The sequence below is a fragment of the Mobula hypostoma genome, chromosome 12 (genome assembly GCF_963921235.1).
Source record: "Mobula hypostoma chromosome 12, sMobHyp1.1, whole genome shotgun sequence".
Taxonomy (NCBI): Eukaryota; Metazoa; Chordata; class Chondrichthyes; order Myliobatiformes; family Myliobatidae; genus Mobula; species Mobula hypostoma.
The window spans coordinates 6,930,436-7,218,793 of NC_086108.1; the positions used below are offsets into that span (position 1 = coordinate 6,930,436).

At 44.8% G+C, this 288,358-nt stretch overlaps 1 protein-coding gene and 1 pseudogene across 12 annotated transcripts; both read left to right on the forward strand.

Annotated features, from left to right (window-relative positions):
- The first annotated feature begins 12,840 nt into the window (after window positions 1-12,840).
- On the forward strand, window positions 12,841-232,892 carry LOC134354592 (serine/threonine-protein kinase PAK 4-like). 12 transcript variants are annotated; one of them, XM_063063570.1, is made up of 11 exons: window positions 12,841-12,870; window positions 34,286-34,469; window positions 157,068-157,241; window positions 171,936-172,160; window positions 198,333-199,085; window positions 207,022-207,471; window positions 210,838-210,971; window positions 214,799-214,925; window positions 218,991-219,116; window positions 221,058-221,192; window positions 228,188-232,892. In XM_063063570.1, exons 4-11 carry the CDS (start codon window positions 171,957-171,959, stop codon window positions 228,341-228,343), a joined length of 2,085 nt encoding a protein of 694 aa, XP_062919640.1. In that variant the 5' UTR covers window positions 12,841-12,870; window positions 34,286-34,469; window positions 157,068-157,241; window positions 171,936-171,956; the 3' UTR covers window positions 228,344-232,892. The 12 variants fall into 12 exon arrangements, with proteins under 12 accessions (XP_062919640.1, XP_062919647.1, XP_062919641.1 ...); XM_063063571.1 differs by lacking the exon at window positions 12,841-12,870 and adding an exon at window positions 30,105-30,168 and having other exon boundaries at window positions 34,343-34,469; XM_063063576.1 differs by lacking the exons at window positions 12,841-12,870; window positions 34,286-34,469 and adding exons at window positions 122,976-123,438; window positions 124,414-124,531 and having other exon boundaries at window positions 157,068-157,144.
- A 24,538-nt stretch (window positions 232,893-257,430) lies between these two features.
- On the forward strand, window positions 257,431-257,544 carry LOC134355304 (U6atac minor spliceosomal RNA; annotated as a pseudogene).
- Window positions 257,545-288,358: the final 30,814 nt, after the last annotated feature.

The following is a 288,358-nucleotide window of genomic DNA, read 5'->3' on the forward strand; positions in this document are numbered from 1 at the left end:
CCGATGAACCTCATCTGCGCAGATAACATCAGGCTGTTAAATTCTACTCTTGGAGCAGAATGATTAAGAAGAAACTAGCTTTAAAAGTTTCACACACCAAATATAGGCAGAAATGTCACAGGAAGGTTCTGGGCTGCACTCGGTGACATTATCTGCCCTTGTAACATTAGCACCGGTCGCCCTGACGTTTGCTTCCTCTTCAGTTTTAGAAATTTCACCATACAAGGTGGTTGGTCGTGTATTTGTAGAAACCAGAACCACTGCAGAAAGACTGGGTGATTTCAGTGTGGGTTGCAACAGGCGAGAACATGTCAAATCTTCCTTCCTGTAACCAGTAAATGACATTTATCCAGTCTCATGACCTATCGCTGCTCCCCATCTGTAATTTCTTCAGCTCTTCAACTTTTCGACCACATTTTGACTCAGACTCGCCAGCTCTTGGCTCCATCCCTCCCCCTCCTGTCTTCTCCTATCATTTTGGATCTCCTCCTCCCCCTCCCACTTTCAAATCTCTTACTAACTCTTCCTTCAGTTAGTCCTGACGAAGGGTCTTGGCCCAAAACGTCGACTGTACCTCTTCCTAGAGATGCTGCCTGGCCTGCTGCGTTCACCAGCAACTTTTATGTGTGTTGCTTGAATTTCCAGCATCTGCAGAATTCCTCGTGTTCATGACCTAATGGCAACTTTTGGCAGTTCATCACAACTGCTTTCCAAACTTCCCAACATTTATTGCAATCTATGGACTAGGACAGCCTGGCTGAACAATGCTACCTTATCCAAAGTCACTTGTGATCCCTCTTTGCCTGGGTAGCTATACTTTGGGTGGGGGAGGGGCAGCACATCTAATCCTGTCTACACTTCCACCCAGGGTAAAATATGAATTAATTCATTATGAATTACGATGTGCTGTATGATGTTGTCAATCATGGTTGTCGGATCTCTGTTTATTTTCTGACCCTTAGGGTTCTCCCAGGAGTCAGGAATGATGAATAGTCTTAATTCCCAGATTTCAGTTTATTTTCAAGTACAAACAAACCTATAAAGAGCTGGGAAATGGTGCTGAGAGGTGAATGCGAAGACAAAAGATAGGAAAAATCCAAGATGGTGCTTCTGAAAGATCACTTGTAGATAAGAAATTCCTTAGATTGGAATAAACTAGCTAATAGGCTACAAAATTAAAACAATTACATCATATGGGTAATGTGTTAATACTTAGCCAATGAAAAATGAGAAAGGTGATAAACTTAGTTTAGCTGCTATACCGCTTTCTGCCAGTGAGTGGGGATGAACTACCACGTACTGTGAAAAATCTGAGTTTGTTAAAAAGTACAAATCTTATAAGGGGTATTATTTTTTTAAAAATCCGTGGTTTCCAACACGGTTTTCCACAGAAGTGATTTGCCATTGCCACCTTCTGGGCAGTGCCTTTACCAGGCGGGTGACCCCAGGCATTATCAATACTCTTCAGAGATTTTCTGCCTGGTGTGAGTGGTCGCATAGCCAGGACTTGTGATCTGCACCGGCTGCTCATACGACCATCCACCACCTGCTCCCTGATCGGTGGTGGTGAGGAGGTGTGGGCTAGGCAGGTGCTACGTCTTGTCTAAGGGTGACATGCAGGCTAGTGGAGGGAAGGAGTGCCTTTCACCTCCTTTGGTAGAGACATGTCTCCACCCAACACCTTCAATAACATCACCTGTACTAAAATACTTTGCCGGTGAATCGGGGGGGGGGGCAGTTGATCAGTTGATGGGGGCTAAGCAGGTGCTACACCTTGCCCAAGGGTGACCTGCAGGCTAGTGGAAGGAAGGAGCACCTTACACCTCCTTTGGCAGAGATGTATCTCTACCCCGCTACCTGTAAGCCTTTAGCTAGTTTAAAACTCTGTCCTCTTCCACACTCCAGCTTGGCACTGTGCAATAACACACTTGGTGGCAAGTTTGATACCTAGATACTTTGGCCTTGCATTACTCCATCCCCAGGAGGATCTACCCTGAACCCAAGCCCCATCTGGTACATACAACCCTCATTTGACACCATAAGACACAGGAGCAGAATTAGGCCACTCGGCCCATCAAGTCTTCTCTGTCATCCCATCATGGATGATACATTATCCCTCTCAACCCACAATCTCCTGCCTTCTCCCCTTAACCTTTGACACTCTGACCAATCAAGAACCTACTAACCACTGCTTTAAATACACCCAATGACTTGGCCTCCACAGATTTACCTCTGGCTCACGAGGAAACCTATAGATTCCATCTTTGATACTACAACACCTACCACTATCTACTAACCCCCTCTGATACCCACTACCCCCCTCTGATACCCACTAACCCCCTCTGATACCCACTACCCTCCTCTGATACCCACTAACCCCCTCCTGATACCCACTACCCTCGATACCCACTAACCCCTCTGATACCCACTAACCCCCTCTGATACCCACTAACCCCCTCCTGATACCCACTAACCATGTCTGATACCCACTAACCCCCTCTGATACCCACTAACCCCCTCCTGATACCTACTAACCACGTCTGATACCCACTAACGCCCCTCCTGATACCCACTAACTCTCTCCTGATACCCACTAACTCACTCCTGATACCTACTAACCCCCTCCTGATACCTACTACCCATGTCTGATACCCACTAACGCCTCTCCTGATACCCACTAACTCACTCCTGATACCCACTAACCACGTCTGATACCCACTAACACCCCTCTGATACCCACTAACCCCCTCCTGATACCCACTAACCCCCTCCTGATACCCACTACCCCTGATACCCACTAACACCCCTCTGATACCCACTAACTCCCTCCTGATACCCACTAACTCCCCTGATACCCACTAACCACGTCTGATACTCACTACCCCACCTCTGATACCCACTACCCCCCTCTGATACCCACTACCCTCTGATACCCACTAACCCCATCTAGTATCTCAACCTTTAACATACACACAAGATATTCTGCAGATCACTGTCACTTCCTGTCAGCTTGAACCAGTCTGCCCATTCTCCTCAGACTTCTCTCATTAACGAGGCGTTTTTGCTCACAGAACTGCTCACTGGATTTTTTTTTTTTTGTTTTCACACCAATCTCTAGAGACTGTTGTGTGTGAAAATCCCAGGTGATCAGCAGTTTCTAAGATACTCAAACCACCCCGTCTGGCACCAACAATCATTCCACGGTCAAAGTCACTTAGATCACATTTCTTCCCCATTCTGATATTTGGTCTGAACAGCAACTGAACCTCTTGACCACGTCTGCATGCTTTTATGCATTGAGCTGCTGCCACATGTTAGGCTGATTAACTGTTTGCATTAACGAGTAGGTGTACAGATATACCTAATAAAGTGGCCACTGCGTGTATCTCTGGCACCATCCAAGTGGGACTGGAGGCCACACTCTTCATTCAATAGTCTCTATGCTATTCCTCGGGCAGGGCTGGAGAGGTTGATTCTTGAACATCCCAGTGGCTGGGTCTGCTGCCCGTTACGTCGCTGGTGTTTAGGGCACCAGTGAATGTCCTCCATCTCTGGCAGTGTTCAGGGCTTCCTTCATCGTGTCAGTTGCTCAGTTTTCGGTCAGTTGCTCGGTTTTCGGTCAGTTGCTCGGACAGACTGGGTGAGTGGGCAGATGCATGGCAGATGCAGTTTAATGTGGATAAATGTGAGGTTATCCACTTTGGTGGTAAGAACAGGAAGGCAGATTATTATCTAACTGGAGTCAAGTTAGGAAAAGGGGAAGTACAATGAGATCTAGGTGTTCTTGTACATCAGTCACTGAAAGTAAGCATGCAGGTACAGCAGGCAGTGAAGAAAGTTAATGGCATGCTGGCCTTCATAACAAGGGGAATTGAGTATAAGAGCAAAGAGGTCCTTCTGCAGTTGTACAGGGCCCTGGTGAGACCACACCTGGAGTACTGTGTGCAGTTTTGGTCTCCAAATTTGAGGAAGGGCATTCTTGCTATTGAGGGAGTGCAGCGTAGGTTCACAAGGTTAATTCCCGGGATGGCAGGACTGTCATATGTCGAAAGATTGGAGCGACTGGGCTTGTATACTCTGGAATTTAGAAGGCTGAGAGGGATTCTTATTGAAACATATAAGATTATTAAGGGATTGGAAACGCTGCAGGCAGGAAGCATGTTCCCGCTGATGGGTGAGCCCAGAACCAGAGGCCACAGTTTAAGAATAAGGGGTAGGCCATTTAGAACGGAGTTGAGGAAAAACTTTTTCACCCAGAGAGTGGTGGATATATGGAATGCTCTGCCCCAGAAGGCTGTGGAGGCCAAGTCTCTGGATGCTTTCAAGAAAGAGATGGATAGAGCTCTTAAAGATAGTGGAATCAAAGGTTATGGGGATAAGGCAGGAACTGGATACTGATTGTGGATGATCAGCCATGATCACAGGAATGGCAGTGCTGGCTCGAAGGGCTGAATGGCCTACTCCTGCACCTATTGTCTATTGTCTGTCAGTCATGCAAGTCCCGGGTGGAGACTCAGGAATACTGTCACACTCAGATGTAGAAGGATTCTTCATTGCTGTTTCTGCCACAGTTTTGTTTGACCGGTCAGAACCTGGAAGACTGGTGGACCACGCTTAGTCTGGCCTCAACCCTTTGACCTGTTTGACGTGGGTGACCCTACCAAGAGCCAAAGCACAAAACCCTGACTCCAGCCAGCATAGCTCTCCGGGTCATTGAGGCACGCAAGTCTTCCATACCCAACGACAAGCTTGTGGTCCTCTTGGAGCAGTTGGTTGGGTAATTTTGCCTAAAACAGAATTCAACCCAAACACACTAATATGCATGACTTGATGCAGAAGAGAAATCCTCGTTTTCCAACCCCAATCTATCCTCCATTCCCAAACCCAATAAACTGCTGTAAAGTTGAACTAAATATTCTCCAACTATTATGCATCACCCCAGAGGTGATAATTTTCCCAGAGAGTTGCCTGGTTCAGCTTGGGACAACATTTTAGTGATGCTTTTGAGGTAGAGAGTTGTGGTCTGTAAACGGAATAATGACATCAATGAGCTCCTCCACAATTAGTTTCTGACCCGAGTTCCTAGAGTGTACTTTTGCAAAATTATTACATTCCATCTTAGACCATAAGATACAGGAACAACATTAGGCCATTCGGCCCATCGGGTCTGCTCCATTTCCCCCTCGGCCCCAATCTCCTGCCTTCCCCTGTATCCCTGACAAGTCAAGAATCTATCAGCCTCTGCCTTAAATATACCCAATGACTTGTCTCCGTCGCCACCTGTGGCAACAAATTCCAGACTCACCATTCTCTAGCTAAAGAAATTCCTCCTCATCTCCGTCGTAAATGGACACCCCTCTATTCTGAGGCAGTGCCCTCTGGTCCAACACTCCCCCACCACAGGAAACGTCCTCCCCCAGTCCATTTTATCAAGGGCTTTCAGTTGTAGGGGGTGGCACACTTTACAGCACAGATGACCTGGGTTCAATTTCTGCTGCCTGCAAGGAGTTTGTATGTTCTCCCCATGACCATGTGGGTTTCCTCTGGGTGCCCTGGTTTCCAACCCCCTCCACCATAGGCCAAAGATGTATCAATTGGTCTTTGTAAATTGTCCTGAGGTTAGGCTAGGGTTAAATCGAGGGATTACTGGGAGCTATGGCTCGAAGGACTGGAAAGACATACCACTCAATCAATCAATCCATCCGGATGAAGGGTCTCAGCTCAAAACTTCCATTCTTTATTCCATTCCATCGATGCTGCCTGACCTGCTGAGTTCCTCCAGCATTTTGTGTGTGTTCCCAGCTCTTTACTTCACCCCTCCCCTCTCCCAGTTTCACCCATCATCTACCACCTTGTACCTCATCCTCCCCTCCCCGCCAACTTCTTACTCTGGCTCCCCCCCCCACCCGGTTCCTTCCAGTCCTGAAGAATGGTCTCGGCTCTAAACACTTGACTGTTTATGCTATTTCACAGACGCTGCCTGGCCTGCTGAGTTCCTCCAGCATTGCGTGTGTGTGTGTGTGTGTGTGTGTGCGTTGGTCTGGATTTCCAGCATCTGCAGAATCTCTTGTGTTTTTCAGTTCATTAAACCCACACTCAAATATACAGAAAAGGTTTCTTCCTCTCCACCACTGGATTTCTGAACAGTCCGGAAACTGCCTCCTTACTCCTTTTATTTTGCATTTTTTTTTGTTATTTATGCTATTTTTTCTCTTTGCAAAACAAATTTCACATCATACAGGTTAAGTGAGGTTGGTCTTTTCTCTTTGGAGTGAAGGAGGGTGAGCAGTGATTTGATAGAGGTGTACAAGATGATAACAGGCACAGACTGTGGGTAGCCAGAGATTTTTTTTCCCCGGGGTGGAAATGGCAAATATGAGCAGGCATAATTTTAAGTGGGTGGGGTGGAGATACATCTCTACAAAAGGAGGTGTTAGGTGCTCCTTCCCTCTGCTAGCCTGCAGGTCACCCTTGGGCACCGTGTAGCACCTGCTTAGCCCCTCCCCACCCCGAGCAGGGTCATGTGAAGCCATGGGAGCAGGTGGTGGATGGTCGTATGAGCAGTTGGTGCAGATCTCAAGTCCTGGCTATGTGACCACTGACACCAGGTAGATAATCTCTGAAAGAGTATTGATAATGGCTGGGGTCACCCGTCTTGTAAAGACACTGCCCAGATGAAGACAATGGTAAACTAATGGCATGCTGGCCTTCATAACAAGGGGAATTGAGTATAAGAGCAAAGAGGTCCTTCTGCAGCTGTACAGGACCCTGGTGAGACTACACCTGGAGTACTGTGTGCAGTTTTGGTCTCCAAATTTGAGGAAGGACATTCTTGCTATTGAGGGAGTGCAGCGTAGGTTCACAAGGTTAATTCCCGGGATGGCGGGACTGTCATATGTCGAAAGATTGGAGCGACTGGGCTTGTATACTCTGGAATTTAGAAGGCTGAGAGGGGATCTGATTGAAACATATAAGATTATTAAGGGATTGGACACGCTGGAGGCAGGAAGCATGTTCCCGCTGATGGGTGAGTCCAGAACCAGAGGCCACAGTTTAAGAATTAGGGGTAGGCCATTTAGAAAGGAGTTGAGGAAAAACTTTTTCACCCAGAGACTGGTGGATATATGGAATGCTCTGCCCCAGAAGGCTGTGGAGGCCAAGTCTCTGGATGCTTTCAAGAAAGAGATGGATAGAGCTCTTAAAGATAGTGGAATCAAAGGTTATGGGGATAAGGCAGGAACTGGATACTGATAGTGGATGATCAGCCATGATCACAGTGAATGGCGGTGCTGGCTCGAAGGGCTAAATGGCCTACTCCTGCACCTATTGTCTATTATCTACACTTTTGTAGAAAAGTTTGCCAAGAACAATCACGGTCAATCGCCAGTGTCGTACTACATGGCACATAATGAACCCATGAATAATTTGAAGGTGATTGGAGTGAAGGTTTGGGGAGGGGGGGAGTAGGTTAAAGCACCGCACCATGGGTCAAAGGCCCTGTGCTGGGCTGGGCTGGGCTCTGCTTGTCAGTTCCATATGTCAGTGATTATAAAGCTGATCATGGGCTCTGTGCACCTGCTCCCCCTTGTGGCGCTGAGGTGAACAGCATGCATTTTCTGTTCCCCTGCCATTTAGAGTGAGAGGTTCCTAATACACTTCAACGCAGATCCCCTTCCCGCCTGCCTACACGATCATGATGAATAAAATGCAGACCACCCTTGACTTCCTCACAAGTGGCCTTGGTGATGGCGCAGCACTTACAACTGGAAGGTTTCAATAAAGATTCAAAGTGCATTTATGATCAAAGTTATGTATGCAGTATACAAACCTGGAATTAGTCTTCCCACACAGAACCCGGTCAAAGAAAAAACATCAAACACCCAACGTGCAAAAAAAAAGAACAAATTGCACAAACAGCAAGAAAATACAAGCAAAATAAACCACCAGACCACAAAATCAACGAAAGAGTCCAAACATACTCAGTTCAATCCAGCGCTGTCTTTCATTATCCGCAGGCCACTCCAAACTAATTCCCAGAGAACAGCAACAATAAAAGGAATGACCGGAGTCCAGAAACACATCATAACATTAACAACAGAGTCCAATCCACAAACCGCGTCGATTAAACCTTGCCCAAGACCCAGGACTCTGGCAGCGTCGGGCAAGAGAGACTGTTTGTACACAGCTCCTTCCTCCGGTGGCACGGGGTGAGAAACCTGTCAAAGACAGGCAGACGGTGCTGAACACCTGCTCGCCTTCCGCTCTCGCCTTCGTTGATTTCAATCTTCCTCTGCACTTCAATCGACGAGATTGGCGGGAAATGGAATTGATTGTGAGCTCCTGTCCCGTCTCCAGGCTGCATGCTCCATTCGAAACCTCACCGAACTCTCTCAGAGACGGGGGGTCACTTGTATGATCTGTAAATTTTGAATGAAGGACAACTCCCTTCTTGCAGAAGGGGAGAGGGTGGCTTTAGCAACACCTTCAGGGTGTATGAGGTGTCCAAGGATGGGGTAGCACCCCTGACGACAGGGTTTGGCGTGTTCATTCTGGGACAGCTTACTCATCTTTCACATTTCAAAGTTCAAAGTCAATTTATTATTAAAGAACTGTTGAAATTGCATGTTTTAATGCTTTCAGTGAGGTGTTAGTTGTTAGTTATATAGCAAGACTAAAATTGTAGTTACCTGTACTAACATTTTTTAAACAATCTTGTATTTTTCACAATATGTGGTGTTTGCCTCCACCTACTGGTTACAAAGTGCTATAGCAGTTACATAACATTTAATCAGCTTTTCATATTTCATTGGCTAAGTGTGAGCACATGCCACACATGCTGTGTTTGTCTGTCTTTTAATTGGCCATTTGCTTATCTCAGAAATGTGGCCTTACCTCAGTATAAAAGAGTCAGTCTCTCCAAAACTCAGCATCTTGTCTTTGTCTTAGTCCTCTCTAGTTCATATGTTCCATATCTGTTCCTTTGTTAAACTTAAGATAAACTACCATGAAGCCACACATTTTTACTCAATCTTGGAGTGTGATCAATATATTTACTCGGGGAGCGAATCCATGCTACATTAGCGCTAGTCATCCTGATGTTTGCTAAATGAGTTTCAATGCTATTTAAAATTTTACAGAGAAAGGTGGTCAGATACCAAACCACTGCAGAAAGATTGGGTGAGTTCATTGAAAGGCCGAGGTAAAAGAGAAGAGTTGTAGAGTCCTTGAAAGTGAGCCTGCAGGTGAGTGAAGTTACCCACACTGGTTCAGGAGCCTGATGGTTGTGGGGTAATAACTGTTCCTGAACCTGGTGGTGTGGGACCTGAGGCTCATTGTGGTGAGTGAAGTTATCCACACTGGTTCAGGAGCCTGATGGTTGTGGGGTAATAACTGTTCCTGAACCTGGTGGTGTGGGACCTGAGGCTCATTGTGGGGAGTGAAGTTATCCACACTGGTTCAGGAGCCTGATGGTTGTGGGGTAATAACTGTTCCTGAACCTGGTGGTGTGGGACCTGAGGCTCATTGTGGTGAGTGAAGTTATCCACACTGGTTCAGGAGCCTGATGGTTGTGGGGTAATAACTGTTCCTGAACCTGGTGGTGTGGGACCTGAGGCTCATTGTGGTGAGTGAAGTTATCCACACTGGTTCAGGAGCCTGATGGTTGTGGGGTAATAACTGTTCCTGAACCTGGTGGTGTGGGATCTGAGGCTCATTGTGGTGAGTGAAGTTATCCACACTGGTTCAGGAGCCTGATGGTTGTGGGGTAATAACTGTTCCTGAACCTGGTGGTGTGGGACCTGAGGCTCATTGTGGTGAGTGAAGTTATTCACACTGGTTCAGGAGCCTGATGGTTGTGGGAGCTAAGTCTCCTGTACCTCCTGCCTGATGGTAGTAGTGAGAAAACAGCATGGCCTGGGTGGTGGGGGGGGGGGTCCTTGATGATTGATGCTGTTTTCTTGTGTAGATGTGCTCGATGGTAAGAAGGGCTTTATCGTGAGGGACTGGGCTGTATCCACCACTGTCTGTAGGATTTTCGATTCCTGGGCCGGGGCATTGGTGTCTCTGTATGAGGAAACAAAGTAAACAGCCAGTCTGTTCTGTAAAGGCAACACATCAGCCTCTCATATCCTCACTGAGTTAATTCAATCATAACCCCAACAACTGCCATCTCTATGGCCCTATGCAGAACACAGAATAAAGAGGCACAGGAGCTTCATGACAGAATAGGAAATGTCACACGTACCAAGATACACTCATCATCAGCAAGACCAAAGAACTGAAGGTGGACTTCAGAAAGGGAAAAAAAGCGAACTGACACCAGTCCTCATAAAAGGATCAGAAGTGGACGGAGAGAGCAGACTCAAGTTTCAGGATGTCAGTATCTCTGAGGGTCTAACCGGGACCCAATTTATCGATGCAGCTACAAAGAAAACACAACAGCGGCTATAATTCATTAGGAGTTTGAACAAATTTGGTATATCGCCAAAAACAATGACAAGTTTCCACGGATGTACCGTGAACAGCATTCTAACTGGCTGCATCACTGTCTGGTATGGGGTGGGGAGGGGGGCTACCTGACAGAGAATTGTAAACTTGGTCATTTCCGTCATGGGCACTGGCCTCCATGGCATCCAGGGCATCTTCAAGGAGCGATGTCTCAATCATTAAGGACTCCCATCACCCAGAACCTGCCCTCTTCTCATTGCTATCGTCAGGGAGGAGGTACAGGAGCCTGAAGGCACACACTCAACGATTCAGGAACAGCTTCTTCCCCTCTGCCATCTGATTTCTGAATGGACATTGAATCCATGAACACTACCTCACTACTTTTTTTTCTCTTTTTGCACTATTTATTTAGCTATATACATATTTCTGTAATTTGCAATGTACATTATGTCTTGCACTGTACTGCTGCTGCATAACTACAAAGTTCATGATGTATGACAGTGATATTAAACTTGATTCCGATTCTGACGCTGGGATTCAGGCAATCCAGAGTAATGTGGGATTGCTGTTCCCCGCTAGGCTGGGTCTTGGACTGGACACCTGCAGTGCTGGCATCAGCCACCAGAGGGGAGTAGAGTCCAGACTTTTCTCGCAGTGGCAAAGTTCTGCGGATGGTAAACCAGGACTGGGCCAGCAGAAAGCCCACGGGCCCACTGCAGTTGTCAACAGCCACAGGGGAATGTAATCCGGCCGAAAATCGAAACCTTTCCCAATTCAACCTCTTATGCTCCCAGGACGCATCCTACATCATCATCATCAGGTGCCGTGCCCAGTTTGACCCACACACTCCTGTTTCGGGTCAAGTGGATCAATTCTTTGGTATTCATTTCCAGTTCTTTGGCTGCTGTCTCCATCATCATTTGTCTTTGTCTTCCTCTTGCTTTCTTCCCTTCAATCTTTCCCATAATTACTGTGCATTCTAACTCCTCTTTCCTAATCACATGTCCAATGAAGTTACGTTGCCTTTTCATGATCTCATACATTATTTCTCTTTTTGTGTTTGCTCTGTTCATGACATCCTCATTAGATATTCGTTTTGTCCATGATATTCTTTGCATCCTCCTCAAAAACCACATCTCTGCTGCTACAATTCATTTCTTCATGTTACTAGATATTGTCCAACGTTCTGAGCCATATAACATAACTGGATAAACATAACATTTCAGTATGCTGAGGTGGGTTGTCATGCCTAGTTTAGTATTGGTCAGTATACTCTTCATTCTTGTAAAGGTGTCTTTTGCCATCTCTATTCTTCTTTTGATGTCCAAGTCGCACCTGCCATCCGATGTCACCCAGCTTCCTAAGTGGCAAAAGTTCTGTACTTATTTTATGTCTTCCCCGTTTATTTTCAACCTGCAGATAGGATTCTTCTTCTTTTTGGATATCATCATACATTGTCTTTTTGCAATTGATAGATAGACCCATTTTTGCACTTTCTTCAACAATTATATCAATTAAGTTTTGTAGTTCTTCCTCCATACTTGCAATTAACACAGTGTCATCTGCATATCTGAAATTATTGATGTTTTCACCGCCAAATTTGATTCCCAAGTTGTCTCTTACTTTTTGTAATATTGTTTCACTGTACACATTAGATAAATCAGGGGAGAAAACACACCCTTGTCTAATGCCTCTCTTAATTTTCGTAAACTGACTCACTTCTCCATCTATTCTTACAGCGGCAGTTTGTTCCCAGTACAGATTTCTGATTCGGCGGAGGTCTTTCGAATCTAGATCTAGAATTTTCTACGCATCCTACACAGTCAGGAAAGCTCACCAACACCTCTACTTTCTGAGGAGGCTGAAGAAAGCCTGATTTTGCACATCCACACTCACATCATTCTACAGTAGAGAGCATCCTAGCATTCATTATCACTGCATGGTACCAGAAAGGTCCAGTAACATCACGAGGGATCCCAGTCACCCTGCTCATGGACTCACTCCATCTGGGAGGAGGCCACGTAACATCCACACCAGGACTGTCAGAATCCAATACTTGCCCCAAGCAGTAAGGCTGACCAACACCTCCACCTACTAACTCACCCCTCCTCACCCCCAACCACCACCAGTTAATGATCTTCTTGTTAAGTGTTTAGTGCCGGAGGGGGTGGGGTTGGCAGACCAACATCGGGAGTCTTACCGCCACCAACTGAGCCGGAGTGCGGAGCAACGGGACCGGAAGTTGGTCCGTCCCTTCCCCCCCCCCGGCGGAATTGGTCCGTCCCCCCGCCCCCCCCGAAACAGTTGGTCTGTCCCGTCACCCCTCTCCCACGGTGGAATTGGTCTATCCCGTTGCCTTGGTGAGCCGGTTGCCCGGATGTGGTTTGCGGTTCCCGGATGTGGTGGGGAGAGCGACAGGAGGAGGTAGGAGGCGTCAAGGGGGAGGAGGGAGAGGGGAGAGCGAGGGGGTAGGGAGGAGAGGAGGGGTTGAGGGGCTAGAGAGGAGTGAAGTGAGGAGAGGAGGGGTAGAGGGGGTGGAGAGGAGGGGTAGAGGGGGTGGAGCGGAGGGGTAGAGAGGAGGGGTGGAGAGGAGCAGAGGGGTAGAGGGGGTAGAGAGGAGAGGAGGGGTGGAGAGGAGAGGAGGGGTAGAGAGGGATGGAGAGGAGAGGAGGGGTGGAGAGGAGAGGAGGGGTAGAGAGGGATGGAGAGGAGAGGAGGGGTGGAGAGGAGAGGAGGGGTAGAGAGGGATGGAGAGGAGAGGAGGGGTGGAGAGGAGAGGAGGGGTGGAGAGGAGAGGAGGGGTAGAGGGGGATGGAGAGGAGAGGAGGGGTGGAGAGGAGCAGAGGGGTAGAGGGGGTAGAGAGGAGAGGAGGGGTGGAGAGGAGAGGAGGGGTGGAGGGGGATGGAGAGGAGAGGAGGGGTGGAGAGGAGAGGAGGGGTGGAGAGGAGAGGAAGGGTAGAGGAGAGGGGTGGAGGTATGGGAGTGAGGGGAGGGGTGGGGTTAGGGAGTTGAGAGGAAAGTGGTGGGGAAGAGGATGGAGTGGGGGTGAGAGAGGGGAGAGGAATATTGGTTCTGTGTCAGTTAGAAGAAAGAGTGTTAAATACTTTGAGGATATTTCTGCTCATAAAGCTGCTAGTATGTATTGCCAGCTGTGGGTGTCAGCGAGGTGCTGTGCTTGGTCCTGAGGAATGGCTCTGTCCAGTCATACCACAGTGGGTTGACCTGAGACCCAACTCAGTGTGGGTGGGGGTGTTGGGGGAAATGAGTGATTTGGCTTCCGTAATGCTGATACTAATAAAGAGGAAAGTTACATCAAATACCTGATAAGCTGTAGGAAAAAGCTTTGAGTTCTCTCACACCAGCTCATGGTCACTGAAGTGTTGGAGTGATTAAAACCGGAGGGCTAAGTCTTGGTAGAATTAGGATCTAATTTAGTCTATTGCTGTCACATGAAGCTGACAGGAAACAGTTTGCACAGTCATCATCATCATCGTTATGGTGGTCTGATGTGGGCGATCATGGTCCTTCCATGACCATGATTGTTCTTGGCAGATTTTTCTACAGATGTGGTTTGTCATTGGCTTCTGGGAGGTATCTTTACAAGACGGGTGACCCCAGCCATTATCAATACTCTTCAGAGATTGTCTGCCTGGTGTCAGTGGTCACATAACCAGGACTTGTGATATGTGTCAGCTGCTCATATGACCATCCACCACCTGATCCCATGTTTCCATGCGACCCTGAACCAGGGTGGGAGTGGTTAAACACCTTGCCCAAAGGTGACCTAAAGGCTAGTGGAGAGAAGGAGCACCTTATACCTGTCTTTGGTAAAGACGTATCCCTACCCTGCCTCTCAAAATACCCCAACAAATATAGTCGGCACACAAAAAAACAGAATGCTGGGAAGATCGCAGTGCAGTGAACATCAGTAAGACGAAAGAGCTTATTGTCGACTTCAGGAAGGGTAAAACGAAAGAACACACACTGGTCCTCATAGAGGGATCAGAAGTGGAGAGGGTGAGCAGTTTCCTGGATGTCAGCATCTCTGAGGATCTAACCTGATCCCAACATATCAGTGCCGAAGAAGGCAAGGCAGCGGGTATATTTCATCAGGAGTTTGAGGAGTTGGAATGTCACCTAAATCACTCACAAATTTCTACAGATGGACTGTGGAGATCATTCTAACTGGCTGCATCACCGTCTGGTATGGGAGGGGGAGGGTCTACTGCACAGGATTGAAATAAGCTGCAGAGAGTTGTGAACTCAGTCTGCTCCATCATGGGCACCAGCCTCCGTAATATCCAAGACATCTTCCAGGAACGGTGCCTCAAAAAGGTGACGTCTATCATTACGGATGCCACCACCCAGGACGTGCCCTCTTCTCATTGCTACCATCAGGGAGGAGGTACAGGAGCCTGAAGACACACACTCAATGATTCAGGAACAGCTTCTTCCCCTCTGCCATCAGATTTCTGAATGGACATTGAACCCATGAACACTACCTCACTACTTTCTGTTTTTACGTTTGCACTGTTTATTTAACTATTTATATACAAAATTGACATTTTTTTCTCGATCATGTATTGCATTGTACTGCTGCTGCAAAGTTAACAAATTTCATGATGTGCCAGTGATAACAAACCTGATTCTGATTCAGTCTGAGGTAGCATCAAATTAAAGTAACAGTGACAATAACAGAGAGTCAGAGAACGAGGCAGCCCCACTGGTGGATGTGAGAGAGGTGGCCGGTTCAGGAGTCTGACAGCAAGTGGGGAAGAAGCTGTTCCTGCGTCTGGGTGTGAACTGTGCAGGAGCTGCAGTACCACTGTCTTCTACAACACAATGTCATCATTTCCAAAAGATCCCACTCGAAGCAATTCTGAGAGTGTAGTGAGAGTTGCTCGATGGGAAATCCAGCAGGCAAGTTGGGTACAGACTGAATCCGTAAACAGTTTGACAGTGCTGGGCCTCTGCGGGCTGCAGTTTAGAATGACGAAGGGGAACTCATTGAAACTAAGTGGATGTGCAGCGTATAAGGGGGGAGGTTCTAGATACAGTATAATGGGGGGGGGGTTCTAGATATAGTGTGGATTAGACTGTCCCAGCCCTTCGAGCCACACTGTCAAGTAATCCCCTGTTTAACCCTAGTCTCATCACGGGACAATTTACAATGACCAATTATCCTACCAACCGGTACGTCTTTGGACTGTGGGAGGAAACCGGAGCATCCGGAGGAAACCCACGTGGTCACGGGGAGAATGTACACACTCCTTACAGACAAGGGTGGGAATTGAACCCGGGTTGCCTGTACTGTAAAGCATTATGCTATCCACTACACTAGAGTTAGTAAATCATGGACTGGCTATGTTGGCGCTAGAGCATGGTGACACTCGCAGGCTGCCCTGCACAATACTTGCTTATTTGATTTGAAGCAAATGTGCATGTGAGAAATAAAGGTAATCTCCGTTCTTGGCAATTTACTTGTAAACGTTTCTTCACCATACGAGGAGACAACGTCAGTGCGCTGTTGATTGTGGTGTGTCCTCCAAACGCTTGTCCTTTGTAGACTTATCAATCAGCTGATTTCAAACACTCAGTTGTGATGTGGGGAGGAAATCTCATTGCTGATAGGTTGCATGATGAGCTTTGTGCGTTTGTGGTCTGGAGTTTTGCCCACATCAGCTCATAAGTAGGATCAAGGTCTGTGTCTGTTTACAGAATTATTTGTGGAAAACCACGCTTCTCGGAATTCTCTTGCATGTTGCATGTGTGTGCTTGCACCAGGACTTTCCCTAATGCCCAGCTGGATTAGTCTCTGCCGGTGAAGGTCGAGAGGGTGGGCATCAGTGAAAGTTGCACAAGGAGACACGGCAGGCACAGAGTTTGCCACACAGCCAGTCAGCGACGAGGTTTCCCCCCACACCTCCGGTGAGTTTCTGAAACGGCGACCACTCAGCTGAGTTAAAAATATATAAGAGACAAGCATGCAGAGGACACACCACAAGTGAACAGTGCACCCATGATGTCTCCTCGTATGATGATGAAACGTTTGCAAGTAAGTTGCCAAGTTCGGAGAACAACCCACATCGACCCACATCAACCCAAACATCGACTGTCCGAGCTACACATTTTCTGAGTTATTTCCAAACCTAACTTCTTTAGCAGAAGTTTTTTGTTAAAAATTTATTAAAATATAGTTGACATTCTTACTAAAATAGCACCACATAACCCCGGTGATTTCAATAAACTTTTAATTTTGTTTACTGTCAGGCTGACTGATTTATTTAAAAAAAGAGAATTACTGGGAGGCGTGGGTAGTGTAGAACAAAGAAATGATGGGAGAGCAGCAGAGTTCAGTTGCGAAGTGAGTGGGCAGAAGGAATTGAGAGAAGAGTGCGGAGCCACAGCTAACCCTCATATCAAACTCTAGTTGGCCTCTTCACTGTCTCTATCACTTTCTGCTTTCACTTGAAAGCTCCCTTTTACCTCTGACCTTCCCTCTCTTTATCTTGTTATCTTGGCAGAGAGTTATGAGTGCACGTTTCTGTTCTGAGTTATCTGCTGTGTTGGAGAACTGGAGGCGGCCTGTGATTTCTCCTGTTGTGACTGGTTATTTCTCTTGTCAGTCAGGCAGCTTCCGTGCCCTTCACCAAGCCTGACCGATCGAAGCTGAAAAGCTGGTGCGTGATCTGTGTTCCTGGGGTTGTGCTCTCGCATTGTTGCAAGCCAGTTTTGGACATCCCTGGTGTGGCCAGTGAAAAAGATTTCAGATTGATGCACACAAAATGCTAGAGGGACTTGGCAGGTTGGTGATAGGTGAAGCCCGGTGAGGGAGAAGGTATGTGGGTGAAGGAGGGGTTGATGAGACTTCATCTGGCTTCACCTATCACCTGTGCTGCTTCTCCCTCCCCATCTTCTTACTCTGGTATCCTCCCCCTTCCTTTCCAGTCCTGATGAAGGGTCTTGGCCCGAAACGTCGACTGTACTCTTCCGTAGATGGAGCCTGATCTGCTGAGTTCCTTCAGCATCCTTTGTGATAACAAGCACGACCCATGGATGTGCTGGGGGCAGCCTGCACGTATCACCACACATTCCAGCACCAACATGGTGTCTAAAATGTTCAGCAGAATAACACAGGCAAGCTCCATTCCTCCCTCCTACACACAGACCCACGTGCGCGCACGCAATCCCCCAAGTCGTATCTGGCCTCGAGTCTCCAGCGGACTCACAGACACTGGTTCTTTGACTCCCCGAGGGCTTCAGATCTCAGGCCCCAGTATCCGAATCGTGTTTAGTGTCACTAGCATATGTCGTGAAATCTGTTGTTTTGTGGCAGCAGTACATTGCAATACTTAGTAATAAAAAACTGTAAATTCCAATCAGAAATATTGTTAAAAAAATTAAATTAAATAAGTCATGCAAAAAAAAATGGAGTTGGTGTTCATGGGTTCAACGTCCATTCGGGAATCTGGCGGAGGGGAAGCCACTGTTCCTAATGTGTTGAGTGTGTGTCTTCAGGCTCCTGATGGCAGCAGTGAGAAGAGGGCATTTCCTAGGTGATGGGGGTCCTTAATGACGGGTGCTGCCTTTTTGTGGCGTCACCTTTCGAAGGTGTCTGTGATAGTGGGAGGCCAGTTCCCATGATGGAGCTGACTGAGCTCTCAGCTCTCTGCAGCTTATTTCCGATCGTGTGCAGTGCCCCCTACGTACTAGACGGTGATTAGTGTGCTCTCCACTGTGGCGGTTGTCTGTCGTGTCCAACAATGATAGGGAACCTGTGTGGGAGAGTTTTTAAAGTGCAAAAGTCTTTGGACTGGGCAGTTCCTCTCACTGGACCTCAGAAATCTGGGTCCAGTGGTATGAAAAAGCATCTGAAACCGGCTTTTCTTGGCTGCAGTGGATGACCATGAGATCTTCTGTGCCTTGTCATGCCTTTGGCTCTCCATACTGTGTTGCCCAACTGCCTTCCTGGCCACTGGATCTGACTGTAGATCTCGTCCGCCCAGTCCGCCGGAGCTGGCTTCACATGCTGAGACAAGCGTGTCTGTACCTCGCCAGATTATGAGGCTGCTGGCTAGTCTCACCTGGTTTCGTTTCATTGTCGAAGCTGCGAGAGTCTTTGGTGACATACCAGATATCCTCAAACTCCGACTGAAATATAGCCACTGTTGTGCTGTGTTTGTAATTGCATTAACATGTTGGGCCCACTTGCCCTTCCCACTGCTGCTCCCTCGAGGAGGACTGAACTTCTGATTGTCCTTCAAAACAACATGTGCCGTAGTAATTACAGTGAGGAAAAGAAAACTCTATTCCAGGTCTAAAATGGTTGGAGAGATTTGGTTCCTTTAGAGAGAAACTTTGGGCATATGTTGACGATGTCATTGGAACAGAAGAGTGAGTTGAAGACATCTGGAAAGTCAGTTCGATTACAAGGACTGAGAGAAAAGGTCAAGGTTTATTTTTGCAATGTGAAGCGACTGGAGTTGGCAAAGCTGCAGCTGGAGTGGGACATTTCAGAACAGCTGAGTGGAACTAGTGCAAGTGATGAGTGGGTTATGGTCTCTAGCCAAGGTTCCTGTTGACGCGAATTGTTGTGGGACTCCTGGGGTGTTTAAACTAAATTTATTTTACTGTGGATTTCTCGTACCTTGCTTTATTTTTGTTCCAGTTCAAATTAAAAGTTCTGAATGAGAACAGGCAGAAGTGTCTGTTCATCTTCTTTTTAACCATTGTCTTAGGATGGCAAATTGTTTGGGTTGACTAATCTTGCATGTTGCTGTGATCCTTTGCTTTCCTGAGCACAGTTCTACTACAATATTTATGTACTTCCATTTTGAAGTATCATTTAGCATCATATGTCGTTAAATATGTCGATTTAAGTGCTGGGTCAATTTGGAAAGGTTGGGTACGGGCCAGAACCTAGTGGCGGGGTGCAGGCCCAGATTGTACTGATGTGGCAGGGCCCAGGTCCCTGATGGTTGGACGATTTAGATGCTGGGTCAGATGAATTGAAAAGGCAGGCTGTCGGGACCAGATGCGAGGGTTGGGATGGTTCCTCTGCTCTGCAGTGGGCTGAACTGAGACTGTAGGTCTGTTCTGGACTTGGTGTCTGCAGGCTCTGCGACATTTACTCTGCTCTGCTCTGCGCTGAACTGAGGCTGTAGGTTTGTTCTGGCTGCTCCAGGCTTTGTGTCTGAGGACGCACTTTTGTTTTAAATGCTGCTGTTTGCCTTTACTGTTTACATGATTTGTTTTTTTTTTCTCTCTGTTTTCTTGCAGGCATTCACAGTAGAACACAGAAGTACAATAGAATCAGTGAAAAACTGCACACAAAGACTAATAAATTGTGCAAATACAAAAGAAATGAGTAACAATAATAAACAAGTGAATAAATAATACTGAGCACATGAATTGTAGGGTCGTTGAAAGTGAGTCCGTAGGTTGATTGGCTCAGTGTTGTGGTGAGTGAAGTTATCCACACTGGTTCAGGAGCCTGATGGTTGAGGGGTGATAACTGTTCCTGAACCTGGTGGTGTGGGACCTGAGGCTCATTGTGGTGAGCGAAGTTATCCACACTGGTTCTGGAGCCTGATGGTTGTGGGGTAAGAACTGTTCCTGAACCTGGTGGTGTTAAGACTCCTTGATGAGAGCAGAGCTTAGACTGGATGGTGGTGGAGGTCCTGGATAATGGGTGCTGCTTTCTTGTGGCAGCGCTCTTTACAGATGTGCTTAGTGGTGGGGAACGCTTTGCCTGTGACTGAAGGAACTAGCCTGAGCTCGGGGCCATATTAACTCCTCCTTGGAGGAGTGCCAGGATGCGCAGTGCTCCCGTGGTTCGTTCGAAGCATTGTCGTTTCTGATGGAGGGCAGAGCGAAATGGTCTTTGTTAAGGGAGTGGACAAGCTTGCACTGACTCGTACTGTTGATGGGCGAGAGCTCTGCTGGACTTCATCGTGGGAAGTTGTATAATTCTCTGCTTGATTTCATTCTGATCCTCACAGCTGATCTCATTGAAACCTATTGAACGTTGAAAGGACTAGGAAGAGTGAATGTGAAGAGGATGTTTCCTATGGTGCGGGAGTCTAGGACCAGAGGTCATCACGACCTCAGAATAGAATGGAGATGAGGAGGTATTTCTTCAGCCAGAGAGTGGTGAATCTGTGAAATTTGTTGTGGAGGCCAAGCCATTGAATACATTTAAGGCAGAGGTTGATCTATTCTTGATTAGTCAGGGTGTGAAGGGATACAGGGAGAAGGCTGGAGATTGGGGCTGAGGAGGAAAATGGATCGGCCATGATGAGATGGTGAGGCAGACTTGATGGGCCGAATGGCCTAATTTGCTCTGATGTCTTATGATTTTACCTCATGATGAGTTGACTTGTCTGGATGGCATGCAAGATGAACTTTTCACTGTACTTACTATGTGAAAATAATAAACCAATTTGCTAATTTAATTCCCGGGAAATAGGTGGCTTCTTAGTTCTCCATGTCACTCTTTCCTATGTTTGAATTAATCTGCCAGAGTTGAAAAATAACTCTGACTTGGATAAGGAATCTTGACAGAGCCAGCCAACTCTAAAATAAATGAACCCCCATCTTCCCACAGCAGTACCGCAGTGCTGGGACTGTAATTTGAGATCGGCTTGACATCTGATGCCGCCTTTGTTTTAATCCTGCTCCCCGAGTGCCACACACACACCTGAAGTGCTGAGGGCTAAGTGTTGATTTTCCTTTGGGGAATGCTGTAAGGAAAGCCAGGCTTGGGAGTGGAGATGATGTTATTTTAATTAGAGGGAGGTCGGGTGATCTGGAGCAAGGGCCTGTTGAAGGGCCGCCCTTAATCATCATTTTGTTTACATTCACACAGTACTTTGGATAATCTGTCGGGCACTTGTGATGTCACATCAGGCAGAAATGGCAGGGATATGGAGAGACCCAGCTCAAACTTCAAAGGAATGTGTCTGTGGAACTCCATTTGCTGTGAAGCTGGATTTGAATGAATGCAGGTTATTGAATGAAGCCAGGGTCCTTTAAACTAACATGGTTTATTTGAAAGCACTTGTTTTAAACATTTCTCCCCCTTGGGTGTAGGATTTCAGTAGCTCTCCATGTTAGTCCTGACAGTGTCAATGCCTTATTCAACTCGATCAGAATCAGGTCTAATTTCACTGGCAACTGTCTTGAAATTTGTTGATTTTGCTGCAGCATTACAATGAAATACATGATAAAGTAGGAGAAACTGAACTGCAGTAATTCTATATGTATATTAAATAGTTCTGTTAAAATAAGTAGTGCAAAGACATTTTTTTTTAAGAAGTGAGATGGTGTTCATAGGTTTAACGTCTGCTCAGAAACAGGATGGTGGAGGGGAAGAGGCTGTTCCCGAATCGAAGAGTGTGTGCCTTCAGGCTTCTGTACCTCCTTCCTGATGGTATCAATGAGAAGGGGGTTTAGATCTTGCATTCCAATGTATGCTGAGGCTTTATAAGGCCACATTTGAAGAACTGTGAACGGTTTTGTGCCCCTTACCTGAGAAAGGATGTGCCAACACTGAAGAGTCCTGGTTATACAAGAATATGTGCAGGCTCGAAGGGCCGAATGGCCTACTCCTGCACCTATTGTCTATGTTTCTATGAATGATCCCAGGAATGGAAGGGAATGGGGAGTGTTTGGCTCTGGGCCTGTACTTGCTGGAGTTTAGAAGAATGAGGGGAGAGCTCATTAAAACCTACTGAATATTAAAGGACTAGATCAGGGATCCCCAGTTTTTTTTATGTTAGTGAGGTCACCTCTCATTCTTCTGAATTCCAGTGAGTAGATGCTCAGAGACATCGAATGGTCCTCGTACGACAAGCCTTTCAATCCCGGAATAATTTTTACGAATCTCCTTTGAACCCTCTCCAATGTCATTACATCCTTTCTTAGATAAGGTGCCCAAAACTGCTCACAATACTCCAAGTGAGGCCTCACCAGTGCCTTATAAACCCCCAGCATCACATCCTTGCTTTTATATTCTAGTCTTCTCAAAATGAATGCTACATCTCATTTGGCTTCCTCACCACTGATTCAACCTGCAAATTAACTTTGAAGGAATCCTACACAAGGACTTCAAGTCCTTTTGCACCTTTTTTGAATTTTCTCTCCATTTAGAAACTAGTCTATGCTTTTATGAAGAAAAGGGATTAGCTTGAATATACATTTGACATGGACACGAATGGGCGGAAGGGCCTTTCTCACTACTGTACAACAGCACAGGAACAGGCTTCCGCAGCCTGCACCGAACACAATGGTGAATTAATCTTAATTCTCTTCATCCATACCCCTCCACTTACTGCATATTCATGTGGCTATCTATTAGAACTGGACTACAAAGATTTTGCTTCCTGAATACTTTTGGGTATGTCTTATCATGAAAATCACCATGAAAATTTCCCGATCATGCACCATTTTTTAAAAAAATTGCCTATATTTGTTATTTCAATTCAGAACACAAATCAAACAGGTCATCAATGTCAGGCAATTCAAAGAACTTCTAGTGGGACCGGAGAAAATTGCATGGAAGGCATTCAAGGATGTTGTTGAAAGTTTTCTTGGCAACTACAGAGCTCCAAACTATGTGCAGCTGGTTGACAACATGCTTCAAGCACACAAAACCATGAGGTGCAACATGTCACTAAAGATTCATTTTCTGCATTCCCGTTTAGACTTCTTCCCTGCAAATCTTGGCGCTGTCAGTGATGAGCATGGTGAAAGGTTTCACCAGGACATTGCGGTCATGGAGAAACGTATCAGGGCAATTGGAATTCATCAATCCTGGCTGATTATTGTTGGACACTTAAGCATGAGGCCTCTGACACTGAGCACAAATGAAAATCGTTAATAAAACATTTTTAGCTTAGTTGAACTACTGCTAAGTGTCAGCACTGTTATGCAATAAAAGTTAATTTCTTGTGTCTCCGAATTCCTACGTGATTCAAGTAGTCTGAAATTTTATTTGTGTTCAGCTTCAAGTGGTCTATCATAAACAAAAAAAAATTCTGAGGAAGCAACACTTCTGAAGAAATTTATTTTGCCATTGTAGCCTTTCAAACACCACTCATATCTGTTGCCATCTAGCAGCCTGTTCCAGAAACCTCTGCTTTAACCCAGATCTCAGCGTTGTCTAATGCCAATCCTGGAGTTGACAGCATGGAAAGTGGCCTTGTGGCCCAGCTTGTCCACCCTGACCAAGCTATCAACTTGAGCTAGTCCCATTTCCCTATATTCCTTGTAATCCTCTAAAGTTTCCAACTGTTTTTTATGCTGTAGACCAATACCCTTAAGCAAGGGGTCTGGGGACCCCAGGTTGGGAACCTCTGCTCTAAACCATCTAAATGTCTTCTAACCAGTGTACATACCGCTGCCACTTCCTCCGGCACCTTGTTCTTTTTACCCACCACCCTCTGAAGCTGATGGCAGAGGGGAAGTTTCAAATCTCACCTTAAGCATGTGCCCTCTAGTTTAGACCCCTCTACCCTGGGTGGTGGGGTGGTATAAGGTGCTCCTTCCCTCCACTATCCTGCAGGTCACCCTTGGGCAAGGTGTAGCACCTGTTTAGCACCCCCCCCCGCCCCCAAAGATCTGGGTCATGTGAAGCCATGGGAGCAGCTGGTGCATATCACAAATCCTGGTTATGTGACCACTGGCGTCAGGCAGACAATCTCTGAAGAGTATTGATAATGGCTGGGGTCACCTGTCTTGTAAAGACACTGCCCAGAAGGCAATGACAAACCATTTCTGTTGGGAAAAAAAATTGCCGAGAGCATTCATGACCATGGGAAGACCACGACTGGCCACATTGTACGACACGGCACATGATGATGACCCTGGGAAAAGAAGTAAGAATATTCAGCTATCAATCTATGCTCCTCAAGGATTTATAAACCTCAAGTTATTGTGCAGAATGGACATGAAGGGGAGGAGAGGAATTCGAGTTCATGCAGTAAGGCATTAAATGTGGCTCAGTGTTAGAGGATTTCACCTGCATTTATAGTCTGTTCCCTGTAATGTGATCCTTTAATCTGAGCCACCTGGCATTGTTGCCATTTATAACACAGGGGAAAAGGTTTTGCACCCTCATTTTAATGCCCCCAAAGCCCTAACTTTGAAATGTAATGAAATGTGCAGTTGCACTGCATGAATCACAGTGGCCATGTGTGTACAGCGAACTCCCAGAGAGAAGTGTGAGAATGACTGGCTAATCTGACACATATTGATTGTGTGTGTGTGTGTGAGAGAGAGAGATTAACTTTACTGCTGTTTGCAACAGATTGTTTAAATCCACCGAAGAATGTAGATAGAGCTTTGGTTATTAAATTCTGTTGCATTGCACTGGAGATGTTTAGTCAGCACCATCATTTTATTTCTACTTTTGCCATGCTTATTTAATTTAAATATATATTTGCTGTAATTTTTTCTATTATTACATATTGCATTCAACTGCAAAGTTAACAAAGTTTGTGACCTATGCCCATGATATTAAACCTGATTCTGATTCATTTCTCAGTAACACAATACATCTTTGGCTTTACAATACATCTTACGCTCCCTCACTGCTCTATTTTAAAGTTATCCTTTGCCCTTGCTCCTAAAAACGATGAGCAGTCCTGTTTCCAACATAAAGACACGAATAGGTCTGTATCATGTTGGTGATGCCAAGAAATCCTCTGCCACCCCTACATCCCATGACTATAACGTTCTCCCCGCTTCCTCAATATGATAGAGGCATCCCATAAATACGTTCTGCAGTCTCACCGCTTTGGGTAGTGGAGTTTCCTCTGAATTCTCACCTGGCTTGTTAACAACTGTCTGATATTTCCGGATGCTCCCACCTGGTAATGTCTTTCTGTTGATAACCATTCTATAAGCATTTGGGGCTTCTTTTGACATACACAGCCCTACCTCTGGTTAGAACAGAGAAGACTACAGCATAGGAACAGGGCCTTTAGCCCACAATGTTGTACCAAGCCAACTAAAAAAGTAAATCAAAAAAAACTCCCAAAAACTAATCCCTCCAAGCTACACATGGTCCATATCCCTCCATCATCTTCATGTTCATGTGTCTATCTAAACGTCTCTTAAAAGTCTGTAATGTATTTGCCTCAGTGCATTCCAGACATCCACCACTCTCCCAGTAAAAAAACTTGCCCCTCACATCCCCTTTCATCTTCGGTGCATGCCCTCTGGTATTGGGCATTTTCTATAATGGGAAACAGATACTCCCTGTCTACTCTACCTATGCCTCTCATAATCTTATAAACCTTCCAGCAGTATGCACTGTTAGTTTGTGCAGGGGTGGTGAACCCCTGGCACATGTGCCCAAGGTGGCACATGCAAGAATTTGGTTGGCGTCCAGTATGCAGGGCTGCTGCCCCTAGAGTCTTTAAACACCACACATAATGAAAAGATGCATATTGATTATCTTTACTGCCAAATGATTTTTCACAACCCAAGAGCAGTGAGATATTTTCACAGAAAGCATCTCGGGCCGGTTTGGTGACAGGTAGGCAATTGCAAGAATATCTACCGTAAGGTAATATGGTTTGAAATCATCGCAGACCTGGTGCACACATCAGGATTTGGTTAGTAAATGGCTACAATAACAATACTATTTAGATATGGTATTTTTCAATTGTCTTTTTAAAAGATTCATCATCACTATGTGTTATGTCATATGACGTGGGTGATCACTCTCTTTGACCATGATTGTTCTTGGCAATTTTTTTCTACAGAAGTGATTTACCATTGCCATCTTCTGGGCAGTGTCAATAATTCAGGAACAGCTTCTTCCCCTCTGTAATTCAATTTCTGAATGGACATTGCACCGATGAAAACTACCTCACTACTTTTTCTTTTCCTCTCTTTTTGCAGTACTTTTAAAATATATATCTCTTACTGTAATTTAGTTTTTGTGTGTTGCGTTGTACTGCTACTGCTAAGTTAGCAAATCCGCCAGTGATAGTAAACCTGATTCTGATTCTTCGGTTCGGTGATGGGGCAGGGTATTCATAAGTCTCAATCCTGAGGGCAGAAGCTGTCACCCGGTCCGGCAGTCCTAGTTCTGATGCTCCGTACAGTTAATCTGAGACGTTGCTCAGCAGAGCTGCAGGGAGTTGGTGAGCTGAGAAAATTCACAAGGCAACTGGCTCCTACTATGGTCTTCACACATTTCCCGTTAAAGATAGATAATTACACAGCAAGTGTTACCTCTCTATTAGCTGTTAACTTCTCTCATCAGTGTTTAACAATCTTGCCAACACTAGAAGCATGATGTATCACTCCAACCTTGGTGCAGTCTCGACAGTTCCTGATTAGTTGTTACTTTTTAGCGCCGACCACTGGGGTTGCACTGATTTTGTTTTTGGCTGTGGGGCTGGGCCACCTGCCACTGAATGTTGTGTCATTTAAATGGTGATACGGAACAATTCCTTAAGGTTGTCTTAGCCAAGTGGAAGGAGGTGGGATAATGCAGATAAGGTCCGCCACCTCACCTGCTGGACATCTTCAAGGAGCGATACCTTAGAAAGGAGGCATCCGTCATCAAGGACCCTCCCCCCAACACCCTCTTCTCATTGCTACCATCAGGGAGGAGGTACAGGAGCCTGGAGACACACACTCAGTGATTCAGGAACAGCTTCTTCCCCTCTGCCATCCAATTTCTGAATGGACATTGAACCCATGAACACTACCTCACTACTTTTTTTTTCTTTTTTCCACCGATTTACTTTACCTTTTTAATATATACTTACTGTAATTTATTTTTTATAGTTATGTATTGCAATGTATAATTCCATCCGTTAGTCTTGGAAGACCATGGATCTGCGCCTGGAAAGTCTTCACTCTCCAGGGCACAGGCCTGGGCAAGGTTGTATGGAAGACCAGCAGTTGCCCATGCTGCAAGTCGTGTGTGTTGGCGAGTGGCCAAGTGGTTAAGGCATTCGTCTAGTGATCTGAAAGTCGCTAGTTCGAGCCTTGGCTGAGGCAGCGTGTGTGTCCTTGAGCAAGGCACTTAATCACACATTGCTCTGCGACGACACTGGTGCCAAGCTGTATGGGTCCTAATGCCCTTCCCTTGGACAACATCGGTGGCGTGGAGAGGGGAGACTTGCAGCATGGGCAACTGCTGGTCTTCCATGCAACCTTGCCCAGGCCTGCTCCCTGGAAACCTTCCAAGGCTCAAATCCGTGGTCTCACGAGACTAACGGATGCCCAAAAATTGCAATGTACTGCTACTGCAAAACAAATTTAATGGCATATGCCGGTGGTATTAACTCTGATTCTGTTAAATGCTACCAATGGTGTGCATCTCAGATAGCCTCTGACAACCAAGTCCAGCTCCTGGCCTTCATGTGTGGCTTAGCTACTAAGCCTGGTGGAACTATTTTTACTGACAGGAGAAGGGGCAAAGGTGGGTTACTGGGGCCTTCAAAAACAAGTTGCTTCAGGCAGTCTGGGCTAATCAGCCAAGATTGGCAGCTCATCTAGGAGAAGGAAAACTCTGATCTCAAACCTCCGCTGCCTTGCAGCTGTAACCACTCGTAGTGCAATCTACCTTGTTATGATCTTGCACTTTATCGTTTGCCAGCATTGTGTTTTTTTTTTAGTAGCTTTTACAGTTGATTCTGCATTATTATTGTACCTCTATGTACTGTGTAATGATTTGGTCTGTATGAACAGTATTCAAGACAAGCTTTTCACTGTATGTTGGTACATGTGACAATAATAAACCAATTCCAATACCAATACATGATTGGTAGCAGTGCTTTGAGCAGTCTGGGCCTTGAGTTGTAGAATTCCTTCCCAAAACACATTCCTTTAAGATGCTCAAAACTTAATCAGCCCATTTGCCCTGTTCTCAGTGAAGAGCACCTTGGTGTTCACATAACAGATAATTTAACCTGGACCCACAACATCGCTTCATTAATCAAACTTGTGTAGATGAGTATACTGACTGACTGCATCACAGCCTGGTATGGAAACACCAATGCCCTTGAATGGAAAATCCCAGAAAAAGTAGAGAATATGGCCAAGTCCATCACAGGAAAAGCCCTTCCCACCGTTGAGCACATAAAACACTGTTGCGGAAAAGCAGCATCCATCATCGGGGCACCCCACCACCCAAGGCATGCTTTCTTCTCACTGCTGCCATCAGGAAGAAAGTACAGTTACCTCGGGACTCAAACCACCAGGTTCAGGAAGAGTTACTACCCTTAACCATCAGGCTCTTGAACCAAAAGGGATAAATTCACTCAATTTCACTTGCCCCATTATTGAAATATTCCCACAACCAATGGGCTGTCTTTAAAGGACTCTTTATCTCATGTTTTCGATATTTATTGCTTATTTATTTATTATTATTTGCCCAGTTTGTTGTCTTTTGCAGACTGGTTGAACACCTAAGTTGGTGTGATCTTCATAGATTCTGTTACAGTGTTTATTCTTTGGTTTATTGAGCATGCTGGCAAGACAATGAACCTCAGGGTTGTATATGGTGACATATATGTATGCTGATAATAAATTTATTGTGAAGGCACAGCAGTATCTACACTTGCTGAGTGGACTGAGGCGTGCAAGGCTCCTCACCCCCATTCTACTAACTTTCTACAGAAGCACCACTGAGAGTGTCTTGTCTAGTTGCATAATTGTGTGGTACAGAAGCTACAAAGCATTACACCGCAAGACCCTACAGAGAATGGTAAAAACTAATGGAAGCCGAGAGGATCACCGGGGTCTCCCTACACCCTATTTGTGACATTTGCTGGGAGTGTTGTATACAAATGGCTCGAAGCCTTGTTGGGGAACCCTACCAGCCAGTCACTAGTCACTAGTTCAGCAAGCTGTTTACTGCACACTGTGTACAATTCAAATTATATTTTACTAACTTATTTGTGGTAAGATTTTATTTTGTGGATAGACCGTGGTCTGGAGGAACGTTGTTTCGTTTCGGTGTATATATGTACAGTCAGATGTCATTAAACCTGAAGTTCCAGTTTAATTGTCTTTCAAACATACATAGATACAGCCAAAAGAAACAACATTCCTCTGGGCCTAGGTGCAAAACACAGTACGAACAGTAATACACAGCGCAAAGCACATATAGCACATATAAGATACCAGTAAAACATACAGTCACACTAAAGAATATATTTCTAGAGACCAAGGCCCTGAGTGACATGTCCTATAAATTGATGGAGCATGGGTGCAATTGGCAAGACCAGGCAATTCTCAGTGGTCTGCAGATAAACGTACATACGTGCGCAATCCCACTTGGTATTCTACCAATTGACCACTGGAGGGCAGCACCAACAGGAGGGGTAGCCCCTCAACCCAGCATGGATGGCACGCTACACCACCTTCAGCGTCCCCTCTTCTGGACTGCTGCAACAGGCAAACCTGTGGTTTGAGGCCTAGTCCTCTTTACGACTGAGGCCACGCAGCTCCCCGGTGTCTGTCTTATTGATAAACGAGGGAAACTGACTTGCAGCATTTTATATTATCAAGAGATTGCAAGAGAAACATCCAAGACAATCACTCGTTGTTGGACTGCCTACCACTTTTGTGCACTGATTCCGATGTCTTCTTGTAGCAGGCATTAACACGGTCCAGCTTCTCTACCAGCGAGCGTCTCACTGACGGAGTAGACAATTGTCCTGCGATTGTTTATTAAAAAAAGACATAAACAGGTTTGGCTGAACTTGAACCTTTCATGTTTTCAAGGATTATCTAAAATGCCTCAGGATGTTTTGTGTGTGGAAAGTGCTACAGACATACACATTGTGTGTAGGATGTCAGAGAATTACGTAACAACGAAGGTTTCTGTAATGTGGGCCCCAATGAAGTCTGCTTGAACCGATTTGGAACTGGTTAATATAATTGCTTCTGAATGAAAGTGGTGTGTGGGAAGTTTTTCCTCTTCGTCTGATATGACAGCACGAAACTGTTGTAGGAATCAACAGTCAAATTGTCCAGTCAATCTTTGTACAGGTTTGGACATGAGTTTGGCATTAGTCAGACATTAATTTTTTGCCTAGTGTTTTGGGTCCCCGACGTTCATTAACACATCACACCTAACAATATGTTTTTAATTTTTGAATTTGGGAACACTTTTTAGCTCATTTTTGGTTCTTTGTTTCGTGGCTGCCTGTAAAGAGATGAATCTCAAGATTGTATAATGTATAGCAGCCTGCTATGCTGGTAGCGTTTAGGGCAACAATGAAGATCCTCCATCTCTGACTCTGTTCAGGGCTTCCTTCGTCATATCAGGAGCTTCCCCTCTGTTTTTACCACTGTCAGTCATGCGAATCCTGGGAGGAGACTCAGGAATACTGTCGTATTCAGCTGTAGAGGATTCTTCATTGCTATAGCAATTCTATTTGACCAGTCTGGTTCATTAGTCCTGAGCTAAACCTCCAAACCTGGAGGACAGGTGGGCCGCTCTTCATCTGTCCTTTCCCCTTTGACCTGTTTGGCATGGGTGATCCTACTAAGAGCCAAAACATAAAGCCCTGACTCCAGCCAACATAGCTCTCCGGGTCATTGACACACAAGCGTCCAAACCCCATGACAAGGTTGTGGACTTTTTGGAGGAATGTATACGTACTTCGAGAATAAATGTACTTTGACAGAGATTTACCCTTGAATTGGGTTAGCAAGTGTTTCTCTTGAGCAGTTTATATGCCGTTAGTGTAATTGTCCAGTTTAATTCTTGGAATTTCAGGGTCCTTTGATGCTGCTGATGTGTTGGTATCCAAAGCTACTGCAGAGGCCATGTCACAGGATAAATGTCCTCATACGAGCTCTTGCTTTGTGTAGTAATCTTAATAGGGCATCATTTCGATTAGTAGTCTGCCAGTTATTTCAGGTTGTTCATATATTTTTTGGATCTCTGAAGGAAGATCAGCAGATGTGCATTCTAATATCCTGCTGCTTGAGCTTGTGTGTGTGCTGTGCAATAGGATAGAATGCCCCTAGGTATACTTTACAGTGGTCTTGTAAGTGTAGGAATAATTACTATTGAACCATTGAAGTAGAAGCTATCTGTAGATTATCAATTCCCCCAATGCTCCAGTAACTTCTATCACACCTCACTCCATTGTATTTATATTCAATATTCAGGAGGGATAGACATGAAGGAAGGGGAGGTGGGGTGGCGTTGCTGGTTAAAGAGGAGATTAACGCAATAGAAAGGAAGGACATAAGCCGGGAAGATGTGGAATCGATATGGGTAGAGCTGCGTAACACTAAGGGGCAGAAGACTGGTGGGAGTTGTGTACAGGCCACCTAACAGTAGTAGTGAGGTCGGAGATGGTATTAAACAGGAAATTAGAAATGTGTGCAATAAAGGAACAGCAGTTATAATGGGTGACTTCAATCTACATGTAGATTGGGTGAACCAAATTGGTAAAGGTGCTGAGGAAGAGGATTTCTTGGAATGTATGCAGGATGGTTTTTTGAACCAACATGTCGAGGAACCAACTAGAGAGCAGGCTATTCTGGACTGGGTTTTGAGCAATGAGGAAGGGTTAATTAGCAATCTTGTCGTGAGAGGCCCCTTGGGTAAGAGTGACCATAATATGGTGGAATTCTTCATTAAGATGGAGAGTGACATAGTTAATTCAGAAACAAAGGTTCTGAACTTAAAGAGGGGTAACTTTGAAGGTATGAGACGTGAATTAGCTAAGATAGACTGGCAAATGACACTTAAAGGATTGACGGTGGATATGCAATGGCAAGTATTTAAAGGTTGCATGGATGAACTACAACAATTGTTCATCCCAGTTTGGCAAAAGAATAAATCAAGGAAGGTAGTGCACCCGTGGCTGACAAGAGAAATTAGGGATAGTATCAATTCCAAAGAAGAAGCATACAAATTAGCCAGAGAAAGTGGCTCATCTGAGGACTGGGAGAAATTCAGAGTTCAGCAGAGGAGGACAAAGGGCTTAATTAGGAAGGGGAAAAAAGATTATGAGAGAAAACTGGCAGGGAACATAAAAACTGACTGTAAAAGCTTTTATAGATATGTAAAAAGGAAAAGACTGGTAAAGACAAATGTAGGTCCCCTGCAGACAGAAACAGGTGAATTGATTATGGGGAGCAAGGACATGGCAGACCAATTGAATAATTACTTTGGTTCTGTCTTCACTAAGGAGGACATCAGTAATCTTCCAGAAATAGTAGGGGACAGAGGGTCCAGTGAGATGGAGGAACTGAGCGAAATACACGTTAGTAGGGAAGTGGTGTTAGGTAAATTGAAGGGATTGAAGGCAGATAAATCTCCAGGGCCAGATGGTCTGCATCCTAGAGTGCTTAAGGAAATAGCCCAAGAAATAGTGGATGCATTAGTGATAATTTTTCAAAACTCGTTAGATTCTGGACTAGTTCCTGAGGATTGGAGGGTGGCTAATGTAACTCCACTTTTTAAAAAAGGAGGGAGAGAGAAACCGGGGAATTATAGACCGGTTAGCCTAACGTCGGTGGTGGGGAAACTGCTGGAGTCAGTTATCAAGGATGTGATAACAGCACATTTGGAAAGCGGTGAAATCATCGGACAAAGTCAGCATGGATTTGTGAAAGGAAAATCATGTCTGACGAATCTCATAGAATTTTTTGAGGATGTAACTAGTAGAGTGGATAGGGGAGAACCAGTGGATGTGGTATATTTGGATTTTCAAAAGGCTTTTGACAAGGTCCCACACAGGAGATTAGTGTGCAAACTTAAAGCACACGGTATTGGGGGTAAGGTATTGGTGTGGGTGGAGAATTGGTTAGCAGACAGGAAGCAAAGAGTGGGAATAAACGGGACCTTTTCAGAATGGCAGGCGGTGACTAGTGGGGTACCGCAAGGCTCAGTGCTGGGACCCCAGTTGTTTACAATATATATTAATGACTTGGATGAGGGAATTAAATGCAGCATCTCCAAGTTTGCGGATGACACAAAGCTGGGTGGCAGTGTTAGCAGTGAGGAGGATGCTAAGAGGATGCAGGGTGACTTGGATAGGTTGGGTGAGTGGGCAAATTCATGGCAGATGCAATTTAATGTGGATAAATGTGAAGTTATCCACTTTGGTGGCAAAAATAGGAAAACAGATTATTATCTGAATGGTGGCCGATTAGGAAAAGGGGAGGTGCAACGAGACCTGGGTGTCATTATACACCAGTCATTGAAAGTGGGCATGCAGGTACAGCAGGTGGTGAAAAAGGCGAATGGTATGCTGGCATTTATAGCGAGAGGATTTGAGTACAGGAGCAGGGAGGTACTACTGCAGTTGTACAAGGCCTTGGTGAGACCACACCTGGAGTATTGTGTGCAGTTTTGGTCCCCTAATCTGAGGAAAGACATCCTTGCCTTAGAGGGAGTACAAAGAAGGTTCACCAGATTGATTCCTGGGATGGCAGGACTTCCATATGAAGAAAGACTGGATGAACTGGGCTTGTACTCATTGGAATTTAGAAGATTGAGGGGGGATCTGATTGAAACGTATAAAATCCTAAAGGGATTGGACAGGCTAGATGCAGGAAGATTGTTCCCGATGTTGGGGAAGTCCAGAACGAGGGGCCACAGTTTGAGGATAGAGGGGAAGCCTTTTAGGACCGAGATTAGGAAAAACTTCTTCACACAGAGAGTGGTGAATCTGTGGAATTCTCTGCCACAGGAAACAGTTGAGGCCAGTTCATTGGCTATATTTAAGAGGGAGTTAGATATGGCCCTTGTGGCTATGGGGATCAGAGGGTATGGAGGGAAGGCTGGGGCGGGGTTCTGAGTTGGATGATCAGCCATGATCATAATAAATGGCGGTGCAGGCTCGAAGGGCCAAATGGCCTACTCCTGCACCTATTTTCTATGTTTCTATGTAACAGGCTGCATCCCTGTCTGGTATGGAGCGGCCACTGCACAGGATCGAAATAAGCTGCAGGAAGTTGTCAACTCAGTCAGCTCCATCATAGACGCTAGCTCCCCGAGCATCCAGGACATCTTCAAGGAGCGGTAAGCAAAAGATGCAAAAAAAACAAGGATACTTTACTTTCATATTTATTTTAAATATTTCACCTTTTTTAATTGTATGAATATCAGTCCATAAAGTCAAGTGAAAGAATATAAATGTAAGGTGCATGTTGTTCCTCAAACTCCTCTTAGGATCATCAACAAATGGACCTTTTATAGGAACCTATGTCTAATTCTAGCCTTATAAGAGAATTATATATTTAACTTAACCAAACATCCAACACTTCTTACATTTAAGATTCAAATTCAAGCTTGTTTAATGTCATTTCCAGTACATAAGTGTAAAGGAAAACAAAATAATTATTACTTCGGATCTAATACAGCACAAAAAACAATAAGATAAAGAACACAATAATAAAAAAAAATCCCACCTTAAATATTAATACATAAAACAGCTTATTTACCTAGATTGACTATGTTCATAAAGTGACGCTCGGCACAGGAGTGTCTGTATGTAAGGTGACTGACAGGAAATGATAAAGTAGTGGTGGTTAGGGGTGTGGTGGGGTGGGTTTGCAGGTGGAGGTGTTGATCAGCCTTATTGCTTGGGGAAAGTAACTTTTTTTGAGTCTGGTGGTCCTGGCGTGGATGCTATGAAGCCTCCTCCCTAATGGGAGTGGGACAAAGCAGAGTGGGTGGAATCGTTCATGATGTTACTGGCCCTTTGCAGTTTCCACATCATGCAGTGCTGTGAGTATAGATGTGCATGAGAGTGCTTTCAAGTGAAAATTGATACAACGCCACTGGACATTAAGCAGCTGACAAAAAGTTTGGTGAAAAGAGCAAGGAAAGTTTTCTAAGTTTAGTATGGTAATTCCAGAGTATATGCACAGGTGCTATTAATGAAGATATTTGAGATCAGAATTGAGCACGGAGATCCAAAGGGTTGTGGTATTGAAGAATGTTGCAGACTTATGGGTGAGCATGGCCATAAAATATTTTAAAAGGATGAGAATTGTAAAATCAAAGTATTGCAGTGTTGAGAAGCTGTGGATGGGCATAATGTGCAAGCGTTCAGCTTTCTCTCTCATTGTGCATTCTAGATTTGGGCTAAAAGATTTCAAAAGACTATTTCAAGCGGTTGGGTTGAGGTGTTCTCCGATCTTGACAATTTACTTGCAAATGTTTCATGACCATGCAAGCAGACATCATCGGTGCACTGTTGATTGTGCTGTGTCCTCCAAATGCTTGGCCTTTACATACGTCAAACAGCTGATTGCTCATCTCTACTGAAACTCACTTGTGATGTGGGGAGGAAATATCATCACTGGCTACTTCAAATGGAAATAAGCAAAATAGTTCTTCATTGGTATGTCAAATGTAATACACAATACTCCCTAGAAGTTTTAAGTTTAAGAGGCTGCATAAATGGAGGTAATTGCTGTTTGTTTGGGCCTAGAGCGGAAGAGAATTAAAGGAGATTTGACAGAGGTATACAAATTATGAGGGACATAGAGTAACTACAAGCAGGCTTTTTCCACTGAAGTTGGGTGAGACTACAACATGGGTTAAGGGTGAAAGGTGAAATGTTTAAGGTGACCATGAGGGAGAACTTCACTCAGATGGTGGTGGGAGTGCGGAACCAGCTGCCAGCGGAAGTGTTGGATATGGGGTCAATTTCAACGTTTAAGTGAAATTTGGATGGGTACATGGATGGGGGTGGTATGGAGTGCTATGGTCTGTTTGCAGATTAGCATGAACTAAATGGGCCGAAGGGCCCACTTCAGTGACTATGACTCTAAGACTCTATAACCATGGGAACTTTTTATAACATAGCCAAGACTCTTAGACACTTAGTGAGGGTTTTTCCACTTTGTTTGTGTACCTTTTCCTTTTTAGAGACTCCAGTTGGTGGAATGGGTTAGGCACTGGAATTTTCTCCTCATAACCTTTACAGCAATGTTGAAGCTGATGGGGAAAATGTTTCAGTTGAAGACAAAATAGAATCTACTGTAGGTGCTCATTGGAGCTATGAGGCAGCTTCGACAGATGGTTTAACTTGAGATAGTTTTATGGATGGAAGCTGAAGGTGCTTGTTCCATTAGCTTTGTTGATGACAAAAGTTAAATCTCTCTCCCACCATCCACCCCGACTTACTGGCCGCATCTTGCTTTGCCTGCAGCGTGTACTGAAACTAGCAGTCCTTGTTGAAGGGTCTCGGCCCGAAACGTCGACTGTTTATTCCCCTCCACTGATGCTACCTGACCTTAGTTCCTCCAGCATTGCTCACAGCTAAGGGGGTGTGTTGGAAAAGCGAACCACCCTTTATTCTTTTTGTATTCTTGTGGATGTTTCTCAGTAAAGCAGCTTCCAATTTAATATCATTGGCATAAGTCATGAAACTTCTTGTTTTGCAGCAGCAACAGATTGCAATGCATGATTAAAAAACTGAATTTCAGTAAGAGGGTACATCCTTGGACTATATCTATATGTGAAGCAGTTGATATGTAATGAGAACCTGCATTGGACTAAGTATTCTGGCACTCCTCTTATTATTTATTGAGATACAGTGGGGAATAGACCGTTACGGCCCTTTGAGCCACGCCACCCAGCGATCCCCTAGTTAACCCTAGCCTAATCACAGGACAACTTATAACTTAACCTTTGGTACATCGTTGGACTGTGGGAAGAACATGCAGTGAAATGCATTATATTGCATCGATGACCAACACAGTCTGAGGATTGTGCTGGGGGCAGCTCACGAGTGTTGTCATGCATTTGGCGCCAGCGTAGCGTGCCCACATCTCACTAACCCGTACGTTTTCCAGTGGCCCAATCAGTGACAGGAGCGGGCCACAGCGACGAGGTCTCTCACTGGTCAGTGACACTTGTTTAAAAGTACAGAAAGGACAAGCAGAGTGGCTGTTGGTGAGACTAGGAGCATCAGGCTTTGGCTCAAAGGAGGCTTCAGCTCGAAAGAGTTGTTGGCTCAGGGTAAGCTTTTGTTAAGGTTCCCTTTTTTCTTTCTTACTGTACCTACTGTAGTAAATGGCTGTTGTATGTTCTGAGAGTCCTGGGAGACCCAGAACCTCCCAGAGAACTACATCTACTTGACATGCAGTTTCTCGAAGACTGTACTAGGGATCTGGAGCAGCAGCTGGATAGCCTTCGGCTTGTTGGGAGAGTGAGGAGATAATCGATCAGAGTTACCAGGAAGTACTCACCCCCTAACTTGCAGGAGGCGAGTAGCTGGGTGGCTGTCAGGAGAAATGGTAATGTGAATAGGCAGTTAGTGCAGAGCACCCCTGTGGCCATTCTCCTCAAATAAGTATACTGCTTGGGATACTGTTGTGGGGGATGACCTCCGAGGGAAATGTCACAGAAACCAGGTTACTGGCACTGACCATAGGTCCATGGTGCAGAAGGGAAAGAGGAAGAAGAGGGGACGGCAGTGATAAGGGACTCGGTAGTCAGGGGAACAGAAAAAGCCATTCTGTGGATGTGAACCCGAATGAGACAGCCAAATGGTATCTTGCCTCCCTGGTGTCAGGGTCAGGGATGTTTCTGAATGGGTCCACAGCATTTTGGAGGGAGAGGGAGAGCAGCCAAATCTCTTGGTACATATTGGAACCAATGACATAGGAAGGAAAAGCAAAGAGATCCTGAAAAGAGAATTTCAAGAGCTAGGTAGAAAGCTGTGAAGCACAACCTCCAGGGTAGTAATTTCTAGATTGCTGCCTGTGCCACACGCCAGTGAGGATAGAATCAGGATGATTTGGCATGGCTGGGAAGCTGGTGCAGTGGGCAGGTCTTCTGGTTTTTGGATCACTGGGATCTCTTCAGGGGGAAGTATGAACCATTCAAAAGTACCTGAACCCATGAGGAACCAATATTCTCGCAGGCAGGACTGTTAGAGCTGTCGGGGAGGTTTTAAATTAACTTGGCGGGGGGGGAGGGGTGGGGGTGGAAACCAGAGTGAAGGGACTCAGGATAGGACGGATGGTAAAAAAGCCAAGAAAGTGACACTCAGGAAGGCCAGGCAAATGATAGGGCAAAATTGCAGCCAGCAGGGTGAGTATCAGTGCATTAGGGATGCAGAATCAATAAGGGGAGCAAATACAGCACTCAGTGCACAAAATATAGGAAATAAGGTGGATGATCTTGCTGCACTGTTACAGATTGTCAAGTATGATGTGGCCATCACTGAATTGTAGTTGGGAGCTTGTATTGGAGGGATAGGAAGGTAGGAAGGGGGTAGCATGGTAAAGAATGGCATGAAATCAGTAGAAAGATGTGACATAGGATCAGAAGGTGTTGAATCCTTGTGGGTTGAATTAAGAAACTGCAAGGATAAAAGGACCCCGATGAGTAGCAGGGATGTGGACCACAGATTACAACGGGGAATAGAAAAGGCGTGTCAAAAGGACAATGTTATGATAGTCATGGGAGATTTCAACGTGCATGTCAATTGGGAAAATCAGATTGGTAATGGATCTCAAGAGAGTGAGTTTTTTGAATGCCTACAAGATGGCTTTTTAGAGCAGTTTGCTGTTGAGGCTACCAGGAGATCAGCTATACTGGATTGGGTGTTATGTAATGAACCAGAGGTGATTAGGGAGCTTGAGGTAAAAGAACCCTTAGGAGGCAGTGATCACAATATGATTGAGTTCAACTTGAGATTTGGTAGGGAAAAAGTAAAGTGACATAGCAGTATTTCAGTGGAGTAAAGGAAATTTACAGTGGTATGCAAGAGGAGTTGGCCAAAATAAATTGGAAGAAGATGCTGGCAGGGATGACAGCAGAGCAGCAATGGTGTGAATTTCTAGGAAAATTGAGGAATGTGCAGGATAGATGTATTCCAAAAACAAAGAAATAATCAAATGGCAAAATAGTACAACCATGGCTGACAAAGGAAGTCAAAGCTAATGTAAAAGTAAAAGAGAGGGTATACAACAAAGCAAAAATTAGTGGGAAGACAGAGGATTGGGAAGCTTTTAAAAACCTACAGAAAGCAACTAAAGAGTCACTAGGGAAAAGATGAAATATGAAAGCAGGCCAGCAAACATAATCAAAGTGGATAGTAAAAGCTTTTTCAAGTATGTAAAAAACAAAAGAGAGATGAGAGTGGACCTAGGACCACTAGAAAATGAGGCCAGAGAAATAATAACAGGGGCCAAGGAGATGACAGATGAACTAAATGTGTATTTTGCATCAATCTTCACTGTGGCAGATACTAGCAGTGTGCCTGTTGTTGAAGGGTGTGAGGGAAGAGAAGTGAGTGCAGCTACTATTACAAGGGAGAAGGTGCTCAAAAAGCTGAAAGACCTCAGGGTACATAAGTCACTCAGGCCAAATGAACTATACCCTAGGGTTCTGAAAGAGGTATTGGTAGAGATTGTGGAGACATAGTAATGATCTTTCAAGAATCATTGGACTCTGATATGCTGCCAAGAGACTGGAAAATTGCAAATGTCACTCCACTCTTTAAGAAAGGAGGCAGCAGAAAGGAAATTATAGACCAGTTAACCTGACCTCAGTGGTTGGGAAGATGTTAGAGTCAATTGTTAAGGATGAGGTTATGGAGTACTTGGTGACACAGAACAAAATAGGATAAAGTCAGCATGGATTCCTTCAGGGAAAATCTTACCTGTCGAACCTATTGAAATTCTTTGAGGATATTACAAGTAGGATATTTGTTATTCGTTATTTGTTGTATTCTTTTTTCATGGTAACACGTCGAAGCTGCACCCTCTCCAACATGCTGGTGGAGAGAGTTTAATTTGGGTTTTTAGTGCTGGAAATACAGTTTGTAGTTACATTTGGACACGACTCATTAGCGGGGCAGCATTATGGTCGTATTGTTTATTCCAGGGACCAGCTGATTGCGCTTATGCCGGCCGGTTTAGCGAACAGAGCGGCAGACACCCCTGCTGAAATCTGGAGGAAAACACACAGAGGATGCAGAGGGGGATCGCAAAGGCGAGGAAAGAGGACCGGGTCGAGACAACAGAGACTTATGGAGAAGAGGAGTTTGGTGGGTAATAAAATGGACGAGTTGACGGTGCTAGCCAGGAGTCAGAGAACATTTCGGGAGAGCAGTGTTATGTGTTTTACTGAAACGTGGCTTCACGAGGACATACCCGACCAAAACTTTTCCATGGAGGGCTTTCAGACTGTTTGGGCTGACCGGAAGTGCACTGAGAGCGGTAAGCGTAAAGGAGTTGGGGGCTTGCTGTTCTGGTTAACGATGGATGCTGCAATCCTGGGCATATTACGATCGAGGAACGTGTTTGTAGCCCGATATTGAACTTTTTGCTGTTGGACTCCAGCCATATTCCACCGAGATACAACACTGGGCGTCATGGGAGGTTGTTCCTGCCTGTGGCCATCGAACTTTGCAGCTCCTCCCGTGAAGGGTCAGACACCCTGAGCCAGTAGGCTGGTCCTGGACTTATTTCCATCTGGCATAGTTTGCATATTGTTTGTTTGTGGTTTTTGTATTGTTATATTTATGCTCTATACTTGGTTGGTGCAGCTGTAATGAAACTCAATTTCCCTCGGGATCAATAAAGTATGTTTGTCTGTCTGATAGATAAAGGGGGTGTAGTGGATGTTGTATATTTGGACTTTGACAAGGTGCCACACATGAGGCTGCTTACCAAGTTAAGAGGAAAGTTACTGGCGTGGTTACATCATGGGTAGGAAGTAGCAAGGGGGAATAAAAGGACACTTTTCTGATTGGCTGCCAGTGACTAGTGGTGTTCTGCAGGGGTCGGTGTTGGGACTGCTTTTTATGTTGTATATCAATGATTTAGATGATGGAATAGATACTTTATACTTTATTGTCACTAAACAATTGATACTAGAACGTACAATCATCACAGCAATATTTGATTCTGCGCTTCCTGCTCCCTGGATTACAAATATTAAATCTTAAAAATAGTAAAATTAGTAAATATTAATAATTTAAATTATAAATCATAAATAGAAAATAGAAAAATGGAAAGTAAGGTAGTGCAAAAAAAAACTGAGCGGCAAGTCCGGATATTTGGAGGGTACGGCCCAGATCCAGGTCAGGATCCATTCAGCAGTCTTATCACAGTTGGAAAGAAGCTGTTCCCAAATCTGGCCGTATGAGTCTTCAAGCTCCTGAGCCTTCTCCCGGAGGGAAGAGGGACGAAAAGTGTGTTGGCTGGGTGGGTCGTGTCCTTGATTATCCTGGCAGTACTGCTCCAACAGTGTGCAGTGTAAGGTGAGTCCAAGGACGGAAGATTGGTTTGTGTGATGTGCTGTGCCGTGTTCACGATCTTCTGCAGCTTCTTCCGATCTTGGACAGGACAACTTCCATACCAGGTTGTGATGCACCCTAGAAGAATGCTTTCTACAGTGCATCTATAAAAATTAGTGAGGGTTTTAGGGGACAGGCCAAATTTCTTTAGTTTTCTCAGGAAGTAAAGGCGCTGGTGGGCCTTCTTGGCAGTGGACTCTGCTTGGTTGGACCAAGTCAGGTCATTTGTGATATTGACCCCGAGAAACTTAAAGCTTTTGATCTGTTCCACTTGCACACCACCGATGTAAATTGGGTTGTGCCGTCCGCTTTGTTGCCAAGTTTACAGATAATACGAAGATTGGAGAGGCTGCAGAAGGATTTAGACAGATTAGGAGAATGGGCAAGAAAGTGACAATTGAAATACAATGTTGGAAAATGCATGGTCATGCACATTGGTAGTAGAAATAAATGTACAGACTATTTTCTAAATGGGGAGAAAATCCAAAAATCTGAGGTGTAAAGGGTCTTGGGAGTCCTTGTGCAGAACAACCTAAAGGTTAATTTGCAGGTAGAGCTGGTGGTGAGGAAAGCAAATGTCATGTTAGCATTCAATTTCAAGAGGTCTAGAATATAAGAGCAGGATGTGGTGCTGAGCCTATATAAGGCACTGGTGAGGCCTTGAGCATTGTTCACCTTGTGAACAGTTTTGGGCTACTCATCTAAGAAAAGTTGTGCTGGCATTGGAGAGAGTTCACAGGAGGTTCACCAGGATGATTCTGGGAATGAAAGTGAGGAACAATTGATAGCTCTGGCTCTGTACTTGCTGGAATTCAGAAGGATGAAGCGGGGCGGGGGGGAATCTCATTGAAACCTTCCAAATGTTGAAAGGCCTAGACATGGTAGATGTGGAAAGGATATTTCCTGTGGTGGGGGAGTCTAAGACAAGAGGGCACAGCCTCAGGATAGAGGGGTGTCTTTTTAAAACATGTGGAGAAATTTCTTTAGCCAGAGGATGGTGAATATATGGAATTTATTACCACAGGCAGCTGTGGAGGCTAGGTTGTTGAGTGTATTTAAGGCAGAGCTTGATAGGTTCTTGAATGGATATGGCAAAGGTTACTAGGGAAAAGGCCGGGAAGTGGGGCTGACCGAGGGGAAAAATTGGATCAGCCATGATTGAATGGCAGAACAGACTCAATGGGCCAAATAGCCTAATTCTGCTCCTATGTCTTATGGTCTTTGGACTGTGAGAGGAAACCAGAGCACCTCCTTACAGGCAGTGGTGGGAAATGAACCTGGGTGTAAAGTGTTGTGCTAACGACTATGCTACCATGCCACTCATCTAGTGTGTATGTAGATTGGACCCTTGAAGGACCCCCTTTCAAATGCACACAAGTTGATGCCTTCAGCAAGGGCAAAGATCTTGGTCGGAGCAAGAAGGCTGCGAGTGAACGGCTGATTTTTCAGAGCGAAGGGAGTTTTTTTTACTGCTCGGGGTAAAAGATAGGCGAGACTGCGCAGGTGCGTGACGTCAGCCAGAAGTGCGCGAAAGGTTTAAAAACAAGACCGCCGTATCTAGCGGGCAGCAGAGTGAGAGGCGGCAGAGTGGTAGGGCTTTGGCTCAACGGGCTTAGGCAGTAATGAGGCGAGGTAGGTTTAACTGTGTTAATTGCGGAAAGGAGGTAGCATGAGTGTGAGGCCAGTTTTCTGTGCTCAGTGTCAGATGTAGGGTATGGTGGAGTGTCCCAGCCTCGTGGACAACCATATCTGCACTAGGTATGTCGAGCTGAAGCTCCTGAGGGACCGAGTTAGGGAACTGGAGATGCAGTTCGATGACCTTTGCCTGGTCAGGGAGAGCGAGGAGGTGATAGAAAGGAGTTATAGGCAGGTAGTCACACTGGGGCCACGGGAGACAGATAGGTGGGTCACAGTCTGGACCGGGAAGGGGAAGAGTCAGGTACTAGAGAGTACCCCTGTGGCTGTACCCCTTGATAAAAAGTACTCCTACTTGAATACTGTTGGGGTGGGGGGACAGCCTACCCTGGGGGAAGCGGCAGTGGCCGTGCGTCTGGCACAGAGACTGGCCCCGTGGCTCAGAAAGGTAGGGAAAGGAAGAGGATGGCAGTAGTGTTAGGGAACTCTATAGTTAGGGGTCAGACAGGCGATTCTGTGGATGCAGGAAAGAAACTCTGATGGTAGTTTGCCTCCCAGGTGCCAGGGTCCGGGATGTTTCGAATCGCATCCACGATATCCTGCAGTGGGAGGGAGAACAGCCAGAGGTCATGGTACATATTGGTACCAATGACATAGGTAGGAAAAGGGAAGTGGTCCTGAAAAAAGACTACAGGGAGTTAGGAAGGAAGTTGAGAAGCGGGACCTCAAAGGTAGTAATCTCAGGATTACTGCCTGTGCCACGTGACAGTGAGTATAGGAATGGATGAGGTGAAGGATAAATGCGTGGCTGAGGGATTGGAGCAGGGGGCAGGGATTCAGATTTCTGGATCATTGGGACCTCTTTTGGGGCACACGCCTGTACAAAAAGGACAGGTTGCACTTGAATCCCAGGGGACCAATATCCTGGCGGGGAAGTTTGCTAAAGCTAGTGGGGAGAGTTTAAACTAGAATTGTTGCGGGGTGGGAACCGAACTGAAGAGACTGGGGAAGAGGAGGTTGGCTCACAAATAGAGAAAGCTTGGAGACAGTGTGAGACAGAGGATAAGCAGGTGATAGAGAAGGGACGCGCTCAGACCGAAGGTTTGAGATGTGTCTGTTTTAACGCAAGGAGTGTTGTGAACAAAGCGGATCAGCTTAGAGTGTGGATAAGTACTTGGAGCTATGATGTAGTGGCCATTACAGGGACTTGGATGGCTCAGGGACAGGAGTGGTTACTTCAAGTGCCGGGTTTTAGATGTTTCAGAAAGGACAGGGAGGGAGGCAAAAGAGGTGGGGGTGTGGCACTGTTGATCAGAGATAGTGTCACGGCTGCAGAAAAGGTGGACGCTATGGAGGGATTGTCTACGGAGTCTCTGTGGGTGGAGGTTAGGAACAGGAAGGGGTCAATAACTTTACTGGGTGTTTTTTATAGGCCGCCCAATAGTAACAGGGATATGGAGGGGCAGATAGGGAAACAGATCCTAGAAAGGTGTAATAATAACAGAGTTGTCGTGATGGGAGATTTTAATTTCCCAAATGTCGATTGGGATCTCCCTAGAATGAGGGGATTAGATGGGGTGGAGTTTGTTTGGTGTGTTCAGGAAGGTTTCTTGACACAAAATGTAGATAAGCCTACAAGAGGAGAGGCTGTACTTGATTTGGTATTGGGAAATGAACCTGGTCAGGTGTCAGATCTCTCAGTGGGAGAGCATTTTGGAGATAGTGATCATAATTCTGTCTCCTTTACAATAGCATTGGAGAGAGATAGGAACAGACATGTTAGAAAAGAGTTTAATTGGAGTAAGGGGAATTATGAGGCTATCAGGCAGGAAATTGGAAACAGATGTTCTCAGGGAAAAGTACAGAAGAAATGTGGCAAATGTTCAGGGGATATTTGTGTGGAGTTCTGTATATGTACAGAATGAGACAGGGAAGTTATGGTAGGGTACAAGAACTGTGGTGTACAAAGGCTGTAATAAATCTAGTCAAGAAGAAAAGAAAAGCTTACGAAAGATTCAGAGAGCTAGGTAATTATAGAGATCTAGAAGATTATAAGGCTAATAGGAAGAAGCTTAAGAAGGAAATTAGGAGAGCCAGAAGGGGCCATGAGAAGGCCTTGGTAGGCAGGATTAAGGAAAACCTCAGGCATTCTACAAGTATGTGAGGAGCAAGAGGATAAGACATGAAAGGATAGGACCTATCAAGTGTGACAGTGGAGAGTGTGTATGCAACCGGAGGAAATAGCAGAGGTACTTAATAAATACTTCAGTATTCACTATGGAAAAGGATCTTGGTGATCGTAGTGATGACTTTCAGCAGACTGAAAAGCTTGAGCATGTAGATAATAAGAAAGAGGATGTGCTGGAGCTTTTGGAAATATCAAGATGGATAAGTCGCCAGGATCGGATGAGATGTACCCCAGGCTACTGTGGGAGGCGAGGGAAGAGATTGCTGAGACTCTGGCGACGATCTTTGCATCATTAATAAGGACGGGAGAGGTTCTGGAAGATTGGAGGGTTGCGAATGTTGTTCCTTTATTCAAGAAAGGGAGTAGAGATAGCTCAGGAAATTATAGACCAGTGAGTCTTACCTTATTGGCTGGTAAGTTGGTGGAGAAGATCCTGAGAGGCAGAATTTATGAACATTTGGAGAGGTATAATATGATTAGGAGTAGTCAGCATGGCTTTGTCAAGGGCAGGTCGTGCCTTACGAGCCTGATTGAAATTTTTAAGGATGTGACTAAACACATTGATGAAGGAAGAGCAGTAGATGTAGTGTATATGGATTTCAGCAAGGCATTTGATAAGGTACCCCATGCAAGGCTTATTGAGAAAGTAAAGAGGCATGGGATCCAAGGGGACATTGCTTTGTGGATCCAGAACTGGTTTGCCCACAGAAGGCAAAGAGTGGTTGTAGACGGGTCATATTCTGCATGGAGGTTGGTGACCAGTGGTGTGCCTCAGGGATCTGTTCTGGGACCCTTACTCTTCGTGATTTTTGTAAGTGATCTGGATGAGGAAGTAGAGGGATGGGTTAGTAAGTTTGCTGATGACACAAAGGTTGGGGGTGTTGTGGATAGTGTGGAGGGCTGTCAGAGGTTACAGCGGGACATTGATAGGATGCAAAGCTGTGCTGAGAAGTGGCAGATGGAGTTCAACCCAGATAAGTGTGAAGTGGTTCATTTTGGTAGGTCAAATATGATGGCAGAATATAGTATTATAGAATATAGACTCTTGGCAGTGTGGAGGATCAGAGGGATCTTGGGGTCTGAGTCCATAGGACACTTAAAGCAGCTGCGCAGGTTGACTCTGGTTAAGAAGGCGTACGGTGTATTGGCCTTCATCAATCGTGGAATTGAACTTAGGAGCCGAGAGGTAATGTTGCAGCTATATAGGACCCTGGTCAGACCCCACTTGGAGTACTGTGCTTAGTTCTGGTTGCCTCACTATAGGAAGGATTTGGAAGCCATAGAAAGGGTGCAGAGGAGATTTACAAGGATGGTGCCTGGATTGGGAAGCATGCCTTATGAAAACAGGTTGAGTGAACTCGGCCTTTTCTTCTTGGAGTGATGAAGGATGTGAGGTGACCTGATAGAGGTGTATAAGGTGATGAGAGGCATTGATCATGTGGATAGTCAGAGGCTTTTTCCCAGGGCTGAAATGGTTGCCAGGAGGACACAGGTTTAAGGTGCTAGGAAGCAGGTACAGAGGAGATGTCAGGTGTAAGTTTTTTTACTCAGAGTGGTGAGTGCGTGGAATGGGCTGCAAGCAATGGTGGTGGACACGGATACAATAGGGTCTTTTAAGAGACATTTAGCTAGGTACATGGAGCTTGGAAAGATAGAGGGCTGTATGTAAGCCTAGTCATTTCTAAGGTAGGGACATGTTCAGTACAACTTTGTGTGCCAAAGGGCCTGTATTGTGCTGTAGGTTTTCTATGTTCTATGTTCCCTCAGCTTTAATAAGGATAAGCACTTTACTAGTACAGCCTGCTGATTAGCATTTCCCCTTAGATTACATTATTCATTTTACTAATGAGGAATCTGACATCAAAGCATGAAGACAAATGAATATAAATGTTTTAACTTTATGGATTCTCCTGCTTGCCTGGCGGGTAAGTATATCATGATTCTGTCTGACACGATCAGAAGCAAAATGTGAGATCGTGGCTATTTTAGTCTCCCTTTCCTGAGCAAGCTTGCAGCTCTTTCACATGTTTGGATCATTTGTTCTCCTCCCATTAATCTCTCCTAAAGTCATTGCTCATGTTGAAGGCCCAGAATCTCCTGAAATCTGGTGCTGCTTTGGGTGTGCTCTATAGTCAAAGTTCAAAGTAAATTTATTATCAAAGTATCAGCATATCAGAATCAAAATTGGGTTTAATATCACTGACCTATGTCGTGAAATTTGTTGTTAAGTGGTAGCAGTACATCGCAATACATAATAAAAATTGTGAATTACAGTAAGCTTCCCACCACAGTCTGTAAGGAGTTTGTATGTTCTCCCCATGACCCTGTGGGTTTCCTCTGGGTGCTCTGGTTTCTTCTCACATTCCAAAGACATAGTGGCTCAAAGGTTCAATTTAATGTCAGAGAAATATATACAATATACATCCTGAAATGCTTTTTCTTCGCAAAACAGCCACAAAAACAGAGAAGTGCCCCAAAGAATGAATCATAGTTAAATGTGAAAACTCCAAAGCCCCCCCCCCACCCCAGCACCCCACTCTCGCGCGATATGGTGGTGAGCAACAATTCCCCCCTCCCCCCACCGGCAAAACAAAAGGCACTCCTGCTACCGAGCGCAAACATGAGCTAAGCAATAGTAAAGACTCAGACCTTGCGGTTATCCCGAAGACTATCGCAATTCATCCGGCATTCGGCAACCCACAGATTCTCTCTCTCCCTCATAAGGGAGAGGGAGGTGTCCCCCATTTTCACAGCAAGCAGGAGACATAACAACAACCCGCTGGTTTACGATGTTAAAAAGTGTGTTTTGTCTCTTTTTTAAAAGCTCTGTGCCCGAAAATCGCAAAGATCTCGGGTCTTCGGGCCCACAGCGAAAGATTTTCCAGCCTCCCCGACAACACATGAGTCTCCTGCTGTGATACCAACCCTCGATCCGCCCGTCTCCAGAGCCCCAAGATCTTAGGCTTCCAAACACTAAGCCACCTCGCAGGCCGACCTCTTGACATGCTGAACATCGGCCTGTCCTGAATCCCTGAGAACGGTTCCCATTCCCGCGAAGAACCGAAGTCAGCGTGTAATTCCAGGTCAGGGTCTTCAAAAGAACCCTGAAGGGGAAAAATAAAGATATTAAAGATGGAAATAGAGCTGTTTCCGAAGATGCAAGCAAGGAGTCACCGTTTAGCGCCATCTTAACTCCGCCTCCATCTCTGGTTGATAAGTGAACTGGTCATTGTAATTTGTGCTGTGATTAGGGTAGGGTTAAATTGGGAATTGCTGGGCAGTGGGAATTGAAGGGCCTACTCCCCATTATGTCTTAATATATAGTGTGTGTGTGTGTTATATGTCTATATATAATTTTCTTACAGGCTCTCAGAGTAAAAAAAAACATAATAGAATTAATGAAAAAGTGCACATCACAAGATGGACAATTAACCAATGTGCAAAAGCCAACAAACTGCAAATACAAAAAGAGGATAAACAGATAATAAATAAGCAATAAATATTGAGACCATGAGATGAAGAGTGCTTGAAAGTGAGTCCACAGATTGTGGGAATAGTTCAGTGTTGGGGTGAATGATTCAGGAACCTGATGGTTGAGTGGTAATGACTGTTCCTGAACCTGGTGATGTGGGTTCTATGGCTCCTGTACCTCCTTCCTGATGGCAGCAGAGAGAGAGAGACAGAGAGAGAGCATGTCCTGGGTGGTGGGGGGTCCCTGATGATGGATGCTACTTTCCTATGACAGCGTTCCATTTAGATATGCTCACTGGAGGGGAGGGCTTTACCCATGATAGACTGGGCCATATCCACTACTATTTGTGGGCTTTTCTGTTCAAGGACATAGGTGTTTCCATACCAGGCTGTAATGTTACCAGTCAGTATCCACTCCACTGCACATCTATAGAAGTTTGTGAGAGTTTTAGATGATATACTAAATCTTTGCAAACTCCAAAGAAAGTTGCGCTCTATTCTCCATACTAAAAGGTAACTCTCGCTACTGCGCCTACACTCTGCACCATCTAAAATATGGGTTACTAGTTATTTGCCAAGGATACTCTAACTCTGAAACCTCTACTGCCTCAGCAAGCACGGGGGGGCCACCACTGTCTACACACTATTCTGACTTGGACAAACACTGCTAAGTAAAAATCCTAGCAGAATTGTGGTGGTCATAAACATGCCTTTCTGCAGATGCTGGAAATCCAGAGCAAGACGCACAAATTGCTGGAAGAATTCAGCATATTAGGCAACATCTATAAAGTTCAAAGTAGATCTTATTATTAAGTACATATATGTCACCATATACAACCCCGAGATTCATTTTTCTGCGGGCATACTTAGCAAATCGATAGAATAGTAACTATAGTGGGATCATTGAAAGGTCCACCAGAAGCCAACAAACTGTGTGAATGAAAATATAAATAAATAGTAATAAGTAACGAGAACATGAGATAATGAGATAGAGTCCTTTAAGTGAGATCATTGGTTGAGCGGAACATCTCAATGGATGAGCAAGTGAATGTAGTTATCCCCTCTTGTTCAATAGCTGGACGGTTGAGGGGTAGTAACTGTTCCTGAACCTGTGTTGCAAGTCCTGAAGCTCTTGTACCTTCTACCTGGTGGCAGCAGGTAGAAAAGAGCATGGCCTTGGGTGGTGAGGATCACTGATGGTGGATGCTGCTTTCCTACGACAGGAGTTCCCAACCTTTTTTGTGCCATAGACCCCAGGTTGGGAGCCCCTGATATACCGAAAGGAGTATAGAGTGAACATTTTGGACTGAGACCCTTCATCAGGACTGTGGTAGTAACTTTATGGGAGGGTCTGTGATGGGCCAAGAATGAGGCACGTGGACAATGAATCTTTGCCGCCTTGGTGATGCTCATATCCTGCACATGGATGGAGTGGTGTACAGTGTAGCAGCCCGTACAGCAGGGACAGACTGAGCGCTGTCCATGTGGAGTTTTAAATTCTTTGCATTTGTTTCCCGCGGGTGCTCCGGTTTCCTCCCACATCCCAAGGACAAGCCGGTAGGCTAATTGGCTACCGTAGGCTACCCAGTACAGATAAGGGTCAGACAACGTTCAAGGAGGAATTGATGGCATGAAATGACCATAGGAAGAGGCTGAGAGTCCATGAGCTAGTGGTCTTTAGGGGATTGGAGGTAGCGAGGGTTAATAACCTCAAGTTCCTTGGAGTAATGATATCCAGTGATCTGTCCTGGAACCAGCATGAAAGAGCCTTCTCAAAGGAGGCACAGCTGCCTTCTTAGAAACTTGCGTAGATCAGGCATGTCACCTAAAACTTCGCTAAACTTCTGTAGATGTGCAGTGGAGTGACTGATGGTTTGAATAGCTTGCTTCTGACTCTTGATGCACAAGTCAAAGAGGAATAATTTTACAGGTTTTTAATGCTGATTCATTCACTCATTATGTGCCATGTCATATGACGTGGGCGATCATGGTCTTTGACTGTGATTGTTCTTGGCAAATCTTTCTACAGAAGTGGTTTGCTATTACCTTATAGGCAGTGTCTTTCCAAGAAGGTTGACACCAACCATTGTCAATACTCTTTAGAGATTGCCTGGTGTCAGTGGTTGCATAAACAGGACTTGTGATATGCATCGGTTTCTCACGTGACCCTCCACCACCTGCTTCCATGGCTTCATGTGACCCTGATGGATGGAGGTGCTACACCTTGCCCAAGGGTGACATGCAGGCTAGCAGAGGGAAGGAGCGCCTCCCATCTCCTCTGATAGAGGCATATCTGCACTCTGCCAACCATTCAATGCCTATATCCCTGGCTAACACGTACCAGAATTGAGAATTGGCAGCTGTACTTTACAGCGACTGTTAACATCTTTCAACATGAATGAGTTCTTTTCACAATTGCTTTGAAACCATGCCTCCTCTCAAGTATGGAACCAGAGCAGGAGGTTTCCAGTCTGACCTGCAGCCTGTGCTGAATGAGCCGATTCATTGTGCAAAAGATCTTCTAGATAAGATAATCATTTATATTTTGGTGCCTCTATTAAGGCAGGAAAGGCTGGTTGAGTACAAGTAACAGCACGTTGCTGGAGTCTGCATCCCATCATCTTGAAATCGTGGCTGTGAGCGTTCTCATAATTGTTTAAGGGCCAGAAATAAACTACTACTTGTCTCTTTTTTTAAAGAGAAGAAATCCGCCCTTGGTGTTGGCAGGGGAAGGAGGGTGGAATTGCTTTTATTGCTTTCATATTTATTTACTCTCAATCTTGGGTGGTGGTTTGTTGGAATTGTGGCTGTCAAAGCTTAAAAGAAAACTTACCAGCTTGGCAAATCCAAAAGTACATAGTTTAGAGGGTTGCATTTTGAGTCAATAGAGCTTGTTTGCTTAAAACAAGCTGTTTCTTTTCAGTGAAGATGTTCTGATGCTGAAATATTAACAGTTTAGTAAGTATTATTACATTTCAAAAGCAACAACTGATGCCCAACTCTTGTTTTGAAAGCTGCATTGAATCTGCTACTCCAGCAAAGTGTTCTTGCTGCTTAAGATATACACTTCTCAAAGATTCAAAGTACATTTATCGTTAAAGCATGTATACAGAATACAACAGAGATTCATTCTCCCGCAGGCGGCCACACAACAAAGAAACACCATGGAACCCGTTCAAGAAAGCATCAAACACCCAAAGCGCAAAAAAAGAACAATTCTGCAAATGGCATAAAGCAAGTGGACAACACATCAAACAGAAGTACAGTAGTATTCAGTTTAATTCAGTTCAGCACCATACCACTAACTAATGCAAGGCACAGGGCAAAGATTCTTCGATAAAGCACCCTGGATCGCATCAATCGCCCTGTTCAAACTGCCCAGAAACAGCAAAAAAAAGTAACTAGAATCTGGGAACATATGCAGCAAGAACCTCAAAGGCCCTCATAATGCATTCCACAACCTCGCCGATCAATCCTTGCAATGTGGATCCCAAGACTCCTGCACTTTTCTCCAACAGCAGCTAGCAAGAGGGAGAGGAAGATCGATCAAACGCAGGCAAATGGCACCGAACACTAGAGTTTATTGAGGTCCATCATAATTCAGTAGATTTCATATGCTATATAGTCCAACATGCTGTATGCTTTGCAGGGTTCCCAACCTGGGTCCACAGACATGGCATAAAAAAGGTTGGGAACCCCTGCTTAGAAAATAAGAAATGTGTGATTGTTAAGCAGACTTGGATGGAGAGAAATAAGAATGATTCCTGAGGAAGGGTTTCAGCCCACAGCATTGACTGTTTATTGATTTCCACAGATGCTGCCTGACCTGCTGAGTTCCTCCAGCACTCTGTGTGTGTGTGTGTGTGTGTGTGTTGCTTTGGATTTCCAGCATCTGCAGAATTTTTCGTGTTTAATACATTTCTATAGCATCTTTCACATTCCTCGATATGTCCCAAAGAGCTTTGCCACCAAGCATGCCATTTTGTGGCATATTATGCCCACTACACCGTTAGCATTGAGGGCAGCTGTGGTATAGGTGACCCTCCCAAGAGCCAAAGCACGAGGCCTTGATTCCAGCCAACATAGCTCTCCAGGTCACCAAGGCACGCAAGCCTCCAAACCCTATGTCAAGTTTGCAGTCATCTTGGAAGATTAACAAGTTAGTTAACTTGAGGGAAGCACAATCATGCACGTGGCAGGAACACTATCTGTTATACAAACACAAGAAATCTGTAGATGCTGGAAATCCAAAGCAAATGGAGGAGCTCAGCAGATTAGGGAGCATCTATGAAAAAGAGTAAACAGTTGATGCTTTGGGCTGAGACCCTTCTTCAAGACTTCATCTGTTAATCTGACTTGGTGGTATAGGGTATGGTGGTGAAAGGACCAGAAAAAACCTTTCCTTCCAGTCCTGGAGAAAGGGTCATGGCCTGAAACGTCGACTGTTTATTCTTCTCCATAGATGCTGCCTGACTTGCTGAGTTCCTCCACCATTCTGTGCGTGTGTTGCTTTGGATTTCCAGCCAAATTTCTTGTGTTCCTGCAAAATATCTTCTCACTTCAAAAGCCAAAAAAAACATGATTTTCTGCATCTGCCTGGGATCTAAAGGTTTGTCAAATGCAAGTGGCTGAAGAGGTATTTTGGATAGAATAGAACTTAATTGTCATTGCTCAAGACAATGAGATTGTGATGACACTCCAATCCATGCAAAACATATACTTACAATGCGTGTGATATGGCTTAATAAAAAAGCCCCATGTTTACATGCAGCCAGTGACTTTGATAGTCCATAACACTCAAAGGCCACTGGCAAGTCATAGATTCTTTCAAGGAACCAATCATTATGCACATGGTTCAAAAGCTATGTTTTTTTCACCCTTTCTGAACTTTACCTTGGCTTGCTTATCCCCATTTTTAATCACAAAATATAAAGAAAAGACTTACCTATTTTATGCGAGTGCAGCAATTTTATACCAAATTCTAAAAATATTTCCACTTACTGAAATTGCTCCTTATAGTGAGACACTATTGATTTGTCCAAGTTTGTCTGTTAGAGGTGGTGGTTAGTGGTTTGTCATTACCCTGATTGGAGACTAACGTTTCTGTACCAAAGCAGTTTTTGTTCTATAAATGGATGTTTATAATCACACTTGTGCCCTCAGGCACTCCGTCCGATCTGCAAAATCTCTGGTTTGATCTCTCTGCTGAGTTGGCTGATTTGACCTAGATACTACGGAATTCCAATCGTACTTATCATGTGTGTCCTTCTCCAATGAAAACAGTCTCTCTCCATTTAAAGCAACACACACAAAATGCTGGAGGAACTCAGCAGGTCAGGCAGCATCTGTGGAGAAGAGTAAACAGTCAAGCCGAGACCCTCCATCTATTCTGTTTTAGTGTTCGTGATTTTAAATATCCCTATCATAGAGGTTCCCAATCTTTTTTATGCCATGGAGCCTCACCATGAATTGACAGGTCCATGGACTCCAGATTGGGAACCCCTGCCCTGTCAGATCCCATTGCAAATACCTCTCTTCCAGTAGAACAACTGCCTATGTGGGTCCTGTTGCATGCACCTCATACAGCTCCCGAAGCCAGCCGTGGCAGGCTACACACATAAAAATTGCTGGTGAACGCAGCAGGCCAGGCAGCATCTCTAGGAAGAAGTGCAGTCGACGTTTCAGGCCGAGACCCTTCGTCAGGCTGGTAGCTTTTCTGGCTGAGGTTATCAAATTTGATAGGGTGGCACTGTAGTGTAATGGTTAGCACATCGCTTTACAGTGCAGGTGACCTGGGTTCAATTCCAGCTGCTGTTTGTAAGGAGTTTATACGTCCACCTTGTGACTGCATACATTTCCTCCTGGTGCTTCAGTTTCCTACCACAGTCCAAAGATTCACCGGTTGGTACGTTAATTGGTCATTGTAAATTGTCCAGTGACGAGGTTATGCTTAAATTAGGGATTGCTGGGAGGCGTGGCTTGAAGAGCCAGAAAAGGGCCTTCTCCGCACTGAATCTCAATAAAATAAAAATATTGAGCTTGAGATCTAGTGGGACAATTGCTCAGATTCTGTATAGAGCAACAAATTTGCCAGTAGGTTCCTGCTGCTGTCTGTAAAATTTTGTACATTCTCCCGTGGCCACGTGAATTTCCTCAGGGTGTTCCGGTTTCTTCCCACAGTCCAAGGATGTACTGGTTACTAGGTTAATTAGTCACATGGGTATAACTTGGTGGCACGTTACTGTGCTGTAGCTCTAAATAGAATAAAATAAAACCCAGATGTGTCTCCGCTGCATCTGCTCTCAGGTTGAGGCTTTTCATTCCAGGACGAGGGAGGTGTCCTCCTTTTTTAAAGAAAGGGGCTTCCCTTCCTCCACCATCAACTCTGCTCTCAAACACATCTCCCCCATTTCACACACATCTGCCTCACCCCATCCTCCCACCACCCCACTAGGAATAGGGTTCCCCTTGTCCTCACCTACTACCCCACCAGCCTCTAGGTCCAACATATAATTCTCTGTAACTTCCGTCACTTCCAACGGGATCCCACCACCAAGCACATCTTTCCCTCCCCCCCCCTCTGCTTTCTGCAGGGATCGCTCCCTATGCGACTCCCTTGTCCATTCATCCCTCCATCCCTTCCCACTGATCTCCCTCCCGGCACTTATCCTTGTAAGCAGAACAAGTGCTACACATGCCCTCACACTTCCTCCCTTACCACCATTCAGGGCCCCAGTCAGTCCTTCCAGGTGAGGCAACGCTTCACCTGTGAGTCGGCTGGTGTGATATACTGCGGCCGGTGCTCCCGATGTGGGCTTCTATATATTGGTGAGACCTGACACAGACTGGGAGACTGTTTTGCTGAACACCTATGCTCTGTCTGCCAGAGAAAGCAGGATCTCCCAGTGGCCACACATTTTAATTCTACATCCCATTCCCATTCTGATATGTCCACCCACGGCCTCCTCTACTGTCAAGATGAAGCCACACTCAGGTTGGAGGAACAACACCTTATATTCCGTCTGGGTAGCCTCCAACCTGCTGGCATGAACATTGGCTTCTCTAATTTCCGTTAATGCCCCTCCCCCCTTCTTACCCCATCCCTTATTTATCATTTTTTTTATTTTTTCCACGTTCTTTCTCTTTTTTCTCCCTCTGTCCCTCTCACTATATCTTCCTCTGATGCTCCCCTCCCCCTTTCTTTCTCCCTAGGCCTCCCGTCCCATGATCCTCTCTCTTCCCCAGCCTGGTATCCCTTTTGCCAATCAACTTTCCAGCTCTTGGCTCCATCCCTCCCCCTCCTGTCTTCTCCTATCATTTTGGATCTCCCCCTCCTCCTCCCACTTTCAAGTCACTTACTATCTCTTCTTTCAGTTAGTCCTGACGAAGGGTCTCGGCCTGAAACGTTGACTGTACCTCTTCCTATGGATGCTGCCTGGCCTGCTGCATTCCACCAGCATTTTGTGTGTGTTGCTTGAATTTCCAGCACCTGCAAATTTCCTCGTGTTTGCATTCCTAGACTTTATCTATTTACACCACTTAAAACACTCAAACTTGGAATAATTCTGATAAATCTGTCTTAAAAAGAGATTTACCATTTTAGAACCATGGAACAGTACTGAAATATATATAGAACACAGAACAGTATAACACAGGAACAGGCCATTCGGCCCACAATGTTGTGCCAAACCAGCTGAAAAGCAAATCAAACACTCCCCTCCACACTAATCCCTCCTACCTACATAATGTCCATATCCCTCCATCTTCCTCACATCCATGTGCCTATCCAAATGTCTCTTAAAAGCCTCCATACCAGGCAGCACATTTCAGGCATCCACCACTCTCTGAGTTAAAATACTTACCCTCGCATTCCCTTTGAACCTACCCCCTCTCCCCTTCAATGCATGCCCTCTGGTATTAGCCATTTCAACCCTGGGAAACGGATACCCTCTGTCCACTCTATCTATTCCTCTCATAATGTTATAAACCTCTATCAGATCTCCCCTCAGTCTCCAGCACTCCAGAGAAAACAACCCAAGTTTATCTAGCCTGTTGTGATTGCACATGCCCTCGAAACTAGGCAAACCTGGTAAACCACTTCTGTACCCTCTTCAAAGCCTCAACATCCCTCCTATAGTGGGGCAACCAAAACTGTATACAATACTCCAGATGTAACCTAACCAGAGTTTTATAAAGTTGCATCATAACCTCTTGGACTTCTGAACTCCATGCTTCAACTAATAAAAGCAAGCATTCCGTAAGTCTGCTTAACCACTCTATCGATTTGTGTAGCTACTTTCAAGGAACTATAAACTTGGACCCGAAGATTGAAGAGGAAGAAGTATTTTTTAGGAGAGGGTTTCTAGTGAGCTTCCACAGACCACCTTATTCTATACACACACCAAGTCTGTGGGCAGAGATTGAAAGCAGAGTTTTCCCCTACCTTCAGCTCTCTGTTGTTACATTACAAGACATTCCAAGTATACAGCTTCAGGATATAAGGGTGTTCAGGATATAAGGGTGTCCCTTTGGAACTCCAAGTCAAGTCACTTTTTATTGTCATTTCGACCATAACTGCTGGTACAGTACACAGTAAAAACGTGATAACGTTTTTCAGGACCATGCTGCTACGTGAAACAATACGAAAACTACACTGAACTACGTAAAACAACGCAAGAACTACACTGGACTACTGACCTATCCAGGACTGCATAAAGTGCACAAAACAGTGCAGGAATTACAATAAATAATAAACAAGATGATAGGCACAGTAGAGGGCAGTAGGTTGTGTCAGTCCAGGCTCTGGGTATTGAGGAGTCTGATGGCTTGGGGGAAGAAACTGTTACATAGTCTGGTCGTGAGAGCCCGAATGCTTTGGCCTTTTGCCAGATGGCAGGAGGGAGAAGAGTTTGTATGAGGGGTGCGTGGGCTCCTTCATAATGCTGTTTGCCTCACGGATGCAGCGCATGGTGTAAATGTCTGTAATGGCGGGAAGAGAGACCCCGATGATCTTCTCAGCTGACCTCACCAACCGCTGCAGGGTCTTGCGATCTGAGATGGTGTAATTTCCAGACCAGGTCGTGATGCAGCTGCTCAGGATGCTCTCAGTACAACCTCTGTAGAATGTGGTGAGGATGGGGGGTGTGGGAGATGGACTTTTCTCAGCCTTCACAGAAAGTAGAGATGCTGCTGGGCTTTCTTTGCTATGGAGCTGGTGTTGAGGGACCAGGTGAGATTCTCCACCAGGTGAACACCAAGAAACTTGGTGCTCTTAATGATCTCTACGGAGGAGTCATCGATGTTCAGCAGAGAGTGGTCGCCCCGTGTCCTCCTGAAGTCAACAACCATCTCTTTTGTTTTGTTCACATTCAGAGGCAGGTTGTTGGCTCTGTACCAGTCTGTTAGCAGCTGCACCTCCCCTCTGTATGCTGACTCATCGTTCTTGCTGATGAGACCCACCACAGTTGTGTCATTGGCGAACCTGATGTGGTTCGAGCTGTGTGTTGAAGCACACAGATGCTGAGATGCAGACAAATTTCTTCAGCTGGATTGGTGGTCAGTCTGTGGAAGGTGTTGCCACTGAGGGCTGTGGAGGTGAGTGAAGTTATCCACACTAGTTCAGGAGCCTGATGGTTGTGGGGTAATAACTGTTCCTGAACCTGGTGGTGTGGGACCTGAGGCTCATTGTGGTGAGTGAAGTTATCCACACTGGTTCAGGAGCCTGATGGCTGTGGGGTAATAACTGTTCCTGAACCTGCTGGTGTGGGACCTGAGGCTCATTGTGGTGAGTGAAGTTATCCACACTGGTTCAGGAGCCTGATGGTTGTGGGGTAATAACTGTTCCTGAACCTGGTGGTTTGGGACCTGAGGCTCATTGTGGTGAGTGAAGTTATCCACACTGGTTCAGGAGCCTGATGGTTGTAGGGCAATAACTGTTCCTGAACCTGGTGGTGTGGGACCTGAGGCTCATTGTGGTGAGTGAACTTATCCACACTGGTTCAGGAGCCTGATGGTTGTGGGGTAATAACTGTTCCTGAACCTGGTGGTTTGGGACCTGAGGCTCATTGTGGTGAGTGAAGTTATCCACACTGGTTCAGGAGCCTGATGGTTGTAGGGCAATAACTGTTCCTGAACCTGGTGGTGTGGGACCTGAGGCTCATTGTGGTGAGTGAACTTATCCACACTGGTTCAGGAGCCTGATGGTTGTGGGGTAATAACTGTTCCTGAACCTGGTGGTGTGGGACCTGAGGCTCCTGAAAAACCTCCACGATGGTGGCATCAAGAAGAAGGTGGGGGGGGGGGGTCCTTGATGATAGTTGCTACTTTCCTGTGACAATGTTCCTTGTAAGTGAGCTCAATGGTAGAGAGGCCTTTGACTGTGTTTCCACTATTTAACATAGAATCATAAGATCTAATCCTAACGCACGATGGCTAAATTTGCATCTAAACAATTCAGAGTGGTGATATACAGCTGGTTAAGGATAAATCCCTCTGGGCATAACTTGGGAACTACTTACTTCAAAGTAGGTCGAGAGAAGGTCAAAGTTTGTGACTATAACTGTAAATGATCTTGTCAATAGAAAAATTGTATTAATAAATCACACCTACTACTTTGCATATTATTGACTGAACTGTCCAAGTCGCTTTAGTTGATGGGTTGCCTGGGCAAATACCTTAAGGTATTCACCCTGTGGTGGGTGACCTAAGAGCCATAGTAGCATAGTGGTTATTGCAATGCTACAATGCATTCTGGAGTATGGAGTTCAATTCTGGTGCTCCTCTGTGCGTTCTCCCCGGTGCCCCAGTTTCCTTCCACAGTCCAAAGATGTACCGGGTCAATGAATTGGTCATTGTGAATTGTCCCTTGATTACTTATTGCCCGTTATGCCACTGGTGTTTGGGTCCATCTCTGGCTTCATTCCTCATGTCAGTAGCTTCTTGGTTTTTACTACTTGGGTCATGCAGGTCCTGGGTGGAGACTCAGGAATAACATCACACTCAGATGTAGAAGAAATTTTCAGTGCAGTTTCTGGAACAATTTTTTGACCAGGCAGGGTTGTTAGCTCTGAGCTGAACTCCCTGAACCTGGAGGACTGGTGGACCACTGTTAGTCTGGCCTCTACCCTCTGGCCTGTTTAGTATGGTGACTCTACCAAGAGCCAAAACATAAAGCCCTGACTCCAGCTCTCAGGGTCATCGAGGCACGCAAGCCTCCAAACCATGACAAGGTGGTGGTCCTCTTGAAGGTGTCCCGTGATTAAGCTACGGTTGACTGGATTTGTTGGTGTTGCTGGGGTGTGTGGTTGGAAGGGCCTACTCTGTACTATATTGCTAAAATAAAAATAAAAGAAGGACAGAATTCAAAAGTATTTCATCCAATAATGTTCCAAGTGGTAAAAGTATTGACTTCATTTTGGAGATACTGGAGATGTAAACTTGGATGTGGATGATGGTAGGTGGTGAAATTTACTGTCTTTATAGAGTGTTCTGCAGAAGATGCACTTGGTTGGGGGCTGCACTAGCAATTTTTGTTCTTCTACCTTCACCATACCACAACTATGAATGTTTCCTGGCACAGTGGTAGAGTTATGCAGCAGGGAAATTGGCCCAACACATGCATGTCAACCGAGATCATCATCATCATCATCAGCCAGGTCTTATGATGTGGGTGATTATGGTCTTGTGACCATGATTGTTCTTGACGAATTTTTCTACAAAAGTGGTTTGCCATTGCCTTCTGGCCAGTGCTTATGCAAGGTGGGTGACCCCAGCCATTGTCAATACTCTTCAGAGATACTCAGTGGTCACATAACCAGGACTTGTGATATACACCAGCTACTTCTACAACTGTCCACCAGCTGCTCCATTGACTTCATGTGAGCCTGATCAGGGTGTGTGTGGGGGTGTGTGGTCTAAGCAGGTGCTGCACCTTGCCCAAGAGTGACCTGCAGGCTAGCTGAGCAAAGGAGCACCTTACTCCTCCTTTGGTAGAGATGTATCTCCACCCTGCCACTCAATTTGCCTGTATCGGAACCATGTTTCCTTTCTATGCAAGTAAGGACTTGTCTAAATCTTGTTTAAACATTGTCATTACTCCTACGTCGACAGTTCCTTTTATCCACTGCCCTGTGTGTGAAAACGTTCCCTCTTGGGACCATCTCAAACCTTTCCCCTCTCACTGCAAATTTTTCCCTCTAGTTTTGGACTCCCCTGTCGTGGGAAAGATTTTGATCATCCACCTTATCTCTACACACTCCATGATTTTATATGTCTTTATAAGGCCACCTCTCTGCCTCCTATGCTTCTGTGCTAGAGTGATGGGTGGAGAAGGTTGCAGCCTGTCTGTCTATAATGCACGTGACTACAGAGTGGGAAATAGTTATTTTTTTACTTGGTGATGTAGTTTGGAACAGGTCCTTCCAGCCCGATGAGCCACACCGCCCATGAACCCAACTACTTATCCCTAGCTTAATCACAGTACAATTTACAATGACCAATTATCCTACTTTCCTGTACGTCTTTGGACTGTGGGAGGAAACCAGAGCACCTGCAGGAGACCCTGGGAGGAATGTGCAAACTCCTCATGGATGACACCGTGAGCTGTGATAGTGCCACACTAACTGCTACACTACTGTGGCACCCTAAATGTTCCATTCTCTTAATATTGTTTTGTCTCCCTGAATGATTAGAGAACAAATCTGGGTCTCCTCAGCTCCCTGAAAGTGGCTGCACTGGTTGATAGGGTGAAGAAGGCCTATGGCATGCTTGCGATCTAGGTAAAGTTCCAACACAAATCTTCCGATATCCACCTGCCCCCTGAAAATTAGAAGTCTATTTTGGAAAGTGAACTCTTCCTCGTCTCCTGCAGTTGCAAGCACGGACAAGCCATGTGCAGTCAATTATGCAAACGTGCCCTGAGTTCATTTAGAATTCAGGTTGAGGGCACCCAGGCTGTTGTGCTCTTGGTTGGCTTTGTTCCAAGATTCCCGTTGTTTCACAGGAATATTGCTGACCTGCATTTCAGCAACTTTCCTCTGAATGTCTGCACTTCCATGTGATTGATGTGTAGTGCCACTTGCACTTTGAGTACTCAGTTCTTTAATAAATGATTTCCAAATCTCCTCATTTCCTTGGTGAGCAATCTTTAATTATAGACAGATAGAGTTAAGTTCAATAAGAGAACACTCAGTTGAGCCTTTCTGTTGGGAAAACACTTCCATTTTAAAATTGACCTATGCTTCTGCCAAAAAAAGAGGGATCACCCGGTGGGCACCCATTTCAATTCTACTTCCCATTCCCATTCCAACATATCAGCCCATGGCCTTCTCTACTGCCACGACAAGGCCACACTCAGGTCAGAAGAGCAACATCTTATATTCTGTCTGGAAAGCACAGATTTCTTGAACTTCTGGTAAATGTTCCTCCTCTTCACCCTTCACCCATTTCCATTTCTCTCTCTCTCTTTTCATATCTCCTCACCTGCCCATCACCTCCCACTGGTGCTCCTCCTCCCTCCCTTTCTTCCATGTTTTCCATGTTTCCTGTCAGATTACCCCTTCTCCAGCCCTTTATCTCTTTCAACAATTGACTTCCTAGCTCTTTGTCTCACCCCTCCCCCTCCTGATTTTCACCTATCACCTACCACCTTGTACTACTACTTCCTTCCCTCCCCCACCTTTTTGCACTGAATTCTCATTTTATTCCTCCAGTCCTGATGAAGGGTCTCAGTCTGAAACGTCAACTGTTTAATCATTTCCAATAGATGCTGCCTGTCATGCTGAGTTCCTCCTGCACTTTGTGTGTGTTGCTTTGGATTTCCAGCATCTGCAGATTTTTGTGTGTTTTATATATTTGTTTTTTTTGAAATGAGATTTTAAGGGTGTGAACTGAACTGGGTGGGTTTAAGTTTGAGATACTGCCCAGTGCGTGACATTATTGTGACTGCAAATACGTATTGTATCTGAATGGCGGTCTACCACATCCTTCCCTATGATGTGGGTAACAAACTGCCTCGATGTAGTTCCATTGAAGATATTAGTGAAGTGTTTTGATTGTGTTTGAGCACCTTAACACAAAAATGTTAAAAGAGATGCTGAGAAGGGAGGCTGTTTGGCTTCTTGATCCATTGCTGACTTTCTGAAAGAGCAATTCAGTGAGTTCCATGTGCATGTATTTCTTTGGTTCAATGGTTCAATCTAATATCAGAGAATGTATACAACCTGAAATTACTTTTCATTGACATCCACGTAACAGAAAAAAGCCCGAAGAATGAATGACAGAAAACATCAGAACCCCAAAGCCGCTCCTCCCCCCCACACATAAGCAGCAGCAAATGCATCGACCTCCCCCCGCCCCCCCACCATGCAAGCAATAGCAAAGCCCCCAAAGAAATCTTGACCTAGAGTCCAATGAAAACTATTGCCCAACCCAACACTTTGGTATCTCAAACAGCCTCTCTCTCACTAGTGAGGGAGAGAGAGATTGCTCCTGCAACAACGACGAGAGTGGGAGACCAGAAGCTCGCTGGTTCAGTATCATAATTGTCTGCTTTGCTTCTGTAAGTTCCCCCAACTCAAGGATCGACAGGCTTTTACTCACCATCATAGAGAGAGAGGATCGCTCGAGTGCAAGGGCCTTCTGCTAACAGTAGCGTACACCACCTGCTGTCTCGATGTTTCAGTCTCCTATGAAGCTTCAGTCGGTGATATCGGCGACGAACCAGGTCACCCATGGGGCCCCACGCCGGTGGTGCACGTCTTTCACACTGCACCTGGAGATAACAAAACACCCAGCCGGTCGTTTGAGATGCAGCTGTAGATTCATTTTCTGCATTCCCGTTTAGACTTCTTCCCTGCAAATGTTGGTGCTGTCAGTGACGAGCATGGTGAAAGGTTTCACCAGGACATTGCAGTCATGGAGAAACTGTATCAGGGCAACTGGAATCCATTGGACACTTAAGCAAAATGCTTCAGACGCTGAGTACAAATGAAGATCATTACAAAATATCTTAGTTGAATTATTGTAAAGCATCAGCACTGTTATGCAATGTGATGCATTATATTCAATAAAAGTTAATTTCTTCTCCAAATTCCTGTGTGATACAAGTAGACTGAAATTGTATTTGTATTCAGCTTCAAGCAGTCTATCATAAACAAAAAAAATTTCTGAGGAAGCAACACTTTTGTCAAAGTTTGTTGTCCAGTGTAATTGCTGCCACTGTGATTGAGGAAGGTAGCTCACTATCAAGTTGATGAAGAAAGGGCAAAAGATGTTGACCTTGTTGAAGCTGCATCCCAAACAATGAACCTTTGAAAGTTGATATTAATTCTGCTTCCTCTGTTTCTTTACACAGTGCATTCCAGTTGACAGAAACTTGCTGTGGAAAATGTTTCCACGTGCCACCACCTGCTTTTCTGCCATGCATCGTCAGTAGATGTTCTCTTCATAGCGAGCCACTGCTGGCTTTGGTTGACCCATTCCATGAGCCTTTTCACAGCCTGTCAGGCCTTCAACTGTTCCCTTTATAAAATTATCTCTTAAAGGCGGAATGTAGAAATCTACTTGTGTATTTGGACAGATCTTCTTAAAACAGCAATTTGCTCAAAAGAGTAAAGTTTTGTTCGGTTGTAAACTTGTAAAATGTTCCATTCCAGTTTATGACTTTGGTAAAGCAATGTTGTTACCTGGGAGTAAAGGTGTTCAAAGTAAATTTTATTAAAGTACATGTATGTCACCACATAGAACCCTGAAATTCTTTTTCCTGTGGGCATACTCAGCAAATCTATGGAATAGTAACTACAGGATCAATGGAAGATCAACCAGACTGCAGAAGTCGACAAACTGCAGGAGACAACAGATAACGAGAACATGAAGTAACAAGATAAAGAGTCCTTAAAGTGAGATCATTGGCTGGGGAACATATCAATGAATGGGCAAATGAGTGTAGTTATCCTCTTTTGATCAAGAGCCTGATGGTTGAGGGGTAGTAACTTCCTGAACCTGGTGGTGAGAGTCCTGAGGCTCTTATACCTCCTCCTTGATGGTAGCAGCGAGAAAAGAGCAGGTACAAGAGCCTCAGGCGAGTATTCAGCCCATCTAGCCTATTTTGCTCATTTAGATCACAGTTGATCTATTTCCTGTGTCCCGTTTCAATTAGTATTAGTTTTAAGTAGATTTAATCACTGCTTGTACCCTTCTGAATTATAGCAGTTTTAAAAAAATATTCAAGATCGTCAAAGTATATTGATTAATTAGAAAATTATTCCTTTAGGCTTTTAAGAGGTGAGTGGTTTAAGCACTAAACTTTCCTTGGAGAAAGGAATCTCATCAATCATCTTGTTTCCAACTGGGGCTGGCTTAAAAGAACAGATTTCGCTCGTCACTTGGAATGTCAGTAGATTAAGTTCTTAAACGTTTCCTCTGCTCCAAGTTCTAAATAGATTGTGTATTTCTTGCAGATAAATAATCATTTATTTAATTTATGTGGGGGAAAAAGGTATTTCAACCTTCAGGAATTTTGTGTCCGCTCTCCTTGCTTCCTTGCTGTAGGTGTATGTGTTCAACATTTTTAGACTTGTTTTTTTTAAAACCTAATTTCCTCAATGTGATACAAGAAATCCACCATTTGTGCATACTTATTCTGTGACTCTGCATAGGACTATACGTGCCATGGTATTTTTATCCATAGCTATACACTGAAATGGACAATCTTCCCTACTGCTCACTATGAATCAGAATCAGGTTCATTATCACTGACGTATGTTGTGAAATTTGGGGGCCACTTTTTGACGATTTTATTGCCATCTGCTAAAAGCAGGACTTCCCATTGGCCAAACATTTTAATTCCCATTCTCATTCCTGTTCTGACGTGAGAACCTTTGGCCTCCTCTTGTGCCAAGATGAGGCCACCCTCAGGGTGGAGGAGCAACACCTTGTATTCCATCTGGGTAGCCTCCAACCAGACGACACAAATATAGATTTCTTTGAGTAAACAAATTCCCTCCCCCCCCTCACCTTCCTCTGTTCCCCACTCTTAACCTTTTACCTCTTCTCACCTGCACATTACTTACCCCTGGGACCCCTCCTCCTAGAGTCCTCTCCTATCAGATTCCTTTTCCTCCAGCCCTTGACCGGTCCCACCCACCTTGCTTCACCTGTCACCTTCCAGCTAGCGTCCTTTCCCTCGCCAACCTTTTCATCCCCTTTCCAGCCCTGAAGAAGGGTCTCCGCCCGAAATGTTGACTATATGTCCATTTCCATAGAAGCTATGGAGTTTTTCCAGCATTTTGTGTGTGTTGCTCTGGATTTCCAGCTTCTGCAGACTTTCTTGTATTTATGTCGTGAATTTTGTGGTTTTGCAGAGTAATACAATGCAACATTTTTAAAAATGATTATAAGTTACAAAATATATTAAAAATTAGTGCAAAAAGAGAATAATAGTGAGGCAGTGTTCATGGACTCTTATTCCCTTTGCCCTCATCTAGTTATCCAAGTCATTCACCTCAGCAACCCATCTCTCATCTTGTGTTGCTGTTGCTGGTTGCATAGTTATTGTTGTTCTGCTGAACACTGTGTTCATGTCCGAACTTACGGGCTGCCCCCAGCACATCATTCAGTGTGTGTTGGTTGTTAACGCAAATGACTCACTTCACTATATTGGAAACCACTATATTTAATAATACTTTTTATAAGATTTGTACTTTTTAATAAACTCATATATTTTTCACAGTATGTGATGGTTCATCCCCACTCAATGGCAGAAAGTGGTATAGCAGCTAAACTGACGGTTTATCACCTTTCTCATTTTTCATTGGCTAAGTATTAGCCCATTACCCATGTGATGTAATTGTTTTAATTATGTAGCCTATTAGCTAGTTTATTCCTAACTAAGGAATTTCTTATCTTACGATGGATTTTTCCATCATAATGCAAATTAGTGATGGATTTTTCAGAGGCGCCATCTTTGGTCTTTGCATTCTAAGCATTGTTTCACAGCTTTTTATTTAGTTTGCTTTGTATTTGTATGTCTGTTTCTACTCTAAAATAAAATTATCATTAGAATTAAGACTGCTCGCCCTGTTGGCTCCCAGAAGACCCTAATGATCAGGAAGTAAACAGAGATACGACGACTATAAATTTTGATGTACATGTGATAAATACATCTAAATCTTAGCAACTTTCTTATCTACTCAGTCTGTACATTCATTCACAGTGGTGTCTAAGATTTTAGGATGGGGTTCAGTTGATCAAAAGTCTGCTTGTGTCTGCCCGTTCCTGGGTCAGAAACTGGCTCTGTGGCATGTGAAGGGTTTTCTAGATCTTGTGACATTTTCAGCTTATTTGCACTGGGAACTTGCTGACAAACAGTTTGATTGTAATTAATGAGTGGAAACTTTTTTTTACACACTGGGCAAATCTTGGAAGAGGCTGTAAACGGCAAGTATGTCCACATCCTTAGATGAAAGGTTGATTGGAAATGGCTATATGCAGCATTTTGTCAAGAGGCTTGGAGACAGCTCACCTGCCTGATTACATTGCAATAGCCTGTCTTCGTTGGGTGTCGGTTTGCAGAGAGGATTTTTTCCAACATTCACATTGACAAAAGCTAAATACAAGGCTGTAGTTTGGAGATTTGGGTTTAACTAAAATTAACTTGAGTTCTTAAATCACGAAGGATTTCTAATAGATTCTCAAATGTCACCATTTAGAGCTGAATTTTAGGGTCATGGGTAAGATACATTAAAAAAAACATGGTGCATCTTCTCTTCCTTGATTGTATTACAGAAAAGCAAGAACAAGAGACCCTTTGCCCCTTGAGTATTCATTGGCTAACCTACCACCTCTGTGTTGTGTATTTAATATTTCAGTAATATTTGAGTAATCCTGTATCAATATTTGATTAGACATTCTTGTTCTTTTAAATAATTCATTATGGGTTATATGTATAAATATTTGAACTGCACATATCATCATGCTACCGCACAATGGCATGTGCAATTCACATCATCGCTTCCTCACTAGCCTCCGTAGTATCCAGGACATCTTCAAGGACCAATACCTCAAAAGTGGCATCAATTATTAAGAATCCCAATCACCCAGGTTATGCTGTCTTCTTATTGCTACCAGGAAGGAGGTATATTTTCTTTTCTTGCTGGCGGTTTGATGTTTATTTTTAGAAGCTTTTTGTATGACACATGGCTCCGGGGTTGTACACCTAATGGGTTCTTTTTTTTCTCACTTTTTCTGCTTAGTAGGTTTTTTTTGTTATCACAAATTTTTTTTCAATCTTTAAGATAATGTCTTTTTCGAGACATTGTAAGTGTTGTTACTTCAATGTACGTGTGTTATTTCTTTTGTATAACATAACAATAAAAAGATTTGAAAAGGAAGGAAGGAGGTACAGAAACCTGAAGGCGCACACGATGATTCAGGAACAGTTTCTTCCTCTCTGCCATCAATTTCTGAATGGACATTGAATCCAGGAACACTATCTCACTACTTTTTTTTCCTCTCTTTTTGCACTAATTATTTAATTTAACTAACGAAGGGTCCCGGCTTAAAACGTCGACTGTACCTCTTCCTACAGATGCTGCCTGGCCTGCTGCGTTCACCAGCATTTTTTGTGTGTGTTGCATATATATGTAATTCACAGTTTTTTCTCTCTATTATGTATTGCATTGTAATAAATTTCACAAAATATGCCAGTAATATTAAACCTGTTTCTGATAAGTGTGTATCTTAAAGTAAACACGAAGTTAGACCCGCATTCCGGGAGTCCCGTGTCTGCCTTTGAATTAGTTTAATGTTTTGAAGTGATAAAACATAACCTCTATCATTTGGGAATGGCACCTCCAAGTCACACACCATCTCGAGTTTAAAATATTGTCATTCCCTCATTGCCATTGGGTGTAAATCCTGAAATTCCTCTGTTCCTCACACTACGAGTGTCTTCCATCGCGTGGCTGCAGCTGATTAGTAAGTGACATCCAACACCACTGCCAAGGCAAAAAGAGAGTGCAATTGCTGCCAACAATGCCCATATCACAAGGAGAAAATTTAAAAGAGGAATTGTCAGATTGAGTCATATCTTGATTTCATTTACCCCTGCCCCACTGTGGTGAACATTTTGCTATATTTAAGTAGCAAGAATTGTTTCCTTTCTGTGTTGACCATGTCTGTTCAGGGAGAGAGATTCCTAGTTTCCACTACTGCTTATGAAGAATACCATCATCAGGGACCCCCGCCATTCACGGCATGCTCTCTTCTCGCTGCTGCCATCAGGAACCACACCACCAGGTTCAGGAACAGTTACTACCCCTCAACTATCAGGCTCTTGAACCAAAGAGGATAATTTCACTCATCACAACACTGAACTGTTCCCACAGCTTATGGACTCACTTTCAAGGACTCTTCATCTCATGTTCTCAATATCTATTGCTTATTATTATTATTGTTTTTTCATTTTGTATTTGCACAGTTGGCTGTCTTTTGCACATTGGTGGTTTGTCCATCCTGTTGTGTGCATTCATTTATTGATTCTATTGTCTTTCTTGTATTTACTGTGAATGCCCGCAGGAAAATGAATCTCGGGGTTGTGTGTGTGTATATATATATAAAAATTTACATTGAATTTTGAATTGCCATTGCAGTAAGCAACTTTGAACTATGAAATTGGAAACATACACCTTAGGTCCCCTCCTATCCACCACTCTTCAATCAGATTTCTTCCTCTCCAGCCCTTTATCTTTCCTACCCACCTGGATTCACCTATCACCTTTGAGCTATCCTTCTTCCCCTGCCTGCACCTCTTTTTTAATTCTGGCATCTTCCTTCTTCCTTTACAGTCCTGCAGAAAGGTCTCAGCCTGAAATGTTGACTGTTCGTTTATTTCTATAGATGCTGCCCAACCTGCTGAGTTCCTCCAGCATTTTGTGTGTGTTGCTACAGGTTTTATAGTTTTTTTGGTCGAGTAGTACAAGGTATTCAGATTCTAAGCCTTGAACTTACTATTTCAAAGCTGATTTGAGATCCAAAGCCTCCATTTTTGGCAAGCGTAGTGTTTCTTTAACTTGGCAGAAAGCAGTGGGTGGTTCCAGTTTTATTGCTTTGCGTGGAGTTCTCTCACTGTCAGTTGAAAATCTCATTTAATACAGTGGTTATCCACTTGGCAGGCTTCCTTATCAGATGACCTCGATATCACCAGGATACTTTGTTGTGAAAGGAGAAAAAATGTAACATTTAGGAGTTTGTGCACTCCCAGCACTGAGCAGAGCTTTATTCAGAACTTTCCTGGTTACGGGAGAACTTTTAAGATTATTTGTAATTTAAGTTAATTAGTTAAGTTAGACAACCTCTCCTCCTCCACTCTTAGCCTGAACACTGGCGTGCCTCAAGGCTGTGTGCTGAGCCCTCTTCTGTACTCCCTTTTCACCTATGACTGTGTTCCTGTACCTGGTTCTAACTCCATAATCAAGTTCGCAGACGACACCACGGTGGTTGGTCTGATCAGAGGGGATGACGAGACGGCCTACAGGGACGAGATCCAGCACCTGGCTGCGTGGTGTGCCGACAACAATCTGGCCCTTAACACCCAGAAGACCAAGGAGATCATTGTGGACTTTAGGCATGCCAGGAGTCACACTCACGTCCCCATCTACATCAACGGAACTGTAGTGAGCGTGTATCAAGCTTCAAATTCCTTGGTGTCCACATTTCCGAGGATCTCACCTGGTCCCTGAACTCCTCCATCCTGATCAAAAAGGTGCAATAGCGTCTTTATTTCCTGCGGAGCATGAAGAAAGCTCACCTCTGTCCCGGGATACTGACGGACTTTTACCGCTGTACCATTGAGAGCATCCTCACCAACTGCAACTCAGTGTGGTATGGCAATTGTCCCATATCGGACTGCAAAGCACTCCAGCATGTGGTGAAAACTGCCCAGCGGATTATCGGCACCCAATTGCCCAGCATTGAGAACATCTACAATAAAGGCTGCCTGGGCAGGGCGAAAAGCATTATCAGGGATGCATCTCACCCTAACCATGGACTTTTTACTCTCCTCCCATCCGGTAGGCGCTACAGGAGCCTCCGCTCCCGCACCAGCAGGCACAGGAAGAGCTTCTTCCCTGAGGCTGTGACCCTGAACCTCACATCACAGCGCTAAGCAGTATTGCACCCATATTGTATGTCTCAGTACTTTTATATTTGTGCGCTGTAGCACTTTTTTTAAATTCGCAGTTATTTTGTAAATAACACTATTCTTTGCATTTCTGGTCAGATGCTAAATGCATTTCATTGGCTTCGTATCTGTACTCAGAACAATGACAATAAAGTTGAATCTAATCTAATTTATTTAAAGGATATTTATTGTCAAAGTACATATATGCCACCATGTTATTGAGATACAACGTGGAATAGGCCCTTCCGGCCCCTAGAGCTATGCCACCCGGCAATCACCCAATTTAACCCTAGCCTAATCACGGGACAATCTACAATGACCAACCGATACGTCTTTGGACTGTGGGAGGAAACTGGAGCACCCAGAGGAAACTCACACAGTCATGGGAAGAACGTACAAACTCCTTACAGGCAACGGCGGGATTTGAACCCTGGTTACCTGTACTGTAAAATGATGTGCTAACCACTATGCTACTGGGCCACCCCATATTTTACCCTGAGCTTCATTTTCTTGCAGGCATTCACAGTAGAACAAAGAAATACAATAGAATCAGCAAACAGATTGATAAAGGTAGAGCAGTGGTTGTAGTGTTAATGGATTTCAGTAAGGCATTTGATAAGGTTCACTATGTGAGGCTCATTCAGAAAATAATGAAGTTTGGGGGGATCCAAGGAGACCCTGCTTTGTGGATCCAGAATTGGCTTGCCCACAGAAGGCAAAGGATGACTGTAATTGGTTCGTATTCTGCATGGAGGATAATGACCAGTGATATTCCGTAGGGATCAATTCTGATTTTTATACATGACCTGGATGAGGAAGTAGAAGCGTGGGTTAGAAAGTTTGCTGATGACACAGAAGTTGGGAGTGTTGTGGATAGTCTGGAGGGTTGTCAGACATTACAGCGGGAAATGGATAGGATGCAGAACTGGGCTGGGAAGTGGCAGATGGAGTTCAACCCAGATAAGTGTGAAGTAGTTCATTTCAGTAGGTCAAATTTGAAGGCGGAATATAATATTAATGGTAAGACTGTTGGCAGTGTGGAGGATCAGCAAGATCTTGGAGTCTCTGTCCGTAGGACACTCAAAGCTGCTGCACAGGTTGACAGTGTTGTTGAATTGAATTGACCTTATTTTTTACATCCTTCATATACATGAGGAATAAAAATCTTTACATTACGTCTCCGTCTAAATGTGCAATCATAGTAATTTATAATAAATAGAACAGTCAATGTAACATAGAAATACACTCAAATCAGCGTGATGGTCTGGTGGAAGAAGCGGTCCCAAAGTCCCGGCTTTTATGCTATGGTACCGTTTCCTGGTGGTAACAGTTGGAATAGATTGTGGTTGGGGTGACCTTTGGGCCCTTTTTTCACGCCTGTCTTTGTAAATGCCCTGAATCATGGGAAGTTCGTAACTACTGATGCGCTGGGCTGTCCGCAGTTGTATGGTGTGTTGGCCTTCATCAACTGTGGGACTGAGTTCAAGAGCCATGAGGTAATGTTACAGCCATATAAGACCTTAGTTAGACCCCATTTGGAGTATTGTGTTCAGTTCTGGTCACCTCACTAGAGGAAGGATGTGGATACTAGAGAGAGAGTGCAGAGGAGATTCACAAGGATGTTGCCTGGATTGGAGAGCATGCCTTATGAGAATAGGTTGAGTGAAATTGGCCTTTTCTCTTCCAACGACAGAGGATGAGGTGACCTGATAGAGGTGTAAAAGATGATGAGAGGCATTGATCGTGTGGGTAGTCAGTGTCTTTCTCCCAGGGCTGAAATGGCTTACACGAGGGGGCGTAGTTTTAAGGTGCTTGGAAGTAGGTACAAGGAGTATGTCAGAGTTAAGTTTTTCATGCAGAGATTGGTGGGTGCGTGGAATGCACTGGCAGCAGCAGTGATAGAGGCAGATACAACAGGGTGTTTTAAGAGACTCTTAGATAGGTACATGGAGCTTAGAAAAATAGAGGGCTATGTGGTGGGGAAATTCCAGGCAGTTTCTAGAATAGGTTACATGGTTGGCACAACATTGTGGGCCGAAGGGCCTGTAATGTGCTGTAGGTTTCTATGATAACTACACACAAACAAAGACTGACAAACCAACAATGTGCAAAAGAAGACAAACTGTGGAAATACAAAAATAAATGTATGTAATACTGAGGACATGCGTTGTAGAGTCCTTGAAAGTGAGTCTTTGAAGGACTTGCGGAATCACATTCTGTTCCTGACACTGTAACTTCTTATTCTTGTGTTCTCTGTAACAATTCGTCTCAGCCTGTCACCACTCCTGCTTTTCTATTTGTCTCATTCCTTGATAGTTCCCCTTACTCGCCATTGGCACTGTGCCATCAGTTGCCATGAATTCCATTATCCAGGACCTCCTGAGCGAACTTTTCACCTTCTACTTCCTCTTGAAAGCCGTCATTATAACTGTCAAGTTCCAAAGCTTTAGTCCGTTCTCCTGTGCCCCTTGTGGTTCTTTGCAGTACCTCAGATTTTATCTGTGAAAACCAGAAGTTTTCCTCAGGAAAGCATTTTAATTCCCATTCATGACTGGGATTAGCATGATCCATTTAAATGAACAGCCAAGGATCAAATGTGGAAGAAGATGGCACCAGCAAACAACACGACCAAAGGTGGTATCCTTCAGACCATTCACAAGACTATTTTTACTGTTCCTTTCAAATATGAGTCTGTTACTATTGGAGCCTGGTGTGTTTTCGGGCCAATTAAGCGATCTGGTGCTTTGCTGCCTGCGAGGGAGTTCGGTGAAGTTTTGAGTGGAGTGTGCAGTCTGGAAGCCAAGAAGCCTGATGATGAGGTGAGAGTCCATGGTCAGCTCCGTTTCTTACCGATTAATGCGTTGAGCAAGATTGAAACCAATGAAGACAGGAGCGGAAGGCGAGCAGGTGTTCAGCACTGTCTGCCTGCATTTGACCGGTCGCGCGCTCGCTCACTCGCTGCCACCGGAGGAAGGTGCCTGCATCTGACTGGTCTCTCTCTCCGTCTCGTTCAATGCTGCCAGAGGATTATGTCAGAGTCTTGGGTCTCGGGCAAGGTTTAATCAAAGCAGTTTGTAGATTGGACTCTGTAGTTCATGTTATAGTGTGTTTCTGGTTTCTGGTTACTCTTTTTTTATTGCTATTTTCTGCAATTTTGTTCAGGGCAGACTGACTCTGTGGCCTACAGTCAACAAAGGACACAGTGCAAAATTGAACTGAACAGTCCCAGACTGTTTTGATAACTCTGTGGTTTGATGTTTTATATTTTGTGATTTTTGCCATATCCATGATTTGTTTTTTTTTGTGCGTTGGGTGTTTGATGTTTTCTTTGAATGGAATTCGCAGTTTCTTTGTTTCGTGGCTGTCTGTGGGAAGATGAATGCCAGGGCTGTATATTGCATACATAATTTAATATTAAATGTACTTTGAAATGAGAAATACAGTAACAAAATCACTAAAAATTTCAGCAGATCCCAACAGGTAAACCAGCTAAGAGGCGTAGATTGGATAAATGTAAGCAGGCTTTTTCCACTAAGGTTGGATGAAACCAGAAGAGGTCATGGATTAAGGGTGAAAGGTGAACTATTTAATGGGAACATGAGGAGAAACCGTGAGATTGTGGAACGAGTTGCCAGAGAAAGTGGTAGGTGCAGGTTCGACTTCAGCTTTTAAGAGAAATTTGGATAGGTTACATTGATGGGAGGGATAAGGAGGGCGATGGGACTGGGCAGATGAACAGTTTGGCACAAAGGGCCAGTTTCTGTGTTGTAGTGTTCTATGACTTTATCCATAACTCAGTGAAGCAATGTGCTTAGATTTTGAATGTTGTTCAGAAGAGAAGATGTACAGACTACCTGGATTAGAGATCATGTCCTATTACAGGGGTTCCCAAGCTTTGTTATGTCATGGACCAATATCATTAATAGACCCCAGGCTGGGAACCCTTGTCTTATGAGAGAAGGTTGAGCAAACTAAGACACTTCTCTGTAAAACAAAGGATAAGAGGTGATTTAATAGAGGTGCACAAGATACAAGGCATAGTTTGAGTGAACAGCTGGAGACTTTTTCCCAAGGCACAAATGGCTATTATAAGGGGACATAATTTTAAGGTAATTGGAGGAAAGTGGGGGGAGGGTGTTATCAGAAGTATTTTTTTTTACATAGAGTGGTGGGTGTGTGGAATGCACTGCCGGGGGTGGTGGTAGAGGCAGATACATTAGGGACATTTAAGAAACTCTTAGATAGGCACACGGATGGTAGAAAATGGAGATCTATGGGGGCGGGGAAGGGTTGGATTGATCTTAGAGTAGGTTAGGGTTAGCACCACATTGTGCACGGAAGGGCCTGTAATGTTCTAAGTTCATCAGAGTATCTTTATATCCCACGGAATTCCTGTAATTCCTTTCACCATCAATCCTTCTTCCTCGTGCCTCATCTCTTAATATTTCATCTTCTCGATATTCGAGCTCTGCCCTCCAGACTGTATTTTATAATTGTTTATGGGATGTATGCTGTTGATAAGTGCTGTATATATTGTGTACCCCTGAATTGCCCTTTCTAGTGCTGTGGGACTGCAGTCACATTCAGGTCAAGCCAGGTAAGGACAGCAGATTTCCTTCCCTCAAGGAAGTCAAAGTTCAAAGTAAATTTTATTATCAGAGTAAATATATGCCATCACATACAACCCTGAGAGTCATTTTCTTGTGGGCATACGCAGCAAATCTAGAGAATAGTAACTATAACAGGATCAATGAAGTTAAACCAGAGTGCAGACTATGCAAAAGCAAATGTAAATAAATAGCAATAAATAATGAGAAAATGAAATAGCACGGTAAAGAGTTCTCAAGTGAGATCATTGATTGTGGGAAACATCTCATGGGTGGGCAAGTGAGTGTAGTTATCCCCTTTTCTTCAACAGCCTGATGGATGAGGGGTAGGAACCATTCCTGAACCTGGTGATGCAAGTTCTGAGGCTCTTGTACCTTCTGCCTAATGACAGCAGCAAGAAGAGAGCATAACCTAAGTGGTGAGGATCTCTGATGATGGATGCTGCTTTCCTACAACAATATTTCATGTAGATGTGCTCAACAATTGGGAGGGCTTCACTCGTGATGTGCTGGGCCGGATCCACTACCTTTTGTCGAATTTTCCATTTAAAAGCATTGATGTTTTCATACCAGGCTGTGATGCAGGCAGACAATACACTAGACATCTATAGAAGTTTGTCAAAGTGTTGGAAGTCATGCTGAATTTCTGCAGACTCCTAAGGGAGTAGAGCCGTTGCCGGGCTTTCTTCGCAATTGATTTTTTTTCGACATTCGTGTAGTATTGTAGGTGGTGTTGCTCAGAGAAACTTTTGACACCAGATTTATTGAGCTAACTGAATATAAATTTTCCTGCATTCCTGGTGGAATTTTTCTTCTAATTATCACACAGCAGGTGTTTGGTAACATTCTTGAAATTCCTTGCTGTACTTGTTGTCTACACTTCTCTCTTTTAGAATTGGAATCAGGTTTAATATCACCGGCATATGTCATGAAATTTGTCGTCTTTGCGGCAGCAGTACAATGCAATACACAATAATAGGAAAAACATGAATTACTGTATGTGTGTGTGTATGTATGTATATGTGTAAATATATATTATAGTTTAAGTAAGTAGTACAAAAATAAAAAAGCAGTGAGGTAGTATTCATGGGTTCAATGTCCATTCAGAAATTGGCCGGCAGAGGGGAAGAAATGGTTTCTGAATCATTGCGTGTGTGTCTTCAGGCTTCTGTACCTCCTCCCTGATGGTAGCAGTGAGAACAAGGCATGATTTGAGTGATGGGGTTCCTCAATGATGGATGCCACCTTTTTGAGGAATTGCTCTTTGAAGATGTTCTGGATACTACAGAGGCTAGTGCCCACAATGGAGATGACTAAGTTTATAACTCTTTGCAGCTTATTTCAATCCTGTGCAGTAACCATAAGATATAGAAGCAGAAGTAGCCCATTCGGCCTGTGGAGTCTGCTCCGCCATTCAATCATGGGCTGATCTAATTCTTCCAGTCGTCCCCACTCCCCTGCCTTCTCCCCATACCCTTTGATGCCCTGGCTAATCAAGAACCTATCCATCTCTGCCTTAAATGCACCCAGTGACTTGGCCTCCACAGCCACTCGTGGCAACAAATTCCACAGATTTACCACCCTCTGACTAAAGTAATTTCTCTGCATCTCTGTTCTCAGTAGACATCCTTCAATCCTGAAGTCGTGCCCTCCTGTCCTTGGCTCCCCTACCATGGGAAATAATTTTGCCATATCTAATCTGTTCAGGCCTTTTAACATTCGGAATATTTCTATGAGATCCCGCCCCCCCCCCCCAATTCTCCTGAACTCCAGGGAATACAGCCCAAGAGCTCCCAGACGTTCCTCGTATAGTAACCCTTTCATTCCTGAAATCATTCTCGTGAATCTTCTCTGAATCCTGTCCAATGTCAGTATATCCTTTCTAAAATAGGGAGCCCAAAACTGCACACAGTACTCCAAGTGTGGTCTCACTAGTGCCTTACAGAGCCTCGACATCACATCCCTGCTGTTATATTCTATACCTCTAGAAATGAATGCCAACATTGCATTTGTCAGCAGGCTCTCTGTTTCCTCAACACTATCCGCTCCTTGATCTATCTTTGTATCATTGGCAAATTTAGCCACAAATCCATTAATCCCATAGTACAAATCATTCACATACATCGTAAAAAACAGCAGTCCCAACACTGACCCCTGTGGAACTCTACTGATAACCAGCAGCCAGCCAGAATAGGATCCCTTTATTCCCACTCTCTGTTTTCTGCCGACCAGCCAATGCTCCACCCATGCTATTAACTCCCCTGTAATTCCATGGGCTGTAGTCTTGCTAAGAAGCCTCATGTGCAGCACCTTGTCAAAGGCCTTCTGAAAATCCAAGTACACCACTCCACTGCATCTCCTTTGTTTACCCTGCTTGAAATTCCCTCAAAAAAATTGCAGTAGGTTAGTCAGGCAGGATTTTCCTTTCAGGAAACCATGCTGGCTTCAGCCTATCTTGTCATGTGCCTCCAGATATTCCGTAATCTCATCCCTAACAATCGATTCCAACAACTTCAACTGATGTCAGGCTAACAGGTCTATAGGTTCCTTTCTGCTGCCTCCCACCCTTCGTAAATAGCGGAGTAACATTGATGCCAATACAGCCAGTCAGAATGCTCTCCATGTAGAAATTTTGTGTGTGTTTTTGGTGACACACCAAATCTCCTCAAACTGCTAATGAAATGAAATATAGCTACTGTTGTGCTTTCTTTGTAGCTGCATCACTATGTTGGGTCCAGGATAGATCCAAAGAGATGTTGACACCCAGGAAGCTGAAGTTACTGACTCTTCCTCTTCTGATCACTCTATGAGGACTGATGTGTGTTCCCTCATCTTACCCTTTCTGAAGTCTACAATCAGTTCTGAACTCCATTAGAATCTACCATATTTTGACCACCTTCCTTAAGCTACTGTTACACAGCACAAAAACAGAATCTTCTGCCCTCCATATTCCGACTGACTATCAACCATCCTCGTGCACTAATCCCATTTTGCTTGCATTTTCATCAACCCCACCTGCCAATGGATTCTACTGCTAGCTACCTACACTTGGACATTACCCAGTAAACCTACTAACTAGCATGTCTTTGGTGTGTGGCAGGAGATTGGAGCACTAGGGGGAACCCACATGGGGAAGGTGCAGACTGTGCAGACAGAACTCAAGTTCGGATTGACCCTGGTTCTCTGAAGTTGTGACGTAACGGTGCTGCCCTCTCCTCTTACTGCTGACGAGGGCTGATACATGATGATTCTGTACGTAGGAACCTGCTATACAGTGCTGCCTCAAGGTGCAATCACTGGTGGTATGTGGTTATGTATACACACCACACCTATAATCTATGGGATTGTGCCAATGTTGCTGTGATTTCACTTGGCGTGGAGTTTACAAATGTGAAAACAGTATTAGCATGTTTCTGGAGGGAAAACTAGGGGGAGAGATACTACACACTATACAGATTTATTACCAAAATTATCAGTTGGTAACCACTTGCCATAGAGTTGGAAGGGAGTGTGCTGTGGGAAGATCCAAAATTCAAGATTGGAGGAACACGATAATAACAAAAGAACACATTAAACATAAATACATGAGAAAGCTTATATACAGAGATTGTATGTTCATAAATTGATGTTAGCCACAGGAATGTCTGTACATAAGGTGACTGACCGGTAATGATAAAATAGTGGTAGTCGGGGGTGTGGAGGGGTGGGTTAGTGGGTGGAGGTGTTCATCAGCCTTACGGTTTGGGGAAAGTAACTTTTTGAGTCTGGTCCTGGTGTGGATGCTACATGGCCTCCTCCCTGGTGGGAGTGGGACAAACAGTCTATGAACAGGGTGTGAGGGATCCTTCGTGACGTTACTGGCCATTTTCTGACACCTTCCTGTATATACATCTTTGATAGTGGGTAGGTTGGTGCTGGTGATGCGTTGGACGGTTTTGACTACTCATTGTAGAGTCTTCTGTCTGCCACAGTGCAATTTCTGTACCGAGTAGTGCTGCAGCTGGTTGGGATGCTCTCTACTGCACATCTGTAGCACGATGTCTGTATAAATGTACATAGTCCAGCTCTCTTCAGCCTCCCCAGAAAGTGAGCTTTCCTGATTGTGTGTAGTGGGACTATGAGAGGTTGTGCAAGATGTGCACTCCCAGGAGTTTGAAACGACTCACAGTTCCCACTGCTGTGCCTTTGATGTAAAGAGGATTATGAGTGGTGCAAGTTCTCCTGAAGTCGATAACCGTCTCCTTTCCTCGTTCAGGAAGAGGTTATTTGTTTTGCCACCAGCCCTCGCGCTCTCCCACCTCTTCTGTAGGCATCTCATCATTGTTGATGAACCCAACCACTGCCATGTCATCAGTGAGCTTGACGTGTGATTACTTGTGTGTGTGTCTATGCAGTTACGTGGGAGCAGAATGTACAGCAATGGGTTCAGCGCACAACCTTGGAGGGGCATCTGTGTTGAGAACGATGGGAAGCAAGTTCTGCATCTTGATTATCTGAGGTCTTCTTGTTAGGAAGTCCAATCCACAGTTGTACAAAGGTATATTTAGCCAAGGAGTAGAAGTTTGTTCACCAAAGTCTGAGGGACAATAGTGGGAATAGAATTTTCTGAAAAATGTGTTTTAAAAAAAAGAAAAGTTAAGAAGATGAGGTAGAAGAGAAAAGATGAATTCTTAACAAACAGTTTGACAGCTTCAAAGGGTTTACTTCTTTTGAATAACTTATCATCGTCACCATCATCATTATCATATGCTGTTTTATGACGTGGGCAACGGTTGCCCTTTCAGGACCGTGGTTGTTCTTGGCAAATTCTGCAACAGAAGTGGTTTTCCATTGCCTCCTTCTGAACAGTGTCTTTACACAATGGGTGACCCCAGTCATTATCAATACTCTTCAGCCATTGCCTGCCTTGTGTCAGTGGTCACATAACCAGGACTTGTGATATACATCAACTGCTCATACGACCATCCACCACCTGTTCCCGTGGCTTCATGTGACCCTGATGGGGGTGGTGGTGGGCTAAGCAGGTGCTACACCTTGTCTAAGGGTGACCTGCGGGCTAGCGGAGGGAAGGAGTGCCTTTCACCTCCTTTGGTAGAGATGTCTCTCCACCCAACACTTTGAATAACTTATCACCTATACTAAAATACTTTGCTGTTTAGATTTCTCTTTCAAGGTTAAGTGTACTTAAGGTCTGAAAGATGCTAACTTTTCAACTTTAAATAATTACATTTATATATTTTCACTCTCCTCTCTCAGCACTCCTTGTCAGTATTGCAGCACTGAAGTAATTCTTGCAGTATTTTGGCAGTCAATGTACCCTTGCCAACATTATTAAAAAATTGGTTAGACCCTTCATAAATTGGGGGGCCATTCCATCGAGCATACTCCGTGCAGTCCACCACAAGCAGGACTTCCCAGTGGCCAGGCATTTTAATTCCGGTTCCCATTCCTGTTCCAACATGTTAGTCCATGTGCCACAATGAGGCCACCCTCAGGATGGAGGAGCAACACCTTGTATTTTGTTTGGGTAGTCTCCACCTAATGGCATGAATATCAATTTCCCTTCTCTTTGGGGATAAAATTCTCTCCCCCTCCCCTTTTCTTTTCCCCACTCTGTCCTCTTCTCACCTGCCTATCACCTTCCCTGGGTCCCTGCTCCTTCCCTTTCTCCCATGGTCCACTCTCCCCTTCTGTCAAATTATTCCTTTTCCAGCCCTTGACCTTTCCCACCCCTTCTTTCTCAGTCCTGAAGAAGGGTCTTGTCCTGAAACGATGACTGTCTATTCATTTCCATAGATGCTGCCTGACCTGCTGATTTCTTCCAGCATTTTGTGTCCGTGTTGCTTTGGATTTTCAGCATCTGCAGAATCTCTTGTGTTTATCATAAGACGTGTTTCAGAGGTAATAAAGGGCCACTCTTTTCCCTCTCTTTTAGAAAGCTAATTCTGAGAATAAGCCACGTCAGTGATGCTTCATTGTCGAGCACTCTCACATGGGTAGGAAGATCGTAGCATTGTGATCTATGCCAGTATTGGTTTTACGTTGCTAAGGAAATGCTGCACTGCCATCCTGTAGGTGTCTTGTTCAAACTTACCTGTCTGGAAAGTTAGCAGTACGTTTGGTTGTGGTGGCTTCTATAGGATCAAGAAAAGGTGCTACTGTCGTGTTTAAATGAATGTAAGATCCTGCTATACATTAAGGACAGAGTACTGTAGGTCCACTCCATCGGTGAGTTGTTTGTTGCCAGAGAAAGTGAAGGAGCTGTGCATCGTGCTGCTGCCTGAGTCGAAAGAGGCCTACAGTCTAATAGTGAGGGGCTGTCTTGGTCACTTTTATTGTGATTGCAAGACCTTTTTGGACATCGTTAATGTGGTATGCCGCAAGTTCCATTCGCCGATTTACTGGCAGAGAGCAGGGGTGGATGGCTAGGGTGCTGCGTGGTCTCGGTCCGAACGAGGACTAGGCCTCGAACCATGGTGTTGCCAGTTTACAGCTGCCAGGAGAGGGGCATTGAAGCTGATGTGTTGCACTGTGGGTGCTGTGGAGCGGCATCCAGGCTGGAGTTGGTGCTGCCCACCCACACGAGTACCCACTCTCAGTTGTGGTCGACTGCAGATTTCTGTGGCATTCAGTTGACTCAGCCTCAAGCCATAGTTGCCTGATTGCAGCCACCAGGAGAGAGGCGTAGAAGTTGGTGTGCCCACCCAGTGTTCATTTGACAGAATATAAGCTCTTTTGTGGTCGTCTGCAGATTTAGGTGGCATTGGGTGGCTTGAGTTTGGTCTCTTTTATTGTGTAGCTGTATCTTTCTATCTTATATGTGCTAAGTGTGCTTTGTGCTGTGTGTGACTGTCGGTATTGTATTGTGTTGGTAACGCTGTCTCGTTTGGCTGTATTCATGAGTAGTCAAAATGGCTGAATGACAATTAAACTGAATTGTCTGAGTGTTGTAGATGAACTTTTAAACCAACAGAAGAGGAACTGAACTTCCTAATGCTTTAACTTGGTACACATTTCTTATTCAAGAAGTAGCAATTGTTCCGAATATTATCTGGTTATGTGACCTTGATGTTTGCAACTTAATGCTCTATTTCATGTATTTGAAGGCTAATTTACAGATCATGAATGCGATTGTTTATTTCTCCACCATGATTAGAGCTAACTTTAAGCAGGTTACCATAAAACCATACGACATAAGAGCAGAAATAGGCCATTTGGCCCATCAATTCTGCTCCACCATTCCATCATGGATGATTTATTATCCCTCTCAGCACCATAAGGCTTAGGAGCAGATTGAGGCCATTTAGACTATCAACTCAGCTCTGCTATTCAATCATTGCTGATTTATTATTCCTCCCAACCTTATTTTCCTGCCTTCTCCCTGTAACCTTTGATGCCCTGACTAAGCAGGAACCTATTAACTTCTGCTTTAAATATACCCAATGACTTGGTCTCCACAACCGTCTGTGACAATGAATTTCACAGATTCAATGACCTCGGGCTAAAGAAATTCCTCCTCATCTCTGTTCTAAAGCGACGTCCTTCTATTCTGAGGCTGTGCCAGGACAGTCATCTGCCTGGCAGGTGCACAGCCATCTGTTTCAAACTTTCCTAAGATTGAAATAGGAAGCTTCCATCACAAAACTCATTCAGCTAATTGCGTTTTCTTTTACAGAATGTAACAGGCTTATTTTTGTTTATTCCACTCCATAGATGCTCCCCCTGACCTGCTGAGTTCCTCCAGCATTTGTGAGTGTTCAATGAGTCATAGAGAAGTACACCACAGAAACAGGCCCTTTGGCCCATCTAGTCCATGCTGAACCATTTAAACTGCCTAGTCCCATCAACTTGCACCAGGACCATAGCCCCGCATATCCCTACCATCCATGTACCTATCCAAACTTCTCTTAAAAGTTGAAATTGAACTTGTATGCACCACTTGTGCTGGCAGCTCATTCCACACTCTCACCACCCTCTGAGTGAAGGAGTTTCCCCTCGTGTTCCCCTTAACTTCTCACCTTTCACTCTTAACCCATGACCTCAGGTTGAATTCCCACCTAACCTCAGTGGAAAACGCTTTCGTGCATTTACCCTATCTATACCCCTCATAATTTTGCATACCCCTATCAGATCTCGCCTCCGTCTTCTATGTTCCAAATAATAAAGTCCTAACCTATTTAATCCTTCCTTCTAACTCAGGTCTTCCAGACCTGGCAACATCCATGTAAATTTTAAATTTACAGAAAATAACAAGTTTATTATTATTGTGTAACAATAACATACTGCTTTTTTTTGTTCTCTCGCAATCCTGATGAAAACTTTGTCAATTATTTGCACTCTTTAAGTTCTTGCGTTCAGAAAATAGTGGAAATCTGATCTGGTGCATGGCAGAAAGAGAATGAAATAGCCAGTATTTTATTGTTATAATGAGTTAAAATAACAGGTGTGTTCCTCAAGATTTCTAGCATCTACAGACTTTCTTGTGTTTAAGGATCCAATGCGTCATCAGACAGTGCTGTTAACCTACTGTTGTTCAAGCTATCCTGTTTTATATTTAACCGTTTTCAATTCTCTTTCTTCCTCCTCCTCCTCCTCCTCCTTTGAGTTAATTCCTAAGTCATATAAAAATACAGCATCAAAAAGCCTTTTTTGGTTCATTGTCCATGCCAGTATCTATGCTGTACACAAACATATCCTCCTGACCTTATTTTGACCTTATAAATGAACTGCTTTCTTTCTTCACGTGAGTGGGTACAGGAGCCTCAGGTCCCACATCACCAGGCTCAGGAGCAGTTCAACCATCAGGCTGCTGATCACTCCACTCACCTCAGCTCTGAGCTGATTCCTCAGCCTACAGACTCACTTCCAAGGACTCATGTTCTCAATATTATAATTTTTTATATTTGCTCGGATTTTTTTACACATTGGTTGTCAGTCTTTGTGTATATTTTTCATTGATTCTGTTGCATTTCTTTGTTCTACTGTGAATGCCCACAAGAAAATGAATCTCAGTGTAGTATATGGTACTGTACTTTGATATTAAGTTTACTTTGAACTAGTTCACTTAAAGGCATCTACACTGTTTAACTCCACCATGTCGTCTGTTAGCAAAGTTTCTCTCCCCTTTATTGAAGGCAGTATAGTTGCTGAGGCTTCTGAGAATTTGTTTTGTCTTTGACAGACAATCTTTAAAAATGTTTTTCAGCAGAACTCGCCCATCTCCTGTTTCTCTTTCCAAAGCAGTCTGCCATGTACCAGATCATGTTTCCATTACTTTCTGAACTCCGGAGCATACACAGTGCAAATAACTGGCAGCATTTTCATCAGGATTGCGAGAGAACCGACAAGAGCCAGTATAGAGCAAAACAGCAGCAGTGTAATAGATGGAATAGAACTCTGTGTTTAGAGAGCACAGCATCAGACCTCAAAGCAGAAAATGTTGTAAACATTGGTCAGGTCAAACTGCATCTGCAAAGAAGGAAATAGATTTGACGTTCAGGTTGTTGACCTCTTGCTTGCACTGGATAAAGGTGAGCTAATGTAGTTCTGCTTTGATTGGAGAAGCAAATTTGAATGTTGAAAATGAATCACCTTGAAGCAATTTAGTTAACACTTGAGAACAGTGATCTTATTTGTAGTAAAATTTGCAAAATGTGGTGGAGGGGGGGAATGTGTGTTGCCAGTAATTGGTTTGTGTTTCTTGATCTTTGCAGACTTTGGAATCAGAATCAGGTTTAGTATCACTGACATATGGTGTGAAATTTGTTTTTTGGCAGCAGTACATTGCAATACATAAAAAAAGCTATAAATTACTGTGAGAAGTGTGTGTGTGTATGTATGTGTATATATGTATAATATTAACTGAAATAAGTAATGCAAAAAGAGAGGGAAAAGATAGTAGGATAGTGTTCATAGGTTCACTATCTATTTAGAAATTGAATGTTGGGTCACAAACAAGAAAATCTGTAGATGTTGGAAATCCAAGCAACACACACAAAATGCTGGAGGGACTCAGCAGGCCAGGCAGCGTCTCTAGAAAAGATGTGTGTTCCTCAAATGTTGAGTGTGTGTCTTCAAGCTCCCATGTCTCCTCCCTGATGGTAGCAGTGAGAAGAGGACATGTCTAGGGTGATGGGGGGGCGGTGAGGGTCTTAATAACAGATGCCACCTTTTTGAGGCATCCGCGTTTGAAGATTTCCTCATTGCCCATGATGAAGATGGCTGAGTTTGCTACTTTCTGCAGCTTTTTCCAATCCTGTGCAGTGGCCTTCCCCCACCCCCGCAACCAGTGAGAATGCTCAACACGGTTCATCTGTAGAAATGTGTATCTAATAAAGTAGCCACTGAATGTAGATCCAAGGGTGGGGGTGGAAAACATAGAAATGGATACCAGTATTTTGTAATCGATTCATCTGAGTAAGAACTCTGTAGCTCGTCATCTTGGGGAAATGAGTAAAGGCATTAAGTATTACTACAAAGTAAAGCAGACTTTGGATCCACACTGGTTCAGGAGCCTGATGGTTGTGGGGTAATAACTGTTCCTGAACCTGGTGGTGTGGGACCTGAGGCTCATTGTGGTGAGTGAAGTTACCCACACTGGTTCAGGAGCCTGATGGTTGTGGGGTAATAACTGTTCCTGAACCTGGTGGTGTGGGACCGGAGGCTCATTGTGGTGAGTGAAGTTACCCACACTGGTTCAGGAGCCTGATGGTTGTGGGGTGATAACTGTTCCTGAACCTGGTGGTGTGGGACCTGAGGCTCATTGTGGTGAGTGAAGTTATCCACACTGGTTCAGGAGCCTGATGGTTGTGGGGTAATAACTGTTCCTGAACCTGGTGGTGTGGGACCTGAGGCTCATTGTGGTGAGTGAAGTTATCCACACTGGTTCAGGAGCCTGATGGTTGTGGGGTAATAACTGTTCCTGAACCTGGTGGTGTGGGACCTGAGGCTCATTGTGGTGAGTGAAGTTATCCACACTGGTTCAGGAGCCTGATGGTTGTGGGTAATAACTGTTCCTGAACCTGGTGGTGTGGGACCTGAGGCTCATTGTGGTGAGTGAAGTTATCCACACTGGTTCAGGAGCCTGATGGTTGAGGGTTAATAACTGTTCCTGAACCTGGTGGTGTGGGACCTGAGGCTCATTGTGGTGAGTGAGGTTATCCACACTGGTTCAGGAGCCTGATGGTTGTAGGGTAATAACTCTTGTACCTCCAGTCCAATGGTAGTGAGAAGAGAGTACGAACTGAAAGGTGGGGGTCCTTGATGACAGATGCTGCTTTCTAGTGGCAGTGCTCCATGTAGGTGTGCTCAGTGATGGGTAGGGCTTTGCCTGTGATGGACTGGGAGCAGAGAGCGGAGAAAGAAATTTGCCTCTAGTCAAGAGCCAAACATATGTAAGAAGAAACCCCCACTAACTGTGATGGGGGGGGGGCGGTGGCTCTAACCAGTAGTTGTAGTTATATGTTTAATTATTTACTTAGTTATCTGGATAGGTGGATGTTTGATGGATAGACAGGCGTTCGGAAAGACAGATGTTTGATGGATATATATACTTTATACTTCATTGTCACCAAACAATTGGTACTAGAACATACAATCATCACAGTGATATTTGATTCTGCGCTTCCCACTCCCTGGATTACAAATATTAAATGTTAAAAATAGTTAAAATTAGTAAATATTAAAAATTTAAATTATGAATCATAAATAGAAAATAGAAAAATGAGAAGGAAGGTAGTGCAAAAAAAACCGAGAGGCAGGTCCGTATATTTGGAGGGTACGGCCCAAATCCAGGTCAGGATACGTTCAGCAATCTTATCACAGTTGGAAAGAAGCTGTTCCCAAATCTGGCCGTACGAGTCTTTAAGCTCCTGGACCTTCTCCCGGAGGGAAGAGGGGCGAAAAGTGTGTTTGGCTGAGTGGGTCGTGTCCTTGATTATCCAGGCAGCACTGCTTCGACAGCGTACGATGTAAAGTGAGTCCAAGGATGGAAAATTGGTTTGTGTGATGTGCTGGACCGTGTTCATGATCTTCTGCAGCTTCTTCCGGTCTTGTACGGGACAACTTCCATACCAGGTTGTATACTTTGATGCATACTTCTGAAGGTTTTAAAAGACAATAGTTTTAATCCTGTTGATATCTTGTGGTTGTTTTGTGTTCCTTTGGATGGTTGCACCCTGTCACAAATTCTGTTTAAGAACTGAATAAATTTCCAACCTGATGACACTGAATGGAAAAGGGCAGGGTTCGCCATTCATGTGGGTAATGAAGGAGGAACTAACTCTATGCTCAGTTACTGTGCCAAGCTCCCTCTGGGCAGTTGAAGGAATATCAGACATTGGGAATATGGCTGGATTCCCTGGTCTGGCAGCACTTCACAATTGAGCTGGTTTGTAGTGCAGCTTAAAATCAAAACCACAAAAGAAAGGGAAATCTATTTGACATGTTAACTTTCCTGTCCCACCTATTACTTATTGCCCATTACGCCACTGGATTTTAGGGCAGCAATGAAGGTCTGCTATCTCTGGCAGTGTCCAGGGCTTCCTTCATTGTGTCAATAGTTTCCTCTCAGTCATGCAAGTCCCGGGTGGAGACTCAGGAATACCGTCACACTCAGATGTAGAAGGATTCTTCATTGCTGTTTCAGTAACAACTCTGTTTGACCTGTCAGGGTTGTTAGCCTCGAGCTGACCCCCTGCCACCCGAACCTGGAGGACCGGTGGACCACTAGCCTTTGGCCTGTTTGGCATGGGTGACCTAATCAAGAGCCAATGCATAAAGCCCTGACTCCCACCAATGTATCTCTCCGGGTCATTGAGGTACGCAAGCCTCCAAACCCTACGACAAGGTTGTGGCCTTCTTGGAGGTTGCTGTCCCAAGGTTAAAATGGAATAGTTCAGATTCTTAGCCTCTCCTGGCAAATTTGTTGTTTTGAAACCAGTACCCATCTATTCTCACTTGTGATGAACTGCCTTCATTGTTCACAGTGTTCTCCTGAATTGGGGATCACCCCTGTTCACCCTGAAAGGTTGACAGTGAGCTTCTCGATGCATGGCACTTTAATTCTGTATCGCACTCCCTTTCGACTTCTTGCACAGCTCTAAAAAGGCCCAATGCAAACTCAGGGAACAGTTTCTCCACTCCGAACCAGGCGTGTTAGATCCCAGAGCACTAAATTTCACAATTTCGGATCCACCCTTTCCAGTTAAAATCAAAAATGACCGGCTTTAATAAAAAGCAACAAAATGTAATTCTGTTTTCTCTCTTCTCTGATGCTGCCTGACATGCTATATATTTCAACTGCTGTACCTGTCAGAAATAATTCAGACAATGCCTAGCTCGGGCGGTTGATGGTTGGATTGAGTTGTTCTCCGGTCTTGCAAAAGTTTCGTTGCCATATGAGGAGACATCAACAATGTGCTGCTGATTGGGGTGTGTCCTCCAAACACTTGGCCTTTATATACTTATCAATCAGCTGATTGGTTGTCATTTCGGAAACTCAGTTGTGATGTAGGGAGGAAATATCTTAGCTGTTTGCCTGTGTGGCAAACTTCTTGTGTTGTGGTCTGGAATTTTGCCTGGATTGTCTCATAAGTAGGATAGAGATGTAGACCTTGATCCAATAAGCCAGTGCACTAAGTTTGCCACTTAGTCAGCAGCGAGGTTTCCACATAAAGGGGATACCTAATAAAATGGCCACTGAGTGTAAATTGATTGGGTGTAATTATTAAGTAAAGCTGATTTAAATTATTTTGGGGAATTGGTGTATCTACAGGGGTAACCTGAATAAATTATTATGCAACAGAACTATGGAGTTTGAAGTTGAAGCATCAGCCTTGTGTGTGAACCTTGTATCCTGTGTTTAAATATTTTGTATCTTATGTAGCGAGAACAATGCTAGGTTAATAATTACAGCAACTTTTTATTTGTAACTATTGCATTGGTGTTTGGACTGTCTCCCAGGGGAAACAATGTTGCCATCCATTCTGTCAGAAGCTTCAATAATTTTCAGTTTGGCCCTTAGCATTGTTAGAATGCATCCCAGAAATTTGAGATTTCTAGCTAGCCTCTTTCCCCTCCCCCCGCCAATTTCTTACTCAGACATCTTTCCCTTTCCTTCTCAGTCCTGAAGAAGGGTCTCGGCCTGAAACATTGACTGTTTAGTCTTTTCCATAGATGCTGCCTGACCTGCTGAGTTCTTCCAGCATTTTATGTGTGTTGCTTTGGATTTCCAGCATCTGCAGACTTTCTCATGTTTGTGGTTGAGTATTAAACCTCTGATTGGGTGTTTTTAAAATAACATGCAGGGAATATTTATTTCATCATCATCATCATTATGTGCCATGTCGTATGACATTGGGGATCATGGTCTTTCCATGACCATGATTGTTCTTGGCAAATTTTTCTACCGAAGTAGTTTGCCATTGCCTTCTTCTGGGCAGTGTCCTTACTAGATGGGTGACTACAGTCATTATCAATACTCTTCAGAGGTTGTCTGCCTGGCGTCAATGGTTGCATAACCGGAAGTTGTGATGTGTACCAGCCGCTCATGTGACCATCCACCACTTGCTCCCATGGCTTCATGTGACTGTGATCCGGCGGGGTAGTGGGGAGGCTAAGCAACTGCTACACCCTGCCCAAAGGTGACTTGTAGGCTAGTGGAGGGAAGGAGCACCTTACACCTCCTTTCGCAGAGACTTATCTCCACCCTGTCACCCAAGTATTTATTTCAGTGTGTCGTAATTGCTGTCCTAGATTTCAGAAACTTAGCACTTAAGAAAGTTGAATAATAATATCAGATTGTTACAGTACTACATTTTATTTTTTATTTAGTGATACAGCACAAAGTAAGCTGTTCTAGCTCTTTGAGCCTTGCCACCCCAACCACTTTCGTCAACCCCAATTTTTAACCCTAACCTGATAACGGAACAACTTAATCTACCTGGCACATCATTGGGCTCTGGGAGGAGCCTGGAGCACCCAGGCAAAACTCACATGCTCCACGGGGAGAATGTACTGACTACTTACAGATGGCAGTGCAAGTGGTGTGTGCGAGCTCATCTTCAATGTTTGGCTAGGTACATGGATGGTAGAGGTATGGACGGCTCTGGTCGTGGTGCAGATTGATGGGAGTAGCTATTTTAAGTGTTTCAGAATGGACTAGGAGCCTGTTTCTGTGCTGTACTTTTCTATGACTCAATGACTTCGGAATTGAACTCTGAATTCCGACGACCCAAGCTGCAATAGCAACGTCCTCATTGCTGTGCTACCATAGTGCCTGATTCTCCTACAAAACTCGCATCAAAAAAGCTACTCCTCTGTTTGAACTTTGTAGTTATTAACATGGTCTACAGATTGTGAAGGCTGTACTCAAAGAATCTGGAGCATCACACATAAGATGCTGGAGGAACTCAGCAGGCCAGGCAGCAGCTATGGAAATGGTCGACATTTCAGGCCAAAACCCTTCTTCAGGACTGAGAAGGTGAGGGGAGGAGAGGAAGAAGTACAAGTGGCAGGTGATAGGTGAAAGCAGGAGAGGGGGAGGGGTGAAGTATAGAGCTGAAAAGTTGATTGGTGAAAGAGATAAAAGGGCTGGAGAAGGGGGAATCTGATAGGAGAGGATAGAAGATCATGGGAGAATCGACGTTCATGCCATCAGGTTGGAGGCTAGCCAGACGGAACATAAGATGTTGCTCCTCCAACCTGAGTGTGGCCTCATTATGGAAGTGGAGGAGGCCATGGACTGGTATGTCAGAATGGGAAGTAGAATTGAAGTGGGTGGCCACCGAAAATCCTGCTTTTTGTGGCAGGCACAGTGAAGCAGTCTCCCAATCTAAGTCTGATCTCACCAATATACAGGAGGCCATAGCGGGAGCACAGGATACAGTAGATGACCCCAACAGATTCACAGGTGAAGTGTCGCCTTACCTGGGAGGACTGTTTGAAGCCCCGAACGGTAGTGAGAGAAGAGGTGTAGGAGCAGGTATGATACTTGTCCACTTGCAAGAATAAGTACCAGGAGGGAGAAAAGTGGGGAGGGATAGTTTGGTAAAGAAATCGCATAGGGAGCAATCCTTGCAGAAAATGGGAGGGAGAGGGAAAGTGGTGCTTGGTGGTGGGATCCTGTTGGAGATGGCAGAAGTTACGGAAAATTGTGTGCTGGATATGGAGGTTTATGAGATGGTAGGTGAGGACAAGGGAACCCTATTCCTGGTGTGGCAGTGAGAGATGGGGTGAGGGCAGCGTTGATCGTGAAAGAGGGAAAGCCCCTTACTTTCAAGAAGGAGGACATCTCAGTGTGGAATGAAAAACCTCATCCTGTGAGTATATGCGGTAGAGACAGGGGAACTGAGAAAAAGGAATGGCATTTTTCTGGAATGAAAAGCTCAAGTTGTCAGGTATAATGAGGTTCACTGTGAATTTTAGTAGACCATTTGCCATTGGGTATGTGTTTCTGCTAAATACATTCCCGCCCTCAACAAAGTGCCAGCAGGCACTCTGCATGGATAATCACTGGCTGTCGACAGACTGTGGGGATCCCGCCCACACTTCGCATGCCTCCTGAAGCCAGCTGTGGCAGGCTGTTTGCTGTATGGGCTGAGGTTATCTGAAGCTGTGGTCTGCAACTAACGGGTCCCTGAATCAATGCAGACAATTCTATCTCCTTCTGATCACAATTCTATCTCCTTTACCATAGCATTGGAGAGGGGTAAGAACAGACAAGTTAGGGAAATGTTTAACTGGAGTAAGGGGAAATATGAGGCTATCAGGCAGGAACTTCGAAACGTAAATTAGAAACAAATGTTCTCAGAGAAATGTGTGGAAGAAATGTGGCAAATGTTCAGGGGATATTTCTGTGGGGTGCTGCAGAGGTACATTCCAGTGAGACAGGGAAAGGATGGTAGGGTACAGGAACCGTGGTGTACAAAGGCTGTTGTAAGTCTAGTCAAGGAGAAAAGTAGAGCTTACGAAACGTTCAAAACACTAGGTAATGATAAAGATCTAGAAGATTATAAGGCTAGCAGAAAGGACCTTAAGAATGAAATTAAGAGAGCCAGAAGGGGCCTTGAGAAGGCCTTGGTGGACAGGATTAAGGAAAACCTCAAGGCATTCTACAAGTATGTGAAGAGCAAGAGGATAAGACGTGAAAGAATAGGACCAATTAAGTGTGACAGTGGAAAAGTGTGTATGGACCCAGAGGAGATAGCAGAGGTACTTAATGAATACTTTGCTTCAGTATTCACTACGGAAAAGGATCTTGGCGATTGTAGGGATGACTTGCAGCGGACTGAAAAGCTTGAGCATGTAAATATTAAGGAAGAGGATGCGCTGGAGCTGTTGGAAAGCATCAAGTTGGATAAGTCACTAGGACCAGATGGGATGTACCCCAGGCTACTATGGGAAGCGAGGAAGGAGATTGCTGAGCCTCTGGCGATGATCTTGGCATCATCAATGAGGACAGGAGAGGTTCCAGAGGATTGGAGGGTTGCTGATGTTGTTCCCTTATTCAAGAAAGGGAGTAGAGAGAGCCCAGGAAATTATAGACCAGTGAGTCTTACTTCTGTGCTTGGTAAGTTGATGGAGAAGACCCTGAGAGGCAGGATTTATGAACATTTGGAGAGGCATAATATGATTAGGAATAGTCAGCATGGCTTTGTCAAAGGCAGGTCGTGCCTTAGGAGCCTGATTGAATTTTTTGAGGATGTGACTAAACACATTGATGAAGGTAGAGCCATAGATGTAGTGTATATGGATTTCAGCAAGGCATTTGACAAGGTACCCCATTCAAGGCTTATTGAGAAAGTACGAAGGCCTGGGATCCAAGGGGACCTTGCTTTGTGGATCCAGAGCTGGCTTGCCCACAGAAGGCAAAGAGTGGTTGTAGATGGGTCATATTCTGCATGGAGGTCAGTGACCAGTGGTGTGCCTCAGGGATCTGTTCTGTGGCCCCTACTCTTTGTGATTTTTATAAATGACCTGGATGAGGAAATGGAGGGTTGGGTTAGTAAATTTGCTGATGACACAAATGTTGGGGGTGTTGTGGATAATGCGGAGGGCTGTCAGAGGTTACAGCGGGACATTGATAGGATGCAAAACTGGGTTGAGAAGTGGCAGATGGAGTTCAACCCAGATAAGTGTGAGGTGGTTCATTTTGGTGGGTCAAATATGATGGCAGAATGTAGCATTAATGGTAAGACTCTTGGCAGTGTGGAGGATCAGAGGGCTGTTGGGGTCCAAGTCCATAGGACACTCAAAGCTGCTACGCATGTTGACTGTATGGTGAAGAAGGCATATTGTGCATTGGCCTTCATCAATCATGGGATTAAGTTCAAGAGTCGAGAGATAATGTTGCAGCTATATAGGACCCTGGTCAGACCCCACTTGGAGTACTGTGCTCAGTTCTGGTCGCCTCACTACAGGAAGGATGTAGAAACCATAGAAAGGGTGCAGAGGAGATTTACAAGGATGTTGCCTGATTGGGGAGCATGCCTTATGAGATTAGGTTAAGTGAACTCAGCCTTTTCTCCTTGGAGCGACGGAGGATGAGAGGTGACCTGATAAATGTGTACAAGATAATGAGAGGCATTGATCGTGTGGATAGTCAGGAGGCTTTTTCCCAGGGCTGAATTAGCTAGCATGAGAGGGCACAGTTTTAAGGTGCTTGGAAGTAGGTACAGAGGAGATGTCGGGGTAAGTTCTTTACACAGAGAGTGGTGAGTGCGTGGAATGGGTTGCCGGTGGCAGTGGTGGAGGCGGAAATGATAGGGTCTCTTAAGAGACTCCTGATAGCTAGATAGAGCTTAGAAAAATAGAGGGCTATGGGTAAGCCTAGGTAGTTCTAAGGTAAGGACATGTTCGGCACAGCTTTGTGGGCCAAAGGGCCTGTATTGTGCTGTAGGTTTTCTATGTTCTACACAAAATGTTGGAGGAACTCAAAAGGCCATGCAGCATCTAGGAAAGGAGTACAGTTGATGTTTCAGGCCAAAACCCTTCGTCGGGATACAGGGTCCCTGAAGCGGCTGCAGCGATGACTGGCTTCGTGGCTGTGGACTCACTTTTGTGATCTTCAGTTCTGAATGTTATTTGCTTACTTTTACCGTTGGCACGATTTTTTTTCCTACATATTGGGCGGTGTACTTTGAACGTGAGATCTACTGGGGCATTGTTCAGAATCTGAACAGGGCAGCTAATTTGCCAGAAGGTTCCTGCTGCTATATGTATGGAGTTTGTACATTCTCCCCGTGACTGACTGGGTTTTCTCCGGGTGCTCTGTTTTCCTCCCACAGTCTAAAGATGTACAGGTTAGTAGGTTAATTGGTCACATGGGTGTAATTTGGTGGCACAGACTCACTGGGCCAGAAGGCTGTATCTCTAAATAAAATATTTTTTAAAAGTTTCAACACTAGATCTAGGCAGATGCCCCCATTGCTAAGGGAATGTTGCACAGATGGTGGTTCTGCCACTGAATAGGATAACAAGTGGATATTATTCTCCTGTACCTAATAAAGTGGCAATTGAGTGTGTGTCTGTGGTCTTCTGCTGGTTGACTGACTTACTGTCACTTTCCTGTCAGTTTGAACCTGTCTGTTCTCCTCTGACCTCTCTCATTAACAAGACATTTTTGCCCACAGAACTGCCACTCAATGGATTTTTTTTTGTTTGTCACACCATTCTCTGTAAACTAGAGACTGTTGTGAGTGAAAACCCCAGGAGGTCAGCAGTTTCTGAGGTACTCAAAGCCCCCATCTGGCACCGACAAGTCAAAGTCACTTAGATCGCAGTTCTTCCCCATTCTGATGTTTGGTCTGAACAACAACTGACCCTGTTGACCGTGTCTCATGCTTTTATGCATTGAGTTGCTACCTCATGATTGGTCATGAAACTTCATGATATTTGCTTTAGCAAGCAGGTGTACAGGTGTCTCTAATAAAGTGACCACTGAGTGTACATTTACAAGTATTAATAGTTAGCTGTGGTGTGTTGGTCAGCAGGCGATATGCAACAAAAGGCAACAACAGAATCAGAATCAGGTTTATTATCACCGGCATGTGACGTAAAATTCGTTAACTTTGCAGCAGCAGTTCGATGCAATGCATAATCTAGCAGAGAGAAAAAAATAAATAAAATTTTAAAAAATAATAATAAATAAACAAGTAAATCAATTACGTATACTGAATAGATTAATAAAATGTGCACAAACAGAAATACTGTATATTAAAAAAAAGTGAGGTAGTGTCCAAGGGTTCAATGTCCATTTAGGAATCAGATGGCAGAGGGGAAGAAGCTGTTCCTGAATCGCTGAGTGTGTGTCTTCAGGCTTCTGTACCTCCTCCCTGATGGTAACAGTGAGAAAAGGGCATGCCCTGGGGGTTGGAGGTCTTTAATAATGGACGCTCCCTAAAGATGTCCTGGGTACTTTGTAGGCAAGTGCCCAAGATGGAGCCGACTAAATTTACAACCCTCTGCAGCTTCTTTCGGTCCTGTGCAGTAGCCCCTCCATACCAGACAGTGATGCAGCCTGTCAGAATGCTCTCCACGGTACACCTATAGAAGTTTTTGAGTGTATTTGTTGACATGCCAAATCTCTTCAAACTCCTAATAAAGTATAGCCATATTCAACAGTTAAAAAATTAAAGAATAAAGTTAGAGGTTAAAGTACAGATATGGAGTAGAAGTGCATAAATACATAAATACCAGCATGTATTTGCAATGTAAACATCAGTATGAAAAGCAGTTTAAAGTGATTGAGGTGATAGAAAGGGTGGGGAGGGGCTAACTAGAATGGTTGATCAGATTAACTGCATTATAAAAATTGGTCAATACTGATATATTTGAAAAACTGTATTTTTCTTTTATGATATAAGAATTTCTTCACAACTCCTCCCTCCCAGCTCAACTAAAATAAAATGAAAACAACAGGAATTCTGCAGATGCTGGAAATTCAAGCAACATACATCAAAGTTGCTGGTGAACGCAGCAGGCCAGGCAGCATCTATAGGAAGAAGCGCAGTCGACGTTTCAGGCCGAGACCCTTCGTCAGGACTAACTGAAGGAAGAGTGAGTAAGGGATTTGAAAGCTGGAGGGGGAGGGGGAGATGCAAAATGATAGGAGAAGACAGGAGGGGGAGGGATAGAGCCGAGAGCTGGACAGGTGATAGGCAGAAGGGGGTACGAGAGGATCATGGGACAGGAGGTCCGGGAAGAAAGACGGGGGGGGGGGTGACCCAGAGGATGGGCAAGAGGTATATTCAGAGGGACAGAGGGAGAAAAAGGAGAGTGAGAGAAAGAATGTGTGCATTAAAAAGAGTAACAGATGGGGTACGAGGGGGAGGTGGGGCCTAGCGGAAGTTAGAGAAGTCAATGTTCATGCCATCAGGTTGGAGGCTACCCATACGGAATATAAGGTGTTGTTCCTCCAACCTGAGTGTGGCTTCATCTTTACAGTAGAGGAGGCCGTGGATAGACATGTCAGAATGGGAATGGGATGTGGAATTAAAATGTGTGGCCACTGGGAGATCCTGCTTTCTCTGGCGGACAGAGCGTAGATGTTCAGCAAAGCGGTCTCCCAGTCTGCGTCGGGTCTCGCCAATATATAAAAGGCCACATCGGGAGCACCGGACGCAGTATATCACCCCAGTCGACTCACAGGTGAAGTGATGCCTCACCTGGAAGGACTGTTTGGGGCCCTGAATGGTGGTAAGGGAGGAAGTGTAAGGGCATGTGTAGCACTTGTTCCACTTACACGGATAAGTGCCAGGAGGGAGATCAGTGGGGAGGGATGGGGGGGATGAATGGACAAGGGAGTTGTGTAGGGAGCGATCCCTGCGGAATGCAGAGAGAGGGGGGGAGGGAAAGATATGCTTAGTGGTGGGATCCCGTTGGAGGTGGCGGAAGTTACAGAGAATAATATGTTGGACCCGGAGGCTGGTGGGGTGGTAGGTGAGGACCAGGGGAACCCTATTCCTAGTGGGGTGGTGGGAGGATGGAGTGAGAGCAGATGTACGTGAAATGGGGGAGATGCGTTTAAGAGCAGAGTTGATAGTGGAGGAAGGGAAGCCCCTTTCTTTAAAAACTCTTCCTTCAGTTAGTCCTGACGAAGGGTCTCGGCCTGAAACGTCGACTGCGCTTCTTCCTATAGATGCTGCCTGGCCTGCTGCGTTCACCAGCAACTTTGATGTATGTTGCTTAAAATAAAATGAAGCTGCATTAAAGGAAATTTCAAAATAAGATTTTAACTTTATATTAACACCTCTCGGTAACTTGATGGCAGAAACTCTGTAATACATTTTGCTTTCAGTGCAGCATCTGGCCCATCTTATTTTAAGTACACAGTGTGTTATAGGAGGCAGCCTGTAAGGAACTGCATGTAAGTGCTGTCTAGTTCAGCTCTTTGGTTGGTGCTTTTGTACGAAGTGTGACAGGATGAGAAGCACTGTGGGGTTCCAGGAAGTGCACCAGAAAAATATTTTTTAATATACTTTCGGCTTTCTTCCGTGAACCAGCTGAAGGCAGTTGGCAGCATCAGCTGCATTCTTGAGCATTTTGCATGTAGATGAGTTACACCAGTTCTCTTGGAATATAGTACTGAGATCAGTTTTGGGCCCCTTATCAGAAAGGAAGTGCTGACATTGAAGAGGGTTCAAAGGAGGTTCACGAAAATGATTCCAGTCTCGAAAAGCTTGTCATATGAGGAGCATTGGTGACTCTAGGCTTGTAATTGCTGGAATTTAGAAGAATGAAGGGGACTTCATTGAAACCTATCAAATGTTGAAAGGCCTCGATAGAGTGGATGTGGAAAGGATGTTTCCTATGGTAGGGGGAGTCTAAGACCAGAGGACACAGGTTCAGAATAGAGGGGTATCCTTTTAGAATAGAGATGAGGAGAAATCTCTTTAGCCGGAAAGTGGTGAATCTGTGGAATTATTTGCCACAGGCGCCTGTGGAGGCCAAGTCATTGGGTATATTTAAGGCAGAGGTTGATAGATTCTTCATAAGTCAGGGTATGAAGGGATACGGAGAGAAGGCAGGAGATTGGGGCTGAGAGGAAAAATAGATCAGCCATGATGAAATGCCGAGCAGACGCTGGCCAAATGGCCTAATTTTGCTCCTATATCTTATGATCTGTTCCAACAATGGCAATTTAGGAGGAAGCTGAAATACTTTTCAAGATAAACAAATGATATTTCCTCTTTTAATAAAATGTCATTTTGGTTTTCCTGTTATAGATACTGAACATTTGAAATCCAGAGCAACACACACAAAATGCTAGAGGAATCCAACAGATTAAGCAGCGTTAAGAGAGGAATAAACAGTTGACGTTTTTGGATGACCCCCTTCATTATGACAGGGAAAGGAAGGTGGGGGGAGCCAGAATAAGAGGGTGGGGAGAGGGGAAGGAATTCAAGCTGGCAAGCGATAGGTGAATCCCCAGGCAAGGGTGACGGTGCAGTCTCCTCTGTAAATGGGAGACCTAATGTATATTGGGGGACCACTTTGTTGAGCATCCTCACTCCAGCTGTAGGAGTTCCCAGTGACTACCTATTTTAAATCTTCCAGTTCCCATTCTCCTCTCCTATCAGATTCTTTCTTCTCCAGCCCCTTGACCTTTCCCCTCTCATCACCTTCCAGCTAGCCTCCTTCCCCTCCTCCTCCCCCCCACGACTACCTTTTCATTCTGGTGTCTTCCCCACTTCCTTCTCAGTCCTGAAGAAGAGTCTCAGCTCAGCTTCGACTGTTCATTCATTTCCACAGATGATGCCTGACCTGCTGAATTCCACCAGCATTTGTATAAGTTGATCTGCAGAATCTCTTGCACTTAATATTTGAAATCTATTCTATTGTATAGATTATGGATACAGGATTATGGATTTCAGGTCTCCTGTGGTTCTATTTGTAGCCAAGCAGCTTAACTCGAGGAAAATGCATTACTCAGAGCGCTTCTGTACTGATCAACTGATGTGCTCGGGGAGTGCCTAGCTGTTGATGTACCCCCAGATTGCTTCGGAACATACAGGATCCAGTTTCACCTGAACCACATTTTCAATAAAACACGCTCAAAATAACCTGATAAATAAGCTTTGCCAGAAAAACATTGCATTAAAATGAAAAGGGTCTTGTATTTCTGTAGTGTCTTTCACATCCATTTCTTCTGGAATGAATGTGAATGCAGCACCACAACACTCTAAGTTTCGTACCAATAGAAATTACGTTATTCTTGAGGATCTTGCTCAAACACTTGAAAGTGCATTTAACAATGCCAATCCTCCTCCTAATATCAACATCATCCCTACTGTCAGAGGTTACCGTGCTCCCTAAGTAATAGAAATTCAATGTTTGTTTAATTGGACCATGTACTTGTCCAAATGCCTTTTAAATGTTGCCAATGTATCTGCCAACATGGCACATGATTGTGATGAAAAATGTACCTGCCTCATCGCCGGAGAGGGAACATGGGGTGTCCACAGTTACCACCAAGATTTTCCAGGACCTTTGAGCATTGGAGGGCAAAACACCATCCTAGATCTGGATGTGAACACTTAAATTTAGTCTGTGTTAGTCACCGCCAGTATCTCAAATGTTTTTTCATAGTATCAAAGTTCAAAGTATATCAACCCTGAGATTCATCTTACCCACAGACAGCCACGAAACAGAGAACCATGGAACCAAAGAAAAAGATCAAACCCCTCCATTCCCCCACGCGCAACTAATATCACACAAATGGTAACAAAAAACAAGCAAAAACACAGAATATAAACGGCAAAATCAAAAGGCATATTTCAGTTCAGTTCATCTCAGTGTTCATTGCCTTCCACAATGCTTACAAAGCGCTCCTCTACCCACCATTTGGAAAGCCAGATCACTCCTCAATCTTGCTTCTGCTGATATAAAGGCAGGAGCTGAAACAAGAGGTGGCCGTTTTTAAAACCGTCCACAGTTGGTCCGACCAATTGATGGCAACTAAAATGTCTTTCATGGTGAGGATGTCTGGGTTCACAGATGGGGTCACGAGCTTCATCTGGAAGTGCATCGAGAATGTTGTCCCCCAGAAATCAGTCAGGGTCTACCCAAACCAGAAACCCTAGATCATCAGTTCCGTGCGAACAGCACTTGCCGTGTGACACAGAGCTTACATTGCCGGTGACCAACAGGAACTCAAGAAATGCAGCTACCGTCTGCGCAAAGTCATCAACGCAGTGAAACAACAATGCAGGGAAAAGATCCAGACACAACTCTCCACCAACAACACGTGAGGCTTATGGAAGGGTCTGCACACCATTGCAGACTTCAAAGCTAAGCGCAATGGTGCTGCCAACATTGCTGCCTCTCTTCCAGATGAGCTAAAGCATTTTAACGCTCGGTACGATATCGCTAACAACTGAGCCCCTGAGGAGAGCCGCTGAAGTGACCTGCACTTTGGTCATCTCTGAGGTTGAAGTACACAGGTGTTTCCAATGAGTGAACAGTCACAAGATTATGGGACAGGACGGCATCCCAGGGAGAGTACTCAGGATGTGCCTGGCACAACTGGCAGGTGTGTTTACGGACATTTTTAATTTCTCCCGCTCCCAGTGTAGAGTGCCCTCCTGCTTTAAAATATCCACCATTGTCCCTGTACCTAAAAAGACCAAGGTAACATGTCTAAGTGACTGGCATCCTGTCGCACTCACCTCGATAATAAGCAAAGGCTTTGAGAGGCTGGTCAAGGATTACATCTGCAGCTTGCTACCACCCACACTGGACCCCCTACAATTCGCCTACCGACATAACTGTTCGACAGAAGATGTAATAGCCACAGCTCTACACACTATCCTTACACATCTGGAGAAGAAGGATGGTTGCGTGCAATGCTGTTCTTGGACTACCGTTCTGCATTCAACACCATAATTCCCTCCAGGCTTGACAAGAAGCTGAGAGATTTCGGCCTTGACCCTGCCTTGTGCTGCTGGATCCTGGACTTCCTGTCAGATTGCCGGCAGGTGGTAAGGGTGGACTCCCACACCTCTGCCCCTCTGATCCTCAACACAGGTGCCCCTCAGGGCTGTGTCCTAAGCCCCCTCCTTTACTCTCTGTATGCCCATGATTGTGTTGCCACCCACAGCTCCAGTCTGCTAATTAAATTTGCTGATGATACTACATTGATTGGCCTAATCTGAAATAATATCGAGGCAACCTACAGAGAAGAAGTCATCACCCTGACACAGTGGTGCCAAGAAATCAACCTCTCCCTCAATGTCGCAAAAACAAAGGAGCTGTTTGTGAACTACAGGAGGAATGAGACAGGCTGACCCCTATAGACATCAATGGATCTGGGGTTGAGAGTGTGGACAGCTTTAAATTCCTCGGCATACACTTCACCGAGGATCTCATGTGATCTGTGTGGTGAAAAAAAGCACAACAACGTCTCTTTCACATCAGACGGTTGAAGATGTTTGGTATAGGCCCCCAAATCCTAAGGACTTTCTACAGGGGCACAATTGAGAGCATCCTGACTGGCTGCATCTGTATGGGAACTGTACGTCCCTCAGTCGCAGGACCCTGCAGAGAGTGGTGCAGACAGCCCAGCGCATCTGTAGTTATGAACTTCCCATACAGGACATTTACAGAGACAGATGTGTAAAAAGGGCCCAAAGGATCACTGGGGACCCAAGTCACCCCAACCAGCTGCTACCATCCAGGAAACGGTACCGCAGTATAAAAGCCAGGACCAACAGGCTCCGGGACAGCTTCTTCCACCAGGCCATCAGACTGATTAATTCATGCTGATACAATTGTATTTCTATGTTATATATTGACTGTCCTGTTATGCATACTATTTATTACAAATTACTATTGTACATTGCATATTTAGATGGAGACGTAATGTAAAGATTTTTACTCCATGTGAAGCATGCCACCTTGATTCAAAAATTGCCCAAAAGTAGCAAAAAAAAGACTAGCTAGAATTAGATTACATCGTAAACCTGAATTAGTCCAAAACTACAAACCACGGCGATTAAACCTTGATCCAACAGCATCAAGGGGGTGGGGGGGAGGGTGGAGAGAGAGAGACACACACACACAGAGACACAGACACAGACACCCTCCTCTGGCAGCAGCAAACGAGATGCTGGTAGATGGCACTGAACACTCTCTCGCCTTCCACACATGCCTCAATGACTTCAGTCTTCCTCAGCGCTTTAATCGGTATTAAATGGAGTTGATCATGAGCTCGCACCCACATCTGCTGGCTTCCTGGCTCGCAGCCTCGTGGAACCCCCTCGGAGACAGTAAAGCCCCAGGTATCCCAATCAGCCCACTTTGAAGTGTAATCACCCGACTGGCCCGAGCATACAATTCTGAAGTGGAGTCACTATTGGAGACAAAGGAGCACCAACTTGTGCACAGTATGCTCCCACAAAGTTGTTCTGATAATGATGGTTTAATTTGTTTTCCAAGTAGTTAGGCAATTGGAGAGAATTCCTCAGTTTTCTTTGGATTGTCCTGTGAGACATTATCTCCACACAAGGCCAGATTTTACCTTAAGATTTTACCTGCAAGATAGCACCTATTCGTTCATTATGTGCTGTGTTGTGTGATGTGGCCTATTATGGTCTTTCTGTGATCATGATTGCTCTTGGCAAATTTTTCTGCGAAGTGGTTTGCCATTGCCTCCTTCTCGGCAGTGGCCTTACAAGATGGGTGACTCCCAGCCATTATCAATGGGTCTGTCTGACGTCAGTGATCACATAACCAGGACTTGTGATGTGCACTATCTGCTCCTATGACTATCCACCAGCTGCTCCCATGGCTTCACATGACCGTGATTTGGGGGGGGGGGGCTAAGTAGGTGCTGCACTTTGCCCAAGGGTGACCTGCAGCCTAGTGGAGGGAAAGAACGCTTTACACCTCCTTTGATAGAGACATATCTCCACCCTGCTACCCAATAACATCTATGGAATTACATAGTTCCTGCATTACTACTCTATATTACTATGAGTGGTCAAGTCCCTAGAATGGAATCCGCATCCTTCTGCTTTGCAGGTAAACCTACTAGCCACTGATATGGTTAAAACCATAACAACACACACAAAATGCTGGAGGAACTCGCAGATCATCAGCATCTATGGACATGAATAAACAGTCAAAGTTTTGGGCAGAGATCCTTCTTCAGGACAGAGAAGGAAAAGGGAACATGACAGAATAAAACGGTGTGAGGAGGGGAAGGAGGATGGCTGCAAGGTGACAGCTGAAGCCAGTAGGCTGGAGAGAAGGAATCTGTTAGGAGAGGATGGCGGACCATAGGAGAAAGGGAAGGAGGAGAGGACCCAGGGGGATGTTCTAGGCAGGTGAGAAGAGGTAAAAGGTCAGAGTGGGGAATAGAGGCGGGGGGGGGGAGGGAAATTAGTTTACTGGAATGAAAAGTTGATATTCATGCCTTCAGGTTGGAAGCTACCCAGATAGAATACAAGGTGTTGCTCCTCCACCCTGAGGTGATACCATAAGTTGTGCTGGCAAAACAATTTTTGCAATCTTCAAATTACTTCTGAAATGTTTTCTCATCAAACACAGCAAGCAAAATAATGTGTGTGTGTGTGTGTGTGTGTGTGTTCACAGAAATTATGACAACTATTCAGGCATTTCCCAGAAATAGATACTATAATTTATCATCCTCATGAACAGTAATCCTAATTCCATGTGACCTCCCTTTTCCAATTCTCTTCACCCCGTTTCCATCAATCAGTCTGACATGTTCCCAAATGACCATGTAAACCCTGCTTTAATCATTAACTCTGGTGTTGTATTCCACGGTGTACAATGCTCTGACCGAACTTTAACTTGCACAAGGGATATTTCTCTCGTTCTATGCTTTCTTTTATATGTTATATGGCTTTGTATCCCTGTCATCTTGTTCACTCTAGGGGTGGCATGGTAGTGTAGCAGTTGATGCAACACTTTTAGAGCACCAGCTGTAACCTGAGGGTTCAATTCTGTAAGGAGTTTGTACGTTCTCCCCATGACTGAGTGGATTTCTTCCAGGTGCTCCAACTTCCTCCCACGTTCTAAAACATATAGGTTGTGGTTAGTAAGTTGTGGGTATCCCACGTTAGCGCAGGAAACATGGCAACACTTAGTTGATTTGATTTTGCACGAATGACTTATTTCACTGTATATTTCAATGTACATGTGACGATTAAAGCCCATTTAATCTTTTTATATTTTAGATATCTTTTTTGGTGAGTTGTCAGGGTCTGTATCTGTAAACACTCAACACTTACTTTGCATTTTGCTTTGGTATAAGGAATAATTTTGCTTATGAATAAGTTTAACAATCCTGAATTGAAGTCAGTTTTATTTTATTGACCCAAATAGTATTGGAGTGAGAATATTCAAACACTTTTCAACTAATAAAAGCACATGGTGTGTTTGTCTTCATTAGTAGGCGATTTGAGTTCACTGGATGATAAAAATTTTGCTTCCTGAATACTTTTGTATCTTACGGATTTTCGGCTGCTGATCATGAAAATCACTATGAAATTTCCCTATCGTGCACCATTTTTTTAAAAAATCACCTATATTTGTTATTTGAAATCATAATTCAAGGCAGAATAATTGATGCCAAGATTAAGGAAGGCAGTTTTGTTGGTCCATAAATCAAGAACTTCTAGTGGGACCAGAGAAAATCACATGGAAGACATTCAAGGATGTTGTTGAAAATTTTCTTGGCAACTACAGAACACCAAACTATGTACAGCTGGTTGACAAAATGCTTCAAGCATACAAAACCATGAAGTGCAACATGTCACTAAAGATTCATTTTCTGCATTCCCATTTAGACTCCCTCCCTGCAAATCTTGGCACTATCTGTGACAAGCATGGTGAAAGGTTTCACCAGGACATTGTGGTCATGGAGAAATGGTGTCAGGGCAACTGGAATCCATCAATGCTGGCTGATTATTGTTGGACACTTAAGTGAGAAGCTTCAGACACAGAGTACAAATGAAAATCATCAACAAAACATTTTAACTTAGTTGAACTATTGCAAAGCATCAGTACCGTTATGCAATTAAACACATTACATTCAATAAAAGTTAACCTCTCGTTTCTCCATGTTCCTATGTGATACTATATTTGCAATTATATTTGTGTTCGGCTTCAAGTGATCTATCATAAAAAATATTCCGAGGAGGCAGCACTTTTAGAAGAAAAGGATTGTTGTCCATTGGTTCAAGAGCCGCGAGATAATGTTGCGGCTCTATAAAACCTTGTTTGGACCACATTTGGAACATTTGTTCAGTTCAGGTCACTTCATTATAGGAAGGATGTCGAAGCTTTAGAGAAGGTGCAGGGGAGGTTTACCTGGATCCTGCCTGGATTAGAGAGCAGATCTTATGAGGGTAGGTAGAGCAAACTAGGGCTTTTTTCTTTCATGTGAAGGAGAGTGAGAGGTGTGCAAGATAATAAGAGGATACATCATGTGGACATCCAGAGACTTTTTTGCAGGCCAGAAATAGCTAATAACAGGGGCATAATTTTAAATTGATTGGAGGAACTGCCTGTCTTTTGCAGGATATTGATGATATTTCCTTACATTAAAGGATCCTTGCCTCATTCCGCAGTCAATTTCCTTAGCCTTCAGATCAGTGCGAAACATCATATCAAAAAAATTACAAAAACACAAGATTCTGCAGATGCTGGAAATCCAGAGCAACATACACATACACAATCCTGGAGGAACTCACCAGGTCAGGCAGCATCTAATGAGGGAGCTGATGTTTCCAGTCTTGGCCCAAAACATCGGCTCTTTACTCCTCTCCAAAGATGTTGCCTGACCTACTGAGTTTCCTCCAGCATTTTCTGCGTGTTACTCCAAAAAGAAATCTTGTCTGTATTAGCTGCTTTCATAGCAGGAAGGCTTCTGTGGGGTGTGGTGGAAGGAAGAGCTTGTGTTCACAGACAACCTTTCATCGTTCTCAGGGGGTTCTGAGAGCACTCCATGGCCAATAATTTTTGAAATTAAGCCATGGTTTATATAAGCAAATGATTTGGCCAAATTGCAACCAGCAGCTTCCTGACTGAGCGACTCATTAGTTGTGTTGAAAACTGGTGTTTTTGCTCCGAGGTTCTTCAGAAGTCAAAAATGAGGCATAGAGCTTGTTGCCTGTGATTGTTTATTGAGCACTAAAATAACAAAGTGAAGGCAGAATAGAGACCAAGGCAATGTGGTTTAGCCTTATACTAATTTGTTACATAGTGGTAGCACAATGCTGTACAGTACCAGTGACCCGGGTTCAGTTTCTGCTGCTGCCTGTAAGGAGTTTGTATGCTCCCCCCATGATCACGTGGATTTCCTCTGTGTGCTCAGGTTCCTCCCTCGTTCCAAAGACATAGGGTTTGGTAGGTTAATCGGTCATTGTAAATTGTCCTGTGATTAGGCTCGGGTTAAATTGTGGGTCTCAATAAAATAAAATAAATAAATACCCTTCAACATTTGTAGATGAGTTTCAAAGTTCAAAGTAAATTTTATTGTCAAAGTACATAAATGTCACCATATGCAACCCTGAGATTTATTTTCTTGCAAACGTACTCAATAAATCCATAATGGAATAATAACCATAACAGAATCAATGAACGACCACACCAACTTGGGCATTCAGCCAGTGTGCAAAAGACAACAAACTGTGCAAATACAAAAGGAAAGAAATAATGATAAATAATCAATAAATGTAGAGAACATAAGATGAAGTCCTTGAAAGTGAGTCAATTGGTTGTGGGAACATTTCAATGGAGGGGTAAGTGAGGTTGAGTGGTTATCTCCTTTGGTTCAAGAGCCTGATGGTTGAGGTAACTGTTCCTGAACCTGGTGGTGTGATTCCACAAGGATCCTGTGCCTTCTTCCTGACAGCAGCACCGAGAAGAGGGCATGGCCTGGGCCAGGAATTGATATGTTTCGTCACCAACCTCTCCAAATACTTCATCACAGTCGATGTACTGTAAATGCTACTGGGCTATCAATCAGATAGCCCCTATTCAAATGATGCAATACCCAAGAAGCTTCCAGAATAATACGGAAGGACTGAAACCACTCAGAAACACACTGAACAATTACCTTGTATGTAGATAATTATATAAAAATACAAACAAACATTAGGAAGTCAAGTTATAAAGAAAATAATTATAGTCTATTCCAACAGTTAGTTGAGAGATAGGAAAGAAATAGGAAAGAACTGCCAGTCCTTTGTATACTACCAAAGAATCTTTCACACCACTTAATTAGTTCTGTGTTTCATCTAAATGTACATGATTTGATCTGAAGTCTCTCCACGTTTTGTTTTGTTGGACCTTTAAACCATAACCACCCAACTTGAGCAAAATTGCTTCTGAGGTTCTGCCTTGTCATCTTTTGTTTCTAAATTAAACTTGGCAGAAATAGCCTTTAGTGATTTATTTAGCTCTCATCACACCTATCAAAGTGTATAATGGATGTCTGCAATTAATTGCGGAGTGCAGCAAATATTTCACCAGAAAATGTGAACCATTCGCTGTACCACAAATTATCATCAAGATGATGAAAGAGCAGTTAATGTGTTTGTGAAATGAGTGGGTTGAGAAATTACTATCTTCTGCTCAGTTCTTCTTGTCCCTCTACACACGCTGTAGAGTAAAGTAAATTTTATTATCAGAGTTCATATATGCCACCACATACAACTCAGATTCATTTTTTTGCAGGCACTCTGACCAAATATATAGAATAGTAACTGCAGCAGGATCAGTGAAAAATCAATCAGAGTGCAGAAGACAACAAACGGTGCGAACACAAGTATAAATAAATAGCAATAAATAATGTGAAAATGAGATCAAGTGGGATCATCTCAATGGACGAGCAAGTGAGTGTAGTTATCCTCTTTTGTTCAAGAGCCTGATGGTGATGGGGTAGTACAAACGTCATTGTTGTTGAAGCTGGTGGTGTGAGTCCTCGAGCTCGTGTACCTTCAACCTGATGGCAGCAGCAAGAAAAGAACTTGACCTGGGTGGTGAGGATCCCTGACGATGGGGGCTACCTTCCTACGATAACATTTCATGTAGATGTGTAGACGATCCCCCATATCGCTTCAACCATTATTTTAAGCTTATCCTTTTGAGCCCAAAGCCTTGGGTTCAGAAGGCACTAAGCTTAAAATGATGGTTGGAGAGAAACCGGAGACGTTCTGCACATCTACATGAAATGCTGTCCCAAGGCTTCACCACACAGCTCAGTGGGGGCGGCGGGGGGGGGGGGGCGAGATTTCATTGAAATCCACCAAATATTGAAAGGCCTAGATCAGGGGTTCACATTCTGAGGTCCACAGACCCCCTCAGTTAATAATGAGGCTCCATGGCATAAAAAAGGTTGGGAACTCCTGCCTAGATAGAGTGGATGCGGAGAAACTGTTTCCTATAGTGGGTGAGTCTAGGACCAGAGGGCACAGCCTCAGAATACAAGGAGTCCCTTTAGAAGAGAGATGAGGACCAATTTCTTTAGCCAGAGGGTGGTAAATCTGTGGAATTCATTGCTACAGACAGCTGTGAAGGCTAAGTCATTGGGTATATTTAAAGTAGAGATTAATAGATTCTTGATACAAATGGCATCAAATGTTATGAGGAGAAGGCAGGAGAATGGGGCTGGGATGGATAATAAATCAGCCCTGATGGATTGATGGAGCAGATTGGATTGGCCAAATTCGGCTCCCAATCTGTTTTATGGTCTCATTGTGATGCTGAGGTGTCAGAAGTGCTATTTTTTCCAGTGAGATGTGAAGTCTGTCACTATCTATCATATTAAGATAGATATGGTCAGATTATTTGAACAACATTTTGTCTGCCCTGGGCCAACATTTATTCCTCAGCCATCAAAATAATTTAACTAGTTATTTCATTGATCTCTTTGACCCCTTTCTGTGCACAATTGGCTGTTGTATATAAGCAGCTATTCAGTGACTTAAAAACAAAAATTCAATATAAACACAAGAAAGTCTGTAGTTGCTGGAAATCCAAAGCAACATCCACAAAATGCTGGAGGAACAGCAGGTCAGGCAGCATCTTTGGAAATTGGTAGATAGTTTCGGGCCAAGACTCTTCTTCAGGATCAAGAAGGAAGGGGGAAGATGCCGGAATAACGAGGTATGGGAGAGGAGGCTAGTTGGAAGGTGATTGGTAAGGCCAGGTGGGTGGAAGGGTCAAGGGCTAGAGAGGAAGAAATCTGATAGAGTGGACCATAGGAGGAGCAGACCTACGGGAAGAGATAGGCAGGCAAGAAGAGGTAAAAGGTCAGGAATGGGAATACAGGTGGCGGGGGGGGGGGTGAGTTTTTTTTTACCAGAAGGAGAACTCGATATTCACACTATCAGGTTGAAGGCTACCCAGACAGAATATAAGGTGCTGCTCCTTCATTTGGAGGGTGGTTTCATCTTGGCCATGGACAGACATGTTGGAATGGGAATTGGAATTAAAAAGTTTGGCCACTGGGAAGTCCCACTTGTGGAGTATAGTGTGGAGGTGCTCAGTGAAGCGGTCCCCCAATTTGACATTTAGCATCTTTGGAAGCAGTTTGGGGAACCAGAAAGATACCAAGCAATGGTGAATCTGTTCTTTTTGGTAGAGATTGCACAAGGTTTGTACCGATGGGTTGAATGGGCTCTCATGTAAGTGGTATGAATAATTTTAAACCAGTACATTTTCTGGTTAGCTGGCTGTTTCTAGCAGTGTTCCTCAGGGGTCAGTATTTGGATCACTACTTTTCACATTGTTTGTCAATGGAATTGATGGCTTTGTGGTAAAGTTTGTGGATGATATGAAGATAAGTGGAGGGGTAGGTAGTGCTGAGGAAGCAATGCGATTGCAGCTGGACCTGGACAAATTGGAAGAATGGGCAAAAAAGTGGCAGATGGAATACAGTGTTGGGAAAGGTATGATAATGCATTTTAGTAAAAGGAAGAATTGTGCGGACTATTATCTAAATGGGGAGAAGGTTCAAACATCAGAGGTGCAGAGGGACTTGGGAGCCCTCGTGCAACACTTACAGAAAGTTAATTTACAGGTTAAGTCTGGTAAAGAAGGCAAATGCAAAGTTGGTATTTATTTCAAGTAGAATAGAATATAAAAGCAAGGAGATAATGCTGAGGCTTTGTAAGACACTAGTCAGACTGCACTTGGAGTATTGTCAACAGTTATATCTCAGAAAGGATGTGTTGTCATTGGTGACAGTCCAGAGGAGCTTCATGAGGATGATTCCAGAAATGAAGGGTTAACATATGAAGAGCGTTTGGCAGCTTTGGGCTGTATTCACTCGAATTTAGAAGAATGCGGGGGTGGGGGGTGGAATCTCATTAAAATCTACTGAATATTGAAAGGACTAGATAGGGTGGATGTGGAGAGGATATTTCCTTTGGTGGGCATATCCAGAACTAGAGGATACAGCCTCAAAATTGAGGGGCAACCTTTTAGAACAGAGGTAAGGAGGAATTTATTTAGCCAGAGAGTGGTGAATCTGTGGAATGCTCTGCCACAGACTGTGGTGGAGGCCATGTCCATGGGTATATTTAAGGCAGAAGTGATAGTTTCCTGAACAGTCAGGGCATGAAAGGATATGGTGAGAAGGTAGCTGTATGGGGTTGAATGTGGGATGGTGGAGCAGACTCAATGGGCTGAATGGCCTAATTCTGCTCCTAAGTCTTATGGAGATGCATTCCCCTTGTAACCAATTATAAATTGGGCTAGTCTGAAAATACATCACTTGGGGTTTTGAAATATATCATTGATACTAAAAGAATTTTTCCCCAGGTTGTTGGCCAAACTGAAATGTAGTTTGTTCCATAAATCTAATAATATCATTGGCAGGTAGACAAGACCAGCCATAGTTCAAAAATAAATGGAGTTCCTGCAGTTGGTTGACATACATCAGGAATATGTAAGCACTGTGGGATGTCACATGTTTGAACTGCACAAGGGAATGAACGGGTGGACCAGTAGTATTGCAGAGCTTTATTGATTCAGCATTCTATAAGAAAACTTCAAATTTTAGCACTTTGTGTTCGGACATATTCTGGAGCTACACTATACAGCAAATTCTAATTTTAACAGCAACCTGCCATCAGACCTGAGTGTGGATTTTCGATTGAAATTAAAAGCAGCTCTTGAACAATGGTCTTTTATGTGAAGCCACATATGCAGGGAGTGTCTGGAGTGTGGGTGTGAAGATGGAGATGTTTGAAAATTATATGTAGTTCAAGGAAGCATTGTAAATACATTGTAAGTATAGAATTGTCCTGCTGTTACCATTGATCTTTAGCATATAGAAATGGCATGTAATATTGGGTCAGACAGGCCTCTTCTTCCAAGAGTGTCTCGAATATGATGCCTGCTGCTGGTTTTGCTGAATAAATACTAGTGTGTCCACCAGCTTCAGTGTCTCTCCAATGACTTTGTTCACAGTCACAACACTCTGCTTGCTTGCTTAATAGCAGGAGGAAGTCATTTAGTCCATCTTGTGCGTCCTTGCTATTTGAAGAATGAAACCCAGTCGGTCCCATAACCCTGTTCTTCCCTTTGTGAAAATGTAATAAACTTTCTTCTGAGCAGTTTGCGGATTGGACTGTAGTTGTATGGGGTTCAATTGGACTCTTCCAATTGAGGTTGATGTTGTTCTCTAAATGTGTTCCATGGTGTTTCCTTGTTTTCGTGACTGTGGAGAGGACAAATCTCAGGTTTGTATACTGCATACAAACTTTGATAATAAATGTACTTTGGACTTTATTTGAACTTTCAGTGCATCTTAACTATTCTCTTCTATTTTTCTCTCTCCATCTCTCCACTAGTTTATTTATTGTTTACTGAGTTTCTGATAGTTTCTCCTTAGTATTCTTCATACAGAGGATCATGACAATATGGAACAAGCTGCTAGCACAAATGGTGTATGTGAACTTGATTTCAATGTCTAAGAGAAGTTTGGATAAGTACATAGATGGTAGGGATATGGAGGGCTATGGTCCCCGTGCAGATTGATGGGAATAGGCAGTTTAAGTGGTTCAGCAAGGATTGGATGGGCCAAAGGGCCTATTTCTTTTCTATAATTTCTTTTCTGTAATTTTCTATAAATACTATCAAGGATCCAGCGTCCTCTTTGACATTCAACCATCAGGCAGGAAACTCCGATACATAAAGACAGGAACGGTCGGTATGGGAAACAGCTTCTTCCCTCTGGCCATTAGGCTTCTGAAGTCCTGCCACATCGCATTCGAAGTATCATTGAATAATTTATACTGTACCATATAATATTTAATTTATGCACTTTACTTTGTTTATCTATGTGTAATTCATCTGCAGATGTTATCCTTACTTTCCTAAGTTATTGTGTGTTATGTGTACTCCTGTGCTTTACTCTCTAGTCTGGAAAAATGTTATCTTGTTTGACAGTATACATGTACAGTATATGTGCTTCGATAATAAATTTACTTTAAACTTTGAACATTATGGGCAATTTACAGTCTCTCGGATATCGTAATAAACCCACTCAGTTATGGGGAGGATAAAATCCACCCAGATAGCACCAATGCTCTGAGGTAGCAGTTGTGCCTCTGTGCTGCCCTGAATATGGATGCTTTACAAATGGGTGTAACGTACTTGCTGCAATGAGTAGGCTCTGTATCCCATGTCCTGAATATCCTCTATGGAGATTTAGCTTTTGAATTAAGGCACGTCCATATTAGTAGCTTTCCCATTGTGAGTGAAAGCAGCCCTTCCTTTCCATGCAAGATTCATCCACTTTTTTTTAAAAGCATAACTTTTAGGGCATTGGGAGGAAAATACAGAGTCAGGTTTGACGTCCTTGTGGGCAATATGTTAGTTTTTGTGCATGGGAGGGGTTGGGGGTTTGATGTTATTGTCGCTGTTTTTTCCTTGTGGGCAATATGTTAGTTTTTTTGTGAGGGAGGGGTTGGGGGTTTGGGGTTTGATGTTCTAGCTGCCGTTTTCTGGGTGAGCGATCTGTTAGATTTTGTGCAAGGGAGGGGTTGGGGCATTAGGGGTTTGCAAGTTTTTGTTTTTTTTTGCGCAGAGGAGGAGTTGATATCTTTCAATGACCACCATGGTTTTTCTGTCTCTCATGGCTATCCGGAGAAAACAAATCTCAGAGGTGTATTCTGTGTACATACTTTGATAATAAAATGAACCTTTCAATCTTTTTACACAGTGTGGTGAGTGTATGGAATACCCTTGTCAGGGGTGGTGGTGGAGGCAGACACATAACGGAGATTGAAGAGACTCAGGGATGATAGAAAATGGAAAGCTATGTGGGAGAGAATAGTTAAATTGATCTTGGAGTAGGTTAAAGGGTTGGCACAACATCGTCGGCTGAAGGGATTGTACTGAGCAGTAATGTTCTCTGTTCTAAATTCACTTTGATTGTCCCAGTTCTTTCGCTTCCAAGAGACCAACACCCAACGAGCCTTGTGGTTTACTGTGCTGGTTCACCCCTCTTTAATTTGGGAGGAGGATGGTGAACGCAAGTCTGCTTCTAAATTAGGAAAGACAGATATTGGCACGCAAGCAGTTCCTAAAATCTAAATTCAAAATGAGTACCACTTAAAATGAATTTATTTTGAAACACATACAATGGTGCACTTTTCATGTTTGCTTGCCCTCTTAAGTTCTAGGCAGTGAACTTAGCAGTTAAAGCAAGGCTTAAGTTCCCTCTTGAAATTACCATACCCTTTTTTTTTGCTCAACAAGTAAACAGCTTTCAACCTTCAGTTTGTGTGACACGGTGGTCTTCAGCTATTGTGAAACTTGGCCATTAAAGCCATGAAGTTCTGTGCAGTGCCAGTTTTCAGGCTGGAGATGCTGCTGTTGACTTGGGAATATCACCCAAGGTATTGCTATTCCAAGTGTATGAATGTCATAGAGCCACAGAAACAGGCCCTTCGGCCCATCTAGCCCATGCTGAACCATTATTCTGCCTGGTCCCAACGACCTGCAACCAGACCATAGCCCTCCATACTCCTCACATCCATGTACTTATCCAAACTTCTCTTAAGTATTGAAGTTAAACCTGCATTCACCACTTCTGCTGGGAGCTCATTCCATACTCCCATCAGAATTGGGTTTAATATTACCAGCATATGTCGTGAATTTTTTTGTCTTTGCAGCAGCAGTACAAAATAACAGGGGGGAAAAAAACTGTAAATTACTGTGTGTGTGTGTGTGTGTGTGTGTGTATATATATATATATATATATATATATATACACACACACACACATATATAAATAATTAAATAAGTAGTGTAAAAAAGGAAAAAAAAAGTGGTGAGGAAGTGTTCATGGGTTCAATGTCGATTCAGAAATCTAATGGAAGAGGGGAAGAAGCTGTTCCTGAATCACTGAGTGTGTGCCTTCAAGTTCCTGTACCTCCTTCCTGATAATAGCAATGAGAAGAGGGCATGTCCTGGGTGATGGGGGTCCTTAATGATGGATGTTGCCATTTTGAGGCATCTTTGAAAATGTCCTGATACTACAGAGGCTAGTGCCCATGAAGGAGCTGACTAAGTTTACAACTCTCTGCAGCTTACTTTAATCCTGTGCAGTAGCCCCCCACCCCTGTACCAGACAGTGATGCAGCCAGTTAGAATGTTCTCCACAGTACATCTGCAGAAACTTGCAAGTGTCTTTGGTGACATACCAATTCTCCTCAAACTCCTAATGAAATATAGCTGCTATCATGCCTTCATTGTAGCTGCATATGTTGGGCCCAGGATAGATCCTCATAGACATTGACACCCAGGAACTTTAAATTGCTCACTCTTTTCACCATCCTCTGAGTGAAGAAGTTCCCCCTCATCTTCCCCATAAACATTTCACCTTTCACCCTTAACCCATGACCTCTAGTTCGAGCTTCACCAACCTTGGTGGAATGAACAAGAGAAAATCTGCAGATGCTGGAAACCGGGCAACACATACAAAATGCTGGAGGAACTCAGCAGGCCAGGCAGCATCTATGGAAAAAAGCACAGTCGACGTTTTGGGCCGAAACCCTTTGGCAGGAATGGAAATAAAAAGTTGAGTAGATTTGAAAGCTGGGGGAAGGGGAGAGAAACACCCAGGCGATAAGTGAAACTTGGAGGCAGAGGGATGAAGCAAAGAGCAAGGAAGTTGATTGATGAAAGAGACAGAAGGCCATGGAAGAAAGAAAAGGAGGGGGGAGGGGCACCAGAGGGAGGTGATGAGTAGGCAAGGAGGTAACAGAGAGGGAATAGGAAATAGTGAAGGGGGGAGTGCGAGGCATTACTAGAAGTTTAAGAAATCGATGTTCATGCTATCAGGTTGAAGGCCACCCAAACAGAATATAAGGTGTTGTTCCTCCAACCTAAGTGTGGCCTTATCACGACAGTGAGGAGGCCATGGATGGACATATGGGAATGGGAATGGGAAGTGGAATTAAAACGGGTGGCCACTGGGAGATGCCGCTTGTTCTGTTTGGGTAGCTTCCATGCTCTGACCAACCAAGCATCTACCAACCTTTACCTTAAATATGCCCAATGACTTGGCCTCCACAGCCGCTTGTGGCAATGAATTCCACAGATTCACCACTCTCTGGGTAAGGAACCCATTCTAAAAGGACACCCCTCTATTCTGAGGCTGTATCCTCTGGTCTTAGACTCCTGCACTATAGGAAGTAACCTTTCTATCGAGGCCTTTCAATATTCAATAGGTTTCAATGAGATTCCTGTTCATTCTTCTGAATTCTAGTGAGAAGAGGCCCTGAGCCATCAAACGCTCCTTATATGACAAGCCTTTCAATCCCAGAATCATTTTCGTGAACCTCCCCTGAACCCTCTCCAATGTCAGCTGATTTCTCCACTGGAATACCGGCCTGCTGTTAGGCAAATGAAGATTTATGCTGCTGCTGCATAACTCTGCTGTCAGGCAAATGATAACCTGACGGTGCAGCGAGTGGTGGCTGAAGGTTAATTAAGTGCACAGAGTGTTCCACATGCATAGCAGATTTATGGGATCTGTATATTTGTTTTGTTCTGCTTTGGGATGTGATGACCCATTGTCCACTGGTGATTTAAAGCTCGGGCGTGCACTGCAACAAGATTGACCCCAGATATGCAGATACTAAAAGCTGTAACTTCAACACAGTTCTTGAGCTGTCTGTCTCTCCAGACCCCATCTGCAGTCCTCCCTTTTCCCCTCAAGGCAAGGGGCAGAATTCCTATTTGAGGAACCTAGCATCTGCCTGAGGCCTTCAGCATAAGTGGCAGCTCAGCTCAGTCTTCCTTATTTGCAGGCTGCCCTGAAACCAGAATCATATTGGAATGTATTGCAAGTGATCCTGCTCTGCTTCTTCCATTTTGTCCCCCTTTCTCACCCAAGCCAGCTCTGCTTTCACCCATCTTTGACCCCTTATCCCACCCATTTCTCCTTCCATCCACCAGATTCAAACACTTGTTCATCCATTCAAACTTGGTTCTAGCTGCCATTTGTAAACACAAAATAATCTGCAGATGCTGGGATCAATTTCTGTCTCTATTTCCTGAGGAGATTGAGGTCCTTTAACATCTGCTGGACGATGCTGAGGATGTTCTACAAGTCTGTGGTGGCCAGTGCGATCATGTTTGCTGTTGTGTGCTGGGGCAGCAGGCTGAGGGTAGCAGACACCAACAGAATCAACAAACTCATTCGTAAGGCCAGTGATGTTGTGGGGATGGAACTGGACTCTCTCATGGTGGTGTCTGAAAAGAGGATGCTGTCCAAGTTGCATGCCATCTTGGACAATGTCTCCCATCCACTACATAATGTACTGGGTGGGCACAGGAGTACATTCAGCCAGAGACTCATTCCACCGAGATGCAACACAGAGCGTCTTAGGAAGTTGTTCCTGCCTGTGGCCATCAAACTTTACAACTCCTCCCTTGGAGGGTCAGACACCCTGAGCCAATAGGCTGTTCCTGGACTTATTTCCTGGCATAATTTACATATTACTATTTAACTATTTATGGTTTTATTACTATTATTAATGGTGCAACTGTACCGAAAACTAATTTCCCTTGGGATCAATAAAGTATGACTATGACTATCAAAGCAACACTCACAACACACTGGAGGAACTCAGCAGGTCGGGCAGCATCCGTGGAAATGATGAGTCGACGTTTCGGGCCAGAACCGAACGTCGACTCATCATTTCCACGGATGCTGCCCAACCTGCTGAGTTCCTCCAGCGTGTTGTGAGTCCAGCTGCCATTCATCTCTCCCCTAATAGTTCCCATTCTTACCTTTTTTTTTTGCTTATCAGCATTCAACACAGGTAGTGCTCTGTGTTCCTGCTTATCTCCCTCGAGTTAAGTAGGATGTGGAAGCTTTAGAGAGGGTGCAGAGGAGATTCACCAGGATGCTGCTTGGATTAGAGAGCATGTCTTATGAAGATAGGCTGTACGAGCTAGGGCTTTTCTCTTTAGAGTGAAGGAAGATGAGAGGTGATTTGATAAAGGTGTACAAGATGATAAGAGGCATAGAGCAAGCCAGAGACTTTTTCCCAGTGCGGAAAATTTTAAGATGATTGGGGAAAGTACAGCGATATCAGAGGTAATTTTATTTACAGAGAGTGTTGGGTACGTGGAACACAAGTGAGGCAGATATATGAGGCTCTAATGATTAGGAAGACTTTGCAGACTCTGGGCTGAACCTATTGATGCAGTTACAAAGAAGGCAGGACAGTGGCTGTATTTCTTAGGAATCTGAGGAGATTTGGTACGTTGCAAAAAAACACTTACAGTTTTCTACAGATGCACCATGGAGAGCATTCTAACTGGCTGCATCACCGTCTGGCATGGGGGTGCTGCTGTTAGTGCACAGGATCGAAATAAACTGCAGAGATTTGTGAACTTAGTCAGCTCTATCATGGACACTAATCTCCATAGTATTCAGGACATTTTCAAGGAGCGATGCCTCAAAAAGGCAGCATCCATCATTGTGGACCTCCATCACCCAGGGCCTCTTCTCATTGCTACCATCAGGGACGAGGTACAGGAGCCTGAAGACACACACACAACGATTTAGGAACAGCTTCTTCACTTCTACCTTCAGGTTTCTGAATGGACATTTTCAAAGTTCAAAGTAAATTTTGTTATCAGGGTACATATATGTCACTTCTGGGGCACCTCGAGGTGATCCGTGTGGCAGCAGAACTCTCAACAGATACGATTCAATTTTCTCATTTCAGCCTGATACAGCTAAAAAACACAACTGCTTCCAAGGTCAGTATGGTCAACAAAGATATCTTCATGCTTTTAAACAAACTGTCGCTGCTTAAAACTGATGGAAACAATACCAATTGTGGACGGATTCCTTGCCGGATTCCACACAGGAAACATGTCTGCAGGTCAGGGATACAAGTGCGTTTAGGAAAACGGGGTTTTAAACCCCCAATACCGACCATCTTGCTGGCAAACGTGCAGTCTCTGGTGAATAAAATCGATGATCTCAGAGAGCTAGGGTGCTGAATCAGAGGGACATTAGGACGCAAACATTTCACGGAATCCTGGTTAATCCTTCTGTACCAGATGCAGCGATTCAGATCGAAGGGTTTACTATACACCATCAGGATAGATATATAGAGTCTCTCAAAAGCAGAGGTGGAGGAGTATGCCTCATAATCAACTCCTCTTGGTGCACACATATATCAGTGCTGTCTCAATTCTGCTCACCAGACCTGGAATAGCTAGCAGTTAAGTGCCGTCCATTTTACCTACCATGGTACTGATTGAGAAGTGACAGAACCTGGGCCTCTGTACCTCCCTTTGCAATTGGATTCTCAACTTTCTAACCGGAAGACCACAATCTGTGCAGATTGGTGATAATATCTCCGCCTTGCTGACGATCAACACTGGTGCACCTCAGGGGTGTGTGCTTAGCCCACTGCTCTACTCTCTCTATATCCATGACTCACACAGTAGCTCAAAATACCATCTATAAATTTGCTGATGATACAACCATTGTTGGTAGAATCTCAGATGGAGACAAGAGGGCGTACAGGAGTGAGATATGCCAACTAGTGGAGTGGTGTCACAGCAACAACCTGGCACTCAACGTCAGTAAGACAAAAGAGCTGATTGTGGACTTCAGGAAGGTTAAGACAAAGGAACACACACCAATCCTCATAGAGGGATCAGAAGTGGAGAGAGTGAGCAGCGAAAAGATCTCTGAGGACCTAACCTGGTCCCAACATATCAATGCAGTTATAAAGAAGGCAAGACAGCAACTATACTTCATTAGGAGTTTGGAGAGATTTGGTTTGTCAAATAAAACACTAGAAAACTTCTATAGATGTACAGTGGAGAGCATTCTGATGGGCTGTACCACTGTCTGGTATGGGGGTCTACTGCACAGGACCAAAAAAAGCTGCAGGGGGTGGTAAATTTAGTCTGCTCCATCTAGGGTACTAGCCTACAAAGTACCCAGGACATCTGCAAGGAGCAGTGTTTCAGAAAGGCAGCGTCCATTATTAAGGACCTCCAGGATCCAGGGCATGCCCTTTTCTCACTGTTGCCATCAGGTAGGAGGTACAGAAGCTTGAAGACACATACTCGGCAATTCAGCAACAGCTTCTTCCCTTCTGCCATCTGATTCCTAAATGAACATTGAACCTGTGAACACAACCTCTTTTTTTTAACACATTATTTCTGTTTTTGCATGTTTTTTAATCTGTTCAATATACATACACTGTAATTACTTTATTATTATTTTGTTTTCTTCTTCTTCTATGTTATGTATTGCATTGAACTGCTGCTGCTAAGTTAACAAATTTCACGACACATACCGGTGATAATAAACCTGATTCTGAAACATACCACCCTGAGATTCTTTTTCCTGTGGGCATACTCGGCAAATCTATACAATAATAACTATAACGGGATCAATGAAAGTCGTCGTCGTGGCTATCCCTCAAGGTCAAGGATGATGGTCTTCATTCTGAAGAAGTGGCCCACAGAGCGAAGACGCCTGTGCGTGTATTTGTTTAACGTGTACTTGATGTTGCACTCCAAGAAGCACACGATACTTCACAAATCAACCAACTGGTTCCAATGGCATGGAAACCACGACGATTGGAGCTGGTGGATTTGTTGCAGCCTTCATCCGCCTTCACAGCCGTTGAGTTCGAAGTAACTTCGTCCGCCTGTTCCACCATTGAGGTCTTGGTTGGATTGTTCTTTGTCAGGGGCCTCATGCTCGACCTTACCGCCATGGGTGACCCTACCAGGAGCACAGCTCCAGACGGCATTGATCTCGGGATCTCAGGACCACACAAGCTTCTCCACCACGACAAGGTGACAATCCATGGAGAAGGAAAGATTAAGTAGAGCATAGAAGACAACATACTGCAAATGCAAATACAAATAAATAACAAGAACATGAGATAACAAGATAAAGTGTCCTTGACACTGAGATCTTTGGTTGTGGAACATCTCAATAGATGAGTGCAGTTAGCCCCTTCTGTTCAAGAGCCTGATTGCTGAGGGGTAGTAACTGTTCTTGAACCTCCTAATGTGAGTCCTGAGACTCTTGTACCTTCTACCTGGTGGCAGCAGCAAGAAAAGAACATGAGGTGGTGAGGATTTTTGATGATACTTGCTGCTTTCTTACAGCATCCAACCCATCAACACTACCTCACTACTTATTTTTCCTCCAGTGACCCCTGTTTCCATCCAGGGGGTCAGTGTGGACATGGTGGAGGATTACAAATACCTGGGGATACGAATTGACAAACTGGACTGGTCAAAGAACACTGAGGCTGTCTACAAGAAGGGCCAGAGCCGTCTCTATTTCCTGAGGAGACTGAGGTCCTTTAACATTTGCCGGACGATGCTGAGGATGTTCTACAGGTCTGTGGTGGCCAGTGCGATCATGTTTGCTGTTGTGTGCTGGGGCAGCAGGCTGAGGGTAGCAGACACCAACAGAATCAACAAACTCATTCGTAAGGCCAGTGATGATGTGGGGATGGAACTGGACTCTCTGACGGTGGTGTCTGAAAAGAGGATGCTGTCCAAGTTGCATGCCATCTTGGTCAATGTCTCCCATCCACCTCATAATGTACTGGGTGGGCACAGGAGTACATTCAGCCAGAGACTCATTCCACCAAGATGCAACACAGAGCGTCATAGGAAGTCATTCCTGCCTGTGGCCATCAAACTTTACAACTCCTCCCTTGGAGGGTCAGACACCCTGTGCCAATAGGCTGGTCCTGGACTTATTTCATAAATTACTGGCATAATTTACATATTACTATTTAACTATTTATGGTTCTATTACTATTTATTATTTATGGTGCAACTGTAACGAAAAGCAATTTCCCCTGGGATCAATAAAATATGACTATGACTTTTTGCACTAATTTACTTTAGCTTAAAAATAGATACATATATACTTTACAGTTATGTATTGCATTTTACTGCTGCTGCAAATACAGTAAATTTCCCCACATAGGTCGGTGATATTAGAGCTGATTCCGATATAGACGGAAGAAAAATAGAGGGCTATTTGGGTTAGACTGACAGTCTTGGATAATTGGCCGCTGTACATCATATCTGTCGAGGTGGCGGGTGGTACAGTCGGGAGTGGGAGGGTGTTGCTGAGCATGAGGGGAAGAATCGGTCATGATAATAAATATGAGGTGGAGTGGGGGGCGGGCGCGGTTACTCTGAATACCCGCACAGCCTTAAACTCCAAATGGCCTGCTACGTCATGGAGGAAATATAATATGAGATGGGTGTGTTGAAAGAATGGACTGTGAAGACGAAATGGATTAGAAATCCTAGAGCAAGCTTTTGGGACGTACGGCACGTGTACATTTTACATATTCAGCATTGGAAACCGACCGCAATTGAATAAAAAGCGTGGCGCTCGGACCCATCGTTGACTGACCGAGCAGATCTGGCAAAGCGTAGCCCGTCACTCGTTTCCTTGGTGTTTACCCTGCGCAGAATGGATGGTTGTGGCCAGTGCCAGCCTTGGATTGTAATCCATTCTTGCGCGGAGCTCTCGGGTGTCTGAGAGAAAGTGCAGTATAAATAGAAGCCTCTGTCCCCCTCCCTCCTTTGCAACGCCCCGTCAAGCTCATGCTGCTTGCAGCCGGGAGGCAAATGGCTTTCAGCTACTGAACTTCAGTGCACGGGGAGTGAGGGGAAAGCACAATTCTGAACTGGCGCCCTTTTTGCAGAAAATCTCATTAATCTGCAGTCCCTGTCGCTCTCTAACCGTAAATTAGGAATCTCGTTCGCTGCCAGGGGAAGAATGACAGAGGTTAGTTGTTTTTGCCGGATCCAGTTTGAACTCTGGAACATTGAAAACTGCACGAAACTCCACTCCCCGCAGTTTGTGTGCTTGACGACGAGGCGTGGCCAAGCCTCGCTACACAAAAAAAACACGTCACGAAACTTGTTTTGAGTGGCTAAGAGGACAGGACCGACGAAACTGCTGGTAACCTAATCCCTCTGCCGACGGGGAAAACGTTGACCTCTCTATCTGCGTGGCTGTAAGGAGTATCAGGAAATGATTGTCTGTACCACAGAGTGGCAAAGAAAGCCCTCTACGTCTTGAAGATAAAATCCGGCAGCTTCTGAAGATAGAGATTCGTGAGGTGAGCCTTTCATTGAAAGTTAAGCTTTAAAACGTTTTTTTTGAACGGAGTCGGAGAGTTTATCTGTTAATAAGTTACTAATTAAAGCAGAGGGTGCCGACTAGAAAATAGAGCGAGGGCCCCAGCCACGGCCAGTGTGTACAGAGATCTTGTACCTTCATATACAAACGTGTGCTTTTAATGGAGATGAGGAAGTGTGCTTCACATGCTGAGAACTGTGTGTGTGAATTTACGTGTGCATATGTCTCTGTGTATGTGAGTCGCGGTGAGTGGATGAAACACAAGCCCGTCAGATCTTTTAAACTCCTCGGCAGTTGAGGGGACGAGAGCGAATTGCAGAGAGAAATATTCCCTCTGGCTCAAACAAAACGTTTTCCCTTCTATCTCACCCTCCATCTCGACGCATTTGCACACTTTTTACGCATCTTTCTGCACTCCCACGCCATAACCCTCCACCCCGTTGCTAATCAATCATTTTGAGCTTGCTCCCCCCCCCCAATCTCTGTTCGTGTTTTCTGTATAACAGTACTTTAATCCCCACAATTAGTATATATTCAGGGCAGTTGTATGATGGCCACGCTTCCCAGCCCGTGGGTCTGTATGGACTCCTGGTACCGTTTCTCAAGGCTGTTGGAGAGTACCCCAACCTTGTTCGGCTTGTAGGCTTGCGTTCCTAAAGGACAAGGAGAGCTATGTCGGCTGGAGTCAGGGCCTTTTGCTTTGGCTCCTGGTAGGAATCTCAGAGTTGTACACTGCATACATGCTTTGATAGTGTCATATTTGGAGTAACACCTTGTATCCTAGCTGGGTAGCCTTGTCTCCTCTTCTCCTGGTCCCTTACTTTTCACCTGCCTATCATTTCCCCTGGGTCCCCTCCACCTTCCTTTCTCCTATGGCCCACTGAAGCACCTTCAATTACTCCAAAAAACTGAGGTTTGTTAAAATACTGAAAGGCTTTTATTCGCTGTACAATAGGACCTCCACAGTGAGTGTCTGCCCCTGGACTGAGGGCGAGGGGCAAGGCGTACACCTTTATACAGGACTCTGAGGGAGGAGCCACAGGGACAGTCAGCAGAGGGGTGTATCCAGACAGGTAACCGAGTTACAACATATATACATGGTTTACCACACCCACTCTCCTCTCCATTCAGATTCTTTCCTCTTCAGCCCTTTACCTTTCCCACCCACTTGGTTTCATCTATCACCTTCCAGCTATCCTCCTTCCCCCCCCCCCCCCAGGACCTTTGTATTCTGGCATCTTCCTCCTTCCGTCTCAGTCCTGAAGAAGGGTCTCGACCTGAAGTGCCAGCTATCTATTTATTTCCATAGACGCTGCCTGACCTGTTGAGTTCTTGCAGCATTTTTGTGTGGGTTGCTCAGATTTCCAGCATCTGCGGACTTTGTAGTGTTTGTGATATTAAGGCAGTTTATTGAACCGTTAATTCTCCGATACCGTACTAGCAAAATTACTGTCACTGAATTTATGACAGACTATTGTCTAGGTCCTGTGTGCTGCATCGCCTTGGAGACACAAAGGAAAGATTGAGAGGTTAAATATCTCCCATTACACCCTTCGATCGTCATTAACCATTAGAGTTTGTCATGGATTGTAATTCTGGTTTCATATTCAATCATCAACGGTCATTCAGAGTTACTGACTTGCAAGGGCTTTGCAATACAATTGCAGAATCAGAATCGGGTGTAATATCTCTGGTGTATGTCATGAAATTGGTTTAACTGTGTGTGTGTGTGTGTATTTTTTTTGAAGTAGTGAGGTGGTGTTCATAGGTTCAACGTCCATTCAGAAATCAGATTGCAGATGGAAAGAAGCTGTTCCTGAATCGTTCAGTGTTTCAGGATTGTTTAATGTCAGCTCCAGTACTCAAGTGTAAAGGAGAACAAAGTAATTGTTTTGCTGGTTCTGATGCAGCACAAAATAAAAACAATAAGATAAAGAACTCAATAATAGAAACAATAAAAACAACACGGAACGTCATAGGAAGTCATTCCTGCCTGTGGCCATCAAACTTTACAACTCCTCCCTTGGAGGGTCAGACACCCTGAGCCAATAGGCTGGTCCTGGACTTATTTCCTGGCATAATTTACATATTACTATTTAATTATTCATGGTGCAACTGTAACGAAAACCAATTTTCCCCCGGGTTCAATAAAGTATGAGTATGACTATAAATATTTAAAAAAAAAGCTTGTATACATATATTGATTAGTGGGATTGGGACATAATTGAAACCTATTGAATATTGAAAGGCCTCGATAGAGTGGATGTGGAGAGGATGTTTCCTATGGTGGGGGAGTCTAGGACCAGAGGACACAACATCATAACAGAGGTGCGTCCTTTTAGAATGGAGACGAAGAAGCATTTCTTTAACCAGAGAGTGGTGAATTTGTGGAATTCATTGCCACGTGTGGCTGTGAAGGCCAAGTTGTTTTGTAAATTTAAGGCAGCATTTGATAGGTTCTTGATTAGTCAAGGCATTATGGGATATGGAGAGAAGGCAAGAGACCATGGATTGGGCATAATGAAATGGCAGAACAGACTCGATGGGTCGGATGACCAAATTCTGCTCCTTTTTGTTGTTTTATTATACATCAATAAAGTGCTGCTAGGTACAGAGGTGCCTGTTCATAAGGTGACTGACAGGAAATGATGAAGTGGTGGTGTTTGGGGGTGTGGATGGGTGGGTTAGCTTTACTAATCAGTATTGTACTGTTTGATCCATTTTTGTATTGCCGTTTAGCTACTTTAGTCCCTGTTTCTCAGTTGAAAATGACGACTGACTAATGGAAGGAATTTCGAAAATATTCTCTTGATGGCTCTGGGCATATACTTGCCCAGTTTAGAAGAATGGGAGTAGGGGTAGAGATCTCATTGAAACCATCAAATATGGAAAGGCCGAGATCAGGTGTTCCCAGCCTGTGGACCCCTTGCTTAATGGTATTGGTTGCGTGTTTTTTTTGTTGTTCCTCTCTGTGCCTTGTTGCACATCGGGCAGCAGCCTTGTTATCTCTAGCATTTTTTTTGTGTTTTTCCACAAGGCCAAGTTGCTAGCTCGATGCACCCTTTCCATCTGTGCTGGGTTGCGCAAGGAGACGGCCAGATTCAAAGCCGGGACCATTTGCCTCGAAGACGGGTGTTGATGCCACTACACCACTGGCTGGCTAATGATTTTGGTCCATGGCATAAACTGGGTTAGGAACCCTTGGACATGGAGAGTTCAAAGTAAATTTTATTAACAAAGTCCATACACGTCTCCATATATAACTCTGAGATTCATTTTCCTGCGGGCATACTGAGCAAATCTATAGAATAGTAACTACAACAGGATCAATGAAAGATCAACCAGCGTGCATAAGACAAACTGTGCAAATTCAAATGTAAATAAATAGCAAGACAAAGAACAAGAACATGAGATAAGATAGAGTCGTTGAAACTGAGATCATTGTCTGTGTGAACATTTCAATGATGATGCAAGTGGAGTGAGTGTAGTTATCCAGAGTAATGTTTCTCCATAGAGGCTGAGTCTAGGACCAAAGGGCACAGCCTCAGAACAGAAGGAAACCCTTTTAGAACAGAGCTTACAGGAATTTATATATCCAGAGGGTAGTGAACCTGCGGTATTCATTGCCACAGACTGCAGTGGAGGGCATTGGGTATATTTAAAACGAAGGTTGGTGGGCCATCAAAAATTACAGTTTGTAAATCTGCAGGAGTGATTTGGGGCAGGTGGCAGAGAAGGAGTGCCAGGGTCTTGAGGGGGTTGCAGTGGTGTGGGTGCAGACACACCCAGCCTTGGGACACCAGGTGAGGTAATTTGATTCCAGATGATTGGTTTATTGATTATTACAGAATGTCTCTCTGATGCTTCCTTCTTCGTTCCCCGTTTTCTCAACCATGATTCCCCTCTCCAGCCCATTTCCCACTCTCAGTCCACGACGGAGATCCATATCAGAATTGGGCTTATCATCACACACATGTCATGAAATTTGTTTTTTTTGTGTGTGGCAGCAGTACTGTGCCTGAGAGTTTGGCACAGAATTGTAGGAAGATAGAGCTGGAGAATGTCAAAAAAAGTCTGATCAATCAATGCACAGAAGGGATGAGGACAAACAAACTGTACGCAATGATCAGAAAATAGATCAATTGGTTAGACTTTTTTCCAGGGTGAAAATGGCTAATACAAGGAGGCATAATTTTAAAGTGATTGAAAGAAAGTATAGTCATAGTCATACTTTATTGATCCCGGGGGAAATTGGTTTTTGTTACAGTTGCACCATAAATAATAAACAGTAATAAAATCATAAATACTTAAATAGCAATATGTAAATTATGCCAGGAAATAAGTCGAGGACCAGCCTATTGGCTCAGGGTGTCTGACCCTCCAAGGGAGGAGTTGTAAAGTTTGATGGCCACAGGCAGGAATGACTTCCTATGACACTCAGTGTTGCATCTCGGTGGAATGAGTCTCTGGGTGAATGTACTCCTGTGCCCACCCAGTACATTATGTAGTGGATAGGAGACATTGTCCAAGATGGCATGCAACTTGGACAGTATCCTCTTTTCAGACACCACCGTCAGAGAGTCCAGTTCCATCCCCACAACATCACTGGCCTTACGAATGAGTTTGTTGATTCTGTTGGTGTCTGCTACCCTCAGCCTGCTGCCCCAGCACACAACAGCAAACATGATAGCACTGGCCACCACAGACTCGTAGAACATCCTCAGCATCGTCCGGCAGATGTTAAAGGACCTCAGTCTCCTCAGGAAATAGAGACAGCTCTGACCTTTCTTGTAGACAGCCTCAGTGTTCTTTGACCAGTCCAGTTTATTGTCAATTCGTATCCCCAGGTATTTGTAATCCTCCACCATGTCCACACTGACCCCCTGGATGGAAACAGGGGTCACTGGTACTTTAGCTCTCCTCAGGTCTACCACCAGCTCCTTAGTCTTTTTCACATTAAGCTGCAGATAATTCTGCTCACACCATGTGACAAAGTTTCCTACCGTAGCCCTGTACTCAGCTTCATCTCCCTTGCTGATGCATCCAACTATGGCAGAGTCATCAGAAAACTTCTGAAGATGACAAGACTCTGCAGTAGTTGAAGTCCGAGGTGTAAATGGTGAAGAGAAAGGGAGACAAGACAGTCCCCTGTGGAGCCCCAGTGCTGCTGATCACTCTTTCGGGTGAGGTGGGATGTCAGAGGCAAGTTTTTTTTTACACTGAGTGGTGGGTGCGGGAAATGCCTTGCCAGGGGTAGCGATCGAGGCAGATGCTTTAGGGGCATTGGATAAGTGCATGGATGATAGAAAAATGGAGGGCTATATAGGAGGGATTGATCTTCGAGTAGGTTGTAAGGCTGGCACCACTACTTGGGTCAAAGAGCTGTGTTATAGTGGTGTTTGTAAGATCCTGGAGGTACTCAGGTACTCAGTGGGTCAGGCAGCATCTGTGGAGGGAAAATGAGGTAGTTGACATTCCAAGGTTAAGAAAATGAAAATGGGCAAGTGAGTAGTCTGGAGCTAACCTGAAACTGATCAAGGCCCTCCACAGATGCTCCGTGACCTGCTGAGTTCCTCCCGTAGCTCCTCTGGATTTGGAATTGTTTTTTATTTATCTATTGAGATACAGCATGGAATAGAGCCACGCCACCCAGTAGTCCCCCGGTTTAATCCTTGCCTAATCACAGGACAATTTACAGTGACCAATTAACCTATTCACCTGAACATCTTTGGACTAAGGGAAGAAACTGGAGTACCCAGAGGAATTTTCCCACATGGTCGCTGTGAGAAAGTACAAATTCCTTAAAGGCAGGGGCAGGGATTATTATTGTCACAGGTTTTGATATACAGTGAAAAGCTGGTCTAGTTTCTTACAGAGGAAATCATTACACAGTGGATTGAGGTAGAACATGGTAAAACAATAACAGAATGCAGAACAAAGTACAGAGAAAGTGTAGGCAGCCAATAATGTACAAGATCACAACAAGGCCAGTTTTGAGGTCAAGAGCCAATCTTATCATTCCAGGGAGTCATTCAATATTATAGTGAGGTAGAAACTATCCTTTAGCTTGGTGGTATGCTTTATTCAGGCTTTTTAAAAATTTATCTTCTACTTAATGGGAGAGGGGAGAAAATCTGGTGTGGATGGGGGTCTTTGATTATGCAGGCTGCTTTCCTGAGGCAGAGGGAAGTGTAGATGGAATTGATGGAGCAGAGGCTGATGTGGTACACTGTACAGAACTCTCTGTGGTTGTGTACAGAGCAGTTACCAGAACGAGCATCCCATCAGGATGCTTTGTATAAAAAATGACTGGTAAGGATCTATGGGTACATGCAAAATTTCTTTAGCCTCCTGAGGAAATAGACACATTGGAGAGCTTTCTTGGCACCGTCTACCAGCCTCTCGCTGCTGCCAGAGGAAGGTAATGGTCTCGGTCTCTCTCTCTCCCTCTCGCTTACTGCTCCCGAGGGAAAGTCCTTGCACTCCAATGATTTCTCCCTCTCCCTTGATGTTGGCACAAGGTTTAATGGACACAGTTTGTGGAATGTGGACTCATTCATATTTATGATGTGTTTCTGGTTTTTCTGCTTGGTCGTATTTTAGTTGCTAGTTTTGGTGATTTTGAATCAGAGCAGCCTGCAGATAATGAACGCTGAGCTGAGCTGAATATGCCTTTTGATTTATGTGTTTTATATTCTGTCTTTTACCTTGTTTCTTTTTTTTTTGCTGCTTGCACCTTTTTTGCGTGTTTTTTTTCTTTGAACAGGTTCTGTGGTTCTTTGTTTTGTGACTGTGAGGAAGACGAATCGCAGGGTTGTAAACAGCATACATACATTGATAATAAATGTACTTTGAATGCTTTGAATCTTTGATCATGGTGGATCAGAACAGGCTATTTGTAGTTGTCACTCCTTGGAACTTGAAGAAGCTCCCAACCCTCTCAACTTCAGTACTGTTGAGAAAGACAGGAGTGTGTACACTGCCCGTTTTTCTGATGTCACTGACCAGCTCTTTTGTTTTTGTTAATCCAGAATCCAACAGTTGCAGTATACTGTCCTCACTCAAAAGAGATGTGTGTACTGCTAGCCTTGAATAGAGATTAATGATTGTCTTCTCCATTTACTTTGGAGACCTCCACCCTAGCACTGTTCATCCAGAAATTGTTCATTTCACATTCTTCTCCTTTCTAAAAATAAACATAAGAAAATATTGTGCAATTGTGAAGCTCTTGGCATTGAATTTGCTTGTTTTTCCAAGGATTACATTGAGGAATATTGTGTTGAGAAATGTCTCAATAGATGCAATAGAGCTCTATTGTTCCTTAAGGTTCTTGTAGCCAGGGGAGGTAATAGGGATAGCCCCCTCCTACCTATCAAATGCTCCCAATGGTGTGCATCTCAAACAGCCTCTGACAAGCTAGTCCAGCTGCTGGCCTTTGCATGTGGCATAGCTACTAAGACCTGTGGAACCGTTTCTACCTTTAGGAGAAGGGGCAGAGGCACATTACTGGTGCCTTAAAACCAGTTGTATCAGGCAAATGGGGCTCGTCAGCTGTGGTCGGCAGCTCATCTAGGAGAAGGAAAACCCTAATCTCAAACCTCCACTGCCTTGCAGCTATACTCACACATTGGGAAGGCTTCAGGAGTAAACCCTGAGGAAAATTCCACAGTTGGAGACCATAAAGCAGTCCAATGTTGAGTTCAATGCTGACTGGCAACTCCTGCAACTCCGCTGGTGCCAAATTGTATCAGTCTATTTCTGCCATTTCTTTGGATTTATCAGCTGCATTGCAGAAGAGGAGTCTGCTACACGGGCCACAGCTTGCTATCCATAACATACCACCCTGGCTTGTGTATCAATGTCGATTACATAGAGCTGGGATGCAACATCCATGGTTGACCTCAAACAATTTAGGGCCTCTCTCCTCTCCAATATGGAGCATGAGACTGGAAGTAAAGTGCCACCGTTAATAATGAGCAAGATATTTTAAACTGGATGAGCACCTAGAACAGAGATGCAAGACTACAGATGTTAGAATTTGGAGCCATATTGTACAGTTCAAGATTTCGTATCAGTGTCAGTAACGTCAGCTAACACGCAACACCCATGGTTGTCCCTGACTGACATAGGGCCTCAAAACCCTATTTTCTTTGTGATTGAAGCAATACGTTAATGCTGAGAAATTATTTTATTTCTATAAATACTCTTCCTCGCGTAACTTCCATGGGTCTTTTAACTTCCTGCACTCTGCAAAGAAAAATATCCTTGTCTTTTGAATATGCCTCTCAAAATACACGAAGAACTTGGTGTGGAAATATATGTGTAACCCTGAAGTCTTTATGAATTTATAACTTTTGTAAAATATAATGTGACAAAATGGAACCTGTGTGATCCCAGAGCGCTTTATCAAAAGTCAGTTTGTCCCGAGCCTTTGTGGCCCATCAGGCCGGTGCTTATACCGGTTTCTGTGGCGTGAAGCGACTGAACGTATGAGACTCACCCCTCCCCCTGATAGGACGCCAGTCTATCGCGAGGTTAACCCCCAGCATTTGCCAGTACCCATTTTCAGCTGGGTGGACTGGAGTGGTGTGTGGTTAAGTGCCTTGCTCAAAGACACAACGTGCTGCCTTGGCCGAGACTCGAACCCACGACTTTCAGATCGTGAGCCCAATGCCCTAATCACTTGGCCACACGCCACACAGAGTGCTTTATGGTTTGTTGATTTGTTTGGATGAAAGGCTTGTAAGCAGGTGTGTATTTTGTCACAGTGTGTTTTATGGCAGGCAGAGTTTTCACAACATCAATTAAAGATGTGATTCATTTAAGACAGATACAAATAAGGAAGGAGTGCAATTAAGAATGAATTACTGGATTCAAGTGTATAAAAATTACCTGTTTTGATCTGTAAGATCTTTATTGATTACTTTATTGATCCCGAGGGAAATTGGTTTTCGTTACAGTTGCACCATAAATAATTAAATAGTAATAAAAGCATAAATAGTTAAATAGTAATATGTAAATTATGCCAGGAATTAAGTCCAGGACCAGCCTATTGGCTCAGGGTGTCTGACCCTCCAAGGGAGGAGTTGTAAAGTTTGATGGCTACAGGCAGGAATGACTTCCTATGACGCTCAGTGTTGCATCTCGGTGGAATGAGTCTCTGGCTGAATGTACTCCTGTGCCCAACCAAGCTACCAATGTCTTGATGTATGGAGTTGGTTTCCTTTGCAAATAATAAACGCGCTTCTTATTTGATTCAAAGATTCAAGATTCAAAAAACTTTATTGTCATTCTAACCGTACATCAGCTCTGCAGGGCAGAATGAGACAGCGTTTCCCAGGAGCAGTGCAATCATAACATAACAAACGCAACACTAAATAATAAACATAACAATAAATAGTAAAACACAACAGCCACATGTCAGTTAAAGGCAAGTTATAAGTGTCCAGTGCAAGTTAAAAGTGTCCAAAAGCAGAGTCAGGTAGAGCAGCTATTTAGCAGTCTGACTGCCTGTGGGAGGAAGCTGTTTAGTAGCCTTGTGGTTTTAGTTTTGATGCTTCTGTAACGTTTGCCTGATGGCCGAAGAACAAACATCCATTCCGAGTTTGCTGTAGTCTGTTACTGTATATTAGAAGACCTAGCTGAATGGTACATGACATTTGCAACCAATAAAATACTTCTGGAGAATAACATTTATAGCATAAAGATGCATCATACAATTATCTCACAGCTCACTGCCATAGGCAGCAATGTAGTAATGACTTGATAGTGATTTATGGCTATTCATTAAAGGGCAAATATTGGTTAGGGACACGGGGTGGCTCCCCTGCTTTACAAATAATGTCTATAGGATCTTTATGAGTATTTCCTTATGAAGAAGCAGATGGAGGTTTTGGTTAACATTTATAGGAAGGATGTGGAAGCTCTAGATGGTGCAGAGGGAGATTTACCATGATCCTGTTTGGATTAGAGAGCATGTTTTATGAGGATAAGTTAAGAGAGCTAGGGCTTTTCTCTTTGGATTGAAGGAGGTGTGAGGTGATGGAGGTGTTCAGAATAATAAGAGGCATAGATTGAGTGGATAGCTTAAATACTTTTTCCCAGTCTAATATGAGGGTCACAATTTTAAATTGGTGACTGGGTGGAAATGGGCCATATCTACAGACTTAATCAATCATAGTAATATAGAGTCATAATGCAGGAATTATTTAATTCTATAGGTGCTATTGGGTGGCAGGGTGGAGGTGAAGGCACTCTTTAGGCAAGGTGTAGCACCTGTTTAGCACCCCTCCCCCCCCGACCGATTCATAAAGACACTGCCCAGAAAGTAGCAATAGCAAAACACTTCATAGAAAAATTTGCCAAGACCAGTCATGATCATGGAAAGACCTGATCACCCACATCGTACAACACGGCACATGATGGTGATTTTAATGTGATCAGAGGAGAGTATGGAGAAATGTCAGAAGCAGGTTTTTTTTATACAGAGTGTGGTGGATGTGTGGAATGCCCTGCTGGGGTGTTGGTAGAGGCAGATACATTAGGGCATTTAAGAGATTTTTAGATAGGCACATGGATGATAGAAAAATGGAGAGCTATGCAGTTCAAAGCAAATTTTATTATCGAAGTACATATATACAACCCTGAGATTAATTTTCCTGCAGGCATACTCAATAAATCTATAGAATAATAATCAGAATTAATGAAAGACTGCCATTCAACCAACATGCAGAAGACAACAAACTATGCAAATACAAAAAGGAGAAATATTAAATATAGTGAGTCCATTGGTTGTGGGAACATTTCACTGGTGGGGCAAGTGAAGTTATCCCCACTGGTTCGTGAGCGTGATGGTTGAGGGGTAGTAACTGTTCCTGAACCTGGTAGTTTCAGTCATGAGACTCTTGTGTCTTCATCCTGATCTTAGAGTAGGTGAAAAGATTGGCACAACTTTGTGGGCTGAAGGACCTGTGCTGCACCGTTACATTCTACGTGACAAAAGTTGATTTCATCAACAGTGCAGAACAAAGGAATTTCAGCTTTCTGTCAGTGTTTCTTGAATGGGGCTGAACTGAGTCCTTCTGACTCACTCAGTTCAACAATCCATGGATCCACAGCTGACTCTGATTCACTCCTGAGAATTATAAATGTTTGAGCTTCCTTCTGCCTCCAGTCTGTTTCTCTTCCTGCAAGCTGTAGAGCCATTAGACCACAGGGCTTTGTTCACACCTAACCACGATTTCCTGACTCTCTCTAGTACAGTCTATAGTTGTGTTGGGTAACTTTCCTGAAGAACAGCTTGGCATAAAAAGCATTTTGCCATAAGAGTGACCCAGTGGATGGAGAAGGAATTAGCAATTGATCCTTTCATTTAAATAAGTCCCACACCATACTTGTGAAAGTTTAGCTGCAAAATTAAACAGCTTGTTTTTTTTTACTGCCCATTATGCCACTGGCATTTAGGACAGCAGTGAAGGTCCTCCATCTCTGGTGGTGTTCAGGGCTTCAGGACTTCCTTCATCTTGCCAGTAGCTTCCTCTTGGTTTTCACTACTGTAAGTCATACAAGTTCCAGGCAGAGCCTCAGGAATACCATCACACTCAGATATAGAAGGATTCTTCATTTCTGTTTCCATAACAGTTTTGTTTTACCAGTCAGTGTTGTTAACCCTGAGCTGAACCTGGAGGATCAACGAACCACTCTTAATCAGACCTCTCCCTTTTGACCATTTTGGCATGGGTGATCCTACCAAGGGCCAAAGCACAAAGCCCTGACTCCAGCCAACATAGCTCTGTAGGCCTTGAGGCACACAAGCCTCCAAACCATGACAAGGTTGTGGGGCAATATAGATCCCTCAGATCTCGTTACCTAAACAGTCATTTGATTTGGGGGGAATTGTTGACTGCGTTTGTCTGTTTGTTTGTGAACTAATGTGTGGAGCAGTCCCCGACCAGCCCAACAAGCTCCACTGCCCAGCAACCTACCTATTTAACGCTAGCCTATCACTCCCCACCGGACACTCAGATCTGATCTGTGGCCCCAAGTTGCACGCCCCAGTACAATGCTTCGACAGGTAGGCTAAACCAGGTGAAGGTAGCCGGCAGCCTCATATTCCAGTGAGATAGGGACATGCACGTGTGCATGTCCTAGCATGTGAAGCCAGCTCTGGCGGACTGGGTGGATGAGACCCAGTGTGATCCAACGGCCAGGAAGGTGGTACCGCAATGCTCCGTGGAGAGCGAAGGGCATAGCAAGGCACAGAAGTTGTCACAGTCCTCCACTGCAATCAGGGAAGACTCCAGCTTGTGATGCCTGTTCGTACCACTGGACCTGGACTTCTGAGGTCAAGAGAGTGGAATGCTCTGCTGAAATGGCTTTTCCATTTTAAAAACTCTCCTGCACAGATTTCTCTTCGTCGTCGGACACGGTGGAGAACCACCTTAACAATCACATGACAATTTTCAGTGACCAGTTAACTTACTAGCCAGTACTTCTTTGGATCTGGGAGGAAACTGGAGCACCTGCAGGAAACCCATGGGGAGAACTTGTAAACTTAAAGACGGCACTGGATTTGAACTCTGAACTCCAAGCTGTAATAGTGTCTATGGCACTGTGGTGCTCTTCTCAAAGTTCAAAGTACATTTCTTATCAAAGTATGTACCGTTACACAACCTCGAGGTTGGTCTCCTCACAGGCAGCCACAAAACAAAGAAACCCAAAACAACATTTTTTTTAAAAACTGTCAAACAGCCCAATGTGCAGAGAAAAGAAAAAAAAACAAATCATGCAAACAACCACAAGGAAACAGCATTCTGAACTGAAGTCTACAAAGAGAGTCCGAGGCCCATTGCGCAGCGCAAAGCTGAGTAAATATTGCGGAGCAGGGAGCTGATCCGGCCTATCCCTTGCCTTAGGCCATGACACCCTGACCTTTTCAATCTGGCCTTGCACCAAAATTGTTGTCCAAACATTGGGTTCAGTGGCTTCGATACGTCCTGGGGCCTGGACCCCACTGCCTCGATTTGGCCTGTACCAGAAACTTTCCAGTTCAGCCCAGCACTTAAATCATTGTCTAAGTGTCCAAACATGAAGTGGATTTAAGACAGTTTTGTGATTCTAGTGATTTTTCTGGATGCCTTGAGTCTGAGATTTACTGGTGGTATTTGTCTTTGTACAACAAAGAAAGAAAGGCTTGCATTTTTGTTGTGTTAGTGGTGATTTTGAAGCCGGTATAGAGACTGTTGTAATAGTGGGTGCAGTGATGCTGGTTTTATAACTTGTTTTAAAATGTGCTGTCTCAGTAGATAAGTGAAAGGCCATTTCTCTTCAAAGCATGATCCCAGAAATAAAGTAAACTTCAGTGTTACCGATGACCAGTGTGTTGGAAAAAGTAGTTCCTCATTTAGACAGAGCTTTTGAAAACTTTTGCCAAGACATGCAACAGTGCCAACCTTAGTTTAGTGTCCTCTCTACGTGATAGGACTTCCAACATTGCCCTATTTCTGTGCTGCACTTACCAGACTCCCTCTTCTCCAGCCCTTTATCCCTTTCATCAATCAACTTCCCATCTCTTTACTTCACCCTCTCCCCCCTCCCGGTTTAACCTATCACCTACCGCCTTGAACTTTTTCCTCTCCTCCCCCCACCGCCTTATTCTGACATGTCCTTTTTTTCCAGTCCTAATGAAGGGACTCGGCCCGAAACATTGACTTTTTACTCTTTTCCATGGATGCTACCCAAGTTCCTCCAGCATTTTGTGTTTGTTGTTTTGGATTTCCAGCATCTGGAGACTTTCTCATGTTGTGCTCTTAAATGTTGCCTTGTTTGTGTTGGGATCCCAGAAGTGTCAGACCAAAGAACTGATTGTGGACTTCAGAAAGGGTAAGACGAATGAACACACATCAATCCTCATCAAAGGATCAGAAGTGGAAAGAGTGAGCAATTTCAATTTCCTGGGTGTCAGCATCCCTGAGGATCTATCCTGGGCCCAATGCATCGGTGCAGCTACAAAGCTGTATTTCATAAGGAGTTTGAGGAAATTTGGTATGTCACCAAGGACACACTCAAATTTCTGCAGGTGTACCATGGAGAGCATTCTAACTGGCTGCATCACTGTCTAGTATGGGGGGTGGGGAGGAAGCACTGTACATGAATGAAATAAGCTGCAGAACGTTGTGAACTCAGTCAGCCCCATCATGGGCTTTAGCCTTCGGAGTATTCAGGACATCTTCAAGGAGCAATGCCTCAAAAAGGCTCTATCCATCACCAAGGACCCCCATCACCCAGGCCACGCCCTCTTCTCATTGTTACCATCAGGGAGGAGGTACAGGAGCCTGAAGGCACACACTCAATGATTCAGGAACAGCTTCTTCCCCTCTGCCATCAGGTTTCTGAATGGACATTAAACCTATGAATGCTATCTCACTTTTTTTGGCACTGCTTATTATTTTAACTACTTAATATATATTTACTGTAATTCAGTTTTCAATTATGTATTGCAAAGTACTGCTGCCACATAACAAAAAATTTCACGACATATGCCAGTGATATTAAACCTGATTCTGAGGTGTCATCTGGTAACTTCAGTCCTCAGGCCATTGGGAATTTCCTCGACAAGGACGTTGCTGGTACTTGACCTGAGTTACTAGGAAAGATTGAACACATTAGTACTCTATTCCCTAGAGCTTAAAAGAATGAGTAGAGATTTGACATCATTGTCGTTACATGCCGTGTTGTTTGACGTAGACAGCCATGGTCCCATGACCATGATTGTTCTTAGCAAATGTTTCTACATAACTGGTTTACCATTGCCACCTTCTGGGCATTGTCTTCACAAGATGGGTGACTCAGCCATTATCAATACTCTTCAGAGATTGTCTGCCTGGTGTTCGTGGCCACATAATCAGGACTTGTGATATGCACCAGCCGCTCAGACAACCATCTATCACCTGCTCCCATGGCTTCACCTGGGGGGGGGGTGCTTAAGCATGCTACACCTTGCCCAAGGGTGACCTGCAGGCTGGCAGAAGGAAGGAGCTCCTATGCCTGACACCTCCTTTGATAGCGATGTATTTTCACCCTGCCACTTGCAGATTTGATATAGGTATACAAAATTATGAGGGATACCGATAGACTAAGTGCAAGCGGGCTTTTTCCACTGAGATTGGGTGAGACTGTAACTAGAGGTAATGGGTTATGAGGGGAAACATGAAATATTTATGGGGAACATGAGCGAAGAACCTGTTCTTTCAGAGGGGTGGTGTGAGTGTGGAATGAGCTGCCAGTGGAAATGGTGGATACAAGTTCAGTTTCAACTTTAGGAAATTTGGATAGGTACTTGGATGGGAGGGGTATGGAGAGCTATGGTCCAGGTGCAGGTCGATGGGACGAGGGAGAATAGTTTGGCATGGACTAGATTGACCAAAAAGCTGGTTTCTGTGCTGTAGTGCTCTATGACTCAATAACTAACACAGTGTGAGGATTGTGCTCGGGGCATCCCACAAATGGTACCTACATTAGCAAGCTCATAACTTAATGATATTGTAGCCCACAACACTGTTGTAGCCTGATCTATTTTAATCTCTTACAGTATGAAATTCAGCTTTGTTCATAAACAAATTAAAAAAAAATACTGTCAGTTACAAAAACAATTAGTGCAGAAGACAAATAGTGAAGTGGCATTGGTGTACTGTTCAGAAATTCGATTTCACCCCCCCCCCCCCACATCCCTGGCTCTCATGGTCTCATTATTTATTGCTATTTATTTATTTTTGCATTTGCACAATTTGCTGTCTTCTGCACTCTGGTTGATCTTTCATTGATCCTGTTAGAGTTACTGTTCTATAGATTTGCTGAGTATGCCTGCAAAAGGATAAGGATGAATCTCAGTTGTACAATACGTGGCGACATATATGTACTGATAATAAAATTTACTTTGAACTTTAGAAATTTGCAAGAATATTTGACATACTAATTCTCCTCAACCTCCTAAATAAGTAGAGCCACTGGCAAGTCCTCTTACTGATGACATCAATGGGTTGGGCCCAGGATAGATCCTCTGAGAAGTTGGTGCCCAGGAATGCCCCTGATGCAAAGATCACTCTTACTCCTGTGTCAATTTGTGTAGGAGAGCAACAGATTTGCTCTGTGAACGGTGGGAAAGCTTAAAATGTTCTTCAGCACAGTAGAATGTCGGAGAGTGTAAGAACTGAATGTATGACAGTACTGTCTAGCGGATGCTGCCTGGATTCCAGCTTCTGTGGACTTGCTTACATAAGGCATTCCCATGATAACTGATTAAGTAGGCAGATTCAATGTTAAATGTACACAATAGAGAGTATTTGTTTTTGGTACACCATGCGGTTGGACACCATATTAATATGTCATAAACACTTTGATATTAAAGCACCACTCCCTGTTGTTATCTCCACATCCGATCTGTTCAAAATCCATCTGGTGAGCAAGATGTTCCTGTCACATTTCAGTGGACGAATGAGCTGCTTTTGCGTTTGCACAGAATATCAGCTCTAGTTAATTGTTGGCGCTTTCTCCAGGGACGAGAGCACTCAGATTCCTACGTCCGCCAGCTCGGCAAGATAAATGGAACCGCGCAGTAAACAACGCCCTTTTGCACACAGGCGTGTCTGCGTGTTTAATTGTTTTCAGGTGCTCATCTCCATGGATGTCCACGCTCTTATGTCTATGTGATGTGTGATGAACAAGCATAAGACAAAGACCGCTTACCTGTAGCACATAAATTCAGAGTCAGAAATGATGGCGATCAATAGCTCCATTTAATATCAGAGAATGTATACAATATCATCATCATCATCATCATCATCAGGTGCCGTGCCCAGTTTGAGCTTTGACTGCCATGGCCCACACACTCCTGTTTCGGGTTAAGTGGATCAATTCATTGGTATTCATTTCCAGTTCTCTGGTTGCTGTCTCCATCATCATTTGTCTTTGTCTTCCTTTAGCTTTCTTCCCTTCAATCTTTCCCATAATTACAGTGCATTCTAACTCCTCTTTCCTAATCACATGTCCAATGAAGTTACGTTGCCTTTTCATGATCTCATACATTATTCCTCTTTTTGTGTTTGCTCTGTTCATGACATCCTCGTTAGATATTCGTTTCGTCCATTATATTCTTTGCATCCTCCTCAAAAGCCACATCTCGGCTGCTACAATTCGTCTCCTCATGTTACTAGATCAGACATCCCACCTCTCCCGGAAGTTCCAGGAGTCTCCCGCATATTAATAGTGGCTCCCTGATGCCCGCAAATTATATACAATGTCCCAGAAATTGATTTTTTTTTGAGAGCGAGTGTGAGAGAACACGCGAAAAAGAGCGAGCACAAGAGCAAGAAAGCAAGCGAGAAAGAGACCATGAGAGAGACCATGAGAGAGAGAGAGAGAGAGCAAGAGCGAGAAAGCAAGCGCGAGAGAAAGCGACCACGAGCGAGAGAGCGCGCTCAAGACCAAGAGCGGGAGTGTTCCAAAAAAAGAAAATATGAAACGTACGTCACCCCAGACTACACTAAAGTGTACCCCTGCCTAATAGGGGTCAAAAATAATGACAGTGTTGCTCGCTGCACTGTTTGCAACAGTGACTTTTCTATTGCCCATGGTGGGTAAAGACTGTAAAAGACATGGTGAGGTGAGTTTAACAGGTGTCATTCGTTCATTAGCATAGCTAACGTTATTTAAACTAGCTGGCCAGCTGCTAAGGAGCTACTCCATTGCAGACATCCCACCTCTCCCGGAAGTCTCCCGCAAATTGATGGTGCTACCTCCCTGAAATGAATTTTGCGGGGTGGGATGTCTGCTAGATATTGTCCAACATTCTTAGCCATATAACATAACTGGATAAACATAACATTTCAGTTCCCTGAGGCAGGTTGTCATGTTTAGTATTGGTCAGTATACTCTTCATTCTCGTAAAGGTGCCTTTTGCCATCCCTATTCTTCTTTTGATGTCCATGTCGCACCTGCCATCTGATGTCACCCAGCTTCTGAAGTAGCAAAAGTTCTGTACTTGTTTTATGTCTTCCCTGTTTATTCTCAGCCTGCAGATAGGATTCTCCTTTTTGGATCTCACCATATATTCTGTCTTTTTGCAATTGATAGTCCTATTTTTGCACTTTCTTCAACAATTATATCAATTAAAATTTTGTAGTTCTTCCTCCGTACTTGCAATTAACACAGTGTCATCTGCATATCTGAAATTATTGATGTTTTCACCACCAACTTTGATTCCCAAGATGTCTCTTATTTTTGTAATATTGTTTCACTGTACACACTAAATAAATCGGGAGAAAACACACCCTTGTCTAACGCCTCTCTTGATTTTCGTAAGCTGACTCACTTCTCCATCTATTCTTACGGCGGCAGTTTGTTCCCAGTACAGATTTCTGATTCGACAGAGGTCTTTCGAATCTAGATCTAGAGTTTTCTGTAATATTTCAAATAACTTATTGTGCTTCACTTTATCAAATGCTTTTGTGTAGTCGATAAAACAAACAAACAAATCTTTTTGCACTTGAATAGCTCATTCTGATAGTATCCTTAACATCAATATTGTGTTTCTTGTACCTTTATCTTTCACAAAACCACATTGTTCTTTGCCTATTTCAGTTTGTATCTTACTTTTAGTTCTTGTCATCAAAATCCTTAAAAGTATCTTGGTGATATGACTCATTAAACTTATGGTCCTATGTAATTCACATTCTATTGCTCCAGGTTTCTTAGGAAGAGTGATAAATACTGATTTTTTTTTTCCCCCATCTCTTCCTGTATTATTTCAGTCTCATAAATGTCATTGATTAAATCAGTAAGTTTTTCAATTCCATAATCTTCAAGGGCAAAAATTTGTTCTATTACTAATTCACCAGGACCTGCTGCCTTTCTTCATCTTATTTATTGCATTATGAACTTCAGATTTTAAAATACTTGGACCTTCAATGTTTTTCTTAATTTCTGGTTTTTCGCCTCGATCGTCTTCAAACAATTCCTGAACATACTCAGTCCATCGGTTCATAATCTCATTTTTTTCCATGACAATGGTACCATCCTTTGCTTTCAAACATCCACCTGAAGAACAGAGGAGCTTTTTACCAGTGATATTCTTGATTTGTTGATGTAACCTTTTTGGATCAGTAATAGGGATTCTTTCTATTTGCTCACATTCCTGGTTTAACCATTCTTCTTTGGCTTTTTGACATAAGCTTTTAACTTTTTTATCTAAGGACTTGTATTCTATAGGATTTGCTTTCTTCCATCTCCCTTCTTCCATTAGATTTTTGATTTCATCTGTCATCCATTTATTCTTTGTGCTTTTTTCTTTTTTAGGAATCACTGACTTTGCTGATTCTACCAAGGTATCCTTTAGAGAGTTAAATTTCATTTCTACATGATTGCTATCATCTTCAACCAATTCTATTTCTAGACTTTGAAATCTATTCCTTACTTCAATTGTAAATTTTTGTCCCTTAAGTTTTCTTCTTTAATTAATTGCGAGTAGTCAAGGGATTGTTCAGGTTTTTGCTTCTTTAGTTTTTTAAGTTTTACTTTTACATGACATACTACTGGGTTACGGTCACTATTACAGTCTACACCTGGATATGTTTTGTATTGAGTCACTGAGTTTCTAAATCTTTGGTTTATAGCAATAAGGTCAATTTGATTTCTAGTGTTATCACCTGGACTTTTCCAGGACCACAAGCATCTTGGATGGTTTTTAAAGTAGGTATTCATAATGACCTGATTATTCATCTTGCACCATTCTACCCATTTCTCACCTCTTTCATTTCTTTCCCCTAGTCCAAATTTTCCTATGGTATTTCCATCAGCACCTTGTCCTACTTTAGCATTTAGATCTTCCATGACAATAACAATATCTTGAGATTTGCATCCATTCTTTGCTTGTTCAAGCTCTTCATAGAATTTATCTATATCCTCATTTGTTCTATCTGTTGTTGGTGCATATACCTATATAAACTGCTAAATCAAATGGTTGTCCTCTGAATCTAACAAGGACCACTCTTTCTGATATTGCCCAATGTCCTAAAACACTTTCTGCCATGTTTTCATCCATAAGAATTCTTACTCCATTAGGATGTATGGGATGTTCCACAAGAATAAATTATTGTTTTATTTATATTCTGACGTGTGTATACAATATACAGCCTGAAATTCTTGCTCCTCACAAACATCCACAAAAACAGAAGAGTATCCCAAAGAATGAGTAATCGTAAAAACATTAGAACCCCAAAGCCACCCTTCTTCCTCCCACGCACAAGCAGCAGCAAAGCATCAAACCTTCCCCCTCCCTCACCCCACTTAATTCAGCAAGAAACATCAGCACCCAGCACTCACCAAACAAGCAATAGAAAAGCCTCCAAGGGACCATGATATCTGCAGTACAACAAAAACTCATCATTCACCCGACAATTTGATTTCACAGTCTCTCTCGCCCTCTCTAAGAAAGGGGCAGAGAGGACTCGCTCAGCAAGAGCGGATAAAAACAAAACAACTGACTATTTGTGGTGCCGCATTGGTGTTTCTTAAGTTCTCCGATTTCAGAATCGGCCGCAAACTCTCTCCTACCACAGAGAGAGCGAACGATTTGTCAGGTACCAAGACCTCTGACAGTTGAGCGGCTGTTCCCGATATTTCATTTTCTCCCACGATGCTTCAGTCACTGGAGAGGATCAGCAACTTTAAATTCCTGGGTGTATCTGTCTCAGAGGACCTGTCCCGGACCCATCATGTAAATATAATTGCAAAGAAAGCATGACAGCGCCTCTACTTCCTCAGGAGTCTTAGGAGATTCGGCATGTCATCAGAAACTTTGGCAAACTTCAATAGATGTGTGGTGTTAAGTGTGCTGACTGGCTGCATTATGGCCTAGTATGGGAACACCAATGCCTTTGAGTGGATTTGGCCCAGTATATCATGGGTAAAACCCTCCCAACCATTGAGCACATCTACATGAAATGTTGCCATAGAAAAACAGCTTCCATCATCAAAGATCCCCACCACCCAGGCTATGCTCTTTTCTCCCTGCTGCCATCGGGTGGAAGGTACAGGTGCCTCAGAACACCACCAGCTTCAAGAGCAGTTACTACCTCTCACCCAACAGGCTCCTGAACAAAAGGGGTAAGATAACTACACCCATTCGACTTCTGGTGTTCCGACAACCGGTGGTCTTACATTTCATGCTCATTATTTCTTTGCTATTTCTTTATATTTGCATTTGGACAGTCTGTTGTCCATTGATCCTTTTTACAATTATTGTTCTACAGATTTGTTAAGTATGCCTGCAGGAAAAGGAATCTAGGGGTTGTATGTAGTGACACATATGTATTCTAACAGATTTTGCTTAAAGCTTTTAGTCAGCGACACTGGCTAGGAATTGGTTCATCCACAGGGCCGTGAAGCCTCAGAACCCTGAAGGTGGGGTTGTCTTCTAGGCTGCATCCTTGGATAGCCCAGATTCTGAGCTATATTATTATATATCCCAAAATCCAAACACTTCTTCAGGCCCCAAGCATTTGGGATAAGGAGCACTCAACCTGTTTTAGAATATCGTGGCTTCTGTGAATTACTGAAATAAGTCGAGGCATGGTTATGATTCATGATCATACAGTTTGCAGCAATAAAGTTCTGGTGAGCTTGCAAGTCATCCTGTGTGCAATATCCTCATGTCAGTAGTGATTCACTGGTTAGCACTCTCATCTCTATGTTAAATCCACTTTGGGGACTTGATGGCAATTTTAACTGAGTAGGTGCTGAGCTATTAATAGACCATAAGTCATAAGAGCAGAATTGAGCGATTTGGCTCATCAAATCTGCTCCACCATGGCTGATTTATTATTCCTCCCCCCCAACCCCATTCTCCTGCCTTCTCCCAGTAATCTTTGACATCGTGACTAATCAAGAACCTATTAACCTCCACTTTGAATACACCCAATGAACTGGCCTCCACAGCTGACTATGACAATGAATTCCACAGATTCACAACGATTCTGGCTAAAGTAGTTCCCCCTTAACATTGTCCTACTACAAAAAACATCTTCCCCACTTCCACTCTTATCCAGATCTTTCAATATTGGATAGGTTTCTTCCCTTCCCTTCCCCCCACCCCCCATTCTATTAAACTTCCAGCAAGTTCAGGCCCAGAACCATTAAACCCTCCTCATACGTTAACCCTCTCATTCCCTGAATCATTCTTGTGAGCTTCTGTATCCTCTCTGATACTGACACATCCTTTCCTAGAGAGGGGCCCAACACTGCTCACAGTATTCCTAGTATAGCCTGAACAATTCCTGATGAAACCTCAGCATTACATCCTTGCTTTTATATTAAAACGAATGCTAATGAATTTATGAAAGAAATTAATGCTGTCTTGTGAGGTATTAAACCTGGGATTTTGAGTAGATTAAACAAAAATAGATGAAGCTTATAGTCCTTTTATACTTGTTTACGGAAACTGCTGAGTACATGCAAGCTATAGGCTTCCTGTATAGTAGACCATAAGACGTAGGAGCAGAATTAGGACATTCTGTCCATTGAGTCTCCAGCATTCTATCATGCCTGATTTGTTTTATCTTCTCAACCCCTTTCTGCTGGCTTCTCTCCAAATCTTTGATGCCCTGAGTAATCAGCCTCTACTTTAAATATACCCAATGATTTGACCTATTTTTTTTTCTTCAGACAGCAAATACCTTGAGTACAGCAGTAGAGTTTTACTAGCAGTTTGGGATCAGCTGAGGAGCTGAAAATTATGTTGAATGGCAAGGTAGTCTTGATGGACCAGTAGGCTAGATCCACTCTTAAGCAACACACAAATGCTGGAGGTACTCAGCAGGTCAGGCAGAGTATAGTTAAGAATTTAACAGTTGACGTTTTGGGCCAAGACCCTTCTTCAGGACTGGAAAGGAAGGGGAAAGATGCCAGAATAAAAAGTTGGGGCGAGGGGGAGGAGGAGAGCCAGAAGCTGATAGGTGAAGCCAGGTGGGTAGGAATGATGAGGGCTGTAGAGGAAGGCATCTCCAGTTTCCTTGTCGTTTGGTACGTAGCTGAGCCTGGATGTTACTGACTATAGGATATATTCATGGTTGAAATAAGAATGCAGCATCTTGCCAACCATTCAGATCTGTTGACTTCCAGCAGCAGTCGCTGGCGTAACACTCAGTGGCCACTTTCCTCCTCCCAGCTCGGACGTAGCGCCGGTGGGAACCCTCCCAGCGTCTGTACCTGGGTGATGGTGGAGAGCAGAGCAACAATTTGCGAAAGTGAAAAATAGATCTGTGTTTTGAGAATTGCTTGAAATTACTTGCAGTAATACCACTTTTCCTTTAAGCATTATTGGATTCATTCCACCAGGTCCTGGTTACATAAATATTGTATTTTAGTGAATATTTCATGACTGGCCTACAGTTCCACTGAACTTCACGTACAGTCTCATTACTGGCTTAGCCATGTCACCATATTTCCAGTGGAGGAAACAGCTGCTAAACTCCTTTCACTGTCCCTGCAGCTATTTTTCCCCATTTTCTTCTGTGTGTCTCCAAAGAATGTTCTTCTGTGTGCCATCCTGTTTATTTTGTTTTTCTTATCTTGTTTCCTCCTGTCTAATCTTCTTTCGGAGCTTTTAGCAATTAGTAATCTGATACTTATTGATTTAATCTTTTAGCTTTTCTTTTCCCTGCCCTTTCCCTACCCACAGCTTTGAGTCCTTTCCCTACCCACAGCTTTGAGTCCTTTCGCAGCTTGCCCGGAGGTGGTTCGGCCATCTGACCAAATTTACAACAGCTTGCCCCGAGGTGATTCGGCCATTCTGGGAGGGCCTGTGACAGCTTGCCCTGAGGCAGCTCAGCTATTCTGAACAAACCTACAACCGGCTTGCCCTGGGGTGGTTTCCCACATGTCTCTGAGTTATGACTAGCAGTGTGCTTGTACTTCCAGAATCTCCAGTTGAACTAATTGAATAGAGTTGAGTTGCACTAAATGCATCAAAACAAAGCAGAGCTCGCTTTCATAAAATTTTAACATAATTGAAATTTTTTAAAAAACGCAGTTACATTGAATTTAATATAACTTCAGATAACTGGCCATTCCTGCCTTGCCTCTCACATTTCCTGCATTTTTTTTATTCCCTCGCTCTAAATTTCAGCTTTTATTCATATCTCTTTACACCTCCCCAAGCATACTTCTTACTTCCAGCCTTTATAGAAGTTTCTTTCACTTCTTAAATCTTTTTCTTTTAAATGTGGTTCTGGTACTGTTGGAGCCTGTTACCTACAGTTTGATCGTGTGTTTTCGAGCCAATTGAACAATCTGGCGCTTTGCTGTCTCTGAGAGGATTCCAGGAGGCGAGTGGGCACAAGCCCCGTGATTGACTCCATTTCTCACCAATTAAAGCAACAAGGAAGATTGATAACATCGAGGTGAATGCAGAAGATGAGTGAGTGTTCAGCGCCATCAACAAGCCTCTCGCTCATTGTTGCCAGAGGAAGGTGTCTGCAAGTGACTGTCTCTGTCTCCCTCTTGCTCACTGCTCCTGGGGCGAAGTTCTGGATCTGCAGTTTGTAGATCGGACTGTAGTTCATATTGATATGTTTCTGGTTACTCCTTTTTCTGTTGCTATTGGGCGGCTTTGAATCGGGGCACTTGCAGATAATGAACACTAAGCTGAACTGAATATGGAGTCTTTCCATCGTGTGTGTTATACCCTGTGTTTCCGCTTGTTCTTTCTTGTTGCCGTTTGCGTGATTTGTTTTTGCGCTTGGGCGGGTGTTTGATGCTTTCCTTTGAATGGGTTCCGTGTTTTCTTAGTTTCGTGGCTGCCTGTAGGAGAAGACAAATCTCAGGGTTGTATACTGCAAACATACTTCGATAATAAATGCATATCGAATCCTCTATAGTGTTACATACCTCATGGATATCTTGTGACTGTGGTATCTTATGATCATGAAGTAATGGTCGTTGATGGTGGGGTGATGTAATTTTCCCGCCAGTGTGAGGTCACGTGATGACATGTTCGCCACGGGTATAAAAGGTGTCATGTCATTACAATACTTCTATTGTAAGTAGTATTGGAGAGTGAAGACCTTACCAAAGTACAGGAATTCGCCGAGTCGAGTAAAGCTGATATCGTTCGGCGATTTTGGAGAGGATCAACCTTTATTGAACCTTCGTTCAAGAAATGGTGATCTGCATGAGATAAACCTCTGCTCAAGCAGGAAGGGTTGTGCAGTGTCTATTCTCCAGAAGAAAAGGTCAGTTCCTTTAAACCGTTTTATTTCCGTCATGGTGAATCCTGCGGACAAGGCAGTTTCTGGCTGGGATCAGCAGTAATGTCACGTCTTGGAGGAATTCTTTACTTCAGGAAAGTCTCTCCTAATTGACTGTATAAATCTCTTGGACTTCCAAATTTACCATTCTAAGAACTGTGTTCGAATTTACCACTTTTAAGAACTGTTTTCGCATTTACCCTTTTCAGAACTGTTCCAGAGTTACCGTATAGCAGTTAACTTCCGGTTAAGTTAGTTGTTTAAATACATTTCGCTATTTTTTTGAGCAGAGTTTAGTAAATGTCTGTTTGTTTTTATAAAACCTGACTCAATTCTATATTCATTGTTGCCGGTCACGTGACAATAGTCAACCTGTGTCGCTCGCCTTTCTGGTTATCCAGCCAAACACACACTTTTTCATTCTCTTTCCAAGTCCCCATTTTCTGCAGTGTTAAACTTCCATTCGAGTCTTTTCCCTATTCTGTAGGGTGATTAATCTGCATTATTTCCTCTACCCTCCTTCCACAGATGCTGTTGAGTGCTTACAGAACTTTGTGTTATTTTGGTTTCATTTGGAAGAGATAAAGTCTCTTTCTGGAATTAATTAGAAAACTTCCCAATGTTGTTTTTATACATGAAGCTTTATTATTTTGACAGATGAGATCCAGTAGCTTCTGTTGACTCAAATCAGCTGCATTTTATTTTTAACTTGGTTAATGTTTCCCTTCGGGTGGCGGGGTAAAGATCATCTCTACCATAGGAAGTGTAAAGTGCTCCTTCCCTCCGCTCGCCTGCAGGTCACTCTTGGGCAAGGTGTAGCACCTGCCTAGGCCTTCCTCCCCCTGGATCAGGGTCACGGGATATGGGAGCAGGTGGTGGATGGTTGTATGAGCAGCTGGTGCATATCGCAAGTCCTGGTTATGCGACCACTGACACCAGGCAGACAATCTCTGAAGAGTATTGATAATGGCTGGGTCACCCATCTTGTAAAGACACTGCCCAGAAGGCGATGGTAAATCTCTTCTGTAGAAAAAGAATTTCCATAAACAATCTTGGTCAAAGACCATGATCGTCCACGGCATGTGACATGGCACATGATGATGATGGTGTTCTATTTATAGAAACATAGAAAATTAGAAACAGACCATTCAGTCCTTCGTGTCCACCAATCAATGTTACCTCAGTGTCCTATCCCTCCATGTGTGTTTTATGGGTTCACTGCCAAAAAACACAATTATTGATAAACAGAAAAAAAATCTGCGGATACTGGAAATCCTGAGTAACACACACAAAATGCTGAACTCAGCAGGTCAGGCAGCATCTATGGAGAGGAACAAACAGTTGATGTTTTGGGCCAGGACCCTTCACCAGAACTGGAAAAGAAGACGGCGGGGAGGCCAGAACAAAGAGGTGGGAGGAGGGGAGAGAGGAGTACAAGCTGGAAGGTGATAGGTGGGGCAGTAAGTGGGTTGTTGGGAGGTGGCAGGTGATGGGTGAGACTAGGTGAGGGGTAAGTAGGTTGTTTAGGAGGGGGTTGACGTAAGAAGCTGGGAAGTGATAGGTGGAAGAGATCAAGCGCTGAAAGAGGAGGAATCTGATAGGAGAGAAGAGTGGACCGTGGGAAAAGGGGAGGGGGAGGAGCACCAGATGGATATAGTAGGCAGGTGAGGAGAAACCAGAACGGGGATTGATAAAAGAGAAAAGGTGAAGGGTTGGTGGGGGTGGGAGAGAAATTACGGGTCATTTAAGAAAACTGAACTATTGAGCAATTTTCTGAAATGAGGTAATTACTTTTTCCGTGCACATTATTTGTCCCACATCTTGAAGACACAGAGCCAGACTGTCTGTTCTGCTGCTGTTAGGAACCTTCCAGAAAACTATTCTTCATTGTGAGGACCTGCGATTGTGAGTGATGTTATTTAACCACCCCAGGCATCACAGGTGGGCCCCACCTTTTCCCACCCAGCAATGATTCAGATGAAAGAACTAGTGCCCAGAAAAGAGTGAGCTTTATTACCCTTGTGTTTCTCTTTGTGCCTCAAGCACAAAAGGGCGCAGATCAGGACAGTTTATTTAGCCAGTGTGCTTTTATTTTGCCTTGGCATTATGATCCCACTGTTTAAAATTGTAAGTTTTAAAATACATGATTTCTGGGTACCACAAACTCATTGCTGGAGGAACTTAGCAAGTAAGGCAGTGTTCTGGCTTCTTCCCCCCTTTCCAGCCCTGATATAGGATCCTCCCTGTGGAATGTCAACAGTTCATTTTCTCCAGAGATGCCGTCTGAATTGTAGAGTTCCTCCATCTTCTTGTGTGTGTTGCTCTAAATTTGTAGCATCTTTATTGAGATTCACTAACGTTATATAAAAAAAAAGCTAACATTGCTCTCTGCTGTTGGGGTCCTTGTATTTGACATGGAAAAACATTTTGGGACTGGTACTGTCAGCATTGTTACCAAATCATCAGAATCAGGTGTATTATCACTGATACACAGTACTTGTATATATATACGTACATTACACACACATATATTAATACATATATTTAAGATGCCTCAGACTTTTGCACAGGACTGTATTTGTCAATATGGAGCGGAGAGCAGGCTTGTAACTGGCTGGAACAAAGGGTGTTGGGAATGGTGAGGGTGGAGCACCGGCAGGATGGGATGGGTGAGTGACAGCAGAGGAGGAGTACCAGGAGCAGGGGGTGACGTGGGTACGGACACACCCAGCCCTGAGACACCAGGTAAGGTCATTTGATTCGAAACAATTGGTTTATTAATCATTGTGCAGTGTGTCTGGTACTTCCCGCTCCCTCCCCACTCTCTCCCCCTTTTTCTAACCATGATTCTCCTCTCCCTACCCCCTTCCCACTCTCAGTACACAATAGAGACTTTTATCAGAATCAGGATTATCATCACTCACATTTGACATGATTTTTTTTTGATGCAGCAGTACAAGACAATACATAAAATTATGAAAGTACTGTGCAAAAGTCCTTGGGACCCTAGCAATATATATGTCATAAGACTTTTTACACAGTACTGTACTTCATGAAATTTGTTGTTTTGTAGCAGCAGTACAGTGCAATACATAAACAATTATGTATAGTGTCAGCAACACATAAATGCTGGTGAACGCAGCAGGCCAGGCAGCATCTATTGGAAGAGGTACAGCTGATGTTTCAGGTCGAAGGGTCTCAGCCCGAAACATCAACTGTACCTCTTCCAATAGATGCTGGGTTCACCAGCATTTTATGTGTGTTGCTTGGATTTCCAGCATCTACAGATTTCCTCGTGTCTATGTATAGTGTCTGTGTCTCTCTTGCTTGCTGCTCCCAGGGGAAGGTCTCTGTGTTTGGGTGGTCTCTCTCTGTCCCAAGATGCTGTCGGAGGATGATATCGATGTTCTGGGTCTGTAAATTATGCATTGGACTGTGGTTCTTTCAGTTTTATGTTTTATATTCTGTGTTTTTGCCCGTTCTTTCTTGTTGCTGTTTGCGCGATTGTTTTTTTTTGTGTGCACCAGTGGAGCTTGGGGGGTTTGATGTTCTTGTTGCCATTTGCGCGATTTGTTTTTTTGCGCATGGAGAGGGTGGTTGATGTCCATGTTGCTGTTTCCGTGACTTTCTTTGGTGCATGGGAGGGTTAACATTTTTCTTTGAACTGCTTCCATGGTTTTCTTTGTTTCGTAGTTGCCTGGAGAAGACAAATCTCAGTGATATACTGCATGCATACTTTGATAATAAATGTACCTTGTACCTTGAACCTTGAAGCTGTTCCTAAAACATTGAGGGTGTCTCTCCAAGGCTCCTGTGCCTCCTCTCTGACGGTAGTATGAGAAGCGGGCATATCCTGGGTGGTGAGGGACCTTAATGATGGATGCCGCCTTGAGGCACCACCTATTGAAGATGTGCTCGTTGGTGGGGAGGTTACTGCCAATGCTGGAGCTGGCTGAGTTCACAACCCATTTGAATGAAAATCATTCAAGCTTCTACACATTTATTGAAAGTGTTGGTGCATAACACAGATGTCTATTTAATCAACATTGTATGTTAACCTATGGTTAAATTATGAAATACAAAGGTCTGAAGGTCCATTTATTATCAAAGTCTGCATGCAGTACACAACTGAGATTTGTCTTCTCCAGACAGCCATAAAACAAACAATGAAAGTCATTCAAAGAAAAGCATTAACACCCCACAACAAAAACAATAAATCTCACAATAGCGCCAAATGGCAACAAGACCATCAAACCTAAAACCTCTCCCGTGCACAAAAAACTAACAAATCGCTTCAAATGGCAACAAGAAAGAACGTGCAAAAACGCAGAATGCAAGAACCATAAAACTGAAAGAGTCCAGTTTGAACAATTCAATAGTCCACAGTGACCCAGAAAACCTGTATTCAATGTTAACCAGCTGTGGAAAAGAGGCAATTAATCCCAATCATTTAAATCGTTTTAAATTATTTTTATGTATTTATTTCCCCATTTAAAGGATGTTGGGGAATCTGCTTCCTCTTTCTCTCTGACCTGATGAAAGGTCCTGGCTTGAAACATTGACGGTTTATTCCTTTCCTGAGATGGCTGCCTGACCTGCTGAGTTCTTCCAGTATTTTGTGTGTGTTACTCTGGGGTTGAAGTGCTGTGTATTGTACTTGAAGACTGTGTATGTGAGTGAGTGAGTGAAAGCGGAGGAAGAACGGGGCTTGTTGTACTGTTGTGAATTTTTGGTAGTGTCGCCTATCACCTGCCAGCTTGTCATCCTTCCCCCTCACTCTCATCTTCTGGTTTCCGACCCATCCTTTCCAGTCCAGATGAAGAGTTTCTGCCTGAAATGTCAACTGTTTATTCCTCTCTGTAGACGCTGCCTGACCTGCTAAGTTTCTCCAGCACCGTGTGTACTGCTCCAGATTTCCAGCATCTGCAGAATCCCTTGTATTCATGCTTCCTCTCTGTTGTGGTGGTGAAATTTCACCCCCTAATGACCTCATCCAAAGAATTCTACTGATTTTCAAGTTTTTAAATAAAAGAGCAATTTAAATGATAGCACACACAAAATGCTGGAAGAACTCAGCAGGTCAGATAGCTTCAGTGGGAGGAATAAAGACCCAACGTTTCAGGCTGAGGCCCTTCATCGGGATTTACATGATAGCTGTTGCATTCATTCAAAAAAAAAATTAACTTTAATTATCTGAGATGTTGTGTAAATCTGCTGCCAGACTGGTAAGCCAGTTCGGGAGTGAAGTGCTGCAGTGTTACTTGCGATATATAGATTCAGCAAGGATTTGCTGACTAGAGGCTGAGCTGGGTTTGTGTCGCCCTTTGACTGTTCATCCATGATGGAGTCTGTTCACCTTTTTGTTAGCATTGTCATCCCCATGTCTCACCAAGCTAAGCATTGGAACTTCAGCCACATCACAGCACTTTCCATTCTTAAGGACCCCCGCCCACCCCACTCCATCCTGAAGGACCCCCACCACCCAGGACATGCCTATTCTCATTGCTACCATCAGGGAGGAGGTACAGGAGCCTGAAGGTACACATTCAATGATTCAGGAACAGCTTCTTCCCCTCTGCCTTCCGATTTCTGAGTGGACATTGAACCCAGGAACACTACCTCACTACTTTTTTTTCTCTTTTTGCACCACTTATTTAACTTAACCTTTTTAATATATACTAACTGTAATTTACTGCAATGTACTGCCACCCCATAACATAGACCAGTACAGCTCAGGAACAGGCTATTTGACAAACAACGTTGTGCTGAACCAACTAAAAGCAAATGAAAAACACAAATCCCTAATCCCTCTTTACCTACACCATGTCCATATCCCTCCATCTTCCTCACATCCATGTACCTACCCAAACGTCTCTTAAAAGCTTCTAATGTATTGCCTCTACCACCATACCAGGCAGCACATTCCAGGCATCCATGATTCAACTTGCATCCCCCTCGAGCCCCCGCTCGCCTTCAATGCATACCCTCTAGTATTAGACATTTCAGCCCTGGGAAACAGATACTTCTGGTCCCCTCTATTTCTGCCTCTCTTAATCTTATTCAACCTCTTATCAGATCTCCCCTTAACCTCCACTGCTCCAGAGAAAACAACCCAACTTTATCCAGCCTCTTGTGATAGCACATGCCCTCAAACCAGGCACCATCCTGGTAACACACATGAAAGTTGCTGGTGAACGCAGCAGGCCAGGCAGCATCTCTAGAAAGAGGTACAGTTGATGTTTCGGGCCGAGACCCTTCGTCAGGATTACCATCCTGGTAATCCTCTTCTGCACCCTCTCCAAAGCCTCAACATCCTTCCTGTAGTGGGGTGACCAGAACTGTATGTAATACTCCAGATGTGGTCTAACTAGAGCTTTATAAATTTGCAACATAACTTCCTGACATTTGAACTCAGTGCCTCGACTATTAAAAACAAGCATTCCTTCCATAAGCGGCCATAACCGCTTTATCAACCTGTGTAGCCACTTTCAAGGAACTATCAACTTGGATCCCAAAATCCCTCTGCTTAGCAACACTGTTAGAGACCTTTCCCTTAACAGTGTACTGTCTCCTTGCATTTGCCCTACCGAGGTGCAACACCTCACAATTATTTGAGTTAAACACCAGGTGCCATTTCTCAGCACATATCTGCAACTGATCTATATCATGCTGTATTCTTTGCCAGTCTTCTACATTATCCACAACCCCACCAATCTTGGAATTATCTGCAAATTTACTCACCCACCCATCTATATTTTCATCCAGGTCATTTATATACATCACAAGTGACAGAGGTCCCAGCACAGATCCCTGTGGAACGCCACTAATTACAGACCTCCAGCTCAAATCATTACCCTGTGTCTTCTATTCACTAGCTGGTTGTGAATTCAAACAACCAATTCACTGTGGATTCCATGCATCTTGATCTTCTGGATGACCCTCCTATGAGGGACTTTGTCAAACACCTAACTAAAATCCATGTAGGCAGCATCCACTGCCCTACCCTCATCAATCTCTCTTGCCACCTTGTTTAAAAAAAAAAGTCAATCAAGTTGGCTAGGTGTGACCTGACATGCACAAAGTCATGCTGGCTCTCCCTAATGAGTTTCCAAATGGTCATATATCCTATTCCTACGAATTTTCTCCAGCGCGTCAGTGATTGGATGTTGCACTGAGCTTGGCAATTAGCTTGTAGATGTTTCATCATCGGTCGAGATGACATCCTCAGTGCACAGCTTTTTCCACTCTGAGTGCTCGCGTTAATATAGGTCCCCGTTCACTTGCCTCAGTCCTGATTGGCTACCCCTTCAGGTGACCTTTGAAATCTATTGGCTTGTGATTCTTTGACACTTAGGGAATTCATAGCATCTATTTTGATACGTTTGTTTACAGTGGAGAAACAAGGTTGTAAAACCAATGTTCACTACTATATGACAGTGAGATTAAATATAATTTTGATTACATTTCTTCCTCATTCCGATGTTTGGTCTGAACAACTGAACCTCTTGACCATGTCTGCATGCTTTTATGCACAGGGTTACTGCCACACAATTGGCTGATTAGATATTTGCCTTAACAAGCAGGTGTAGCTAATAAAGTGGCCACCATATATATCTTCTGCCCCAATAATTTATTTAGAGGTACAGCTCAGTTCCATCTGGTATGGGGGGTGGGGGGGTCAGTACACAGGATCAGAAAAGGCTGCAGAGGGTTGAAAACTCAGCCAACTCCATCGTGGACACTACCCTCCCCAGCATCCAGGACATCTTCAAGGAGCGATGCCTCAGAAAGGTGGCATCCATCATTAAGGATCCTCATCACCCAGGACATGCCCGCTTCTCATTGCTACCATCAGGGAGGGTGTACTTTTGCACTACTTATTCAATTTAACTAATATATATACTGGTTATATGGTTGTAATTCACAGTTTTATATTAAGTATTGCAATGCACTGCTGCCACTTAACAACAAATTTCACAACATATGCCAGTGATATTAAACCCAATTGAGATTTATTATACAGCATGTCTGGTTGCTAGTAAGGCGAGTTTATGACCTAATCCTTTGATTGTGGATCTGTCGCCTCCATCACAACTGTTCTGAGATGTGGTCTGTGCTCTGAAATCCAGATAGCATTGCTCTGTGGCTGACTAAGCAACAATATTTAACTTTTGGTGGCTGCAGAGCAGCTCGTAAATCTATTCCCATTGTTCAGTGATTGAATCTCGATTCATGTCTGTTAAAATGGTAATGGGGGTGTGTTCAGGACTACCTTTCTGATGACCATATCTTTTCTGGGTTCTCCTTCCAGGGCAGAATGTGGACTCGATTCAAAGGCACGCTTGCTTCTAGCCCGAGTTAGTAGCTTGATGCATTGCACTCCAGAAGGTATTATCTTTACTGTTCCCACCACTTTCAGTGTGCTGCAGTATTTTCACTGATTGGATCTATCAGGAAAAAAAGGTGGCTTATTCCCTTCTGAAAGGTATTGTTTTATCCTTGCTTTGATATGGGATGCAGGATTTATAACAAAATTATAATGTACGATAGAATCAAATATTCAAAAAACGTACTGTGCTCAAATTTCTGGGAATCTTAAATTTCGTCTAATTTTAACATTGGCAGTAAATCTTCTCGAATGGAGTTTTTAGTAAAAATTTGCAACCTGCTGCTAAAGGTATTAGTTCAAAAATACATTCTTAATTGTTTTTATTATTACTTAGAGATACTGAGCGGAACAGGCTCCTCCGGCCCAACGTGCTGCATTGCCCAGCAATCCACCTATTTAACAGCAGCCTAATTTACAGTGACCAATTAACCTGCTCACAGGTACGCCTTTGGACTGTGGGAGGAAACCGGAGCACTGGGAGGAAATCCACACGTTTCACAGGGAGAAAGTACAGGGAAGGAGGATAGTGAGAAGGTGATGGGTGAAACCTGGTGGGTGAAGGGCTGGAGAGGAAGGAATCTGATGTGAGAGGAGGGTGGACCATAGGAGAAAGAGGAGGAGGAGGAGGGACCTGGGGGAGGTGATAGGTGAGAAGAGGTAAGAATGGCAATTGAGGGGGGGAGGTAATTTTTTTTAACTGGAAGGAGAAATCAATGTTCAAGCCATTAAGTTGGAGGCTACCCAGAAAGAATATAAGCTGTTGGTCCTCCACCCTGAGGGTGGCCTCATCATGACTCAAGAGGAAGCCGTAGACCGCATGTCAGAACGGGAATGGGAATTAAGATGCTTAGCCACCAGGAAATTCCTGTTTTGGTGTATGGAGCGGAGGTGCGCGACAAAGCAGTCCCCCAATTAATGATGGATCTCACCAATGTAGAGGAGGCATCACAAGTTACATCATAAAGTGAAAGGTTTGCTTTCACATCGGACTTTTTTATGGTCAAGTCCAGTGACAATAATGCCCAAGTGAAGTGCTCTGTGCCTAGAGGTGCTGATTCAACCACTCTAGAGTTCCCAATCCTTGAAAGAAAATTGAACTCTGGTGAAAGGCCATTGATGTGGTTTGCTTCTTCCACAACAGCTGCTCCCTGACTGGCTGTGAATTTTCTCTCAGACCCCCGGCAATTTTCCTGTGCCACAAGCACTGGCACAGCTTGGGCAGCACTGGCACACTAGTTAGCCTGACAGCTCTAGGGTGTCAATTTCAATCTCCACATTGGTTTCTGTCAGAGCACCATTTCCACGGTCTCCTCCCAAAGCCTAATGATAGAATTACCCTGTGGTGTTGCTCCTCCACCCTGAGAGTGGCCTCATCTTGACACGAGGAGATCATGGACTGACATGTCAGAATGGGAATTAATCAGAATTGATGTGTATCTCTTTCCTGCCACCTCATCCGGTCTCAGTCCTAAACTCAGATATTATCTGTGTGATGTTGCATATTATTGCCATGACTGCATGGGTCGCCCCCTCAGATCCTCCACTTTTCTCCCACATCACAAAAACGTGCAGGATGTGGATTAATTGGCCACTCTGAATCATCTCTAGTGTGTAGGTGAGTGGTAGAATTTGGGGAAAGTTGATGAGAGGGCAGGGGGAATAAAAATAAAAATCAGATTATGACATGCCAGGGGTTCCCAACCTGGGGTCCATGGACCCCTTGGTTAATGATAAGGCTCCATGGCATTAAAAATAGGTTGGGAATCCCTGTGTAGATCCTGGTTAATGCAAAGTAGCATAATTTTAAGGTAACTCACACAAAATGCTGAAGAAACTTGGCAGGATCTATGGAAATGAATGAACAGTCGACGTTTTGGGCCAAGACCCTTCAGTCCTGCTGAGTTCCTTCAGCATTTTATGTGCGTGTTACTTTGGATTTCCACCATTTGTAGACTTTCTCATGTTTATAATTGTTATGTGTTCTGAGGAAAGTATAAGGGGAGTGTTAGAGATGGCGTTTTTTTTACATGGAGAGTGGTAGGTACATGGGATGTGCTGCCAGGAGTGGTGGTAGAGCAAGGTACATTAGGAACATTTAAGACTTTTGTGCAGGCACATATAAGGAAAGTGGAGGACTATGTGAGAGGGAAGTGTTCAATTTGATCTTAGAGTAGGTGAAAGGGATGGCACAACATCGTGGACCAGTACTTTGCTATATTATAGAAGTGGCACAGTCATGTAGTAGTTAGCACAATCCTTTACGGTACCAGCGACCCAGGTTCAATTCCCACCATTGCCTGTAAGGAGTTTCTATGTTCTCCCCGTGATATGTGGGCTTCCTCTAGGTGCTACAAATTCCTCCCAAAGTCCAAAGACATACTAGTCAGTAGATTAATTGGTCATTGTAAATTGTCCCATGATTAGGCTCGGGTTAAATCGGAGGATTGTTGAACAGTGCGGCTCAAAGGGCTGGAAGGGTCTATTCTGCTCAGGATATCAATGTAAATAAATAATTCTGTTTTATATTAGACTGTATCTATGCACTATCCCTCTCTGATGCTCAATTTCGACCCCTGTAAGTAATGGTTTTAATTTTACTTGTCTGTTTGCACAATTATCTTTTGATCTTGAAAGCAGCCTGGGTAATGTGTTTCTACCTCTAAATGAAGTAGATTGTATTTATTTGCTTTAGGACTGACCTAATATACATGAATAAGATTCTCTCCCTGGGGTCCCAGCTACAGATGTTAAAATAACAGTTGGGAATTGGGGGCAAGAGGCAGGAATATTTGGTTCCTGATGAACCAGTGATAGATTCATTCAGGCTCAAAGGTCTTGTTTGAGGCTCTTAGCAAGTAGGTCACATGCATGTACAGTGTTTGCACACTGTTTTAACCAACCTTACTCGCTCCATTGCATTTCCTTCAAATTCTGCGTGCCTTTCAATTGTCTACCAAAGAAGGTTGTGGAGTCTGGATCATTCAAGGGGATGATGAACGAGAAAGAGGTATTTGAAATATTACAGAGGCGGAGTATTCTTTGAAACATCTGTAATTGAGGACTGTGGAGAACTGACACAGAAAGGGGATGGAGTCCAGTGCAGGTCAGCCATGATCCGAATGAAAGATGAGCAGACATGAGGGGCCAGGTGGCCTACTATGTTTAAATAAAATAATAAAGGCATCCGTTAGTCTTGCGAGACCATGGATCTGCGTCTGGGAAGTCTTCACTCTCCAGGGCGCAGGCCTGGGCAAGGTTGTATGGAAGACCGGCAGTTGCCCATGCTGCAAGTCTCCCCTCTCCACGACACCGATGTTGTCCAAGGGAAGGGCATTAGGACCCATACAGCTTGGCACCAGTGTCGTCGCAGAGCAATGTGTGCTTAAGTGCCTTGCTCAAGGACACAACACGCTGCCTCGGCTGGGGCTCGAACTCACGACCTTCAGGTAGCTAGTCCAATGCCTTAACCACTTGGCCATGTATTCACCCTACTATGTTTATTTTCTTGTATTCAGTGGTTCCATTTAATATCAGAGAAATAACTGTATAACCTGAAATTCTTACTTTTCACAGATATCCACAAAACATTAAAAAAAACTAAAAACCAAAAAATGAGTGATAGTGATATCAGACCCCTAAAGCCAACCCCTCCCATGAAATGGTATCGACCCTTTCTCCACTTACACCAGCAAAAGCACCACCACCCTCTTCCCACCATGCAGACAATAGTAAAGCCCCCAAAGAGACATTGATTTTAGAGTCCATCAAAAACTATCTCACTACTCTCTAAACTACTCTCTCACCAGTGAGGGAGAGAAATCTCTCTTACTGCAACAACATGAGTAGGAGACTGGAAGCTTGCTATTTCGATGTTACAATCTTCCACGTCGCTTCTCATTCACCATCAAAAATAGAGGGGATCGCTGGAGTGCAGGGCCCGCCTTCTGACAGCAGCGCACACCGCCTGCTGTCTTGATGCTTGTCTCCCGTGATGCTTCAATCACCAACAATGTCGGGGAAAGGCGTGCACCTTCCAGGCCAAACCTGGAGATATCGAAACCCTGGATCGCACGGCGAGTCCGAGAACGAGAACCCACCGCCCATGGAGAACCGTAGTTTGAGATGCATCTGTAGATCATGGATTCCGACAGGACCCCAGCCACCTTGAAAAGACGAGAGACATAAGAAAAGAAGAATGAACTGTTTTGCAAACGAACTGGAAGAAGTCACCTAGGTTTGCAAAAACCTCTGCAATCTTTTAACTTGTTTTGACTAACCTTGCTCACTCTGTTGCCTTGGCTTCAAGTGCTATGTGGCTTTGAATTGTGTACCAAGAAAGGTTGTCTAGATCATTGGGGAGTGATTAACTAAGTCAATTATTTTTTGAAAAATCTGTAATTGAGGGCCGTGGAGAATTGAAACAGAAAGGAAATGCTGTCTAGGACAGATCAGTCATGATCAGATTGAAAGATGGGCAGGCACACGGGGCTGAGTGGTCAACTATGTTTATTTTCTTGTATTCAAAAGAAAGAAAGATGAGCTTTTTAGCGAAACTGCATTATGCTAGGGACAGCTCACAGGTGTCATCATACAGAGTTCCTGGTGAGAAAGGCAAATGCAATGTCAGCATTCATTTTGAGAGGACTAGAATGTAAAAGCAAGGATGTAATGTTAAGGCTTTATAAAGCACATGTGAGGCCTCACTTGGAGTATTACGAGCAGAATTGTGTCCCTTATCTAAGAAAGGATGTGTTTGTATTGGAGAAGGTTCAGAGGAGGTTCACAAGAATGATTCTGGGAATGAAAGGGATATCATATGCAGAATGTTTGATGGCTCTGGGCCTGTACTACTTGGAACTTAGAAGAATAAGGTGGGCGGGGGGGAATCTCATTGAAACCTATCGGATGTTGATAGGCCTGGATAGAGTGGATGTGGAGAGGGTATTTCCCTCAGAATAGAGGGATGACCATTTAGAATGGAAATGAGGAAGAAATTCTTTAGCCAGATGGGGAATCTTGAATTCATTGTCACATGCAGCTGTGGAGATCAGGTCATTAGGGTGTATTTATGACAGATTGATAGGGTCTGATGAATCGAGGCATGAAAGGTTACAGATAGAAGGTGGGAGAATGGGGTTGAGAGGGAAAATGGATCAGCCATAATGAAATGGCGGAGCAGACTCGATGGGATGAATGGCCTAACTCTGCTATGGTCTTTCACCACCAACATAGCATGCCCACAACTTAGCTTAAACAGCTAAGCTTAAATGTAAATCTTCGCTATGTGGGAGGAAACGAGAACACCCAGAGCAAACCCATATGGTCATGGGTGAAACGTACAAACTCTTTATGGACAGCGACAGGTAACAAAGTACATTTTAAAATTAAAGTATGTATACCTTATACCACCTTGAGATTCGTCGCCTTACAGGCAGTCATGAAGCAAAGAACCCCTATAGAACCTATTAAAAACAAAAGACGATCGTCAAACACCCATTGTGCAGACAGAAAAAGAAGCATATCGTGGAAACAACATTCAGAACTGAAGTTCACAACAGCAGGCATTACTACAGCCAATCCAGACCTCCACTACTTGCAGGCCACAGCCTCAGTTGAGCACAGATTTGAGCAAATCTTGCAGAGCAGTGAGCTGAATCAGCCTGTCTCTTGCCTTACAACTGTGACCCCAAACATTTCAATCTGGCTCAGGGCTTAAGTCATCCAAACCTCAGGTCATTCCTCAAGCAAACGCCAAATGGTAATTGTTGGTGTTGCAAAGTGATTGCACTAACTGCATTGCTGGCGTGCCACAGAATGCAACAGCCTACAGGCAACCCAGCATTCCAGCATTGTAGTGGTGATGGAGATAAATACTCTGCATTTAGTTATATTTGATCATTTGTGCAAGGACAATATTCTGAGGTGATAGAGATCTCAGAGCTTCTCCCAGGCTAACTCGTAATGTCAGACCTCCATGCTTTAGGGCCATTATCAGGTAACTTATTCTAAACCCACAGCAGAAAATTTGAGGTGTATATATTGGTGTGTGCTAATTCTTATAAAGCAAATGCTAACGCAACACATATGAAATGCTGGAGGAACTCAGCAGACCAGGCAGCATCTATGGAAGAGAGTAAGCAATCGACATTTCAGACTGAGACCCTTTTCAGGATGGAAAAGAAGGGGGGAAAGTCTGAGTAAGAAGGTGGGTAGAGGGAGGGAGAAGTGGCATGTGATAGGTGAAACGGGGAGGGGGCGGTTAAAAGCTGGGAAGTTGATTGGTGGAGGAGATAAAGGGCTGGAGAAGGGGGAATCTGATAGAGGGTAAAAGACCATGGGAGAAAGGGAAGGTGATGGGCAGGTAAGGAGATAAAGTGAGAGAGGGAAACAGGAATGGAAAATACTGAAAGGAGGAGGTGGTGGTGGTGGTGGGGCGGGGGGTGTGGCAATTACCGGAAGTTTAAGAAATCAGTGCTCGTGCCATCGGGTTGGAGGCTACCCAGACTGAATATAATGTGTTGTTCCTCCAGCCTGACTGTAGCAGTAGAGGAGGCCATCGATTTACATATGGGAATGGGATGTAGAATTGAATTGGGTAACCACTGGGAAATCCCACTTTTGTAGCAGACGGAGCGAAGGTACCCAACAAAGTGGTCTCCCAATCTACTCCAAAGCTGTTTTCTATTTACCACTGATTTTGTCAGCCAGCACATGTATCTTGCTGCATCGGGACTGCAGGCTGTAAACTGACACCATTGAGTTTAGGCACAATACTGATGGAAGGTCTCGGCCCAAAGTGTCGTCCATTTATACATCTCCATATATTCTGCCTCTCCTGCTGAGTTCCTCTAGCATTCTGTATGTGCTGCTTGAGATTTCCAGCATCTGCAGCAATGTTCCCTCCAAGGTGTGCATGTGTGTGCATGCACACATCTTTTGCTACTAGCGTACAAAGGAATTTTAACTGCGCACAAAAAGTTGTCACCCTCTACCTGGTTGGCATGTTAAGTAGATTTCCCAATCATATGCAATCATACTTCCTTTTTTGTTTTCTGATGCAGAATCTTTTGTGTGTATGAATGCAGCTGCCCTGAGCTTTTCCTAATGCTTTAACTGATTCTGAGGCTTACAGTTGCCGTGTGCAAGTATAAATATCAACAATACAAAGCACGCCCTCATTCCTATGTGTTACTTAACACTTGATGAAATTCTTATGTGGGGGCGTGGTTTATTTGCTGGTTGAAAGCTGCTTCTTCATCTCGGGCAGTGATTGGTTTGTTTAAAGCTTGCAACACTCTTTTTCCCATGAGTTACAGTGCCTGCCCGGCACCCATTTCTAGTTCTGGGTGCCTTTGGGGTTATAAGAGTGGCATGTGCAAGAAGTTCACTCTCTCTCTTTCCTGGCATCCACATGGCCCGCTTCAGGCTGAAGTCACAACCAACGCTGAAAGACCATTGAGAAAGAGTGTTGCAGATTTAGATGCCCCCTCCCCCCCATGTTTGTTCAGTTAAATATCAGTTTGTAGCATGTATGGTTTTTCAGTTTTGTAATTCAGGGAGATTTATCAGAGTATCCATTCAGTTAAAGGGTAACCGAATGCATAGTACTTTTGGGTAGTTTAGACAAACGCTTGTTTAGCTAGACACCGGTTTGGTGTTTCACTGTTTACTTTTTAAATAGCTAACGTACCCAGTTTTAACTCTTGTCTTTTTCAGTCATTTGATCCTCGTACCTGCCCTCCCACTTTACAGTAATCGAGTCGAACTTAACATCAGTGTCTTCATTAAAAACACAGAATAATTAAAGCTTTTATTTATATTTTATAGTCCAACTATTCCAAAGGAATCATTTAGGATTGCTTAAAATTTATAGCACCATTTTACGTTAGATCCTGATTTAAAAATCTTTCAAAATAATTGGATGAAATAGAGTTGAGGTTTTATGTGATTCCCATTCCCACTCTGACCATGGCTGCCTCTTGTGCTGAGATGAGGCCACCCTCAGGGTGGAGGAGCAAGATGGTATATTCCATCTGGGTTGCCTCCGACCTGATGCCATGAATATCGATTTCTCCTTCCAGTAAAACTGTTCCCTCCTCTTGCCCTCCCCCCTTCTGTTCCCCACTCTGGCCTCTTTCCTATTCTCACCTGCCTTTCAGCTCCCCATGTCCTCCTTCCTTTTCTGCAATGGTTCATCTCCTCTCCTATCAGATCCCTTCCTCTCCAACCCTTTACCTTTTCTACCTACCTGACTTCACCTATCACCTCTAGCTAGCCTCCTTTCCCTCCCTCCACCCTTTTTATTCTGGCATCTTCCCCTTTCCTTTCCAGTCCTAAAGAAGGGTCTTGGCCCAAAAGATGAACTGTTTATTCTTTTCCACAGATGCTGCCTGACCTGCTGAGTTCCTCCAGCATTTAGTGTGTTTATGGGACCAGGCATTTTAAGTGGTATGGCACAGACTAGATGGACCAAAGGGTCTGTTTATGTGCTGTGCTATGATTCCGACTCTAATTATGTTGAGAAACACACAAAATGCTAGAGGAATTCAGCAGGTTAGGCAGTGTGTATGGAGGGGAAAAACAGTTAATGCTTTAGGCTGAGAACCTTTATCAGAAGTCCAAAACCTGTTTGTGCTCCCATATCCATTAATTCTTTTGGACAACATAAACTCTACAAAGTACTGAAGTCAAAGATGTTGCAACTTTTGTTTATATAGTGAATCAGCTCAATACCCAGCTGGTGAGGGAGAAGAAAGATTGGTCAAAGTTCCTATCGCCTAATCTAGTTTCGTGTGCGTGTGTGCGCACATTTGGAAGGGTCACTTGAGTTTGAAGATCGCTCGCTAAGTTCGCTGTCAGGATGACAGCACCGCGATAGTGTCATGCTAACCACGACACTATAGACAGAGTTCAGAATTCAATTCTGGCGCTGCCTGTAAGGAGTTTATACGTTCACCCCATGAACCGAGTGGGTTTCCTCCCATCCTCCATAGCACAAACCTGCACTGGTTAGTACGTTAATTGTCCTGTCATCGGGTTAGGGTTGAATAGATGGGTTGTTGGACCAGAAGGGCCTGTTCTGCACTCTCTTCTATATCAGGGGTTCTCAACCTGGGATACACAGGCCCCTTGCTTAATGTTATTGGTCCACGGCAGAAAAAAAGGTTAAATGCCTAATACTAGAGGGCATGCATTGCTGGTGAGAGGGGGTAGGTTCATGGGGGATGTGAGGGGTAAGTTATTCACTCGGGAGTTGTAGATTCCTGGAATGCACTGCCTGGTATGGTGGTAGAGGCAAATACATTTGAGACTTTTAAGAGATGTTTGGATAGGCATGTGGAAAATGGAGGGATATGGACATGGTGTAGGTAGGAGGGATTGGTGTTTGGGGGTTTTTAATTTGCTTTTTGGCTGGTTTTGCATAACAATGTTGGCTGAGTGGCCTGATCCTGTGCTATACTGTTCTAACACCTGTTTTAAACAGATAAATAAAGATTTAAACACGGAAACTTGGCCCTTGGGCAAAGCATCAATTCTGCCAGCAACTGTACGTGGGGAGAAAAATATGAGCAGTTACACTCTGCTGTGCTGAACTGTACGACTAGCAGTGAAACACCCACACCTGACTGCATTCTGATATTAATTAAGAATAACTCATTGGATTAGTAGGTCACGTGTACATCAGCATTCAGTGAAATGCATCATTTACATTAACAACCAACGCAAACTGAGGATCTGCTGGGGCAGCCCAAAAGATAAGAACCCACAGTATTACAGGAAAGATACTAGCATGAGTGGCTGAGTGGCAGGAGGCAAACAGTGGGAATAAAGGGGGCCCTTTCTGGTTGGCTGCTCGTTTTCCACAGGGTGTTGGGACTGCTTCTTTTCATGTTATATGTCAGTGGTTTGGATGACAGAATTGATGGCATTTTGACCAGGTTTGCACACAATACGAAGATAGGTGGAGGGGCAGGTAGTGTTGAGGAAGCAGGGAGTCGGTAAAAGCACCTGGAATGATTAGGAGAATGGACAAAGTAGTGGTAGATGGAGCATAGTGTTGAGAAGTGCATGGTTCTGCACTTCAGTAGAAGAGATAAAGGCATAGACTGTTTTCTAAGTGGAGAGAAAATTCATAAAATCTGAGTTAGGGATTTGGGAGACCTCATGCAGGATTCCCTAAAGGTTAATTTGCAGGTTGAGTCGGTGGTGAGGAAGGCAAATGCAATGATAGCATTCTTTTCGAGAGGTCCAGAACAGTGGTTATCAACCTGTGTCTGCTTGTGGCCCACTTGTGACTTAGAAACATAGAAAATAGGTGCAGGAGTAGGCCATTCAGCCCTTCGAGCCTGCACCGCCATTTATTATGATCATGGCTGATCATCCAACTCAGAACCCTGTACCAGCCCTCCCTCCATACCCCCTGATCCCTGTAGCCACAAGGGCCATATCTAACTCCCTCTTAAATATAGCCAATGAACTGGCCTCAACTGTTTCCTGTGGCAGAGAATTCCACAGATTCACCGCTCTCTGTGTGAAGAAGTTTTTCTTAATCTCGGTCCTAAAAGGCTTCCCCTTTATCCTGAAACTGTGACCCCTCGTTCTGGACTTCCCCAACATTGGGAACAATCTTCCTGCATCTAGCCTGTCCAATCCCTTTAGGATTTTATACGTTTCAATCAGATCCCCCCTCGATCTTCTAAATTCCAACGAGTACAAGCCCAGTTCATCCAGTCTTTCTTCATATGAAAGTCCTGCCATCCCAGGAATCAATCTGGTGAACCTTCTTTGTACTCCCTCTATGGTAAGGATGTCTTTCCTCAGATTAGGGGACCAAAACTGCACACAATACTCCAGGTGTGGTCTCACAAAGGCCTTGTACAACTGCAGTAGTACCTCCCTGCTCCTGTACTCGAATCCTCTCGCTATAAATGCCAGCATACCATTTGCCTTTTTCACCGCCTGCTGTACCTGCATGCCCACTTTCAATGACTGGTGTATAATGACACCCAGGTCTCGTTGCACCTCCCCTTTTCCTAATCGGCCACCATTCAGATAATAATCTGTTTTCCTATTTTTGCCACCAAAGTGGATAACTTCACATTTATCCACATTAAATTGCATCTGCCATGAATTTGCCCACTCACCTAACCTATCCAAGTCACCCTGCATCCTCTTAGCATCCTCCTCACAGATAACACTGCCGCCCAGCTTCGTGTCATCCGCAAACTTGGAGATGCTGCATTTAATTCCCTCATCCAAGTCATTAATATATCTTGTAAACAACTGGGGTCCCAGCACTGAGCCTTGCGGTACCCCACTAGTCATTGCTTGCCATTCTGAAAAGGTCCCGTTTATTCCCACTCTGCTTGCTTAAGTTTTTTTTGGTTAACTGTACTAATCATTCTAATAGAAAAATAAATATGTATGTTTTAACTGGTTATAGGTGTAATTATATGTTGAATATGTTACAGGTGTATATGGAAAATAAAACCATTTCAAAGCTCTAAATAGGATATTTTATTAATAATGTGGGGTGGAGATACATCTCTATCAAAGAAGGTATAAGGTGTCCCTTCCCTATGCTAGCCTGCAGGTCGCCCTTGGGCAGGGTGTAGTACCCCACCCCCCCCCCCCCCCCCAGTCAGGGTCATGTAAAGCCATTGGAACAGGTGATGGATGGTTGTATGAGGAGCTAGTGCATATCACAAGTGTGGGTTCTGTGACCACTGATACCAGGCAGACAATCTCTGCAGAGTATTGATTATTATTATGATTATGAGGACACACAGTCCCGTTTTATTGTCATTTAGTAATGCATGCATTAAGAAATGATAAAAATGTTTTTCCAGAATGATATCACGAAAACACATGACAAACCCACTTAAAAACTAACAAGAACCACATAATTATAACATATAGTTACAACAATGCAAAGCAATACCGTAATTTGATAAGAACAGACCATGGCACAGTAAAAGTCTGAGTCTCTTCATCTTCTCCTCCCTCCTAATGGCGGGGTCACCCGTCTTGTAAAGACATTGCCTAGAAGAAGGCAATGGCAAACCACTTCTGTTGGAAAATTTGCCAAGAACAATCATAGCCATGGATCGGGAAAGCAGTCGGATTAATGACAGGTGGAAGACTATGATTGCCCTGGTCATACAACACGGCATGTATTGATGATGACATATATAATACTGTTCTAACCAGCAACGAAAACACACTAATACTGTTACTTTGGGTATTTAGTGAGATCCTTACAACTGATACAAACTTGTGAGTTTTTGAACATCTGATTGCAATTTGGTTAAAGATAATCAAAGATTACCTCATCGTCAGGACGGTTAAGGGCTTTTGATAGCAGGTGAAGAGCTTGACTAAAACCACATTCAACTGGATAAGAGTTAGGAAATCCAATTAAAAACAACTTTGCTTTCTCCCAGAGCTGTCGAAACTTATTTTGAATATCACTAGTCATCCAGAAATTTTGCTTGCTGCATTTATGTTTTGCTTGAGCAGTTAAATGACTCTGTGGCTCATTAAGACATTCTTGGAATGTGGTATCAACATCCTTCATGTTCACCCCAAATGAATCCATCTCCCAATCTGGATTATGCATCTCCAGCAGGTCTCTGAACTGAAATCCCTTATCAGTGTGCAGTTGTTTCAAATGATCAAGATCATTGTCTTGCCTTTCGATTTTAAGAGTGCCAGTGATCGGTTTAAGTGCCATGCCAGATCAGAAAGTTCGGGTACAGTTCAAATCGAGGTGGTGGGGTGCAGGCCCCAGGGCTTAGCGAAGTGATTGAACCCAATGTCTGAATGTTGATTTAGGCGCCAGTCCAAATTGGAAAGGTCAGGGTGTTGAAGCCAGAGGCAAGGGATAGGCCAGTTCAGCTGACTGCTCCATGACCTTTATTCAGCTCTGCAGTGAACTATGGGTGTCAGACTCTCTCTGTGGACTTCAGTTCAGAACACGATTTGCTTCTGTTTATTATTTGCATGATTTGTTTCTTCCTCTCTACACATTGGGTGTTTGATGTCTTTTTTTGATGGGTTCTTTTGGGCTTCTTTGTTTTGTGGCTGCCTGTAAGGAGACCGATCTCAATGTTGTATAATGTATACCTATTTTTATAATAGATGTACTTCAAACTTTTGAAAGAAATTCGATAAACTCACAATGTCCGATATTACTACCGAAAAGTTTGAGTTTTCCAAGGAAAGTGGTCATATCCTCTTTGCATGATATGAGATTGCAGTTTCTTTTTCCCTTCTAAGTGTTTGTTTAATTAATTCAGCTTTTCAAATATATCTGACAGGCAAAATGTGGCGTATTTAGCAGTAATAATTTGTTTTGCAAGCTGCTTAGACAGGCTACAATACTATCTCAAAGTTTAACAAAACAACAAAGGCAATTACCTTTTGATAACCATGGTGTGAACTGGTGATCTGTGCATGATCAAGCAGAAGAGATAACCCCTCCCACCCTCTCCCACAGACAGACACACACACACACACACACCTATTTTGCTGCCTCATTTGCATCATTTAGTTTGTTTTCACACACCTTTCAGGATTTTAACTAAATTTCACAATTTCTTTTTTATTTATATACAGTTTACTGTTTAATAAAACAGTACATGTATCATGGCCCATCAAGAAACTCCTGTGGCTCCTAGTTTCTTGTCTTTTACTTGTTGCCCCTGTGAGGTCTGGGGAGTAGGGTGCATATCCCAGGTTGGAAAACCACTGAACTAGAATATAAAAGCAAGGTTGTACTGCTGAGGTTTTATAAGGCACAGGTCAGAACACTCAGAGCATTGTGGTCCTTATCTGGATTCCTTATCTAAAAAAAATGTGCTAGCATTAGAAAGGATCCAGAGGAGGCTCCCAAGAATTATTCTAGGAAAGATTTGTTTTGTGGCTCCCTGTAAGAAGATGAATATCAAGATTGTATAATGTATACACTTTGATAATAGGGGTACTTTGAAAGGATTAATGTATGAGAAGCATTTGATGTCTCTAGGCCTGTACTTGAGTTCAGAAGAATGAGGGGGGATCTCTTTGAAGCCTATCGAATATTGAAAGGCCTAGATCGAGCTGATGTTGAGTGGATGTTTCCTATGGTGGGGGAGTCTAACACCTCTATAAAAGTCTAAGCCTCAGAGTACAAGGATGTCCCTTTAGAACAGAGATGAGGAGGAATTTCTTTAGCCAGAGGGTGGTGAATCTGTGGAATTCATTGCCACAGGTGGCTGTGGAGGCCAAGTCATTGGCTGTATTTAAAGTGGAGGTTGATAGGTTCTTGATTAATAAGGGCATCAGAGGTTACAGGGTGAATGCAGAAGAATGGGTTTGTGAAAGATATGAAATCAGTCATGATGGAATGGCGAAGCAGACTTGATAAGCCAATTCTGCATCTATGTCTTTTGTTATAAGTGTTGCCGCGCTTCCAGCGCTGACATTGCTTGTGCACAATGTTCAGTAGAACAACACAGACCCAACACAAAACAAACCCCTTCTCACCCTTCACCCCTACCACCCTGTCCCCCAAACCAGGGATCACCAGCTCTTGACCCCTGGGCCTACCGAACTAGCTCATCAAACTGTAGAGTACATTTCTTATAATGTAGACATTTTTAATTGCCTTCGACTGGAGATTTTTATTGACTTTTGTATTTATATTATAGTTTCTCTGGACTCTGAAATTTCAGAAGGCTTCAGACTGTTTTCTTTCTGCATGTTCTCTTGAAAAACAAAAGCTCACAATGTTTTTCTTCATCCTGCCAGGACTTTACATTCATCTCAAACATGTTCAGCAAGAAGAAGAAGCGGGTAGAGATCTCAGCACCTGTGAATTTCGAGCACCGTGTCCACACTGGCTTTGATCAGCAGGAACAGAAGTTTACTGGGCTTCCAAGGCAATGGCAGAGCCTCCTTGAGGACACGGCCAAACGGCCCAAGCCCCTGGTGGACCCATCGTACATCACACCCATTCAGCTTGCTCCGCGTAAGGTAGGTTTCTGTGATTGAGATTGTGGGGAAACTGCTTGTGTTACTGGGACTGGCCACGAAGAGAGGTTGGGCTGTTTCAGATTGATGTCAATGGGACCCTTCAGGTCTTGGCCCAAAGTATCGACTGTTAACTCCTCTCCGTAGATGTTGCCTGACCTGCTGAGTTCCTCTAGCATCCACAACTTGAAATGTGGATATAAAGCTTTGTAATGACTTTCCAGAAGTCTGAACTGAAGAAGCTGGAATTAACACAATAGGCTGAATGGCCCCTCTTTTTGTTATAAAGCTTTGCAGGTTAATATAAAATAAAATTCATTCATTCTTAATTAAAGTTTATGAAAGCAAGTCATTAGAAGCACTCTGCCTGGTGCTACGTTGAGCTACAGATGTTCATGGGTCTCAGGTCTCCATTGAACTAGCAGTTCTCATCCAGGCATTGGCTTTCAAGATTCAAATTTATTTATCACGAGTATATCAAAACTTAACCGGCCAGTGGTGTAGTAGCATCTGAACTGGACTTCAAGGCGAGTGGTCCTGGGTTTGAATCTGGCTGGCTCCTTGCTCGCTTTCCATCTGTGCTAGGTTGAGTGTCATACTAGCAACTTCGCCTAGTAAAAAAACAGACTAAAAATGCTAAAAAAAAAAAAAATGGCAATGCGCATAAAATGCTGGAGGAACTCAGCAGACCAGGCAGCATATATGGAAAAAAGTAAACATTTGACGTTTCGGGCTGAGACCCTTTTTAACTATTTTCTCTTTTCCATATATGCTCCCTGGCCTGCTGAGTTCCTCCAGCATTTTGTGTGCATTGCTTTAGTTTCCAGTATCTGCAGATTTTTCCCTTGTTTGTGAAAGAAATAGCAAGATTGCCACCTGATGCGCCACAAGGCGTGGAAAGGAACAACGAAATCAAAACTTACAGTGAGAGCCACCATTAATGTTAACAACCAATATATCCAAGGGTGTGCTGGGGGCAACCTGCAAGTGGCCCCACACATTCTGGTGCCAGTGTGGCATGCCCACAATGCTTGGCAGAGCAACACAGAACACAACAAGCAATAAAACAACCGCAGCAAAACAAGTCCTGTTCCTCCCACAGCCTCATTCCTCCTGCCATATTGGATTGAGTATTACAGTTGGCTTTACTTGTCTCTTACCTCTGCCTCTGATCAGCAGGCACCTTGAAACAAAGTGAATCACATCTGCCCAATGAGGTGAGAGAAATTCTCGACATGCGTTGACCTTGAGGGCAATTATTAATCAGAATCGGGTTTAATTTCACCAGCATATGTTGTGAAATTTGTTGACTTTGCGGCAGCTGTACAATGCACTACATAATAATAGAAAGGGAAAAAAACTGAATTAAAGTGCGCGTGTGTGTATATGTATATATGTTGTGCAAAAATAGAAATAAAGAAAGTAGTGAGGTAGTGTTCGTGGGTTCACTGTCCATTCAGAAACCAGATGGCAGAGGAGATGAAGCTGTTCCTGAATCGTTGAGTGTGAGCGTGAAGCTTCTGTACCTCCTCCCTGATGGTGGCAATGAGAACAAGGCATGACCTGGGTGAAGGGTGTCCTTAATGATTTATGCCACCTTTTTGAGGCATCGCTCATTAAAGATGTCCTGGATACTACGGAGGTTAGTGCCCATGATGGAGCTGACTAAGTTTACAACTCTCTCTGGCTTATTTTGATATTGTAGAGTAGCCCACTCTCCACCCCCATAGCAGGCGGTGATGCAGTCAGTCAGTCAGAATGCTCTCCACAGTACATCTGTAGAAATTTGTGAGTGCTTTGAAAAACAACTGAAGGCCAAATGTAATTATTGCACTCTCAGATTATATGGAGAATTCGGAAGCCGCCTGTGGTCCAGGGAAGTGTTGAAGCACTGTATGTATCTTTATGTATTGCACTGTACTGCTGCCACAGAACAACAATTTTCACAACGTTGCTATAAACCTGATTCTGCTTTACTGACTATACTAATAGATCTGGATATTTCCAATCTGCAGTAATCCCCTAACAAAGTTTCTGAGTTCACAATATTAAACTAGAGGGAAAATTTATTGTTCTTTTTTAATTTATTGAGATACAGCACAAATTTGGCAATTCAATATAATATAGATTATTTTTAACACAGGGATCTCGAAATTCACCACTTGATACTTTGATAATGCCTTTTTCCTTTACCCTAATTCTCTCTCATGGTTAAGATCTAATCGTTTAGTTGCATCATCTTCTGAAAAAACTTCTATTGTTTCCTCAAAGCCTGCACATTTCTAAATAATTTATTTATTTATTTTATTATCTGTTAAAATTTTTATTTATTTGTTTATTTGAGATGCAGTGTGGAATAGGCCCTTCTTGGCCCTTCAAGCCACGCTGCCCAGCAACCCCCGATTTAATCCTAGCCTAGTCACAGGACAATTTGCAGTGATTAATTAACCTACCAACTGCTAGGCCCTTGGACTGTGGGAGGAGACTGAAGCACCTGGGGGAAAACCACGCGGTCGTGCGGGAGAACACGAGCAAGATCCCAAAAACAAGATCTTTTACTGTCTCTTCCTTCAGTTAGTCCTGACGAAGGGTCTCGGCCCGAAACGTCGACTGTACCTCTTCCCAGAGATGCTGCCTGGCCTGCTGCGTTCACTAGCAACTTTGATGTGTGTAGGATGGAGGGAGTGTGTTGATATTCTTGTTGCTGTTTGCACTGGTTTTTTTTGTGTGTGGGGAGAGGTTTGATATTTTGAACAGCCTGGCCTCCATGGTTTAGAAGAATCTCTGAGTTGTATACCGTGTACATACTTTGATAATACATGAACCTTGTTTCTTGAACATCTTGTTTGCCAATTAATTAGGAGCCTGATTTGGCATGTTTTAAACATAGTTATGGTTGCTACGGGTTCTTTACTGCTGAGAACTGATTTATTGGTGTTTCTGTTGGCATTCTATAGTTTGTGGGCACACACACTCTCTGTATAGTCCTCAAGTGTGTTTAGCTTCTGTTTTGGCAAGAGCCAAAAATCTTAAAAGTAGCTCAACTGTCTGGCTTCAGGGATAGACTGTCAAAGCAAAAACTGGTTACGGTGCTGGAAAAGTGAATTGTGAAATGAAAATGCTGATTGGGTCAGCCAGCACCAGTGGTGAGCAAAACAGATTGGTGACCTTTTGTTAGCTGTGCTACTTGCTCAGCAGGAAAATAAAACACGTATTTTATTAATTATCTATTCAACCGTGTGCTTGTGAACCTGGTTTTCCAATTAATTTAATTCTTTCTTTCTTTCTTTCCTAAGTTATTTTGTGTTATGTATACTACTGTGCTTTACACCATGGTCTGGAGAAAATTTGACAGTATACATGTATATAGTTAAATGACAATAAACTTAATTTGACATGAAGTTTCATCCACAGTAAAGTCATTTACTTCATAAGTTAACTCTGAAATCCATTGAAAATTCTAGAGGAAGCAGATTAAACTTGGTTGTCACTCCCCCCCCCCCCCCCCCCCAAGCTATCTTGCCCTCTTTTAATTGGGCCATCTGATACTTGGGATTAGTGAAGTCCAAGTATACTGTAGAAGCTAAAGTCATGATTTTCAAAAGTTATTCATGAATGTTTTATTGACCTGTAGATTTAAAGTGTCTATGCTGAAACCAACCCTTCGATAACTTCTAATTCAAAATTATTCCTCAGTGCTCTAAGTTCAAAGTATATTTATTATCAAATCATGTATACATTATACAACTTTGAGATTCATCTCCTAACATGTAGCCACGAAACAAAGAAACCCAAAAGAAGCTGTTTTTTAAAAAAAGACCATCAAACACCCCAATGTGCAGAGAAAAGAAAGAAAAAAAATCATGCAAAACAGGCAAATAACATTCTGAACTGACGTTCACAAAGAGAGCCCAAGACTTGTAGTTCAGCACAGAGCCAAGTAAACATCATGGAGCAGAGAGCTGAACCGGCCCCTGACATTTTCAATCGGCTCAGCGCCTAAATCGCGTCCAAACCTCGGGTTCTATCGCTTCGATGCCTGGACGCCACCGCCTCTATTCAGCCTGTGACACGGCATGTAAGGAACAAGCAAATACATAAAGGTTTTCCAAACAACCATTGTGCAAATTAAAAAAATAATACTGAGAACATGAGTTGTGGAGTCCTTGAAAGCGAGTTGAGTGCTGTGAAATCAGTTCAGAGTTGTGGGGAGTGAAGTTATCCACACTGGTTCAGGAGCCTGATGGTTGAGGGGGTAATAACTGTTCCTGAACTTGGTGGTGTGGAACCTGAGGCTCATTGTGGTGAGTGAAGTTATCCACACTGGTTCAGGAGCCTGATGGTTGTGGGGTAATAACTGTTCCTGAACCTGGTGGTGTGGGACCTGAGGCTCATTGTGGTGAGTGAAGTTATCCACACCGGTTCAGGAGCCTGATGATTGTGGGGTGATAACTGTTCCTGAACCTGGTGGTGTGGGACCTGAGGCTCATTGTGGTGAGTGAAGTTATCCACACTGGTTCAGGAGCCTGATGGTTGTGGGGTAATAACTGTTCCTGAACCTGGTGGTGTGGGACCTGAGGCTGCTATGGCTCCTATCCGATGGTAGTAGTGAGAAGAGAGCATTGCCTGGATGGTGGGGGTTCTTCATGATGGATGCTGCTTTCTTGTGGCAGCACTCGTAAATATGCTTAGTGGCACAGAGGGATTTTCCTGCGATGGACTGGGCTGTGTCCTCTGCTTTCTGCAGCTTTGACTGTGTGTGGGCCTCCCTGTTTCTATTCCAGACAATGATAAAGTGCTCAATAAATGCTTCATGACTGCTGCATGTCAGCAACACTTGGATCTCAAGAAAGAATTTAAAAAATTGAAACAAGCTTGGTTGTGTCAATAAAAACACATCTGTCAAATGTGGCATACGAATGTAACATCGTCCGTATTCTTTGAATAAATATTTCTTTCACCTTTTTTTTCCCTCTAACCTTCCTTTATCATTCTTGGTACTTTAAGATGCTTTCTCTTAATCATCTGTTCCTTTATCTGTTTCATTTTAAGTGATAATTACTGGGTGTTAGAGAGTGAATCAGAGTTTGATATAATTTTTCTGATCTTTTTTCACTCGGAAGATGCTGTGTTTCCTCCTGAATACTGAGTAAAAGCAGATTAATGTAGCCCATGGGGAGGAAAAAGCACTCATAAAAAGACACTACTGAATTATAAGGCATACAGAATTTTTTTTTTAAATGTGCTTTTAAATAGGCCTCACTGCATCTGGTGTTAGCCAGTGCCTGGAACTGACTGGTACTGGGCAGCAGAGACATTCCGTCCAGTGGATTATGTGAAATTGCAGCTTGCTCATTTCAGATAACAACATTTTCTTTTCTAAATTGGCAAATGTATATTGGGATTTAAATCAATCAAGGTTATTTATTTTGCTTCAGTGCTACTTACTGCCTGTTACGCCTCTGGCATTCAGGGTAGCAGTGAAGGTCCTCCATCTCTGGTGGTGTTCAAAGTACATTTATTATCAAAGTATGTATATATTATAGAACCTCAAGATTCGTCTCCTAACAGGCAGCTGTGAAGCAATGAAACCTTTTTGAAAAAAACATATGTATATTAAAAAAGGAAGACCATCAAATACCCAATGTGCAGAGAAAAAGAAAACCCGCAAGCAAATAGCATTCTGAACTAAAGTTTGCAGTTCGGTGTAGAGCTGAGTAAATCTCACGGAGCAACAATCAGAATGGGCCTGTCCCTCGTCTCGGGCCCTGACACCCTGACCTTTTCAATCTGGCCTGACACCTAAACTGACAAGCAAACATCCGGTTCAATCACCTCGATACGGTCTGGGGACCTGGACCTTGCACCCCAATTCGGATTGTAACCAACAATTTCCTTCATCATGTCAGTAGCTTCCTCTCAGTTTTCACTACTATCAGTCACACGGATTACAGATAGAGACTCAGGAATAATGTCACAGGCAGATGAGGAAAGTTTCTTCATTGTTGTTTTGCATAACAGTTTTGTTTGACCAGTCAATGTTGTTAGCCCTGAGCTAAACCCTCTAGCCCCCTCCCGCCCAGAACCTGGAGGACCAGTGGACCACTCTTAGTCTGCCCTCTAGTCTTTTACCTGTTTGGCTTGAGTGACCCTACCAAAAGCCAAAGCATAAAGTCTTGACTCCAGCCAACATAGCTCTCCCAGTCATTGAGGCACGCAGCGTCCAAACTCAATGAGAATGATATATTTGCTTCAGTGCCTCATTAGAATTATTTCAGTTTATAAGACCATAAATTCTATTATATGTCCTCTCTTGGATCTTATGTTGGCTTTGACTTCTCTTAATAGCCATGGTTCTGTCAACTTGCCTTTAGGAAGCTCTTGGGATATATCCTGTGCCTTCCGAATTGCTTCCAGAAATTCCAGCTATTGCTGCTCTGCTGTTATCCCTGCCAGTGTTCTTTTCCAATCAGTTCTGGCCGACTCCCATGCCTTTACTCCACTGTAATACTGATACACCTGACTTTATCTTTTCCTTCTCAAATTTCAAAGTGAATTGGATCATATGATCACTACTAAGGGTTCTTTTTGCTTAAGCTCTCTAATCAAATCCAGTTCATTGCACAACACCCCATCCAGAATAGTTAATCCCTTGGTTGGCTCAATCAAGAGCTGCTCTAAAAAGCCATCTTGTAGGTATTCTAGAAATTTCCACTCTTAAAATCGAGCACCAGCCTAATTTTCCCAATCTACCTGCATATTGAAATCCTCTGTGACTATTGTGTCATTGCCTTTTTGGCGTGCATTTTCTATCTCCTGTTGTAATTTGTAGACCACATCCTTACTATTGTTTGGGAGTCCATATACAGGGTCAGGGTCATTTGATGGATCGTCCTATGCTGAAGAGTTAGTATGTGAGGACACTGTACAGTCAGGAGTGCTGAATTTACCCATATCAGTCATTTGCTTTTTCATCCACTTGGTTGTATTAAACAAAATAGATTATTTGGGTGGCAGGGTGGAGATGCTTCTCTACCAAAGGAGGTGTAAGGTGCTCCTTCTCTCCACTAACCTGCAGGTCGCCCTTGGGCAAGGTGTATCACCTGCCTAGCTTCCCCCTTCTCCCCCCCCCACCCTCCCACCAGCCTGATGGATGGTCATGCACATTACAAGTCTAGTTATGTGACCACACTGATGCCAGACAATCTGAAGAGTATTGATAATGGCTAGGGGTGGTGGTCACCCGTCTTGTAAAGGCGATCCTTCCTCCGCTAGCCCGCAGCGCAGGTCACCCCGAGGCAAGGTATAGCACCTGCATAGCTACCCCCCCCACCCCCCAATCAGGGTCACGTGAAGCCATGGGAATAGGTGGTGGATGGTTGTATGAGCAGCGGTGCATACCACAAGTCCTGGCTATGCGACCACTGACATCAGTCTCTGAAGAATATTGATCATGGCTGGGGTCACCCACTTTTTAGAGACACTGTCCAGAAGAAGGCAATGGCAAACCACTTCTGTAGAAAAATTTGCCAAGGACAGTTGTGGTCATCGACTATGATTGCCCATGTCATATGACATGGCATATAATGATGATGAGGACTCAGCTCTTCAAAGCTTTAACAGCTTTTGTGACTCTTCAGAAACGCCTCAAAGACTCCGGTTTTAGGGGTTGTTGACTTTATGTTCATTGAACTGCAGTTAGTTTGATTTTGCACAAAAATTGGAAAGAACTTTCGTTTAAATTATCACAAACATGAGAAAATCTGCAGATGCTAGAAATCTTCCGGTGACCACCCATTTCAATTCTATTTTCCATTCTCATTCTGACAAATCCGCTCATGGCCTCCTTTACTGCCACGATGAGGCCGCACTCAGGTTGGAGGAACAACACCTTGTATCCCGACTGTGTAGCCTCCAACCTGATGATATGAACAGTGATTTTTCAAGCTTGCTCGCCCCCACCCCTACACCATCCCCAATTCCCATCTTCCTTATCTCCTTACCTGACCAGCACCTCCTTGTGGTGCCCCTCCCCTTTCTATTTCTTCCATGGTCTTCTGCCCTCTCCTATCAGATTCTCTCTTCTCCTGCCATTTATCTTTCACCAATCAACTTCACAGCTCTTTTCTTCACCCGCTTCCTCCTCCTCCTCCCAGTTTCACCTATCACCTGTCACCTTGTACTACTTTCTCCCCTTCCCCACCGTCTTATTCAGACTCCTCTTCCTTTCCAGTTGTGATGAAGGGTCTCGGCCTGAAGTGTTGGCTCTTTACTCTTTTCTGTAGATGCTGCCTGACCTGCTGAGCTCCTCCAGCATTTTGTGTGTGCTAATTTTAAATTATGTTTATTATGTCCATAGCCATGAATCAGATCAGGATCTGATAGCCTGTCAGGAGGGAAAGGCCATAATATGTTCATTAAGTAGGGTGAGAGCCAACAGCGCCTTTATTTCCTGCGAAGCATCAAGAAAGCTCACCTCTGTCCCAGGATACTAATGGACTTTAACCACTGTACCATTGAGAGCATACTCACCAACTGCATTTCAGTGTGGTGTGGCAATTGTCCCGTATCGGCACCCAGTTGCCCACCATTGGGAACATCTACCATAAACACTGCCTGGGCAAGGCGAAAAGCATTATCAAGGATGCATCTCACCTTACCGTGGTCTTTTTACTCTCCTCCCCTCCTGTAGGCGCTACAGGAGCCTCCACTCCCACACAGAAAGAGCTTCTTCCCTGAGGCTGTGACCCTGCTGAACCTCACATCACAGCGCTAAGCAGTATTGCACTCATATTGTACTGTCTCAGTACTTTTGTATTTATGTGCTGTAGCACTTACTTTTTATTTGCAGTTATCTTGTAAATAACACTATTCTTTGCATTTCTGGTTAGATGCTAACTGCATTTCATTGGCTTTGTATCTGTACTCGGCACAATGACAATAAAGTTGAATCTAATCTAATGTCCTCTTCATAGATGCTGCCTGGCCCTCTAAGTTGCTCCAGCATTTTGTGTGTGTTGCTCTGCATTTCCAGTATCTACAGAACCTCTTGTGAAAAAGGATCTATTGTTTTCCCAGCATATATGACGAGTAAACTCTTCTCGGTCTTTCAGCCGGGTGCAGATATTGATTTTAACTGATATTTTGATGACAAACTACCATCTTCATCAAGGATGATGACTGGGCATGCCTAGTCCAGTGGTATATATACCCTATCACCTGTCCCTCCTGATTGATTTGTCCTCAGCCAATCAGGTTTCCGCTGTCCCACCTTATTTATAATCAAATTACAATCGCGCCAATGGCTTTTGGGATTACTTGGTGAAGGAAGCCAATGTAACAAAACTGGAGAAGAATTTTAACAAAGATGAAGTTCTCACTCTAATTAAAGATCTGGAACTATCAGGCTCTTGAACCAGAGGGGATAACTCCACTCAACTTCACTTGCCCCATCACTGAAGTGCTCGCACAACCTATGGACTCATTTCAAAGGACTCCTGATCGTATGTCCTCGATATTTATTGCTTGATGATGGATGCTGCTTTCTTGTGGCAGAGCTCCTCGTAGATGTGCTCCATGACCAAACCATGCCCAGATCCACGGCAGCAATTCTTATTGCCTCACTTCACAACTGTGGCTATTTACAGTTCTCCACTTACCCTTCAAGAGGCTAATTTTAAAAAAATATTGATGGACCATTCACACTTGAACCCATCTTTACCCAAACATTTGTTTTGCAGCCTGTGTAAGTCTGCCTGCAGTCTTAACTACAAGCTGGCTCACTGCCCAGGTTACACACTGAATGAAATATTGTATTGCTGTCCCTAGCCGTTGATTCACAGTGAATGAGTAAGCCCCATGGGACGACGCTGTCCTCCTTCCAATCTGATGATTGCATTGTGAATGCCATGTTTTTTCTATGTAAGTAGGAAGGCTTCCTGTATCACGGAAAGGGACCGCTAAGCATTTATAATTGAGGCAACAAGATTAATATTGACTGAGTTGTTCCAGAAAGTTCCATTTTTATTATGTGATTCAAACCTGGGCTTTCGGCCTCTCCTCCGCACACACATACATATTTATGCACATGCACGCGCACACCTAATGTAATTCACATTTTGTTTCTGTTGTTATGTTTTGCATTGTACTGTTGCCTCAAAGGCAACAACACAATAGGACAGTGAAAAGCAGAGGAGATGCTGAAAGCCCAGTGTATGTATTATTGCGTACGTGTGTGTGTATGTGTGTGTGTATATGTGTGTGTGTGTGTATATATATATATATAAATAAAATAGTTAAATTAGTAGTGCAAAAATAAAAATAATAAAAGTGGTGAGTTCGTGTTCATGGGCTCAATGTCTATTCAGAAATCTGATGGTGGAGGGGGAAAAAGCTGTTCCTGAATCATTGAGTGTGCGTCTTCAGGCTTCTGTACCTCCTCCCTGATGGTAGCAATGAGAAGAGGGCAGGTTTTGGGTGGTGGGGGTCCTTAATAATGGATGCCACTTTTTTGAGGCATCGTCCCTTGAGAATGTCTTGGAATCTATGCAGGCTTGTATCCACGCTGGGGCCGACTAAGTTTACAATCCTCTGCATCTGACTTCAATCCTGTGCAGTAGCGAATCCCCACCCCCCACCCCCATGCCAGAAAGTGATGCAGCCAGTTAGAATGCACTCCATGGTACATCTGAAGAAATTTCAAGGGGGGGATTGTCAGGGCGTATCGTGTAGCTTCTCAATTCCCTAGCCACAAGGGCCAGCGGGAATCTAGGAATCCTTAAAAATTTTCATGATATTCTCATTGGTGTCTTGTCATAATTTTGCAACCTTTCCAAGTCTCTGTTCAGATGTAAACCTCCCCCCAGCACCGTACAAATAAACCTTTCTGCATCTCTGTTTTGTGACTTTAAGTTTTTTGTAACACGAAGACCAAAATTGTTAGCTGTTCAAAGTACATATACAACTCTGGGATTCATTTTCTTGCAGACCTACAGCACTGTGCAAAAGTATTGCAGTGTGCTGCCTCCAAAAAAACAACAGATTTCATGACACCTGATCTTGATTCTATTGTGGACTGAGAGTGGGAAAGGAGCAGGGAGAGGGGAATTCATAGTTGGGGAGAGGGGACGGAGTGGGAAGCACCAGCAAGACATTCTGTAATGATCAATAACACAATTGTTTGGAATCAGATGACCTTGCCTGGTGATTCAGGGCTGGGTGTGTCTTCACCTGGGCTACCCCCCTGCCCCCCAGCTCCTGGCACTCTTTCTCTCCCACCTGTCCCACATTCCTCCCATGGCACTCCACCCTCACCATTCCTAACCTCCTTTGCCTCTGCCAAATTCATAAACTTGTTCTCTGCTCCACATTGACAAATACAGTACTATGTAAAAGTGCTCGACATTGTTTAATTTCTGATCCATAGGGTTCTTCCAGGAGTCAAGAATGGCGAGCAGTCTTAATTCCCAAATTTCAGTTCATTTTAAGAGTCCAAATGAGCATACAAATACTAAGCAAACTAAATGAAGAGCTGAGAAACAGTGCTAAGAGGGGAATTCATGCTAAGAGGTTTAAGACAAAGGAATAATGAAGAAATGAAAGATGGTGCCTAAAAATCTGTCATATTCATAGACAAGGGAAATTCCTTGGAGAATAAACTAGTGTAAACAATTACATCACATGGTTTTTGCTAATATTTAGCAAATGAAAAATGGGACAGGTGATAAAACTTAGTTCAGCTGTGATATTGCTGTTTCAGATGAGTTTGTTTAAGAAGTACAAATCTTATAAAAAGTACTAGTAAAAACAGTGCTATTTAACACTACTATTAAAAATAGTCCCGCCTTTTAATTCTATAAGAGAAGCTTGTAGTGGCTGGCGTGTATCCACTTACTTTTACCTTCTACCTTAACTGCTGAATTGTTAATTAAAGGTACTTGGTAAAGAACTTCCCACCGAGCTCCCGGGGTTCCTTATGCAGTTTCTTAACCAGAACCCACTCGCCAAGAAGCAAGGTGTGTCTTCCTGATGAACCACGCCAAGCAGCGTAAACCTACTGAGAAGCAGACTGAAAAGCTTGTGTTACTTTTGCACAATAATCAACTAAACTATCTGTCATATCGTGTACATCAGCCCCTCTCAGATTGAAGCTCACAGTAGTGACGTAGGTCGCCCCATCACCACAGATGGACTCAATTTTGTTTTCTTGCTTTGGATTGCCCTGATGCTGTATACATCTGAAGGAAGAGCTGTAGTCTATGGTATGCCTTCCTCGTGATACTTAGTCATTGTTTGATGATGCAATTCAGTCTTTTAACATGTCCTGATGACTCTGGATGACGTGGGCAACAAAAAGTACCATTCAATGTTCATCAGTCAGCATAATTCTTGACAAAGACTTGGTTGGAGTCACTGTGTCTTGGCAATCACCATCCAGGAATATAGTCCTTAATCAGTGTTTTGGCTGTCTGTGGCAGTAGCTTTTCTTGCTAGGATGGCTTCCACCCATCTTGATAATTTGCCCACTAATAATAATACATCTGAATATCCTTGACACTTCAGTAAAGTAATGCAGTCCACTTGTAGATGTAAAATGTACCAGATGGGGCAGGAGTACTTAGTTGAAGTAGCTTTTCCATTGAGGTAGATTTGTTTTCTGGCATGTCATACATCTTGCAACTGTTTGTCGAGCTTACATCCTGAACTTTGGATTCCACCAACATTGAGAGAATCCTGTCAACCATCTTTTCACTCCAATGTGTATCTGCTGTGCCAGGTGAGGAGGCAGCTCAGTGGGGGCTGCCAGCCTGTGACTAGTGCCATATCTCCATGATTCATTGTCATTTAATAACCACCCCCCCCGCCCCCCATTTTCTATCCAGTGCCACTTTCTTCATTGGAGCACTGATCTTGCATTTCTTGAGTATCTCACATGTTCGTCTGTGACACAGTTTCAGTTATTGTGCTTTATTCCATTTTTTCAATTTTCTTTATATTCCTTCTCTTGCAACCCTTTTTGCAGTTTTGTCTGCAAATGCATTTCCTTGGCTTTCCATTGTGGTTATTTTTAGTGACCTTTACATTTCAATGCTGCAACTTCTGTTAGTAGTTGCAAGTTCTTGTACTAGTTCGCCATTCTTGATTGGAGTTCTCACAGCTGTAAGAAATCCTTTTTTCTCCAGAAATTTCCAAAATCATGAACGACTCCAAAAGCATATTGAGAATATGTGTAGATATTAGCTTATCTTCCTTTAATTCCTCTCTCAATGTTTTACTAATTAGCTTCAGAATTTGAATCAGATTTAGTATCTCCAGCATATGTCGTGAAATTTGTTAACTTTGTAGCAGCAATGCAATACATGATAAATGAACAAAAGGCTGAATTATAGTAAGTACATTTGTATATTAAATAGTTAAATTAAAATAGTGCAAAAAATGGTAAGGTTGTGTTCATAGGTTCAATGTCCATTTAGAAATTGGATGACAGAAGGGGAAGAAGCTGTTCCTGAATCATTGATGTGTGCCTTCAGGCTTCTGTACCTCCTCCCTGATGGTAGCAGTGAGAAGAGGGCATGTCCTGGGTGATGAGGAGGGTCATTAATGATGGACGCCGCCTTTCTGAGGCATCGCTCCTTGAAGATGTCCTGGATACTACAGTGGCTGGTACCCATGATGGATCTGATTAATTTTAACATGCTCTGCAGTTTTCTTTGACCCTGTCCCCCACCTTCCCCCATACCAGACGGTGATGCAGCTAGTCAGATTGTTCTCCACGATACATCTGTAGAAGTTTTCAAGCATTTTGGATGGTAAACCAAATCTTCAACTTCCTTTGCCCAAGATCAGTGATGTCAGTCAGAACCTTATCAGTCGAACTGACACTGAGCGGCTCAGAGAGTGAGATTCTGTTACAGTGGGATCATCCAGTTTAAAAGATCCATCTCCTTCCTGTTCATTGAACATATCTTGAGTCCTATTAAGACAATTGTGACACCGCTTGGTGATGCACTACAGTGCTCTCCATAATCCAATTTATTCTTCACTTACGTTGCTTGTTGGCACACTGACCTTTGCCAGAACATCCGGAACTTGCTTTCTTATTTCTGGGTGTCTTCCTCCTGCTTTTTGGCTCGTGAGGAACATAGTCATGTGGAGAATGGGGTTTTTAAAAAAAAAAGAGGAGCTACTGTCCTATTTAAACCTGTCTTTAATGATTGCAAGATCCTGCTCTACATTAAGAACTTAAAGTAGTGTGGGACTACATCATCAGTGAGTTGCTCACTGGCAGAGAAATTGAAGAAGCTGCACAACGTGCCGCTACCTTAGTCGATGGAGGCGTACAGTTTAATTGTGAGTGGTCACCATGGTTGTTTTTCTTGTAATTGCAAGGCCCTTTTGGACATTTTAAATCTGGTGTGCCACAAGTTCGATATGCTGATTTATTGGCTGAGAGCAGGGGCGGATGGCAGGGGAGCTGCGTGGACTCAGCCGTAACAAGAATTAGGCCTCAAGTCACCTGCTTTACAGCCAACGGGAGAGAAATGTCTAAGCCAGTGCGTTGCACTGGGGTGGCATGGCACAGCATCCAGGCTGGAGTCAGGGCTACCCCCACTGTGTGTGTTCGGGTGAAGACTAGCTCTTTTGTGGTCGACTGCAGATTTTGGTGGCACTCAAAGGAGTCTGCCCCAAGCTGTGTGGTCACCTGTTTTACAGCCGCTGGGAGAGAGGTGTCGCAGTTGGGACTATCCCCACAGTAATTGCTTAGCTGAAGACAAGCTCTTTTGTGGTCAATTGAAGATTTCAATACCCTCAGGGTCTGGACTATATACATGTATATTTGTGTGGTATTTTTATTGATGTTCTATATGGGCTTGTTATATATGTGAGGACCTCAAGCCATGGTATTGCCTGGGGATGAGGAAGGCTTTGGGGCTAGTGCGCCCCACTGGGGGGTTGGGGGTACCTTGTAGTCCACTGTAGTTTTGGATGGGCCTGGGAGTCTGACTACTAACAAACTTGCAGTCTTCATGCTCTGGCATGTGATTTCATATTGTGGATTTTGGATTTGCTTGCCCAGGATCACCTCTCTAAATATGTGTGGATGCTGTAAATATGCAGCCTGTCTGCCTTGTCCTCTTTCCATCACAAGCAACACACAACACAAAGGGTGGGCTCATTTTTGTGTTGCTTCCCCGACACCCCTAGACTGAAGCCAACAGGGGATCGTAACGCTGATTTGATACGGGCTTGTGGTCAGGTCTGTGCAGACTGGGCCTCAAGCTGCGGCGTCGCCTCTGGGGAGGTGGGTTCAGGCTGGAGGAGACGGGCTCTATTGTGGTCGACTGTACAGTGATGGCGTGGGTTTTTGACTCTATTGTGTTATTGTGATACTATTTGTGCTTGCTGTCTTATGTGCTGCATGTGACTGTTGGAACTGTTTTGCACCTTGACCCCATAGTAACACTTTCATTTGGCTGTATTCATGCTCATTCATGTATAGCTGAATGACAATTAAACTTGAATTGAACCTGACAGTATTAGACTACTATCAATCATGTGTACTGAAGGAGGTTCAGTTTTTGGGCTTCTTGATCATGAAAGGAACCTATTCTAACGTTGGAGTTTTGAGGCAATTGGCTAAGCAGATAGAAGATCTTCTCCTGGGGTTGCTGTCCTTGTTCCAGCAGCTGTTGCTGATACTCAGTCTCCATTTCAGCTCTGCGGTTTTGTTTTCCAATTAAATTGTTTTGCAACTTGGCTTTTGTCTGCATCCTTCAGTTTTTGTAATGGATCATGCAGACACTTATTTGTGGAATCAGCCTTAACTCCAGCAGCAATCCCTTCCAATGTTCAATTCTTCACGTTTTTCAGAAGCGTCTGTTCCTCTAACACATCAAGCAAACACTTTCTTGTGGCAGCAGCCTTAACTCTAGCAGCAGTCCTTTTCGTTCCATGGTTCAATTTTTTGTGCTCCAAGCTTGGTAGCTCTGCTTGCATGTGAGTTATTTTTATTGGTCCTTTGTAATAAATCCCTCTCTTCATTAATGATAGTCATTAAGGCAGTCTCTTCTTGGGCATTGGTATAATTGTTGCCCTTTTGAAGCAGGTGGGAACTTCCAACTGTAGCAGTGAGAGATTGAAAATGTCATCGATTACCCCTGCCAGTTAGTTGGCACAGATTTTCAGAGATGGGGCCTTACTGAGTGCCCCATCGGTGTCTTCCACCTTCCAAGGGTTCACCCTCCTTGAAGACAGCCTGACTTCGCCCTCTGAGACAAGGGTCACTGGGTGCTGCAGGATCCTCACAGCTTTAGTTTTATTCTTCCTTTCACAATGGGCATGAAAGGCGTTGAGTCCATCTGGTAGTGAGGCATTCACCATGTTGGGTTTTGCTTTGTAGGAAGAAATGACCTGCAAACCCTGCCAGACTTGACGTACATCCATTGTTGCCTCCAACATTGCTCAGAGTTGTTTCTTAGCTCTTGAAATAGCCCTCCACAAGTCATACCCGCTTTTCTGGTACAGACCTAGGTCGCCAGACTTAAATCTCACAGATTTAGCGCTCAGCAGGCAACGAACTTCCTGGTTCTTCTACATTGTTTGACTTGGGAATGTACAGTAAGTTTTCGTAGTAGCTAAAATTTGAATGCCATCATATGGTAGCAATTTGTATATATTCTTAATTCGTTGGAGTTCAGCCCAAGTCTTTAAGCTTCCTTTTTTAGGATGTGACCACTTGTCAATTTTTTTTCTGGGTATGGTGGTTGATGACAAACCTATTTCCTTTCCTACTCTCCATCACCAGTCTGGTGGGTTTTCACTCTCTTAGTTTTTATTGGGTCCGGTGTTTGAACAGTTTAAACGCCAGCACAGAAAGGCAGGGTGGCAGAATTGGAAGCAAGGTTTGGGCAGATTTCGCTCACTCTCCTGCAATGTTTTTCCTTTCTCCACGTCATTGAGGCTGTGAGACTGCCCTGGCTGCTGTGCTTTGTGTCTGCAAGCTTCACCGTGATTTTTTTTTCCCCGCTGTAATTACCTGAGACCGAGGCTTTGGGCCTACTCTGGCTGCTCTGGGAATTTGGATCCAATGACTCGATTCGGTTCGGAACGCTGTTCCTCGCTCCTATTTGCCTAATTGTGATTTTCCTCTTTCTCTGCGCTTTGGGTGTTAGTCTGGCTTTTTTCCTCAATGTTGTATAATTTATACATTGATAATAAATGTACTTTATGAACCCTCAACACAGGGGCCCCCCAGGGATGTGTAGTAAGCCCTCCCCTTTACTCACTGTATACCCATGACTGTGTCGTCACCTATAGCTCAAATCTGCTAATTAAATTTGCAGATGATACTAAATTGATGGCTTTATCTCAAATAGTAATGAGGCAGCCTACAGAGAAGAAGTCATTAGATTAGATTAGATTACATTCAACTTTATTGTTATTGTGCCGAGTGCAGATACAAAGCCAATGAAATGCAGTTAGCATTTAACCAGAAATACAAAGAATAGTGTTATTTACAAAATAACTGCAAATAAAAAGTAAGTGCTACAGCACACAAATATGTAAGTACTGAGACAGTACAAACTGGGTGCAATACTGCTTAGTGCTGTGATGTGAGGTTCAGGGTCACAGGGTCACAGCCTCAGGGAAGAAGCTCTTCCTGTGCTTGCTGGTTTGGGAGCGGAAGCTTTGTGGTCCAATATGGGACAATTGCCATACCACACTGAGATGCAGTTGGTGAGTATGCTCTCAACGGTACAGCGGTTAAAGTCCATTAGTATCCTGGGACAGAGGTGAGCTTTCTTGATGCTCCACAGGAAATAAAGGCGCTGTTGTGCCTTTTTGATCAGGATGGAGGAGTTCAGGGACGAGGTGTGAGTGTGCTTCCTAGCATGCCTTAAGTCCACAATGATCTCCTTGGTCTTAAGGGCCAGGTTGTTGTCAGCACACCACGCAGCCAGGTGCTGGACCTCGTCCCTGTAGTCTGTCTCATCATCCCCTCTGATCAGGCCGACCACCGTGGTGTCGTCTGCAAAGTTGATTATGGAGTTAGAACCAGGTACAGGAACGCAGTCATAGGTGAAAAGGGAGTACAGAAGAGGGCTCAGCACACAGCCTTGAGGCACGCCAGTGTTCAGGGTGAGAGTGGAGGAGGAGAGGTTGTCTAACTTAACTGATTGGGGTCTTTTAGTTACCCAGACATACTGATGTCAAGAAAACAACCTCTCCCTCAATGTCGCAGAAATAAAGGAGCTGTTTGTGGACTACAGGAGGAATGGAGACAGGCTCACCCCTATTGACAATAATGGATCTGGGGTTGAGAGGATGAACAGCTTTAAGTTCCTCGGTATACACTTCACCAAGGATCTCACTTGGTATGTACATACCGGGTGTGGTGAAAAAAGCACAACAGCACCTCTTTCACCTCAGACGGTTGAAGAAGTTTGACCTGATCCTAAGGACTTTCTACAGGCACATAATTGAGAGCATCCTGACTGGCTGCATCATTGCCTGGTATGGGAACTGTACTTCCCTCAATTGCAGGACTCTGCAGACAGTGGTGCGGACAGCCCAGCGCATCTGTAGATGTGAACTTCCCTCTATTCAGGACATTTACAAAGACAGCTGCGTACAAGGGGTCTAAAGGATTATTGGGGACCCGAGTCACCCCAACCACAAACTGTTGCAGCTGCCACCATCCGGGAAAGGGTACCGCAGCATTAAAGCCAGGACCAACAGTCTTTGGGACAGCTTCTTCCACCAGGCCATCAGACTGATTAATTCATGCTGACACAATTGTATTTCTATGCTGTATTGACTGTTCTGTATATCTTACTGTACATACTATTTATTGCAAATTACTATAATTTGCACATTCAGACAGATACATAACGTAAAGATTTTTACTCCTTATGTATGTGAAGGATGTAAGAAATAGTCAATTCAATTCAATGGAATTTGGTGCATGTCTTGCCATGGCTGCCAGACCAATTACAGGTGTCCCCCGCTTTCCGAACGTTCACTTTACGAAACCTCACTGTTACGAAAGACCTACATTAGCACCCTGTTTTCGCTTTCAGAAGGTGTTTTTACTGTTATGAAGAAAGGTAGCGCGCGATGTAAGGAGATGTAAGCAGCCGCTCTCCCCCGGATTCAGAACGGCATTGCTTAAACACGTTGCATTGAGCAGCCGTTAGCAAGATGTGATCTAAGGTGTCGGAAAAGCCTGAAAGAGTAAGGGTGTTACACTTAGCGTAAAACTAGACATAATTAAGTGTTTCGATCGTGGTGAACGAAGCAAGGACAAAGTGAGTTTGGCTTGTGGAAGCTGACGAAGATGATGTTGAAGGGGTTTTGGCATCTCATGACCAAGATCTGATAGATGAAGAGCTGATGCAATTGGAAGAGGAAAGGATAACGATCGAAACCGAATGCAGTAACGAAAGTGAAGCAACTGCGTGAGATTTTCACTGCAATGATAAAGTACGACTTTAATTTTGAAAGGGTACGTAGGTTTAGGGGATATTTGCAGGATGGTTTGAGTGCTTACAAAGAACTGTGTGATAGAAAAATGCACAAGGCTCAGCAGTCAAGCAAGCCTTCCACAGCAGACGATGAACCTCGACCTTCAACATCGAGGTGGGCAGTCATAGGAGAAGATGAGCTGCCTGCCCTGATCAACGATGAGATGACACCCCCGTGTTCCACCACCCCAACCCCCGGGCCCCAGACAGATACTGTACCGATTCGCGGAGAATGCAGCGGTAGCTGAGAGGCACACAGCACATCTTTAAGAAAAAAGCCGAAATAAACACGCTAATTAATTATGTGCCGCCTAGCATGTAATTGTCGGCCCAGATCAGAGGTGATTTAATCGGCAATCACCTCTGATCTGCGCCGACATTTACGTGCCGGGCGGCACCTAATTAATTAGCGTGTTTATTTCGGTTTTTTTCTTAAAGATGTGCTGCGTGCCTCCCAGCTGCTACTGCATTCTTCGTGGCAATGTATCGGGTCGGCGGCCCGGAGGGTGGGGGCCACTGCGCTACCCCAACCTGCGACGACTCAGTCTAACACATCATCATCAGTGTGCTCGGTGCTGTCCCGATTCTGGTAAGTGATACTACATTGTACATACATTATTTCTACTTTATATAGGCTGGGTATTTTTACGTATTACTTGGTAGATTTGGCAGCTTCATAGTTTAAAGGTTACTGGAAAGCACGTTTATGCCAACAGCGCTTGCGTGAGATTTTCTGCCGAGATTTTTGCTACAGAGATCTGTGCAGGCAATCGTTGTAGAGAAGTATTTCTACTTTATATAGGCTGTGTATTTATCATATCATTCCTGCTTTTACTATATGTTACTGTTATTTTAGGTTTTACGTGTACAGGGCCAAATTGTTGGATCTGTTTAATTTCTGATCCTTTGGGTTCTTCCAGGAGTCCAGAATGGCAAGCAGTGTTAATTCCAAGATTTCAGTTTATTTTAGAGTACAAACAAGCATACAAATACTAAGCAAACCAAATAAAGGTCTGAAAAATTATGTTAAAAGAGTAAGATACTTAAGGGAAAGGAATAAAGAAGAAATAAAAAAATGGCACTCTTGAAAAATCTATCACTTTTATAGAAAAAAATTCCTTGGATAGTGATGAATTAATAGTCTACATAATTAAAACAGTTACATCACGTAGTTAATGAAAAACGAGAAAAGTTAAATAAACTTTAGTTTAACTGTTATGCCTCTGTTTTACATGATTTTGTTTAAAAATACAAATCTTCAATGGTTCTATTTAACATCAGAGAATGTATACAATCTACAACCTGCAATTCTTGCTCTTTGTAGACATCCACAGAAGGGTATTTAAAGAATGAATGACAGTAAAAATGTTAGAACCCCAAAACCCCACTCACCCTCCCCCACACACACAAGCAGCAGCAAAGCATCGACCCTCCCCCTTAAATCTTTTAAAAAGTATTATTTAAAAAAATAGTGGTTTCTAACAGCACCCTACCTCTAGATATATGTGTGTGTGTGTGTGTGTGTGTGTGTGTGTGTGTGTGTGTGTGTATATATATAATGCATAAGACCTTTGCACAGGCCTATACTTGATAGAATAATAACCAAAACAGAATCAATTAAAGACCACACCAACTTGGGCATTCAACCAGTGTGCAAAAGACAACAGACTACAAATACAAAAAGAAAGAAATAGTAATAAATAATAAGGATCAGGAACATGAGATGAAGAGTCCTTGAGACTCTTCTTCTGGTGATGAATCAGCATATAGGAGGGAGATTGAAAATCTGGCTGAGTGGTGCCATAGCAACCTGTTACTCAATATTGGTAAGACAAAGGAGCTGATTGTTGACTTCAGGAGGAGGAAACCAGAGGTCCATGAGCCAGTTCTCATCAGAAGATCAGAGCCAGGAACTTTAAATTCCTCGGTGTATTTCAGAGGACCTGTCCTGGGCCCTACACATATGTGCAATTATGACGAAAGCACAATAGCACCCCCTTCTTTAGGAGTTTGCGTAAATTTAGCATGACATCTAAAGCTTTGACAAACTTCAATTAATAGAATTCAAAGTTGTCTGTATTCTGTTGGTGAATGTGCCTTATCGATAGCTTGTGAAATTAAGGGTACCCAGTACGTTTATTTCTCCTACTGGGGGCTGGAGTTCTACAGCCGACAGTATTTCAATGGTCCCATTTAATATCAGAGAATGTGTACAATCTGAAATTCTTACTCGCCACCAATATCTACGAAACAGAAGAGGACCCCAAAGCATGAAAGACAGCAAAACATTGTAACCCCAAAGCACCCTCTCACTCTCCCAAAGAATGAATGACAGAAAAATATTAGAACTCCAAAGCCCCCCTCTCACACACCCCCCCCCCTCACTTGCAGGAAGCATTAGCCTCCCCCCACCCCCCCACACCACCCACCAAGCAACCAATAGCAAAGCCCCCAAAAAGAGATCTGCAGCCCAACAAACACTATTGTTTATGCAGCAATTCAACTTGCCTCTCCCAACCCCCCCCCCCCACAGTGGTGTTCGCCACAGTGAGAGAGGAGACCAACAAAACAGTCGCTGTTATGATGTTGCAGTCTGTGACATCGCTTTTATTCTGGGTTTCTCTGACTCAAAATAAAAGTGATGCAGCAGATTTTAACAGCAACTGTTTTGTTGGTCTCCCCTCTTGCTGTGGCCAACACTTTTTGTTTCTTGTTAGTGACCTTTGGTATGTCGAATTGTTGGGTGAACAGTAGTTTAAAAGGTCAGCACAATATTGGACTGAAGGGCATGCACTGGGCTGAACTGCTGTATGTCCTACGCTTTCCTTAAAACCTAGAGTAGAAGCAGTCCCTTTAGTCTGCAATATTGTGCTGACCTTTTAACCTACTCCAAGATCAATCTTAACGAGCCCTCCATTTTTCTGTCATCCATGTGGCTCTCTAAGATTCTCTTGAATGTCCCCGATGTATCTGCTTCTACCAGCTGTGCATGCACGCACACCTCCATGTAAAAACCTACCTCTGACCTTCTGCCTATACCCTTATACAAAATCCAAAAGATCTGTGTATGACACTGTTCTGCTGCAAAGCAGCAAATTTTACTACACGTCAGTGATAATAAACCTGATTCTGTTTCTCTCCTGGACCCTGCAAATTATCAGAGGTGATGTTCCTTCTGTAACGTGTGGCAATTTGCAAGTAGGCCCAAACCAGATAACCATGCAAGCCTGCCCCAAAAGGCATTGGTAATTGGGCCCTGCAAAAATGAATCACCTGCTAGCTTTTTCTTTTCAAAATTTATTTAATTAGCTGAATTTAAATTCCCTCTTTAACCTCGTGTGGATTTACATATGAAGGTGGTCAGTCTAGACTCCTAGTTCTCAAGTTGAATAAATGTCACTGCTCTGACAGTAAGAATGCTTGTCATAACATTGCACAATGAATGGGACTCAAGTGTCCTAGTATTCTGACCAGAAAAAGAACATAGTTACAATAGGGGTTACATTGATCTCTAGTGGCACTGTGTCTCACCCAATTCACCCGGTCTACCCCACAGAATATATTACTGTGAGCTCTGTGTCAACATCTTAGCCTGACTTGTTTGAATAGACCCTGGGGTATCAATGTTTGAACAGAGCATGCTATTTATCTTTCGTCCAGCCAGCACTCCAATCACATTCCTTTGCAGACTGGAGACCTAAGATCTGGGGGAGAGATAAAACTTGGAAGGAAGTTTGATTGCATTTAGCATTGAGCAGAGATCCCTTGAGGAGCAGCAGGACCACGATCTGGCGGCAGTATTCGTTGATATTCTGCAGACAGGCTATGGCACAGCTGTTTTCGCTTTAGAGTCACAGGAAAGTACAGCACACGAACAGGCCCTTCAGCCCATTTAGTCCGTGCCATTTAAACTGTATAGTCCTATCGTCCTTTGAAATTTTAAATCTTGAGGAAAGCGTTGGCGCTGTTGGTATTTAATTCATATGGCACAAACAACCGCCTTGGTCTAGCTAGTCTGTGTTGACCATGAAGAAGTTCAGAGTAAAATTTATTATCAAAATATGTATCCACAGCACTGGGCAAAAAGTCTGAGATGCATGGAAAAAATTCTGTAAAGGTGCTTTCAAAAATAGCACTGGTTGACAAATTTCTTCAAAAGTATTGCTTCTTCAGAATTTTCTGTTTATGATAGACCGCTTGAAGCTGAGCACAAATATATCAGACTACGTCTATCACATAGGAATTTGGAGAAATAAGAAATTAACTTTTATTGAATATAATGCATTTAATTGCATAACGGAGATAACGCTTTGCAATGTCTCAGCTAAAAATGTTTTGTTGATGATTTTCATTTGTACTCAGTGTCTGAGGCTTCTCACTTAAGTGTCCAACAATTATCAGCCAGCATTGATGGATTCCAGTTGCCCTGAGACCGTTTCTCCATGACCACAATGTCCTGGTGAAATCTTTCACCATTCTCGTCACTGACAGTGCCAAGATTTGCAGGGAAGAAGTCTAAATGGGAACACAGAAAATGAATCTTTAGTGACATGTTGCACTTCATGGTTCTGTATGCTTGAAGTAATTGCCAAGAAATTTTTCACCAACAGCCTTGAATGCCTTCCGTGTGATTTTATCCGGGTCCACTAGAAGTTCTTATAATTGCCTGTCATTGATGCCGTTTGATTTGTAGCCCAACAAAAATGCCTTCCTTAATCTTGGCATCAATTATTCTGACTTGAATTATCAATTCAAATAACAAATATAGGCAATTTCAGAAAAACAGCATGTGATTGAGGAATTTCATGGTGATTTTCATGATTAGCAGCCCAAGATCTATGAGATACACCCAAAGGTATCCAGGAAGGAAAAACTTTGTTGTCTAGTGCATTGAATTGAAAAGTTTTTAAATATAAAAAAACTATAAATGGCAGTAAACAGTAAAAAAAACTATAAATGGCAGTAAATAGTAAAAAAAACTATAAATGGCAGTAAATAGTAAAAAAAAACTATAAATGGCAGTAAATAGTAAAAATCTAAATCAATTCAGTGTTTTGGTGTGACCATCCTTTGCCTTTAAAACTGCATCAGTTCTCTTAGGTACACTGTTGGGCAGTTTATAAGAAAATCGGATGGTAGGTTGTTCCAAGCTTGGAGAATTTGCCACAGTTCTTCTGCAGACTTTCACTGTCTTGCTTGTTTCTGTCTCTCCAGGTAATCCCAGACAGCCTTGATGATGTTGAGATCATGACTCTGTGAAGGCCAAAACATCTGAAACCATAGTGTACACTTGCTGACCACTTTATTAGATCCAGGGGTGGAACTCAATGTGTTCTTCTGCTGTAGCCCATCTACTTCAAGATCTGAAGTGTTGTACTTTCAGACATGTTCTTCTATATTCCACTATTGTAACACGTGGTTATTTGAGCTACTGCTACCTTCCTGTCAGCTTGAACCAGTCTGGCCTTTCAAATCTGACCTCTCTCAGTAACAAGGCATTTTCACCAATAGAACTGCTGTTCACTGGATGTTTTTTTTTCCCTTTTTTTACACACCAAGCTCTGTAAGCCTTGCTTACTTGGGTTCTTGGCTCCCATAGGCTCAAGTATGGTTAGAGTTCAACACTTCTGTAATTCATTGCATCCACTGTACAGGGGACTGCACCAGATCCCTGCTGCCTGGCCTCATCTGTTTCCACCTCTCACAATGGGGGCATAGAGGCTGGGCATCAGCAGCTTCTGAGATACTCAAACCACCCTATCTGGCACCAGCAGTCATTCCACATTCAAAGTCACTTAGACCACATTTCTTCCCCATTCTGATGTTTGGTCTGAGCAACAACTGAACCTCTTGACCATGTCTGCATGCTTTTATGCATCGAGTTGCTGCCACATGATTGACTGATTAGATATTTGCATCAACGAGCAGGTGCACAGGTATACCTAATGAAGTGGCCACTGAGTCGAATACTGTATGCTATCTGGAGATTCATCTTGCAGGCATTTACAGTAAAGTAAATACAATAGAATTTATGGAAAGCTATACATAAATAATACATAAAAGGGTGGTTGGGTAGAGATATGCCTCTACCAAAGGAGGTACAAGGTGCTCCTTCCCTCCTCTAGCCTGCAGAGCACCCTTGGGTAAAGTGTAGCACTTGTTTAGCCCCCACTCCACCAGAGCAGGTGGTGTGCATCACAATTCCTGGTTATGCGATCACTGATGCCAGGCAGACAACCTCTGAAGAGTATTGATAATGGCTGGGGTCACCCGTCTTTGTAAAGGCACTGTCCAGTGGCAGTGAAGGCAATGGCAAACCACTTCTGTAGGAAAGCTTGTCAGAAACAATCATGGTCATGGAAAGACCATGATCGCCCACATCATACGACATGGCGCAGAATGATGATAAAGATATACGTTGTATGTGCATAAAGTGACGCTAGACACAGGAGTGTCTGTGCATAACGTGACTGACAGGAAATTATAAATACCGGTGATTGGGGGTGTGGAGGGGTGTGTTCGTGGGTGGTGGTGTTAATCAGCCTTCCTGCTTGGGGAAAAGAACTCTCTTTCAGCTTTGTTTGGCAATTAATTCCTCAAAAAGTATTTCTGTGAATTAAAATATATATTTTCTTTCTTTTCTTCACTTCAGGCCATTGTAAGGGGAAGCAAAGTTGGAATCGACGGCTCACTGAACTGGCTTCTGGATGAATTTGAGAATGTTTCTGTTACTCGTTCCAATTCCCTGCGGAGAGGGAGCCCACCTTCACTGCCCCATCGGGACCAGTCGCAGGATGGCGTGCACAAGAACGGAGTGCACAATAGCCACACTAAGGGTGTCTACTCATCTGAGTTGGAGAGATACCACGATAACAAGGCGAGGACTGAGGGGAGTAAGCCAGGGTCCAGGGATGAGCGGGACCAGGGTAGGGACGACAGGCACAGGAACCGAAATGCTGAGCGGGACAGCGGTCGTGGTCACCCGCAGCAGCCCAGGGGTCAGGAGCCGAGCAGGCCCAACCACCGTGACAGGGAGCTCCGCCCCGATTACCACAGGCACCCTGACAACAGGGGCAAGTCACACCATAAAGTGGACAGCAGGAGAGACCACCACCCGGGCGACCAGGAAGGAAACCACGTTGGTTTCAATGAGCCCGCCAGTTCACAGGAGCGCTCAGCACGGCGAGAGAAGATTGAAGCCGCAGACAAGAGGCCAACGTCCACATACACTGGCGAGATCAGCCCACAGTCCCCAAAGGACAAGCGACCTCTCTCTGGTCCAAATATCCGCTCTCCGAATGTTCCAGATGCTGATGGAACGCGAAAGGGCCTGCATCCATCTGGGAGACCCTTCAATACGTACCCGATGGCTGACGCTGGAACAAGCAGAGGCACCAACAGCCAGGTTTGTATGGCATGCTGCAACTCTCCTTTTTTCCCAAGTTGTTCATTGATCTTTTAATTGCTTAAATAAGCACGTGGAGTTGTGTCAACGAAGGTTTGAACACAAGAGATTTTGTAGATGCTTGAAATCCAGAGCAACACACACAAAATGCTGGAAGAACTGGGCAGGCAAGGCAGCATCCGTGAAGAAGAGTAAACAGTTAATGTTTTGGGTCAGGACTGAAAAGGAAGTGGGTGGGTGTGGGGAAGGAGTACAAGCTGGCAGGTGATAGGTGAGGAGGAAGGAGGGGGTGGGGATGGGAGAGTGAAGTAAGAAGCTGGAAGGTGATAGGTTGAAGAGGAAGGGGGTGGGGATGGGAGTGAAGTAAGAAGCTGGAAGGTGATAGGTTGAAGAAGAAGGAGGGGGCTGGGGATGGGAGTGAAGTAAGAAGCTGGAAGGTGATTGGTTGAAGAGGTCTCACTTACCACCTCCCAGCTGGTACTCATCCCCTTCCCACCACCTTATTCTGGCTTCTGCCCCTTTCCAGTTCTGATGAAGGTTTCAGCCAAAACATTGACTGTTTATTCCTTTCCATAGATGCTGCCTGGCCTGCTGAGTTCCTCCAGCATTTTGTGTCTGTTGCTTAGGATTTCCAGCATTTGCAGATTCTCTTGTGTTTATGGAATTTGTTGTTTTCCGGCAGCATTACCACATGAAGATATAAAAAGTACTGTACATAGTGCAAAAGCAAAGGGATAACGAGATAGTATTTATGAGTTCATTACTGTTGAGAAATCTGATGGTGGAGGGGAAGAAGCTGTTTCTGAACCACTGAATGAGGACCTTGAAGCTCCTGTACACGGTAGTAACGAGAAGAGGGCATGTCTTGTGTGGTGAGGGTCCTTAGCGATAGATGATGCCTTCTTGAGGCACCATATTCTGCAGATGTCCTCAGTGGTGAGGTGGATTGTGCTTGTGATGCGGTTGGCTGAGTCTGTAACCCAGCTTCTTGCAATCCTGTGCATTGGAGGTTGAATACCAGGTTTTTGCAAGAATTTGGCGACGTATTAGATCTGCTGGAACTCCTAACAAAGCAGGCCGCTGGTGTGTCTTTGTGATTGCATTGATGTGTTGGACTCAGGATAGACCCTCCGAGATGCTGAGCCCAGGAACTTAGATCGGCTTCCTGAAAGAAGAATCAGAATCCGGTTTCATATCACTGTCGTATGCTGTGAAAATTTGTTAACTTTGCAGCAGCAGTACATAATAGAAAAAAGTGAATTACAGTAACTATATGTACTAAATAGTTGAAGTTAAATAAGCAGTGCAAAAATAAATGAAGTAGTGAGTAGTCATTGTCCATTCAGAAATCTGATGGCAGAGGTGAAGAAGCTGTTCCTGAATCATTGAGTGTGTGTCTTCAGGCTCCTGTGCCTCCTCCTGATGGTAGGTAGCAATGAAAACAAGTCCTGGGTGATGGGCTCCTTAATGATGGACACCCCCACCATTGAAGCATCACTCCTTGAAGTTGCCTGGATACTAGAGACGCTGGTGCCTGTGTTGGAGCTGACTAAGTTTACAACTCTGCAGTTTATTTCGATCCTATGCAGTAGCACACTTCCCCCCGCCCGGATACCAGACAGCAACGTAGCCAGTTAGAATGTTCTCCATGGTACATATGTGGAAATTTGCAAGTTGACTTTGGTGTTAAATAAAATCTCCTCAATCTCCTAATGAAGTATAGTCACTGTCATGACCTCTTTGTAGCTGCATCGATATGTTGATATCAAAAACCGACAATTTTTTATAGATGTGTAGTGGAGAGGTTATTGAATGGCTCCACCACACTCTGGTATGGAAACATCAATGCCCTTGAATGGAAAATCCAACAAAAAGTAGTGGATATGGCCCAGTTCATCACGGGTAAAGCCTGCCCCACCAGTTAGCCCATCTACACAAAGCGTTGTCACAGGAAGGCATCATCCGTTATCCAGAACCTCCACCACCCAGGGGCATGCTCTCTTCTCGCTGTTGCCGTCGGTGGGATGGTTCAGAAGCCTCAGGACTCACCACCACCAAGTTTAGGAATGGTTATTGCCCCGTGACCAACAGGGACTTGAACCAGTGGAGATTACTCAACTTCACTTCGCCCACAGCAACTGGACTGGCTTTCAAGGGCTCTTCATCTCATGGTCGTGATATTTATTGCTTATTTTTTATTTATTCTTTTTGTATTTGCAGTTTGTCTTTGGCATACTGATTATCCATCCTGTTGGTGAGGTCTTTCATTGATTTTTATTATGGTCATGGATAGCTCTATGGACAGGAAAGGAATGGAGGGTTGTGGGCTGAGTGCAGGTGGGTGGGACTAGGAGGGAGTAAGAGTTCGGCACGGACTAGAAGGGCCGAGATGGCCTGTTTCCGTGCTGCAATTGTTACATGGTTATATGTTGGCCCTAGGATACACCCTCAGAGATGTTGACACCTGGGAACTTGAGATTGCTCACTTTTTCTGCGTCTGATCCCTCATCTTACCCTTTCTGAAGTCCACAATCAGTTCTTTGGTCTTACTGACGATGAGTGCAAGGTTTTTCCGGTGACGCCATTCAACTAGCTGATGTATCTTGTTCCCGTGTGCTTCTCATCACTGTCTGAAGTACTGCCAACAATAGTTGTGTCATCAGCAAATTTACAAATGGCATTTGAGCTGTGCCTAACCACACATGCATGAGTGTAGAGAGAGTAGAGCAGTGAGTTAAGCACACATCCCAGTGTTGACTGTTAGCGAGGTGGCAATGTTATTTTCGATCCACAGAGATTGGTGTGTGCTCTCCTGACTTGCCTTTCCTAAAGACCTTTGTCCTGCTGACATAGAGCGTGAAGTTGTTGTGACACCACTTGACTAGCCGGTCTGTCTTGTTCCTGTACACCTCTCTGTTGCTACTTGAGATTCTGCCAGCAGCTGTGGTTCATTGGCGAATTTATATGTCATTTGTTCCATGCGTAGCCACACAGCCGTGAGTGTAGAGAGTCGAGCAGTGGGCTAGGCACAGATCGTTGAGGTGCGCCTGTGTTAAATTTCAGCAAGAAAGAAGTGGTATTACCGGTCCACACTATAAGGAAGCTGAGGATCCAGTTCCAGCTCAGTTTTATTTATTTATGGAAATACAGCACGGAGTAGGCTCTTCTGGCCCAGCAATCCCTCGAGTTAACCCTAGCCTAATCACATGACAATTTACAGTGGCCAATTAACCTACCAACTGGTAGGTTTTTGGACTGTGGGAGGAAACCGGAGCACCCGGAGGAAACCCACACAATCACAGGGAGAATGTAGAAACTCCTTACAGACAGCGGCAGGAATTGAACCCGGCTCACCGGTACTGTAAAACGTGCTAACGACTGTGCTACCATGCCACCCAGTTATTACTACTAAGGGAATGATGTGATAGTGTCAAATACTGAGCTGTTAACCGATCCCAGAATCCAGTTCAGTTACTGTATTAGTACCGAGGGAATGATGTGATGGAGTAGAATGCTGAGCTGTTACCCATAACTGTAGTCTGATGTATGCCTTGTGGTTGTGAAGAGCAGTGAGATTGTGTGGTGGTAGGTGAATTGCAGCAGGTCCATGTGCTTGGTCAGACAGGAATTGATCAGCGACAACAAACCTTCCAAAGCACTTCGTTGTGGTAGCTGTGAATGCCGCTGGGTGAATTGGCAGCATGAGGTTAGCCTACTGCTTTACAACACTAGTGGTTTATTGGAGGATCGGGCTTCAATTCCCACAGCTGTCTACAAGTGTCTGTATGTTTTTTCCATAACCGTGTGGGTTTCCGCCAGGTGCTCCAGTTTCCTCCCACATTCTAAAGATGTACGGGTTAGGGTTAGTAAGTTGTGGGCATGTTGTATTGGCAATGGAAACATGGCAACACTTGTGGGCAGCTCCCCCAGAACACTGTGGTCACTGAAACAAACAGTACATTTCACTGTATGTTTTGATATTTCAATATAGAAATAAAGGTAATCTAATCCCTCACCTTGCTCTTGGGCACTAGATTCCCTGTTGAAGCAGGTGGGAAACTCAGACTGCAACAGAGGATGAACGTACCTGTAAATGCTTCAGCTAGCAGGTTGGCACGTTTTCAGTACCTGGCCAAGTACACCATCAGAGCCTGAGGGTTCTCTTTGAAAATGAAAGTGGCAGTAAAGAAGGAAGTTATGTTAGCTACGTTGTAATGATCTGTTAGAGCAGGGGTTCCCAATTTTTTTCATACCATGGACCAATACCATTAAGCAGGGGGTACATGGAGGCCAGGTTGGGAACCCTTGGATTAGAGCACTGTGTTCAATTGTGGACTTTGGCCTGGCATACCGAGGCCTCGGTCCCTGATGACGGATGCTGCTTTCCTGAGTCAGTGTTTCATGTAGATGTACTCAGTGGGGAGGACGGCTTTACCTGTGTTAGACTGGGCCATATTCACTACTGTTTTGTAGGAGTTTCCATTCAAGGGCTTTGGTGTTTCCGTACCAGGCTGTGATGCAGCCAGTCAATATATGCTCCACATATCAATAGAAGTTTGTCAGAGTTTTAGATGTCATGCCATCTCTGATTGTAGAGGGATTTTAACATTGACATCTGGCCTAGAAGGAGGCTTATCATAGGAAGGTTGCACAATTTTATTAATATTTCATGAAAGCTGTAAGCAATGCCCTTTGTAATCTTCTAAATTTAATAGCATGAGACAGACTGGTGATGTGCAGATTCACCATACACTGCACATCTGCTCCAGTTTTCCTGTCTCAATGGGTAAGCTGGAGTGGGAACACTAAGAATAAATACATCATGTCTTTCTTGTGATTAACTAATTACATAGCTGAGTTCAATTCTCAAAGGCCTCCTGTCATATAAATGACATTTCATAACTGGTCCAAGACCAATAATTTTATCTTCAAACCATGATTTCCCACATTCAGGATCATTAAGCCAGTAAGCATGCCTGCCCAAAGAATCTATGATTGCACCTCTACCACTCTATCCCCCCACACATACCCCCCTCTATTCCCCCACCACGCGCCCCCCTCTATTCCCCCACCCCCACCACGCACCCCTCCTCTAGCCCCCCCACACACCCTCCCCCCTCTGGCCCCCCACCCCCACTCTATCCCCTCTAGTCCCCACTCTACCCCCCAGCCCCCCACTCTACCCCCCAGCCCCCTACTCCATCTGCCCCCAACTTCCTCTTTCCCCTTTGTCACCCCGTTACAATCAACAATTGGCAAGACTGCCCATTTCCTTTGCAGTTTGCTTACTGTGCAAAGATTGTCTCCAGTCTTCCTACGTTACAGTGGAAATCTCATCACAAAAGTATTTCAAAACAGAACTGTAACTGATGCTGGATTCCCTGAATAAATTGTGGAACCTCTCAGTAGGCTGTGGGGAAACGAATAGTTAACAGCACAGGTTGATACCCCTTCATCAAGGTTTTTAATTGTGTTATTTTATTCTTTATTTATTAGCGATACAGCACGGAGTAGACCTTCTAGCCCCAGCAACCCCACAGGACTGATTTAACCCTGACCGAGTTATGGGCTAACTTACAGTGACCAATTAACCTACCTGGGTAGCTATGTCTTTGAACTATGGGAGGAGACCGGAGCACCCAGAGAAAAGCAACGTGTTCCACAGGGACTCCATTCAGAATGGTGCCAGAATCGTAGCCTAACTCCAGAACGCCCCAAACTCTAATAACATCACACTATCCACTCCACAACTCTGGCGCCCACGTTCAAAGTAAATTTATTATCATTAAGTAGATCTATGTCACCATGTACACCCCTGAGATTCATTTTCTCGTGCACATTGACAGTGAATGCAAAAAAAGAATCAGTAAAAGACCGCACACAACAAAGACAGACAAACGACCAATGTGCAAAAGGCAACAAGTTATGCAGGTAGAAAACAATAAATTAATATTGAGAACACGAGTTGTAGAGTCCTTAGAACCGGGTCTGTAGGTTGTGGAATCAGTTCAGAGTTGTAGAGGGTGAAGTTATTCATGCTGGTTCAGGAGTAATAACTGTTCCTGAATGTTTTGCTGAGAGTCCTGAGGCTCCTGTACCTCCTTCCTGATGGCGGCAGTGAGAAGAGAGAATGGACTAGATGGTGATGGATGCTGCTTTCCTGCAACAACGCTTCTTGTAGATGTGCTCAGTGATGGAAAGGGCTTTACCTGTGATGGACTGGACGGTATTCACCAACACCTCACTGGCCCTAAAGCATGTTGGATGTCCTTAAACACCTTGGAGATGCAAGTATTCTTCTCCCAAAATGAAAGGAGGTTGAATGCAAATTCCTGTCTCCAGCCCTCTATAACTTGTGTGCAGGAGGTCCTAGCTCTTGGCTGTTGTTCCCTGTCACAGCAAGACACACGAAAGCCTCGACTTTCTCATCAGTGATGAGGGGAGGGTTTACCTTCCCTTGTGTTGGACGTACTGAGGCAGCTAACCTGCTTTATGATGCAATATCTGCTGTGACCTCAGCGTTAAACTGACCCGGGTTGTATGCTGCTCTCGGTGGATGTTAAATTTCAATGTTACCAAACATGGTTCATATCTGCTGTTTTTTACGGTTTGGTCTTTAAGAATGCTGGGGCTTTTATGTCATAAAATGTGTGCGTTGGTGGAAAATGTTTAGACAAGGCGATTGATGGAGTCATGCCGAGATTGAGCAACATCTGTCATAGTTTGGATTTTTGTTTTTCGTACTTTCAGACATTTTTTCCTTCTTTCCTATCCTTGCCCTGTCTGCTGTTCCCAGCACGAGTCCCTAATGCATCCCAACCTATTCCATGCCTGCTTTTCCCTCTCTTCCCTCAACCCTTCTTCAACAAGCCTTGCTTGGTGCACTGCATCCTTTGGCACCCACCCCTCCCCCCACCCTGGTGCCCTCCCCCTCCGTGCACTCCTCCTTTTAACCCCCCCCCCACTTCCCTTCCTTCAGGCAACCCTCCCACCCTTCCCTCCTTCCCTCTTAGAGGTTCACATTTTCTACCTCTTTCCTATCCGATTTGCTGGCTTAATTCCTTGGTTGAGATGTGCCCTGTTGGGATAGATGGCTAACATGTTGAAGTATTCGCTCTAAACGTTGGAAGAATGAACGGTGGTCTTGTTTCACCTGGAATTGATGAGCTGTTGGCTGTGAGGTGGTATCTCTGCAGAGAGGCTTGGCTCTTATGGACAGAAATTCTCAAGTACTGGAGAATTTTTGGTACTTTCTGTCTCTGAAGGGGTGGATATTTAGTCATGAAGTATATCCAAGTCGAGTAATAGATTATTGGGCATCAAGTGAAGAGGATGGAAAGGTAGATGAGACAAGTGTTACTCAGGGCGGATTGAATGGTGGAGCAGGGCGGAGTACATTAAGGCCAAGATTGGTACGTTTTCAGCTTCCACTTGAGGATAAGGTGGTGTACAGGGCTGTCGAAAGAAGGCCCCTGCACTCAAATAATGTGCTTATCTCTGTGTGTGTCTCTTAGCTCTCTCTGTCTTTTGGTCCTTGAGTCAGGGAGCGCAGACTAGTGAGAGGGAGAGCCTGTCTGAGCCTGGTTGGGATGTGGGATGGACTGTAGTTTTTGAATGCAGATCATGGTGTCTGGGGCTTTGCTATTGGTTGCGGGGGTGGGTGATACTTTTGCTGTTGTTTGTGCATGGGGGTCTTTGGGATTCTAGCATTATTCTGTCTCTCATTCTGTGGGTTTTTTACTGTTTCGTGGATGTCTGTGAAGAGTAAGAGTTTCAGGTTGTATATTGTATACATTCTCTGATATTAAGTTGAACCATAAAAGTTGGCTAATTCCCTCAGCTACACTGACCTGTGGTCAGCTGGGTGAGTGAGTTCAGCAGTGCACATAACTAATGTGGATCTAGTTTCTCTAACGTGTTCTCCCTTTGTGCGAAGGTTGATGTCAGGGTAGGAGTACCTCACGATGTCCGGCACAATGGCCCCACTGCCACCAAGAACAGTGCAAATAAGCCGGAACAGGGTCACTTCAAGCCGACCCACGTGGAGGCAGTGCACCCGGGCCTGTCCCCCCACGCCTCCGACACGCACCTGGCACGCAGTCCTCAGACCAGCTCCCAGCCTTCGTACCCAGCACAGCCCCCGGCCCCTGACTCCAGGTCGCCCCAGCGTGAGCCGCAGAGGGTGTCCCACGAGCAGTTCCGAGCAGCCCTGCAGATGGTGGTGGATCCGGGTGACCCCCGGACATACCTGGACAATTTCATTAAGATTGGCGAAGGCTCGACCGGGATCGTCTGCATCGCCACTGTGAAGACTACAGGCAAGCTGGTGGCAGTGAAGAAGATGGACCTGAGGAAACAGCAGAGGAGGGAGCTGCTCTTCAATGAGGTAAGCTGGGTCACGGAGGTCTTCACTGCACTCGCGGCCCCTGACCGCCTGGGTAGTGGAGAGTCGATAGAGATGTACAGCGGAAGGTTTCTTTCACAGAGTTGTGGGTGCACGGAACGCCCCACCACGGGTGGTGATAGAGGCAGATACACTGGGGACATTTAGCTAAGACGGATGAGTGAGCTAGGGCTTTCCTCTTCAGAGCGAAGGGGGATGAGAGGTGACTTGAAGAAGTGTACAAGATGACAAGAGGCATAAATCGAGTAGACAGCCAAAGACCTTTTCCCAGGGCAGAGATGGCTAATACGAGGGGGCTTAATTTTACTATGACTGGGGGAGAGTTTAGGGGGTGTTAAGAGTTTTTTTACCCCCAGAGAATAGTGGGTGTGTGGGGAAACACCCTGCCAGGATGTTTATAGAAGCAGATACATTTAAAAGCCTGTTAGCTAACCACATGGATGATGGAAAAATGGAGGGCTATGAGGGAGGGAAGGGTTAGATTGATCTTGGAGTAGAGTATAAGGTCCACACAGCATCATGGGCTGAAGGTCCTGTACTGTGCTGTAATGTTCTGATGTGGTCAGGCAGGAGAGAGCAGATATTTGCTGACAAGCTCAGCACAGCGTGGCAGGTAGACGGCTGCTTCCAAGGTACTTTCCAGCTTGTGCGTGTCACTTGTGACATTCTATCGCATGTATTGTACAGTAAATCTGCCTCTTGTCCTCGTTAGCTTCATTTTCCTCCCAACATTCACCTATTCTGTACCCCCCCTCCACCTCCCCATTCCATCCCTCCCTCTCCCACCACGCCCGTTCCTCCATCTCCCTCTCCTTCCCTTTCTCCCTCCCTCCAACCCCTCCCCCTCTCCCTGCCAGCCCATCCTACCCTCTCCCATCTCCCTTTCTCCCCCCCCCCCCACCTGCTTCTGTTCCATCACTGCAAGGCCAGGGACTTTCTGTTCACTCACATCAGTATAATGCAGATGAGTTGAGGCTGGCTTTTTGACAATGCAGGGAATCCCCAGCCCTGCCCAGTTCCTAGACACATCCTGGCACACAGTGAAGGGCAAGAATCATCACCAGGGTGCTCATTCTTGAGCAAGACTGACAACATATCACCAACCAAACCTGGAATATTGCCGTGGCCTGGTTTACATCTGATCTAAGACAGCATCCAACTCTCCTAGACGGCAGTGGAGGTTGAGGCAAATTAACTCCCAAAGTAAACTAAATTACCTGTGAAATAGTTTCCTTGCATTTGGAGGAAGCACTGCTCATACTCAAACTGAGGGATGGTTTTGTGTTAATTGGTTTTGGCTAGTGAGCTTAACCTGGTATTTAATGAAGGTAATGGGAGCATAGTGATTGTTCATTAGTAAAGGCTGCCACACTAACGTAGCAGTTAACGCAATGCTATTACAGCTCAGGGCACTGGCATTCAGAGTTGAATCCCGGCATCCTCCCCGAGGGATCCCCACGCCCACTTCCCCCGAGGGGTCCCCATGCCCCCCCCCCCCAGAACGCTTGGGTTTCCCTCAAGTGTTCCGGTTTCCTCGCACTTCCCAAAGATGAATCGGGTAGATAAATTGTCTGTGATTGATTGGCTTAGGGCTAAATCAGTGTTGCTGGGTGGCATGGCTCGAAGGGCCTGAAGGACCTATTCTGTTATGTCCCTGCCAAAGGAGGTGTAAGATGCTCCTTCCCTCTGCTAGCCTGTAGGTCACCCTTGGGCAAGGTGTAGCACCTGCTTAGCCCCTCCCCCGGGATCAGGGTCGCGTGAAGCCATGGAAGCAGGTGGTGTCCTAGTTATGTGACCACTGATGCCAGGCAGACAATCTCTGTAGATATTGACGATGGCTGGGGTCACCCCTCTTGTAAAGACACTGCCCAGAAAAAGGCAACGGCAAACCACTTCTGTAGAAAAATATGTCAAGAACGTTCATGGTGACCATGATCGCCCAAGTCATAGACACGGTACATGGTGATGGTGATGATGACTCTAAATCAGAGGTTCCCAACGTTTTTTATGCCCTGGAACCCTACCATTCACCATGGGGTTTGTGGGCCTCTGGCTGCGAACACCTGCTAAGGCAATAAAATAAAATTGTCACAGAGGCTGCTCCTAGAACTGGCAGGATCTGTGGGAATCTGAACAGTTCAAGACAAAAAAATGTGCATGAAGTATAGTGGATCTGCATTTTCTGTAGCAGTCTTGACTGAGAAAATGTTTCTGGTGTTTACTTGGTGAAAATAATCCTGAAGCCAGCTTCACACCAGCTGTCTGTGACCAGATCACAAGAGCAGCAGCTGACGGCCATCCCTCTGGGCACACAAAAGTTCCTCGGGTTACTGGCACAGTTGCTGGAGGACAGACGCACAAACAGCCCTCTTTCCTTCCTGCCCGCTGCCCCCCTGCCCAGCTTGGCCACTTTCCTTTAGGAAGCTGTGAGATCAGGCTGTTCGTTGGAGAAAGCAGCACGCACAAAGTGCTGGAGGATTTCAGCAGGGCAGGCAGCATCTATAGGGAGAATTAGACAGTCGATGTTTTGGGACAATACCCTTTATCAGGACTGGAAAGGAAGGGGGCAGAAGCCAGAACAAGAAGGTGGAGGGAGGGTGATAGGTAAAGCCAGATGGGTGGGGGGGGGAGGATTGAAGTAAGAAGTTGGGAGGTTGATAGGTTGTAAAGGTAAAGGGCTGAAGAGGAAGGAGTCTGATAGGAGAGTAGAGTGGACCATGGAGGAAAGGGAAGGAGGAAGGGCGGCAGAGGGAGGTGATGGGAAGGTGAGGAGAAGAGATTTCCTGCTTGTGAAGCCCTCTTCACTGCATTACCATTTCCTGGGAGTGTGTGGACCTGCTGCCCCTCAGCTTCGTGTGAGCCAGGTTGGTTCCCCGAGCTCTGGCACTGTCTCTTTAGAGTTTGCATGTTCTCCCTGTGACCGTGCGGGTTTCCACCCGATGCTCTGGTTTCCTCTCTGGTTCCAAAGACACGCCGGGTGATGAGTTAGTTGACCACTGTAAACTGTCCCAAGTGTTGGTGAGAGGTAGAATTAAGGGCGTCAAAGTTTACGGGGAGACCAGATGAGGGAGGAGGTGGCTGGGTGGGGCAGGATGGAATGAAATAAGAAACTGGGAGGTGATACGTGGAAACAGGTGAAGGGCTGAAGAAGAAAGAATCTGATAGGAGAGGAGAGTGGACCAGAGGAGAAAGGGAAGGAGGGGAACCAGGTTGAAGGGGTTTAGTCACAATGTCGACTGTTTACTCTTTTCCACAGGTGCTGCCTAACCTGCTGAGTTCCTCCAGCATTTTGTGTGTTTTGCTCAGTGCATCACATTATAGCATTCCCTCGTTTCTTCCCCTCTGCAGGTTGTGATAATGCGAGACTACCATCATGAAAACGTGGTGGAGATGTACAATAGCTATCTGGTGGATGACGAGCTGTGGGTAGTGATGGAATTCCTGGAAGGAGGGGCACTGACTGACATCGTAACGCACACCAGGTATGGTTCAGAGTGCAATGACATATTCAGAGACTCAAAACCTCTTCCTAGAGCAGAGATTTCCAGCCTGGGGTTCACAGACTGAATGGTATTAATCCATGGTATAAAAAAAGTTGGGAGCCCCTGTCCAAGATCCTTCAACACAAAGTCTAGACTGATGCTTCACTGACGTACTGCAAGGGTACTAATTTTTCACTTGGGGGCAAGTACGATCAGAATTAGGCCATTCAGACCATCGGGTCTGCTCCTACACGCCATCATAAGCTGTCTTATTATCCCCCTCAACCCCATTCTTCTGCATTCTCCCTGGTAATCTTTGACACCCTGACTACTATCAACTTCCAGCTGAAATGTAGCCAATGACTTTAATCGAGTATTAATTGGAAACACTTACTAAGCTCCCAGATGGACAGTAAAGGTCCTGTTATGCTCTTTTAAATGAATTTCAGAGAAAACCTTTGGAAGGATGTGCTGACACTGGAGAGGGTTTAAAGGAAGTTCACGGAAATGTTTCCAGGATTGAACGGCTTGCCATATTTGAAATGTTTGATGGCTCTGGGCCTGTACTCACTGGAATTCCGAAGAATAAGAGGGGACATCATTGAAACCTATCAAAATGTTAAAAGTTCTCAAAATGTGGAGAGGATGTTTCCTATAGTGGGAGAGTCTAGGACCAGTGGACCTAGTCTCAATGGAGGGGCATCCTTTTAGAAGGGAGTTTAGGTATTTATTTAGCCAGTGAGTGCTGAACCTCTGGAATTTGTTTATTTTTAGAAGCTTTTTGTTTGACGCATGTCTCCGGGGTTGTACACCTAATGGGTTCTCTTTTTCCCTCACTTTTCTGCTCAGTAGGTTTTTTTTTGTTATCACAAAATTTTGTTTTCAATCTTTAAGATGATGGGTTTTTTTTTGAGGCATTGTAAGTGTTGTTACTTCGATGTACTCATGTCATTTTTCCTATATATACAATAAAAAGATTTGAAAAGAAAAAAGGAATTTGTTGCCACAGGCAGCTGTGGAGGCCAAGTTTTTACTAATATTTAAGGCAGAGATTGATAGATTCTTGATTGGACAGGGCATGAAGGCATGTAGAGAGAAAGCAGAAGATTGAGGCTGAGAGGAAAAATGGATTAGCCATAATGAAATTGTGGAGAAGACTTGATGGGCCAAAGGCCCCAATTCTGCTCCTATATCTTGTGGTCTAAAATATTCCGTCCTTAGTTGGTTAAAATTCCTACAGAATAGACTGTGCTCATTATTGTACCACTGTTTCCAAGAGCTTGCTGAGCACAAAGCAGCTTCTGTGCCTCCTACATGACAGTGGTGTCTATATTTAAGAAGTACTTCACTGACTATAAAGTACTTTGGACTGCTGTGAAAGGGATGTGGAAGTTGCTATAGAAACACAAATCTGTTTGAGCACAAGCAGATGGTTCAAAGCAGGATCCGAGGTTGTTATACTCATGGTGATGTACAGCCCTTGATGCAGCCGAGTGCAAGGAGACCATAATCTACAGGACCAGAATAAGGCCATTTGGTCCATTTTCCCTCTCAGCCCCAACCTCCTGCCAAGTCCTCGTATCCCTTCATGCCCTGACTAATCAAGGCATTCTAACTGGCTGCATCACCGTCTGGTATGGGGGGGGGGTGGTGGTGGTGGGGGCTACTGCACAGGATCGAAATAAACTGCAGAGAGTTGTAAGCTTAGTCAGCTCCATCATCGGCACCAGACTCCGTAGTATCCAGGACATCTTCAAGGAGCGATGCCTCAAAAAGGCGGCATCCACCAGCGAAGACCCCCATCACCCAGGACACGCCCTCTTCTCTTTTCTACCATCAGGGAGGAGGTACAGGAGCCTGAAGACACACACTCAACGATTCAGAAACAGCTTCTTCCCCTCTGCCATCTGATTGCTGAATGGACAATGAACCCGTAAACACTACCTCACCACTTCTTTATTTCCACTTTTGCACTACTTAATTAATTTAACTTTATATAATATATAGATATTTTTACTGTTATTCTGTTTTTTCTCTCTCTACCATTGTACTGCTGCCGCAAAGTCAAAGATTTCACAATGCCCATGATATTAAACCTGATTCTGATACTGACCTCTGCCTTAAATATACCCAGTGGCTTGGCCTCCACAGCTGCCTGTGGCAACGAATTCCACAGATTCACCACCCTCAGGCTAAAGAAATTCCTCCTCATCTCCGTTCTAAATGGATATCCCTCTTTTCTGAGACTGTGTCCTCTGGTCTTAGACGCACCCATCCCCCACCATAAGGAACGTCCTTTCCACACCCACTCTACGTTAAGGTCAGGTGTTCAAAAAGGAGAGAAGGGGTGTTGAGGGGAAACAATGAAAGTCCTCTCTTGGCTGCCTCGGCCACCACTGATCCACTCTCCCAGCAGCTGACTGGTCCTGTGCCCAGAGTTCAGCTCGAGCACTAGCTTTCAAACAGAAATTGAGAGGAGATTCAAAGAAGTGGTTTCCAAGGTTACGGAAGAGGCATGGTAGACTGAATGGCGGCGCCCCGTGTTGCCTGACCCAGTGAAAAGGAGAGGAAAGTAAAATGCCCTTACTCTCAAATGAAAAAAGCATACACAAAGCAGAAGTGGTCACTACACCCCATGAATAATAATGGATCTGGATTCAGTTGTTCTGAATAAATAGGCTGCTTTTCTTTGAAGCAAATCTTTCATCTTTTTTGCTCAGCTAGAAACTTTGGTTGATTTAAAACTTTAATTATTGCGATCAGCTCCAACACTATATTGAAGTTTGCCGGTGGCGCTGTTGTTGTGGGCCATATCAAAGGTGGTGATGAATCAGCATACAGGGGAGACTGAAAATGTGGCTGTGTGCGTGTCATAAAAACAGCCTCTCACAATGACAACAAGACCAAGGACATCAGGAGAGGGAAACCAGAGGTCCATGAGCCAGTCCTCATCAGAGAATCAGAGCTAGAGAGGTTTCAGCAACTTTAAATTCCTGAGTGTTATTATTTCAGAGGAGCTGTTCTGGGTCCAGCATGGAAATACAATTGTGAAGAATGCACATCAGCACTTCTACTTCTTTAGGAAACTGAGGAGATTTGGCATGGCATCAAAACCTTTGACAAACTCCTCTAGATGTGTGGTGCAGAGTGTATTGACTGGCTACATCACAGCTTGGTATGGAAACACTAATATCTTTGAATGGAAAATCCTAAAAAAGGTAGTGGATTTGGCCCAGTACACCATGGGTAAAGCCCTCTCAACCATTGAGCACGTCTACATGAAACACTGTTATAGGAAAGCAACATCCGTCATCAGAGATCCCCACCACCCAGGCCATGTTCTCTTCCTGCTGCTGCCCTCAGGAAGAAGGTACAAGAGCCTCAGGACTCACACCACTGAGTTCAAGAACAGTTACTACCCCCTCAACATTAAGGTTCTCGAATAAAAGGGGATAACTATACTCACTTGCCCATCATTCAGATGTTTCCACAATCAGTGATCTCACTCGGAGGACTCTTTGTCTCATTACTTCACGTGTTCGTTATTTATTGATATTTACTTACATTTGCATTTGCACAGTTTCTTGTCTTCTGCATTCTGGTTGATCTTTCATTAGTCCTGTTGTTGCTACTATTCTGTAGATTTACCAAGTATGCCTGCCAGAAAATGAACCTCAGGGTTGATTGTGGTGACATACGTATATGTACTTTGAAAATAAAATCTACTTTGAACTTTGAAGGAAAGGAATCTTTCCTGCTGTTTTAAATGATAAAGAGGTTAAAGGTATCAGCTACCTGATGATAATGGCTTAATTTCTGTGTCACAGGATGAATGAAGAACAGATAGCGACAGTCTGCTTGTCTGTGCTAAAGGGTTTGGCCGTCCTCCACGCACAAGGGGTGATTCACCGAGACATCAAGAGCGATTCCATTCTCCTAACCCATGATGGAAGGGTAGGTGCATGTTGCATGCCATTGCAGCCTTTTTGAAATTATAAACAGGAAATCTGCAGATGCTGGAAATCCATAGCAACATACACACAAAATGCTGGACCTGCTGAGATCCTCCAGCATTTTGTGTGGGTTGTTTTTGAAATTATGATGCTCCTCCTTTTGTTATGTTAGTGACAGTCTCTGTAAATCATCTTTATCCTACACAAGGTAATGTGATTTAATGATTCATCATCACATCATGTGCTGTTTCGTATGACGTGGGTGATAATAGTCTATAACTGCGATTGTTCTTGGCAAATGTGGTTTGCCATTGCCTTCTGGGCAATGTCTTTACATGGCGCGTTACCCCACCCCTGATCAATACTCTTTGGAGATTGTCTGCCTGGCGTTAGTGGTCACATAACCAGGACGTGTGATATGCACCAGCTGCTCGTACGACCATCCACCACCTGCTCCCCTGGCTTCACGTGAGGGTCTAGGCAGGTGCTACACCTTGCCCAAGGGCGACCTGTAGGCTAGCAGAGGGAAAGAGTGCCTTAAACTCCTTTGGTAGAGATGTATCTCCATCTCGCCACCCTAAATTTTGTATACCTTTATCAAATCTCCCCTCATTCTCCTACACTCCAGGGAATAAATCCTAATCTGTTCAACATTTTTCTGATAACTCAAGTCCTGGCCAATATCCTTGTAAATTTTCCCTGTTCTCTTTCAAGCTTATTTACATCTTTCCTGTAAGCAGGTAACCAGAACTGCACACAGTACTCCAAACTATGTCTCACCACGTCTTATACAGCGACAACATAACATTCCATCTCCAATACTCAATACTTTGATTTCTGGAGGCCAATGTGCCGAAAGCTTTCTTTACAACTCTTTATCTGCCTGTGCTGCCACTTTCTTGGAATTATGGATCTACATTCCCAGCTCCCTCTTCTACCGCAGTCCTCAGTGCCACACTGTTCACTGTGTAAGTCCTACCCTGGTTTGTCCTCCCAAAGTGCAACACCTACCTTGTCTGCATTGATTTCTGTCTGCCATTTCCCCAGCTGGTCCAGAACCCGCTGCAAGCTTTGATAGCACTGGACAACAAAGATTTTGCTTTCTGAATTCTTTTGGGTTTATCTTATTTATTTCTATTTATTTATTGAGATACAACACAGAGTATTGTATCCATCCCCTCCAGTGATGCCACCCAGCAACCCCCGATTTAATCCCAGCCTAATCACGGGATTATTTACAATGAACCTACTAATCACTACGTCTTTGAACTGTGGGAGGAAACCAGAGCACCCGGAGGAAACCCACGCGGTCACGGAGAGATCGTATAAACTCTTCACAGGCAGCAGCGGGAATTGAACCTGTGTCACTGGTGCTGTAAATTGTTGTGTTAACCACTACACCATCATGGGCTGTTTGTTGATCATGAATATCACACACCATTTTAAAAAAATCACCTGTGCTTATTTCAATTCATAATTCGAGCCAATTAAAACATTGCCCACAATGTACGCTAGGAAGTTTTCTATCTTGTCAGGTGTGCCTGGGCAGGATGAATGCTGTACGGCAGAACAGGTTTTAGAGAAACAGGACATGGAGTCCACTGGTGTCCTCTACGCCAGCGATCATGGTGTCATCTGCAAACTTGCTGATTCAGTTTGCCATCAGACCCTCCAATCAGCGAGTTCATCTTGAACATACTTGAGTAGTCAATAGCCGGCTGGTGACATAGTGGCATCAGCGAAGGCTCCCGAGTCCGAATCCAGCTGGCTTCCTTGCACACTTTCCATCCATGCTGGGTTGAGCGTCAAACTCACAACTCGGCCTCGTAAAAATAAGAATGCCTGCTTTAAAAAAAATGCCATCATGACGGCATCCCAATGACTCTACTCAGAGTTAAAGGCTTTCTTCTTCTTCTTCTTCTTCTACTAGAGTAGTCAATAGTCTTGTAGCAGCAGGATAGACGCTGTCCCTGGGTCTGGGAGGTGTTAGATAGAATGTCAGACCTGTTAGAATCTTTAATTATTTTGGCTACTTTGGAAAGACCATAAGACATAGGAGCAGAATTAGGCCATTCAGCCCATTGAGTTTGCTGCTTGATTTTCCTGGTTTCTCCCTGTGACTTTTGATTCCTTTCCTAATCAAGAGCCTGTCAACCTCCATTTTAACTATATACACCCAATGTCTTGGTTTCCATTGCCAAGTGGACGGACAGTCCACAATGGGGGGGTGGGGGGGGCAGGTGGATGCTTTTGGGAGGCAGTATGCCCTCTCCTCCCCACTGCCCCTCACAGTTGTGCGTCACCCCCTCCAATGTATCCTCTTCTCTAGTACACCATGCTCTTCTCGTTTCTACACTGGCTCTCACATTTTGGTGTACATGTGCACTCTATCCCTCTGCATGTTTCAGCTCCCCTCCTCTCACTCACACTAGCAATCTCCTCCCCCCCGCCTGCTCAGATTTAGATTAATTTATTTATTGCATGTACATCGAAGCGTACAGCCCTCCTCATGTATCTTGGGCTGTGATTTGTCAGTAAGCACGTTTTCTGTTCCATTTGCTGTGCGCACAGCAGTATGGAAGATACACAGCAGGGTTCAGCTAATTGTTCAGTGACTATGTCATGCTGCCTTTGAAGATTTCTGTAAGTCTGAGGGAGTTGCATTGGCCACATGGACAAGAATTATTCCCCTGATGTGGCAGTTATTACCTTTGATTTTAGTTATTAAAAGGATGATTCTGTTTCGGGGCACTAAATAACTGAACTATAAAATTATAGAGCACTTAATTCTGGCCACAGCTTGCTTTAGTTGGATGTGAATGCCCCTATGTGGCCATGTGAGGTACTGTGTGTGAGATTTCTCATCTGCAGGAGGGCTGGAATTAAATGGAGTCAGAGTTTCTTTCAAAAACATGAGAGATTCTGCACATGCTGGAAATTCAAAGAAACACACACAAAATGCTTGGAGGAACTCAGCAGGCCAGACAGCACCTGTAGAAATGAATAAGCAGTCTACATTTCCGGCCGAAACCCTTGTTCAGGACTGGAAAGGAAGGGTCTCAGCCCGAAACGTCGATTGTTTATTCTTTTCCATAGATGCTGCCTGACCTGCTGAGTTCCTTCAGTGTTTCTTTATTTTTGTTGACATTTAAATTGTTTCATAATCAAAAACACATTCTTCCAGTGGTCTGTTGGTTTCTGTGATCACCAACTGTCTTCCAACGTGTTGGAACATGCATTTGTTTTGAATTAATTACAAATGAAAAAGAAACAGCTGGCAAATTAGCTGTGCAGTATTGGGATCCGGGTTTCTACAGTGTTCCTTCTGCCTAACGTGATAAAGGCATTGAACCATATGGACCTAAGAACAGCGACCAGCAGGAGGACGAAAGATCAAAGGAATTAAAGACATCTCAAAAGCTAAATTTAAAGAATGAAATGTACAAGATGATAAGAGGCATCGATCAAGTGGGCAGCAGGGTGGAAGTGGCTAAGACGTGGGGCGTAATTTGAAGGTATTGTGAGGAAAGTATAGGGGGTGTCCCAGAGTTAAGTTATGTACACCGAGAGCGGTGGCTGCTTGGAATATCTGCAGGGGTGATGGTAGAGGCAGGTGGCTTCGGGGCATTAAAGACAATCTTAGGAAGAGGGATATTTGAGAGGGAAGGGTTGGACTGATTTAGCACTGTGTTAAATGGTCAGCACAACATCGTGGACCGAAGGGCCTGTACTGTTCTTTGCTCCTGGTTTAGTTGTGGAATTCCAGTCTTCAGTATGAAGTGAAATGTACTGTGTACCCGTAATCTACACCTCTTGGCAAATTGTTTCTCAGGCCCTTGTCTATATTTTTTCACCAGTACTGTGCTATGTTCAATAAAGTCTGTCTTATGCTGGCTGAGGAAGAAAAAGCTTTTTGTAAGAACTTCCATTAACTCAACACTAATTCCCCTCCCACACCCATATCACTATCACTACATCTCGACTGGATTTGAAAATAAGCTACTATGAAGGGTTACAGGTTGTTACCCCTACAAACCAGTTTACACACTCTCTACTTGTCTTTAAGGTGAAGCTTTCGGACTTTGGGTTCTGTGCCCAGGTGTCAAAGGACGTGCCAAGGCGCAAGTCACTGGTGGGCACACCTTACTGGATGGCGCCAGAGCTGATCTCCCGGATGCCGTACGGTCCTGAGGTAACTTTCTGCCTTTCCTTATCGGCTTCGTTCTCATCAGCAAACCACTATCACTGGACAGCAACTTTTTTCAGATCTGTTGCTTCTCCAGAAAGTTCTTTTTGTTTATGATAGACTGCTTGAAGCTGAAAACAAATATAATTTCAGATGACTTGTATCACATAGGAATTTGGAGAAATAAAAAATTAACTTTAATTGAATGCAATGCATTTAGTTTCTTAAACGGAGTTGACTCTGCAATAGTTCAGCTAAACTAAAAGTGTTTTGTTGATAATTTTCATTTGTACTCAGTGCCTGAGGCTTCTCACTTAAGTGTCCAACAATAATCAGCCAGCATTGATGGATTCCAGTTGCCCTGATACCGTTTCTCCATGACCGCAATGTCCTGGTGAAACCTTTCACCGTGCTTGTTAATGACAGTGGCAAGATTCGTAGGGAAGTCGATCACATTAAGTTCACACTGCTTAATATTGAAAACTCCAAAACTAAGCAAGGACCTGAGTTATAGAGAAAAGTTGAATAAGTTAGGACTTTATTCCACGGAACGCAAAAGAGCACAGAGAAAACTTACAAGGATGTTGTAGGGACTGGAGAGCCTGAGTTATAAGGAAAGATTGCAGAGATTTGCACTTTATTCTCTAGAATGTAGGAGAATGAGGGGAGATTTGATAGAAGTATACAAAATTATGAGGAGAGATATTGATAACATAAATGCAAGTAAACTTTTTCCACTGAGGTTGGGTGGAACTACAACTGGAGGACATGGGTTGAGGGTGAAAGATGAAAAGTTTGAGGGAGGAGCTTCTTCATTCACAGCGTGGTTAGGGTGTGCAATGAGCTGTCAACGCAGGTGGTGGATAAAGGTTTGATTTCAGTACTTATGAGAAACTTGGTTAAGTATATGGACGGGAAGTGTATGAGAGGCTATGGTCAAGATGCAGACAGATGGGAATAGGCCAATTAATAGTTCGGCATGGGGTAGATGGGCTGAAGGGCCTTTCTGTTCTGTAGTGTTCTGTGACTCCAAATACTGTACCTGAAACTGAGCATATTGAAGTACATGTGTTTCATATTGAAGTACATGTATTTGAAGAATTGTCTACTGTAACTTTTGTCAGGAGGTTAGACTGTAATATACTGGCACAGAATTGGCCTATTCTGCCCGTCAAGTCTGCCATGCCGTCATTTCTGAATTTTTATTTTTGTTTTGTTTCTCACAACTCCATTGTCCCTGTAACCCTTGATCTCTCAATAACTTATCAGTCTGTCTTAAACATACCCAATGATTTGGCCTCCACAGCCGTCTCTGGCATTAAACACCACAGATTCACCATGCTCTGGCTAAAGAAATTCCTCCTCATTCTGTTATAAAACACAGGAAGAGAAACAATCTTTAAGCTGTAGCTTATTGTATGGACATTTCCGCTGTTCTACTTCGCTTGTGAAGTTGGAGTTACATGCGGTGATCTCTCATTCTGAAAACTACTAAATGTCTTTGTAAACTCGCCCATCACCTCCCTCTGGTGTTCCTCCCCCTTCCCTTTCCTTTCATGGCCTTCTGTCCTCACCAGTTAGATTCCCCTTTCTCCAGCTCTTTGTCTCTTTCACCAACCAACTTTCCAGCTCTTTACTTCACCCCCTCCCCCGCTCCCAGTTTCACCTAGCACCTGCCACCTTGTACTTCTTCCTCCCCCACCTTTGTACTCGGACTTCTCCCCTTCCTTTCCAGTCCTGATGAAGGGTCTCGGCCAGAAACATTGACTGTTTATTCCTCTCCATTGATGCTACCTGATGTGCTGAGTTCCTCTGGCATTTTGTGTGTGTTGCACTGAATGTCTTCCATCAGTTTTGTGAGGTGCATGGAAGGGACGTGGATGAAAAACGGTTTTGATGCTGTTCACCTGTGTGCTGAACCCCAGTGACCTCTGCCTTTCTTTACAGGTGGATATCTGGTCACTGGGTATAATGGTCATAGAAATGGTTGATGGGGAGCCTCCATACTTCAATGAACCTCCACTGAAGGCCATGAAAATGATACGGGACAATCTGCCCCCCAAACTGAAGAACGGTCAGAAGGTAAAGTATCGCACCGTACGATGGCCCAAGGAATCAGAATGGGGTTCAATATCACCGGCATACGCAATGGAATTCGCTGTCTTTGCGGCAGCAGTACAATGCAATCACTGAATATATATTAAACGGTTGGATTAAGTAAGTAGTGCAAAATGGAAATTAAAAAGTAGTGAGGTAGTGCTGATGTCCATTCAGAAATGGGATGGCAGAGGGGAAGAGGCTTGTACCGCCTCCCTGGTGGTAGCAATGCGAATGAGGCACATCCTGGGTGAATGGTGGCTCCTTAATAATGGGTGCTGCCTATTTGAGGCATCTCTCCTAGAAGATGTCCTGGATACTACAGAGGCTAGTGCCCATGATGGAGCTGACTGAGTTTACAACTCTGCAGCTTTCTTCTATTGTCCCCCCCACCCCCCGCCCAATACCAGAGGGTGATGCAGCCATTTAGAATGCTCTGTAGAAACTTGTATTTTTGGTGACATACCAAATCTCCTCATGCTCCTAATGAAATGTAGCCATTGTCATGTTGTCCTTGTAGCTGCATTGATATGTTGGACCAGGATAGATGCTGACATCCGGGAACTTGAAATTGCTCACCCTTTCCACTTCCAATCCCTCAGTGAAGACTGGTGTTCCCTCGTCTTACCCTTTCTGAAGGCCACATACAACTCTTTGGTCATACTGGCATTGAGTGCAAGAGTGTTGCTGCAACACCACTCAACAAGCTGATGTATCTCACTCCTGAATAGCCTCTCATCACCATCTGAAGTTCTGCCAAGAATATTTGTATTGTCCACAACTTTATAGATGACATTTGAGCTCTGCCTAGCTATGCAGTTGTGTGTAGAGAGAGTAGAGCATGGGCTAACACACATCCCATAGGTGCGTCAGCATTGATTGTCAGCGAGGTGGAGATGTTATTGCCAATCTGCACAGATTCTGGTCTTCGGTTTAGGAAGTCAAGATCTATTTAACACAACTGTGCATTTTTTATATGGTGTAGCCATGTATCTATTTGCTCTTTGTATTGTATTTTGTGTTGTGTGATTATTGTGGTGAGTTAATCACGTGGGTTGGGGGGTGCTCGAAACAGAGTGTAGTTACATATTCCCGCTGTCTTCAGTTCAGTTTTGAGTCTGGTTAGAGGAGGGAGTAGCCAGCTGATGGTGTATTGAGTCTGGTTAGAGGAGGGAGTAGCAAGCTGATGGTGTATTGAGTCTGGTTAGAGGAGGGAGTAGCTAGCTGATGGTGTATTGAGTCTGGTTAGAGGAGGGAGTAGCTAGCTGATGGTGTAGTGGCATCTGCACTGGACTTTGAGGCGAGTGGTTCCGGTTTGAATCCGGGCAGCCCCTTGCACTCTTTCCGTCCGTACTGGGTTGAGCGTCAAGCTAGCAGCTTAGCCTTGTTTAAAAAAGAGCAGACAAAAACTGTTACAGAAATGACAGGGTTTCCACCCTGTCTGCCACAAGTTGTGGAGAGGAACTAACTAGACCAGGGAGTAAGTTGGGGGAAATGATGTTTTTGTTGACTGTTTAAGAATGCTTGGCTTAGTTATGCTAAAATCACTTAAGTACGTTTGAATGCACTAAGACTTTATTTTGTTATATCACGAGTTTTAGTTTCATTAGTTTTATCATTATGAGATGATTTGTCTTTGCTGGTTTCTCAATAAAGGATAGAACGTACTTTCTTCAACTTCAGAAGTACATTTTATGTGGACAGCACGTCACACAGTATCAACCACCCCCTGCTTGACAACTCTGAGCAGTTTTGGCTTGTTTTAAAGTAACCGCTACAAATGGGTTCTATGTCCTTATCCCTTGTGATTGAATCAGCTGGAAGAATGCATTAGGTTCTTAGATCATCCCCGGTAACTCTGGGTTGAACTTCCTCACTAGGTAGCTTGCAGCTTCAAGTGCCATTCAGGAGATCCTGACTGCGAAGGTCTAGGCTGACACCAGTGAACCAGACTCAGATTCGCTACCCTGACAGAGATGTTGTGAAACTTGCTGCTCTACGGCAGCAGTAAAGGGCCAGGTTGCTAACGGCAGCGTGGCGGTGGTTCTATCTCCTAGGGCCCTCAGTTCCCACTGCAGCATAGGCCATCGATGACCTCCCGTCTCCATCATCCAAAGTCGATGGCCTGGTCGGAGTTCCTCAAGTGTCGGTAGTTCAGTGTAGCGGTAAGGGTGAAGCCATTACAGCTCAGGGTGTCGGAGTTGGATTCCGAGAGAGTTTGTACTGCATGTTCTCCCCGTGAGCGTGAGAGTTTCCTTCGGCACTCTGGTTTCCTCCCACAGTTCAAAGTTTGTAGGTTAACCGGTCATTGAAAAATTGCCCTGTGATTCACCATCGTCATTGTGCCATGTTGTACGGCATGCACATCATGGTCTTTCCATGACCGTGATTCTTCTACAGAAGTGGTTTGTCATTGTCTTCTGAACAGTGTCTTCACAAGACGGGTGACCCCAGCCATTATCAATACTCTTCAGAGATTGTCTGCCTGGTGTCAGTGGTCACATAACCAGGACTTGTGATCTGCACCGGCTGCTCATACAACCATCCACCACCTGCTCCCGTGGCTTCATGTGACCCTGATCCAGGGTGGGGGGTGGAGGGGGAGCTAAGCAGGTGCTACACCTTGCTAGGGAGGGCAGGAGCACTAGTAGAGAGGTATCTCCACCCTGCCACCCATGTCCTGTGATTAGGCTAGAGTTAAATAAATAGGCGGCTTGCTTGGCAGTGCAGTTGGATGGGCCTGAAGGTTTTGCTGAATACTGTATCCCTAAATTTTTTTTTTAAATTGTGCATTTGCCACTTTAAGCTTTTGGCTGCAAATTTCTCAAACTTGGGAGTGGAATGAATACTTTCAAAATTAATGTTGGCAGAAGTATCTGTTATGAACAGCAGCTGGTTAAAGGTGAAACAGTGTGTCATCCGTGGGTGAAATATTTGATCTCAACAGCCTGTGTAACTGTTGCTTGTGAATTAGGTTTAAATTAGGCATCTCTCACTTAGTCATTAAATTTGTACTGTCTGAACCTGACAACCTCAATAACAGTGTTAGACCATAAGATAGAGGAGCAGAAGTAGGCCATTTGTCTCATCAAGTCTGTTCTGCCATTTCATCATGGCTGATCCATTTCCCTCTTAGCACCAATCTCCTGCCTTCTCCCATACCCCATCTTGCCCTGACTAATCAAAAATCTATCAACCTTTGCCTTAAATGTACCCAATGATTTGGCAACAAATTCCACAGATACACCACTCTCTGGCTGAAGAAGTTCTTCCTCATCGCCGTTCTATTCTGAGGCTGTGTCCTCTGGTCCTAGATTCCCCCAAGGCCTTTCAACATTCGATGGGTTTCATTGAGGTCATCCCATTAGTACAGGCCCAGAGCTATCAAACACTCCTCACACGACAAGCCTTTCAATCCCAGAATCATTTTCGTGAACCTCCTTTTGAACCCTCTCCAATGTCAGCACAGCCTTTTTTAAATATGGGGCCAAAACTGCTCTCAATACTCCACGTCAGGCCTCAATAATGCTTTATAAAGCCTCAACATTACATCCTTGCTTTTAATTCAGGTCCTGATTTGAAATGTAAAATATGCAGAAGGTGTGGGCACTTGCAGTAGGTGAGAGAAGGTGTCCTGGTCACAGATTATCTGACGACAGACACTGTTCTAGCAATCCCAGGGTGGGACTGGGGCATTTCCAGGTGATTTGGTTACGGGAGAGGGTAATCCCAACAGCAGGCTTCCTGGAGCGGAAGCTTCCCTGTAAAACCCTCTGAAATCAGTGGAGTTGGATAGATGCGCAGTGAATCATAGAACACAGTACAGATGTTGTACCAACTTTTTAACCTACTGTAAGATCCCTAATGTATCTGCCTACCACCACCCCGGCAGGGGATTCCAGACACGCTCCACTCTGTGTATTTTTAAAAAAAGCACTACCTCTGACATCCCCCTATATTTTCCTCCGTCACCTTAAAATATGCCCCTTGTGTGGAAGGAAACCGGAGCACCTGAAGGAATCCGGCGTGGTCACGGGGAGAACGTACAAACTACTTACAGACGGTAGTTGAAGTAAACCCACGTCACTGGTCACTAACTGCTGCTGTACTGTTTCCACCCCCCCTCCCATTGCCCCTCACCTCCCCTCGATGATTCCAGTTGCCACCTTCCTTATTAGATTTCAGCCCCTGTCTTCCTTCTTATCGCCATCCAGCCTCTCCCCTCCACCTTCGGCCTCCTGTCTCTCCTCCTGGACTCCCACTGATTTTTACCTTGTCTGTTTCCATCTATCACCTCCCTTCCTCCATCTACCAATTCCACTCTTCCTCCACTCTCAACTTTATCCTACTGCCCCGCATCCTTCACCCCTCCTCTGTCCACCAATCACCACCTGCCCAGCATCCTTCACCCCTCCTCAGTCCACCAATCACCACCTGCCCAACATCCTTCACCCCTCTTCAGTCCACCAATCACCACCTGCCTGTCATCCTTCACCCCTCCTCAGTCCACCGATCACCACCTGCCCGTCACCTTCACCCCTCCTCTGTCCACCAATCACCACCTGCCCAGCATCCTTCACCCCCTCCTGTCCACCAATCACCACCTGCCCAGCATCCTTCACCCCTCCTCTGTCCACCAATCACCACCTGCCCGTCATCCTTCACCCCTCCTCAGTCCACCGATCACCACCTGCCCGTCACCTTCACCCCCTCCTGTCCACCAATCACCACCTGCCCGTCATCCTTCACCCCTCCTCTGTCCACCGATCACCACCTGCCCGTCATCCTTCACCCCTCCTCAGTCCACCGATCACCACCTGCCCGTCATCCTTCACCCCTCCTCAGTCCACCGATCACCACCTGCCCGTCACCTTCACCCCTCCTCTGTCCACCAATCACCACCTGCCCAACATCCTTCACCCCTCCTCTGTCCACCAATCACCACCTGCCCGTCATCCTTCACCCCTCCTCAGTCCACCAATCACCACCTGCCCAACATCCTTCACCCCTCCTCAGTCCACCAATCACTACCTGCCCAGCATCCTTCACCCCTCCTCAGTCCACCAATCACCACCTGCCCAGCATCCTTCACCCCTCCTCAGTCCACCAATCACCACCTGCCCGTCATCCTTCACCCCTCTTCAGTCCACCAATCACCACCTGCCCAGCATCCTTCACCCCTCCTCAGTCCACCAATCACTACCTGCCCAGCATCCTTCACCCCTCCTCAGTCCACCAATCACCACCTGCCCAGCATCCTTCACCCCTCGTCTATCCACCAATCACACAATGATGCCCTGTCTCACCCCACCCCTTTTAATTATAGAATGCTAGTGCACTAAAAAAGGCCATTCAGCCTGTCTAGTCCTTTCTGAATAATTTATCTGCCTAGTCCCATCGAGCTGCCCTCTGTACCCCTCCCATCCACGTACCTTTCGAAATTTTGCTTAAATGTGGAAATTGAACCCGCACACACCACTCCCTCTGGCAGATCATTCCACACTCTCACCTCACTCTGAGTGAAGTAATTCCCCCTCATGTTCCCCTTAGACATTTCACCTGCAGGAAATTTCCTTTTCCACACCCAGGAGACTCTTTATTTACACGACACGGAGAGCAGTCCCTTTGGAAGCAACGACTCCGCTTACCATCAGGACACGCATCCTCGTTACAGTTGATTCTAACGGGTACAGTTTGTTCAACGTTTCCATATTTGGTATTGCTAGAGGGAAAATTGCCTAAGTCACATAGCCTGGTGGTGTACAGCAGTAGGCCAGAGGGCAGTACCACGTGGTTTTGTGTTTACAGCAGGAGGCTAAAGGGTAGTGCCAGAGGTGGCCTCGTAATGTACAGCAGGAGGCTAAAGGGCAACACCACGATTGTCTCCTGAGCTAGTCATTAACCAATACTGGCACACAATTCTATAATCTTGCAAAGGTATTTACCTGACCCAGTTGGTCAAAATCCTCCACATCACCTTTCACCCTTAACCCATGACCTCTAGTTCTATTCTCCCAAGCTCTTGTATTTATCCCTTCATAATTTTGTATACCTCTATCAAATCTCCTCTCAATCTTTTACACTCTAGGGCAGGAGTTCCCAACCAGGGCTCCACAGGCCCCTTGTTAACGGTATTGGTTCATGGCATAAAAATGTTTTGTAGCCTCTGATCTTTAGAGGATAAAGTCCTAACCTATTCAACCTCAGGTCCTCTCTGTTGGCCTTCGGCCATCTCCCATCTCCACACTCAGTCCCGATGTGGGGTCTCAACCCAGAACCTCAGCGTTTCCCTCGCTCTCCACAGACCTGCTGAGTCCCTCCAGATCCCAGCATCCACTGTCTCTGGTGTCACCAGTACTTTACCAAGTGGAACAAGTGCCACACCTCTGCCTACGCCTCCTCCCGCACTGCCATTCAGGGCCCCAAACAGTCCTTCCAGGTGAGACGTCACTTGACCTGTGAGTCTTTTGGTACATGGAGCTTAGAAAAATAGAGGGCTATGTGTAACCCTATATATTCCATCTGGGTAGCCTCACATAAACATCAATTTCTTGAACTTCTGGTAATTACCCCGCCCCTCTCTCCTTCACCATTTCCCTCTCTCACTTTATCTCCTTACCTGCCCATCAGCTCCCTCTGGTGCTCCTCCCTCTTCCCTTTTTCCATAGCCTTCTGTCCTCTCCTATCAGCTTGCCCCCCACTTCTCTAGCCCTGTTATCTCTTTCACCAATCAACTTGCTAGCTCTTTACTTCACCCAGACCCCCCGCCAGTTTCACCTATCTCCTGCCACCTTGTAGTTTTTTCCTTCCCTGCCCCCACCTTCTTATTCTGACTTCTCAACATCTTTTCCAGCCCTGAAGAAGGGTCTCATCTTGAAATGTTGACTATGTACTCTTTTCCATAGATGTTGCCTGCCTACTGAGTTCCTCCAGCATTTTGTATGTTGTTGTTCTGACACTGTCTCTCTGTTTTCTTGTAGGTTTCTCCCCTCCTTAAGGGGTTCCTGGACCGGCTGCTAGTGCGGGACCCCTCACAGAGAGCGTTGGCTTCGGAGTTACTGAAGCACCCCTTCCTGAGCAAGGCGGGGCACCCATCCTGCATCGTACTACTAATGCGGGGCAACCGTATAAAATGAGCTTGCTAAAATGAGCTTAGTCCCAGCCGGGAGAGAAGAAATTCTGTGATTTTAAAACTAGGAAGCATATATCTCATAATTAAAGCATTTGGCATTTACAAGAACAGGGTAGTTTCCTGTCTGACCCCATGGGCCTGTGAGATATCTTCCATCCACGGTGACTTGCTTTGGCAACCACCTCTTTCAACTGGATCTTCTGACTGAAGTTCGACACTGCTGTTTCTAAGGGGGCAGAACCACACAGGATAAATATGAATACTACTGAACACCAAGACTTTTATTTTCGCTTTGTGAAATGTGACTTAAAGACTTTTAAAAGTCGACTAACGTAGTTTGTACACAGAGCAGCAATGGAGGAACTACACTGGAATTTTATATAAATATGAGAAGTGCGTGTGTATATTTCACTACTAAATCTAGATTTCTAAACACTGTTAGATGTCACGACTGCACAGGTATGAAGCATGCATCCGGGGGAGAGGGGTTCCTGACCTTTGCAAAGAATGCTGGGATATTGGCAGACCAGGAACGACAAAGCTTGCGTTCCCTGCCTTTTACATCACTTTCGACCTTGTGCATGCTTCCCCTCCCCCACTCCCACCAAAAAAAAAGTGTGATGTTTGCTAGTTTGTGCAGACTAGTTTAAAGTTCAGTCTGTTTCACATGTTAATTACCAGTCTCTGCACTAGGTATTCAAGAGTCTTATAACAGCAAGATCGAAGCTGTGCTCCAGTCTGGTGGAAGGTGCTTTCAGGCTCTTGTCCTTGAAATTGTTGGTTGGGAGGGGAGGAAGTGTGAAGAGAGAATGTCTGGGGTTGGTGGGGCTTTACAGCAGGACGTGTGGGCAGAGTCTATGGAAGAGAGTCTCGATAACTCCAGAGCCAACCTTGGTGAGGATGTGCATGGGAGTCACTGGTAAAAGTGTCCTGCAGTCTTAAGGCTAGCTACAAGTTTCCTTGTGAACTTTGAGGTTAATCATAACTGTCCCAAAACCAAATCAAACATGAATGACTTGGGGACATGAATTGTGTGCCACTGTGTTCAACAACACTGGTCACTCCATTTTCATTGTCTGTTACAAATGTTTTGAAGGCAACTGGAGGGGAGAGCAAGTGTTTGTCTAGGCTCAAACAATGAGTTAATTTCACAGCAATGTAAATTTAATCAGAAGACTGAGTCTATTTAAGGAGTTGAGAAAACCGAAGGAACGATCAAAATTGCAGCAACTTCTCCTAATAAAATCTGGCTGTTTTTTCCAGGAGTTGGAGAAGGGTTAGAAAAATATACATGAAATCACTTTCAATTACTTGGTGTGATCACTTGTCCTGAAAGGGAGAATTCCCAGTCATTGTCACACGTAATGTAGGATTCAATAGGGAAGAGGGCAGATGGGTGGGACCCATTCTGACCAATACCACTGTGACTGGGGTTTGGATCCCCTGTCTCTGCATATTCTGCTTCTTGGTTTTGGCCAGAGGTTCCCAAAATTTTTTTATTGCATGGACACCCCCTACCATTAACAGAGGGGTCAGTGGGCAAACTTCCATTCTTATTAAAAACTTTGTACAATTCGGAATGATCTAGTTGCTAGTTCAGTTATTGTGTACAGGTCACAAGGTTTCACTGAGGAAAAGTATTTCCTGACAGCGCTAGTGTATCGTCCCATTCTCAGCACACAGTGTGATGTCAAACCCAAAGGCTTGTACATCCAGGGAGCGCAACAAAAATCTGTGTAAATCAGCAAAATCCTAGCAGTTCCTAACATCTTGATGTTGAAGTTACTTTCTTCCCATTTTAAAAAAAAGTCCTTGAAGATCATAATTTTTTAAACTAACTTCCCCCATCACCATTCCTACAAGCACTTCTTGTGTTAAGATTAACATGGAAGGAATCATTTTGATGTGACGTAGGTTTTCAGAAATCAGAATCAGGTTGAAAATCACCGGCATGTGTCATGAAACTTTGATGAAATGAACAGTAGCCTGATGTGGATGATTCGTGTGAATTGTTGGGCGACAAGGCTACAGAGTTTCTTTGCTCATTGCCATTTACCAGTCAGTGCAGGAAAACCCACTCCCGTGACTGCTGGACAAAATTCACCAGTGACCATGGAAACGGCTAGCCGCTGATCTTTTCCTGCCACTTTTCACTGTGCAGTCAAAAGAACTACAAGTGGAGCAAGTTCATTAGAAACTCTCAAGACTTGATGCATGCCTAAGTACTGAAAGTTTTCTTGAATGCCAGTATCCCAGCATCCCATTGCACCAGTTTGTCCTTGAAGTTGTGTTTGAGCCAGTTACCAGCATGCAGCTTCATCCCAATGGAGAGATGAAGGGACTACTGAATGGCTTTGCCTGGGTTTGTTTAAGGATATTTATATTGTAATTTTTTTGTAACACTACAGTATTTTCTAGAGAATGCTGCAACTTATTTTCTTGAGTAGTTACTTTACAAGATTTACTGTTTTAAAAACAAGTGTTTTTCATTGTGCCAAGAGGGTGAATTTAATGAGGTTTTAAATTTTATAATTACAGATCTGAAAACCATTTTTCACACAGTTGGCTCGTTTTATATTCCACATTTTTAAAGAAATGGCAAGCTTGCCGCCTGGTGTGCCACAAGACACCGGGAGCAACGTCTGTGTGTGTGAGCAAATTCAAAGTGTCTGTGTGTGTGTGAGCAAATTCAAAGTGTCTGCGTGTGGGTGAGCAAATTCAAAGTGTCTGCGTGTGTGTGTGTGAGCAAATTCCAAGTGTCTGTGTGTGTGTGTGTCTGTGCAAATTCCAAGTGTCTGCGTCTGTGCGTGTGTGTCTGTGCAAATTCCAAGTGTGTGTGTGTCGATACACTCAGTGGCCACTTTATCAGGTGCTGCCTGTACCTAATAAAAAGGCCACTGATTATGTTCGTGGGCTTCTGTTGCCTTAGTCTATCCCCTTCGACGTGTTGTTACCGTCCCGTCAGCTTGAACCAGCCTTGGCCTCTCTCATTAATGAGGTGTTTACACACATGCAACTGCTGCTCACTAGGTGTTTTGGGTTTTTTTGTTTGCACCATTCTCTGTAGACTCTGGAGCTGGGATTTGCATCCTGGGTTTCATGGACCCTTTGGTTAATGGTAGGGGTCTGTGGCGTAAAGGAAGGCTTGGAACCTATGGAAAATCCCAGGAGACCAGCGGTTTCTGAGATACTCGAACCACCCTTCTGGCACCAGCATGGTCAAAGTCACTTGGATCACATTTCTTCCCCCATTCTGATGTTTGGTCTGAACAATGTACAAAGTACAAATATGTCACCATATACAACCTTAAAATTTGTTTTCTTGAGGGCATATTCAGTAAATCCATAATAGAATAATAACCATAATAGAATGATTGAAGGCTGTCTCAACTGGGCCATTCAGCCAGAGTGCAGAAGCCAACAAACCAAAAATACAGAAAAGAAACACTAATATAAATAAATAAGCAATAATCATTGAGAACATGAGCTAAAGAGTCTTTGAAAATCAATTCATTGGTTGTGGGAACATTTCAATGATGAGGCAAATGAAGTACGCCCTTTCGTTCAGGAGCCTGATGGTTGTGGGGTAATAACTGTTCCTGAACCTGGTGGTGTGGGACCTGAGGCTCATTGTGGTGAGTGAAGTTATCCACACTGGTTCAGGAGCCTGATGGTTGTGGGGTAATAACTGTTCCTGAACCTGGTGGTGTGGGACCTGAGGCTCATTGTGGTGAGTGAAGTTATCCACACCGGTTCAGGAGTCTGATAGTTGTGGGGTAATAACTGTTCCTGAACCTGGTGGTGTGGGACCTGAGGCTCATTGTGGTGAGTGAAGTTATTATTGGAAGATGTAAACACATGCATTGTATTTTCTGTGTGTTGCAGTGTTTACAATGTTTACTCAGCAGTGTTTACCCAAATGTACACATTGTAACAGCATTTACTGGAAGGGACATTGTATTTTCTATATTCGCTATGTGACTGCTGCTGGCTCAGTGGAGGGTGTTCGCTATGTAGCCATGACTTTTGACCTAATCACTATTAATTCAGGAAGAGAACTAGAATGAAACCAAGTAGGAAGATAACGGTGGCGAGTAAGGTAATGAAATATGTGGCAGTATGTCAAAACAAGACCAATTAAGAAATAACTGTGGTTAGGGATGAGGGGACACCTGGTCTAAAACGTAAACTAGGACATAATTAAATTGGGGAGTAAAACAATAGCGGAAGGTCGAGAGCGGATGTATTGATGATATGTGATCACAGGCCGTCTGGATATGATAATGTAGCTAAGATAGGAGATTGCTATAAAAAATACTGTGTACAAGCCTCGATGGGCAGTCAGCTACTAGCTTTCTGATTGTCTCAGCTTTGATTTGCAAATTAAAGTTTAAAACTTCTTGAAGGATTTTCTGCGTCTCCTTGTTGTTTGTAAGAAACGAGAAACCACGACAAAATTGGTGTAGTCGGCAGGATTTGGATAGAGACCCGCGAGGAAGGGAACAGCAGATTGGGACGCTTCCCGGTCGCTCGGGGACCCTCACGAGGCTAACAGAATTAAGGGTGCACCCAAAGAAAAAAGTGAGCGCTTTTTGCGATAATTCGGACTAAGAATTCTGTTGGTTTTGGGGGGTCTCGGGGACTCAGAAGTGTGAAGCAACTGCCGAAAGGTCTCTCCGATCCAAAGAATCTGGCAGAATCGGGGATAAAAGGAGGCTCAGAGGATTAATCAAGAACACTGCAGTGGGGGTAAGTACGAATAAAGTAATAATATGTAAGAAAATTCCACGTGGTGTTGGTAAGTCCCTGTGGATATCGCTTCGCACGAAACGAAGGTCTGAACAGGCAGGGAAGGAGAATTAAAAATCCTCATGAATACCACCTTAAGGAGTGTAAGGTTCTGCACAGGCGAGGTGCAAATTAAAAATCCTCGTGAATACCGCCTTAAGAAGTGTAAGGGTCTGCATAGGCGAGGTGTAAAAGGTTCTGTGGATACCGCCCTAAGTAGGGGTCTGCATGGGCAGAACGTAGTAAGAGACAAAGATAGTTTGATAGAGAATTCAGACGCTGGTGAGATAAACCATAAGGCTAGGCATAGAAATAGAGTTAGAAAAATAGCACTATTAAGTAGGCAAGTCGTGAGATTCTAAAAATACCATAATAGAAAAAGGAAAAAGAGAGCAACATGACAGAGAAAGGAACGGCAGTAGAAATATTGAGCAGAAAATTCCCGGTGTGTCAAGGTAAGATCGTGGTAATTTCAGAAAAATGGGAAAAAAGAACTAAAGAGCTGGTCACGAAGTGGCCAAGGGAAGGACCGTTTGATGTAAGCTTATGTGAGGAAATGGAAGCGCTAATTAAAAATCACAAACCCAAAGATAAATCTAAGAAAAGAGAGGGAAAAAGGGAACAAGAAATGGAAGTGTTAAAACTCTTTAGGATGGAGGGAGGAAGGTTCAGAAAGATGGGAAGTATATTAATAGTAAGTAAAAAAGACACTGAGAAACGAAAGGAGCAGTCTGATAAAGAGAAGGAAAAACATAACAGGGAGTCGGCTCCAGCTCTATACCCAGACCTGAAAGACGTAGAAAAACCTCCTCCCTATTATGAGAAAGAAACCCTTAAGCAGTGTCCGATGATAACAGGAAGAATGGATCTAAATGGAGAAATTAAAGTCTGGGATACCGAGGAGGAAAGAAAGTATCATGAAAAGGAGCAGGAGGAACTACGGAAGGTAATAGAAGAAGACAGGGCAAAGATAGAGCAGGAGAGACAGGAAATAGTAGAAGAGATCAAAGGGTTACAGGAATTAAAAGCGAAAAGGGATGAAGAGAAATCTTTGTTATATGGGCACGGAACTGAACAGGCCAGAGCAGAAGGTAACTTGTCGGGAGAGCAAGAGTTAAATAGCGAAAGAGAGGGTGCCGGAGAATGTAGGCAGAGGATAGGAGACAGGCGCCTTGAAGGGGAAAAAGAGAGAGTGAAAAGGCAGATATTAGAAACAGAGGGAGAGATTAGGGAATTACAGCAGAGACTGAATTTCCAACGAGAGTTTGAGGATTTCGCATGGGCCAAAGCAAATACTAGCTCAAGGCAGAAAGAAAGAACTCCACGAGGAGGCCAAGGGAGATAGGAAACCCCGGAAAGAATCATGTGGCAGCCAGTGAAAACGTGCTCAGAAACAGATGGGGAGTCAGGCGAGGAGGAGAGTCAGGAGATGTGGGAAAGGAAAGGGAGAATGATGCTGTTGTTAGTAAAAGGATTGGGACAAGTGCAGTAGATTCCTTGGGGATCCCAGGACCTGGAAGGGCTGAAAAACACCCTACCCAGCCTACATGAGGGTGCAGGGAAGTGGATTAGGGCCTTTGAGGAAGAAACCACGGGACGAATGTTGGCTATGGGAGATTTGAAGGTGCTGCTGATAAGGCTGATGGGAACCTCCGGACTGCGAGAGCTGATGGAAGCGGCTGGCATACAGAATGCGGACAGCACACTGATTGACAGGGCCAGATTTGACACAGTGAGGCAGAGGGTATGGGGGGCCCTCAGGGAGCTCTATCCACCCAAAATGGACCCCAAAACCATGAAAGGGAATCCACTCGGAGACACTGAAAATCCAGCAGCCTATATAGAAAATCAGTTGAAAAGGTGGAGACTGGAAACTGAACAAGAGGTGGAAGGCAACCCATTTATGACTTGGATGTTCCGAAATGCTGTTTTGGATGCCATGCCTTCCCAAGTTAAGTCTAAACTTGAGGAAGTGGTTGGACTGATGTCAATGACCCCACAGGAATTCGGGGACCACGTAGTCCGTGCAGTTGAAAAATATCGAAAAGACAAACGAAAGTTGACTGAGCAGCAAGAAGAAGTGCAAAGAAAGCTGATACAAATGCAGCTTGAAGAACTTAAAAAGAAGGAAAAAGAAAAAGGCAAGAAGATGCTGCCAGCAATGACCGATTTAAGCACAGCCGTTGAAATGAATGAAATGCCATTATATGGAGGGACTGGTCGTGCCGTAAGACAGGGCCCAGAAAACCCCATGCCAATAATAAACGTCTTTGGGGGTGCTTTTCCACAAATGCCCTATCAGGGACAGGATAAATTTAAACAGCAGCCCAGACAGGACTGGAAATTCCAAGGAGGGGGGCAGAGAGGTTATGGGCAGGAAGGACCAGTAAGGAAATAAGGGGGAAGAGAGATGCAGAGACGGTGCTGGGGATGTAACCAGCCAGGACACATAAGAAGGGACTGTCCACTTAGGCCATGGGCCGTCACATACCAGCGGGAATCAATGAGAGGGGAACCACAGTCTAGCCAAGGACCAGACCCCGCAGGGCCGAATGGACCCGTGAACCCCTATGCAAGACATTAGGGGTGCCCAGAGAACCCAGGTGGGAAGCGACACTACCCAGTGATAACAAGGGAGGCAGAGGAGGAACCCATTGTTCAGGTTGTGTTAGAAGGGCAGCTGACACCAATGATGATAGATACTGGAGCCACGTATACTTGCGTACAGCCGCAGTATGCCCTTCACCTTCCCATGTCAGGAAAATTCATTAAGACTGTAGGGTTCTCGGGAAAAACACAGTTGACACAATGTACAGCTCCAGTGAGATTAAGGATGGGCAGCAAAGGAATAGTTTTGCTGATATTAGTGTCCAAAGGAACTCCGGTGAATTTGCTAGGCAGAGATGCCCTATTAAGACTAGAATTAAAATTAGAATGTACCAGAAGTGGGTTGAGTGTGGAAAGAGTAAATGCACAATTACTAGTGCGGAAAGTCAAGAAAGCTAATGTCTTTTGGATAGGAGACATAGAAGATCAGATCTGGGAAACCTGGGAAAAATGGAAAAAGGGTGTGCAGGCTATATTGCCCCAGGCCGTAGCGCCCAAATCCGAGTTACATTGCACAGTGATTTTTGACTAAACTCAGAACAGAGAGATGGTACAGGGAGGCAGGTAACCGGCAGCACCTAAGAGGAGAAGCTATAAAAATTGGGAGACAAGGGGCAGCCCTGCAAGTCAGGTGGAATACTTTCTTGGAGAAATGGTACAGGATACCGGAAGCTGAGCCCCACATAACGCTGCTAGTAAATGAGGGATATCAGACTAAAGACCTAGGACCCTTAGTAAAGCACGCTGGAATCGTGGCAGTGTGGAGGAAAATTATGCCACAGGTGTGGGTATTGGGAGACAACGACTACTTTAAAATAGAGGTAGATATAGATATGGTAGGAACAGCAAAGGAGGTTGAAGTAACTCCCCAACCACACCTGACGTTATTGGGAAAGGAGGAAGGCCAGCAGAGAGATAACAAGCTGGATAGGTTACCATCTATCCTGTGGTCACAACATGACACGGATGTAGGGAAAATAAGAACAGCTAGTCCGGTAGAAATAAAGCTGAAAAAGGGAGCAGTTCCACCCAGGAGACCACAATATCCCCTGAAACCAGAGGCAGAAGAGGGAATAGCGCCAACGATACAGGGGCTACTGGAGGCAGGAGTATTTAAGGACAGACAGCCCATGTAATACCCCACTGTTACCTGTACTTAAAGCGGATAAATCTAAATGGAGACTGGTGCATGACTTGCGAGCGGTGAATGAGGTAGTGGAGGACTGGCCAGTGGTAGTTCCCAACCCACACACGCTCTTGACTAATGTTCCACCAGAGGCAGACTATTTTTCGGTGATTGATTTGTGTTTGGCTTTTTTCAGCGTTCCCCTGGCAGATCAGTGTCAGTACCTGTTTGCATTTACATACAGAAACAACCAGTATACCTACACTAGAATGCATCAAGGATTTAAACATTCACCACATGTATTTAATCAAGTGTTAAAGGCGGACCTAGAGGGCATATCGTTGGAAAGTACATTGATACAGTATGTGGATGATTTGTTGATTTGCTCTGAAAGTGAGGGACAGTGTGAACAGGATACCATAACCCTTTTAGAGAGACTGGCGCATGGAGGCCATAAGGTATCTAGAAAGAAGCTGCAATTTTGCAAGCAACAGGTGGAATACCTAGGTAGAGTGATATCCAAGGGAGCGAAGGCGATAGCGCCGGATCAAATTGAGGCTATAACTAAAGCTCCCAAGCCCCAGACAGTGAGACAGATGATGACGTTTCTGGGACTGACAGGATATAGTTCAGATTGGATTGGGGAATATGCTGAAATTGTAATGCCACTAAGGAAAATAATGAAGGAAGCAGGACATACAAGCTTGGAGAGTAATCTACAGTGTGGAAACAGAGAGGTTTTAAAAAGAGCAATGGAGATCCCATACAGCACTTTTAGATCTAATAAAAGTGCTGATGAAACCTAAAGCACTGGCTATAGTAAAATGCCAGGCACATAAAAAAGGAAACGATACAGTAACAAAGGGAAATCAAGCTGCAGATGAAGCAGCCAGGAAAGCGTCAGGGTGTACATTCGTTGTCAGTGCACCCCAGGTAAGTCTAGAGCTGGCACCTATAGTAGAGGACCTAATTGAAATACAAGGAAAGGCAACTTTGGCAGAACAAACTCTGTGGAGACGAAGGGGGGGGGGGTGCCAAGCAAATCCCAGAAGGCCTATGGACCACGGAAGATGGCCTACTGATAGCTCCCACCCCTTTACTGACCATCCTGATCTCAGAAGCACATGGGATGGATCATTGTGCAAGGGGGGAAGTAATAAGAAAAATAAAAAAGGATGGATTTTGGTCGCCTTATTTACAGGCTTCAGTAGACCATGTGTTGTCACAGTACGAGGTATGTGTGCAGAATAATAATCGGAAAGGAATTACAACCCCAATAGGTCATATACCCGTACCTGAAGGGCCATTTAAACACCTAGTGATTGACTATGTAGACATGATAAAAACAGTAAGAGGGAAAAGATACATGTTGATGGTAATCGACAGATTCAGCAGATGGGTAGAGGCAGTACCCTCGAAAGATCAAGGGGCAGGAACAGTGGTGAAATTCCTGACAAACGAAGTGATCCCAAGGTTTGGGATACCGACAGAAATTAGCTCAGACAATGGTTCAGCTTTCATTCAAAAAGTGGTCAAGTTAATACTGCAAGCACTGAGAATAAAGCAGAGATTTGGATGTGTGTATCACCCTCAGTTGCAGGGTATGGTGGAAAGAATTAACGGGACCTTAAAAGCCAAACTAAACAAAATCTGTACAGATATTAAACTCAACTGGGTCGATGCACTACCGTTAGCATTAATGAGTTACCGCATGCAGACTAATCGGATGACGTGTCTAACACCGCATGAAATGCTAACCGGAAGGCCCATGCCAGTGCCCCAGTGCAGAGGACCATATAAAGGGCCTAGTTTAGAACAACTGGAATTGGAATTAAAGGAATACATGCGGCAATTAACTATGATGCATAAGGCTATTTATGTACAGGAAAAACAGAAAGAGCCAGAGATTGATCAAGGGGAAGGACCAATCAAGCCAGGCGATCAGGTCTACGTGCGAGCGTTTCGAAGAAAGTGGAAGGAACCCAGAAGGGAAGGGCCCTTTACAGTAACCAAAGCATCACCCACCGCAGTTCAAGTGGAAGGACGCTCCACCTGGTGTCATCTCAATCACTGCACTAGAGCAATCCAGCAGGTACAGTCTGGTGGGCTGCCCGAGGTAAGTGGTGAAGAGGAACAAACAGTAGGGGACAGACAAGAGCAACAAGAAGCTGACACTGACCCGCAGGAACTTGACCAAGTAATAAGGGAAATTTTTGGTCCTGAGGACAGGCCCGAAGACCCTAAGGATGGGGTTATGGATGGTAGTACTCTTTCAGATAATGGGGACGACTTGGGGGCGACCAGTCCTGCCCCCCAGGATGATACACTCCATTACTCTTGTACAGATTTGGAGACCATTAATTTGGCAGATGTGGCATGGGACTGTTAGGATCCCACAAAACCTGAGAGAAAGGAGTAAGAGGAGCACAATGATTACCTCCGTACCATGGTACCAGAACATATGGTACTAATGGGCAAATTATACAGCAGGGATGATGAAGAGACAGAATTGTTATCTATGCTCAAGGGCAAGTCCAGTGCAATATGTAGCCCCCATGCCATACAATTCTTCCACCTGCACGCAATGGCGAAAGGAGCGAAGGGGGCAGTGTGCGCAGCAGTGTCCAAGTATAGTCAAGACCTGCAGTATGGGAACTTGTAGCGGGATAGATCCTTGTTATCGGAAATGTATTGATAACACACCAATGTGCCCTTATTGGTGTATGTTATACCAGGCTTCCTCGCAGTATGATCAAAACAAGCTTGCCTCTAACTGTAATTACAGCAGACCGTGGGCTATGAATAAAAGAAGCCAGACACCCACATTTGAAAAGCTCAAAGTGCAGGAGCATTCGAGTTATGAATGTTTCACACGGACGGGTGATCTCTTGGTTGGACATTTCAGTGATAACTGTGCTGAGACTTGGGATGTAACCCCAGGCCAGAGATACAAGACAGGTACCCCTCTGCCCGATGGTGCACTGGATGCCCAGACCATCCCATTAGCAGATACCTGGTGGCTCTGTGGGAAGGAGGGAGGTCTGAGATCCACGCTCCCCCTCAGTTGGACAGGTACATGTACACGAGTTATGCTGATTCAAGAAGTTGTAGTATCCCCTGAAGTACAATTTGACGCTCTGAAGCAGCAGATACTGTGACGAAGGAAGAGAAAATATGAACTTGATCCAACAGTCCAAATCGACAGTATAGGACAGCCGAGAGGTATACCTAATGAATTTAAGGCAAGAAATGAGATTGCTGCGGGCTGGGAGGCACTTACACCTATAATAGGGGTTAGTAAAAATGTTGAATGGATAAATTATATATATTATAATCAACAGAGATTCATTAACTACACTGATGATGCACCAGAGGCCTTGGGGCAGCAGCTAGTTGCAACCAGTAGGGTGGCGTGGCAAAATAGACAGGTACTAGACTGGCTATTGGCAGAGAAAGGAGGAGTTTGTGTAATGTTTGGGGAACAATGCTGTACTTTTATACCAAATAACACTAGTCCGGAGGGATCATTTACCAGAGCAATGAATAAACTGAAAAATTTAAGAAAGGAAGTTAAACAAAATGCAGGGTTTGGACACCAGTTCTTTGACTAGTTAAATAGTAAACTAGGAGGATGGGGAGCATGGCTGACCAAGATTGCAGTAACTATCGATATTGTATTGCTAAGCTGTGCGGTCATTCTGTGCTGTTTTCTTCCATGCCTCAAGTCGCTTGTAGTGCGTGCTGCAATGAAACGGTTTCCGATGCTCCTGGAAATTGTTGGGTCGAGCCCTATGGAGAAGGAGGCACCGATGATGTATTTGTACAGTTTACGAGACATGCAAGACGAACAGGAGAGAGATGAGATATGTGGGGATTAGGCTGTGAAGGCTCCTGAGTCTTTTTCCCTGTCTCAGTTATGAAGGGATGGGTTTTTGGCTCAGCGGCCCAGGAAGGTAGGGAGAGAACACTTTGAGTCTTAGGCGCAGAAAACTATAGTTTAACCCAAATTTGGGAGTAAATGCGTGGCTTTATTTGAGCTTTTGTGCATAGACTCTCAGTCCTCTCTCTCTCTGTATGAGACCCTGTGGGTCTCAAAGGGCGGATTATATTGGAAGATGTAAACGCATGCATTGTATTTTCTGTGTGTTGCAGTGTTTACAATGTTTACTCAGCAGTGTTTACCCAAATGTACACATTGTAACAGCATTTACTTAAAGGGACATTGTATTTTCTATATTCGCTATGTGACTGCTGCTGGCTCAGTGGAGGGTGTTCGCTATGCAGCCATGACTTCTGACCTAATCACTATTAATTCAGGAAGAGAACTAGAATGAAACCAAGTAGGAAGATAACGGTGGCGAGTAAGGTAATGAAATATGTGGCAGTATGTCAAAACAAGACCAATTAAGAAATAACTGTGGTTAGGGATGAGGGGACACCTGGTCTAAAAAGTAAACTAGGACATAATTAAATTGGGGAGTAAAACAATAGCGGAAGGTCGAGAGCAGATGTATTGATGATATGTGATCACAGGCCATCTGGATATGATAATGTAGCTAAGATAGGAGATTGCTATAAAAAATGCTGTGTACAAGCCTCGATGGGCAGTCAGCTACTAGCTTTCTGATTGTCTCAGCTTTGATTTGCAAATTAAAGTTTAAAACTTCTTGAAGGATTTTCTGCGTCTCCTTGTTGTTTGTAAGAAACGAGAAACCACGACATTATCCACACTGGTTCAGGAGCCTGATGGTTGTGGGATAATAACTGTTCCTGAACCTGGTGGTGTGGGACCTGAGGCTCATTGTGGTGAGTGAAGTTATCCACACTGGTTCAGGAGTCTGATGGTTGTGGGGTGATAACTGTTCCTGAACCTGGTGGTGTGGGACCTAGGGCTCATTGAGGTGAGTGAAGTTATCCACACTGGTTCAGGAGCCTGATGGTTGTGGGGTAATAACTGTTCCTGAACCTGGTGGTGTGGGACCTGAGGCTCATTGTGGTGAGTGAAGTTATCCACACTGGTTCAGGAGCCTGATGGTTGTGGGGTAATAACTGTTCCTGAACCTGGTGGTGTGGACCTGAGGCTCATTGTGGTGAGTGAAGTTATCCACACTGGTTCAGGAGCCTGACGGTTGTGGGGTAATAACTGTTCCTGAACCTGGTGGTGTGGGACCTGAGGCTCATTGTGGTGAGTGAAGTTATCCACACTGGTTCAGGAGCCTGACGGTTGTGGGGTAATAACTGTTCCTGAACCTGGTGGTGTGGGACCTGAGGCTCATTGTGGTGAGCGAAGTTATCCACACTGGTTCAGGAGCCTGACGGTTATGGGGTAATAACTGTTCCTGAACCTGGTGGTGTGGGACCTGAGGCTCATTGTGGTGAGCGAAGTTATCCACACTGGTTCAGGAGCCTGACGGTTGTGGGGTAATAACTGTTCCTGAACCTGCTGGTGTGGGACCTGAGGCTCATTGTGGTGAGTGAAGTTATCCACACTGGTTCAGGAGCCTGATGGTTGTGGGGTAATAACTGTTCCTGAACCTGCTGGTGTGGGACCTGAGGCTCATTGTGGCGAGTGAAGTTATCCACACTGGTTCAGGAGCCTGATGGTTGTGGGTTAATAACTGTTCCTGAACCTGGTGGTGTGGGACCTGAGGCTCATTGTGGCGAGTGAAGTTATCCACACTGGTTCAGGAGCCTGATGGTTGTGGGGTGATAACTGTTCCTAAACCTGGTGGTGTGGGACCTGAGGCTCATTGTGGCGAGTGAAGTTATCCACACTGGTTCAGGAGCCTGATGGTTGTGGGGTGATAACTGTTCCTGAACCTGCTGGTGTGGGACCTGAGGCTCATTGTGGCGAGTGAAGTTATCCACACTGGTTCAGGAGCCTGATGGTTGTGGGGTGATAACTGTTCCTGAACCTGGTGGTGTGGGACCTGAGGCTCATTGTGGCGAGTGAAGTTATCCACACTGGTTCAGGAGCCTGATGGTTGTGGGGTGATAACTGTTCCTGAACCTGGTGGTGTGGGACCCAGGGCTCATTGAGGTGAGTGAAGTTATCCACACTGGTTCAGGAGCCTGATGGTTGTGGGGTGATAACTGTTCCTGAACCTGGTGGTGTGGGACCCAGGGCTCATTGAGGTGAGTGAAGTTATCCACACTGGTTCAGGAGCCTGATGGTTGTGGGGTGATAACTGTTCCTGAACCTGGTGGTGTGGGACCTGAGGCTCATTGTGGTGAGTGAAGTTATCCACACTGGTTCAGGAGCCTGATGGTTGTGGGGTGATAACTGTTCCTAAACCTGGTGGTGTGGGACCTGAGGCTCATTGTGGTGAGTGAAGTTATCCACACTGGTTCAGGAGCCTGATGGTTGTGGGGTGATAACTGTTCCTGAACCTGCTGGTGTGGGACCTGAGGCTCATTGTGGTGAGTGAAGTTATCCACACTGGTTCAGGAGCCCGATGGTTGTGGGGTGATAACTGTTCCTGAACCTGCTGGTGTGGGACCTGAGGCTCATTGTGGTGAGTGAAGTTATCCACACTGGTTCAGGAGCCCGACGGTTGTGGGGTAATAACTGTTCCTGAACCTGCTGGTGTGGGACCTGAGGCTCATTGTGGCGAGTGAAGTTATCCACACTGGTTCAGGAGCCTGACGGTTGTGGGGTGATAACTGTTCCTGAACCTGCTGGTGTGGGACCTGAGGCTCATTGTGGCGAGTGAAGTTATCCACACTGGTTCAGGAGCCTGACGGTTGTGGGGTGATAACTGTTCCTGAACCTGGTGGTGTGGGACCTGAGGCTCATTGTGGCGAGTGAAGTTATCCACACTGGTTCAGGAGCCTGACGGTTGTGGGGTGATAACTGTTCCTGAACCTGGTGGTGTGGGACCTGAGGCTCATTGTGGCGAGTGAAGTTATCCACACTGGTTCAGGAGCCTGACGGTTGTGGGGTGATAACTGTTCCTGAACCTGGTGGTGTGGGACCTGAGGCTCATTGTGGCGAGTGAAGTTATCCACACTGGTTCAGGAGCCTGACGGTTGTGGGGTGATAACTGTTCCTGAACCTGGTGGTGTGGGACCTGAGGCTCATTGTGGCGAGTGAAGTTATCCACACTGGTTCAGGAGCCTGATGGTTGTGGGGTGATAACTGTTCCTGAACCTGGTGGTGTGGGACCTAGGGCTCATTGAGGTGAGTGAAGTTATCCACACTGGTTCAGGAGCCTGATGGTTGTGGGGTAATAACTGTTCCTGAACCTGGTGGTGTGGGACCTGAGGCTCATTGTGGTGAGTGAAGTTATCCACACTGGTTCAGGAGCCTGATGGTTGTGGGGTAATAACTGTTCCTGAACCTGGTGGTGTGGGACCTGAGGCTCATTGTGGTGAGTGAAGTTATCCACACTGGTTCAGGAGCCTGATGGTTGTGGGGTAATAACTGTTCCTGAACCTGGTGGTGTGGGACCTGAGGCTCATTGTGGTGAGTGAAGTTATCCACACTGGTTCAGGAGCCTGATGGTTGTGGGGTAATAACTGTTCCTGAACCTGGTGGTGTGGGACCTGAGGCTCATTGTGGTGAGTGAAGTTATCCACACTGGTTCAGGATCCTGATGGTTGTGGGGTAATAACTGTTCCTGAACCTGGTGGTGTGGGACCGAGGGCTCATTGAGGTGAGTGAAGTTATCCACACTGGTTCAGGAGCCTGATGGTTGTGGGGTGATAACTGTTCCTGAACCTGGTGGTGTGGGACCTAGGGCTCATTGAGGTGAGTGAAGTTATCCACACTGGTTCAGGAGCCTGATGGTTGTGGGGTAATAACTGTTCCTGAACCTGGTGGTGTGGGACCGAGGGCTCATTGAGGTGAGTGAAGTTATCCACACTGGTTCAGGAGCCTGATGGTTGTGGGGTGATAACTGTTCCTGAACCTGGTGGTGTGGGACCTGAGGCTCATTGTGGTGAGTGAAGTTATCCACACTGGTTCAGGAGCCTGATGGTTGTGGGGTAATAACTGTTCCTGAACCTGGTGGTGTGGGACCTGAGGCTCATTGTGGCGAGTGAAGTTATCCACACTGGTTCAGGAGCCTGACGGTTGTGGGGTGATAACTGTTCCTGAACCTGGTGGTGTGGGACCTGAGGCTCATTGTGGCGAGTGACGTTATCCACACTGGTTCAGGAGCCTGATGGTTGTGGGGTGATAACTGTTCCTGAACCTGGTGGTGTGGGACCTGAGGCTCATTGTGGCAAGTGAAGTTATCCACACTGGTTCAGGAGCCTGATGGTTGTGGGGTGATAACTGTTCCTGAACCTGGTGGTGTGGGACCTGAGGCTCATTGTGGCGAGTGAAGTTATCCACACTGGTTCAGGAGCCTGATGGTTGTGGGGTGATAACTGTTCCTGAACCTGGTGGTGTGGGACCTAGGGCTCATTGAGGTGAGTGAAGTTATCCACACTGGTTCAGGAGCCTGATGGTTGTGGGGTAATAACTTTCCTGAACCTGGTGGTGTGGGACCTGAGGCTCATTGTGGTGAGTGAAGTTATCCACACTGGTTCAGGAGCCTGATGGTTGTGGGGTAATAACTGTTCCTGAACCTGGTGGTGTGGGACCTGAGGCTCATTGTGGTGAGTGAAGTTATCCACACTGGTTCAGGAGCCTGATGGTTGTGGGGTGATAACAGTTCCTGAACCTGGTGGTGTGGGACCTAGGGCTCATTGAGGTGAGTGAAGTTATCCACACTGGTTCAGGAGCCTGATGGTTGTGGGGTAATAACTGTTCCTGAACCTGGTGGTGTGGGACCGAGGGCTCATTGAGGTGAGTGAAGTTATCCACACTGGTTCAGGAGCCTGATGGTTGTGGGGTGATAACTGTTCCTGAACCTGGTGGTGTGGGACCTAGGGCTCATTGAGGTGAGTGAAGTTATCCACACTGGTTCAGGAGCCTGATGGTTGTGGGGTAATAACTGTTCCTGAACCTGGTGGTGTGGGACCTGAGGCTCATTGTGGTGAGTGAAGTTATCCACACTGGTTCAGGATCCTGATGGTTGTGGGGTAATAACTGTTCCTGAACCTGGTGGTGTGGGACCGAGGGCTCATTGAGGTGAGTGAAGTTATCCACACTGGTTCAGGAGCCTGATGGTTGTGGGGTGATAACTGTTCCTGAACCTGGTGGTGTGGGACCTAGGGCTCATTGAGGTGAGTGAAGTTATCCACACTGGTTCAGGAGCCTGATGGTTGTGGGGTAATAACTGTTCCTGAACCTGGTGGTGTGGGACCTGAGGCTCATTGTGGTGAGTGAAGTTATCCACACTGGTTCAGGAGCCTGATGGTTGTGGGGTAATAACTGTTCCTGAACCTGCTGGTGTGGGACCTGAGGCTCATTGTGGTGAGTGAAGTTATCCACACTGGTTCAGGAGCCTGATGGTTGTGGGGTAATAACTGTTCCTGAACCTGCTGGTGTGGGACCTGAGGCTCATTGTGGTGAGTGAAGTTATCCACACTGGTTCAGGAGCCTGATGGTTGTGGGGTAATAACTGTTCCTGAACCTGGTGGTGTGGGACCTGAGGCTCATTGTGGTGAGTGAAGTTATCCACACTGGTTCAGGATCCTGATGGTTGTGGGATAATAACTGTTCCTGAACCTGGTGGTGTGGGACCGAGGGCTCATTGAGGTGAGTGAAGTTATCCACACTGGTTCAGGAGCCTGATGGTTGTGGGGTGATAACTGTTCCTGAACCTGGTGGTGTGGGACCTAGGGCTCATTGAGGTGAGTGAAGTTATCCACACTGGTTCAGGAGCCTGATGGTTGTGGGGTAATAACTGTTCCTGAACCTGGTGGTGTGGGACCGAGGGCTCATTGAGGTGAGTGAAGTTATCCACACTGGTTCAGGAGCCTGATGGTTGTGGGGTGATAACTGTTCCTGAACCTGGTGGTGTGGGACCTAGGGCTCATTGAGGTGAGTGAAGTTATCCACACTGGTTCAGGAGCCTGATGGTTGTGGGGTAATAACTGTTCCTGAACCTGGTGGTGTGGGACCTGAGGCTCATTGTGGCGAGTGAAGTTATCCACACTGGTTCAGGAGCCTGACGGTTGTGGGGTGATAACTGTTCCTGAACCTGGTGGTGTGGGACCTGAGGCTCATTGTGGCGAGTGACGTTATCCACACTGGTTCAGGAGCCTGATGGTTGTGGGGTGATAACTGTTCCTGAACCTGGTGGTGTGGGACCTGAGGCTCATTGTGGCAAGTGAAGTTATCCACACTGGTTCAGGAGCCTGATGGTTGTGGGGTGATAACTGTTCCTGAACCTGGTGGTGTGGGACCTGAGGCTCATTGTGGCGAGTGAAGTTATCCACACTGGTTCAGGAGCCTGATGGTTGTGGGGTGATAACTGTTCCTGAACCTGGTGGTGTGGGACCTAGGGCTCATTGAGGTGAGTGAAGTTATCCACACTGGTTCAGGAGCCTGATGGTTGTGGGGTAATAACTTTCCTGAACCTGGTGGTGTGGGACCTGAGGCTCATTGTGGTGAGTGAAGTTATCCACACTGGTTCAGGAGCCTGATGGTTGTGGGGTAATAACTGTTCCTGAACCTGGTGGTGTGGGACCGAGGGCTCATTGAGGTGAGTGAAGTTATCCACACTGGTTCAGGAGCCTGATGGTTGTGGGGTGATAACTGTTCCTGAACCTGGTGGTGTGGGACCTAGGGCTCATTGAGGTGAGTGAAGTTATCCACACTGGTTCAGGAGCCTGATGGTTGTGGGGTAATAACTGTTCCTGAACCTGGTGGTGTGGGACCTGAGGCTCATTGTGGTGAGTGAAGTTATCCACACTGGTTCAGGATCCTGATGGTTGTGGGGTAATAACTGTTCCTGAACCTGGTGGTGTGGGACCGAGGGCTCATTGAGGTGAGTGAAGTTATCCACACTGGTTCAGGAGCCTGATGGTTGTGGGGTGATAACTGTTCCTGAACCTGGTGGTGTGGGACCTAGGGCTCATTGAGGTGAGTGAAGTTATCCACACTGGTTCAGGAGCCTGATGGTTGTGGGGTAATAACTGTTCCTGAACCTGGTGGTGTGGGACCTGAGGCTCATTGTGGTGAGTGAAGTTATCCACACTGGTTCAGGAGCCTGATGGTTGTGGGGTAATAACTGTTCCTGAACCTGCTGGTGTGGGACCTGAGGCTCATTGTGGTGAGTGAAGTTATCCACACTGGTTCAGGAGCCCGATGGTTGTGGGGTAATAACTGTTCCTGAACCTGCTGGTGTGGGACCTGAGTCTCATTGTGGGGAGTGAAGTTATCGACACTGGTTCAGGAGCCCGATGGTTGTGGGGTAATAACTGTTCCTGAACCTGGTGGTGTGGGACCTGAGGCTCATTGTGGGGAGTGAAGTTATCCACACTGGTTCAGGAGCCCGACGGTTGTGGGCTAATAACTGTTCCTGAACCTGGTGGTGTGGACCTGAGGCTCATTGTGGTGAGTGAAGTTATCCACACTGGTTCAGGAGCCTGACGGTTGTGGGGTAATAACTGTTCCTGAACCTGCTGGTGTGGGACCTGAGGCTCATTGTGGGGAGTGAAGTTATCCACACTGGTTCAGGAGCCTGACGGTTGTGGGGTAATAACTGTTCCTGAACCTGGTGGTGTGGGACCTGAGGCTCATTGTGGCGAGTGAAGTTATCCACACTGGTTCAGGAGCCTGATGGTTGTGGGGTGATAACTGTTCCTGAACCTGGTGGTGTGGGACCTAGGGCTCATTGAGGTGAGTGAAGTTATCCACACTGGTTCAGGAGCCTGATGGTTGTGGGGTAATAACTGTTCCTGAACCTGGTGGTGTGGGACCTGAGGCTCATTGTGGTGAGTGAAGTTATCCACACTGGTTCAGGAGCCTGATGGTTGTGGGGTAATAACTGTTCCTGAACCTGGTGGTGTGGGACCTGAGGCTCATTGTGGTGAGTGAAGTTATCCACACTGGTTCAGGAGCCTGATGGTTGTGGGGTAATAACTGTTCCTGAACCTGGTGGTGTGGGACCTGAGGCTCATTGTGGTGAGTGAAGTTATCCACACTGGTTCAGGATCCTGATGGTTGTGGGGTAATAACTGTTCCTGAACCTGGTGGTGTGGGACCGAGGGCTCATTGAGGTGAGTGAAGTTATCCACACTGGTTCAGGAGCCTGATGGTTGTGGGGTGATAACTGTTCCTGAACCTGGTGGTGTGGGACCTGAGGCTCATTGTGGCGAGTGAAGTTATCCACACTGGTTCAGGAGCCTGATGGTTGTGGGGTGATAACTGTTCCTGAACCTGGTGGTGTGGGACCTGAGGCTCATTGTGGCGAGTGAAGTTATCCACACTGGTTCAGGAGCCTGATGGTTGTGGGGTGATAACTGTGCCTGAACCTGGTGGTGTGGGACCTAGGGCTCATTGAGGTGAGTGAAGTTATCCACACTGGTTCAGGAGCCTGATGGTTGTGGGGTAATAACTTTCCTGAACCTGGTGGTGTGGGACCTGAGGCTCATTGTGGTGAGTGAAGTTATCCACACTGGTTCAGGAGCCTGATGGTTGTGGGGTAATAACTGTTCCTGAACCTGGTGGTGTGGGACCTGAGGCTCATTGTGGTGAGTGAAGTTATCCACACTGGTTCAGGAGCCTGATGGTTGTGGGGTGATAACTGTTCCTGAACCTGGTGGTGTGGGACCTGAGGCTCATTGTGGTGAGTGAAGTTATCCACACTGGTTCAGGAGCCTGATGGTTGTGGGGTGATAACTGTTCCTGAACCTGGTGGTGTGGGACCCAGGGCTCATTGAGGTGAGTGAAGTTATCCACACTGGTTCAGGAGCCTGATGGTTGTGGGGTGATAACTGTTCCTGAACCTGGTGGTGTGGGACCTAGGGCTCATTGAGGTGAGTGAAGTTATCCACACTGGTTCAGGAGCCTGATGGTTGTGGGGTAATAACTGTTCCTGAACCTGGTGGTGTGGGACCTGAGGCTCATTGTGGTGAGTGAAGTTATCCACACTGGTTCAGGAGCCTGATGGTTGTGGGGTAATAACTGTTCCTGAACCTGGTGGTGTGGGACCTGAGGCTCATTGTGGTGAGTGAAGTTATCCACACTGGTTCAGGAGCCCGATGGTTGTGGGGTGATAACTGTTCCTGAACCTGGTGGTGTGGGACCTGAGGCTCATTGTGGTGAGTGAAGTTATCCACACTGGTTCAGGAGCCTGACGGTTGTGGGGTGATAACTGTTCCTGAACCTGCTGGTGTGGGACCTGAGGCTCATTGTGGTGAGTGAAGTTATCCACACTGGTTCAGGAGCCTGACGGTTGTGGGGTAATAACTGTTCCTGAACCTGCTGGTGTGGGACCTGAGGCTCATTGTGGTGAGTGAAGTTATCCACACTGGTTCAGGAGCCTGACGGTTGTGGGGTAATAACTGTTCCTGAACCTGCTGGTGTGGGACCTGAGGCTCATTGTGGCGAGTGAAGTTATCCACACTGGTTCAGGAGCCTGACGGTTGTGGGGTAATAACTGTTCCTGAACCTGGTGGTGTGGGACCTGAGGCTCATTGTGGCGAGTGAAGTTATCCACACTGGTTCAGGAGCCTGATGGTTGTGGGGTAATAACTGTTCCTGAACCTGGTGGTGTGGGACCTGAGGCTCATTGTGGCGAGTGAAGTTATCCACACTGGTTCAGGAGCCTGATGGTTGTGGGGTGATAACTGTTCCTGAACCTGGTGGTGTGGGACCTGAGGCTCATTGTGGCGAGTGAAGTTATCCACACTGGTTCAGGAGCCTGATGGTTGTGGGGTGATAACTGTTCCTGAACCTGGTGGTGTGGGACCTGAGGCTCATTGTGGCGAGTGAAGTTATCCACACTGGTTCAGGAGCCTGATGGTTGTGGGGTGATAACTGTTCCTGAACCTGGTGGTGTGGGACCTGAGGCTCATTGTGGCGAGTGAAGTTATCCACACTGGTTCAGGAGCCTGATGGTTGTGGGGTGATAACTGTTCCTGAACCTGGTGGTGTGGGACCTAGGGCTCATTGAGGTGAGTGAAGTTATCCACACTGGTTCAGGAGCCTGATGGTTGTGGGGTAATAACTGTTCCTGAACCTGGTGGTGTGGGACCGAGGGCTCATTGAGGTGAGTGAAGTTATCCACACTGGTTCAGGAGCCTGATGGTTGTGGGGTGATAACTGTTCCTGAACCTGGTGGTGTGGGACCTAGGGCTCATTGAGGTGAGTGAAGTTATCCACACTGGTTCAGGAGCCTGATGGTTGTGGGGTAATAACTGTTCCTGAACCTGGTGGTGTGGGACCTGAGGCTCATTGTGGTGAGTGAAGTTATCCACACTGGTTCAGGAGCCTGATGGTTGTGGGGTAATAACTGTTCCTGAACCTGCTGGTGTGGGACCTGAGGCTCATTGTGGTGTGTGAAGTTATCCACACTGGTTCAGGAGCCCGATGGTTGTGGGGTAATAACTGTTCCTGAACCTGCTGGTGTGGGACCTGAGGCTCATTGTGGGGAGTGAAGTTATCGACACTGGTTCAGGAGCCCGATGGTTGTCGGGTAATAACTGTTCCTGAACCTGGTGGTGTGGGACCTGAGGCTCATTGTGGGGAGTGAAGTTATCCACACTGGTTCAGGAGCCCGACGGTTGTGGGGTAATAACTGTTCCTGAACCTGGTGGTGTGGACCTGAGGCTCATTGTGGTGACTGAAGTTATCCACACTGGTTCAGGAGCCTGACGGTTGTGGGGTAATAACTGTTCCTGAACCTGCTGGTGTGGGACCTGAGGCTCATTGTGGGAAGTGAAGTTATCCACACTGGTTCAGGAGCCTGACGGTTGTGGGGTAATAACTGTTCCTGAACCTGGTGGTGTGGGACCTGATGCTCATTGTGGCGAGTGAAGTTATCCACACTGGTTCAGGAGCCTGACGGTTGTGGGGTGATAACTGTTCCTGAACCTGGTGGTGTGGGACCTGAGGCTCATTGTGGCGAGTGAAGTTATCCACACTGGTTCAGGAGCCTGATGGTTGTGGGGTGATAACTGTTCCTGAACCTGGTGGTGTGGGACCTGAGGCTCATTGTGGCGAGTGAAGTTATCCACACTGGTTCAGGAGCCTGATGGTTGTGGGGTGATAACTGTTCCTGAACCTGGTGGTGTGGGACCTGAGGCTCATTGTGGTGAGTGAAGTTATCCACACTGGTTCAGGAGCCTGATGGTTGTGGGGTGATAACTGTTCCTGAACCTGGTGGTGTGGGACCTGAGGCTCATTGTGGTGAGTGAAGTTATCCACACTGGTTCAGGAGCCTGATGGTTGTGGGGTGATAACTGTTCCTGAACCTGGTGGTGTGGGACCTGAGGCTGATTGTGGTGAGTGAGGTTATCCACACTGGTTCAGGAGCCTGATGTTTGTGGGGTGATAACTGTTCCTGAACCTGGTGGTGTGGGACCTGAGGCTCATTGTGGTGAGTGAAGTTATCCACACTGGTTCAGGAGCCTGATGGTTGTGGGGTAATAACTGTTCCTGAACCTGGTGGTGTGGACCTGAGGCTCATTGTGGTGACTGAAGTTATCCACACTGGTTCAGGAGCCTGACGGTTGTGCGGTAATAACTGTTCCTGAACCTGGTGGTGTGGGACCTGAGGCTCATTGTGGTGAGTGAAGTTATCCACACTGGTTCAGGAGCCTGATGGTTGTGGGGTGATAACTGTTCCTGAACCTGGTGGTGTGGGACCTAGGGCTCATTGAGGTGAGTGAAGTTATCCACACTGGTTCAGGAGCCTGATGGTTGTGGGGTAATAACTGTTCCTGAACCTGGTGGTGTGGGACCTGAGGCTCATTGTGGTGACTGAAGTTATCCACACTGGTTCAGGAGCCTGATGGTTGTGGGGTAATAACTGTTCCTGAACCTAGTGGTGTGGGACCTGAGGCTCATTGTGGTGACTGAAGTTATCCACACTGGTTCAGGAGCCTGACGGTTGTGGGGTAATAACTGTTCCTGAACCTGGTGGTGTGGGACCTGAGGCTCCTGTACCTCCTCCATGATGGCAGCAACGAGATGAGACCATGACCTGAGTGGCAGGGATTCCTGATGATGGACGCTGTTTTCCTGAGACAACGTTTCATGTAGATGCGCTCAGTGGTTGGCAGGGCGTTGCCCGTAGTGATCTGGGCTGTATTCACTACTTTCTGTACGATTTTCAGTTCAAGGGTATTGGTGTTTCCATTACAGCCAGACAATATACTCTCCACTACACATCTATAGAAGTTTGTTGTCGTGCCGAATCTTCGCAAATTCCTAAGGAAGCTGAGGTGCTGCCGTGCTTCCTTCATAATTGTACTTGCATGCTGGGCGCAGGCCCGGTCCTCTGAATTAACAGCTGGAAATTTAAACTTGCTGTCCCTCGATCTCCACCTCGATCCCCCCAAAGAGGTCCACAGACCTTAGGTTTCCGTCTGCTGCAAAGTCTATAATCGGCTTCTTGGCCTTGCTGAACAGCGGTGTGTCAAGTATTGACCATACGATGCAGGTGCTGTATTAGGCCATTCGCCCCATTCAGTCTGATCCACCATTCACGTGTGGCTGATACTTCGGGTTCATTTATGTCACCATGTACAACCCGGAGATTCATCGGAGGTTCGTGAAGGACTACGCGGAAGTGAATCGGCTTCTGTGCGGTTACCCTCCGTTGGGGAAGAAAGGGAGAGGAGAGTAGAGAGTATCTTAGCCCGTCGGAGCCTTTTGGATCGAGGTGGGATGCGAAACGTGAGGAGGTCTCTCAGTCGCTGGAGGAGGTGATGACCCAGGCGCTTGTGCTGGTTTTCGCAGACCCCCGGTTGCCGTACATCTGCATACGGGAGCCAGCGGAGAGGGTTTAGAGGGCGTCCTGTATCTGGATCAGGGCTCCGGGTTGAGATCCATTGCGTTTGTCAGCCAGAGTATGTCACCCTCTGAGAAAAAACTATCCCGCGCCCAAGTTGGAGTTTCTGGCGTTGAAATGGGCTGTGGTAGATAAACTGAGTTGGCTCCCTCTATGGTGCCAAGTTTGCGGTGAGGACGGACAGCAATCCCCTAATTTACATCCTGACCTCGGTGAAGCTGGATGCCACCGGCCATCAGTGCCTGGCGGTGTTGTCTGCCTGTGATTTCAGCCTGAAGTACCGGCAGGGAAGCAGGAACACTGATGCTGATGCCTTGTCCCGACGTGCGCACGAAGGGCTGGACAGGGACGAAAAGTGGGAGAGCGTTTCTGCCCCGGGGCTGAAAGCCATTATCAGCTTGCCATCACAGTGAAGGCAGACGGAAATCAAGGATCGAGCGGTAGATCAATTGGGAGCTTCGGATGACGCCATGCCACAAGTTTACTGCAAACCACAAAAACCCATATACCTGGTCCCATAGAATACCTTCCAATGACTTTCCCACTACTGATGTCCAGCTTATTAGCCTGTAATTTCTTGGTTTATTTTTAAAGCATTTCTTAAATAGTGGGACAACATGGGCTATCCTACAATCCTCTGGTACCTCTCCCGTCACTAAGAATGATTTAACCATCTCTGCTGGGTCCCCAGCAAATTTCTCTTCTTGCCTCTCTCAGGTTCCGAGAGAACACCTTGTCAGGCCCTGGGGATTTATCTAGCCGTATTTGCCTCAAGACAGCAAAAAATGTTCTCCTCTGTAATCTGTATAGGGTCCATGAAGTTAATGCCTCTTGGTCTCACTTCTATAGACTCCGTGTTAATCTCTTTAGTAAATACAGATGCAAAACAATTTAAGATCTCCCACATCTCTTTCGGCTCCACACATAGATTGCCATTCTAATCTTCCAGAGGACCAATTTTGTCCCTTGCAATCCTTTTGCTCTTAACACATCTGTAGAATCCCTTCCGATTCTCCTTCACCATCTCTGCTACAGCAATCTCTTGCCTTCTGTTAGCCCCCGGGCTTTTTTTTCTTTCCGGTAGGTCTCAACCGGAGACCCCTTGTCCGCCTGAGCCCTGACTCTCCCCCCACCCCCCTCGCCTCCAATGTATACTTTCTCCCAATCACCTTAAAACGATGCCCTCTTTCTGCCCTGGAGCAAAGTCTCGGAGAGACCACTCGATCTATGGCTCTCGAGGTGGAACGGAAGCATTATACAAAACACCCGTCGTCGTGAACGTTCCACACGGACGGCGACAGAGGCTGGCCTCGAGTCCGTGTTCCTGGAGCTGGGAGAACGGCTACAACAAGTGCTGTCCTTTATTAGACCTTCAAGAATGAGAATCAGGTTTGATGTCACCGACACATGTCGTGAAATTAGTTGTCATGCGGCAGCAGCACAATGCAATATTGTACATGATAAAACAAACTGAATATATCAGCAAAACGCACAAAATGCTGGAGGAACTCAGCAGGCCAGGCAGCAACTGGGAAAGGAGTACAGCTGACGTTTCGGCAGATACTCTTTGGCAGGACTGGAGAAAAAAAGCTGAGGAGTAGATTTAAAAGAGGGGAGGGAGAAACACGGGTGATGGATGAAACCCCGGGGGCGGGGGGGGGGATAAAGTAAAGAGCTTGGAAGTTGATTGGTGAAAGAGATACAGGGCTTGAGAAGGGGGAGCCTGATAGAAGAGGACAGAAGGCCATGGAAGAAAGAAAAGTGGGGAAGAGAACTAGAGGGAGGTGATGGGCAGGCAGCAGATAAGATGAGAGAGGGAAAAGGGGATGGGGGAGGGTGAAGGGGGAGGGTATTACCAGAAGTTCATGCCATCAGGTTGGAGGCTACCCAGGTGGAATATAAGGTGTTGTTCCTCCAATCTAAGTGTGGCCTCATCACGACAGTGGAGGAGGCCATGGATGGACATATTGGAATGGGAATGGGAAGTGGAATTGAAATGGGTGGCCACTGGGAGATCCTGTTTCTTCTGGCAGATGGAGCATAGATGGTCAGCGAAGCAGTCTCCCAATCTACGTCAGGTCTCACCAATGTACAGGAGGCCACACCAGGAAACAATATATGACCCCATTAGACTCACAGATGAAGTGTTCCATTGCCTGAAAGGACTATCAGGGACCCTGAATTTCACCAGTCAACTTCACAGCTCTTTATTTCATCCTTCCCCCACCAGGTTTCACCCATCGCCTTGTGCCTCTGCCTTCCCTCCTCCCACCTTTTAAATCTACTCCTCAACTTTTTTTCTCCAGTCCTGCCGAAAGGTCTTGCCCAAAATGTCAACTTTACTCTTTTCCATTGATGCTGCCTGGCCTGCTGAATTCCTCCAGCATTTTGTGTGCGTTGCTTGGATTTCCAGCATCTGCATATTTTCTCTTGTTATATATATATATATATCAAATTATTAACTCGTTAAATGAGCAAGTAGTGCAAAAAGAAAAACCATAGAAGCAGTGAGGCAGTGTTTGTGGGTTTAATGTCTATTCAGAAACCAGATAGCAGACGGGAAGAAGCTGTTCCTGCATCACTGAGTGTCTGTCTTCGGGCTTCTGTACCTCCTTCCTGCTGGTAGCAGTGAGAACAGGACATGTCCTGGGTGGTGGGGGTCCTTAATGATGGACACTGCCTTTTTGAGGCATCAGTCCTTGAAGATGACCTGGAAACTACGGAGGCTAATGCCCATGATGGAGCTGATTAAGTTCACAACTCTCCGCACCTTATTTCGATCCTGTGCTCTATACCAGATCGTGATGCAGCCAGTCAGGATGTGGTGCATCTGTAGACATTTTCAAGTGTTTTTGGTGCCATATCAAATCTCCTCAAACTCCTAATGATATACAGATACCGCTGTTTCCTCTTTGTAGGTACATTGATATGTGGGGTCCAGAGATAGTGACACCCAGGAATTTGAAACTGCTCACTCTTTCCACTTCTCATTCCTCTATGAGCTCTGGTTTGAGCATACATCCTCTGGTGTTTGGCATAGTGAGGGGGGCGGGTACACGACTAGGAAGGAGCCTGACATAAGGGTGCAGAAAATTTTGGAGTAAAGTCAGAGAACATGAAAAAGGAAGTGGAAATTGGGAATCCTTCCAAGGATTCCTTGAGGTTAGAAGTCAACTTAAGATCACGCTTTGGAGATTTAAAAACTTTTGTTTAGCAAGGGTGCTACATGTTATGAAATCAAGGCCAGTAGTTTGAGTTGGTGGCCCTCTGTTGGCCTGGGTCAACCATAGATGTTGTGTCCTACCGGTCAACATTGAAGCCAGAGCAGGATGATATGGAGAGCAAGCAGATGCCATGCAACAGGCTCCCCCTCTCCGCATGGCTCACTAATCCAAAGGAACGACAGAGACCAGCGGCGTTGCAGGAGTTGCCAGTCAGTGTTGAACTCAACGTAGGACTACCTTAGGGCTGCTAGCTCCAGACTTTTTTCCTCGAGGTTCACTCCCAAAGCCTTCCCCATGATTGGGTATAGCCACAAGGCAGTAGAGTTTGATATCCACATTTTCCTTCTCCTGGATGAGCTGCCAACCACAACAGATGAGACCATCTGCCCAGAATAGATTGAGTTATTGGAACAGGAGAAGCTTGAAGGACCGAGTGGCCTCTTCCTGTTCAAACATTTACCAGTTGCACAATGAGTAAGATCATGATAACACGTTGTATGAAAGGAGGGAAGGTTAGCAGGCCCCTTGATGAGGATGGAAGGGGCCTTAGGTCAAATGATTACAGCATTGCCATCTACTTTGTGACATCTAACCATGCTTTTTATTTAACTTCAAGAGTTGCAGGGTAATGTTACAGCTCTATAAAACTCTGGTTGAGCTTTGGATTGTTGTGTTCAGTTCTGGTCACCTCATTGGAAGGATGTGAAACTTTGGAGAGGGTGAGTGGGAGATTCACCAGGATGCTGTCTGGATTAGAGAGCATGTTTTATGAGGATAGGCTGAGTGAGCTGGGGCTTTCCTCTTCGGAGCAAAGAAGGAGAAGGGATGTACAAGATGATAAGAGGCATAGACTGCACGGATAGTCAGAGACATTTTCCCAGTGTGGAAATGGCTAATACAAGATGCCGTAATTTTAAGGAGATTGGTGATGATTGAGCATACAGGAGGGAGATTGAAAATCTGGCAGAGTGGTGCCATAACAACAACCTCTCACTCAATGTCAGCAAAACCAAGGAGCTGATTATTGACTTCAGGAGGAGGAAACCGAAGGTCCATAAACCAGAGTTGGAGAGTGTCAGCAACTTAAAGTTCCTCAGTGTTATTATTTCAAATGACATGTGCTGGACCCAGCACATAAATACAATTGTGAAGAAAGCACAGCAGCGCCTCTACTTCCTTAGGAGTCTGCGAAGATTCAGCGTGACATCTAAAACTTTCACAAACTTCTATAGATGTGTAGTTGACAGTGTATTGACTGGCTGAATCACAGCCTGCAATTGAAACACCAATGCCCTTGAACGGAAAATCCTACAAAAAGTAGTGGATACAGCCATGTCCATCCCCAATTAATGGTGGGGAGGGCTTTACCATCATGGATAAACCCCTCCCCATCACTGAGCACATCTACATGAAACGTCAATGCAGGAAAACAGCATCCAAAATCAGGACACCGCCCCCCCCCCCCACCGCCCCTTGCCACCACCCAGACCATGATCTCTTCTCACTGCTGCCATCAGGAAGAAGGTACAGGAGTCTCAGGACCCACACCTCCAGGTTCAGGAACAGTTATTACCTCACAACCATCAGGCTCCTGAACCAGTGTGGGTAACTTCACTCACCCCAATGAGCCTCAGGTCCCACACCACCAGGTTCAGGAACAGTTATTACCCCACAACCATCAGGCTCCTGAACCAGTGTGGATAACTTCACTCACCACAATGAGCCTCAGGTCCCACACCACCAGGTTCAGGAACAGTTATTACCCCACAACCATCAGGCTCCTGAACCAGTGTGGATAACTTCACTCAGCACAATGAACCTCAGGTCCCACACCACCAGGTTCAGGAACAGTTATTACCCCACAACCATCAGGCTCCTGAACCAGTGTGGATAACTTCACTCACCACAATGAGCCTCAGGTCCCACACCACCAGGTTCAGGAACAGTTATTACCCCACGACCATCAGGCTCCTGAACCAGTGTGGATAACTTCACTCACCACAATGAGCCTTCAGTCCCACACCACCAGGTTCAGGAACAGTTATTACCCCACAACCATCAGGCTCCTGAACCAGTGTGGATAACTTCACTCACCACAATGAGCCTCAGGTCCCACACCACCAGGTTCAGGAACAGTTATTACCCCAAAGGGGATAATTTTACTCAATGTCACTTGGCCCATCATTTGAATGTTCCAACAACCTATGGACTCACTTTCAAGAACACTTCATAGAAACACAGGAACATAGGTGCAGGAGTAGGCCATTCAGTCCTTCAAGCCTGCACCGCCATTCAGTATGATCATGGCTGATCTTCCAACTCAGAACCCTGCACTTGCCTTCCCTCCATACCCCCTGACCCCCATAGCCACAAGGGCCATATCTAACTCCCTCTTAAATATAGCCAGTGAACTGGCCTCAACTGTTTCCTGTGGCAGAGAATTCCACAGATTCACCACTCTCTGTGTGAAGAAGTTTTTCCTAATCTCGGTCCTAAAAGGCTTCCCCTCTATCCTCAAACTGTGGCCCCTCGTTCTGGACTTCCCCAACATCGGGAACAATCTTCCTGCATCTAGCCTGTCCAATCCCTTTAGGATCTTATACGTTTCAATCAGATCCCCCCTCAATCTTCTAAATTTCAACGAGTACAAGCCCAATTCATCCAGTCTTTCTTCATATGAAAGTCCTGCCATCCCAGGAATCAATCTGGTGAACCTTCTTTGTACTCCCTCTATGGCAAAGATGTCTTTCCTCAGATTAGGGGACCATAACTGCACACAATACTCCAGGTGTGGTCTCACCAAGGCCTTGTACAACTGCAGTAGTACCTCCCTGCTCCTGTACTCGAATCCTCTCGCTATAAATGCCAGCATACCATTCGCCTTTTTCACCGCCTGCTGTACCTGCATGCCCACTTTCAATGACTGGTGTATAATGACACCCAGGTCTCGTTGCACCTCCCCTTTTCCTAATCGGCCACCATTCAGATAATAATCTGTTTTCCTATTTTTGCCACCAAAGTGGATAACTTCACATTTATCCACATTAAGTTGCATCTGCCATGAATTTGCCCACTCACCCAACCTATCCAAGTCACCCTGCATCCTCTTAGCATCCTCCTCACTGCTAACACTGCCACACGATGGGGTCCCAGCACTGAGCCTTGCGGTACCCCACTAGTCACCGCCTGCCATTCTGAAAAGGTCCCGTTTATTCCCACTCTTTGCTTCCTGTCTGCTAACCAATTCTCCACCCACACCAATACCTTACCCCCAATACCGTGTGCTTTAAGTTTGCACACTAATCTCCTGTCTGGGACCTTGTCAAAAGCCTTTTGAAAATCCAAATATACCACATTCACTGGTTCTCCCCTATCCACTCTACTAGTTACATCCCCAAAAAATTCTATGAGATTCGTCAGACATGATTTTCCTTTCACAAATCCATGCTGACTTTGTCCGATAATTTCACCGCTTTCCAAATGTGCTGTTATCACATCCTTGATAACTGACTCCAGCAGTTTCCCCACCACCGACGTTAGGCTAACCGGTCTATAATTCCCCGGTTTCTCTCTCCCTCCTTTTTTAAAAAGTGGGGTTACATTAGCCACCCTCCAATCCTTAGGAACTAGTCCAGAATCTAACGAGTTTTGAAAAATTATCGCTAATGCATCCACTATTTCTTGGGCTACTTCTTTAAGCACTCTAGGATGCAGACCATCTGGCCCTGGGGATTTATCTGCCTTCAATCCCTTCAATTTACCTAACACCACTTCCCTACTAACATGTATTTCGCTCAGTTCCTCCATCTCACTGGACCCTCTGTCCCTTACTATTTCTGGAAGATTATTTATGTCCTCCTTAGTGAAGACAGAACCAAAGTAATTATTCAATTGGTCTGCCATGTCCTTGCTCCCCATAATCAATTCACCTGTTTCTGTCTGCAGGGGACCTACATTTGTCTTTACCAGTCTTTTCCTTTTTACATATCTATGAAAGCTTTTACAGTCAGTTTTTATGTTCCCTGCCAGTTTTCTCTCATAATATTTTTTCCCCTTCCTAATTAAGCCTAATTTATCCACTGATGTCTACTATAAGCCTACTGACTCTCACAGCTATCTGGACTGTTCCTCTTCTCACCCTGTCTCTTGCAAAAACGCCATCCCCTTCTTGCAATTCCTCCGTCTCCGCCGCATCTGCTCTCAGGATGAGACTTTTCATTCTAGGACGAGGGAGAAGTCTTCCTTTTTTAAAGAAAGGGGCTTCCCTTCCTCCACTATCAACTCTGCTCTTAAACGCATCTCCCCTATTTCACGTACATCTGCTCTCACTCCATCCTCCCGCCACCCCACTAGGAATAGGGTTCCCCTGGTCCTCACCTACCACCCCACCAGCCTCCGGGTCCAACATATTATTCTCCGTAACTTCCGCCACCTCCAACGGGATCCCACCACTAAGCACATCTGTCCCTCCCCCCCTCTGCTTTCCGCAGGGATCGCTCCCTACGCAACTCCCTTGTCCATTCGTCCCCCCCATCCCTCCCCACTGATCTCCCTCCTGGCACTTATCCGTGTAAGCAGAACAAGTGCTACACATGCCCTTACACTTCCTCCCTTACCACCATTCAGGGCCCCAAACAGTCCTTCCAGGTGAGGCAATACTTCACCTGTGAGTCGGCTGGGGTGATATACTGCGTCCGGTGCTCCCGATGTGGCCTTTTATATATTGGCGAGACCCGACGCAGACTGGGAGACCACTTTGCTGAACACCTACGCTCTGTCCGCCAGAGAAAGCAGGATCTCCCAGTGGCCACACATTTTAATTCCACATTCCATTCCCATTCTGACATGTCTATCCACGGCCTCCTCTACTGTAAAGATGAAGCCACACTCAGGTTGGAGGAACAACACCTTATATTCCGTCTGGGTAGCCTCCAACCTGATGGCATGAACATTGACTTCTCTAACTTCCGCTAATGCCCCACCTCCCCCTTGTACCCCATCCGTTATTTATTTTTATACACACATTCTTTCTCTCACTCTCCTTCTTCTCCCTCTGTCCCTCTGACTATACCCCTTGCCCATCCTCTGGGATCCCCCCCTTGTCTTTCTCCCCGGGCCTCCTGTCCCATGATCCTCTCGTATCCCTTTTGCCTATCACCTGTCCAGCTCTTGGCTCCATCCCTCCCCCTCCTGTCTTCTCTTATCATTTTGGATCTCCCCCTCCCCCTCCAACTTTCAAATCTCTTGCTCACTCTTCCTTCAGTTAGTCCTGACGAAGGGTCTCGGCCTGAAACGTCAACTGCACCTCTTCCTAGAGATGCTGCCTGGCCTGCTGCGTTCACCAGCAACTTTGATGTGTGTTGCTTGAATTTCCAGCATCTGCAGAATTCCTGTTGTTTGTGTTGTAGGAGGGAAGGGTTGGATTGAGCTTGGAGCAGGTTAAAGGGTTAGCACAACATCATGGGCCGAAGGGCCATACTGCTCGTTGTTCCACTTAAGTGTCAATGGAATCAAAGGGGAATGAAGGAGAGTAAGTTGCATGTGTCAATGGAAACAAGGAGGGAAATGGGACTGATAGGATTGTACTATGGGCTGAATGGCCTGTGTCATTACAAGGTAAGATTCTCCTAATCTGCAAATCCATCATAAATGCTCCAGACAATGAAACACCATTGATCTACTTTGTTTTATTAAGTTAAAAATGGTAAATATCACACACTCACCTGCCCAAAACACCAACGCTACAATTAAGTAACAACTGCCACCTCAGCACAACTCTTGTTGGAGAAATACGAGACAGTAAGTGACATAATTAAAAATCTATTTAACTCTTAAAATTCTATAAACCATGGGAATAAAATCATTAATGATGATGTAACTGTTTATTTCTATACACAGGAAGGCATTGATGTCAGCATGAATTGGGATGTGGCTGATCGGGGCGGTGTGTTAACGGAAAGGGAGTTGCGAACATGAAGGAAGGAGGGGCAAGTGTTGAGAAGGGTAAGGGGAGAGGGTCATAAAGACTAACAAAACATAGTGGTTAATGTAACAATTTACAGTGGCAGTGAAGTGAGCCAGGTTCAGTTCCCGCCCCCAGCCTGGACACACTCCCCTTGGCCGTGTGGGTTTCCTCCAGGTGCTCTGGTTTCCTCCCACAGCCCAAAGACCCGCTGGTTAGGGTTTGTAAGTTGTGGGCGTGCTATATTGGCACTGGGAGCATGGCGACACCTGAGGGCTGCCCCCGGCACAATTCTCGGACACGTTTTACTGTCTGTTTTGATATACACTTAACAGACGGGACAGAGGTCCCCGTTGGGTGCCCATTCAGGTTCAGCAGAGCAGTGATGGTGCCATCTAGTGGAAATGATGCGTAACAGCTGAAATACTTCAGGCCGACATTAGCAGCAGCAATCACACCTCCTTTCCCAGAGAGTCGGTGCCTCCTACCTCACGGCGGAACCTTGGCTAAAGCCGGAAGCCAATCCTATCCTCGCGACAGAAGTGTGAACTTGCATTTCTGGGGCAAAATTCACATCCATTTTTCAACACCCCTCACCCAGTGATGGCCTGGACAGAATGGACGCGGAGAGGATGTTTCTTATAGCTGGGGGAGACCAGAACGAGAGGACACAGCCTCAGAATACACAGACGTCCCTTTAGAACAGATCTGAAGACATTTCTTTAGCCAGGGGTTAGTGAATCTGTGGAATTCTTTGCCACAGACGGCTGTGGAGACCAAGTCATTGGGTGCACTTAAAGCAGAGTTTGATAGATTCTTGATTAGTCTTGATTAGTGGAATAATAAATCAGCCATGATGGAATGGCATAGCAGAGTCGATGGGCCAAATATGCTTCTATTTCTTATGGTCTTACGGTCCTCCTTTGCCAGCACCAAGTTTGTTGCCAACTCGGACTGTTTGCCAGTAGCTTGGGAATGTCTTGGAGCGGGGAAGCTGCCTTCCGTTGTCTCCGTCTCCCAAGTGCTGGCCCTGCCAGTCCTCGGTCGGGTCTCTCAGTTGGGGCATGGTGGACCTGCGAAAGAGACGCATCAGGCTGAGGGTGAGGACGGTCTTGGTCATGGGCTGGCTCTGAGTTCCCGGCACGCCACCTAGCAAGGAAGGTCCATCGTCAGCGCCAAGTAGTCCCTCCAGCTTGCAGTCGCTGAGCCTAACGGAGGTGTCCAGCTCATCACCCGCTGTCTGTGCTTCGCTCCATCTGCTGTCCGTCTCCCTGACCGCGGTGGGTCCACGGAGGCGCTGAGTGGACGGAGAGGCAATGTGCGGCAGTAGCACCATCCCCCGCCGCAGGGGTGTATCCTCCTGCCCACACCTCCAGCACCTCCTCTGCACTGAATCTAGGGCTGGGAACTTCCTGGAGATGTTTCCTTGGCTCTGGGGATTGCCCATTGAGCCAACCGGAACATCTGGTGACCTCAGTGCCCTCCCACTGGCGACAGGGGCCAGAGAGCCTCCTGGGAAGCTCCTGAGCATAGGTGCCACCTTGCAGCTTCCTCTCCTGTTCAGCTGTGACGTGCAGGGGCTCGGTGCCTTCTGCCTCCCAGGCGGTACGTGGAACTGTGGAGGTAGCCCGTCCCGGCTTCGGGTGTCCTGTGGCAAAGTGTCCTGATCATGTGGCTCCTCTGCGGTGTAACCTTGCAGCAGCCGGTTCTCGGCATCTCTACTAACATTCCAAGCTTCTCTGAGCTGTCCTCCTTCAGTCTTACACTGCATATGGCCCCCGTCAAGGGACGAGGCAGCCACTGGTTTAAGGAATGTCCTCGGCACCTTGAATAAGGAAGGATTGAGTTTGCCCTCGCTGGGCCTAGCTGTTGCCTGACTCTTCCAATCCCAGTCAATGCTAATCAATGAGATCTCCTGATCATTCACCCCCAGACTAAGGCAGGAGTTCTGCTGCCAAGTACAAGGATCAATCAAATACTCTGCATCAACACATTCTGGATCGGTGTCTGAGACTGTCTTATCGACCTTTGGGAAGTCCTGGCTGTTCTCCTGAGGTCTGCAATGAGGTTGGATCAGTTTTGTGATGGGGCTTCCATTCCCTTGCACTGGATTGTAAGCCAGAACTGGCTTTGTTTTCCTCCCGGGAACCAGAAACCATTCCTGGGCCCTCCTCTCCTTCCCACCGCCCCAAGCTGTCAGCAGGCCTTGGCTCTGCCCATGTGGGTTTCTCTTGAAGGTGAGGTCTTCCAGGGAGCTTGGCTCCCTGTCGTGCCGTCTCCTCCCATGGCCCACCAGTACCTGGGCGCAGCCCTGGTGGCCTAAGGATTCAGCCACATCCAGGGCTGACTGGCCAAAGGCGTTGGTCCTGTCGATGTCCAACCCCAACCGTTTGAAGGACCTCACCAGGAAATCCACCACCGCAGCCTGGCCGGACCAAGCTCCATAAATCAGGGAGCTGTTGCCCCAGCAGTCGATGATTTCAGGATCGGCGTTGGATTGGACCAGGAGCCTGACCATGTCTACGTCCCCCCACTGACAGGCGTGACTGAGGGCGGTCCTACCCTTGTCGTCCTGGCTGTTCACCTCGGCGTTCTTCCCCAGCAGCAGCTTGGCAAAGCAGAGGGCCTGGCCGGCCTCAGGCAACAGCGTGGCGCACATCAACAGAGTCCTGCCTCCTTCCATCCTGGCGTTCACGATACTCCCATCCAAGGCGTCCAGGACAAACCTGGCCAGGCGCACGTTCCCTTGCTCCATGGCCAGGAGGAAAGTCTCCACTCCCGACAACTCCCGTCTGTCTTTTCCCAAAACTTTCGACATCTCCTCTCAGTTCCACTGCCTGGACCTTGCAGCTCGATGCAGCTTTATAATCACTGAGTGTGCCCGTCTCCATGGTGACTGGCAACAACCGAGTGCTCACAAGGCCCAGACACGAGCTCCTTGCAAAGGTAGTCCTGGAAACGGCACTCATTTACACCCCTTTGCATCAGAATGAGGAGCAGTAGTCACTCTTCTGTCCCATTACTGTTTAGCGAGACCATAAACACAGGAGATTCTGCAAATGCTGGAAATCCAGAGCATCACACAAAATGCTGGAGGAACTCAGCAGGATCAATGGAGGGGAATAAACAGTTGACATTTCGGGCAGAGTGAAGGGTCTTGGACCAAAATGTTGGCATGGTATGAGGGTGATGTAGTAGTGTAGAGGTTAATATAATGCTATTTCAGCTCTAGTGACCTGCAGTCCACTCCATCGCTGTCTTTCAGAAGTTTGTACCTTTTTCCCATGACTGTGTGGGTTTCTTCAGGGTGTTCCAGCTGCTCCAAAAACATGCACTCGTTGGCCACTTTATGACATACCAGAGCGGAATGCGTTATGATCTCTCTCTGTTGTTGTCGATCACGTCAAGGTTTGGTATATTGTACATTCAGAGATGCTGTTCTGCACACCACTGTTGTAACGTGTGGTTATTTGAGTTACTGTCACTTTCCTGTCAGCTTGAACCAGTCTGGCCATTCCCCACCAACCTCTCTCATTAACAAGGTGTTTTCAACCGCAGAACTACTGCTCACTGGATGTTTTTTTCATTTTTTTGCACCATTCTTTGTAATCTCTAGAGACTGTTGTATGTGAAAATCCCAGGAGATCAACAGTCTCGGAGATACTCAAATCACCCCGTCTGGCACCAACAAACGATCATTCCGCAGCCAAAGTCACTTAGATCACAATTTCTTTCCCCATTCCGATGTTTGGCCTGAACAACTGAACCTCTTGAGCACAAGACTGTGAGATACAGGAGCAGAATTAGGCCATTTGGCCCATCGAGTCCGCGCCACCATTTCACCATGGCTGATTCATTTTTCCTCTCAGTCCCAATCTCCTCCCTTCTCTCTGCATCCCTTCATGTCCTGAACAATCAAAAACCTATCAAACCTCTCCCTTAAATGTACATGAAGACTTGGCCTCCACATTTATCTGTGGCAGGGATTCACCACTCTTTGGCTAAAGAAGTTCCTCTTCATCTCTGTTCTAGTAGGACACTCCTCTATTCTGAGGCTATATCCTTTGGTCTTAGACTCTCCCACCATAGCAAACATCCTCTCCATATCCACTCTCTCAAGGCCTTTTACCATTCGATAGATTTCAATGAGGTCACCCCTCATTCTTCTGAATTCTAGTGAATACAGGCCCAGAACCATCAAACACTTTTCATATGACAGGCCATCAATCCTGGAATCATTTTAATGAAACTGCTTTGAACCCTCTCCAGTTTCAGCACATCCTTTCTAAGATAAGGGGCCCAAAACTGCTCACAATACTCCGTGAGCCCTCACCAGTGCTTTAAAAAGGTCTCAACATTACATTCTTGCTTTTATATTCTAGTCCTAACATCACATTTGCCTCCCTCATCAATGACTCAAACCTGCCAATTAACCTTCAGGGAATCCGGCGCGAGGACACCCAAGTCCCCTTGTGCCTCACTTTTTTTTTGTATCTCCTCTCCATTTAGAAAATAGTCAACGCTTTCATTTCTTCTACCAAAGTGCATGACCATACACTTCCTGGCACTGTATTCTTTCCCCATTCTCCTAATCTATCCAAGTCCTTCTGTAGCCTCTCTGCTTCCTCAAAACTACCTGCCCCTCCACCTACCTTCATATCATCTGCAAAGTTTGCAACAAAGCCATCAACACCATCATGCAAATCATTAACATATAACGTAAAAAGAATCAGTCCTAACACAGACCCCTGTGGAAAACCACTAGTCACCGGCAGCCAACCAGAAAAGGCTCCCTTTATTCCCACTCTTTACCTCCTGCCAATCAGCCGCTGCTTTATCCATGCCAGAATCTTTCCTGTAATACCACGGGCTCACAGCTTGTTAAGTAGCTTTGTGTGTGGCACCTTGTCAAAACCCTTCTAAAAATCCAAATATACAACATCAACCAATTCTCCTTTGTCTATCCTACTGGTTATTTCTTCAAAGAATTCCAACAGATTTGTCAGGCAAAATTTTCCCTTGAGGAAACCATGCTGGCTATGGCTTATTTTATCATGTGCCTCCAAGTACCCCAAAACTACATCCTTAACAATCGACTCCAACATCTTCACAGCCTCTCAGGTCAGACTAACTGGCCTATAATTTACTTTTGTTCTGCCTTTCTCCCTTCTTGAAGAGTGGAGTAACATTTGCAATGGGTCTTCCAGACCCATTCCAGAATCTAGTGATTCTTGAAAGAATATTACTAATGTCTCCACATACTCCTTAGCCTGCCCTTTCAGAGTCCTGGGGTGTCCACCATCTGGTCCAGATGACTTATCTACCTTCAGACCTTTCAAGTTCCCAAGAACCTTCTCCTTTGTAATGGTAACTTCACACACTTCATGCCCTCTGACATCTGGAACTTCCACTATACTGCTAGTGTCTTCCTCAGTAAAGACTGAAGCAAAATACTTATTCAGTTTGTCTGCCATTTTGTTGTTCCCCATTACTACCATTCCAGCAGTATCTACTCTCGCCTACTTTACATATCTGAAGAAACTTTTGGTATCCTCTTTAATATTACTGGCTAGCTTATTTTCATAGTCCATCTTTACCTTGTTAATGAGTTTTTAGTTGTCTTCTGTTGGCATTTGAAAGCTTCCCAATCTCTAACTTCCCACTAATTTTTGCTCTGTTATATGCCCACTCTTTGGTTTTTATGTTGGCTTTGACTTCTCTCGTTAGCCATGGTGTGTCATCTTTCCTTTCGTATACTTGTCTGCATGCTTTTATACATTGAGTTGATGCTACATGATTGGCTGATTAGATATTGGTTTCACCAGGACATTGCAGTCATGGAGAAACAGTTTCAGGACAAGTGGAATCCATCAATGCTGGCTGATTATTGTTGGACACTCAAGTGAGAAGCCTCAGACACTGAGTGCAAATGAAAATTATCAACAAAACATTTTTAGCCTAGTTGAACTATTTCTAAGTGTCAGCATTGTTATGCAATGAGACCATAAGACATAGGAACAGAATCAGGCCATTCAGCCATCGAGTTTGCTCCGCCATTCCATCATGGCTGATCCCAGATCCCACTTCACCCCATATACCTACCTTATCGCCATATCCTTTGATGCCCTGACCAATTAGGAATCTAACAACTTCTGCCTTAAATCCTCCACGGCTGTCTGTGACAGAGCCTTCCACAGAATCACTACTCTCTGGCTAAAAAATATCCTCCTTACCTCTGTTCTAAAAGGTCATCCCTCGATTTTGAGACTGTGCCCACTAGTTCTGGATACCCCCACCCAAGGAAACATCCTCTTCACATCCAGCCTATCTAGTCCTTTCAACATTCAGCAGGTTTCATAGAAACATAGAAACATAGAAAATAGGTGCAGGAGTAGGCCATTCGGCCCTTCGAGCCTGCACCGCCATTTATTATGATCATGGCTGATCATCCGACTCAGAACCCCGGCCCAGTCTTCCCTCCATACCCCCTGACCCCCGTAGCCACAAGGGCTATATCTAACTCCCTCTCAAATATAGCCAATGAACTGGCCTCAACTGTTTCCTGTGGCAGAGAATTCCACAGATTCACCACTCTCTGTGTGAAGAAGTTTTTCCCAATCTCGGTCCTAAAAGGCTTCCCCTCTATCCTCAAACTGTGGCCCCTCGTTCTGGACTTCCCCAACATTGGGAACAATCTTCCTGCATCTAGCCTGTCCAATCCCTTTAGGATTTTATACGTTTCAATCAGATCCCCCCTCAATCTTCTAAATTCCAATGAGTACAAGCCCAGTTCATCCAGTCTTTCTTCATATGAAAGTCCTGCCATCCCAGGAATCAATCTGGTGAACCTTCTTTGTACTCCCTCTATGGTAAGGATGTCTTTCCTCAGATTAGGGGACCAATACTGCACACAATACTCCAGGTGTGGTCTCACCAAGGCCTTGTACAACTGCAGTAGTACCTCCCTGCTCCTGTACTCGAATCCTCTCGCTATAAATGCCAGCATACCATTCGCTTTTTTCACCGCCTGCTGTACCTGCATGCCCACTTTCAATGACTGGTGTATAATGACACCCAGGTCTCGTTGCACCTCCCCTTTTCCTAATCGGCCACCATTCAGATAATAATCTGTTTTCCTATTTTTGCCACCAAAGTGGATAACTTCACATTTATCCACATTAAATTGCATCTGCCATGAGTTTGCCCACTCACCCAACCTATCCAAGTCACCCTGCATCCTCTTAGCATCCTCCTCACTGCTAACACTGCCACCCAGCTTCGTGTCATCCGCAAACTTGGAGATGCTGCATTTAATTCCCTCATCCAAGTCATTAATATATATTGTAAACAACTGGGGTCCCAGCACTGAGCCTTGCGGTACCCCACTAGTCACCGCCTGCCATTCTGAAAAGGTCCCGTTTATTCCCACTCTTTGCTTCCTGTCTGCTAACCAATTCTCCATCCACATCAATACCTTACCTCCAATACCGTGTGCTTTAAGTTTGCACACTAATCTCCTGTCTGGGACCTTGTCAAAAGCCTTTTGAAAATCCAAATATACCACATCCACTGGTTCTCCCCTATCCACTCTACTAGTTACATCCTCAAAAAATTCTATGAGTTTGGTCAGACATGATTTTCCTTTCACAAATCCATGCTGACTTTGTCCGATGATTTCACCGCTTTCCAAATGTGCTGTTATCACATCTTTGATAACTGACTCCAGCAGTTTCCCCACCACCGACGTTAGGCTAACTGGTCTATAATTCCCCGGTTTCTCTCTCCCTCCTTTTTTAAAAAGTGGAGTTACATTAGCCACCCTCCAATCCTCAGGAACTAGTCCAGAATCTAACGAGTTTTGAAAAATTATCACTAATGCATCCACTATTTCTTGGGCTACTTCCCTAAGCACTCTAGGATGCAGACCATCTGGCCCTGGGGATTTATCTGCCTTCAATCCCTTCAATTTACCTAACACCACTTCCCTACTAACATGTATTTCGCTCAGTTCCTCCATCTCACTGGACCCTCTGTCCCCTACTATTTCTGGAAGATTATTTATGTCCTCCTTAGTGAAGACAGAACCAAAGTAATTATTCAATTGGTCTGCCATGTCCTTGCTCCCCATAATCAATTCACCTGTTTCTGTCTGCAGGGGACCTACATTTGTCTTTACCAGTCTTTTCCTTTTTACATATCTATAAAAGCTTTTACAATCAGTTTTTATGTTCCCTGCCAGTTTTCTCTCATAATCTTTTCTCCCCTTCCTAATTAAGCCCTTTGTCCTCCTCTGCTGAATTCTGAATTTCTCCCAGTCCTCAGGTGAGCCACTTTCTCTGGCTAATTTGTATGCTTCTTCTTTGGAATTGATACTATGCCTAATTTCTCTTGTCAGCCACGGGTGCACTACCTTCCTTGATTTATTCTTTTGCCAAACTGGGATGAACAATTGTTGTAGTTCATCCATGCAACCTTTAAATGCTTGCCATTGCATATCCACCGTCAATCCTTTAAGTGTCATTTGCCACTCTATCTTAGCTAATTCACGTCTCATACCTTCAAAGTTACCCCTCTTTAAGTTCAGAACCTTTGTTTCTGAATTAACTATGTCACTCTCCATCTTAATGAAGAATTCCACCATATTATGGTCACTCTTACCCAAGGGGCCTCTCACGACAAGATTGCTAATTAACCGTTCCTCATTGCTCAAAACCCAGTCCAGAATAGCCTGCTCTCTAGTTGGTTCCTTGACATGTTGGTTCAATAATCCATCCCGCATACATTCCAAGAAATCCTCTTCCTCAGCACCTTTACCAATTTGGTTCACCCAATCTACATGTAGATTGAAGTCACCCATTATAACTGCTGTTCCTTTATTGCACACATTTCTAATTTCCTGTTTAATACCACCTCCGACCTCACTACTACTGTTAGGTGGCCTGTACACAACTCCCACCAGCGTTTTCTGCCCCTTAGTGTTACGCAGCTCTACCCATATCGATTCCACATCTTCCCGGCTTATGTCCTTCCTCTCTATTGCGTTAATCTCTTCTTTAACCAGCAATGCCACCCCACCTCCCCTTCCTTCATGTCTATCCCTGCTGAATATTGAATATCCCTGAACGTTGAGCTCCCATCCTTGGTCACCCTGGAGCCATGTCTCTGTGATCCCAACTATATCATAATCATTAATAACAATCTGCACTTTCAATTCATCCACCTTATTACGAATGCTCCTTGCATTGACACATAAAGCCTTCAGGTGCTCTTTTACAACTCCCTTAGCCCTTGTACAATTATGTTGAAAAGTGGCCCTTTTTAATGCTTGCCCTGGATTTGTCGGCCTGCCACTTTTACTTTTCTCCTTAGTACTTATTGCTTCTACCCTCACTTTACACCCCTCTGTCTCTCTGCACTGGTTCCCAGCCCCCTGTTGTGAACTAACCTCCTCACGCCTAGCCTCTTTAATTTGATTCCCACCCCCCAACCATTCTAGTTTAAAGTCACCTCAGTAGCCCTCGCTAATCTCCCTGCCAGGATATTGGTCCCCCTAGGATTCAAGTGTAACCCGTCCTTTTTGTACAGGTCACGCCTGCGCCAAAAGAGGTCCCAATGATCCAAAAACTTGAATCCCCGCCCCCTGCTCCAATCCCTCAGCCACGCATTTATCCTCCACCTCATCGCATTCCTACTCTCACTGTCGCGTGGCACAGGCAGTAATCCTGAGATTACTACCTTTGCGGTCCTTTTTCTCAACTCCCCTCCTAGCTCCCTATATTCTCCTTTCAGGACCTCATCCCTTTTCCTACCTATGTCATTGGTACCTATATGTACCACGACCTCTGGCTCCTCACCCTCCCACTTCAGGATATCTTGGACACGATCAGAAATATCCCAGACCCTGGCACCAGGGAGGCAAACTACCATCCGGGTCTCTGGACTGCGTCCACAGAATCGCCTATCTGACCCCCTTACTATCGAGTCCCCTATCACAACTGCCCTCCTCTTCCTTGCCCTACCCTTCTGAGCTACAGGGCCGGACTCTGTGCCGGAGGCACGGCCACTGTCGCTTCCCCCGGGTAAGCTGTCCCCCCCAACAGTACTCAAACAGGTGTACCTATGAGATCTTCTGTGTTTTTCTAAATTCCAGTGAGAACAGGCCTAAAGCTGCCAAACATTCCTCATATGTTAACCTCTTCATTCCCAGAATCATCATTATGGACCTCCTCTGGACTCTCTCCAATGACAACACATCCTTTCTGAGATATGGGGCCCAAAACTGTTGACAATACTCCAAGTGCGACCTGACCTGTGCATTATCTCTTTGCTTTTATATTCTATTTTCCTTGAAAGAAATGCCAGCGTTGCATGTGCCTTCTTTACCACAGTCTCAACCTGTAAATTAACCTTCTGGGAGTCATACATGAGGACTCACAAGTCCCTCTGCACCTCTGATGTTTGAACCTTCTCCCCATTTAGATAATAGTCCGCACTATTGTTCCTTTTACCAAAATGCATTATCATACTTTTCCCAGCACTGAATTCCATCTGCCACTTTTTGTCCATTCTTCCATTAAATGCATTATATTCAATAAAAGTTATTTTTTTCTCCAAATTCCTACGTGATACATGTAGTCTGAAATTATATTTGTGTTGAGCTTCAAGCAGTCTATCATAAACAAAAAAATTCTGAGGAAGCAGCTCTTTCAAAAAGATTTATTGTCCAGTGTTATTGCCACATGTACAAAGATACAACGAAAAGCTTGCCTTGCCTGCTGTTCATACGGATCAAATAATGAGGGTCATAGGTAGAATTTCAGAATAGATCAGAGATGCAAGTGTGCACTTGGTCTGGGGTGGGTGTCAGTCTACCAAGAAGTTTGACTAAGGAGTGTTAGGGCACTTTTGGGGTTAGTACGTAGAGCAAGTAACCTCAGCAACTAAATTCAGCCACTAATCTTCAGATCTGAATATAGACTGTAGATTAAATTTAACATGCAGATCTGGTTTCTAAAAGTTGTGAACTGCAGATAAATGGAAGACCACACAATGCTGAATTAAAATTTATTTGTGCATCTATAGTGTGGGTGTGAAGAAGGAGGTGTGAAAGTTATATGTAATGCAAAGGAGAGCATTGTAGATACATTGTAAATATAGAATTGTACTTTAATCTTTAGCATCGAAAATGTCATGTAGTGTTGGATCGGGCAGGCCTCTTCCTCTGAAAGGGTCTCGATAGGATGTCTGCTGTGTCTCATTTTATTGGATAAAGAGACTACTTTATATCTACCAGTTACTTCTCTCTAGTGACTTTCTTTGTTCACACGATAACATAGAGCACAGGATGGAGGTTAAGTGCCCATGGAACTTCCCTTAGCTACGATTTCATCCAATGTGTCCTGGTGTCAGGAGACCAAAGAAATTTGTCCTGTTTCTGTCAATGCTCACCAATTTTTATTGATTTACCATAGAAAGCATCCTGTCTGGGTGCATCACGGCCTGGTACGCCAACTGCTGTGCCCGTGACCGCAGGAAACTGCGGAGAGTTGTGAACAGAGCATCATGGAAACCAGTCTTTGCTCTGTGAGCTTGCTCTCCAGTTCTCACTTCCTCAGAATCAGAGGCACCATGGTCGCATAGTGGTCAACGTGATGTTGTCACAGTTCGGGGCTTTCCGAATTTCTGAGTTCTGTTTCAGCGCCATTTGTAAGGACTTTGTATGTCCTCTTCGTGAACCACGTGGGTTTCTTCTGAGTGCTCTGGTTTCCTCCCACCGTCCAAAATGTGCCAGTTAGTAGGTTAATTAATCATAGTAAATTGTCCTGTGATTAGGCTTGTGATAAGTAGGAGGCTTGCTGGGCTAAAAGGGCCTGTTCGGTACTGTACCCTTAAATAAAATTTTACAAAGTAAATAAATACAAGACCCCATCAAGCCTGGTCATTCTCTCTTCTCCTCTCTTCCAGTGGGCAGAAGATACATGTACCATCAGACTCAAGGCCAACTGGAAACACCAATTTCCTTGAACAGAAAATCCTGTCAAAAGTAATGGATACGGCCCAGTGCATCATAGGTAATGCCCTCCCTACCACTGAGCAGACCGACACAAAGTGCTGTCGAAAGAAAGCAGCATCCATCATCAGGGATACCCACTGCCCTTCTCGCTGCTGCCGTCAGGGAGAACGTAAAGAGCCTCTGGACTCACACCACCAGGTTCAGGAACAGTTGTTACCCCTCAGCCAGCAGGCTCTTGAACTAAAGTGGATAACTTCACTCGCCCCGTCATTGAAATGTTCCCATAACCATTGGACTCACTTTCAAGGACTCTTCATCTCATGTTCTTGATGTTTATGGTTTATTGATTTATTATTAATATTTATTTACTTTTGTGCTTGAACAGTTTTTTATCTTTTGCAACTGGTTAAACACTCATGTTTGTGCAGTTTTTCATTGATCTATTAAGGTTATTATTCCATTATGAAGTTATTGAGTATGCCCACAAGAAACTGAATCTCAGGGTTGTATATGGTGACATATAGGTACTTTGATAATAAATTTACTTTGAACTTCTACACCACTCTTATAAGACTATTGAATAGTCCCCTAGTACCTCACCTTGAAAAGGACTTCTTTCAGAGGGGAATTTCCTCACTGAGAGCTCTATTTTTGTCATATTTCCTCACTACAAATTCTTTTTTTTTGGTGTCAAATTTACTCACTGTACAAGGCTGCATTTGGTCCATCAATCCAAACCTGTCTTCTCAGAGAGATTGTATCATTTCCATGGCCCCAATGTTACTTGTAACCTGTTTTCTTCCACAAGCATATTAACTCAGCTCAACGGTTTACAGTACAGGCAACCCCGGTTCAGTTTCTGCTGCTGCCTGTAAGGAGTTTGTACGTTCTTCCTGTGACCGTGTGGGTTTCCTCCGGGTGCTCCGGTTTCCTCCCACAGCTCAAAGACGTACAGGTTAGTAGGTTAATTGGTCATTGTAAATGGTCACGTGATTAGGCTTAGATTAAATCGGGGATTGCTGGGTGGCACAGCTCGAAGGGGTGGAAGGGACGGTTCCACACTGTATTTCAATAAACAAGTGAACAGGACAGAGCGCGACAGACCACCTGTTACACACATAGGTTTTGACCAAAGTAAAAAATGGCTGGACTTGCCTAGCACTTTAGTGCAAGGGTGTTTATTGTTTGCATCAAAAATCAAACTTACAAAAATTAGCAAAAATAGCAAAATGAAAACTGCCAATACGTACAAAAAGATAGATACCAGAAAATAAAACAATAGCTCTGTACTTTGTCCAATGTGGACTCATGACAGCCCTTATCTCTCTCTCTCTGAGACATATCATCTTTAATTACCCACAGAATTAACAAGACTACACATGAGTTTGAATATAGAAACATAGAAAATAGGTGCAGGAGTAGGCCATTCGGCCCTTCGAGCCTGCACCGCCATTTATTATGATCATGGCTGATCATCCAACTCAGAACCCAGCCTTCCCTCCATACCCCGTGACCCCTGTAGCCACAAGGGCCATATCTAACTTCCTTTTAAACATAGCTAATGAACTGGCCTCAACAGTTTGCTGTGGCAGAGAATTCCACAGATTCACCACTCTCTGTGTGAAGAAGTTTTTCCTAACCTCGGTCCTAAAAGGCTTCCCCTCTATCCTCAAACTGTGACCCCTCGTTCTAGACCTCCCCAACATCGGGAACAATCTTCCCGCATCTAGCCTGTCCAATCCCTTTAGGATCTTATACGTTTCAATCAGATCCCCCCTCAATCTTCTAAATTCCAACGAGTACAAGCCCAGTTCATCCAGTCTTTCTTCATATGAAAGACCTGCCATCCCAGGAATCAATCTGGTGAACCTTCTTTGTACTCCCTCTATGGCAAGGATGTCTTTCCTCAGATTAGGGGACCAAAACTGCACACAATACTCCAGGTGTGGTCTCACCAAGGCCTTGTACAACTGCAGTAGTACCTCCCTGCTCCTGTACTCGAATCCTCTCGCTATAAATGCCAGCATACCGTTCGCCTTTTTCACCGCCTGCTGTACCTGCATGCCCACTTTCAATGACTGGTGTATAATGACACCCAGGTCTCGTTGCACCTCCCCTTTTCCTAATCGGCCACCATTCAGATAATAATCTGTTTTCCTATTTTTGCCACCAAAGTGGATAACTTCACATTTATCCACATTAAATTGCATCTGCCATGAGTTTGCCCACTCACCCAACCTATCCAAGTCACCCTGCATCCTCTTAGCATCCTCCTCACTGCTAACACTGCCACCCAGCTTCGTGTCATCCGCAAACTTGGAGATGCTGCATTTAATTCCCTCATCCAAGTCATTAATATATATTGTAAACAACTGGGGTCCCAGCACTGAGCCATGATGCACCCCACAATGAGTTACAATCATATTACAGAATAAGCTGAAGTATCTCCCTTAAATACAGGATAGAAACAACAAGTACACATTTACACAACCCCATTACTAAAGGAACGGAATACTCCACCGTGTATGGTGGAAAGGCACCGTAGAGCTAACTGGAGCGCATCAGCTTGGTTAAGAGGACGTACCGGGGGAAGACATTGAAGTGTGCACACACCGCTCTGCCAGCAGAACCACAAGGCAATGCTTGTGCGCGTATAAATGCACGTGTGTGTAAGGAGTGTGTTTACAGAGTCCTCTCCGTTGCTCACCTCTTCAAAGTTCAAAGGAAATTTGTTATTAAAGTGGCTCTGGGTGCAGCATCTGTCTTGCAGTGTCCTGCTGTCACAGAACAACAAATAACACTGGACAACAAAGAACTTGCTTCCTGAATACTTTTGGGTGCATCTGATGGGTTTTGGGCTGCTCATCATGAAAATCACCATGAAATTTCCCTATCAAGTACCATTTTTTAAAAAAATTGCCTACATTTATTACTTCAATTCCCAATTCAAGTCAATTCAAATGTTAGCAGGCCAAGCCACATCTGTGGAGAAGAGTAAACAGTCAATGTTTCTGGCCGAGACCCTGTGTGGCTTTGCATTTTCAGCATCCGCACGTTTTCTTGTGTTTGTCAATTAAAATATTGCCCACAATGTAAGGTGAAAGGCATCTTGTCCAGGTGTGCCTGGGCATGCTTAGGCAGGGCGGATGCTCTGTGGCAGGGCAGATTTTAGAAAAACCATAAATTTCCCCAAAGGTTTTTGACACTTGAGACAGATGCTTCCCAGAATAACTGATGCCAAGATTAAGGAAGACTTTTTTGTTGGTCCATAAATCAAACAGGTCATCAATGACAGGCAATTAGAAGAACTTCTCGTGGGACCAGAGAAAATCACATGGAAGGCATTCAAGGATGTTGTTGAAAATTTTCTTGGCAATTACAGAGCACCAAACTACATGAAGCTAGTTGACAACATGCTTCAAGCCTACATAACCATGAAGTGCAACATGTCACTAAAGATTCATTTTCTGCATTCCCATTTAGAGTTCTTCCCTGCAAATCTTGGCACTGTCAGTGACGAGCCTGGTGAAAGGTTTCACCAGGACATTGTGGTCATGGAGAAATGGTATCAGGGCAACTGGAATCATCAGTGCTGGCTGATTATTGTTGGATACTTAAGCGAAAAGCCTCAGACACTGAGTACAAATGAAAATCATCAACAAAACATTTTTAGCTTAGTTGAACTATTGCAAAGTATCAGCACTGTTATGCAATTAAACACATTATATTCAATAAAAGTTAATTTCTTGTTTTTCCAAATCCCTACGTGATACAAGTAGTCTGAAATTATATTTGTGTTCAGCTTCAAGAGGTCTAACATAAACACAAAAAACTGATGAAGCAACAATTTTGAAAAAAATTGTTGTCGATTGTTACACAGCATATGCCAGTTATTATAAACCTGATGCTGATTCATAAATCAAACCAGAGGTCCATGAGCCAGTCCTCAGCTGGGGACTGGTGGTGGAGAGGGTCAGTAACTTTAAATTCCTCGGCGTCACCATCTCCTGCACCCTTCATATTAATGTAATTGCCAAGAAAGCACGACAGTGCCTCTATTTCTTTAGGAGTCTGTGGAGATTCAGCATGACCTCAAAAACTTTGAGAAACGTCTATAATATGTACTGGAGAGAGTATTGACTGGCTGCATTATGGTCTGGTATGGAAACACTAACGTCTTTGAAGTCCGGTCAAAGTCAAAGTACATTTATGATCAGAGTTTGTATCATTATACAGCCTTGAGATTCATCTCCTTTCAGGCAGCCACAAAACCAAGAGACCCAGTAGAACACATGAAAAAAAGACCGACAAGCACCCAGTGTGCTGAGAGAAAAAAAAGAAAGAAAAAAACCTTTTCACTCAAAGGATTTTCCTTTGAGTAGAAAATCCTACAAAAAGTAATGGATTCAGCCCAATCTATCATGGGTAAAACCCTCCCAACCATTGAGCACACCTACATGAAACATTGTCATAGGAGAGCAGCATCCATTATCAGGGATTCCCACCACCCTGGCCACGCTGTTTTCTCGCTCCTGCCATCAGGTAGAGGTACAGGTGCCTCAGGGCTCTCACCATCAGGTTCAGGAACAAAAAGGAATAACTACACTCATTCTACTTCTGGTCTTCCCACAACTGATGGTCTCATATCAAGGATTCTTTATCTTGTTATTGCTATTTATTTATATTTGCATTTGCACAGTTTGTTGTTTATTGATCCTCTTTACAGTTCTATAGATTTGCTGAGTATACCTGCAGAAAAAGAATCTCAGGGTTGTATGTGGTGACATACATGTAGTCTGATAACAAAATTTACTTTGAACTTCGAACTGATCATCAGCAGGCTGTGTTGAGGTTCAGACCACCTTAAATAATGCTGGGTTTCAACTTGGAGCTATTGATATGTGCTACCTACAATAGCATTATTAACAAGCTATTTATGTTTCACCTACAATGAAGTCTTATTAAGAGGGAGCACAGTTACCTTGTAAAGCCTCCTGCATGTGGCATGGCACGTTCTTTTGAAGCTGTCTTTCTGCTGTGCACTGGTGCCTTCAGGTTCTGCCTGTTCTGAATTGTAAATGCAAGAGGTTCTGCAGATGCTGGGACCCCAGAGCAACACACACAAAATGCTGCAGGAGCTCAGCAGGTCAGGCAGCGTCTATGGAGATGAATAGTCAACTTTTCAGACTGAGGCCCTTCATCAAGACTGGAAAGGAAAGGAGAAGATGCCAGAATAAGAAGGCGGAGGGGAAGGGAAGGGAAGAAGCTGGGAGGAGATAAGTGGGAAAGGGAAAGGGCTGGAGAAGAAGGAATCTGATAGGAGAGGAGAGTAGGCCATGGGAGAAAGAGAAGGAGGAGGGGAACCAGAGGGAGATGAAGAGAAGGGAGCCAGAATGGGGAATGTAAAAAGGAGAAAGCGGGAAGGGAGAGAGAAGTTAGAGAAAGTGATTTTTATGCCGCCAAGTTGGAGCCTAACCTGCTGAATTCCGCCAGCATTTTGTGTGCATTCCTTTGCCTTTCTCTAACATCATGTTAATGATAAAAATAATTTAATTGTTGATGTTGAACTGAACAGACATGCAATTACAGTCCAGTGGTATTCCCAGAATGTTTGCTTTGTCAAGATGAGTAATTGTACTCTTTCATACTTCACTTCTGCCTCCTTTTGTTAGGTTGCTCGGATGTCAGATTGTTGTCTTTCTCTCGCCGCCCCTGTGGGTCACTGGATATGGGCGCTACGGTAGCGTAGTCGCAGCGTGACAGTATTACAGCTCAGGGCGTTCTGGAGTTCTGAGTTCAATTCCAGCGCCGTCTCTAAGGAGTTTGCACATTCTCCCCATGAACTGTGTGGGTTTCCTCTGGGTGCCCTGGTTTCCTCCCCCAGGCCAACAGCGGCCAGCTGGTAGGTTAATTGGTCATTGTAAACTGTCCTGTGGTTGGGCTAGGAATGGCCGGGGTGGTGCGGCTCGTTGGACTGAAAGGGTCTGTTTCATGTTGTGCCTCTGAATAAGAAATAAAATGACTCTGCACCCTGGATCCGAAAGCTGTTGTTTTCACATTCCACACTGGAGACTTAAATGCCGATACCTGGGCTGAGAGCCCAGGCAAGGCTGTGGTGAAAGGACTGCTGCCCCCTACACTCAGTGGCCAGTCTGTTAGGCACACCTCTTCGTTAACGCTAATATCTAACCAGCCAACTCAGTAAAGCATGCAGACGTGGTCAAGAGGTTCAGTTGTTGTTCAGACCAAATGTCAGAATGGGGAATAAATGTGATCTAGGTGACTTTGACCATGGAATGAGTGGTACAGTCTCTAGAGTTTACAGAGAATGCTGCAAAAATCAAAACAACATCCAGTGGGCAAAAACGCCTTGTTAATGAGAGGTCAGAGGAGAATGGCCAGACTGGTTCAAGCTGACAGGAAGGTGACGGTAACTCAAATAACCACACGTTACAACAGCGGTGTGTAGAAGAGCATCTCTGAACACACAACACATCGAACCTTGAAGTGGATCTGCTACAGCAGAAGACCATACCGGGTTGCAGTTTGTTCCTGCCGCTATCTGCAAGGGGTTTGTACGTTCTCCCCATGACCACGTGGATTTCAAAGTTCAAAGTACACTTATTATCACATTATACAACCTTGAGGTTCGTAACCTTACAGGCAGCCACAAAACAAGGAAAGCCCGAAAGAACCCATTAATAAAGAAGACTATCATGACTTAAGGACTGAAGGGTGCCCATTCAGAACAGAGATGCGAAGAAATTTTTTTAGCCAGAGGGTGGTGAATCTATGGAATTTGTTGCCACGGGCGGCAGTGGAGGCCAAGTCATTGGGTGTATTTAAGGCAGAGATTGATAGGTATCTGAGTAGCCAGGGCATCAAAGGTTATGGTGAGAAGGCAGGGGAGTGGGACTAAATGGGAGAATGGATCAGCTCATGATAAAATGCTGAAACAGACTCGATGGGTCGAATGGCCGACTTCTGCTCCTTTGTCTTATGGTCTATCAAACACCCAGTGTGCACGCAAACCATGCAAACAATAAATGTAAGCACATAGCATTCAGAATGAAAGTGAGTACACAGACATGATGCATGGAGCAGCCCAGGGCAGGCCACAATCTCAGCCTCAGTTCAGCACCGAGCCGAGTAAATGTCACGGAGCCCGCAGACACGGAGTCCGGTGTTCCTTCAGGTGCTCTGGTTCCCTCTCACGTTCCAAAGACATATAGGTTAGGTTTGGTGAGTCATGGACAGGCTACATTGGTGTCGGAAGCATGGCTCCCCTCAGCACTGATTCAATTTGACACAAACAATGTACTTCAGTGTAAGTTTCCATTCGTGTGTGGATAATAAAGTTAATCTTTTAGAATTCTTCTTTCTTTACAATGTTTCTCCAGCTGAGCTCTGCCCCAAAGACTATTGATTGATAGAACAGTACAGTACAACATCAGGCCCTTCAGCCCACAGTATCTGTGCTGTACACAATGCCAAATTAAACTAAAACTTCACAGAGTGCACAGTCTCAGGAGGACAATGGCTAATATGTAAGGGTATACTTTTAAGATGATTTGTTGTTGAGGGCAAGATCGTTAACAATGTTGATGAGCAGAGGGATCTTGGTGTCCAAGTTCATAGTTCCCGGAAAGTGATGGGGTGGTCAGGAAATCATATGGCATGCTTGCCTATAGGAGTTGAGGAATTTAGTCCAAAAGTCAGGAAGTTACGTTGCAGCTCTATAAACACTGGTTAGGCCACGTCTGGAGTATTGTGGTAACCTCACTCATCAGTAAGACCAAAGAATTGGTTATGGACTTCAGGAAGGATAAGACAAGGGAATGCATGCCAGTCCTCATCGAGGGATCAGAGGTGGAAAGAGTGAGCAATTTCACCTTCCTGGATGTCAACATCTCTGAGGATCTATCCTGGGCCCAACGTATTGATGTAGTTACAAAGAAGGCAAGACAGCGGCTATATTTCATTAGGAGTGTGAGGACATTTGGTATGTCACCGAAAACACATGCAAGTTTCTACACATGTACTGTGGAGAGCATTGTAACTGTCTGCATCACCGTCGGGTATGGGGTGCAGGGGGAGGTGACCACGGCACAGGATTGGAATAAGCTGCAGAGAGTTGTGAACTCACTCAGCGCCATCATGGGCACCAGTCTCTCCAACATCCAGGGCATCTTCACGGAGCCATGCCTCAGAAAGGTGCTCCCCATCACCCAGGACATGTCCTGTTCCATCAGGGAGGAGGTACAGGAGCCTGAAGACACACACTCAGCGATTCAGGGACAGCTTCTTCCCCTCTGCCATCAGATTTCTGAATGGACATTGAACCCAATAACACTAACTCACTACTTGTTTATTTCCATTTTTGCACTACTTAATTAATTTAACTATTTAATATACATGTACTTACTACAATTCATATTTTTTACTATTATGTATTGCAATGTACAGCTGCTGCAAAGGCAACAAATCCCACAACATACGCCAGTGATATTAAACCTGATTCTGATACAGATCTGGTCGACCCACTAGAGGAAGGATGTTGAGGCTTTGGAGAGGGTGCAGAAGAGGTTTGCCAGGATACTGCCTGGTGTAGAGGGTATGTGCTATCACCAGAAACTGGATAAACAGTTCCTTTAACCTTGCCCCCACCCCTCGCCTTAAAATGCCTGGCTTCCCACACACAACACCATGCCGTCTGCTCCTGGTCACACCTTGACTATCTGAGGGGTGGTAGATCTAGATCGTAACAGTTTGTCCAACGCCATTACAGCTTGGGGTGTCAGAGTCTGGAGCACAATCCCCCAGCCTTCTCTGTGAGAAAGTTTGCACGTTCCTTCCAGTGTTCGCATGGGTTTCCTCCCACAGTCCAAAGACGGAGTGGTTAGTAGGTTAACTAGTCATTGATAACTGTCCTGTGATTAGGCTGGCATTAAATCGGTGGGTTGCTGGGTGACATGGCTCGGTAGACCGGAAGGGCCTGTTCTACACTGTGTCTCTAACTCAGGGGATCCCAAAAATTTTTTTATGCCATGGACTCCTACCCATCAACTGAGGGGTCTGTGCGCCACAGGTTGGGAAGCACTGTTCTAAATAAAAAAAGATAAAAATTTATAAAATAAAAGAATTCCCTCCTCTAGCTTCCCTACAGCAACTTTGAAGATGTCCTACCCAGCATCTTGGACACCTTCAAAAGGCGATGCCTCGGAAAGGCAGCATCCATCATTAATGACCCCCATCACCCAGATCATGTCCTCTTCTCATTGCTACCACCAGGGAGGAGGTACAGGAGCCTGAAGGCACACACTCAGTGATTCAGGAACAGCTTCTTCCCCTCTGCCATCAGATTTCTGAATGGACATTGAGCCCATGAACACTACCTCACTCCCTTTTCCTCTCTTTTTGCACTACCTATTCAATCTGATTTTTTAAATATATTCTGCTGATTATAATTTATAGTTTTTATGATTATGTGTTGCAATGCACTGCTGCCGCTAAACAACAAATGTTATGACAAATGCCGGTGATATTAAACCTGATTCTGACTCTGAACTCCCCTCAGGTCTGGCCGCTCTGGGCACTATCTCTCACAGTTAATACCAAGTGGAGGCTTACGTGGCAGTGTCCCTCAGACCAGGCTGTGCAGTGAATCCCGTGCCTCCTTCCACGGGAAGCAAAACGCCTCTTGAATACTAAAACAGAGTAATTATGATCCTCTCTCCTTTTCAGAAATGCTAACTAGGTAAGGTGACTCATACAGAGAAAGAGCTAGTAGTCCTTCCCTTTCATTGATTGAGATTGTTTCCTAACCTGACGGTGATCTGTGAAGGATAAGTAGGTACATTTTTGGGCTGGTTACCAAGGCACTCTGCGTTCCCTAGGTAACATCGATGTTCTGACCCCTACGTTGTAATCAAGTGAGAATCACATTTCGAGCCTGAGCTTTTTATAACAGGACACAGAATCTGTTGGTAGCACTTATAGTTTTTAGCACTGCCGAGCAGAGGTTCTCTCCCTGTGTCTCTGTACTGCTGTCTCTAATGAGTCACAGTCTCTAAAGGTGGGCTTTATCCATTTTTAGACAAAGTGTTGGTTTATTTGGCCCGTGTGTGACTGTTCACACCATGGCCCCAGAGGCTTTGTTTGGCTGCAGTCATCTATGGTTGAATGACAATTAAGTTCCAACTCTTCATGGAGAATCCCATAGCACTTAGAAGCTGGTTACAGTGCCAGAGATCGCCAACTGGGTTTTGATTCCTGCTGTTGCCTGTAAGGAGTTTGTACATTCTCCCCGTGATCGTGTGGGTTTCCTCTGGGTGCTCCAGTTTCCTCCCACACTCCAAAGACATATAGGTGAGGATTAGTAAGTTGCGGCAGGCTACGTTGGGGCCGGACGTGTGGCAACACTTGTGGGCTGCCCCCAACACATCCATGGATGTGCTGACGCAGAAGGCGCGTTTCACTGCGTTTTCAGCGTAACAGCAACAACCAAAGATAATCTACTCTAATCTGAACATAGGATTCACCATCCTCTAGCTAAAGAAATTCTTCCTCACCTCTGTTCCAAAGGACATCCTTCTATTCTGAGCCTTTGCCCTCTGGTCCTGGACTCCGCCACTGTAGTACCTGTAGGAGATTAGTGTGCAAACTTAAAGCACACGGTATTGGGGGTAAGGTATTGGTGTGGGTGGAGAATTGGTTAGCAGACAGGAAGCAAAGAGTGGGAATAAACGGGACCTTTTCAGAATGGCAGGCGGTGACTAGTGGGGTACCGCAAGGCTCAGTGCTGGGACCCCAGTTGTTTACAATATATATTAATGACTTGGATGAGGGAATTAAATGCAGCATCTCCAAGTTTGCGGATGACACGAAGCTGGGTGGCAGTGTTAGCTGTGAGGAGGATGCTAAGAGGATGCAGGGTGACTTGGATAGGTTGGGTGAGTGGGCAAACTCATGGCAGATGCAATTTAATGTGGATAAATGTGAAGTTATCCACTTTGGTGGCAAAAATAGGAAAACAGATTATTATCTGAATGGTGGCCGATTAGGAAAAGGGGAGGTGCAACGAGACCTGGGTGTCATTATACACCAGTCATTGAAAGTGGGCATGCAGGTACAGCAGGCGGTGAAAAAGGCAAATGGTATGCTGGCATTTATAGTGAGAGGATTGGAGTACAGGAGCAGGGAGGTACTACTGCAGTTGTACAAGGCCTTGGTGAGACCACACCTGGAGTATTGTGTGCAGTTTTGGTCCCCTAATCTGAGGAAAGCCATCCTTGCCTTAGAGGGAGTACAAAGAAGGTTCACCAGATTGATTCCTGGGATGGCAGGTCTTTCATATGAAGAAAGACTGGATGAACTGGGCTTGTACTCGTTGGAATTTAGAAGATTGAGGGGGGATCTGATTGAAACGTATAAGATCCTAAAGGGATTGGACAGGCTAGATGCGGGAAGATTGTTCCCAATGTTGGGGAAGTCCAGAACGAGGGGTCACAGTTTGAGAATAGAGGGGAAGCCTTTTAGGACCGAGATTAGGAAAAACTTCTTCACACAGAGAGTGGTGAATCTGTGGAATTCTCTGCCACAGCAAACAGTTGAGGCCAGTTCATTGGCTATGTTTAAGAGGGAGTTAGATATGGCCCTTGTGGCTACGGGGGTCAGGGGGTATGGAGGGAAGGCTGGGGCGGGGTTCTGAGTTGGATGATCAGCCATGATCATAATAAATGGCGGTACAGGCTTGAAGGGCCGAATGGCCTACTCCTGCACCTATTTTCTATGTTTCTATGTTTCTATCCTCTGATGTACCTGCTTCAATGCACATGTGACAAATGAAGATAATCTTTTATTTGATCTGAATCTTGGATGTGAAGTACGGTTCCAGCAATAGAACAGTGCGCCCCTTTGCAACTCTCAGTGCTGCCACCTGGGTGTGACTGGACTCCACACACACACACACAGACACACACACACACACGCACACGCACCCACCACCACTGCACAAGTTGGCAGAGAAACTCTGGATTTGAAAAACCCACGCAAGTTGAGAGGGTGGTTAAGAAGGTTGTGGTGTGCAGCCCTTCAATAGCCAGAGGATTGAGTTCAAAAACTGTGTGGTAATGTTGCAGCTCTGATTATAAAACCCTGATTAGACCACACTTGGAATATTCCACCGCCTCCAACGGGATCCCACCACTAAGCACATCTTTCCCTCCCCCCTCTCTCTGCATTCCGCAGGGATCGCTCCCTACACAACTCCCTTGTCCATTCGTCCCCCCCATCCCTCCCCACTGATCTCCCTCCTGGCACTTATCCGTGTAAGCGGAACAAGTGCTACACATGCCCTTACACTTCCTCCCTTACCACCATTCAGGGCCCCAAACAGTCCTTCCAGGTGAGGCATCACTTCACCTGTGAGTCGACTGGGGTGATATACTGCGTCCGGTGCTCCCGATGTGGCCTTTTATATATTGGTGAGACCCGACGCAGACTGGGAGACCGCTTTGCTGAACATCTACGCTCTGTCCGCCCGAGAAAGCAGGATCTCCCAGTGGCCACACATTTTAATTCCACATCCCATTCCCATTCTGATATGTCTGTCCACGGCCTCCTCTACTGTGGAGATGAAGCCGCACTCAGGTTGGAGGAACAACACCTTATATTCCGTCTGGGTAGCCTCCAACCTGATGGCATGAACATCGACTTCTCTAACTTCCGCTAAGGCCCCACCTCCCCCTCGTACCCCATCTGTTACTCATTTTTATGCACACATTCTTTCTCTCACTCTCCTTTTTCTCCCTCTGTCCCTCTGAATATACCTCTTGCCCATCCTCTGGGTCACCCCCCCCCGTCTTTCTTCCCGGACCTCCTGTCCCATGATCCTCTCGTATCCCCTTTTGCTTATCACCTGTCCAGCTCTCGGCTCTATCCCTCCCCCTCCTGTCTTCTCCTATCATTTTGGATCTCCCCCTCCCCCTCCAACTTTCAAATCCCTTACTCACTCTTGCTTCAGTTAGCCCTGACGAAGGGTCTCGGCCTGAAACGTCGACTGCACCTCTTCCTATAGATGCTGCTTGGCCTGCTGCGTTCACCAGCAACTTTGATGTATGTTGCTTGGAATATTCAGCTCTGTTTGCCTCATTATAGGAAGGATGTGGAAGTTTTAGAGAGGGTGCGGAGGAGATTTACCAAAATGCTGCTTGGATTACAGAGCATGTCTCATAAAAGAAGGTTGAATGAACCAGGATTTTTCTCTTTGAAAGGAAGGAGGATGAGAGGTCACTTGATAGACCATAAGACATAAGACCATTTGGCCCACTGAGTCTGTTCTATCATTAGATCATGGCTGATCGAGCTCCCTCTCTATCCCATTTTCCTGCCTTCTCCCTATCACCTTTCATGTCCTAACTTATCAACAATCTATCAACTTCT

What these genes read in the sequence shown, in the direction of transcription:
- LOC134354592 (XM_063063570.1), top strand. Translation starts at nt 171,957, where the DNA reads ATGTTCAGCAAGAAGAAGAAGCGGGTAGAGATCTCAGCACCTGTGAAT. An exon ending in TTCAGCTTGCTCCGCGTAAG is followed by an intron (nt 172,161 to 198,332) that starts GTAGGTTTCTGT and finishes TCTTCACTTCAG; the next exon opens with GCCATTGTAAGGGGAAGCAA. An exon ending in GCAGAGGCACCAACAGCCAG is followed by an intron (nt 199,086 to 207,021) that starts GTTTGTATGGCA and finishes CTTTGTGCGAAG; the next exon opens with GTTGATGTCAGGGTAGGAGT.